General features: G+C 37.4%; 1 protein-coding gene and 1 non-coding gene across 22 annotated transcripts; both read right to left on the bottom strand.

Annotated features, from left to right (window-relative positions):
- Positions 1-6,689: 6,689 nt before the first annotated feature.
- LOC18437224 (putative callose synthase 8) lies at positions 6,690-105,229 on the bottom strand. Its single transcript, XR_016050968.1, has 44 exons — positions 104,979-105,229; positions 91,914-92,014; positions 85,200-85,306; positions 84,981-85,059; positions 84,784-84,894; positions 84,539-84,658; positions 84,129-84,221; positions 83,961-84,052; positions 83,684-83,810; positions 82,403-82,546; positions 82,242-82,318; positions 82,022-82,118; positions 77,819-77,896; positions 77,126-77,209; positions 73,583-73,708; positions 73,289-73,406; positions 44,939-45,270; positions 36,600-36,652; positions 36,461-36,521; positions 36,116-36,197; positions 35,915-35,964; positions 35,680-35,766; positions 35,454-35,588; positions 35,264-35,358; positions 33,145-33,229; positions 32,906-33,066; positions 32,540-32,663; positions 32,348-32,442; positions 32,110-32,260; positions 31,879-32,030; positions 22,253-22,359; positions 22,043-22,165; positions 21,767-21,835; positions 21,438-21,606; positions 21,226-21,337; positions 13,621-13,740; positions 13,442-13,557; positions 13,216-13,299; positions 12,907-13,019; positions 12,533-12,762; positions 11,547-12,377; positions 11,364-11,414; positions 7,427-7,612; positions 6,690-7,118 (listed from the first exon to the last, which is right to left on the bottom strand). It is a non-coding gene; the product is annotated as a putative callose synthase 8 (transcript).
- A 3,407-nt stretch (positions 105,230-108,636) lies between these two features.
- LOC18437218 (NOL1/NOP2/sun family protein) lies at positions 108,637-234,110 on the bottom strand. Of its 21 annotated transcripts, none has more exons than XR_016050956.1 (15): positions 234,017-234,110; positions 233,509-233,627; positions 221,662-221,941; positions 196,242-196,389; positions 190,912-191,049; positions 185,096-185,158; positions 176,261-176,382; positions 169,090-169,318; positions 159,870-160,087; positions 152,233-152,485; positions 144,321-144,532; positions 127,838-127,938; positions 124,788-124,869; positions 120,639-120,703; positions 108,637-109,030 (listed from the first exon to the last, which is right to left on the bottom strand). XR_016050956.1 is itself a non-coding variant. In XM_088860330.1 (14 exons), exons 5-14 carry the CDS (start codon positions 196,369-196,371, stop codon positions 108,916-108,918), a joined length of 1,257 nt encoding a protein of 418 aa, XP_088716456.1. In that variant the 5' UTR covers positions 196,372-196,389; positions 220,238-220,395; positions 221,662-221,941; positions 233,509-233,627; positions 234,017-234,110; the 3' UTR covers positions 108,637-108,915. The 21 variants fall into 21 exon arrangements, 9 of the variants coding, with proteins under 9 accessions (XP_088716456.1, XP_011624504.1, XP_088716452.1 ...); XR_016050957.1 differs by having other exon boundaries at positions 152,233-152,482; XR_016050954.1 differs by lacking the exon at positions 152,233-152,485.
- Positions 234,111-241,363: the final 7,253 nt, after the last annotated feature.

The raw sequence follows: 241,363 nt of genomic DNA, 5'->3' as shown, positions 1-241,363 counted from the left end.
TGATTTCTTTTTTCCCTGCTTCACTTCATCATGAGACATGTGCTTAACAAATATCAAAAGGGAGTCAACACTTTGAAGGGAAGAAGAGAAACTCCAAGAGTGGGGCATGAAGCCCTTTGGAGAAGAGATGAGTCTTGAAAAAAGAAGAACTAATAAGCTTTTAGCCAAGTAGGAAGATGTCATATTTATAGACTTTCATGTGAGGTTCATATCTTAGATTAGATCTCAACCACCCATAAAGGGATCCAAGGATTGAGAGAGGCTAAAGACCTAATCTAATTAATCACCATTGATGGCTATCACGTGGATGGTGATTAATGACCACTCCTTTATCACTATACCCACATACCACCTCCACACACTTCTAACAAACTTCCACACACTTTCAACAATATCGCATGTGCCCCTTAACCCTAATTTTTCAAAATCAATAATTCTCAACCATTCATCTTTCCACCAACACATGATCACCGTTAATAAAAATATCTCACTTTCAAATTTCAAATGGGGGTGGCGTGCTACCAATTGCTTCCTTAGATTGTTGTTTAACTTGCATTCCAATTAACTATTGAAGTGTTATAATCAAGGGCGGACACGCCATCACCATAAGTCATGGTTTATCCCCTTATCTCCTTCATATGAATAAAAAGCATCAATTTCAAAATTTTAAAAGATAAAAAAATAAAAATAAAGGAGATAAATGAATTTTAAAAAACGAGTAATCTCTACATTCCTACATATGAACCCACACATGTCTCCACACATATGCTTCACACATGTGTCATAAAACACATTACACTTATCCATGTTATATCTTATATCCAAACAAAGGTCTCATGTCAAGTTTTACGGTTTCCATGTCATGCCTATTGGGCAATGACGTGGATGCCCTATAGGATGCATGTGTGGCATACATTAGCTATTTGTGTGCCACATGCCACATGTGCGGACGTCGTTAATTGGAATTAGCACACAAATAATTTGTCAAATCATTTTTTTTTTAAAATAAAATTTTCAAAGATCATCTAAAATCACAAAAAATCAATTTTCATCATTTCTTAGCAAAGCATTAGGGTCTGGCACTTCTAATAAATCTGGGGTGGAAAAGTTCGGTTCTACAGATGATCAGGTTGTATGATACTCCACTGGGCTATATCCAGAAGCCCAATTCAATTTCTCAAACCAACCCAACAATTCCTTATGCATCACATATTTCAGTCCAGACATGAGTGGGCATATCAATGCTGACCGATAGTTGGATGGACTCCAAAGTTGTTTAGTGGATTATAGGTGCCCCCAAGTATATGCACTCTTGTAGATGCAGGGGTCCTCTCTCAATATGTATGTGCTGTTCTGATAGGTGGATCTCATCTTATCAGAATAATTTCTCAAAATACGACTTTTTGTGCACGCACTGTGAACAAGCTACACATATAAGGCATTTGGCTTATGTCGTCTTACAGCCTAGTTATGCTCACACACACACACACACACACACACACATACACACACATATATATATATATATATATATATATATATATATATATATATATATCTACTGATCCCCAGGCCCTGGCTCACATGAAATGAGGTAAATCTAATCATATCGACCATGACTAGAAGCAAAACCCTAAAACCTCTCGGTTCACAATATTCCAAAACCCTCCCCTCAGTCTAAACATGGTTATTTTGGCCTATTCTAATCCCAGTATATAAAGAGTCTGGTAGCCACTGGTCACTCCCACTGTGACTCAAAACATTTCTAGCATCGCACTCAAGGCCTTGAAAGGATATATATCCAACAATAGTTTCGGTTTTTAAAAGACCAAAAATGCTACTGGAAACTCAAAAAATATTCCATAGCCTCTTTCATATTTCAGATGTTCAACATCCAAAATTATTAATATTTTGGATATTTTTTATCCAAAATAGCCATTTTTTCGGCCTTTGAAAGACCGAAATATTGGAGACTTAAAAAAAACATCAGTAGCATCTTTTACATTTTGATGTACAACATCAGAAAATATCAATATTTAGGTTATTAACTATCCGAAATAGCTATATTTTTAGTCTTTGAAAGACCAAAAATGCTATTGGAAATATGAAAACAGTTCCAGTAAACTATCGTTGGTTTCAGATGTTTGAAATTCAGAACTTATCGACGTTTCATAAATTGAATATCCGAAATATCTATATTTTCAGTCTCCAAAAGACCAACTGGAAACACCAAAACAAATCCAGTAGGCTGCTGCTAATTTTGGATGTTCGAATCCAAATTTATCGACATTTCAGATATTGAATATCCAAAAACCTTATATCTTCGATCTTTGAACAACAAAAAAATGCTCTTGGAAACATAAAAACAATTCCAATAGCCTTCCGCTGGTTTCGGGTGTTCAATATCCAAATTGCTCAATATTTTGGTTTTTCATATGATTTAAAGACCCAAAAATGCTTCTAAAAACGTTAACATCAATGCGGTAGCGTCTTTCAACATCCGAAAGCTTGCATTTTTCAGATATTCTAACCAGTGGTTCGAACATTGACGCACAAAGCGCTTATTTTTAAAGAAAATGAGATCTATATTTTAAAAATGGTGCGGTTTGTATAGAGCCTAGGCGCTAAACAATTAAATCAGAACCTACCTACAATAGTGTCGAGAAATGTAGTTTCAACATTGTAAATTTTTGTGATAGCCTTAAAATATGTTTTTATCTTTATTTATACATTTTAAAGTTTCAAAAATAGTGTAGATCGACAGATATATGAAAACTTGAAAATCTTGAAAATTGACTGTTCAAAAATGCACTATGCAATACACTATTTCCAAAACTTGAAATCTATTTTTTCTCATGTCCATGTATCTTGATGTCAAGATGATCAATTTGAGGACATTTGAGCATCAAAACAATCTCTTCTACTGAAATTTTTGAGGTAGGCTCTAATTTGATTGTTTGGACCCTCGGCTCTATATAAACTTTTCCTTTAAAAAACAACAATCTCAAAACACTTGTTTTCATAGTTGTAAAAATTAAAGTTTTCCTTTTATTCAGCATGGTTCTGAGATCAAAGATTTTCACTATCATAATTTGTTTCAAGCAACAACATTAAGATAATTGTACGTCTTGAAAATAACAAAAAGTTTATATAAAGTTGCAACCTTCAAATGTAGAATTACAAATGCACCTCAAAAATCTATCGGAAAAAGTTATTTTAATTTTAAAAAACCCTAAAAAATTTGCGTCTCAAAAATAGTGCATCTTGCAACACATTATCTAGACCGTCAAGTTGCAAGATTTTCATATGTTTATAGATCTACTTGATTTAACCATTTTTGGATTTTAAAATTTTATAGTAAGATATGAAAATAGATTTTGAGATAATTCTAATAATTTTTTATACCAAAATTGCATGTTATGATAAAATTTGGAGATACGCCATAATTGGATTGTTTAAAGTTACAACGTTATAGAAACCACACCCTTAAGATAATTGTAAAATCTTGACAATGTATATACTTCCAGCAGACTTGGGTCCTGTGGACCTCAAGGGTAGCCATCAAGAGGGCAGTGTACGTACCATATTTACTGGATCCCAATTGTATAAATGGTTCATAATAAGTTTATAGATGCAAAACTAAGTCAAGTAGATCACATTTGTTTGAATGCACACAGATGCAAATACAAGCTTTTAAGAAATATTGTAAACGAACACATTTGCCTTTCGTCTATCATAGGAATAAAAATAAATAAATCAAATAATAAGCCACTGAAATTCATATAAAACTCATAACATTTAATATTATTTTCAATTCTTTAAATTCATATATGCCAATAAAAGAATAGTTAATCAGTCGATCACATCATCTTCTAAATTATGCGTCCAATAGACATGAAAAGTGTTGAAAATTAACCAAGGGGCAGGTAATGCAGCAGAATTTCATGGACAGAACTCAATTACTTCATAAACAACATATCAAATTGAGAAGGCATGATATTAATAAGGAAACAACTTGAAACATTTTACGGATTAAATCATTTCTATATGTGATTGTATATAAAGAGACAATTTATCTTATGTACATTAAAGTCACAATCGATTTTGCTCTTTAAATTTTAAAACGGGTAGTGGTAATAGTGTCATTGAATAGACACAAAGTTCCAAAATAAAATTTTCAGATTTTGTGACTCACCCTAAGTCATCCAATTTGACATCTAATGAGTGCAAATGATTATGAGTTATAAAAGATAGACATTCCCTTAGTATATTCCTAATGATAAAAGCACTTCAAATTATGTGAAGTAATTTTGAAGAGCAAATGAAAGGTTATACAGTGATGGTAATCCATGCTAATTATCCAAAAATATCAAAATATCTCCAACAAATCGGCAAGGACAATGATCAATGCAAAAGAAACACAAATATTTTCCCAACAAATTAATGTATCAAAATCAGCAAGGATAACGATTTGTATAAGCGGCAAGCACTTGAATCAACATTAATGCAACACGAATATTTTCTTGATTTGTACAAAAGAAACCCCATTTTTGCCCAAAAAATTAATGTATCAAAATATCTCCAAGAAATCTGTATTTTTATTAGAGTTTTACTTACTTGTTAAAGATCGATAAATAATTACAAATATTTATGCATATGCATAGGTAAAAAATTCATGGGACTGTTTTTCTTACATGTCAGAATTAAAAGCCCTAAATCAAAAACATATAAGCCATAAATTACAATTTTTATTTAGTACTTTTGGAGGGATATGAATTAAAAGCCCTAAATCAAACTTCTGCACCTACTTTGATTCTTTAAGCTTGCTTATGACAAATAAATCTCAGGCTTCTCTACAATTTCGTGCACCGACCAATACTGGATGTCAATATTGATGTGAGCCCTACACTGGTTGCAATATTAGAGCTTAACCAGCCCCAATGAGAAAAAGGGCAAAGGAATGGGAGATGCAGCAAGGAGAAGAGAGGGTGAGAGGAGATGGCTCCAGCTCTTAGAGAGAGAAAGAGGAATGCGAGATCCAGTAGAGCATCGATGCTGGTTTGTGGAGGACTAAAAGATTTTCGGATTTTGAGATTTTGACAATTGGGGCAATTTTGGAAAAAAATTCGGCCAAACTGAAAATGGATATGTATGTAATTTACATAAAAGGCTCAAAACGGATATGCATGTAATTTGCAAAAAATATGAATGCCATTAGAGATTGTTTAGTTTTGTAACAACTGTAAATATATTGGATTTATACGTAATTTTTCCAAAATAAAATGTAGGCTATAGGATACAACTTTGCTTAAATTTTTTCCTATTAATAATGCTAATGCGATACATGTCAATCAAATGCAAAGGTAACCAGGAAAAGAGCTTAGGCTTAATTGGTTAGCACTTGATAATTTGCAATGCAATGTCCGAGGCTCAATTCCTACCAAGCGTCTTAGCACTCGATAATTTGTAATGCAATGTCCGGGGCTCAATTCCTACCAAGCGTCCCCTGTTTGTCCTAGGCTCAATTCCTACCAAGTGTTCCCTGTTTCTAGCATTGGAATGATAATCCCCTGTTTCTAGCATTGGAATGATTGTGGTATCTTAGAAGAAGACAAAATGGAAAAAACAAAGGAAGACAGAAAAATAAATAGGAAAAGAAAATTGCAAGGATAACCCCCTGTTTCTAGTATAATAGGAAAATTTGTTTGCAAAGACAACCCCGTGTTTCTAGCATTGGAATGATTGGTGCATTGGAATGATTGGTACGTTAGAAGAAGAAAAAATGGAAAAGATAAAACAAAGGAAGACAGAAAAATAAATAGGAAAAATCTATTTTTTGGTAAGTTCTTTATGAAAATAACCATTCTAGAAAGGCTCAATTCCTACTAAGCGTCCCCTGTTTGTCCTAGGCTCAATTCCTACCAAGCGTCCCCTGTTTCCAGTATAATAGGAAAAACAATTTGCATGGATAACCCCTTGTTTCTAGCATTGGAAAGATTGGTACGTTAGAAGAAGAAAAAATGGAAAAAAGAAAGGAAGACAGAAAAAAAAAAAGGAAAAGAAAATTGCAAGGATAACCCCCCGTTTCTAGTATGATAGGAAAACAAAATTGCAAGGATAACCCCCTGTTTCTAGTATAATAGGAAAAAAAATTGCAAGGATAACCCCCTCTTTCGAGCATTGGAATGATTGGTACGTTAGAAGAAGAAAAAATGGAAAAGATAAAAAACAAAGGAAGACGGAGAAAACTAAATAGGAAAAATCCATTTTTTGCTAAGTTTTTTATGAAATGACCATTCTAGAAAGGCTATTCTACATCATTGTTTGTTTCAAAAATATATGTTTATCTTATTGGAAATTTTCAAAAAGCATAGAACAATGATTAAAAATTTGTGATTTTCTACAAAAAAATAACAGAAAATATTATGCCCATTATTAATAGTTGTAATGATAAAAGGCTCGAATCTTTTAAAATCAGTACTGTTACTATAAGATAACGTATTGACCTGTTACCACCACCATTTACAGAGTTGTCTATCAAAGGGATAGCGCTAATCTGATACAGTATGTAGGCCCGTCATAAGGGCCACAAAGAGGTTAGTAAAATTGTTACCAAGTCCTATTGGTTCCCAAATTATGTACAATTAACGAGTGGCAGGAATATTAGACAATTGATTGCACAAAAAATGCGGCATAAGGTGATAATGATATATATTTTATTCCATCTATCTGGGATTTGAACCTTGGAGCTAGTGTTGTGGTTATCGTGCCGTAAGCACATGGCCATAGGTGCATTGCGATGATGGTCATAATAGTTTGACCATCTCCATAGCTCCACAAAGAAGAGGGAAGAATCATGCTCCCAAACTATGACAGCAGCTGATTATCACTTGTATTTATCTTCTCCTGCGAGGACGGGTCGTATTCGTACTTTGCATGCGACGGCCTGCCCGGAGAGAAGTAATTTTCTGAAGGTCTGATACATCTCGGATCAAAGCAAGTATAGCCACAGGAATAAAAAGGATAAACCCCATCCCATAATCATAAGCTTGAGCCAACACCTGAACAGATTCCCATAATCTTGTGTCTTCAATCAAAGGCCTCACTGCTTGTGCAATCTGGGTAAAACTACAAGAATCAGCCCCACATATCCACACATGTACAAACAGTCTGACTTGTATCAATATCTAGGTAATTCACATAAAGGAGAACACTATCTAGGAAAGCGCCAAATTACTAGGGCCTCAGGCATAATGTGAATACTTAAGATGTGCCAGGCATTTTGGACAATGTATAGGCGCATTCACCATGGTCTCGAAAATTCAGGTGCAATGGTGTAGTGTGCATTAACACATTTGTACAAAATGGTCATCAAGTGCGCAATAAATAAAGGTGTGGTCATGAACAGTATGGGAGCACCACTCACCATCAGCAAGCCCCACCCAGTGGGTAGAAAAGCAAGGCAGCACACAAACACGTCCATTAAAGAGAGGCCATAGACAGAGAAGAGCACAAGGAGGATTGATGAGGCCCCCAAGAACAAACAGACCTTAAGAAGCCTGTATTCAAAGTGAAATTGTGCACCAAGAAACTGGCGTCCTTTATTGACAGCCTATAAATGAATGTTTCCCAATGTTAGAAATTGAATTTACAGTGATGAACAAAAGAAAAAAGAAGATACCATCTCTTATACAATATAATTCAGATGGGTGTGCACATATTTTAGATGGAAAGATTCATCACTAGTGAGCCCTCTATCTAAATTAAATAAAAAGTGGCTGAGCCACAAGTTCAAATCTCTCTCACATGCCGCAAGTCTTATGCATTGATCATTCACTAGTTAGTTTTATAATATGAGACATCCTCCACATGCAACTCATGATCGGCAGTCTACTATTAATCAAAGAGGATTTAGGTCATGGGGAAAATGCAATATTGATGAGTTCACATACTAAGAAGAATAAACTGCTCATAGAGTTCTGTAAAGCACCAAGAATACTCAAATAGAACAACATAGCTACAAAGGGAACAGCTCTAAATTGAGAATACCTATCCAGGAATGACAGTTCTTCCATGGAAAGATTCAGAACTGTAATTCTTGAGGGCCAATTTCAATAAAGTTTCTTTAGCAAAATCAAGGGAAAATTACAAAAAAACCCCAAAACTACACTTTCTATGCAACTTACCCCAACCTAACTTTTCTTAGTTTTCCCCCCAAAATGTACTTTCTATGCAAAAACCCCCCCAACCAAAAAAAAAAAAGGCCTAAACTGCCCTCCCTTACTTTTTTACCTTACCCATGCCTCTCTCCTCTATCCCACCAAAATAGGGGGCTCCGGCACCGTGTAAGTGCGGTCCGGCAGTAGTGCTCCAGTGCTGTGTAAAATTCGGTCCGGCAGTAAGGCTCTAGCACTATGTAAAGTGCGGTCCGACAGTAGGGCTCCGGCACTGTGTAAAGTGCAGTCCGGCAGTTGCAAAGGACAGTCTGACAGTTGCAAAGGGCGGTCCAACAGTTGTACGCTCCGGCAATGTGATGGTGCGCTCCAGCAATGTGCTACTGGGGTCCAAAAGTCAACGTCAAATCTGTCCAAAATGATTTTAGTATACAGGACTGGCATTTCTGTCTAAAAAAATGAACTTTTTCCCTTTGGGGGTATTTGCATAGAAAGTTTGTTTTGAGGAAAAAAGTGAGAGAAAAAGTTAGGTTGTGGGTAAGTTGCATAGAAAGTGTGGTCTTGGGGGTTTTTGTAAGTTTCCCTAAAATCAATATAGCAGTTGTTATTTTGTCTCTACTCCCCAATAGTTAGAGAGCATGGTATCACACCCACAATGCCATCCATACAAAGGAAATCATGCTCCAATATTTCATGCTTACATAGATATATGACAAAAGATTTCATGCTCCCACTGGAGCAAACTGTCCATTTACTCCCTCAAGTAAAACCCAATTAAGGAGTATCGGCAGTATAAAACAGAATCAGCCACTGCTGCCAGATCTGGTTCTATTTTCATCATATGTCCACTTTCATCTCATACATCTCCTGGCAAGTTATGGTCAGCATCCTTTTGATGTTATCCATTCTGATGTGTGGGCACTCACACTTGTGCTAGTCCAAAGCTATTTAATTACATTAGGTTCCATTCGTTGATGACTTTTCTGTTCCAAATGGGCATATGACTATATTGTATTAATTGACGACTTCTCCCATTACATAAGGGTATATGAAATACGTACAAAGACGGGGTTTTCAAAATAGATATCCATCTCCTGTGAGCAAAGAGACTGTTTGAAAAGAGGGTGGTCACAGGGCCATACGAACTTCAATTCCACATCTCCTGCACCACCAATGCCTATCCCAATAGGCTGCATCTAAACTTGGTATCCTAACACTATCTAATGGACAAAGGTGAACACTCATTTTGCCAAAAGCAATTATGAGGAACTATCATGCTTCCCCTTTCGCAACCTCAATTACGAGGTATTGTTTTGCTTCCTCACATTTCATCTACTATTTATATAATGAACAGTATTTTCGCCTATAGGCTCGCCAGCATCCGATTTTTTTATATATCCAATAACAAATACATTTCATCCAATATTGAACATTACCTCAATATGTCCACAATAAAATAATTTCAGAATTCTTGGTTGAAAAGTCACCACTGATGCAGTAAATTGTAGGTTTTTAGATAGTTTCGCTGCTAGTAAAGATACTTTAATTGTGCAGCACCTCCAGTAATTGTTAGAGAAATGGTAATTGAAACATTTCACATTGTGTTCTTTGCCTATATGTGTGTATTTTGCCTATACCATTGAAAATTTGTTCATTTGACTAGACTATTTATTTAATGAGGTCTTTCGCTGCTAGTAGAGATGCATTAATTTTCCAACACTTTTGGTATTTGTTAGAGAAATGGTAATTGGAACATTTGACATTGTATACTTTGTGTATATGCGTGTCTTTTGGGTGGGGAGATGCCTATCATCATCATCAGAAGAGCCTTTTCCCAACTATTTGGGATTTGGCTACACGAATCCTGGTTTGCCATTCTGCTCTATCAAGGGCTACATCTTCGGTGAGGCCATAAGTCCCTTTATCTTTTCTCACTACTTCCAACCATGTCCTTTTGAGTGTACTTCTCGCCTTTTTTTAGCCTTCCACTTGAACCAACTCGCACCTCCTAACAGGTATTGTATTGGGTCTGCATTGCATATGGCCAGCCCACCTAAGACTACTTTCTTTCATCTTATTACTTATTGGAGCCACACCCAATTTCTTCTGAATCCATTTATTTTGAAGGCTATCCCATCTTGTCTTGCCACTCGTCCATCTTAACATCCTCATCTCAGCTACACTCATCTTATAAGTATGTTATTTTTTGACCACCCAATATTCTACCCCATAAAGCAAAGTTGCTCTCATAGTTGTCCTATAGAACTTCCCCTTCAGCTTCATTGGAATGCGGCGATCACCTCAAAATCGGGTTACACATCTCCACTTTGCTCACCCAACTCTAATTCTATATGTGATATCTTCCTCAATCTCTCCATTTTCCTGGATTATCGACCCATGATATCGAAAGTGTGATTTTTTTTTTATTTCTTGGCCGCCAATTTGAATTACTTTCTCGTCTCTTCTCCTATTATTACTAAACTTGCATTCCATATACTCTGTATTAGCCTTGCTAATTTTAAAACCTTTTGATGCTAGAGCTTCCCCTCCAAAGTTCTAACTTTATGTTGACGCAATTTCGGGTCTCATCCATCAAAACCATGTCTTTCGCGAACATATATTATGATACCTCATCTTGTAAGTGCTTAGTTAAGTCGTCCATAATTAAGACAAAGAGGTAGGAGTTCAATGCTGACCCCTGATGTAAACTTATTGTCACTAAAAACTCACTCGTCTCTCCACTGGTTTGGCACACTAGTTAAATCATACATATCTCTCATTAAGTCGATATAATATCACTTACCCGAAAAAAAAATCGATATAATATCTGGAGACTCCATTCTTTTCCAACACCCACCAAATTAAATCTCGAAATACTCTATCATAAGCTTTTTCTAGATCAATAAAGACCATGTGGAGGTCTTTTGCTTTCACCCTAAACTTCTTAATCGGTTGCCTGCATAAGAAAATAGCCTCAATTGTTCACTTCCCAAGCATAAAACTGAATTGGTTTTCTGATATACTCGTTTTATGCCTTAAGCATTGCTCAATCACTCTCTCCCACAGCTTTATTGTGTGGCTCATAAGTATAGAAATTTGCTCAGATATGACATTAGAGATTTACTCATTTCACACGACTAATTAATTTATGAGGTCCAGAACATTAGAAGCTCCTAAGATGTCTCTTACCTTGATGGCAATGAGTAAGGTTGCAATCACAATCCAAGAAAGTGTGTATACCTGCAGGGTGGCAGCAACTGTGAAAATTAAGTATGCAGAACAATGGGCACTAATAAAAAAATAATAGCCAAAGTACAACTTGGATATGAGAGACCATGTTTGAGAGAGAGAGAGAGAGAGAGAGTGAGAGACCAGGATACTCTTTTCTTCATGAGTTATATCGAGATGATAAACAAGGCCATATTGATAAACGAAAAATCTGAGTGAAAGAATAATTTCAATTATTTTTCCACTCAATCCGGAATATTTCAGATGACTCTGCTCTGCATCCCACCAAGATTCCCAACTCTTTTCCTGTTGCACTCCAATGCCTCCAGAGTTCTTGATCCATTTTTTCCAACCCTTCCAATCCTCAACAATCTTTTGACCCTCAGCCTTCCAATCCTCAACAATTTCCTGCCCCTTAAATCCTGAAGGATTAAACAGAAAAGGGGCGAATAGCCAGGTAACCACTGTGAACCAAATGGAATATGTGACTACCATGCATATGAAGCTTCTCTTGAGGGATTGACCATACATATTGTAGATAATCAAGAGAATAATCAATTCAAATCCTTTCACAAAGTGGCTACGTGAGTATAGTCGATAGTTCTCTGCAAAACTCACATGGAACACCGTAAACCTACGACCTGTGGCCCTATACTTAGCACCTCCATGAAGTAGAGTTCGGCCATAATAATGGGTTTTCGTTCCAAGGGAGAATGTGAAGAAAACAGATGACAACTTTAACTGCATTGTGATGAATTTGCTCAAAGCAGCACGGAATCCTCTCTCAAGTGCGATCTCCATTACCATGGGTAAACCTGTTAGAAGCCCAAACTGGATAAATGACTGGGAAGCCAAAGCTGATTCAAGAGACTCAATGTGCTTTCTTCCAACTTTTTCTAGGATTGCTTTCTCCAGCCCACTAAGCACCAGGTAAAGCTGCCCATATAGAAAAGCATAAACTGCCAGCACCATGATCTGCAATGTTCAGATAAAATGAAGATACTGTATAACATAATCAATGTCTATAACCATTTCCTAGGATAAATATATTGAAACATGGAATTTAAGTTTCTGAAAATCCAGACATTGCTGTAAGAATTAAATCAAATTGCCTTTCGCGTGGAATATACCAGACTATTAGAATAGAATCCAATGGTTGTGAAGTAGCAGGATAGCATTCGAAAAAAGTCAAAATGATGTCCAAGCCGATATAAATCGCGACTTAGTGTCTGTTCACCATTTCCGTTGGCTACTTTGGCTTCAAATTTCGTAATCAGGTTGAGACCAACATCACGGCCTTTACCAACTTGTATGTATTCATGGTAGGTCACATTTCCTTGCCGCAAAGTTGAGTTGAATCCTACAGTAATATGTAAGAGAGCACATTTTAAGAATTATTTTTATTCCTTGCCTGCATTCTAAGATTCATTCAAACTATACAACTTAAAGGTGAGAATTTCTTTAATTAGCATAAAGAAAACTTGAGAACTGCTTCAGTTTATACCAGCAAATATATCTTCACTCAAGTTTATAACTTTGGATGCCTTGCTTATGCCACCCCTTGTTATGTGGAACAATCTGTCAAATATGTCTGGGTGACCATAGTGGAAACGCACTCTGTACAGAATGAACTTAAAAGTTTAGGAGAATAGCATGTATCACTGAGTAAAGAAACATAATCATAAGAGATGAGAATCGACATGTCATGATAAGAATAAAAAATTGACAGATAATTTTACATAGTCAAATTTGAAACATGCTTCAATAAATAAACCAATAGCTTAACCAGATTATGTCTAGTTAAACTCCTTACTTAAGAGGGTCTGCTAAAAGTCTTTGCCCAATAGTGACAAAACTGGTTTCTTGGTGAGACATGAATCCAGCCAAAGAGGAGAAACTGTAAAAGACAAAGAAAAAAAATCAGGTGCATATTTCCAACAAGTAAGAACAGCGAACCATCTCAACACTGTTTGCTCATTATGTGATTCTTAACATCTGAGATTATAGAAATTACAGTGAACTCTTGGAGTGGCACCAACCTTCCCGTGAATATGTGTTCTCTAAGACCAAGAATGGTTGGATGACGCTTTCCATGATGTTTAAGGAATTCTTGTAAGACATTTCTCATTTTTAAGGCTTCTTCTAAATAGTTGTCCTGCAGTAGAAGTTTTCAGTGGCTGTTACAGAAACATGGTAACTAAGAAAGTTTTGAGCATACTTGGTTCATGTCAATGGTCTGAAGGGCTTCACCACGTGTAAATATTATGGCATGATTTTGGTTCTCTGGCTTCCCTTCTCCAATATTAGGTGGCCCCGGGAGCTTGATGCGATATATTTCCTAAACGTTTCATGATAAAATTATTGACATGAATGTAAGATTTTCTTTTGACAAGGTAATGAGGACAAATTTCAGAAAGCAAGGTACATTGTGACATCTCCCAAAAACAATGCAAGAGCAGTAGCTAGAGGGCGACACGTATGGTTGATTCAATCACAGCAACCATAGGTCGCATCTGCTCATATAGATTCAATTTCCCACGCTAAAGAAATGATATTTAATATAATATGCTTTATTGAAATTATAAACAACAGGTATAGCAAATACTGAGCCTCATCAAAAAAGAAAGTGCACTGTTTGATTAAGCTAAAAATTATATTTCTTGGTCTAAAGGACAAAGTGCGCTATTACTTTATGTTTACGAAAGACATTTGAACTCCAGCTGCCCAGATACTTGAAATATATGACCTCAATAACAATGCATGCAGTGAGAGAATTTTCCTCTGCAGATCTAGCAACCTCATTATTTAGGAAATGCTTTAACTTTGTGAAGTCGTTTTTTTTTCCCCAAACATTTGGTATGAATACTCCAATTTTTCAATGCCCTGTAGACCATCCCTCTGTAACTAGCATACAGTGCCTCTAGATTCTTTTTCATGAATAATAAATGGTCAGTGTGAACTTTGTTAAATCATGCAGTGATTATTGCAAGACAGATTTATAAGACCAGGATCTTGGGGCTTCATTTCGACCATAAAGGAAAATCAGTATATTGATCAATGTTTTGCATTCCTTTCACTGGCAATCTTCAGGAAGGTCATTTCCATGTATACTTCCATTTGAAGGTTTCCACGCACAAATGAATTCTTGACATTTGATGGAAATAAAAACATCCTAATTGTTTGCATTTTGGTGACTGAAGCAAAAGTTCTGGGCAAAACCCATTGCATATTCTTGCCAGTTCCTTCCACATCGTGTCTGGCCTTATCCCAATTAGAGATGGCATCCTGGTTCAACTTGGTGTTGTAGACCTTTCTAGAATCAAATTTTGCTTTCCTCTGGGAAGTGAAATTGTCCTAGGTCCCTTCTTTTCAACTACCCTTGGTTCTTTATACACAAGATCTAGCCAGCATCGATCAGTTGTGGCTTTAAAACAGGATTTAGGTTCATATATTGATGTGAAGCAAGGAAAACATGATGACGAGAAGGAATCATAAGAATAATCTCAGCATGTTACATGTGTTAATCTACATACTTGGTCTATAGAGGGGCATGCAGTTGGTAGAAATTTAGCATTCGAAGTTGAGAAATTATGCTGGTTTCTATTAAAGAGATTAGATGCAATGTATCCTTTCTCTCTTTCTCCGTGAACAGGTCTTCAACGATAACTCAAGAGAAGGATTCTCACGTTTCCTTCACTTCCATCCTTTACCACATATGACACCTTGTAAGCTCACTCATACTACCAGTTGATAAAGGGCAAATTATCCTTATTTTTTATTTATTTTCAATTTCAAAAGATATATATTATAGTTTTATTTTTAGGGTTTATTTCAAGGGGTTTTTAGTTTCTTAGAAATTCTAGGGCTTTTATCGTTCTTCTATTTATTTCATGAGTACTGTTCACAAGTACTATTCATGGGTACTGTTCACTAGTACTTTTCACAGGGGTATAACTGTCATTACGAAAATTAAGTTTAAGTTAGAATATATAGGTCATTTTAATCATTATATAGAGATGTAATGCCTTTGAGCATTGAACTATAATATATAAGACGTCTGTGGGGCCAATACCACATATTTTAAAAATTAAAAGAGAAAAAAGCTTAGGCTTTGGGAACACCCTAGCTTGGGGCATGGAGAAGAAACCCTAGGTTTCTTTTGAATTATGTTCGTGTTCAGGTTTGTTTATTGTTGATTTTACTATTCCCTCAAGTTCACTTTTGCACTCTGCATAGGGAGTTGAGTGATGAGGATGGTGACACAAGACCTAGATGTGGGGAACATCATTCTAAGGTTTTCGATTTGGAGAATGAGATTCTTGATTTTGACACAAATCATATCGAAAATCAGCAACATGTACATTGGAATCTGCCACCAATCTTCAATGCATACTTTGATGAATAACAAGATCTTGTAGGAGATCCAATCTACGATGATGATCAAGCTTTTGTGGGTGAATTGGTATTTGACAAGGAAAAGATAGAGTCAAAGGAGAATTGATAGGTGAAGTTGTTGGTTTAGTCATTGATCTCAAAGATGCACCTGTAGTGTGTTCTAGAGCTGAATATGAGCAAATTCAACATAGTTACATGCCTGAAGTGATGCAATTTCAACAAATTCATGTGATTAAAAATATTTTGTCCACATACAATGACCCTTTCCACGAGGTTTTCTCAGTTCTAATGCACAATCATTGTGTTTTGATTAGTGCAATAACCACAAGTCCCAGGATCATGAATACCATATTTGAGATGAAGAATATTGACGGACTAATGCAAATTTCATCTTAGCACACGTCAAAACTCAAAGACGAGTTTTCTCCAACCAAGGGAGAAAGATGAAGGGCAAATTATCTTTATTTTTTATTTTATTCAATTTCAAAGATGTATATTATAGTTTTAGTTTATTGTTTATTTTACGGGTTTTTAGGAATTCTAGGGTTTTTATAGTCCTTTTATTTATTTCATGAGGACTATTCACAAGTACTATTCATGAGTACTGTTCATGGGTATTTTTTGTTCACAAAGGTAAAACTATCATTTCGAAAATTAAATTTAAGTTAGGATATATAGTTCAGTTTAATCGTTGTATAGACGTGTAATATCTTTGAACATTGAACTATAATATATAAGACGTATGTGGGGCCTTGAGAGGGTCAATTCTACATATTTTTAGAAATTGAAAGAGAGAAAATCTTAGGCTTTTGGAACTCTAGCTTGGGGTATGGAGAAGAAACCCTAGGTTTCATTTGAATTATGCTTGTGTTTAGCTTTGTTATTGCTGATTTTACTATTCCCGCAAGTTCTCCTACATCACCACTTTATTGCCTCCATCCTAATTCCGTACCGCTTACATGGCATTGTCTCTTTTGAGTATATCCTGATACCTATTAAAGAAAGGCCACATTTTTGTGGATACAATTGTTTTCTTTAGCTCTAAATTGTTGTGTAAACCTTCATCATGAGTATCCAAACAATGGCACATATAAGCAATTCCACTTACCTCTCTCTGAAGGAACACATGGAGAAAATATGTCAGACACGCAACTATTTTAAATTTAACCCTATTCTGCTCAAGTTTACATGATTAAAATGTTCGTTGTATAATTATCTTGATTTGGGTGTGCCACTACCTAGGAAGAAGAAATTCGTGATTCTTTTATAAAATAGTGCTACACAGATTGCATTAGGTTTTTCATATTAAAGCAATGGATTGATATGTCTTGTTCAGTCTAAGACTCCTAGAAAATAATTCTATACTTTTATGTATCTTTTATAAATTTACTTATCAGATCTGTAGTATTTCCTATTCTTTATAATTTTTTGTGAACTTTTTTCACATATTCTTCTGCGCTTTTAATACCATGTATGTCTAATTTACTCAATCAAACTGATTGATGCAAATAATCAAATGATCAAATGATTACTGTGGAGGTTACCCATATCTGTAATGGAAACATTTCAGTGATTTCAAGAGTGTATGCCTCTAATTATGTGTCCCAAAGGGCCTTGCTATGGGACCATATGAGGACCTTAGGAGCAACTATTGCTTTTTCCTGGCTAGTACTAGGGGATTTTAATGCACTATTCGATCCCTCGGAATCAGTGGGGGGGAGCAGTTCTCTACCACCAGACTCGGGCAATTTTGCTCAAGTAATGACGGATTGTGCTCTTGTTGATCTTGGTGTAGTCAGAGGATAGTTCTCCTGGTCTAATAACCAGTTGAGCAGAAGATGCATTATAAGAAGGTTGGACCAAGCATTAGCAACTACTGATTGGATTTTAGCCTTCCCTGAATCCAAAGTCCAATTACTCCCTAAAGGTACCTCAGATCACTATCCCGTACTCGTCTCTATTTCTGCTCTGGGTCCAGTTGGGCACAAACCTTTTAAGTATTTTTCTATGTAGGAGCAGCATCATGGTTTTTTAGATATTATCTGTAATACGTGGCGAGGCCAAGTGGGGGGTACTCCCATGTATCGTTTTGTGGCTAAACTTAAGAGTATACTTAGAAATTGCTAACTCTTCTGGCCAATGAAGAAAGATTCTAGAGGCAAAAGTCAAGATAAAACTGGTTAAAAGAGGGGGACTCCAATACCAAATATTTTCACTTATCGACTGTGGTCAGAAGGAGGACTGATAGAATTATCTTTTTGAAAGATCAGAATGGGAATCTCTTGTCTACTGAGGCTGATGTTGAAAATCATATGATTGGCTACTTCAAAGACTTATTGGCTCAGGAGAGCAATATTGATCTTCACATGGTTGATCAGGTCTTGCTGCCATTTCATCTCAATTCTTCTCAGAAGGACAACCTAGTGGATGTAGTAACTATGGAGGAGATTAAAGCATGCATTTGGGATATGAAAAATGAAAGTGCTCCAGGACCAGATCGCTTTGCAGTGGAATTCTACAAGTTTGGATGGGAAGTCATTAAAAAGGATCTTTTTCTGGCACTTAAAGATTTTTCACTAAGGGTAAGCTGCTCAAGCAAATCAACTCCACGTTTATTTGTCTGATTCCTGAATGCTCTTAGGGTGATGAAAGACTTTCGACCTATAGGGTGGTGTAATGTCTATACAAAATCATCAGCAAAATAATTTCTAATCACCTACGAGTTGTTCTTGCTGATTTTATCGACCCTAAGGCAGGCTGCATTTTTGAAAGGTAGGCTTATTACTGATAATATTCTCATGGCAAACGATTTTATGTCTCTTTGCCATAGGAACTCAGATTGGCCTAAAATGTGTCTGCAAATCGATTTGAGCAGTGCATATGACAGAGTGTCCTGGGATTTTATTGTGGGTAGGATGCATGCTTTGGGTTTTTCTGAGTTATTTGTTTCTTGGGTTCACTTGTGTATTTCCACTACTTCTTTCTCTGTTCACACCCAAAGGTTTTTTTAAAGGTAAGAGAGGTTTGAAGCAAGGGGATCCTCTATCTCCTTATCTTTTGTTGGTCATGGATTTTTTTAGTAGACAGCGGAACTGTGCTATGTTGCAAGGCATGCTTCCCAGGGCGTTTCCTTCGGGATGTGACTATGGGGTCTCTCATCTTTTTTATGCTGATGATGTGCTTATTTTCTATGAGGCATCTATCTCTACTGCCACAACAATGTGTGAACTTATTCATAAGTTTGAGAGAAGTACTGGTCGGATTCTGAACTCTGACAAAAGCAAGGTCTTTTTCTTTGGTGCACCACGGGGAGGACGGGGGAGAATTCTGAGGGAGTTAGTTTGTTGAAGGGTTTCTTCCTGTCTGCTATTTGGGCCTACCATTATTTTGTGGACATCTGAGGCACAGTTATTGTCAGAGTCTGGTGGGTAAGGTGTTTGGTAAGATTGGGTCTTGGCAGCCTTTATGCCTCTCATATGTCGGTCGACTTCAGTTGCTTAAATTTGTATTGGGGGCTTCATCGGTTTTCTGGTTGTTATCCTTCATTCTCCCAAAGAAAACATGTAATATGATAGAGAGACTACAGAGAAACTTCTTATGGGCCGGCGAAGCAGAAAAAAAAGGTGTTCATCTTATAAAATGGAAAACAATGTGCCTCCCTATGGCTAAAGGAGGTCTTGGGGTAAGGGATATGACAGATTTCAATATCGCAAGAATGATGAAGTTAGCATGAAAAATTTTGAAAAATCCATCCTCGTTGTTGGCACGATTCTTCAAACATCGATATTTTAGAAATTCCTCTATTTGGGAGGCTGAAGGCAGAAGAGGATATTCTCATGCATGTAAGGGGATTTTACTTGGCTTGTTTCATTTGAGAGGCAATGTACAGAGGAATAATGGTAATGGGCAGATGGTGGATTTCTGGATGGACCCATGGTTAGCAGGTCAGTCACTTTCAAATTTCTACGATGATAACATCCAGGAATATTTGGGGGCTGCTGTAGGGAGTGCCACATCCCACATCTAATTTTTTGAGGAATATATGGAGAGAGGTTGAGAATTATACTCTCCCTCTACAGCCCAAAAAGGATTCACTGGTTTGGATTCACTCTGCTGATGGATCATTCTCTATTAAAAGGGCATAGGATTTTATTAGGCATCAAAGTTAATCACAACCTATTTTCCATGCACTTTGGTCCTCCAAATGCCACCCAAGGGCGAAATGGTTCTCATGGCTGGCCTTGCACAACCGTTTGCCCACTTCATTCTTATTATAGCAGCGAGGCATGCAATTGGACTCTTTATGTACCTTTTGTAGTAGCCATGAAGACAATCTGTTTCATCTATTATTCCAATGTGCCGTTGCGCAGGCTGTATGGAGGTCACTTGCTTGGAGATGTGGAAAAAAGTCTATCATCAGTTCCTCTGTCCCTGATTTACTTAGGTGGTGGTTACTTTTCAGGTTTAAATCACATGGACTTTGTAATATTTGGTCTTTCATCTTTTTTCATGCTATTTGGTTTCTATGGGAAGAGCGCAACAGAAGAGTTTTTGAGTCAAGACCCACTAGGAGAGAGCTTATTGTGAAGAGGATTACCCTACATGTTCAGGCACTAACAGAAGTGGTCTTTTCATTTATTAGAGAATTATTGGTAACCTTCGGATAACTTGGCAGCAGCAGAGGGCTGAGTCTTTTACTTCAGTAGCGTGGTCTTTTCCTAAGACTCATAATTACAAACTCAAAATTGATGGTGCTTCCTCGAGAAATCCAAGTTTAGCAGGTGGTGGTGGAGTTATCAGGAACAGTGCGGCCGGCTTTACTGCTGCTTTCACAAAGCATTTTGGTTTTGCTTCTAATAACCATGCGGAATTCTTGGCATTCGAGGAAGGAGTTCAATTGGTTATTCAAAGTAAAGACGATTGTTGCACCAGACTGTCTTCTCATCGATGGTCCATTAAACATGTCTTTCGTGAGGCTAACAAGGTTGCTGATGCCCTAGAGAAGAGGGCAGCTGCTGGCCATAGTGCTACTGTGTGGCGCCATAAACCACCAGATTTTTCTTTCCTCCTTTTTATTACATGATCTGGCGAAATTATGCTACCATAGGGTTGTATCTTAATTGTTTTTCTCTGCACTTTTATTAATAAAAAATGGGTAGGGGGCCTTCTCCCCCACTGACTTACCCAAAAAAAAAGCAAATTTTAATCTGACCTTTATATAAGCATTCATTTTCATATCACTGAGGGATATCAATGAGGGCTTGAAAAATTGAATCACCTAAGTCGTTACTGATATGCACTTTATAAAGAGTCAAATACTACCACACTTATAAAAGCAACATAGGTTTTTTCATGACAAAAGAAGCACAGACATGTTTCTTCTTTCATATAGGCTTATGTAGAATTTAGTATTTGAAGGAAACTTTACCTTGTCCAGATTATTGACTGCCTTGACCAGTATAGAAGAATAAACCTTGTGAGCTTTTCCATTTCCAATCTGTTCCTTTTCCTCAATGTAAGCAACCCGGAGTGATGGATATCTTCATTCAAGAACAAGCCCATTAAAATGTGGTTCAGCATATAATGCTGTGTTAACTAGAAACTCTGTCTGTATAGGATTCTAAAAAAAAGTTAAATTACTTGATCATGAGGTTTACAATATCCTGTGCATGCCGATCCCCAGAAGATTTGTGTGCCCCAAACATTTGACAGGATACAACATATGTAAATTTCATATCAGTTATGGCCTTCAATTGTGCTGACAGTGGGCGTTGACTTCTAACTTCTTCCCACCCTACAGCCCATAAGCCTTCAAATATATCAGCAAAAGTATCACTTGTTTTTTATAGATCAGGAAAGAACCGGTTCTTCTACTTCAGATAAAGCATGTTTACTGTATTTCAAAGGATGGAAATATACAAATCATGACACTAATAAGAAGGTAGATCCCATATAGAGAACTTACATACCTTCATCTTTAGGCATGTCTAGAAAAGCTTGAAGTTTTAGTGCCTTCCTATAGTACATCATTCCTCTAACTGCAAATTCAAACATAGAAAACATATTTGGTTTAGTGACAGGAATAAAGAAAAAACCATAAACAATTTGTTGCTCAGAAATGGTGCTCATTTATCTACTCAAATTCCTTTTGTCATTTTGCTTTGCCCGTTAACTCTGCCACAGAATACAACTAAGTTCCTGGTGTCATTTTCTTTAACTAAATTCCTATTGTAATTGTTCTTTACCTGTTCGACTTAGTGTCTGTCCTCGGAAAGTGGCCCATTCGCACAGCTCTTTCTGTTTGTTATTCTCTTTGATATCTTCTCCATTTTCACACTCTATACGTTCCAAAAAGTTTTTCCACTCATCTGCAGTGAGACAATTTAGTACTCATTGCTATAAAAGAGTGCTTCATCTTTTATAAGAATGTCAGAAAAGCCAATCTCCATAGTGACCTGGGTATATTTTCTGCATGTAGGAGGCAATAGATACACCATCCTGAGCTGAATGGAGTTCATCTTCAGAGAACATAACCTCCTCCATTAGGTAGGGGGTCAATACGCTGTATTCAAAGAAAATATTGATGCAAAATTATTACAATGCAGGACTATTTTTTATTGCAGAACTTTTAGAAGCATGACAAAGTAAATACCATTGTAGCAGTTAGAATCATATAAATGAGTCCACATCGCAATCATGCAATGTTATCTGAGTAAAAAGAATGTGAAGTGTTGGGACATTTGGTAGATGTACTACGTACAAAGAAAGGGATATGAGGTTGGATTTTTTTCCATGCTGGATGTAAATAATATAAACACTTTAGGAATTAGGACATCTCCTGAAGGACTCAAGAAACATAAGGTAGAATGTGAAAATCAAAATGTACAACCAACTAAGGTGTTTAACAATCTAAATTGACTTTTTTATCACAGAGCCTAGCGCAAATGGATACTCAATGACAAAATGAAAGCCAAACCTGTCTTTAGTCCAGTTCTAATTTATTTTCAGTGTGAATTGGAAGATTGCAACCTCCAAAGGCACTCATTCATACTTTCCTCATGCTATGCGCTAGTGATAAATGCATTAGGCTTCATTTGGACGGTCCAATGACTCATATTAAGGAAGGGAGAATTTAGAAATATGTGAAAAATGTTTTTTAATGCAGATATTGGGGCATTTTAACAGGATCCCAAAGGTGGCCATGAATAGTGGAGAGGAACAAGCTGCATTGTTCCACTCCTAAAGGGCTGGCGAAAAAGTGGTGCATTCCTTTTTCAATGGTCCATCAAAATGGGCCCTTAGTGATTAGCAGCATTCTCTCTCATGGTTCTCTAAGTAATGTTTTGTATGTTTACACTTTCACTCCAAGCATTATATGGGTGCTTATAAGGAACACGAGAGTCATACATAACGGTCCTCACAACTTCTAAGATATGGCAGTTTTCCTTTCAGCTATGCAATTCTGTTGTGGAGTATAAGGACAAGTTTTCTGTAATTGAATACACTGTTTTTCAAAAAGTCTTGAAAATCATTTGATAAATATTCCCCCCTGGAGTCTGACCATAAGATTTTTACTTTGGTATTAAACTGAGTTGCAATCATGGATAAAAACGTTTTAAAATGGGAGAACACTTCTGATTTATGGCGCATAAAGTATATCCAGGTATATTGTGATCAATCATCATTGAACAAAACAAAATACTTATATCCCATTCCGGATAAAGTTGGAGCAGGAGACCACACCACTATGAATGAGATGGAAATGCGCAGTTGTTTTATCTACTCGAGTTGGAAAAGGCAAGCTGGTGCTTTTATTCAAAGAACTAATACAAGATTTATTGATAGAATTCAAATAAAGTGTTTTATTGGGCAATGAACCAGAAGGAAACAAAGTATCTAATTTATTTGCATTCGGATGACCAAGTCTTCGATGCCACATATGCCATTGTTTATTGAAAACATAAAAATCATAATTCGATGGAGAAAAGAACGAAGCATCATGGTTTGGTTTCTCAAACTCCAAGGCAAACAAACAACCAATTCTACGCCCCTTCCCTGTCACTCTCCCAATGTGTTGGTCCTGTATTAGACAACCATCACGAGAAAATTGAACATTGTAACCATCATCAACTAGTTGGCCCACAGAGATTAGATTAACAGTTCATTTAGGAACGAAGAGGACATTACGTAAATGAAAAGGTGTACCACGGGCGATAGAAAGTGAAAGATTATCAATACCAATAATATTCAGTTTCTCCCCATTAGCGGTGAGAATCTGACTATTACCTCGGTATGATTTAGTAGATGCTGGACTTGTGTGCACTCCAGTCATTTGATTAGAGGCACCCGAGTCAATAAACCAAAAGGGATTTACACTATAGATGAAAGTTCATACCAGACAAGCCCATAGCAGAGAAAGCAGAAGAGATAGCCGTAGATACAGAATTTTGAACCAACTGTCGAATATCATCTGATATCTAGGACATTGTCATATTTGGGTCATGAATAGTGCTGAATGGAGGGGTCTCTACCTTTAGTCCCTTAGAAGCATCAATAGCAGCTAGGTATGCCCTGTAAAAAGGTTTTCGTGTATCGAATGCCCGGTTGCCGCGTCGAGAAGGATTTCAACATTCTGTGATGATATGCCCAACGCATTTATAATAAGTACAAAAAAATTTCTTCCTACACTGGGATGCTATATGACCATATTCTTTACACTTATAACATTGCAGCAAATATTGCTCCTTTTGTGATGGTGTCCCTCTAGCTTGTTGAGCTAGAAGTACAGACTCTATATCGTTCTTTCCCTCAATGGTGGCTTGGATCATGATCCTTGTTTCCTCACGAAGTAATTCACTGAGAATAACATCCATATTTGCTAATGCTTGGCGATTCAAAATATTGGCTCGAACATTCTTATAGTCTGGGCGCAACTTCATCAAAAATTGCATCAACTTCCTGTCGCTATTTATATCCATTAAGCTCTTAATGCAACAAGCACTAGTAATAGCCTTCAAGGTTACATATTCATATTTTGTCCACAAGTTCATAAAACCAGCATAATATTCCTAAATGGTTTTCTCCCCTTGGCTATAAGAAAACATATCATACTCAATTTGGAAGCGTCTTCCAAGATTTGATTGCTGATAAACTTTTTCCAAATATTCCCACATTTCTTTCGCAGTACGGAAACCTCTCATTGGCCTTCCAATATCCAGATCTACAGAGCCGAGGATCCATGAGATAATTTTTGCATTGTTGATCTTCCATTGTTGGGTATCTTTAGTATTGGGTGTAGCCGATTCAGTGCCATCAACATACCACCACAAACCTTTCCCTTCAACAAAAAATTGAAAATGGAACAGCCAATCGGGATAATTTTCAGTTTTATAGCCAATACATATCTTTTTTCAAAAGCCACGTGTAAGTTGTATCAAAACTCACAGACGTGATCAAGAATTAGGATCTAGTAAATAATTCATGAACATAAAACAATATTTTTGATATAATATGGTCCTTATGGACCACCTCCCTTTTGTTTTTAAAAAAACGCAAATAGATTCCAATCTCTCACTACTTTTTCTTTGAGTCTTCTCTCTCAAAGCCAAGCTTCCCAAGCCTCAGAGAGGCCACTGATTCCATCCCAAGCCGTGGATTCCATTCTCCATGTTTGATTTTGTGCTCTTGCTCAAAAACCAAAGTTTGTCAACTAACCTTGTTGAGAATAGACATCCTGCGACGACGTCCTCGTTTAACACGCGTATATCCACATCCTCCTCATGTGGCTTACTTGCAGATATTTAAATGGCACTTGTCATGGCCTCTTTCTCCATCTTGTTTTATTTATCTATCCAAATCATGGCGAGTGTTGCCCCAATATCAAAAGAGGACCATCTTCTTTTACTTATATATCCAAATGGACCACCTCCATTTAACACTTAGCTAGAGAGAGAGAAAGGGTTCCATGCTTCTATATCAACGAAATTCAACTTCTGTGCATTGAGGTTTATGAGGAAGAAACTATGGACGTGAAAACCCAAACTACAGCGTCCTGGGGCAGTGGGAGAAGAGCATTTGGCCGAGGGTTTGATGACGAGCATCTAGGGTTCTGATGCGTCTCGAGCTGATGAGGTGGACAATTAGCTCTCTGTAACGACAACAGCACCACCAATGAGATCAGATCGATGGGGCCCTCGAAGGGAACCTTGCTCTGATACCATGTTAAAATTCTGAATCCTCCAGCGAAATCTCTGTGTATTGATTAATCATCATAATACACAAAGTCCTGTATAGATATACGGCTAATCAATTATTGATAATACGAACTAATCTTGTCATATCAAGAGAGATATCTACATCAAATACAAGATAACTTAAAATTAAAAACTATCCTCAACTATCTCTATCTCCTCAACTGTCTATAACCAGGAGGATGATGGAGACAAACTTTCGGATCCTACTCTTTATAGACAACTAGTTGAGAGTCTACTTTATCTCACTATGACTCGTCCAGATATTTCTCATGCAGTTCAGGTCGTTAGCCAATTTGTTGTTGATCCTAGTCGCATCGACCTCTCTGCTGTCCATCGTATCATTCGTTATCTACGGGGTCCATACCATAGAGGTCTATTATTCTCTTCTACCTCTTCTCTCCAGTTACGAGTCTATGCTGATGCGGATTGAGTAGGATGCCCCGATACTAGACGCTCAACCACTGGGTGGTGTATTTTTCTTGGAGATTCTCTCATATCATGGAAATGTAAGAAACAAAAAACTGTGTCTAAATCTTCTGCAGAATCCGAATACCGAGCAATATCCTTGCAATGAAATTACTTGGTTGAGAGGCCTTTTACAAGACCTCAATATTCGTCATCGAACTTCTACACCATTGTATGCTGATAATATGAGCGCCATACGTATTGCGTTAAATCCAGCGTTTCTCTGGAGGATTCAGAATTTTAACAGTTATCGCATATGTGAAAACCTGGCACTAGACCAAATACCAAGTAGTACCAATAGGAACATAAGAAATGATTAGTGTATGTGAGAAGAATTGCTACACTCCCTTCAGTTGAAAAGAAAGTCAAGGTTATTATCTTCCGATGACTTACCTTGTAAGTGATTTGGTGTTTACCATGAGTAGAAGGGAGCCCTTTACCATATGTTCAGATGAAGTCTATCAAGTGACCAATAACTCACGCATATAATAATGCCTTGGCTATCAAGATGCTATACTATTTAGAAGGCCTCTTGCAAGCATACTGCATACACTGAGTCGACATAATTGACAATAATGAAGCACTGCTTTGATTAAATTCATAATCAGCAATGGTTACCAAGAGCGTTAGATGCATGTTTTGGCTGACGAGTTATAATCGTGAAGTACAGTGGATTGTGATTAGAGTGGGTTGTAAATCTAGTTTCTCAAGGGAGTTAATGTGTACACTCTATACTGTAAATTTGTAGTTGTTTGATAAATCATAAAAAATGCTAGTAGCATGTCCTTTTCAGATTTTATTCTGCAAATTCTACTAAAGCCAGCTATTCTTTAAGTTACCAAATGCCTTGAACGGGTCAATAGAGAAATATAACCATTTGGGCTTGAGCTTCACTGTAAAAGAAGTGCCCATGTGGAATTCAAGGGAGTAAAATAAAAAATTCTTTTCTTTTATTAATGTATCTGAATTCCACTTTCATTATTATCAGATCACAAGAAGTAGCCATGAGTATCTTCTTTGGAAGTGACAGATTCCTCTTAATTTTCGCTTATATTTGGGGCATGAAAACCGTAAGAGGGCATCCAAAAAGAACAAGAAGAGCTCGAAATAGTTTGAATAGTTTTTTAGTTGTTTTGGGGCTTCTTCAGATAGCCTTTTAAATTTATTTGATTGCTGGACCAGTTAGTGACTTTGTGGACATTTAATTAAAGTTAGGGAGTTTAATTTCAAGTAATGCTTAAGTTAAGACCTTTGGTCAAAAGTTAATTGTATGGACAAATATTGTCCAAAACAATAAATTTTTAATGTATAAGAGGGGTGTGAATGGGCCGGACATAATCGTATATTCCTCTTTTCAGAAAAAGAAGACTTGCCTTAAAAAAAAAAGAGAAACCTAAGGCATGAGCCCTAGGTGGGGAGAAAACTTAAGGTTTCTCCAAAATTGCATGTGTCTAGTTGTTTTCTTGCTGATTTTTATTGTTTCTTCAAATAATCTGCCTCATGCTTACAAGTGCCACATAAGACTACTGTAACCAAGAAATAAGATCCAAAATACAACCTTGGATCTTTCATTTACTATCAAAAGGAATAGACAAAATCCAAGATTGAAAAACAACTTTTGAATATGAATTTTACTACAAATAATAATAATAATCATAACAATAACAATAACAATAACAATAACAATAACAATAACAATAACAATAACAATAACAATAACAATAATAATAATCATCATTATCATCATCATAATCAGAGCCTTTCCTCAACTATTTGGGGCCGGCTCTTAGAACAAATAACGCTCCTAAAAATTTGAATAAACAAGCAAAGAATAATTGAAAAATAAAATTAAACAGCTGAAAAGACTTACTTGAATTTGGCTAGGGTCATCTTCTTAGGACTTAGTACACCTCACACCCAATTTCTTGATTGATGGTGCACTATGATACAATTGGCCCTACTGAATTTTCTTAGTCGGAAAGCTCCCTTAGGTAATGCCTTACAAATCTAGGGTTTCGAAAGCATAAACAATTAGGGTTTTTAGAACCTTTTCAGACCTTTGGGGAATGCTACTGTGTGGCACCTCCCCTAACCTAGACCAAAGTTGGGAGTGTCCCCTTTCTCTCTATCGGTAGGGTGATGAATGCCACCCCTAGACCCTTATGGGGTTCACATACCACTGAGAGAGAGCAATAGAAAAGAGAGACAGTTGGCACGGAGGAGAGAGAAGGAAGAGAGAGAGGCTAGGAAAAATTCTATAGCGAATGATGGGGGTCTCGTCCTTGTATAAGGCTCAATAGCCCTAGGTATGCTTATTCAATTTGTAACTACTTATGGCCCATAGAATTTTATGAAATCTGTGAGGTGAGAGAAATAAATCTAAGCCCTCCATCTTATAAATCAACCATCATGATTTAAGGAGGAATCTAAGAACCTTTTTCCTTGAATCTTTGACCGATATCCACATCTGGTCAAACTAGGATAAGGGCAATCCAAAGCAATCGCCTAGAACTTCCCTTATTTCTCACAAAACTGTAGGAAGTCAGAAAAAGACCACAAAATAAGGACATAATATCCTTTCAAAAGATTTCCTATCCAACCAAAACACCGTTATTTTTTTAAAATACAAAATGAAAGAGAAGAGAGTGGGGCGTGCCACCTCCATGTGCGAGGTGTGGGCCCCATGGGCTCCATGCCACACCAATGTGGGTCCGAACCAGGCATTGCTCAAAAATTCGGTCGCCTTGTGTAAAATCCCTTAAAAAAATATTTTTACAATAAAAATATAAGGGAAATCTTTCTATGTTCTCCCTACAACATAGAAGTTCTATCCTTCCCCTACCATCCAGCTGCCCATTTTTTATCAAGAGAGTCACTCACCGTTTGATCTTAGATCCGACGTCTCAAAGTATTTTATTTTTAGCTTTTTTTTAATATAATTTTTCTGAATATAAAATTTGGTACGTGTCATCTTCTCATTCGGGCGCACCTATAAAAAATATTAACAATAATTTTTTGATAAAAAATAATGACCAAAATATCCCTTAAAACTTTCAGGGGTGTTTTGTCATTTTATATTGTTGAAAATATTTTTTTTATATTTTTCGTTTTTTCGAGTTTAATAGAGGAATGGACGTCCAAAATTTCATGTCAAAACAGTTTATAGATAAACATTAAAAATAAAACAATGTAGAGACGTGACATTGTGATTGGGGCAATCTTAGCCCTCCATTAAAAAATGGACGGTTGGATAAGGGGGAGGATAGAACTTCTATGTTGTAGGGAGAACATAGAAAACTTTTCCAAAATAGAATATCTAGAAGTGGACCAGTACATATGGGTCAAAGAAAAAGAAGGTCGGGACATGCCACTACACCCAATAACTGTGATCCTCGACTATCTTCTCAAACTAACCCAACGAGACCCATGACCTAACGTCTCATGGAGGGGTTCATGATTGCTCATCAAAGCTAACCAATAAATAATGGAACCACAGTCCCAGAATATGGATTATAAGTTCTCCCCTTTACGAGCATGTCACACACACACACGTCGCTATAGTGCAATGGGGCTCTTTCGATGCACATGTACACATATTCCTTTTGAGGATTGGCTTCCTGATAATGCAGTTGTTATGTGTACATGTCGCACAAAAGCTTGTTGAGGATTTAGCATTTGCTCTCATAGGCCTACATCCACACACAAGAGACCACTAAGCTCTCCTGGCCTTCAAACCATCCCTAGGCATCTCCCTGATCCCACTAAGGGATGATCCTCTAAAATCCGTCTTCGATTGTGTCATATGCCTATGGGTAACGGTTTTAGATATTATCAGGGTCATAAACCGCCTAACCTTAGGTCAGTCAACCAACACACACACTCTCATTAAAGTGCACAATCTATTATAATTTTTATTTATATGCTTTCACAGTCTTTAAGGATAGACTGGTTAGGGTGTTGACATAGCAACATGATATCTCAAGAATAGAGTATACATCAAATAGAAAAGTTGTCATCATATCATCATCATCCGAGCCTGATCCCAATTATTTCGGGTCAGCTACACAAGTCATGTTCTATCATTAAGCTCTATCAATGGGTTATATTCTCAGTTAGACCATATGTCACGATATCTTTTCTCACTACTTTCACAATATGTCCTTCGAGGACTTCCTCTTGCCTTTTTAGAGCCTTTCACTTGAACCAAATTACCTCTCTTAATCGGTGATGCTCAAGGTCGACATTGCACATGACTAGACCATGAAGTCTAATTTCCCTCATTTTATTGCCTAATGGATTTATTTTTCCTTGACTTACCAATTATCCATCTCATCTACACTCATTCTATGGATATGTTGTTTCTCTATCACCCAACATTCCATTCTATATAATATGGCTGGTCTTATAGTCGTCCTATAGAACTTCCCGTTCAATTTCATTGGTATGCAACGATCATATTAGACTCTAGAAGTACATCTCCACTGTGTGCACCCAGCTCTAATTCTATAAGCAATATCTTCCTCAATCTCTCAATCTCTCCTTTTTTATAGATTATCGATCCCAAATATAAAAAATAATCTCTTTCAATCATAACTAATTCCTCGTTTCAACCCCTATTATTACTAAACTTGAATTCCACATATTCTACTTTTGTATTTATGATATATATATATATATATATATATATATATATATATATATATATATATATATATATATATATATGGAAACATCTATGCAATGCTTATGTGCGAAAATGAACAATATTTTCGCCCATAGGCCTATCATGTCTGAAAAAATCAGGTGGCGTGCATTTTTCGACTGCCACAGACCTAACATGTCTGTGGCGGTACCATCACGGACATGCTACGTCCGTGACTGTCAAAAACACATGCGGAACCGCAACGAACGGTGCGCCGTCCATTGCGGGTCTGTTCAATGAACTGCCACAGACATAGCAAGTCCGTGATGGTGGCGAAACACCGTCGCATTTTGCCTATAGACGTTTTTTAGGTTTTTCCTATATACATATAATCAAGAAGACAAAATAGTAGGAAACAAAATAGGTACGTCGAAGACAAAGGAGGCAGAAAGAGATTTATACAAGAGAGAATCAAGATAGAGAGGGCAAACTTATAATAAAACTTAATAGAATTAGTATAATATAAAAAGTAAGCCCACAAAATGGACATTAGAAATGACACTTGTCACAAGAATTAAAGGGTCACATTCCCACTTAATATAAAAAGATAGATATTCTCTTTGGTAAATTAACTAAATTTATCTTACATCCTTAAGGATTTATAGAAAATGGGCCTCAGCGCTAAGTATTGTGCCTATGCATAGATGAAAAGCAAACGAACCTGAATGAGAGCATATTACGAACTTTGGGTGCTGTGGGCATGTCCATAAAGAGAGAAGTCGCAAAGAAAGATAAGCGCCGTCGAGCTTCCAAGTTCGAGGGGACATCCATTGCAGACTCATTGACACTAAGCAACAATCGTAGACGCTTGACCTACACCAACAATGTACATAGTTAGCCAAAGTTGTACGGACACATAAATAGAGTAAACATACAAATAATGAAAAATAACCTGCTTCTTTAAAGAGCCAACAGCTGGCAGCGGAAAACAAATGGCAGGGGGATCCATCGATAAAAATAGAGGAGCTTCAATTACTCCATTCAGCATCGTAGGGACCTCATGCATCAGTTCAGACTCAGAGGAAGAAAATGAGTCACCAATACTGAGATAAATGATATTTTAGATTTATTAAGATATACCTTATATCACTCACTACATTAAAAATTTGAACATTTATAATGTCTCTAACCTGGGCCCATTTACCATCATATCCCTGGCAACAATTTCAACAACATCCTGCAGCAGTTTGATTACTGTATCTCGAGAGGATTCCTTGTTTTCAAACTGAGAAAATTAACTGAAAGTCAGGGTTTGTGAAGCTTGGAGTTATCAAAAAGCAGAACATGCTTCATTGTGAAAAGGGCTCAATTATAGGCACTACCAGAAAATCAACGAGCTGAACAACTGTAGAGCATAGAAGTGGAAGCTCAGAAATTTTAAAATCACTCAGGAGGCTTGATCTATTAATACTTGCTTCAACTTCATGTATTATGTAATAAACAATGCTGCAACCCACAAAAAGTGATGCAGAAATAAGCTTAGGATAATGAAATTGAGAAGAAATGCAGTGTGTATTCTTATATTCAAGGGATAAAGTTTAATTTCTGTTAATAGATGTAGTCAAGAATAAGGACTATGTGTTTATGTGAGAAGACACACACATGAATATATTGTTATGCATACATATATATGTCTGTGAGGAAAAGGCATCTTGAAAACTAGAAGACAGTGAAATGAGACTTTGCACCTTCTTTCCCGTTTACCCACAACAAGGATGTCAAGGATACACTTCAAAGATTCAAAGCTCTCCTTCACAGCACAGAACATGTAAGCATCCTTTCTAATTTTCCTGTAGAGTTCCTTATCTTTCCCAATAAAATTCTTAGCTAGGTCCACCACAGCTTGGAACTGATTCAAACATTAAAAGATCTTCAGAACAAAAAATATATGAAAAATAGTGGAAAGATCTCTATCTGTAGAAATTACCTTGGGAGCAATCAGAAATAGTGGCCAATGAGCGAGGTTGGAACTTAACTCCAATGAATATGGTACATTCAAAAGATCCATCTCCCTGAGAGGCAAGAAAATTTAAGAAAACTGTTGGGTTTTGTGGCCTTTAAAGGTCTAGAAAGCTTATGAAAATCATAATTTATTGCGGAATATGCGCTTCAGTGGGAGTGTGTGTGTTAAGTGACCATCAGTCGGGAAGTTTATGGCTCCAGTTATGTCCAAAGCCCTTACCTTTGGGCATGTGGTATACAGAGAAGGGTTTATGTCAACCCTTGTTGAAGTCGGAGAGATGCCTAGAAATGATATTTGTAAGCCAAGAGAACTGTGTGGTCTCTTGTGTGTGGTTGTAAGCTTGTGAGAGCAAGGGCATTAACTTCCACATGGCATGTATACCTAACAACCGCATTACTTGAAAGCAGCCCTATAGAGGGACACGTGTACATCTACATAGAGAGAGCCCCATTTGAACTGTAGTTGCAAGTGTTGGACTTGTTCTTAAAAGAAGCTGTAATCCACATTTTAGGATCACAGTTCCACTGTTTATTATCCAACTTTGACAAGTCAATCATGAGCCCATGCATTGAGACTGTGGGTCATGGGCCTTTGTTGGGCTGGATAAAAAAATAATAGTGGATCATGGTTCTTAGGTCAAGTGGAGTGCCCTTTTTTGCAGCTAATATTGGCCCAATGGTACCAGTCCACTTCTAAAATATTTTATTTTGGTATATGAAATATTTTTTTGATTTTTATAAATTTTTCCAGAATTTTAAAAATTTATTTATGCTGTAAATTCATTAAAAATGGTAGTTTCGAAATTTTCAGAACTACGAAGGGCATATATGGGGACCTAGGATCCAGCCTCTATATGTGTGTGTCACCCATGAGTGAGACATGTAGCCTTTTGAGGCCCACATAAAGTCCCTTGGGAGGAACACTCCATGTTTTTTGTTTATCTATCACTTATAATTAATAGTTTTAGTTAAATAGAAATATTTTAAAATAAAAAAGATTTAATTCCTATTCAAGTGATATTTATGTTTTAAAAAGATTGTTTTAATTAGAAGTTTGGTTTGACCAAAATTCTTATTATTTTGACTTCCCATAGATTTTGGAAAGATATTAGGAAGTTTTGGATTGATTATAATTCTAATTTAAATAGAAGTTGGATTTGGTTCAAATTAAAAGGGGATAAAGTTTCTAATAATCCTCCTAAAATCATGATGGATGATTTGCGGGATGGATGGCTCAGATCTATTCTCTCACCCACAGATTTTCTAAGTTCCTATTGGTCAAGTTGTCATTGGATAGGCAATACCTAATGAAGGAATTCAAATCGAAATAGGAGAAGGAATTCTTTTTATTTAAATATACATATTTCTCTCTCCTCCATGCACCACCTCTCTCCCTCTCTCTCTCTCTCATTAAAAAGTATGTTTTTATCTCTTCCCCCTTCCAAAAAGGGTCATGCCACCTAAAATTTGATAAGACAAGGGTGGCACATTGAAACCCTAATTAGAGTTTTGCTGTTTGGAGAACAAAAGGGTCTAGCCCAGCCCTCATTTGTTCTTAAGGGTTCCTACAAACCCTAGTTAGGTTTCTATGCTCTCTAAAACTCTCAAGTAAGAGATATTGCCATCTTTGAAATTCCAGCAAGATCAAAAGGGACAAAAAGTGCGCCATCGCTTAGGGAATCAAGTGTAGGGTGTATCAAGACTTGTGAAGGTAACTCCAAGCAACATTTAGTAAGTCTTTGCAGTAGATTTAATTATTCTTCAGTCATATTTCATATTCTTCAGCGAATTTTCAGAAATATACATTATATTCAAAAGTCTTGTGAATGATTGTTTATTGCTCCTAAATTTTTTTCATTTACTTGGGTAGTTAAAGTAAAGATCCTAGGTTGTATTTAAGGCATTAATTTTGGTTTACAACAGCATATAGTGGCCCATGTAAATGAAATTCAAGTATATTGAATAAAAGCAAAAAACTATTTTGTATTTAATACCTTGAGTTTCACATAGCCATTCCTTTCAGAAACCCCATCATATATTAACTAAAAAAAATTATGAAAAATTTGTACTGGATTTGAAGTTACATGTTGCTTATAAGGTCTTCTGAACGGAGACTGCTGATTATTTGATTCCACACAAGCGCGAATTTGGCACCATCATTTTCAGAACAACCAGATACCTGCAGAGAAACTATGTCAAGCTAAAAACCTGTTGCAGGAGTTCATAACTGAAAAGCCCTTATTTATGTGAAAATTATCAAAGGAGCCCATCAACCTTCGGAGAACATTTCAGGAAAAAGCATCCCACATTTTTCTTGTGATCTTTGTTTGAAGTGGTCGGCATAAGGCAGGCATTGAAAGCACCTGGCAAAGACTGGAATCTAGTCCTTAGTGCCCCCATTGTACGTATCTGAGTTTACAAATTAGTTAAAAATAAAGCTAAACCCGGAAGTATAATGACCAAGTAGCAAATCTCCCTGCACATGAAGTACGAGGCTCACCTCACCAAGGTGCCGGAAGGCACCACAAATCCCACCAAATATAGTGCAGAAAAATGCATACCATATTTGAGTGTCCATAAAGTATACCTGTATGACATTTGAAACATAGTTCATAAACAAGACTCCGTGAAAAGGAGAGAGATTATATTCAGAATCCACAGCATGAATTTTTTTCTCTTTCATTGAGGGCTCAATCTGTCCAGTTTATAAGTGTAACAAAGACAAAAGGACTCACCAATATAACAGGAGCCCAAATGGCAAGTATGGCACCGGCATTGTTTTTCACTGCATTGAATGAAAATGCAAGTTCATTTAGTTCCCTGTTGGTACAACTGAGTAAAAACATTTTTCACTGCATTGAATGAAAATGCAAGTTCATTTAGTTCCCTGTTGGCATAACTGAGTAAACATACATTTCAAATTTAGAGGTAATCACCTTTTGGAAAAAATTCATGCCAGTCGTACTTGCTTACACTCATTTCCATGATTTGCTTTGTAGGTTCCATTAAAGGTTTAATCTGCAAATTTCAACAAAATAAATGCTTTATTCGCGTAATTTAGAATGCCATGCACTTATCCTAACATTAGTTTCCACATTATCAAGTTTATATGAGGCTCAATATCTTATAAATATCCACTTAGAAAGAAGTTATATCTTTTTGTTATCTATTTTTTACACAATTTCTTATTGAATATTGCTGAATATTTCCATTCTTCAGTGGTGAAATATTTTGATCCAGAGCTTGGTCTATTATGTAATCCAGTAATAGAAAATAATTACCTCAAAATAATAGCTAAACAATAATTTGCTTATCAACAATAGCATCCAGAAAAATGTGTACCTGCAAGAATGGAAAATACATAAAACAAGTTATAATGGGATTGGTGATAGGGAAATATACGAAATTATCAAATCTTACTTCACAACGGAAAACATGCTTTCTTGCAATCCTCGTCCAACATAGAGTCGAGGCTGCAACAGTTAAAAGGAAAACAAGGTCAATTGATTCATGCCAGAAACAAAAAAGAAAATTAGTTGCACGAGTATTAATCCACATCATAAAGCTAGTACAGAAATTAGGATAAGATTCTAGTAAACCAAGGACAGGTACATGATTAGGGACATGAGATGACCTGCTGATAAAATTCAATATAAATACAAAGAGGAGCATCCTAAACTTAACCGCTTCAACAGCAGCAGTTGCAGGTCAATTCATTTTTAAGATAAATCTGTCTTTCTGTTGATTAGTTTAAGAACATGATTGTATAATTTTATCAACCAAAGATAGAACAACTTCTTAGTAGTAGGTAACATTTAAGTATCTGCCTATGTACATATTGCATGGAAAAAAATAATAATAAAGAGAATAATAAGCGAGATTCAGTATAAAATGGAACCTATGTAGCACATTACAGGCCACTTGGTTTAGGAAAAGCATAAACATTTGTCAAATTTATTCGTGAATTAGCATAGGTAAAGACAAGAATCTAATTACCGATAGTTACAAGCATCACTGGTAAATCATCGCATACATTTAAGAACTTTTACCAAGATTTTATATTTGAGGCGGAATTTCCCAAGAGGTTTCATGGTAGCATCAAGGAATGTTCGTAAATTTCTTGGATTTTTCTGATGCAAAGAATATGGGCTTCAGCCTCCCTCCAACTTCCAGGTTTGTGAACTTTGCTTGTTTTGTGGCTATTTTCCAGTTTAAAAGGTTAGAATATTGGCTGAATTGATTGTAGAGGGTATGTATTCGAGTTATGGCCTTTCAACGCCTTGAACAAAGTATGTTTATAGCTCTTGATCACAATGGGAGTGAACGAGAGCAATGCAACTCTAGGATCTTGGCACATAGGACCAAAAGTCACATAAACCCGAGTGTCATGAGGCAGGTGTGCGTTTGAGAGGCACCTAGAGGAATGACGGTTACTCTAGTCAGGGTTGTTTTGATTAATGCCTCATGACTATATGATGGCCAGGGAATTGTGTGTGAGAATGGCTGTGATTGATTGGTGGTGATATGAGCTCGAATATTTTTGGGTATCATAGCGCCGTAAGAGAAGGTTAAGGGTTTGAGAGAACATAAGCCTATGTCCCTGACCTTGTAACCTTCTCAGGGCATGCACATGTATAGTCACAAATGAAAAGCCATTCTTCCATAGCTGATCCACTCTTCCATAGCTGATCCACTAGGAAGAGATATGCACATATGCCTAGAGAGTACCCCCACATCTACTAAAATGCATGTCCTCGGGGGTGCACCTATAATCCTATACAACTTGAGAGTCCCGAGCCACATATTGGATTTACTTTGATAAGAAAGGCATGAGCCCCTGTGGGTTTGTTACGTTATTCTAAGGTGGATTTGGATTCAGGGTGTAGTCAAGTGGAGTGCTCTGATGCACAATTCATTTCTATAGGATCCTAATTTCCCCCATTATGGATGACGAACTAGGCACCTACAAGATGAGGTACGTGATGTATGTTGCTCGCGGACGATATAATTTTGATCGATGAGACCCGAATCAACGTCGGCACAAAGTTAAAGCTTTGGAGAGATGCTCTAGAATATAAAGGTTTTAAAATTAGTTGGACAAAGACAAAGTATATAGCATGCAAGCTGAGAAATAATAAGAGAGATGAGGAAGTGGTTAAGATTGACGGTCAAGAAATACCACAAAGAGCATGCTTTCGATATCTTGGGTCAATAATCCAAGAAAATGAAGAGACTGAAGATGTCGTACATAGAATTAGAGTTGAGTAAGCGAAATGAAGATATGCAACCTGAGTTTTATGCGATCGCCACATACCAATGAAGCTGAAGGGCAAGTTCTATACGAAGCTATAAGACCAGCCTTGCTCTATGAGGCAGAATGTTGGGCGGTCAAGAGCAACTTGCCTATAAAATGAGTCTGGTTAAGATGAGGATGTTGTGATGGATGAGTGGTAAGATAAAAATGGATAGAATTCGAAAAAACTTAGGTGTGGCACCAATATATGATAAAATAAAAGAAAATAAACTTAGGTGGGTTGGCCATGTGTAGCATAGACCCAGTACAACACCTATCAGGAGGTGCGAGTTAGTTCAAGTGGAAGACTAAAAAAGGACAACGGGTATGCCTAAAAGGATATGATTGGAAGTAGTGAGAAAAGATATGGGAACTTATGGCCTCAGTGAGGGTATGGCCCTTGTTAGAACAAAATGGTACATCAGGATTCGTGTAGCCAACCTCGAATAGTTTAGCAAAAGGATCTGAGGATGATGATTTTGATGATAATGATGCAAATTGTGTTATATTGCTAGAATATGCTTGGGTAAATTTTTGGAATTTTTTACAATTTTTTTATTTTTCTTAGCCATAAATGGAGTTTTTGGTATTTGTTTTGACCTAATGGCAATCAAAGACAAGACACTAGGGGCCCACACATGACACCCAGTTGGCCAATGGGTACCATGTGGGATCCACGTTAGTCCCATGTGGAGATGACGTGGGGTGACATCGACCCCATCGTAGGACCCCTTTATAATTTCAACTATAGTGGCATGTGCTCTATTTTGTGAGATTTTTGTATATCTTGTGAAAATTATGAAATTATTTTGAGCAGATGTTGTGATGGATTAGTGGTTGAGTGCACATGTGGGAGAGCTTTTAGAAAGGGCATACGGCTTGAAATTATATTTGGAACTCTAAGCCTGTATGGAATATGCACATAACCACCTATCTTATGTGACATTATGTGGTTAGATGCACATGCACACCAAATTTGGGGGGAAAGTTAAATTCAAAGTGCTTCTAGAATGTTTTGGGTTTTGTGGCCTTTAAAGTTCGAGAAGCATGTATTTAAAATAAGTATAGTGGATTCTACACTTCAGTAGGAGTGTATGTGTTTGATTTGACCTAAGGTTGGGCAATTTATAACCCAAGTCATGTTCAAAACCCTTACCGTTGAGCATAGGCACTACTATTGAGGGTTTATTGCAGGTAATCCTTGCTGAGGTCAGAGAGATGCTCAGGGACATTGTTTTAGGCTAAGAGAGTTGTGTGGTCTCCTATGTGCGGAGGAAGGGCTTGTGAGAGCGAGGGCCAAATTTTCAACAAAACTTTCGCATGGCATGTACAAACGACAGCCGCATTTAAGAAGCAACCCTTTATAGAGGGACACATGTACATGTGCATAGAGAGAGCTCCCTTGCACTATAGTAATATTTGCATTTTTTACTAGCTCTTAAAGGGGAATCTATAATCCATATACTAGGACTATGGTTCCACTGTTTATTGGCCAACTTTGATAGGCTAATCATGAGCCCCTGCACTTGACTGTGGGTCATGGGTCTTATTGAGTTTGTTTGAGAATACAATAGAGGGACATGGACTCGGGTATAAGTGGAGTACACTGAGATTCACTTATTTTTTACCTATTAGGTACCAATCCACTTCTCTTTAGCATTTCTAAATGTTTTAAATTTTTTAAGGACTTCAGAAATATTAACTTCAATTAAAAATCTGTTAATTTGATTTTTGGATTTTTTTAGAATTTTAAAATTATTTTTAAATGTGTAAAAATCCCTTAAGGGTATTTTATTAATTTTTTGATAACAAGGGTATTTCTGAAATTTCAGATTTTATTATAAAATGGGTGGGACCTGTTTGGATTTTGTAGTTGTTTAAAGGCCCTATGAGAGCTTGTAACCACTTTTACTATAGTGGAACAATGACCTCCAATGGGGACCAAAGTTAGCAAATATTGATGTCGAGACTTAAACTAGGCTTGACAAGCTAGGCCAGTTGAGTTCTAAACCCTAAGAAACCTAGGCATAGAGGACAACTAAGAAAGGTTAGCAAGGTTACCCCTTGATGAGGTTGAAGATACCCAAAGTAGTTTGCTAAGAGACAGTGTGACCCTTATTTGTGATTGGTAGGCCTGAAGGGACAAGGGCCAAATTCTCTTCATAGATCATCACACGACACCTACACATGATAGCCGTATTGAACCAAAAAGTACCATTGAGGGTGCTGTATGTACACGTACGAGAGATAACCCCCATGCACCAAATTGAGATGTGTGTGCACCAGTCCGTGTGACGTAGACTTATCTCTAAGGGGAATCTATAATCAATAGACTAGGATTGTGTCCCCTTACCTATTGGTTGGCTTTAATATCCCAATCATGAACCCCAATGATGGACTATGGGTCATGGGAAGTATGGGTCAATTTCAGAAAGTGAGTGTGGTTCATGGTCTCTAGTAGAAGATGGAATGCCTCAATATTTTCACATTGTCTTTAACATTGTTGGATGCAAATCCCATCAAATTAACTTAGATTATAAATGATTTTTAGATTGATAAAAAAAAAATTTAGAAGTTTCTGCATATTTTATTTTCTTAAAACAGATTTATAAAAAGGCTTAAATTGAAATTTCAGTATTTAATTATTCAAAGAGAAAAATAAAAACGTAAATATTTTTTAATATTTATTTTATTAATTTTATATTTATTAATATACATGGGGGCCCAATATACTCCATGGGCCCCACTAAATATAGCACGTGGGGGAGTGCGTGGGGCCCACTAGAGGCTGCATTGGTGGCACGCCCCACTTTGTGCACCTCCTTCCTATTTCGTTAAGGCATGCAAGATGCCATTCAAGTTGATTGAGTTGAAAAGGAAGTTTGTGAAATAAAAGACTAATTGACTTTTCAAAGTGCCATGTATAAGATAATGAAAATAAAAGGAAAGAGTATTGAATTTTCTCTACACTAAATATTAATGGGATCAAGTTAAGGAAGCTGAGGGATAAGGTTTTAGCACCTTCCATTAGATCATGATGGTTGATCTATAGATTATAAGGTTAAGATCTCTCACCTCACAGGTCTCCTATGATCAATGGTTTATATCTTATCTCCATAAGAATGGCTAATCCTAAAAACCCAAACTATATAGACTCATTGTGGGGGCCCAAATCTCTACACCAAGGTTATATCTCTCTCCTCATAATAGCCTAACACCACTCTCTCTCTTAAATCTCTCATCTCTCTAGCCCCCCACAAGACTTAGAAAAATTTCGAGAAAAAAAAGAGGGGCATGCCCCAACCATAGAGCCTCGAGGGGCATGCCCCATACACATAGTCTTAAGATATAGTTCTTGTTCCACATTGCCCTAACCATTGAAGGGTTTCTAGCCAAAGCTTCTCATAAGTTATGAGATGTAAGAAAGACCTTGATTCCGTGCGCCATCGTAGGAGCAGACACTCGTGGGATATATCAAGTCCAATTGAGGTAATCTTTTGGCACTTTAATTTTTGTTTATGCAGTTTGTGTTTCTTGTTCCCAAATCAATGTTATGTATTTTTTGTTCTTGAAATAACAGAGTTGTATTAAGTGGCAGCAAGTGAGAATCCACTTATTTTTTCTTCTTTATTCCATTCGAGTTTATTTTGTATTATTTGGACCTCTGTAAGTGTTCTAGTCAGCTGAGAAAAGAAAAATTATATATTACATATACCGTGCTAGTTCACTTTGTCCTACTTTCAGGATCCATGTGGGAGGATATAGGCCTAACCCCCCCATGTGTGAGGTGCACAAGGTGTGGGATGTGGGGCCCACATCGGCCACATGCCCCACTAAGTAGGATGCCTAAAAGGTTTCCCAATTTTAATGGTACTCCTAAGGGTAAATTTTAGAAATTGAATATTTTAGTTAAAAATATCTTATGAAATATTTTGTGAGAGATTTAAGGGGAACTTGATTTTGATCATGATTTTATTTCTTAATTATCCCTATGTGAGAAAAAAGGTAATGAGGAATATTCTATATTATTCTAGAATGTCATAGAAGATAAGACTATGATGAAACAAAATCAAAATTATTTAGAAGTAGATATAGGTCAAATATCAGGGGATAAGGTTCCAAAATATTCACTCTAAATCATGATGGCTAATCTTGGAGATGAAGGACTCAGATTATTTCTCTCACCTCAATGATCCTATTTGAATTGGGACTCCTAGGTCCTAGAAGCCTCTCCTCCCCATCCCAAATTCTAATAATCCGATTTCTCCCATCTCTCTCTCCTCTCCATGCCCCTCTATAAATTTCTCTCATCCCCCTCTCTCTCTCTCTCTCTCTCTCTCTCTCTCTCCCTAAGTGGCACACCCCATTCAAAGGAGAGACGAGGGAAGGGGCATGCCCAGCCCTAGCTTAAGTTTTTAAGGGAGGTGCCATCTTGATATGCCCCAAGGTTAAAATCTTCGTGAAACTCTAATTGTGACCCTAGCTCCCAACTCCATAAGTTTTGGAAAGGGTGTCCCAAATGTGCTTCCCAGATTTAGATTAAGGATTTAGAAAGATTCGGATCCATCGGTCAGGTGATCAGGTGTCGGGCCCAAGGCAAAAGTTAATAAGTCTTCTTGTAGTTATTTAATTTTATTTTTTGTTGTCTTATTTTAATTCCTAGAGTTATTAGTTTGTATATAGTTTCAATAACATTTTATTTGGCAGTAAGATTTAAAGATCCTAGATTGTAAAAAAGTTTATTTTATTGTATATATGGGCACTTGTAAGTAGATTTTCAGCAATTAACTAAATAAAGTAGATTTTTTAATTTATAGTCTTGAATTTTACACAGATACTTCTTTCAAAATGTGTGCAGAAATACCTTTGGGGTAAGGCCTTACTTATACTTCTTCATAGAAATTTTGGAATGAATTAGGGTTTTATGGGAGGATGAGTGGTTAAGATCTTTTAAATTTTAATGATAGAAATAATTGTAGGGTTTTAATGATAGAAATTTTAATGATAGAAATAATGAATTAGGGTTTTAATGAATTAATGATAGAAATAAAGAAATTTTAAATTGTAGGGTTTTAGGTGTGGCACACCTAAGCCTAGGGTTTCTCTTTCCTCTCTTGTGTGTGTTGAGGTGTTATTTATGTGAAAAAGTGTGTAGAGAGGGAGATTTTAAAGAGAGAATCAAAATCAAGCTAGGAACTCCATTAAGGCTCCATCCTAAAGCTTGAAGATGATACCATAGCTTCATGGTGTTCCAATTTTCATGGCTGTAAATCTCATTTACAAAAAGGTATATCAAGCCCTTACCTCTTTGATTGATAAGCAACTGAGTGAAGATTGATCTATGAGTAAGAGCCTATAATCTTAGTTAATTGAATTGAATTTTAGTGGAGTTTTCATTGAGATTTTAGAGATTTAATTGACTGATTTTTATGAGACTTTTGGATAAAATATTGGTCAACGAGGTGAGAGCTTAGGCACTAAGTCCAATAAGTCTGAGCTTAGGTACATTCAAGTAAGTATTACCAACTGTGAGCTTTTATTTTTCAATTATATTTGCATATATTCTTTAACTTTCAGGAACATTATTTGTGTTAAAGTTGTTAGTGGAAGCTGGAATTTCATTCCTGGATTGTGTTTTAAGGTGTATTAAGTCCAATAGGTGCGAGCTTAGGCACATTCAAGTTAGTATTCCCAACTGCTGGCTTTTATTTTTCAATTATATTTGCATATTTTCTTTAACCTTCAGGAACATTATTTGTGTTAAATTGTTAGTGGAAGCTGGAATTTCATTCCTGCAGTGTGTTTATTTACTTTAGCAGTAAAAGGAAATGCCCTATGATGTACTTAAGATTCTAATTTCCATTCACAGCAGAGTATTATCGCACTTCTAAGTGGAATTCAAATTCAATAATAAAGAAAAAAAAGAATTTTTTTTTTTTATAGCCTTCAATTCCACATAGCCACATGCTGTATGCAAGGTCCCTCGTCTCATAGACTGTCATAATTAATATGAAACAGTAATCTATTTATATCTACAGTCTTCTAAAGAAAAAACTGAGGAAAATGGAATTTGGTCAAAATTATAAACCTGCTTGAATGCTTACCCAATTTGAATTAAGTTACAATAATAACAATCTATTTTTTGGCAATCAAAATAATAAAAATCTAAATAAGGTCAGGAATACAATCAAGTATAACACAATTAGCCAATTTGGTTTTCCTCGCCTATCTTTTTCTGATAGGTATAAAATTAGCTTGTTCTAATTTATGTGCAACTTTATTAATGAAATGCTTTCCGGCTTATCACCTCTCATTTTAGCAATCCATGCTACGGTATTCAGAAAAATAGATGTTCTCAACAAATAAAAAGAATAAAAAATTTTAGGCTATGCAATTGAATATGATCTAGGAAATAGTTGAACGATTATTTCAATCCATGGAAAAACAACAAACTCCAAAACCTTACCTGTCCCCACCAAGTCAAAAGGGTTAAAGCTCTCCAATTCGAAGTTTCAATATAGCTGCTCATTGCAGGGAAGAAAAATAATACCATTCTGATGGCATTGACCAACAAGTAGATGGCAACTGCTGATGTGTAGGATGAAGGACACCTCCATATTGAAACCCAACTACCATGTAATTTGGCAATGCAAGTTGAATTTTTGTTTGGATGAGCATAATAAACTGAAAAAATGATAACCCAAATAGCAGCGGTAGCAATCTTCAGGAAGTATCTGAGCCTAAGTGAAAACTTCATGTTTTTTCTTGCTTTCCATGTGAAAATTACATCAAGAACAGCTGCAAGCACACCCCATACTTTAAGATAGATGAAACTTACTGCAACAAAATTGGAATAAAAATGGAAAAATTGGATAATCAACTATTCCTCACCAATCTAGAAATTGAAAATTAGAAGATTTGCAGATGCTAACATTATTTTATGCTCAGTTTGAATATTAAAATACAAATATATGTACTTTTAAAGACATAAAGATTAGCAATGGAGTTAGGAACTAAGAAAAAGATGTTAAAATCTATGAAACGCTAAAATATGCCCTAGCGGACTATACTGATAACAAAACAATAATTCAAGTTCAACCAGTTTAGCTAAGTCAGAAGGTTTTACAACAAATTGTTGATTGGGAGATATTGGCAAGATTACTGATGTAAATTTGCAGCAAGAAAAAAAACCAAAAAACAAACACAAGATTTCTAAAAGAAACTAATGAATCAATTCAAAATTAAAAGCTAACAAGCCTAGCTTCACTGGTTCTGTAGAGTTTTCAAAGAAACAGTGTCTAAAGAATAGTTCAAATCTGAGACAAAATCCTCACTAAACCCCTACTTGTTAACTTTATTAAGACCTCCTAACCTAATTCTAATGTAATTAGAACTCCTTATCAAATTAGACTCGAACTTGACACTGTTTCCCTTTAACCAAATAAATTATACAAGCCTGTCCTTAAAGAAAACCTCGAAAAACACCCTAACTACACATACGCATAATACTTCACTCTGATATGAATTGCAATTACGACCTATTTCGGAAATGGCATCTTAAGCTCTATAATGTCCAAAATTTTCTATGTAGAACGTACCCAACAAAGCAGGCTGAAAATGCCTCTAAAAGCCTAAATGTCGGTCATGAAGCTCGGTCAGTGTCGCGGGACTGTATCAGTCTCCTCTGGTTAGAGAGAACTCGCCTTCAAATTTTTGTCATTTGGGAATTTCTTCATGGCTTTTGCAACAATTTTCTTTATTTCTTCCTCTAAAATCCATAAATTCTCTAACTCAGGTTTCCCTTTCCATTGGACGAAATACTGATTGTAGGAACCACGTTGAAAAATAATGATCTGAATGTCAAGAAACTTTTTGATCTGCTCAATATCCTGCTTAGGCATCTACAGTTCCTATTCAACAACCTTTACATAAATAGACTCCAAAAAGTATACATGTTGTGTTTGCCATGCTATATAGCTGAGCAATCATACTGTCATGAGAGACCCAATATTACATGACATGCATCCACAGGGATCACATAACACCATACAACACATTGGTTTCCTAAATAAAAAATAACCAAAAGAGGATTAATAGGACTTCCATTATCTCCTTCGAATAATGAATTTTTTATGGTGAGGGTGCTTCTCGCACTTTATTTCAGCCTGTCCACCATCTCCTGTGACACCATATGCCTCAACTCCCACCGTCGATAATAAACATACACACATTGTCCTATGTCGTACACTTTTAGTTCTTCGAAGCCAAAGTTCTTTCACGTCTGAGGCTGTTAATACCAGCTAAATCACTAAGAATTTTCCTTCATTAGGGTAGAAATCAGCACCACCACCCTCGGGTCCTCCTTTAAGCTCCTCATCATAAGCTGGCTCGCATTGATGTCCCTTCATATCCTCGTCCCCAATAAACAGATTTGTGCTTTTTAGAGCACTCAAAGATCGATGACGAGGGTCGTCACAAATAAAGCACTTTGGCCCTCATTCTGGAATTTGATAAGGAATATTTTTTGATGCATCAGTAGAGTGAGAACTAGAGCAAATCTCTTCTCTTGGTTTCTAACTGAGTGCGCCTTGTTTAAACTGAGACTGCTCACTTCCAAATGAATGATATGTAAAAATTTAATTACTTCCAACTGTTGCAACCAGATTAGGGCATGGCGAGTAGTCATGAACTTTAATCAGACTAGAAGTGGATATGGGTCAAATAGTAGGGATATAAAGTTCTTACTATTATCATCATCGTCATCATCCAAACCTTATCCCAATTAGTTGGAGTTGGCTGGATAAAGTTCCTAATATACCTCCCTAAATCATGATGGCTGATATGTAGGATGAATGGTTCAGATTTATTTCTCTCACCTCACAGATTTCGTAATTTCCTATTGGTCAAGGTGAGTAATTGGATAGGTGTATCTAAGGGTGGGTCTTGAGGCCTATATGAGGAGGTGAACCCCCCTTCTCAAAAGACACAATTCGAGCCTCTCTCTCTCTCCTAATTCCCCCTCTCTCCTCCGTGCAACCAAAAATTCTCTCACTCTCTCTCTCTCTCTCTCTCTCTCTCTTGATGGCACACCACCTAATAAGAAATTAAAAGGGGTAGCATGCCAACCCTAATTAGGGTTTTGTTGGAGAGAGGGGTACCCTCAGTCTAGAAAGGGATGTGCCTTCATGGTAAGCCCTAATTTGTTCTGAAGGGATTCTCTAACAAACCCTAATTGTTTTTTATCTCTCTAAAACCCTATTTGAATAGGTATTTTCTAAGGAAGCTTCACGGCTCTAAAAATTCAGCAAGATCAATAGGCTTGGAGTGTGCCATCGATCAGGATATCAGGTATGGGTTGTACTAAGTCCTATGGGGGTATCCCTAGGTATAATCAAGTAAGTCATCACAGCTGTTTATTTTTGTTTTTTCAGTTATATATCCATATTTAATTGTATTCAAATTGATGGTAGAAGCTTCCTTTCATTCTTGGATTGTATCTATTTATTTTGGTAGTGAAGAGGCAAGAAACTAAATGATGTAACGAGGAATGACACTATTTATAGTTTTCCAAGAGGTCTAGGGTATTGTCTATCTTAATCAGAATTCAATTTGACACCAATAGGATTCCTGGTAATCTGTCGGGACAAGAAAAATCTCAGTCATCCATTCCAAAAATCAGCTATCATGATCTAGGAAGAAGTTTAGGAACCTTATTCTCTAAATCTTTGACCCATATCCACTTCTAGTCAAACTAAGACAAGTAGATTTTTACCTTAATTTGAATTATGATCTAAGTAGGAGTCCTAGACCAATGCAAGAATCCTGATCTAAATAGGACTCCTAATACAACTAAGACTCCTAAAACAATACTATTTTAATACGAATCCTTATTTAAGCAAGAGTCCTAGTACGATAAGAAATCCTAATCAAAATAGAAGTCCTAATACAATTAAGAATCCCAAAACAAATAATATTTTAATACAAATTTTGAGTACTAGTCCAAGTAGGAATTCTAATCCAAATAGGACTCCTAATACAATTAGGATTCCTAAAACAAATAATTATAAAACAATATCTTAAATTTAATTAGGGGCATCCCATTTTTGTGTGTAGGAGGTGTGACCCTTGTGCACCCCATGTCCCACCCCTATGTGGTCTAACCACGTGTGGGAGCTGGGCCTTGGGACCCCCACGTGGAACCCACTTAAAACCAAGCCCCTACTAAATTTATAAAATATCAACTTTGCATTTTTCTAGGTTTTTTACAAAAAACATAAATGTTTAAAATTTATGAAAAGTTTCTAAAATCAAATAATTATAAAGATGACAGACAATATTACTCAGGTTGTTAAGAAATTATAAAAAACGCTCAAATATACACTATAAGTGGATTGGTTCCAATGGGTCAAAAAAAGTGACTATCAAGGTACTCCACCTGAGCCAGAAACTGTGATCCACATATATCTTCTAAAACTGACCAACACAACCCATGACCCAGAGTCATGCGCACGAGCTCATGATTGGCATGTCTAAGCTGGCCAATAAATAGTGGAACCAAGATTTCAATATAGGTCCCCCCTTAAGAGAGAGTCAAATGCATGTATCACTATAGTGAAAAAGCAACTCTCTTTATGCACATTTACATGTATCCCTCTACAAGATTATTTTCCTGAATGCGGTTGTCATATGTACATGTCAGGCAGAAGTCTATTAAGGACTTAAGCCTGTGCTCTCACAGGCCTATGACCAAATATAGGAGACCACCAAGCTTTCCTAGCCTACAAACCATCCTTAGGAATCTCTCCAATCTCAACAAGGGATGACCCTCCAATAACACTCAACGGTAATGCCTACGCTAAAGGGAAAGGGTTTTAGACGTGACTTGGGCAATAAACTGTTAGCAATATAACCTTTCAAGGCCTTAATGCCAAGAGTGTCTGGCTTAGTGGAAGTGAGTGAGAAATAGAATATGGGTGCTTTGCGAACTGAGGCCCATGTTCTAATACCCCGAGGGCGTATGAGGCATTGAGAGTTTACGTTTTGAGAGAATGATCACTCTACAAGGTGTGAGGGTCACCTCCGAGTTAGGACTATATAGGTTAGAATGCCTCATATTGATGTGATTAGCCATGCCTTGGAGTTACCAATCGAGTGTAAAAGAACCCGAGTGTCTTGTGATGAGAGTTGGATCTGTATGGAATGGTTAAGACTTAAGGAACATGAATCTGTATCCTGATTGTGCAGATGTAATTTGAGAGGACCCCTGTCATATAATAGTAATATGTCCCACAAGGGTACACCTGTAATCCATTGAGAAGCCGGATGGTGGGAAGCTCTGGCTCAGTGACTTTGATGTGATCAATTATGTGTCTCTGCCGTAGAATGTGGAGCATAGGTCTGTTGGGTCAACTTGAGACACCGGTGGAGCATCATTCGGGACTAGCCCAATGGAGTACTCACGTTACTAAGTCAAAGCCTTGAGATTTCATTATGATGAGAAATGATGTAAAAATATGTAAGTATGTTTCAAATATTTATTGGTATTTTTTATTTTTTTTATTTTTTAAAGCACAAAAATGTGTCTTTCAAAATTGTTTGACCTTAATTCCAAATGAGGACATCCATGCGGATGCCATGTGGCACCCGAGTGACTGTAGGGTGGCCACATGGCACCATGGGCCCCTCACATTAGGCCCCCTATTATTTTGGGCGTGAACCTCCTTTTGACACTTAATTATTTAATCTTCAAACCTTATGTTCTATGGTTATAATTTAAGGTTACATTTTAATAACATGGATTATTGTCACACATGTGACATACATGGCTTGTGTGAAGCTAAGAGAATTTTTGGGATAAAATTTATTATTAAAATTAATATCCACATAGGTTACATTGCATGTGAATATTTCATGTAGATGCACCTCATTAGTATGACCCATGTGAAAGGGAAGAGTGCATGTGAAGGGTGTGGGTTGTGTTGATCCTATAGGTGGTGTCATAACCCTCATTTTTGCCTTTCCCATGCCATGTTGTCATTTACTATTTTGTGCCCTTGAACATTCTCAGCACTCTTGAATTAAAGAAATGTTGAGGGCATTTTTGTAAGTACACTTGGACTTGTTTGGAATAAAAATATGCTGCTGAGGACAAAAAGGTAAATATGGCTTTGACTTAGGGTTTTAGTGGGTGATAATGGTAGCAAATCTCAACCTTTCATCTTGATGGTGGATGGGGATGAGTGGCTAGGAAAATTAGCCTCTCATGTACCATTGATGAGATGCATCAATGGTTGAGATCTAATCTTACTCAAACACTTCATATAAATACAATCTTTTGGTCCAACATAACCCCATCTTTTTAAAAACGAATTTCACAAGCAAAAGGAACCTAGAGAGAGAGCAAGAACTCCCATGAGCTCCACGTACCAGCTATTGTAGAACTTGTTCCATTGATCATATTTGGAGTTTTTATGTGATCCTTCAATATATGAGATCTAGTTCATATTAAGCAATCGTCAAGGTAACCCTCCACTGAGTTTTCTCAATTGTTCTTCATCGTCTTTCACTTTAAAACTTGCTATAAATTCATAGTTACAGTAGATTTGTAAACATTTTACCCTTGCTTCATGTAATCGTTATGATTGGCTTTTATAGGGTAGTCATCCATTTGACTACAAGCTTCATACCATGATGATCCTTTGATTGAGTATAGTTTTCCCTTGATTTTCTCGACCCGGATTTTTCTGGTGCATTTCTTATACTCAACTTTCAAATTCCAGACATCTATTACCTCTTTGAATCATTTAGAGTCTACACTTTTGCATGCAATCCCGTTTTGGTGGTCCGATTATACTACATAGTTTTACTCTATCTCACTCGATTTTGATCGGATCCTACTAGTTCCTTTTTGCAAACAGTTGTGGGTTGATTTTGTTATTGATTATGGACCATAAGAAGTGCTTTAAAGGTGTTTAAGCTTCCCAAATTGGATAGATACCCTTGAGTTAAATAAACCACGCGTGCACTCATCTTTGGGACAAGATTAAGTCCTCAAAAGCTCTGATCGTGGGCCGGGCACAAGAGGTTCGAACCATTGGCTTCCCGAGTACTTTTGGCACTCTAATACCTCTGTTTTATTATTATTACTCTGTTGTAACTATTGTGGCAGTTTGGTTCATGTAATTTGATTATGTGAAGGTGTACATCCAATGTATGTAACTAAGTGTTTCAATTTTGAGTTGGTGCGAGTGGCATGTAATTTGCCCCATAAGGGGACTGTTTTAGAGTTGATTTTCAGAGGTATGTAAAGTCTAAGAAGTTTGTATCATTGTGTTTAAGAACTATAGTTGTGTATTTGCATTGTAGAAGAAAGAGTTTTGTAATGAAGTACCAAGTTGTATAGTTGTTTTTGGTTCAATTAAAGTGTTCCTGAAGTCCTGGACTTTGTACCACATCATAAGCTACCTAATCTTGGATATGTCAACCAATCATATACTCTAACTAAAGTCTACAATTTATTATAATTATTATTTTCACTTAGTTCTGACAGACTTTGAAGACCACAAACCCAAACACAATCTGCATGAAAAATCAAGTATATCGACCCAGACAATTGATCTAAAACTTTTGGAGCTCGAAACAAACGATCTTCTAATGCAGCATTCTCTTAACCTGATTAACGAACATATTTCACCTCCTTGGCCTTAAATCCTTCACTATCATGAGCGACGGAATCCCCTCGTTTAGAGCTGGTGGGGTGTTCCACTCAAAGTCTCAATTCCTCGACACCCCTCATCAGATTCTCAAATATTCTTGTGTTGGCACACCTCCACCACCTTGGCCGTGATCACCACATCAACCTTTAGTTGCCATTGAGCAAACTTTCAACGGGTAGACTGGTGCTTTGGGAGGGATGGCCTCCTCCAATACCAAATGATGCAATTTATACCAAAGGAAACATAGATTTCTTAAATAAACGGATGAGTTGCTTCAAAATTAAAAAGAAGCTAACAAGCCTAGCTTCAATAGTTTTGCATAATTTACAAGAATTCAAGGAAACAATGTTTCTAAATATTAACCCTGACTTAACCAAATTTATAGACTTTATTGATATCTCCTTACCTAATTCTAATGTAATTAGAACTCCTAAGTAAAATTAGACTCAAACCTGACACTTATGCCCTCGATGAAAATATATTGACACAAACTTGTCTTAAAAATAACCCTGAAAAAAAAATACTATGGCTTCACATAGTAGGCATAACTCTTCTCCTTGATATCAAAGTTGCTATTACGACCCCATTTCGAAAATGGTTGTTGGGTTTCGTGGCCATTAAAGGCCTAGAGAGCTTGTAAAATATGCACTCCAGTGGGAGTGTGTGTTGACTGACCAAAGGTTGGGCCGTTTATGGCCCTGGTCATGTCCAAAACCCTTACCCCTAGGCATGTGACACTACCGAAAAGAGTTTGCAGTGGATCATCCCATGTCGAGGTCGAAGAGATGCCCAGGCATAATGTTTGTAGGCAAAGAGAACTGTGTGGTCTCATGTGTGCGGTTATAAGCCTGTCAGAGCAAGGGCCAAAGCCTTAACACACTTCCACACGACATGTACACATAACAGCCGCATTACTGGGAAGCAGCCCTATAGAGGGACACGTTTATATGTGCATAGAGAGAGCCCCGTTTGTACTGTAGTAATAAATGCTAAAGTTGCTCTTAAAGAGGAAACTGAAATCTACATTCTAGGAACATGATCCCACTGTTTATTGTTCAACTTTGACAAGCCAATCATGAGCTCTGAAATGAGACTATGGGTCATGGGTCTTGTTGGGTTGGATAAGAAAACGTTGCGGATCGTGGTTTCTAGGGTGAGTGAAATGCCCTTATTATTGTTAATTCTGACCTATTGGTACCAGTCCACTCCTAGTACATTTTATTTTTGTATTAGAAATATTTTTATGATTTTTAAATATTTTTTCAGAATTTTAAAATATTATTTCTAATGTAAAATATATTAAAAGGGTATTTTTGAAATTTTTCAGAACTTAAGATGACACATGCGGGACCAAGGATCCAGCACCACATGTGTGTTTTCTTCATGTGGTGCCCAGTGCCCCCTGGATGCCACGCTAAAAAAAAATTTAAGCAAAAAGTGGCACGCCACCTTTTTAGCAAAAAGGGGGGCATGCCACAAATTTAGCCCAAGGGGGCGCACACCCCATTTTTTTAATATTTGATTTTGAATTAGATATGAATCTATTAATAAGATTTGGTTTCCTATTTTAGAGGGAATTTTAAAATATAGATCATCCTTGATTATGCGAAATCTAGATTATGTTTAAATTTTGTATTTCAAATTTAAATAGGAGTTGGATATGGGTCAAAGTTTAAGGGGATAAGGTTCCTATTTGGGTGGCTGATTTGTGAGATACATGGCTCTAATTAAATCACTCTCGCCCCATAGATTTCCTAATTATCCTAAAAGTCTCACTGGAAATTAGATAAGGCATACTTAAATTAGGATCCTATTCAAAACAGGGAATAGATCTTGTTTTTATTTAAACAAGATTTAAGCCCTCTCTCTCATTACAAGAGATTTCTCTCATACCACAAAATTCTCTCTCTCTCTCTCTCTCTCTCTCTCTCTCTCTCGCACGCCACCCACTCTTCTATCCTTTTGGTTTCATGCCATCTTTCTCTCTCCTATATGCTCCATGCCACCCTCTCTACTCTTAGAGAGAGTCATGTCTCTCTCTTTCTCTCTCCTTATTTGAGTAGCTTCTACTAAAGAAAAAAGATGAACTTTAAAACCAGGCTTGCTGTTTTTTGGAGAAAAGAAAGGAGAAAACCAACTTAGAGAGAGATCAACTCTCAAGCACAGCCATCTTTTGTTCCCATAGGGTTTCTATAAACCCTAGTTGATTTAGAGCTATCAAAAACCCTCGAAAAAAAAGTATTGCCTACAAAGCTTTCCTATCTCAGAAGTTTCAACAACACTGAAAGGAGTAAACGTGCGTCATTAGTCAGGGAATCGGGTATGAGGTGTACAAAAACAGGGGAGGGTAACTCCAAGCATCGTCCAATGAGTCTTCCTCGCCCTAAAAACCCCAATCCACAACTGTTCTTTTATCCAACTCAGCAAAGTCTCATGACCCATAATCTCTTTGCAGGGACGTAGGATTGGCTTGTCAAAGTTGGATAATAAAATAGTGGGACTATGATCCTGGAATGTGAATTACAGTTCCCCTTTAAGAGCAAGTTTAACCCTTGTCACTACAGTGCAAAATGGGGCTCTCTCGATGCACATGTGCACGTCTCCTTGTAAGAAAAGGGTTGCTTCCCACGTGGCTGTCATATGTACATGTCATGTAAAAGTTTGTTGAGGTTTTGGCTTTTGCTCTTACAGGCCTACAACCGCACACATGAGACCACACAGTTCTCTTGGCTCACAAACATGATCCCTAGGCATCTTTCCAACCTAAACAAGGGACGACCCACTGTAAACCCTTCTCGGTTGTGCCACATACCCAGGGCCAAGGGTTATGGACATGACCAAGGCTATAAACCGTCCAACCCTTAGGTCAATCAATACAAATACTCCATTGAAATGCATATTCCACTACACATCATTTTTACAAGCTCTCTAGCCCTTTAAAGGTCACAAAAACCGAACAATATCTAGGATATTATTTTAATTTACAGCAATATATAGCGGCACATGTAAGTGCAATTTAGTTATTTGGAATAAAAATAAAATAATTTTTTTTGAATTTAATACCTTAAGTTCTAAATAGCCACTCATTTCATTAGTCTATATATTACTGCCATAGTTTAGAAGTTTTTATTTTAATTCAAGTCTAGAAACATGACATCAAAAGGTTTCTTAGCTGAATTCATTAAGTCTGGAAGATTTGATGGGAAGAACTATGCTAATTGGAAGAGAAAAATAGGCTATGTCCTCTTTGAAGGACTTAGCAAAATGCTTACTGATGACCCCTCACCAGTCCCAAGAGGAAATGCTTATGAAAGGCAGACCATAAGATAAGCTTATACTCAGTGGGAGCGAAAAATACTCTAGCAAAGCATGTCTACTTATAGCCATGGATGACAACCATACTCTCGACTATGAGCACCTAAAGACTGCAAAGGAGATTCATGAACGACTTGAGACCGATTATGCCTCACCTTCTTTCACTAGAAAGATAATGACTATGAAACAATACTCAGATTTGAAGATGAAAGTAGGAAAATTAATCGCGCATATATAGCAGTTTAGGGCTTTAGTTCATGAAGTTGAGGTTATACAAGTTAACCCGGATGAAAATATGTTAATCTGCCATTAGTTGAATTCTATGCCGAGATCATGGGAAAGCTTCATTTCAGGCCTTATCGCAAGGGAGAGCATGCGGAAGTTGGATGACAACATCACCAAACTTAAAGCCAAAGAAGAAAGGAAATTGTCTCACATACTTTAGCCTGGAAAGACTCCGTAAATCTGGTAAACCTTAAACCCAACTCTGGTTCATTCAAGAAGTAGAAAGGCAAAGGCAAGAATAAGAATAAAATCAATGAGAATCAAAAGGGAAATAATGGGTCTAAGAAGAAGAATTTTAAGAATACCCAGCGCTATAACTATAAGAAATTTGGGCACATCGCGAAGTATTATAAAGCACCCAAGAATACGAATCCCAACGCCAATAGCAAGCATGCTTGGGTGCTCCTTGAGACTATGCTAACAGACCCTAAAGTAGGGTCATGGTGTTTTGAGTCAGGGTCCACTACCCAAGTGTCAAACACCAAGGACGGGTATAGAAATTTCAAGCATGTTGCCCTTGGGGATCAGTACATCTATATGGGTGAGAATCAAAATATTGAAATTCTGGGTATTTGTGATTTCGTTCTTCAACTTGAAAATGGAAAAAGCAGGTCCCTAAAGCAAACTCTTTATGGTCCTGAGATGAGGAGGAGTTTGGTTTCGATCGCTAAATTGGCTAAGGAAGGCTACTCCACCATTTTTACTGGTAATAAGGTGAAGGTGAAATATGAAGATGAATTAGCCATGAATGGTCATCTTGTAGATGGTTCATGTTCAATTGTTATAAACAATTCCATTTCTTATGTCTCGTGTAATAATGATGACAAAGACGACGCGTATATATGGCACATGAGACTAGGGCACATAAATCCTAAAAGGATGGTGAGATTAAAGAGAGATGAATTATTAAAAAATCTCAATGGAGACTTAACTAGTGTCTGTGAATTATGTGTTAAACGAAAGCTGGTTAAGAAATCCTTTGCGAAAGCTCAGCGAGCTATTGGCATATTAGAGGTTGTCCATAGTGATATTTATGGACCTACGAATGTGGCCACTAACAGCCACAAGAGGTACTTTATCACTTTCATTAATGATCATTCCCATTTAGGCCATGTCTATCTGTTAAGTGAAAAGTCTGAAGCCCTAAACCAGTTCAAAGAGTATAAAGCCATTGTAGAAACCCAAACAAACCAGAAAATTAAAGTCCTTACATTTGATAGGGATCGAGAATATTCCACACTTCTATTTAAAGAATTTTATATTGAGCATGGTATTATAATTTGGTACGGAGCATGGTATTATACATCAGTATATTATGTCATAAACTCAGCAAAATGGGGTACCTGAGAGCTGTAATTGGACCCTGATAAAAATGCTAAGGAGTGCTATGAAACATGCTAAACTCTCCCGTAGATTTTTTGGGAGAAGCAGTTTTCACAGCCAACTATATCCTTAATCGGACTCCCATAAAAGTTGTCCCACTAACTCCTCGTGATATTTTTGTTGGCTATGTGGCATTTCAAGGCCTTAAAGTCAATAGTCTTACACTCAGTGGGAGTTAGAGAGAGACTGAATCTGGGTGCTTGGCGCACTGGGCCCACATTCATATACCTCGAGTATTTGAGGCATTGAGAGTATACATTTTGAGAGTGTGAACTCTCAGGGAGGTGTGAGGGTCGCCTCCCAATCAGGACTATATTGATTAGAATGTCTCATAGTTGATGTGATAAGCCAGGGCTTGGAGAATCCAATCGAGAATAATAGAACCCGAATATTTAAAAGAGTATGCGCCCTGTATGGAATGGTCGGCTCATAGCACATGAGCCCGTATCCTGACACGAGACCGTTCCATCGTATATGCACCCACAGTCATATGGGGAAGTCACTCTTCTATAGTATTATTCGACTTAAAGAGTTAGTGCGCATGTGCTTTGAGAGGACCCCTGTATTTGAGTTGGAACATGTCCCACAGGGGTGCTCCAGTAATCCATTGAACCCCTGGTGACGAGAACCTCGGGCTCAACGACTTTGATGTGACCAATTACGTGTCCCTGCCATAGATTGTGGAGCATAAGTCCATGGGGTCGGCTTGAGACAACGGTGGAACGTCGTTCAGGTTAGCCCAATGGAAGACTCCGACTAGTGTTATAAGTCTAGAGATCTCATTTACCTTTGGCCCCATATTAATCTAAAATTGATGAGAAAATATTATATTGATGAAAATTTGCGTAATAATATTGAGAAATTATTTAGAGAATTTTTGGGATTTTTAGATATTTTTTCAGTTTTTTTTTAAACAATAAAATATGATTTTCAAATGTGTTTGACATAAATACCAAACAAGAACATTCTATGAGGATGCCACATGGATCCCAAGTGGCCATAGGGATGCCACGTGGAACCCCCACCTCCCCACTTGTGGATGACACCATGCTGACATCATATCTATGCGGGAACCTATTTGTCATTAATTCTTTTCTTAGTATTATGTTATAACATGTTATCTTGTTATTTAAAGTGTTATATATTGTTATGACTTAAGTTTGATTTAAGTCACATGTTTTTTATTTGCTTATATGTGACATTTTTGGCACATGTGAAATCATGAAATTTTGAGAATTAATTTAATTCATATTATTATCCACATATGATTTTGTAGCATATGAATATATCTTCTGTGGCACCACCTTATGGGCTTGACCCACATGAAACTTTAATGTTGTTAAAATCCTATTGGTGGTGTCATAAGATATTTTATTCACATGTGTGGATGTTCCATATTACCTTTATGTCCATGTCCTTGTATTTTATTGACTCTCACAAATTATTCAAAAACCATGGGCATAAGTGAAAACATGAATTTGGACTTAACGGAAAATAAAATATGGAGCTAAAGGCTTCAAGGTAAAATGACTATAAACCTAAGTTTTAAGAAATGAAAGGTGTCAAAAACTCATCCATTAATCTTGGTGATAAGATATGGATAAGTGGCTTGGATAAAAGCCTCTCATGTGCCATTGATCTAAGGCATTAAGGATCAAGATTAAATCCATCTTTATGATCTAAGTATAAAAGTAACTTATGATCTAAGTATAAAAGTAACTTCAAAGAGAGAGAGCCCTTGACAAAAATGTGTGTCACCCATGAGACTCTCTTCCTCCTTGAGCTTTCATTTGACCCTTCCATGGAGTAGTCCATCATTTATGTGATCAAGCCCATACTATTGCTTCATTAAGGTATTGATTTTTCTTCTCATATTTTTAATTCATACCTCATTTCCATTATCAAAGCTTGCTGTAATTCTTAATTTACAGTATCTTTCTTCATTTTTTGTCATGAAAATTAGATATTTGAAGAGTCCCAAAGCAATAGTGTAGTCCATACACATAGTATGTGTAGACTAGCTTGCTTACTCCATGATATTGAGTAGTTTCAACTTGATTTCTTGATCTTATTTTTCTGGAATTTTAACTGAAAATATACAACTGATGAGAGGTTTATTTCATCATATTTGAGCATAAAAAATAGTCCATTGAGTTCCCTTTTTAGTGTTGAAAAGTTCGTGTGATCCCTTACGGACCACATGGTGTAGTTTCACCCTAACTTCCTTATTTTGTGTAGTATCTCTCTCAAACTTTGAAGGGCTATTTTGATACATGTCTCTCTCATGATTTGATCCCCATTAAGTGAAATAAATGTGATCATTTGCTTCCCATTGGATTGATCTCCTTGAGTTATTATTATCACCCGTGCCTTAGACAATGGGACAAAATTAAGTCCTCAAAAGGCCCTTCGTGGCCCGAGCACAAGGGGTCCGAACCATGGTTTCCCCATGTATGTTTGCATGTTAATTTGATGTACTTACAGTTATTAAATGGATTCATGATTGGTTAAATTGAGTATGTTGTGTGAATATTGAGATTGTTTTTTAATCTTGCGGTATAAGCTTTAATGCTATGCATCATTGTCATGCGAATTGAAATCTTATTGAATTATTATGATCAAGTGTATGATGTGTAAGAGCTATTATGATATATGATGTGGATGAAGAATGAAGATGAAATTATCATATAATTTTGATATAATGAGGAATTGCGAGTGCAAGGCATGCAATATGTTGTAGAGATGTACAATGTGACTATTTGAATATTGTATTCAGTTTAATTGAATTTTTGAGTAAGGGATTTGTAAGGGACCTACTAGGGTTGAATTTTATTATTCAAATGTGTATAAACCATGTTTGTAGGCAGGAATATATATATTATGGTTTGTATTAAGATATTCATGCATTTAAACCCTTGCGTTTTTATACAATGGAAATTTTTTAAAAGATTGCATTTCTAGCCCATTGGTCTTATACCACCAACAATTTTTACCGGTCATGCTCCGTCCTGTGATAACCTTAGAGTGTGGGGATGCTCTGTCCATATCATAATACCCCATCAAAATATATCAAAATTGGATCCAAAAACTGTTATGTCCATCTTTATGGGATACTCACCATATGGAAAGGGATATTGCTTTTATATTCTTGACACAAGGGGTGTCCTTGAGAGTAGGGACGTTCATTTCCTTGAGGAAGAGTTCCTCGAGGGTCATGCCACTCTGAAACAAGCCAAGTTTCATGAGTTAGAAAATGATAAATATCGGGCCATGGATCCCGAACCACCTCATCCTAGGAGAAGTAACCTAATTAGGAGAAAACCAGACTTCTTCACCTACCTAGGAGAATGTTATGAGAAAATTAAAGAAGAATCCCTACATGAACCCTGTTCCTACTAAAAAGCCATACCGTGCCATGAAAAGGCACAATGGGAAGAAGCCACAATTCATGAACTTAACTCGCCTAAGCAAAAAAATGTTTGGGAACTAGTGAAACTACTTCCTGATAGAAAACCCATATGCTGCAAGTGGATTTATAAGAAGAAATTAAACTCAGAAGGGAAGTTTCAGATATTCAAAGCCAGATTAGTTGTTAAAGGCTTTACCCAGGAAAAAGGAATAGATTATGATGAGACCTTCTCCCCTATAGCAAAATTCCCTTCCATTAGAATCTTAATAGCTATAACAGCCTATTTCGACTTCGAACTCCATCAGATAAATGTTAAGACTGCAGTTCTAAATGGGAAGCTAGAAGAAGAAATTTATATGAAACAACCAGAGGGCTTCATAGAAAAAAGTAAGGAAAACCTAATGTTTATGGCCTTAAACACGCATAAAGGTACTAGTACATTAAATTTCTAGAGACCTCATCATCTGTTGGTTTTGTGCTTAACCAGGAGATATGTTGTATATATGTCAAGGTCATTGGGAGTGATGTGATTTTCATCTCTCTATATGTGGATGACATGTTAATTGCCAGTAGATCGATGCTTCTCGTACTGGAGACAAAAGCTTACTTGTCACAACATTTTGATATGAAAGATGTTGGAGACGCATCATATGTTTTGGAAATCAAAATTACCCGAAACAAAAAAAAAAAGTATTATTCAATTATCTCAAGAGACATATTGTAAGAAAAATCTTGAAAGATTTGCAATGGAAAATTGTCGACTCGTATTAACCCCCATTGATAAGAAAACCAAGCTTAGCCTAGCCATGTGTCCCACTACTCCAGAAGAAAAGGGCACCATGTAAAGAATTCCATACAGAAGTGTAGTTGGGTCACTAATGTATGTTATGTCAAGGACAAGACTACATTTATCGTTTTCCATGTGTTTGATTAACATGTTCCAAAGTAATCCAGGCATGGAGCACTAGAAGGCCATAAAAAGAGTCTACGATATTTGAAGGGAACTGTTAATTACGCACTCAGTTATGAAGAAGGATCAGATATATAGATACAAAGATATTCAGATGCAGACTATCAGAGTCATCCAGATGAGATCAAGTCTACATCCAGACATATCTTCATGCATACAAGTGGAGTTGTTTCCTGGTGCTCAAAGAAACAAGATATTGTTGCACTCTCGACTATGGAGTCAGAGTATATGGCTTGATGTCTCACGGATAAAGAAGCAGTCTGGTTGAAGACGTTCCTGAATCAACTTAGATTGCTCTAATGAAGTGTCCATGTGTCAGAATCTTCTACGACAACCTGGCAGCTATTTGCGTATCAAAAGCGTAGAGGTTTCACAAGAAATCGATACATATAAAGCCATGCTACTACTATATTTGCAACGAGATCCGAGCAGGAGAGATTCAGATTGCATATCTCCCGACAGAGGCAATGTTAGCAAAGCCTTTGACAAAAGGATTCGAACCAAATGTTTTTGCCAAACATGTACATGTGATGGGCTTAAGAGGGGAAGTGATTTTATGACCTTCAAAGGCCAAGTGGGACATGTTGGGTTTTTGTGGCCTTTAAAGACTTAGAAAGCTTGTACTTCAGTAGGAATGTTGTGTTGACTAACCAAGGGTTGGGCAGTTTACAGTCGTGGTCATGTCCAAAATCCTTATCCCTGGGTATATGGCACAACCGAAAGGGTTTACAGTGGGGGGTTATCCCTTATTGAAGTCGGAGAGATGCCCAGCGATTATATTTATAGGCCAGGAGAATTGTTAGGTCTTATGTGCGGTTGTAGGCTTGTGAGAGCAAGGGCCAAAGCCTCAACAAACTTCCATACGATATGTACACATGACAACCGTAAAACTAGGAAGCAACCCTATAGAGGGACACATGTACATGTACATAGAGAGAACCTCCTTTGCACTATGGTGACAAGTGCTACATTTACACTTAAATGGAGAATTGAAATCCACATTCCACAATCATGGTCCCGTTGTTTATTGTCCAACTTTGACAAGCCAAGCATGAGCCCCTGAAATGAGACTGTGTCATGGGTCATTGTTGAGTTAGATAAAAGAACAGTAATGAACCATAGTTTCTAGGGCAACTGGATAGCCCTTATTATCGCTAATTTTGATCCATTAGTACCAGTCCACTCCTAGTATATTTTATTTTGGTATTATAAAATATTTTTATGATTTTAAAATATAGTTCAGAATTTTAAAATATTATTTCTGCTGTAATTTTCATTAACGAGTATTTCTGAAATTTTCAAAACTTGAAACAACAAATGTGAGACCAAGGATCCAGCCCCACATGTGCGTGTATGTTTTTTTGTATGGGCCCACCAAGGGGCAACGCCTAAATTTGTGTTAAGAAAAGGTGGGCATGCCACTTTTTAAAAAAATCGGGCATGCCACTTTTTGGGAAAAGGGGGACACACCCTATTTTCTTAATATTTGATTTTAAATTAGATTGAAAATATTTTAATTTTAAATAAGATTTGGTTTCCAATTCTAGTGGGAGTTTTAAAATACAAATTACCCTTGATTTCTTATAGATTATGAGAGATCTAGATAATGATAAGATTGGTTATATTTTAAATTTAAATAGGAGTTGGATATGAGGTCAACATCTAAGGGAATAAGGTTCCAATCTTTCTACTCAAAATTATGATAGCTGATTTGTGGGATGGATGGCTCTGATTAAATCTCTCTTAACCCACAGATTTCTTAAATTATCGTAAAAGGTCTAGCTGGAAATTAGATAAAGCATACCTATAGAAATCTTATTTCAAATTGGGAGATAGATTTCCTTCTCTCTTTCAAACATAACAACAAGATCTCTCTCCCTCGCGCCATATTTTTTATCTCTAAAAAAATTAGAAGTCATGTGCCTCCCCTCTATTTACCCCATAGCGAGGCACACCACCTTCTCTCCTCTTATATGTGTATAGTAAAACCCCTAGAGTAAGGTTTTTTAGTATTTTGAAGAAAAGAATGGAGAAAGCCCACCCTAGAGAGAGATCAACTTACAAATTCAACTATAATTTGTGTCTATAGGGATTGTAGAAACCCTAGTAAGTTTTTGAGCTCTATGATACCCTAGATTGAAAGTATAGCCCGAAAAACTTCCCATCTCAGAATTTTCAGCAACACTTGAAGGAGTAAAAGTGCACCATCGGTCAGGGAATTAGGTGTGGGGTGTACCAAGACCTATGAGGGTAACTCCAGGCATCTTCCAATAAGTCTTCCCAGTAGTTTTAATTAATTTTCAGTATTATTTCTTATTTTCTGTGAATTTTCAAGAAGTTGAATTGTATTAAAAATTATAGTGAAAGTATATGTAAAGCTCCTAAATAGTTTCTATTTTTTTTAGCAGTGAAAATAGATATCCTAGGTTGTATCTAGGGTATTATTTTTGGTTTACAGCAATATTTAGTGGCCTTTGTAAGTGGAATTAAGGTATATGGAACAAAAGTAAAAGAAAATTTTTTAATTTTAATACCTTGAGTTCCACATAGCCACTCCTTTCATAGGCAATACCTCGTAAACTAGGTTTTCAGAGCATGAAAGAACTAAGGTTTCAAGACACCTTTCAATTTTATAGGGCATGCCACTATGTGGCACCTCCCCTAAACCTAGCTAGGCTGGGCATACAGCCCTCCTTAACCCTAACTAAGGTTTGGTGTGCCACTCCCTTAAGCCTTATGGGTGGTGTGCCACCTAGTGAGAGAGTGGACAGATATAAGATATAGTGGAGCATGGAGAAGAAAGAAACAAGAGAAAAAGAGAGGCAAGGAAATTGGGTGTAGAATCAGAGGGGGGTTTACCTCTTTATATAGACCTCAAGAAACCCTAGGTATGCTAATCCAATTATGAGTCACTATGAACAATAGAATTTTAGGAAATCTATGAAGTGAGAGAAATTAAATCTGATCCATCCATCTCATGAATCAGCCATCATGATTTAGGGAGGAATATTAGAAACCTTATCCCTTGAATCTTTGACCCATTATCCATTTCTAGTCAAACTAGGATAAGACCCATCATGATCTAGGGCTTCCTTTATCTCTTTTAAAATTGTAGGGAGTAAAACAAGAAATAAAGATATTTGTTAGATAATATCTTAGATAACGAACCAAAATATCAGAAATACCCTTTTAATGGTTTTTAATACTGAAATTCGTTTAAATTTTTAAAAAAATTCCAAAATTCACCAAAACATTTCTTACATTGAAAATAAAATATCTAGTAGTGGACTGGTACCAATGGGTCAAGATAAGTGACGGTCAGAGCCCTCCACCCGATCCAGAAACCATGATTCTCAACTATCTTTTCAAAAATGAGACCCATGACCTAATGTCTCATTCAGGGGCCCAACACAAAAATAAAATTTAAAGAAGTAAAATTACCGGAGATTACCTCAACCAGGATTAGTACACCCCACTCTGAGTCTCCTCCTTCCAATGGTGCTCGGGATCTATGATTAGTCTCTTGATTCTCCTACTTATGGCAAAACCCTCTCAAAAGCATATGGATATCAGCCTAGAACCAACTACCAAAGGCCTCAATGACTTAGCCTTACTCAAGCCCCTTTGCTTGATCTTTAGAGAGATGAGAGCTTAGAAATCAAAGAGAGAGGGTGAGATCCACCAGCTAGGGGATGCTCCCCTTTGTTATCCACAAAAATCAAGCTCTACCCTAGCTTAGGCATGCCACCTTTTAGAGCCCATAAGAGAGAGAGATGTGATATACCTTAGCCATATGCATGCCACCTTTAGAGAGATTGAGAGGCTATGTTGGAACGTTGCCCCTTAAGCTAACTTGGGACAGAGAGATGTACGCTTGGTTGGGGCTTGAGAGAAATAACTCTTAAAGAGAGAAGAGAGAAGAGGTGTAGAGATTTATGAGGTGGGAGAGCCTCTATTCATAGATTTTTTATGTCTTAGGGTTTGTCATAATTAATAGGATCAAATCTTGACCGTCGATCTAAGGAGACTTGTGGGATAAGAGATGTGAGCCATTCATTCCTTTGATCCACCATCAAGATTCAAACGAATGTGTTTGCGCCTTATCCTCCCTCTCCTAAACCCATTCCCATCAAATCTTTAAATAAGAAAAATATATATCTTACTTTCTATTTTAGTATATGCGTTCTTTATTTCTTGAATCAAACAATCTTGATTCACAAGACTTACTAAATATTTCAAATATTTAATTTCATTGTCCAAGTTGGCCTCATCCAAAATTAGAAAGCCAACTTGCATGAGATAACTATCACCTTATTTGGTGATCAAGTAATCCCTATGGGTGGGGCATGCCACCCCTTGGTGGCCTCTCGTGGGCCCCACCCAATTATCACATGTGTAAAATGGCTCCCCATATTTTATGGAGGGTCCCATATAATTTTAAAAAATATAAAATTTGAATTTTAGAATTCTAAATCTCGTAGTTTAATTAAAACATTAGAAATGACTTTCTCTTGATTTATAAATTCAAATGGAAAATATAAAATACCAGAAATTCAAAAAAATTCAAATAAACATTTAAAAATTATATAACATAAAATTAATTAATTTTGATGGGAATTGGATCTGACTAGGTCCAGTAATTTATCAATGCACAGGAGCACTCCACCTTCAACTGTGGACCACGATCCACCTAACTTTCTCAAACTGACACAGTAGTTCCCATGACCCACAGTCCACTGCATGGGCTAATGATTGGACCACCAAAGTTAGTCAATAAACTAAGGAATGCAATCCCAGTCTGTGGATTTCAAGTTCTCTCCAGACCATGATGCAACCACGACTCTATGGTGTATAGGGGTAATCTCTCGTACATGTACATGCTTCACCCTCAATGGTGGATCATTATCTCCATATGGCTTCTATGTACATGTCGTGTGATGATATAACAATGAGGTTTTAGCCCTGTCTCTAAAGGCTATTCATCACATACAAGGGTCACACAGTCCTTCAACTCTCATCCGAGTATACTCAGAGCTCATCAAGGGCTAACTCACTAAATCCTTCTCGGTTACATTCCTATGCCCAAGTACCTTAGGTTTTTCCAACTCGGCTGGCCTAGCACGTTGAGCCTCGTCCGAGTATCGGCAAATCGCATATGCCTAGTATGGTTCACATGAGGATCATACTCCCACTGAGTTTATGTTTCACAAAAGGAAATGATCATACAAGCTCTCATAAGGCCTTTAAAGGTCACATAAACTCAACTTCTCCAACTTGGCCTTTGGAGGCCTTACAATCTCTCTTCCTCACATTCTCATCCCCCCAATTACAATCTCTCAACCATTTTTTACTTTCTCTCTTATTACATTAATCATGGCTTTCGGCATCAAACTTTTCACAAAGGATTTATGGAGGTAACAACTCATTCTCTTTACTGCTCGAATCTCATCCCGAACGTGGTCGTAGTCCATCGCGAATCATGAACCTGTTGTCGCAAAAGATTATCACGTACCCTTATCGCATGGGCTCGTATCTTCATGGGCTTAAAGCAGTTCTTCAATCAAGTTGCTCCCTTCTATAGCCATACAACTAGCGCCACACATCCGTGTTCCATAAGTGAACAACAGTATATTGTTCCAGCAGGCCCGTTCGATGAAGCATCCACCTCTTTGGCCTTTGGATTCTCCCATATATATATAAAGCTTCTTCATCCCATCATTCCAAAGACCCCAAATTTGATTCTCCTACTGATCTTTAGAGTTTTGATGCTGCCACCAAGTCTCTCTACATATCCCTTTATCGCGAAGAAACCAAGATACTTTTACCAGTATTGTGTTTCTTCTTCTTTCTGTAATTCCTAGATTGAACACTCTTCATATAGAGTGTCATATCTCGCCAACCTCGTATTATCTCTCTCTGAAGTTTTATTGTTATAAATCATACCGATGGCTCATTATAAAACTTTTGAATGAGCCCTAAAAAAAGCTTCCACTATGAGGAGTGTGCCTCAGCATGCCACATATTTTAATTTACTGCAAAATAAAAGACGAGCATCCCATGACACAAATATGATAACTCCCAACTCATGAGGAGCTTACCTCAGAAACTTTTTGGGTATTGAAAACGACACAAAAATACAATATAGTGCTCAGTTCCATCCCCAAATCGCACAATTTAGTGGGTCTTCAATTTAATGACATTCACGTCACAATACAGTTTTCACAACAGAAAGTCAGGTTGCACACCTCTCAATAAAATAATTGTCTTTCTCAATTCATAAAGGATTTCTTCCTAAAACCTTTTCTGTTGAAAACTAGACTCAAAACCAAAGGATATCATCATGGTGTAAATCCCAAGTAATATTTTCCTTCAAAGAAATAAATAAATGACATTTACGTTATAAAACATATCATACTGCAGAATTTCAGAAAGAACACTCTAGTAAAATTGCCTTTCCTCTCCACCCTCATGGAGTTTCCCTTTCAAACCAATTTTTTTTAAAAGTAGACACAGAATGGCAACAAATATGTCTCTACAAGGCTCATATCACTCTGTTAAGTAAGCTTGATAAACATAAATATTCATATCTCAATGAGAACATACCAAACTGCATAAACTTGGAGATGACCTCTCTCCAATCCAAAATTTATATTCTTTATTTCCCATGGATATATATCTCACAAATAATTTTTATTAGAAACTAGGCTAAAAAAATCAAGTTAGAAACTTAGTGTTGGCCATAAAACATTCTGCTAAGAATACAAATAAAATCATGACTTCTAAGTCATTGAAATAATTTTCGTTTTAGAAAACAGCACTAGCGCACCCTTCAATAAAATGACTAACTTTCAAACCATAAGGGTTGTTTGTCTGAAATTAGACTCAATTTGATGAGTTACAGTTACATTTCAGAAAAAACTAAAACCGTATGATTGGTGGAAAAATTCACAGAACTCAATGGACAGTTCCTGAATTGTGCAAAATCAAAACCATAGTTACTGGAATCTCTCCACTGACCTCATGTTCTGGTTCAGAAACCCGATTCCGCATTTCCGTTAAGGAATCTCCACGAAAATTGTTTTTCTGAACCAAGGAAACTCGATTCCTTAATTTCGAAATCTCGATTCGACACATCTTTAGAAACCATTTTTCTAAACCAAAGAAACTCGATTTCTTAGTTTCAGAATCCCAATTTAGCACATCTTTAGAAACCATTTATCGGATCCAAGGAAACTCGATTCCTTAATTTAGGAATCTCGATCCAACACATCTTTAGAAACTTGAACCCATTAATTGTGGGTAGACATTCCCAAATATATCGAATTTGGATTTCAGGGACGATTAAATCTTGATTCCACCTCAATTGGAGTAGAAATCTTCCTTCAAATGCTTCTAGTGGTTGCAGGGTTTCATTATTTTACTTGTGCCACACTAGATGGCCTTTACTTTAAATTTAAAATATAATTGGTAAATACAACACATACAACTAAAAGTAAAACCATGGCGTAGAAATAAATCCTATTTTGTCTTTTTAATAAGGAAGTCACAATCACAATTTAGAAATATTTGCCTTTGTATATAATGACCGTAAGTTCAATAGTCAACAAAATCACTTTAAAATTTGGGAACCTTCTAATAAAAGACATTCAATATAGGTTTGTAAAGTTGATGAGGCTCAAGATGTGCTTGTGGCTTCTTTATCCATAAAAATGAAATCTTGATCCCTAGTAGGGGTTGTCAAACGCATTTCATAGTCCATATTATTGTAAATAATGATCTCAAACAAGCATGGATCTATGATCTATATACTTCAGAAACTTGATTCCAAATATGTTAAAATCACGATTCGAAAAAGCAACATATCTCTATTCCACATATGTCAGAAACTCAATTCCTCGGAAACTCGATTCCGCATATTAATGAATCTTGACTCCTGGAGTGTCGATTTCGGGGGAATGGGAATCTCGATTCCAAGGTGGATGGAATCTCGTTTCCATATATGGATAAAACTTGGATCTATTTCAGTTGAAACAAGATTCTCAAAAACTAGGAATCTCATTCCTAGCGATTCCTATTGTACAGACAACGATTTCTAAGACAGGAATCTTCTAGCTGGCCGTGATTCCGGCTCCTAAAACTATTTGGGTTCCCATGCGTTTCCAACAACTAAGGTCAGAACTGACACCCTTCATTGATGAGTCCATAACTCTTAATTCCCCCAGGATTTCTCACTGAAATTTTGCAGGTACATCCTACTCTAAAAAATACATAATATCACTGAAGTATTCAATAGATAAATACCTCATTATCTTCTTCATATCACTGCTCCAAGACGACATAGAATACCTCATTCTGCAGAGTGCATTTCGGTGTTTGAACATATCAATAATTCTTCCGGAGGTGCATTACTTGACCACAAAAGTCCTTGGCATTCTTATATCTCATTCCCAACTCAACAAAAATAGCGAAATAAAAGAAATAGGGCATCAAGTAGATCTAGTTCTGATACCAATGAAAGTTGGGCTATGTGATCAAGGACTGTGTACATAAATTAAATATTTTTCTTATTCTTACACCGGTAAGACTACTCGCAATGTCCACTTACAAAAAAATAACCCTTGAAACAGATAAATAGAAAAAGAGAAACACAGTTCTCACTTGCTATCACTATTAAATACAATTCCTTAAATCAAAATATTGACTCATTGCTTTATGGGAATAAAAGATCTCAACACAAAAATAAAATTTAAAGAACTAAAATTGCCAAAAATTACCTCAATCGGGCTTAGTATACCCCACGCCGAGTCTCCTCCTTCCGATGGTGCATGGGATCTATGATTGGTCTCTTGATTCTCCTACTTGCGGCAAAACTCCCTCAAAAGCATATGAATATCGATCTAAAACCAACTACCTGAGGCCTCAATGCCTTAGTCTTACTCAAGCCCCTTTGCTTGATCTCTAGAGAGATGAGAGCCTAGAAATCAAAGAGAGAGGGAGAGATCTACTAGCTAGGGGATGCTCCCCTTTGCTACCCGCAAAAATCAAGATTTAAGGCATGCCACATTTTGGAACCCACAAGAGAGAGATGCGATATATCCTAGCCCTAGGCATGCCACCTTTAGAAAGATGGAGAGGCTAGGTTGGGGCGTGGCCCCTTAAGCTAACTTGGGAGAGAGAGATGTATGCTAGGTTGGGGCGTGGCCCCTTAGGCTAACTTGGGAGAGAGAGATGTATGCTAGGTTGGGGCGTGGCCCCTTAGGCTAACTTGGGAGAGAGAGATGTATGCTAGGTTGGGGCGTGGCCCCTTAGGCTAACTTGGGAGAGAGAAATAACTCTTAGAGAGAGAAAAGAAAAGAGTTGTAGAGATTATGAGGTCGGAAAGCCTCGATTTATAGATTTTCTATGCCTTAAGGTTTGTCATAATTAGTATGATCAAAACTTGATTGTCGATCTATGGAGACTTGTGGGGTGAGAGATGTGAGTCATCCATTCCTTTGATCCATCATTAACATTCAAAGAAAGGTGCTAGAACCTTATCCTTCCTTTCCTAAACCTATTCCCATGAAATCTTTAAATAAGGAAAGTATCTCTTATTTTCTATTTTAGTATATTCATTCATTATTTCTTGAATCAAGGAATCTTGATTCACAAGACTTACGAAATATTTCAAATATTTGATTTCATTATGCAAATTGGCCTCATCCAAAATTAGAAAACCAACTTGCATGAGATAACTATCACCTTATTTGTTGATCAAGTAATCCCTATGGGTGGGGCATGCCACCCCTTGGTGTCCACTCATGAGCCCCACCCAATTACCACGGGTAAAATGGGTCCCCATATTTTATGGAGGGTCCCATATAATTTTAGAAAGTATAAAATTTGAATTTTAGAATTTTAAATCTCATAGTTTAATTAAAACATTGGAAAATGACTTTCTCTTGATTTATAAATTCAAATGGCAAAAATAAAATATCAGAAAATACACAAAAATTCAAATAAACATTCTAAAAATCATATAACATAAAATTAATTAAAATTAATCAATTTGATGGGAATCAGATCCTTCTAAGTCTAGGAATTTATCAATACATAAGAGCACTCCACCTTCAACTATAGACCACAATGCACCTAGTTTTCTCAAACTGACCTAGCAATTCCCATGACCCACAGTCCACTGCAGGGGCTCATGATTTGACCACCAAAGTCAGCCAATAGACTAGGGGATGCAATCTTAGTCCGTGGATTTCAGGTCCTCTCCTAAAGTCAAAACCATGGTCCCTCAGACTATGATGCAACCACGGCTCTATGGTGTATAGGGGTAATCTCTCACACAGTACATGTTTCACCCTCGATGGCGGATCGCTACCTCAATACAGCTATCTATGTACATGTCATGTGATGATATAATGGTGAGGTTTTAGCTCTGTCTCTAAAGGCTATTCATCACACACAAGGGTCACACAGTCCCTCGGCTCTCATCCGGGCATACTCCGACCACATCAAAGGCTAACCCACTAAACCCTTCTCGATTACATCCCTATGCCCAGGTACCTTGGGTTTTCCAACTCGACTGGCCTAGCAAGTCGAGCCTAATCTGAGTATCGATAAATTGCATTTGCCTAGTATGATCCACACGAGGACCACACTCCCACGGAAGTTATGTTTCACTATATAAAATGATCATACAAGCTCTCATAAGGCCTTTAAAGGGCACATAAACCCAACAGTCCAAGGATAAGGATTTTGGACATGACTAAGGCCATAACCAATCTAACACTTGGTGAGTCACCAAAAACACACACACCCATTGAAGTGTATAGAAATGATATTTACATACTCTCACGACCTTTAAAGGCCACAGCCCCAGCACAAAAGAATGATGATCAAGTTGTATAGAGAATATTCAATAATACACCATTATAATGCTATGTATTCTTTTACATAGCCCACCATCTACAATGATGAAAATGAAGTTATGTAGCCTAAAACACCAAATGAGCCTTTTGAAAAAATTTCAGTATGGGCTTTTAGCACATGGGAAACAAGAGCTCATATTCCCTAACACATTTCCCTGTAGTTATTGACAAAACTATTGATACCTATAGGCAATCCTCAAATTGAATTTGAGAATCAAGGAAAGAACCCTCAGATTGATCTGCATGGCTTTGATATTTTCCCTATTGTTCTATCATCATTGCCTAGATTTATTTGTTAACGGTGGGTTATGTTCTGCCCCTAAATTGATCGAGGGCACTGTGCTCAATACTAGATCCGTCAAGGATGGGCATGCCATATCTAATTCTTAGTAAGGTTCCTAAAGATTGAGTATCTTAGAATTTTGTTTGAGTCTTCAACACTAAATAAGTCTTAAATCTTTTTATGTGCCAAAGGATTGGGGTCAGATAGAATAATATTACTGTTTGATACATCCTATGATGTGTGCTACATTATATTCAATTTAATAAAAGTTACAAATCAATCCCTTCAATAGAGAACACAACCCCACAGATTACCTTATATGGTGTAAAAACATTCAAAGATAAACCTACAGTCTTTTACGCAATTTCTAGAATCCAATATGATTTATATGACAAGCTGGACTACCAACAGAGATTAAGAAAAGTCTAGTAAGAACTTCAATCAATAATTTAAAGTAATATACAACAATTTAAAATCCTTAAATATTTGTAAGTGGTATGCCTTTTACGTTGGAGATTCAATGAAAACTGAAAATACCTTGTACAAGTTTAATAACAGCTGATGTTATGAATATACTCATCATGTCTTCCAGCAGTGTTTCATCAAAAAGTTGAATAGGTGACCTCAAATCATGCCACGCCATTATGAGGATTGCCTATGCATTAAAGAGGAACTGTTTACATTAGAGATCAGAGAAATGCCAACTTTAGTCAATAACCTCAATCATGCCACACCATTCTGAGTATTGCCTATGCATTAAAAAGGAACTGTGTGTATTAGAGACCAGAGAAATGCCAACCAAATAAGTCAATAGTTGTTCCTTTCAGATACCTGAAGGGCGAGTATAAAGAAGGTCCACATTCGATAAAAGCTTCTGAACAGGTGCATAAATGAGCGAATTTCCACAAAATTAGTCTTGCCAATCCAACATGATTTGTAATCTCCCTTCATAGAAGTCTGACAAGCATTCATGAATAGAAACTTAAGTTCACTGTTCCCAGGCCGATTTCAGCCATAAAAGTCACGAATGGCTTGAAGATGAAGTTAGTACAATCTTGACCATAGTTTATTTAAATTGGGTTTAAACAAGTTGGTATATAACCAAAATGCATTTGAAAACTGCAGAATTTCATATGGAAGAAACTAGACATCAATGAAATGGTAATAAAGATGTGGTTTTGATAAAATACATTGATAATGGGTCAAGAAAATGAAAAGAGCTCTAGCTAGTGATACTTGCACACAGGCGATGAGTGAAAATCACCTCTTCCCACAGATATTTCTATCTCTATATGTTAATTGATTTACATTGATACAATTTACTGGATCAGTTTGACCAGCACATTTTGAGGTTTTTTTTTTTTTTTTCAAAACTGGTTGACGGAATAAAGAGAAAGAGAATGTACAAACCACAAGCTGTGGCAAACAGGGCAACCCATAAAATGGGTTCTCAGAGTACAGGGGGAGAGGATGAGAGAACTAAAGACAAAAAAACTAGAAAAATTGAGATTACGAAAACATTTTGAGGATGCAACTCAAGAATGACCAAATTATGACTCAAGAGTAAATGGAGGGCTAACAATTAAAAACTAATAATAGTAAAAATAAAAAAGTAAAATAGGGGGCTACAGAAGATGATTGCAAAATTGTCAGCTGGACGTCATCCAATAAAACAGCTCTTCAAGGACTGCGAGCCCTGCAAATTTTGGATCCCAAGAGATCACCATTTGACAACTTTAAGGATGCATCCCAGACTTAAAAAAATAAGGGAAACAATCTTCAAAAAATCACTGTAGTGGTCAACCCGACCAACTTCACCAGCTGGGTACTTTAAAAAGATCTTTTCAGTCAAGTACGTTCTCAACCATTTTGCTAAGAAATGCCCAAACATGCTCTTTTTTTGGATTTGGAATCCTAAATAAACAGGGTATTTTGGTAATTTGGCCCCAATGAAGTGACCCAAGCCAAACGACATAATTCCCCCACTTGCTCAGGGTTTCAGACCTAGAACATGTTTTTTCATTAAAATCTGTTGTTCCTAGTTATAGGGGCATCTACATTATTTGGCTCATCTTTTGTAGCCTAAGCCAAATAAGAAAAGTAACCTCAGCTGTTGTAGATTCCAAACCCCAAACATGTGTTTCTTCATTAAAATATCTTATTCTAGGATTGTAACCCAGAATGAACAAGTTCCAACTCGTGTCATGATTAGAATGACAAAAATTTCTCTTCTTGTTCAAACTTTAAAACATAGAGCAAGGGCATTTTGGGCATGTTTTGACAAAATGGTTGAGGAGGTACTTAGAGTGAAATGATCTTATACCATTTGCCAATAAATTGGTTGATTTGACTACCTTTGATTTTTGGAGGTGATCCCATTTTAGTGATATTTTCCCAACAAATAATTATAAAAAAAAAAAGCTCATTGAAAGAAATAATTATTGCTTGCACCATCAAGTTTACTCTATCAAAATCACTGTTTATTTTCACATGCTTGAATTATGAATGTGTGAATGTGGTAACAGCAACAGATATCTAGGTTTCTCCATCCAATCTTTGGTGTTCTCGGTCTTCAAGTTCCTTTTCTGTTGTAAAATACACAAGTAAGCAACAAGTAAAAGAAAATGTGTGGTATATTTTGCCAAAAATGTGTGCTTCATTGAAGAACATTGAGCCTCAAAGCCACTGCTTTGACTTCTTGAAGAGTATGGTAAGCAAGAATTTTATAGATTATCCCATGGAAACCTCAGGAAACCCTTGAATACCTATATGTCAGTGTTGCATAACTAATTCTTCACTCAAATATGCAACAATAAGTATGTACATAGAAAACTATGACCTAGTTTTTTTTGGGAGCTTAGCTGGGTCAAACCCACAAACAACATCAAGTGCCTTTCACTTGAGCAGTTCACGCGAACCTTAATGCCGTGTTTGGAAGCTAGAAGTTCCAGAGCCAGAAGCCGGATCTTCCAGCTCTTAGTTTGACAACTAGGAACTGCAGAGCACCTAGAAGTGCACAATTCTAAAAAATGAGAAGTGCACCACCTCCATGTCTCCCCATGGAAGCACGAGCATATCATTGAATAAGAAGGGTGCACTACTCATGGGAAGCTCGCCCATGATCTTTTTTTTTTTTAGTTTTTAAAAAATAATTGAAGATGAATTTTTGAGGTTGACTTCACTTTACAGGGCGCATCTATAAAAATATAAAAGGATAGTTTCACAAAAACTAAAATGACCAAAATGCCCCCAATAGGTTTACGGTTATTTTGCTTATTTTATTTTTGTATATGTTATCTATTATTTATGGTTGTGTGTGGCTGAGAAGCATTGATAACCAAAATTTGAGCTCAATCTGGTAGAAAATAAAATAAAATTGACGCGCTCAAACATACTCTCAAAATTGAAATACTCCAGGTTTTCAAAGTTCCTGGTTTATCAAACACAGTTTTACAGATCCGTATACAAATCTTCCAACTTTCGAACCCCAAAACGTCTCAGGTTTCCAATGTTCAGTTGTCAAGCACACTCTAAAGCAATATATTCCCAAAACATTACCAAGCCCACCATAAGATTTCATACTTTTCAACAGGCGTTACCAGAAAATAGAATTCATGTAGAGATGATAACATCATGTATCCAAGAACAAAAACTTCACGCATAGTTTTAAGAAATTGGAAACAAACTTATACGTGTACATATACACACAAATATTAGCTAATGGCACATCGAATGCATGAAACTTTCCTGTTGAGAAATTGAATAAAGAGAAGAAAACTATGAGAATTTGAAACAAATGAATCTGACTAGAATTAACTAGCAAGGATGAAAACAAGTTTGAGGAAATTATAGCTCAACAAACTTAAGCAAATCACATATGGGGAACAATACAAGAAAGAACCATTCAGGTTCAAATAGACTCTTGCTCTGTCTCCAAATAGAGACTGTAATTTTTGGATCACTAAGGAAGCATTGGTTCAGAAAAGATGCCCATATCTATATACGCCCAATAATTCTACCCAAAACAGACCTCCTAAGCCTTGACTCATTTTCTTGCACATGAAAACAAAATATTAAGAACCAGCATTTCAATCCATACTTGGCCTATCACATGAAAATGCAGGTTCCAGCTGGTCAAAGCCCATCAAGCTAAGTGGAGTAAAAGAACTTGTGTTCTAAGGGAAAGGGGTGGCAAAATGTAAATAAATGGGACGATATAGTAAAAAAATAAAAAATAAATATATAAAAGGATACATTTAGAAATCCATTTTGTACAACATCTTAAACCACTTGTGTCCGTGTGTGTGTGTGTGTGAGAGAGAGAGAGAGAGAGATTTTACTTCAAATAATGGATACCATCAAGACACTACAAACCTTAATCTTTCCCTGAACACCAACTTCTTTCAAACCCTCCTGATAATGTGCCTCCGTTAAGGATTTATCCATCTCCAATTCTGCCTGAAAGGCAAATATATATATATATATATCTATACTTGCTAAGTCCAGAAAAAATTTCCCTGCTACTGCTGGAGCAAGTTTTGTACTAAAACAGTAGCACATGAGAGAGAGAGATGTGGTAGAAGAGGGGATAAGAGAGTTGCCACAGAAAAGTGATGAACACGAGAGGTAAAGAGAATGTGTGTATATTCATACACAGAGAGAGGAGGGGGTTGCCTCGAAAGGGTGGGGGGGTGGTTGGGGTGTTGAAGGCCAAATTGTTATAAGTAACAAAGAAGAGTAGACTGATCTTTTGGCTCACAAACTTAGTAAGAAAAGCACGTGTTACCCAAAGTACTTGAAATTGTGCAGTTAACTAAGATAATGATCTTTGTCAATTGTCATTTTCTACTTTCCATTAAATCCTAACTTGCCATGGTTCTTCACACACACGAAGAGAAATTTAAAAAGAAGTACATGCAATTGGGGAAAGTGTTGGCAGTTTAGGAAATAGTGAGGTATTGCTTAGGTTTGCAAAAGTTCTGGAAGTAATAATTGAGAAAACTAGTTTGCACATAAATGAAAATTTCCAATGATAAGAGAGAGAGAGAGAGAGATTCTTAAGCCTACCGGAACACCAACTTCTTCCAAAGCCTCCTCACAATGGCATGCTTCCTCCTTTAACAATTTATCCTTCTTCAATGCCCACTAAAAAAGACAAAAACAAATGATATTGACCAAATTCAGAAAATCGGTGAATTTAATGTTCTTTCTTTTGTCACCAATATTATCACTAACATTGCAGGTGGTACCTTAAACACAGCACAAGAGGAAAAACAGAGAACTTTGTAGAGAGAGAATACAGAAACCGTAGAAGGCAGAGAGAGAGGGAGCGAGGGAGGGAGGGAGGGATGAAATACCTAGAGAAAAGAAAATCAAAAGGTAGGATATTGGGACAAAACAATATAAAAGATATTGGGAAAGAGGTGTTTGGATTTCTAGAAATCTACGTGACTATTGAAGAACCCCTTAGAAAATATGTGATTATCAAAAAATCCAGCAATAGACATTGGATGTTGGAGACCATGGAGAACCAAGAAAAATTAGTAAATTCTTTTATAATGATAAGCTCTTTTTTTTTTTTAGAGGTGAATATAAGAATATTTCTGTTAATATTTTGTCTATATAATTAATTTTTTACTAAAAAATCTTAACTTAAGTATAACTTAAAACTAAACCCTCTAGTTTTAATTAAAATATCTAAAAAGTCCATAATTGTTCCTAAAAAAATAAAAAACCCTAGAATTAAACCCTAAAACTAAAATCAAAATATACATCTTTCAAATTTGAATAGAAATTAAAAGTAAATATAATTTTTCACTCTATCATTCTCCTCTTGCTTGAGAAAATTTGTCCTCGAGTTTTGAAATACGTTAAGATGAATTCAATATCAAAATCACCTTCTTTAACCTTCTTTTTTTTTGTCGGCTCAAATATTACTCGAGGTAAAAAAAATTCCTTAAAATATGGGTCCTGACATGCATATTGAGGAATCCATACAAATTCATCAAATTCAGTAGTTATTTGTGAACTCCCATTGGAAGTCATGTAAGATACTCCTAACTCAATTTTCTGGCCTTTAGAGGCTTTCTCAACATCTATTTGAAAACTTTTTAAAATCAGAGCCATAATTTGTGGTTAAGATGACCACACTTCCATTGCGTTACTCTGACTCCAATGCCCTAAATTTGTTGAACCTTCCACCTCTACAATATTGATCTTCAAAGGGCATGATTTTGATCAGTCCTCCTGCTGCCTTCTCCCCATATTCTTCCCTCTCTTCCAAAATATCTTCATCGTCATCTTGATCCTTATCTTAAATCAGATCTCCTAAAAAATCTTATTCTTCATCTGAGTATATATCGAAGACTGGTGGTAAACCCCAAACAAAGCTTGTTGACTTTCCATGCAATCTATCTCAAAACCAAAAATATCATCCTTCAAATCAAACACCCTAGAGTTATGTTCTTCACATGTAGGTCTTTTGTCATTATCTTATTCACCCCACTCCACACGCAGAGCACGAAGGTGAAAAGGCTTGCACTCGAAATCCTTTTGGGATAAAAAATCATTGTCTTTCCCATTATTAAGGGTCGCGAATTGTTGTGTTAGCTTTTGAAGTTGTTTTTCAAGTTCCACAATTCTACCATCTCTAGGATCATGGAGAGGGTCCACGAAAATACCCTTCCACGACCCCTTCTCGCTGCCATGGGTTCTCCAAAATCACAAACCCTAGGTAAATAATCAAACAAAAATTGCTGAAATCAAGAAGATCTAGGATGTTTCGACAAAATTTAGCCAAAATCAGTAAATCCTAGACCCCACTATAATTTCCCCTCTTTTTTTGTTGACACGGGGCACAAAAAAAAGTGTTGCTACAGTAACTTTCGTACTACTACAGTAATTTCCGTACTGCTACAGTAACTTCTTGTGTGGATCGCGAGCTCTAATACCACTTGATATAGGAGAACTTGAAGAAACCAAGAAAAATTAGCAAGAAACACACAAATTTGGAGGAACCTTAGGGTTTTCTCCCACCTAGGGCTCAAGCTTTAGGCTTCTTTTACAAAACAAAGTCTTTCTTTTCTTAAAAGAGAATACATGAATGACTCTCTAGCCCATTCATGCCCTTATTTATATTAAAAAATTATTATTTTGGATAATATTTTGTCCATACAATTAAATTTTGACCAAAAAGTCCTAACTTAAGTATAACTTGAAACTAAACTCTTAGCTTTAATTAAAATAACTAAAAGTACCAAACTGTTCCTAGAAAAAAAAAAAAACTCTAGAATTAAACCCTAAAACCAAAATCAAAATATACATCCTTCAAAATTAAATAAAAATTAAAAATAAGTATAATTTTTCCCTCTATGAACATGGGATTCAAATTCAATCAAATCCACTAAGTAAATAGATTAATAAAACTGATCAGGTTGATCAAACACCAAATACTTATTGTTAACAATTAAACAAAATGTGACACAAGAAGTCAAGAAAATAAAAGAAAGGAAATGGTGTTGTCACATGTATAATTAATTAAAGACTATCAAGACTGAATGTTGTATTTTGACTTTATGAAAGTTTTATGACAAAATAATTGCATATATTATTTAAATGAATTTTCCATATATGAATCTATTTGTGATACCAAAATATTATCCAAAACAATTATCAGCATGTTAAATCCACTTGTAATTGGGTTTCTAGGATTGGGTTCTTTCCTAGATAGATTAGGGTGGTCTAAGATTGGTTATTTTCCTTTCTGCAAATAAGCCAATATTGGACTAGGCTTGTAAGCCAATTATAGCATAACAAGAGCTTAGGATGCTATAAATAAAGTCTGTAGACAAATAGACAACATAAGTTATTTGTTCTTGTTTAATCAGAAGTGTAAGGCCATATTGGAAGGAGAGATTCCTCCATCTCTAAAGGAATGGTTACTCTATTGGGGAGTGATGCAACAAACCTTGACTCTTAGTTGGAGGGATTCCTTACTAAAAGCTAGGGCATCCTTTCCACTTTTTTCTTATGCAATGCCATTCTATCTCCCCCCCACGATCATTTTCCAAATCATCATCTCCCGTCAACACTAATCTTCTAAACCATAGTCACTGGGATCTTCCAATCAAATGGTCGATTCTACTCCAAAATCTCGCTCGTGCCCTCCAGTCCAAAGAGTCTCACTCCGCTGCCTATTTTTAAACTTGGCATCTTGATCCTTTCTATTAGGGATCGAGATTTTAAGTTACAGGAAATCCAGATTTATTAGAATTGTAGTATAGTAGTACAACATAGCATTGTGTACAGTATAGTAGGATAGTATAGTAGAAGTGTCTAGCAATGTGGTATAATAAAGAGTATTTACTATACAATAAACTAAATTAGATTTCCACAAAGAGTATATACTATACAATAAACTAAATTAGAAGAACATGGTATATTATGGTAGAATATAGTATATAGCATAGCATTGTAGTATTGTATCACAGTAAAATATCTTCTTTTTTTTATGTTAGTATCACAGTAAAATATCATATAGTAATGTGGTATGGTATAGTAGTATATACCATCCTGCTATACTTATTAAGTGCTCGGGAGCTTTGATATTTAACCAGATGGAGCTAGGTCATATAATTTATCATCTGATCCTAATTAAGCTTGGATCAAGCTCCCCCGCCTATTGGGATCAAGATCCGTAGATTTTAAGGTGTATAGACCACAATCCCTACCATAGTGAGCTTCCTGGTTGTCACAATCCCACAATCCCCATCCCAATCCTAGCTCTAATTTGATCCCAGTCCTGGTAACTACGTTCCAAAACAAAGCACTCGACCCTTCCATCCTCAACAACTACAACATCAGCCACACCTCTTCATGCAAATAAAACCTAATCAATTCCAATAACCATATATTTCACCAAACCCTAAAACAAAAACCAAATCATAATCCTTGCTGCCCATCAATCGCAAATCAAGTTAACACACTTAGCCTTAGTTTTCCCCTAAATCCTACTTCAAAGCTCCACAAGCTAAGGCCCCCCAACCCTAATACAAATTCTATTTAGATGAATCGCTTTGGTCTTACAATACATTTTTTACAACCATTTTATGTTGCAATACCTATTACATCAAGATGTCGATGTCAATTAGACTTATTAGTTATTATCAAAAGAATAATCCGATAAAAGGAACAAAAAAATACTCAACATAAATACAAGAATCTCAATGAGGAAGAATGAATTAAAACACATAGAACGGGTCAAAGAAAAACCTTTTTTCTGGTAACATCACAACCAGTTGGCCCTGATACAAAGAAGAAATTTGTTTCGGTACGCATGGGCCAACCTAGTTGGAAACAATCAGGAGACCTGCAAAGAGGAATTAGAATCAACGGGTTGAGGCATAGACTAAAGAAAAAGAATACTAAAGTAATAACTGGCAGACAAAAATATAGGGAGATTCATATGTAATACTAAGCAATATCAGCTGACCAGAAAAATTCATTTAAATCATCATAATTTCTCCACTGGGAATGTCTAGCAGTCCCATTTTTGCTTTTTTGAGCTTCCTGTAAAAGTCGAAGAGAATTACAAAATTTTTTGTGAGTGACATACAATTATAGGGGCACATATAACTTTAAACTAACTCGTACCTCATATATAACTCTGTAGATAGGAGTAACTATATTGTCGAGAAAAGCCTCGGGTCCTCCTCCATGGACTGAAGCTGGTACAACCTTTTCACCTGTAAGCAAACTAATGGTACCAGATAGCACCCCTTGTAGTTCATATGCCATCTGAAACAAGCCATATCCATACCAAAAATTGGAGGAAAATAAGAATATAGACATGCCATCTAAAACAAGCCATGTCCATACCAAAAATTGGAAGAAAATAAGAATATAAGTATCACTTGAGATGCAAAACAAAAAAATAAGAAGAACATAAAACCCACATCTGATGAAGATGAGCATAATTAAATATAAGATTGCTAGAAAACCATAAAAGTGTTCTTTAAAGAGAAAGAGGATCCCTTTTTTTCTGAAAGTTGACTGTTTTTCATTGAATTGATTACTAATATACGAGTATATTTCATTTATAATAATTTTCTATTGGGGTGCTTGATCGTAACACCCTATTTTATAACTTCCTAGGGTGTCATAACAAGAGCAGCCCTTATGACCCTATCTCTTACATGGGAGTAACTTAAGCAAATTATTGCAATTGTAACATCGATTAATAGAGATTAACTGGTCATGAGAATTTGATAAAAGTATATACTAGCAATCCAAGTTTTTTTGTAGCTCACATGCGTCTTATATATATATATATATATATATATATATATACATATCCTAATCTTACATTACCATAATAACTGCTTCTGAAAAAAACATATACTCATCTTATAACATAATAAATAACAGTGACCCGAAACAAGGATAGGGTTCGGACTTGCCAAGGTCATGTGCCCAAGTCATCCACCGAATTAGCCAAGTCGGTGGTCTGACTCTGCCAAAACTATGTAAAACACAAAGGGGGACCAAGCCTCTATGAGACCTGGCCAAGTTTTGGTCCTTTTCATCAGGATCTGGCACCCTGCTAGGTCTGAGTGACTCAGGCAAGTCCAAGCCCAAGTCACCCATTTTTTAAGCACTAATAAATAATAAAACATGAAGAAGTGCTAAACTGTGTAAATCGGACAGATTAAATACACGTGATAATCACATTGCAGCAGAATAGAATTGTCTCATAATGGTTGTCGATTTTGATTATCCATCCTAATTTTGATTACACATCTTACATGATGAAACATGTAACATAAATACTTTGGCATAAGCCTCAAGTTTGCATCCTCTCCCCATATTATGAGAAGTTTAAGTCCCATATAAAAATTTTGTATTGTGATTCTTCAATGTGAAAAGTTGGCTTACATGATGAAACATGTAACACAGACACTCTGGTATAAGCCTCAAGTTTGCAGCCTCTCCCCATATGAGAAGGTAAAGTCCCATATACAAAATTTTGTACTGTAATTCTTCAATGTGAATAGTTGGCAACCTGTAAATGCAAAAGAAACGAGAGACTCAACCCACTCTTAAAATAAATGGTTATGAAATGCTCTTTTGTTCCCTTTAAAATTGTTTACTAGTATTCACATTTCACTGCTACTAATGGGAAGGCAAAAGGTATGCAAAACGGTTCTCTTACCACAGGTTGTTTTTCCGGCCTAAGAACTTGCACCAGGTCAAATAATTCTTGAACAACTTATTCATAAGTTCATTCAGGGCTCTGTCATCTAGCTGAAAACACAAAGCATTGGGATGTTGATAGCAGCTCCCACAAGTACACAAAACTCAAATTCAAAAATAGCATTACCTTTGATAATAACTTCGGCTTTGGGTTCAGCCTTATGTGTATGTTTGCAAGCAATAGAATCAGATGCTCCCGCTGATTGGCAACATTTCCTTTCTAACAAATAGATGTATATGCTTTAGATTGCATTATATATGACCTTGAGTGAGAAGTATGAGATTTACAATCCATTGTCTTGCATTGTACTTGATGTTGTATTACTTTTTTTTTTTTTTTTAAAGGGGGGGGAAGGGGGGAGGGAGGTAGTTTAGTGGGGATAGGTCCCCCTATCCATGGAAAGGTAGGAATGGAATTGAAGTCGTCATGTTGTGGCGACAAACCAGCCTGACCACCTTGCCTTGACCCTATTCTTATTATTCGGACAACTTTTCATAGCAAAAGAAACGAAAGACAACAAACCATGAGGGGATTACCTGAAACCCAAAAGTGAACTGCAGCCAATCAAGTAAATCCCTACAATTTTCCCTTTCGTCAGCATCTTTTGGCCAATGTAAACCCCGTATATTGTGAAGAGCTGCAACTGCAGCTTTAATCTGTATCATACAAACAAAGCAAAGCATCAAGACAAATAATGATTTGAAATTAGGAAAATGACAACCATTCATAAAGGCAATTTTCTTTTTCTATCCGTTACATAAATAATTTGGATTCTTTTCACCTCGAGTAACTGCATTATTGCCTGTTCTGCACCTCCAGGATCGAGTGGAAGGATATTGTAGGGAACATACAAACCAGCTTTTCCCTTGACATCTTTACCAGCCGAAAGGACCTACAGTGAATATCACAAGAATTGAATATCTTGATTTAAATTTATATGGAACAATTGTGGAAGTAGCCATCAATATCTTTGCAGACCTCAGGAGCTCCGGATGTGATTGCTGTCCATACTTCAAGCAGAACTGAAGTGATTTCATTGGCTTTTGTGAACAGCTCTCTGAAAGTTTATCATAATAGGGTTAGCCACTACTTTCAGAAGAACTAAAATAGTTAAAGTATGATAAATACAACAATCATTTCAGGAAAATCATTGCTTAAACTTTACAACAAATAACAAAATAATGGAAACACTAGTACCTATTTGCTGACTTAGCTTGAGTGTATTTTGAGTAGTCTTCATAACATTTATGAAGTTCACGTCTTTCACTATTTGCCTTCCTCTTTGATTCAGTGGCTTTTTCATCCTAGTATATATTTCAAACATGTAAAATGCAAATTCATAAGACCTCATATTTAAGTTGAAAAAAAAGGAGGTGTTAGAGATAACTAAGAAACAAACATCCATAATAAGGCTCAAAAAAGTTGGGGATAGCCATACTAACATTAAATGGAAATTCAACAAAATAAATAAAACATCATGGGCAGAAGCGTATGTGTGTGTGTAAATATGAAAGTGTCAGAAAACACTATCATGAGAGCCTGGAAATGGCAGGAGTACCTACCAAACTTTTGGCATGTGAAGGATGCTATGAATGTCATGAAATTCATTACGAGATAAATCCCACTAAAAAGACAACAATACAACATTCTTTAAGCTTAATGAAGAAAGATGATGCCAAGTTGCGAAAAAGCTGAATGATAAACTAGAATACAAGAAGAACATATCTGTTCATATGGTTGTGAATAAAAAAATTGCAATCCAAGTATTCAAGTGATGGAACCAAACATGTAATATCATTTCTTTGCTTCAGTGGTATAAGTTTTGCACATAGATACCAGATAAATCTTCCAAGTAATTGCATAGACCTTCAACAACTCATCCATTATGAAGGATATAATCTTATCAAAATAAGTTACAATCCTAACTGAGCTGGGATTTTGGTTTATCAAAGATTGAGATGTTCATGCAACCTCTGTCAAACTCCATATAAGTTTGAGATAAATGGTAGATGGTCTTTGTTAGGCACAATGCCCAGAAATTGGATATAGGAAAACATCTAACCACATAAACCTTAGCTTATTTACGCTTGCATTAGTATCCTTGGTGAGAAAGAATTTTTAATAGTTATGAATCTACCAATATAATACAAAATGACAAGAATGTCAATACTCTCCCTCAAACTGGTTCAATGGAATCTCAATTCAATAGTTTCTCAGTGGTGAAATCATGTCAAAATCAGGTGACAAACACATTTATGAGCACCGCAAGCAAGCAGTTGAGTCTTAGATAGGACATATGGTGTGGGAATCTGCCCAAAATTGAGTTCATTGATAAAATGGCAGCACATCTCTCAAAATTGGATTTCACACAATACTTTGTTATAAGTATAACTAGATTTGAGGCGGCAGTAGGAAATTCCAAATTGCTAAGAAAGGCACACGGCCAAATGATGCCATTTTTCTATCAAATCAATGAACTAAGGACAAATAACATATTAAAGCTTATGATGAATATTTTAATATTAGGGCAACCAGCGCATTTGGCATCAGCATTGACAATAGAGAGTCAGGACAAGTAATACAACGTTGCTGTGAAATATAAAGGGATGTGATACACATGGAGTCAGGATAGGACATAAGCTCTACAGGGAGTGAGGATGAAAAGAATGAAACAATAAACAAGGTTGCCACTGCATAGATAATGATGTGACACATAGGGTTCATGCGGTCTTGTAGAGACAGGGAAGATTGAAAATAAATTAGTTCAGTAAGTCAAATTTGTGTTCAGCATCATGGGTCAAAGTCAGCCAATGCTCAAGACTCTCACATAGAAAGGCAACCTCATATTGTCCCCCCATCATATCTGCTCTTATCATCTAGAGTATTTATTATTCAACTCCAATGTAGTATTAACCATTTCTATAGCCATGAGATGAGCAAGAGAAGAGAAATATTGGGCCTACTATGGGAAACCCAACAACCATGAGGTTATTTGAAACTTCAAGCCCTCTCATATAACCAAGATTCATCATTTTACATTTGGTTTGCACAACTTTATTCTCTAGAATACCTTCATTTGGTTTGCAAAACATGCTTTTCTGGATACATTCTACACTTGGTTTGCACAACAAACGACACATCTTTTATTGTGTGTCTTATAAATAAAGTGTGGTGATATTCAGGACATTAACGATAATCGAGTGATGACAATAGGAAACATTTGATAATGTTGTTGAAGGCCATACAAGGCCTTAACAAGTTACAAACCAGGTGAATTAAGGATGCCAAAATGTAGGGCTACACAATTACATTCCATCATTTATAAGTATCCGTGGAGGAAGGCGTTGTCCACATATATTTAAAGGGCATCCCTGTTAAGAATTAGTAAAGCTTGCAACAAAAACCATACACTAGCCTTACACACTAGCATATCCTAATTTTACATAGTTTTAAGAGTTGTGAAAGAGAAATCAGTCATGGGAGCTTATGTTTTCTCTTTTCCACTAATCTGATAAAACAGAAAATAACAAAAAGCATTAATTAGATCCTTGTCAACTGAATTTATTTGGTTCCTGTACATCTTAAGCTTTGATCTAAGAAATGAATGAGAGATGTGAACTGTAAACCTGTTAACCCAATAGAAAGAGAGGGCTGAGGAGCATGGGAGAATTTGTATGGATAACATCTAAAGGAAAACATTTTTCTTTGGGTTAATCCTTTTGTACATTAAAGTGTCCTATGATATGTGGTTTGATACCTTGAAGACAAGTCCCAGAAACACACAGTCATAAGATTTTCTGAGAATGTAAAGAGTAGTTTGATTTTGTATCAATTTTTAGCAACCGTTTCTTTTTTACCCAAAAACTATATGTTGTGAGCTGTGCCGAAATGTTTGTTCGATTTTCATCCACCATTTCTGAAAATAGTCCAACAAAAAGCAAATTATAAACTTTTTGGGGTTGTAAATAGTTGGGGTATGGACTAACTTCTGTAAATCTTGCTCTACTTTCTCAAACTAAGCTCCTTTCACATTATAAAACATGAATTTGTAAAATTTCTGCATCTGTTACTGGCTTCCAATGTACAAAACAACCCAATTCTGCAATTGATACATCTATGAGCAAGATATGATAATTGGGCACCTCACTTCTTGCGACTGTAAAAGGGGAGTAATTTCAGAATTACAGAGAGAGAAAAATGGAAAGTTGGTCCAATTCACTATGTAAGGTGTCCATGCACTACCCTTTTACAATGGTGATGTTGCAATTTCAAATGCCCTTGGAACATGCATACAGAAAAAAAGCGAAGAAAGAAAAAAAAAAGCGCAGTTTCTATAAGGCTGAGGTCTTATGGAAAGTTAAGCCTCGTCCCCAAGTCTTGTTTGGGAAATAATTTGGATGGAAAACGGCTTCATAGAGCTGCGGCCCTATCAAAATAAGTAAAAGCCTTACCTCATAACTCATCAAAAATTGTAATTCACGCATAGAAAAACTTTTACATCGATCATATTGGCTTGAATATTATGATTGTCGAAAAAAAATTAGGATTTCAAACTCGAGAAATAGTATATGTTGTAACAAATTATTCAGACCGTCTATTTCGCCCTAAAAAGAAGTGTTCATAAATCCATAAGATTTTTACCCTTTTTTTGAGTTTTCAATTTCATTGTCGGTATTGGAAATTGATTTTAGAGCTATCATGGATGTTTTAATTGCCAAAAGTGTTTCTTGGATGAGGATTTGAGGTGAGGCTTTATTTTGTTTTCATAAAGCCTACTTATAGAAACCTCATGATATGGGAAAGGATGATAAGGCCTAGGTTTTATGAAAATAAAATAGAGCCTAACCTCAAATCCTCATTTGCAAAGCATTTTCTACAACGGAAATCTAAAAGATGACTCTAAAATCAATTTTCATCACCGTCAATAAATTTTGAAACTCAAAAGATGAACAGATCTTTCGGATATGCGAACACTTATTTTTAGGGTAAAATGGACGGTCTAGATAATTTGTTATAATATACACTATTTTTAGATATTGAAATCCTAACTTTTGTTCACAACCATAATGTTCAAACCAAGATGAAGGATGGAAAAGTCTTTCAATGCTTGAAATGTAATTTTTGATGAGTTATAAGGTGATGCTTTGCTTATGAAACCATTTTCCTATAGGGAAATCCTAATATGGCTCTAAAATCTCTTTACACTACTGATTATGAAATTCATAGCTCAAAGAATGTGGTACATATCTATAATATGACTTAAAAACTGTTGTTCTAGAATCTAGATAACATGTAGAAATATATATTTTTTCAGAGCTTGAAATCTTATCTTTATTTTCACAACCTAAAATTGTACGTCTCCAAACAAAACTTAAAAATTTCACAAATGCCTCTATTTGGAGCTGGGAAACACGAATAATCACAATATTTTAGTAATTTTACTGCCAAAACTGAGTGACAAAAGTAGCTTTCATTATTTGGAGTTAGAAATACCAAATAGCTTGTTCTGGATTTGAAATGAATAACAATAAGCGGTGATTACTTCATTTGACACAAGAAAGACAAAGACTTAAATGACATAAATACCCATTATTGTTCATCATTTTAAATCATGACAATTTGTTTGTTATTTCTAATTCCGAGCAAGTTAAGGTACTTTTCTCATTATGTTAAGCCCTATTTAGGGGATAAAATTACTAAAATGTAGTCAATTATTTGAGCTTCCCAACCCCAAATAAGGGCAATTAGGGAACTATTAAGGTGTTTTCTAGAGCATACCTGATTGAAATAAAAATTTAAAAAACAAACTTAAAATATAAATTGTGATCGTATGACCCCTCTTTAGTGATTTTTTAGGGGGTTTCAACCTCTAGATATTTTCCCTTAAAACTTCTATGTGCTTAAATACATTATACTCTCTATAGCACACAAAAGTTGGCAGTGAGTGCTCCTCAAAATGTTATTGATTTGGTAAAAAATGGGGATGAGCCTCCATGGGATATGTTGATCACCCTTAGCCCATGCAACAACATTTGTTGAATCCTTGTTTATGATTATGTCATTGTTCTGCTTAAGGGTACGTTGGAGGGTAGTCTAATATTCTAATATTCTAAGATAATATAAAATCTTATGTAATTCTAATCGTATGAGTTTATAGGCCTTGTTTGATAAGATCAAATCATAACTTCTAATATTTAGATAAGTCCTAAATATCTGAATCTCCAAATATTCAGCTTGCAGCTGGATTTGAGTTTTATGTATAAAATTATTGCATCTCTCTCCCTCTTTTATCCACTCATCTCCCTCTTTTGTCACCTCACCCCCCCCGCACTCATCGCTCTCAATCTCAATCTCAATCTCAATCTCCCTCTCATGGGGGATCGACACCCCTTCCCTTTCTCTCTCTTAATCTCTCTCCTTCCATCTCATAGTGGATCACCCTCTCAATCTCTCTCTCTCTCTCTCTCTCTCTCTCTCTCTCTCTCTCTCTCTCTCTCTCTCTCTCTCTCTCTCTCTCTATTGGTGGATTGCCAATGAAAGCATGATGAATCGCAAAAGAAAGCAACCCAGCCTCTCTCTATAAACATTAGGATTTCAATCTTATGCTCATCTGCTCTTCTTCAATCTTTGTTGAAGCTTGAGCTTTAATGGCGGATGGAAAATAAGTGACCCATATGTCAAGCTTTTTCAAGACCAACATTATAATGCCTTGGATGATTTCAAGCTTTAGCACGACCCATTTTAAAGCTAATTTAAATTTCCAATGGTTAAGACTAGATCAGATAACCTAGAGACGAAAGACCATTGTTTCTCTTTCAAATATATGTGAGAGGTCAAACATGCATAAAAAAATAGAATACGGAGAATATATAATCTTAATATATGGAAAACCTAGCAATGCCTTTATTTAAATAGAAAATCTGAATTTTAAGATTCAGTTTTGTCAAACATACCCCAAAAAAATTCAAATATTCTAATTTTTGAATTTTGTTTTCATTACTCCTCCCTCAGAAGTCTCCCTATAAGAAAGCTCTTGCCTCTGCCTCATTAGCCGAGACTAGCAAGTGGCTCAAGCACGTCAATTTGATATGACCATTTGAGTCTCTTACTAGACCTCTAAAATCTGTTAGCCCGGGATTGCCCATTGAGCTAGTCCTTTCGGTGGGAGTTACCCAATGGGCAATCCTGATTTCTGATCTCAATCTTGGGCGTAATTGAAGTGCCTCTTGTGTTTTCAAGGTTATGTTAGTCCTCTGTAAGCCAAAATACTCCTTTGATATTGAAGCCCATTCAGATAAGGTCCTTTTCAAGAAACTTCAACTTGATTTTCCTTCTATAGATTTTCACATGGGGGATTTTAATTATCTACTTTCCCCACTATGTTTTTCTTGAAGGGTGTGGTTAACATAAGACTACACTCTAACCATGTCACAACATGCAGTTCGACAATGGAAGTCCCAAAAACCTAATGATCGACTAAAAATTTAACAGATTTTTAAACACTTTGAAAAATGGTCGGTTCTGATAAGCTAATTATTTAATTTTTTTGGTAATCTTCAGTTATTTTTAACTATCTCTCGCTAAAAACATGTGATTTCCAGCGAATGACCATTGAATAAGCTAAAAAAACTTCGAGATGAAATTTATCTTAGATAACTTTATAATAGAAACTGCCGAACAACAAAAATTCATTATTTGAATTAATTTATTAAAACAATCATCCGAACGTGACTTTGGTATATCATGGTATTTTCTTAGTTGACTTATAAAAAATCTCCTCTATATTGGATTCTCCATGTCAAATATTCTTCTAATTTGATAAACAATGTAAGTCATTTATTCATGAGGGCTACATGACAAAGTAGGTATTGCTCTAGTTTATTGTAATACTAAAATGAATCATATAATTACCCGTTCGAGCCTTTGCAGAAGAAGAGTTTTGAATTGTCGAACTTTACGACCTGTTGAATGAGGATCCATGATGTGTGCTCTTTCTAGGGCATGGACACGGCCTGCCCATCAAATTTCAAAACAGAAAATTCTTCACCAACTTGTGGCAAGTTCAACAATCAACTATTCAAACATAAACATCAGTGATTTAAAAAACGAATCTATGACCCGGATCAGGCAATCCAAAAACTGGTCGGCATCGTCATTTTATTATACGAAAAAAATAGTGAACCGGTGAAAAAACACGTGCAAAAATGGTGAATCGGCTAAAACCCGGTCCGGATTAGTGAATCAACGTTTTACTGTAGCAAAACATTGTTTTACTGTGGCAAATCCCTAGTTCTTTTTTAAACCCGGATGATTTCTTAGATTTTGACAAAATCAGCACGAGGTGACCGATTCCTGAGTTGGATCCGGCGATTCCATTCTGACGCGACATTGTTTAAATCACTCATAATCAGTAGAGAAGAAATATTTGTATAGTCCTTATTCATAAGAAAAAAGTTTATCTAAGGATGAGGCTCTAAATAATCAAATTAAGGCGCACCTACAAAATCCATTAGAAAAGATTGTTTTTTATGTTGAAACTTTCAATAAAATCATCTCGACCTCAAGATGTATGGATATGAGAAAAAATAAATTTCAAATATTAGAAATAATGTATATTGTAATGTATTATCTAGACTGTTAATTTTTAAGATTTTTAAGTGTTTATAGATCTGCTCGATCTACACTGCTTTTGAACTTTTAAATTTTATAATTAGAAATAAAAAATAAATTTTCAAGCCATCAAATATTTTTTATACTTAAACAACGTGTTTTGGCATTATTTGAGGGTGCACCCTACTTTGACTGTTTAAGGCTTCAGCCTTATACAAACTACACCCTATTCATTATGCTTTACGGATATTGTTCATTGTGTTTTAGAGATAACATGGTGTCTAGACCATGGCTTGCCAAAATCTTATTCTGATTTTGGCCCTTTTAGTTCGTAGTGTGCCCTAGAAAAATACTATAGCTGTAGTCCATATTATAGATTATGGTCTATGAGTTCATCCTATAGTCTAAAAGCTATATAACGTAGACCATATAATTTTTTTTTATTCATAGACCATATAATATTCTCTTGATATCACCCTTGTATAATCCACATACTATGACTCTATGACCCGTACAACTTTATACGACTCGTAAAGATTGGATGCTATGGACTATAATGTTTCTATAGTCCACCTAAAGTTAAAAACTATATGAAGATATCATTTAAGTGGTCGGGTCAAAAAATCCCAATTAAAGAAAAGAATCCAGGCTTAATTGGTTAGTGCTTGACAATTAGCAAGGCTACATCTTAGGCTCAATTCCTACCTACGGTAGGGCTCCTCTCCCCATCATAGTTAGCAAATCGAGTACTATCAATAGATCGGCTCACCATAAAATCGGAAGCAAATCGTTTTTATTTTAAAAAGTCGGATGAAAAATCAGGTAAAAAATGTAGATCAACAAAAATACTTCATCTAAAGTTATTGCTAATATATCGGATTAGAATAAAAAAATCAGAGTAAAAAAATTGGATAAATTTATAATATTAGAAATTTTGAAATTCTAAAAAATAAAAATTATGTCAAAGCCATCAATAACTAATTCATCCATAAAAACTTTACTAGAATAATATAATTAAGTCAATTAAGTTAGATGCCCCGTGACTCTCATCCAATCATCCAATATTAAATACATAATTAACTAGTATATACCAAAAAAAAAAAAAAAAAAAATCTGCCCATTAAATACTATAAGAAACATCACACCTACTTATTACATACCAAAAACAAATATACTATATAAATTTATTAATTAAGTACTTTAACTATGGTATGGTGACAAATATACTATATAAATTTATTTATTAAATACTTAAACATCACACCTAGTTAAAACATCATACCTAGTTAGCGGGTACCGAAAAAAATTACACGATTTTTGTTTTCTCATTACAATGATTTAACTATGGTATGGTGATTATGGTCTCTCCATAACTATCGTTAAAGTTTTATAAATTTCTTTAATTGAAAAGAGGCTCGTAAAAATTTGAGTTTCATGTCTCTGTGTTTACAGTTTAGAGAGAGAAAAGAAGGAAGAAGGAAGAGAAGAAAACAAGGCTGGGCCCATAGCCATTAGGGTTTATAGAGAGAAAAGAAAGAAGAAATGGTTTATAGAGAGAGAAGAAGGAAGAAGAAAGAGGTCATTGGCTTCACAAACCGTAATGGAAGATGCCCTAACTGATTTTTAGAGAGAGAAAAAGAAGATGGGATGCTGATTTGGGATAGTTTGAAGAGATGTTGTTTGAGAGAACGCCCTAACTATACTGATTTGCGAAGAGGCCATAACTAATTTTTAAAGAGAGAAAAGGACAATGGATTTTCATTTTCTTGGGGAAACATCAAGCTGAAGGATTAAGTTTGGGGAACTAATCCTATATGTACAATTGCTTGCTCCTGTAAATTTACAATTTACACTATATTGTTTATCTTTATTACCACATAATCAAAAACAAAATATTGACTACTTGATCCTGTAGTCACACTCTCTGCTTCTCATTCATCAGTAAAAGGCTATGTTTTGAGCTCTAATTTGTGCCATAAACAGTATTTTCATAAAAATAATTATCACAAATAATCATATAAATATGCATGTATATGATTTTCTTTACACAATGATTTACTTTACAAAATGATTTGCTATATATAATATTTCATTTACACAATGATTTCCAAAATAACAACTGAAATCTGCATATATTTGTTTAAGTTTTTTAAAAAAAGGGAAAAAAAACCCTTCAATCTGCGACTGTGGCTTTGAAAAACACAGTGGGGATAAAAGTTTTTATTTTAGGTTTTTTTTTTGAAATAATTTTTTTTTTTCAAAAGCAAAGTAGTAACGGCCACAATACACAATACAAGAAAAAAAATTATCTTTCAAAAAAGAAAATTATAGGTAAAAAGAAGCTATGATTTTTTGGTCTGATTTACATCGTATTATGAAAAAAGTGTGTTTTAAACGTTTTTATAAAAACTACGCGATTTTTTCCTGACCTTTTCAAAAAGTCACTTATTAAAACTGTTTCCATAAAAATGCTTATTTTTTTAAAAAATTGCCGATTAAATGTCGATTTGCTAATATGCTCCCCACTGACTCACCAAAAAAAAAGAAAAATCTTTAAATTAATATTAGATGGTTTATTTTTTAATTTTTATTCTCCTTAAAAAATAAATTTAGAAATATCCAAATCGTCCAAGTTCAAGATTGGAAACACTAAACAAGTATAAGCATTTAAGTAAGGTGCGGTTTGTATAAGGGCTGGTCTCTAAACAATTGAAGTAAGGCGCAATTTCAAATACTATCGAGAAATGTGGTTTCCATACTGGAAATCTTTGTGATAGCCTTAAAATATATTTTCATATTTAATTATAAATTTTAAAGCTTAACAAATAGTGTAGATTGAGCAGATATATGAAAATCTTGAAAGTTGATAGTCCAAAAGTACAATACAAGATGCAATATTTTCAAAACTTGAAATCCATTTTTTTCTCTTATTCATGCATCTTGAGGTCGAGATTATCAAATTGAAGATATTTATTCATCAAAACACCCTTTTCTAGTGAAATTTTTGAGTTGTGGCCTAATTTGATTGTTTAGCGCCTCACACTTCTATAAACTTTGTCCTTTTAAGTAAGGGTGTAGTTGGCATACGGATACATAGCTGTAGAGGTAAGGTGCGCCTTCAAATTTTATCATGTTATATAATTTTGATATAAAATATTCTTAAAATTATCTCAAAATCTATTTTTATATCTAATTATAAAATTTTAAATTTAAAAAATGATTAAAATCAAGTAGATCTATAAACATATGAAAATCTTGAAAATGGACCATATAGATAATATGTTGTAAAATGCACTATTTTCGAGACTTAAAATCTTTTTTTTTTTCATGGTCATACATATCGATGTTGAGATGATCAATCAAAAGGTTTTTCAACATTAAAATTACCTTTTTCGATGGATTTTTGAGTTGCATCCGTAGCTCTTTTTCCTTTAAGTAATATTTGTGATTTGATACAAGCATGGATACATTCGTATTTGGTTGATGCCTCTTAGGTGAGTTTGATTACTAAAAGGTCTTGCTTGTTTAAGGTTGCCAACTCAGAATAGGGACAATCTAGGAATTTTTAAGATGTTTTTTAGGAGTTTCTTTGGAAATATAAAAATTAAAACTGAATTATCTAATTGAGATGTTTTGACTCAACGATTATGTAAGGGGTTTGATCCTTCCATGATATTATCCCCCTACCACTGGGATCTCTCTCTCTACTTAAAGCTAGGAATATTTTCCTTCAGGTTCTTTAGAGTGATTTACATACGGATCTAAAATTTTTTTTAAAATATAAAATGCTTTATTTATAGGTGGAACTTATAAAAAAAAGTCAATCGACTCGTTTTTTTTTTTCTTTTCAAAATTACCCCTCGATCCAAAGACATCTTCAAACCGAATTTTATTTATTTTCTAGTTTATTCATTAGTAGGGCACTACCCTAAAGCTTGGGGCACTGCTTAAAACACTAAAACAAAAATTAAAATTCAGACCTAGGATTCCATCCTTAGATCAAGATGCAATTTTGGGAAAAAGCGGTTGACCGACCTTCTTTATAATTTCTTCTTATAAACTAAGCATTTTGTATTTCAGGGTGTGCACGTAAATCACTGTTATTTGTAAGCATTTCGTATGTCGCATTTTGTATTTCAGGGTGTGCACGTAAATCACTGTTATTTGTAAGCATTTCGTATGTCCTGATGGTTATCCATAGGACCCAAAACCCCACCCGCCACAAATCATTATCAGCAAGATCTCTAAAGGATGAGAATATTTTCCTTCATGTTTTTATAAGGTTGGAGACGACCAATTCCCATTCATGATGCATGTTTTTCAGACATAGAATTCTTCTTCTTCTCCTTCTTTTTTTTTTGGTATTTTTTATTTTTTATTTTTTTTTGGGTGAGAGGGGGGGTGGGTCCTATGAATGACACATCAGGATCTCTCTCTCTCTTGCTGCTGAAAGCTGAGAATATTTTCCTTCATGTCCTTATAAGGTTGGTGACTGAGCCAGGCCCAGCTTATGATGCATGGAATGTTATGGTATTGCTATGAGAGAGAGAGAGAGTGTCTTAAACAATGCTCTGGAACTATACTCAAGCCACAGATCTTGTCTTGGCCTCAGTCGAGTGGACTTGTCCCAGTATTGTGCAAGGCCAACAAGTCCTAAAAAATAGAAGATTAAAAAAGTTTTAAAATAAAATAAAATAAAAATAACAAAAAATAAAATTAATAAAAATCCAAATAATCTAAAAAATATATAAAATACAGATTTAAAAAAGTTAATTAATAGTTGAGACGGAAAAGTTAATACAAAGTTCACACCTTAAATTGTAGAATTAAGATTCACCTAAAAAACACATAAAAAAAGGTCTATTTTGATATTGGAAAATCATCCAAGCGATCAACTTGACACCGAAATATATCGAAATAAAAAAAAAAAAATTTTATTTTTAATTTTTATTCAATTTCAAATGATGTATATTATAGTTTTAGTTTTAAGGTTTTTAAATTTTTTAAAAATTCAAGGTTTTTTATATTTTTCTATACTTCATGAGTACTATTAAGGAGTACTACTCGCGGATGTTGTTCACAAGATAAAATTGTTACCATGAATTTTAAATTTAAGTTAGTATATGGGCCAATATACTATTTGCTTGGATACTTTTTATACTTGAAACGCTAAAACTTTTTATAAACAGGTGTATGGGGGTCTAGGAGAAGGCAAATAGTTACATCAAAAGATTTATATTATAATGTTAGTTTTAAAGTTTGTTTCTAGGATTTTTTAGATGTTTTCGGATTTTAGGGTTTTTATATCTTTTATTTACTGTATGACTATTCACAAATATTGTTTATAAATATTGTTGATGGGTACAGTTCACAGAGGTGAAGTTGTCATTACAAACTTTAAGTTTAAGTTAGTATATGGGTGGACACTTTTTGTATTTAAAATATTAAATAATATTATAAAGAGGTGTGTGGGGCTTAGGAGAAGGCAATCATGTGATTTTCTAGAATTGAGAAAAAAGAAAAGCTCAGGCTTTTGCAACCCTACCTTGGTGTGGAGAAGAAACCCTAGGTTTATTTGAATTGTGCTAATGTTTAGCTTGTTGCTTGCTGATTTTACTATTTCTTTCAATTCTCTCTACATCGCTTCTAAAAATAAGGTTGACACTTTATATATATGTTTTTTCCTTTTTCATCAATATTAGTGTTTGCACTGACGATAAATTCGGTTCTAGAAAGATGGTCAAAGCGAGCCATGTCACCTAGAAATAGGGTGGCAATGTGCTGAGTGGCCCCGCCTGGCCTAGTCAGTCCGGTCCTAAAAAGAAAGGGTCTGGGCCAGAAATTTGGCCCGGGGGTTGGGCAACCATAGCCAAAAGGTAGAGCCGGTGTGGGCCTAAACTTGGGCCTGCCCGGTTCGGCCTAGGCCTAAACCATTTTCTTTATTCTTTTTTATTTTATTTGGCCTGGCCAGTCTGATAGAGCTAGGGCCCTTTTGGCCCGGTTAGGGATAGCCCTTCAAGGACTAAGGCCATGACTGACTCGGCCTGTTGCCAGTTCTACATGCAAATGGGCCAAATCCCAATAGCACTAAAGCATGTCTGAGTACATGCAAGCAAACGAGGCGTACACCCAAGTGAAGTTTGATCAAAGTAAGCCTATACTGAGATAGCATTTGGATTTTAGGGGAAATTTATAAAGAAAGAATCAAGAGTTGAACTATTTAACATCCCTATTCTTTTTATTTATATAATCACAGAAGCTAAGATAATTGACTTTTTGGTATATTTTTCTAAATTTCCTTTGAGGGTGCGGTTTGTATGGAACTGAGACTCAAAACTATCAAATTAGAGCCCATCTTCAAATAGTGTCGAGAAATATAGTTTCAATATTGAAAATCTTTGTGATAGACTTAAAATATATTTCCATCTTTATTTATAAAATTTAAAGCTTAAAAAATAGTGTAGATCGAGCAGATCTATGAAAGCTTGAAAATATTGAAAATTGACGGTCCGAAAATGCGTTGCGACATGTACTATTTCAAAAACTTGAAATCCATTTTTTTTCTCATGTCCATGCATCTTGATGTCGAGATGATCAATTTCAGGATATTTAGACATCAAAACAACATTTTTTAATGAAAATTTTGATGTGGGCTCTAATTTAATTGTTTAAAGCCTCATCTCTATATAAACTTGTTCGTTTAGAATAAGCCGTTCTAGACGGTAGGGTTCAAAAGACGGCAGTTTTGATGAAAGTAACGGTTGTTCGGAAGGTAACATCTCCTTACCTGATTCTTTGCATAAAAGGTAACGCGTGGGGTTCTGAAAAAGGTATGTACAGGAAATTATGGCCTTAATTCACAGTATAACAGCCATTATATAATGTCTCTTTAAATTAGGTTTCCATTTTTAGTAAGAAATCTAATGCTCGTTATATAGAAAATATGAAAATAACATAAAACGACAGCTATTATTTTATTGGTGTGGTTTGTATAAGGCTGAGGCCTTAAACAATCAAAGAAGGGGCGCACCTTGAAATGATGTTGAAAGATATTATTGAAGTATTGAAAATGTTAGTGATAGCTTGAAAATTTATTTTCATCTCTGATTATAAAATTTAAAGCTTAAAAAATAATGTAGACCGAGCAAATATATGAGCACTTGATAATCTTGAAAATTGACCGTCCAGAAAATGTATTATAAAATGTACTATTTTCAATATTTGAAATCCATTTTTCTTATGTACATACATCTTGAGGCGGATATGATCAATTTGAGGATTTTCGAGCATAGAAAAACTTCCTATAATGAATTTTTGAGGTACACCTTAATTTGATTGTTTGGAGCCTCACCCTTGTATAAACTTTTTCCTTATTTTATTCACCCAAAAAGGCCACCATTATTTTGAAAAGAGAAATCGGTTGTAAAAAAATTAAATAAAATTTATAATAAAAAATATTTATGCTATCGATTATCAATAAAAGTTAAGTAATGTGGTCAAAAAGGGTATCTTTGTTATTCTCTTTTCTCGTTTTTACCTTTCGGTCCCATTTTCTTTTCTCCTTTACCGTTTCCTTTTCTTTTTCACTTTTTTATATTTGGTGAAACTCTCTTTTGGTCCTTTTTTATGGAAGGAAAATGGACCAGCTTCATTCCATTCCTCTATGGACTTTGTTAAACCTTCACACTATGCATCCGGCTTGTGCTTGAGTGCTTAGCAGTTGATGTTAACCGCATGAAGTCTCAAGTTCAATTCCTACTGTGAAACTACTCAAAAGTGTGGAACTACTCAAAAGAGAAAAACATGGGAGAGGAGGAGAGAGGGTTTTGTGGTTTCACACTTTTAGAGAACAAAATAGTGTCACATAAGTTCACTAATGTTGAACAGGAGTTTGTGGGCTTTATCATGGACAATGATAAAAAAACTCGGCTCGGGCTCGGGATTCGGCCCCCCACTGAGTAATTGAAAGAATCTGAGTCAACTTGTCCGAGTCACAAAAAAACCTAAAAAGGGCTAGAATTTTGAAATAAAATGCAATTTTTTTTTTTAAATCGAAAAAATTCTACATTTTAGTAAAGACCAAACAAAACAATAAACCATATTCAAAGTCTTAAAGAGATGGAAAAAATATATGACAGATGAAATTTGGAAAAATTGATTTTTAGCTGGAAATTCAGGCAAATCATAAAAAAGGAAAAATTAGAAAACTAGAGCATATGATGAGAAAAATTCACTAATCACCATAATAAACATCAAATTATATGTATATCCACATTTATACCATGATTTAATTAAAAAATATATATTTTTTATGATTCTTTTTCTTTTATGATATTTTTATACGGGGGTGGTTTGTATAAGATTGGAACCTTAAACAATCCAATTAAGGCGCACCGACGAATTTTATCATAACAAGTAATTTTGGTGTAAAAAATTCTTAGTATTATTTAAAATCAATTTTTATCTCTAATTATAAAATTTCAAACTCCAAAAAGGTTTAAAATCAAGTAGATCTATAAATGTATAAAAATATTGAAAATGGATGGTCTAGATAATGTGCTGCAAGATACACTATTTATGGGATTCAAAATATTTTATTTTCATATTCACACATCTCGATGTCGAGATGATCAATTAGATGGTTTTTAATATTAAAACAACCTGGATTTTTTATTTGCATCTTTAATTCTACATTTTAAGGTTGCAACCTTACATAAACTTTTTCCTTGTTATAAATTTTTTGTTGGAGTAAGTCAACTTTTTTCTTTTCATATTGTTTTTCAAATAAGATCTGTTTTGTTGGGTACTTTTAGTATTTTCTCTCTTACCTTTCTTTATCGGTATGAATCTCTCAGATCCCATCTGAAATTTCTTTTTCTTTGCTTTTTGTGCTGAAATTCTTTCTTTTGTCATTCATTATTGATTCCTTGATCGTATCTTTACTTCTTTATGGTTTTATTTGGATGCTTGTCCATTGTTAATTGCGTACTCCTACGGTCTGTTTCTCGCTTTTACTTAATAATTTTTTGTTATTTACTTCATTCTAGGTCAAGTTTATCATATTCTTCTTTCCCAAAAGATACCAACTCTTAGTTTATCATATTCTTCTTTCCCATAATATTTCCAACTCTTGCACCAGCATACTTTCTATTTACTTCCTTGGACAAAATACATGCTATGGATACTTTTTGGATCTCAAATTTTGAGGATATAATCTAAATAACTCATAGAATATTTTTAGCAAAAGAAAAAAAAATTGAAATAGACTTTTTATGTACTAAACAAAACTAGTGCCTCAAATCGAATAGAAACCGTCCAATTTTTTAAGGGTTAGATCTAAGTGTTGTAAAACTTGAAATTCACATATTTATTTTAAAATAATTATCTAGTAATTTTATATGGTTCCCAAAATTTTAGACAAAAAAAATCAAATGAGCTAGGTATTTTGACCGAGGAAGTTGATGCACAACATGCTGTTGTGGGAGCACAGTATATGGGCTCTTCTTCTTTAGCTTGCATCTTGCTTGATATTCATAATTGTCTATTATTATCATCCTCAAAGTCTTTTCTAACTAATTGGGGTCAGCTTCGTAAGTGTCTATAATGTCCTTAATTAAGGTAATTATTGAAGAAGCCATTACCTTGAGTACAAAAAGGCAATAAACTTCCTAAGCCGTTAGACATGAAAATGAAAACCGACAACAGAAATCTAGTATCGACTGCATTTGATCACAACACTTTGACATGAAAGATCTAGGGGAGGCTTCTTATGCTCTGGGCATCAAGATAATAAAAAATAGGGCCAGAACGATTCAACCAAAAGGGACTACTGATTCATCTTCCATTCTCCTTCGAATTTTGTTTACTTTCTTTTAGTTTTTGGTATCGATAATGGACACCACTATGTGTACACATGTACACTAGACAATATGTACAGTGTACTACTCCTTCGCTCCTTTGGTTCAAGTAATTCATTACGGAAAATTGTTTCATGCCGGCTGGACCGCATTTCTACATATTTTGACCAAGGAAGTTGATGCACAACATGCTGTTGTGGGAGCACAGTATATGAGCTCTTCTTCTTTAGCTTGTATCTTGCTTGATATTCATAATTGTCTATTATTATCATCCTCAAAGTCTTTTCCAACTAATTGGGGTCAGCTTCGTAAGTGTCTATAATGTCCTTAATTAAGGTAATTATTGAAGAAGCTATTACCTTGAGTACAAAAAGGCAATAAACTTCCTAAGCCGTTAGACATGACAATGAAAACCGACAACAGAAATCTATTATCGACTGCATTTGATCACAACACTTTGACATGAAAGATCTAGGGGAGGCTTCCTATGCTCTGGGCATCAAGATAATAAAAAATAGGGCCAGAACGATTCAACCAAAAGGGAATACTGATTCATCTTCCATTCTCCTTCGAATTTTGTTTACTTTCTTTTAGTTTTTGGTATCGATAATGGACACCGCTATGTGTACACATGTACACTAGACAATATGTACAGTGTACTACTCCTTCGCTCCTTTGGTTCAAGTAATTCATTACGGAAAATTGTTTCTTGCCGGCTGGACCGCATTTCTACATATGCGGTCGAGGAAGTGTAAAGCATCCATCTTAAAGATGGATGCAAGTAGGTATTTCATCTAAAAACAATGGAAACTAACGGTCCAAATATTTTCTTACTAGAATTATTATTTTCAGTTTTTAAAATTATTTATTTTTTCATATTCATGATCTCCATGTTAGAAATTATATATCCTAAAAAATTAAGCCTTAAAATCTATCTAAAAGATTGATTTATTAAGATGCCCGCATGCGGACATGGCTGCATGGAAACCGGGTCCATTCATTATTGGTTATATATAGTTATACTTTCATGTCTTTCAAGTTTGAAAGGTGCACACACGTGTAAGTTGTGTCCACCCCTTTTGTATTAATGAAAGAAGGCTAGCTTCACATTTTCTCTTATAAGTGGAATGTGGAAAAAGACATGCTTCCTCCAAACTTTAAAACTCCAAAGTACAATCAAGAAGTCAAAGAAAAGAGAAATGTATACTATATATATAGAATAAGCAAACCTCCACTAATCCTTGTAAAAGTTACAGCTTTGCACCATTTTCCAATACTATCCCTTATTTTATGAGGGGTCCTTAAACCATTCCATCAAGCCTCTTTTTCGCTCCGACAGAATGGTCAGTTGCTTCGGAACCAAGGATTAGCTGTGAGTAACATGGGTGATATATGAGGCCTTTTTTTTTTTTTTTTCCAAGTGTAACGAAAAAGGATATGGGGAGTTACAGTTCTTTGGATGGTATGGTCTTTGATAGAACAGAATAACAAAATAGGATTCGTGTAACTAACCTTAAATAATTGAGATAAGATTATGATGATGATGACGATGAGTTATAATAAATGTGACATTAATTGTATGACAATACGTATAAGCAAAATTTTATGAAATTAGATAATAAGATATGAAGCCAACTCCAATTAGTTGGGAAACTGATCTGGCGATGATGGTGAGATAATAGACATGAACAATTGAATACGTTGGCTATTTTTTTATTTAATTTCAAAATACCCATAAAGAAACACATGGTCTTGAGTTGGAATAGTTGTAAATGGGCAAAAAGTTAAATAACTCATCTCTTATGGTATTTGAATAATTTCCCCTAAATATAACAACTTCTCAAATTTGAAGGTAATTATTCTACTATTATAGATTTTCTTTTCAAAATTTATGTAATAGATGTGATTTTTCATTTTCTTTTTCTTTTTAACCAAAGACAATTAGTTCATAGTATGAAAGACTTTGACATATGGCTTCCCTGGAGGCCATGGTAATTGCACTATTACTAGTACTCCTGCTAGAGACAATACTACTAAATTATAGCGTCACAAATTAAAGCAACTAAACATTTATGAGTAAGCTTCACTTCTATGTGTTATTAAAAAGTTCGCCTACAAGCAACGGTAGTTGGTTTTAATGTTGATGGATGGTGGATATGCTACATACATACGGATATATGAGTCGGAAATATATGAGTATTAAAAATGCTAGTATCAGCTTTTCAGACACGTCTATACATTATTTAAAAAAAAAATGCAGTAGTATGTTAGGTACTATCTCGAGAAAAGTTTTGAAAGAAAGTGTTTAAATTTCTGAAGTACTACATACAAGTTCTGTGTTTGTAATATGTCAACACACACAGGCAACAAAAGACACACTTCCCTATGTTAGATTGTGTGCTAGTAATTGCATAAGTATGCAAAGTTGGATGGTAGCGTCGCACACACAGAGAGAGAAAACTTGATATTAGTGCTGCAGACACATGAGAGAGATAGAGATAGCTCTTACAGAGATAAGCAACACGGGGGTAGTCGTGCTCGATCTCGTTGGCCACACGAAGGAAGGGGCGAATCTCAATAATCGTGGGAGGGAGGGCTTCACTGTCGAAGGGCTCAGGGACATCGCCGACCGTTCTCGCTCCACTGCTTCTGCTGCTACTACTATCACCATTTGATCGTCCACCATCTTCTTCAACAACAGTAATCTCATCCATCCTTTACTTGTTGCAGCAAAGACCCCACACATTCACACTATTTATATAAGTATTTGGACCTCTCATGTGCTTCATTTCATTCCATTTCATTAGAGTTTAAGAAACAAATACGATATGCTTTTAGCCTCTCCTTTTGCTTTTCCTTTTGCTTTCCAGCTCCTTTACTTCGCGACGAGTGTTTCACCCCCTCCCTCTCTCTCTTTCTCATGCTTGTGCATTAAAGGCCAATTTAATATCACACACATAGAAGATCTCTCTCAAATGTACTTCACCGTATGAAAATATGAAGGATATCTGAAGGATCTCTCTCTCTCTCTCCATTATCTTATGTGTAACAATGAACCTTCCCCTTGTTACTTGACGAGTTATATGTGATGTCATGAAACACTATGCTAAATCAATTGCTTTATTGTCAGTGGGAGAAAAAGGGCTCGCTATAAGTGGGAAGATGTACTCGTCCTCAAATGATTGGATATTTAATATTTTATTAGACCAACCTACTTTGGATTGGTGATTTCGCTTGCGGATTCATCCGCTTGTGCCCATCACGTGCGAATTACTCTGGCTTCGAGTTCTCCCGGTAAATTAGGGTGGGAAATGGGCGGGTCAACCCATGGACTTGATGGATCGACCAAACCGGGTTTGGGTTTGGGTCCACTTGACCATAACCTGAACAAGGTTAGGTCTAGGTCTAGGATTAGCTTAAATCAATTCTGGTCAGGTTGATAACTATGTTGAGACTGCTTCCATGGAGCATAATTCGAGGTTTTTGAGTACCATATTGAGTTCTTGTGACCATATGATGACGAGGGTGCTCAGGGGCTCGTGAAAGATGAGATTGGTTGGTTTCTTGGGTGACAACATTTTCATCATCATGAGCACGTACTACATCATCTTGAACATCTTGTATGATGTCATAGTGATGGCACCTTCTTCTACAAGGGAAGTTCGAGAGCTATCATTATTGAGAGGCAAATCAACTGGAGGAGCAAACACATCCTGGGCATCCCTATGTGGAGGTGATGAATCAAAAGAAAAAGTCTGTATGTAGGATTTGTAACACTCAAACCATTTTGCATAGGTAGTCAGCTCTCTCTGAATATGTCCACTGTCAAACAAAGAACTTGGATTAGCATATGAAAAAATATTTTCATCAAATACAACATGCATGGAGATGTAGACTCGCCTTGTGGGTGGTTGCAAACATCTGTAATGCTTATGCTGAATATAATAATCCAAAAATAAACATAGAAGAGAACGAGAACAGAATTTATCTTCATCATAGTCTCGAGGTACAAAAAATATTGACACCCAAAAATCCAAAGTGATGAATAGTTTGGTAGGTGACTAAAGAACAATGAATATGGTGAATTCATTACAATAAAGAGGTATTTTGAAGATAGATGGATCGATTGAGAAAGGATTGGTTTAAATAAGTGTGAGAAATAATGTGGTTTAATGAAATATGTGAGTTGGGATGTGGAAAAATCTTAGAAAAGATCGAGAGGAGGGTGTTGGACGTCTGGTAAAAAGAAAAAGATAGGAAGAAGCTAGTTGGGCGTTTATGAGAAAGAAGATGGGCAGGAGATTTAGTGCTTGATTTTAGAGAGAGGGTTTGTGTGGAATGATGTTATGGTGTAAGAGGATGTAGAAAGTGGGTTTTATGACGTGGACGTATGAGAATTGGGGTGATATATAGATGCCATGGATGAGTGACGAATAAATCTTGACGATGTGAAAACAATGGCAAAGTGAAAAACTGGAGCCACGTCATGGATGCAAGGGGTGAAGAAGTATGCAAACAAGAATGATGCAAAACGATGGATGACGTATGCAAAAAAAAGGATGATGTAAAAGGCAAAGTATTGAGGGACTAAAAGGGTGTAAAACAGTAGATGCAAGGGCGCAAAAAATTTTGCATGAAAGGGGAGTGAGAGACTTATTTTGGATTGAGATATTGGCATCGATGTTTGTTATGATATCATAAAAGTTTTTTTTTGAGAGGAACTCTTTTGATAGAATAATTGTATTCCACACTAACAATGTGGTGACCATTTCACTGTATATATAATAATAATATAATGGACACCTTTTTATCTTATTAGATACAATATACACTTTCCTATCTTATTACATTCTCTTAAAAAGAAAAAAATAATATTTCTATTATTGCCTTTTTAAAACTAGGATGAGTAATATTTCTACGAAAAGCTTTCTATGTTCCCTTTACAACATAGAAGTTCTATCCTCCCCCATATCCAACCATCCATTTTTGAATGGAAGGTTAAGATTGCTTCAATCACAATATCACGTCTCTACACTGTCTTATTTTTAATTTTTTTTTTCTATAAACAATTTTGACACCAAATTTTGGATGTCCATTCCTCTATTAAACTCTCACTAATGAAAAATATAAAAAAAATATTTTTAATAAAATAACCAAAATACCCCTAAAAGTTTCAAGGGGTATTTTGGTTATTATTTTTTATCAAAAAATTATTTTTAATATTTTTTATAGTTGTGCCCCCAATGAGACCAAATTTCATATTCAGAAAAATTGTATTAAAGAAACTAAAACTAAAATACTTTTAAACGTCGGATCTTAAATCAAACGGTGAGTGGCGCTCTTTATAAAAAATAGACAGCTGGATGGTAAAAAAAAGATAGAACTTCTATGTTGTAGGGAGAACATTGAAAGGTTTCCCATATTTTCTATTGTTTCCTTTTTCCTTTCTAAATTAAGATCCCGCCATCATCCTTTCTCATCAAGAGACTTTTGAGGTAGCATGGTTCCGATGTCATAATGCTCTTTCCTACATCTGCCGTTTGTATCCACCATCTTACTTGCACGAATAGTGGATCCTCCCTTTCGTAGGCCCTTCTAGTGATACTACATTTATTTATTTTGAAACTGAATAGTGCTACTACATTTTGTAATCTTGTAACCTCTTTTCGTTATCAATCATAGATCAATCACAACTAACGATCTTTTTTTTATCAATCATAGTTCAAACTTCAATGTTAGGAATGGAACTTGAGATCCAGCCTCGCTTGACGTTCATGCTAACCATTCAAGCCTAAGCCCCATTCCTAATAACTAACGATTTTTGTACAGAAATATAACTCTTTTTAACCCTCCAAAAAAGGTACAATACTTTTTGCATTTAGTTGAGGACAGTAAACCATGTTCTCAGCTCAATAGGCTCATCACCGTCCAATCAACTGTTGGGCAACAGAGACGAACTAACCATTTGGAATCTTATAATGCCCAGGCAGGTCTGGCGCTTCATCTAGGCAATGATTGGACGGTGATGACCATAATAATCATGGGCTTTTTCACGGTCACTGGTGTTATCTTATACTTTGCCTTGAACCTAATCAAATCAAATTTTGATCACTCTGTTATTATCATTAGTATTATTTTTGACAATCAAATTACAATCACTTCATCAATTGAAGAACTTTTCATCCTTTTTATGGAAGCTTAATAGAAGGGTAACTATTTCTAGTACAACACTTCAAAAGATAATGGGGAAGAAACATTTCAACCTGAATTCAGACAGATCATTTTTTAAATAGTTATCAATATATGCTCAAAAACTAGAAAAAGAAAAGCTGCAGAACCTGTGTATCAATAGATACAATACACCACAATGGAGAGCCTAAGGTTCACATCCCATGAGTGGATGCTAATCATCTATTAATAATAAAAAAAGCACTAATCATATCTGGTTAGCTTTGTTTCTGGTCAACATTGAATTTTGCGATGAAGAAACCAATAGTATCCAGCGAAGCAGAGGGGTCAAATCTCTGAACCAATACTTCCTCACCCGGTCTAAGCCATTCTCTGTTAAAATAAATCAGAATACATATAGACATGTCAGGTTGCTAGAGCATAATGAATGAATTTATCAGAAGAAATTTATTGTTATCTGCATAGAGGAACTTCACTACGAGTTTGGAAAGAGTTATACATGGTTCAGAGGATGATTTTCACATTAGGAAGTGAAAACATGCTTTTCACCAAAGACACTTTTCAGTGATTAATTAACCAACCTCCAATCTCCAATTACCGAATGGATTTAATTATAACAGTCCAAATCTAAAATTATTTAGGAAGCACCACATTGTAGCTCAGTGGGATTTCGGTACCATATCACTAGAAAAGGGTTTCAAATTCCTTACTTCCCGAGAAGGGACTTTATTGGGCATGGAATACGTGTTTTTTTTTGGGTTACAATACTCAAAATCGTGTGCAACAATGGGGTTTCTAGCCCTAAAGGCAGAGAGCGCTAAGGTGCTTAAAATCATTTTTTTCTCAGAACTACTCTAAAATGATTTTTTGTCTTGTATGGATGTTGCTAAATATTCAATAAGTCATCTCCCCCGAATACACAGTCCATGCGGCTTAGTGGGATTTCGGTACCCATGAACCATAGGATTCCCCCACCCATAGGACTAATGCCAATTTTGATGGAAGCTTGTCAGAAAATCTGTGCTCAGTTCTAGTTGGAGCCATCGTGAAGATTAGAGTATGCTAATCTAAACTCCCTCTCTTGAGTGTAGGGACAGGCCCACATGCTTGGTGAAACAACTCAAGCTGAGGCAATGGTGCTTCTCAATGCTAACTCATTAACAACTTGAAGTCTTGCGACCTTATCAGATATGCAAGAGCAGAGACATCTCACCCATGCACAGTTGCAGGTATCCAAGGATTAACAGTGATTAAATAATTGAAGATTCCTGGTTTCTTTCCAGCTGGTCTTTCATAACTTCATCTAGCCAAAGCCAAAACCAATAGTTCTGGCCAAAGAAGGGAACCAATAAAGCCTTTTTGTCATTAAACGGGCAAGTCACTTCCATTAGCATAGCTGATCATTTTGGATGCTTTCCTTCTGATTTTACAACATTGGACAACCATACTGGTCCGAGCACAAAAGGGAGGAAAAAGAGTTGTCCCCTATTAAAATCAGCATACCGTATAGTTTTTTTTTTTTTTTTTCCTTTCAATTGAAAAAAAAGAAGAAAAAAACCTCCCTATCTCTCTGGGATACCATTCAATTGAAAACAACTCTCGGGGATACTATCTAAAATCTCTAAGGAAACCGCTTCTCTATAAGACCAACCTCTATTTATAGGAGGCAACATAGCATATTATCTCTCTAGGAAGCTCACTTCTCTTTGTCTGTCGGGTCATGATCTCTCTAGAGAAAGCCTGCCTTTCAAATATGGTGACCCATCTAGGACACACAAAGGCCACATACTAGCTTGATCTCCAAGCAACCCAATGTGATATCCTCGCTTTTTACAGTAAGAGATATATCCAACCCATAACATCCTACTTTGCAGTAAGTTATGCGAAAATATTGGCTCCCTAAAAGACAAGGATTTGTTGGGATTATGTGGCCATTTAAAGGCCTTATGAGAGCATATATTAAATTATATAATGAAATATTGGCAGCCTTATGAGAGCATATATTAAAATTATATAATGAAATATTGGCTCCAATGGGAGTATGGTCCACTTTGGACTATGAGGCATTGCTAATGCCGAAACTCCACTTGAGTTTTGACAGGTTATGGCTCAAGGTGATGTCAAAAACCCGTTGTCTTGGGCATTGTGTGAGCACAACCGATATGGGTTTTGATGTTGGGTCATCCCTTGATGAGGTCGGAGTTGTGCCAAGGACAAATACATTAGGGGACTAGATGTAAACCCATGTGTGATAGTTGGCCGGAGAGGGCAAGGGCCTAAAACCTCATCATTACTATCACCACTAGTTAGTAGTCCGGGAAGCTGCCCTTAGGATAAGGGCATGTGATGCGTACATGTACGAAAGAGATGACTCCTTACAACACGGGACTGTGCTGGAAGGACCCATAAAGCGTAGTACTGAAATAGGGCTTGAACTTGTCCTCGGGAAGGTACTTGTAATCTATAGACTAGGATCATGTCTCCTTCATTTATTGGGTGACTTTGATAGTCCAATAATGAGCCCCTGCGAAGGGCTGTGGGTCATGGGAACTGTTGTGCCAGTTTGAGAAGTTGCAGTGAAATATAGTCTCTAGAAAGATGAAGTCCTCAGTATATTTGTTGTAATCCTAACTCTATGGATCTAATTCCCATCAAATCTTCTTAGATATGTTTAAATATGTTTTAATTATTTTTCAGATAATTAAAACGATTTTTAAACACCTCTAGGTATTTTATTTTATTTAAAAATAATTTTTAAATGTAAAAAATCAATTTTCTGGATTTATTTTAATTAGAGAGGAAAATAAAATATTTAGTGGCTTTATAAAATTTATTTTAATGGTTGAAAGTTTTACTTAAAGTATTGGGGGCCTATTGGGGTTCATTAGGCCGACCAATTAGTGGGGCGTGGGGCCTAGAAGGCCACCCATAGGGGTGGGACGCCCCACCTCTTTCTTCTTTCCTAAAATGAGAGGCTTGTGCAATAAGCCATCTTGTGATTTGAATTTTTTAGGAAAGTATGGTGTAGAGATTTTAATTGATTTCGAAAATGGAAAGTGTAAGAGTTAATTGAAATTGATTTAGTAATCTTCTCTACACAATATTTGATTGGAATAGAGTCATGGAAATTGAGAGATAATGGTTCCACCTCATTTTTTTAATCATGATGGCTGATCTAAAGAGTGAAAGGATGAGATCTCTTCAAACCACAAGTCTCCAAAATCAAAGGTCAAGATTAAGTCTCATAATGATGGCAAAACCATAACCCGATAAACCCTAGCATTTATGTTATATAAACTAGCTATGGGGGTTCCCTCTCTACACCTCATAACTTTAACTCTCTCTCTTTCTCTGAGCCAAAAGGGGTGGCATGCCCCTCTCTGATCTCTCTCTCTCTCTCTCCTTCTCTATCTACGATTAGGGTTTAGAAAAAAAAATAAACCTAAAGGAGTGGCACGCCCAAGCCGATAAGCGTAGCCATAGGTCTTGGCCTTATGCTCATGTGTTGAGCTTTAGTCTAGATTATCCAATATTATGCTCTCTGCTGGTTTTGCTTAGGCTTCCTAAGTTGTGAGACAAGTTCTTGAACTTAGATCCTGTACACCATTAATGAAGGAGACCTGGTGTGGGATGTATAAAGTCTTAAAGTGTAACTTGGAGCAAGGTATGCAGTATTTTCCTATTTCACGCTTTCTTGATTGAATTGCATCTTTTATGTAATTTTCAGATTCATGTTATAAATATAACTTTATTTTGACAGCAAGCAAATGAGTCTTTGGCATTCTTGTATTTTATTTGAGTCATATATTGTATTAGAACACTTGTAAGTGATCCGGTAGTAATACATAAGAAAAGATAGAAAATTTTTAATCGGTATTGACTTGCCCGGTTATAGTCCTTTTTCCATGATTCACATCCCCACAAGATATGAAACAATATCAATCAACTCTATACAAATTAGGAACCTTTATAATTACGTATATCGTTCTTTATTCAAGTAAAATTTTCATTCAGGATAGAACCATTCTTTGGGACAATGATTTTGGTGTCACCAACCTCAACAAGTTGAACATGTCAGAGGAGGTTAGGGTTTGGGGTTTAGGCTTTTGCCATCATTATGAGACTTAATCTTGACCGTAGATCATGGAGACCTGTGGGGTGAAGAGATCTTAGCCCTTCATTCCTTAGATCAGCTATCATGATCAAAAGAATGAGCTACAACCATTATCCCTCAGTTTCTGCAACTCTATTCCCATCAAATATTTGGGTAGAGAAAATATTAAGTATTTACAAATCCAATTTCAATCAAATCTCTACACCTTCCTATTTTAAATCAATCAACCTTATTCCATTAAACCTTCCTTTTATTTTTAAAACAAGTAGGTGGCTTCCATCACAAACCATACATTAAAAAGAAAGAATAGAATATGTGGGGTGTCCCATATATAGTGCGCTATGTGGGCCCCACGCCCCCACCTAATGAGCTCAAATGCGGTGGGCCCAAAAGTCCCAAAGGGCCCCCACAATCCAAAAGGAATTTTAGATAAATAAAAAGGACTTTAGAAAACCAGTAAATATTTTTTCTCTTTGAATTAAATAAATCCAATAAAATAATTTTTCCTTATTTAAAAATTCTTTTTCACCAAAATAAAATATTCAGAGAGATGTTAAAAACTCATTTTAATTATCTAAAATATAATTAAAACACAAGTAAGCATATTTAAGAAGATTTGATGGGAATTGGATCCAAAGAGTTAAGAATGTGGTTTGGCGTCCTTGGATCTTGGCAACAGCCGATTTCTCATGGGCCCTTTCCAAATTCCCTCTTCGTTTGCTGTGGGTCACTGCATCACTCACTCCGCTATAAGAATTGAGTAAGCCAATCCCGACTTCTCTCGTCTTATCCCCCTTTCTGGTGCGCTCCGAAGCTGTGCCGTATGTGAAGGTGCTCAGCTCCACACCGTTCCTCCAAACTCTAAAAACCAAACATAGAGAAAGGGCTCAATTCTTATCTACCAAGCACGAAAGTTTATGGAGAATTGTAGGTCAATGGCTACCTAAGGAAACTCCGATTCGATCGGTCTCCCAGCAGGGAGGCATCTAGCTCATCCTGATCACAAGGAGAGGTTCCATGATTGGGGGGGTAAGGTACTTCTGTTTGAGTTCCATTCCGGAAGGGCTTCACAGCAGGAAAAACCTTCTAAAGTGCTTTCGTTTGATTTCTTCCTAGCTTCGCAAGTGATGAGCAAGCTACCACTGGCTTTACTCGTTGGCCACAAATTGGTTTCATGCACTGCCGATCAAGTTCCAACATTCGTTGAAAGCTTCCATATGAGATCCGTTGGGATTATGACCACCTTTCTCATCCCATTTCGCAAAAGGTCAAACAGAAAACAAAGTTTTTATTAAGCAGCAACGGGTGACTGTCAAGTAGCAGAAGACTGAAAGATTATTCATAGTCCTTAACACTTGTGGTCTCCATTCAATTCAAAAGAGAGGGGGCTCTAATTAATTCCAGAACAAGAAAATTCATCATCCTCACAAAAGAGGCACTCACCGTCATCTTCTCAAACAATTGTTTTAAAAAACGGACCGGCAAGTGCCTAGGCAGTCTAGAAGGCCTGGACGCATCGCCCAAGCCTAGGCGGCCAAATTAGGCGGGCTGTCCTTGGGCACCCGCCTAAGAACAGGCCACCCAACGCCCATCCTTGAGCGGCCGCCCAGGGCCTGTGCCTTGCTCAGGGACGAATATGCTCCTCGTTGAGAGTATTTTTTTTTATCCATTTTTTAATATAGAAGGCGCAAAATCATTGGTTTTAGGTTCATTTCAATAGGATCGAAGGGTTTCTCAAAGTTATGAGAAATTGATCTAGTATCACTCATTGATATTAGATTTAGTTTTGGATGTTTTATAAAATCTATTAGAGGGTTTTTTAGAAGATTTCAAGTCATTAGAAACATCTTAGAGGTGGAAGTTTGGAGATTGAGCATTCAAAGTTAGTGAAATTTTTTTTTTGATTGCTTGTATTATTTTGAGATGTCTTTTTCGAGATCTCATCGAAGTGGTGATCCGGGTTGGAAATATTGCTACAACCCGAACCCTTTGGATAAAAATGGCATAACATGCAAGTTTTGTGAAAAGGATACAAAAAGAGGCATAAACAAGTCCAAGAAACATCTCGTCGGCATCAAGGGGGATGTTGCCCATGTAAAAAAGCTCTTGATGTTGTTAAAGTGGAGATAAATATTTTTTGAGTCATGTAAAAATGAGAAAAGATAAGAGATAGGCATCCATAGCAGAGATGAGGTCTGGGGTCCGGGAATCAAGGAGGTTGGGGAGCAGCATGTTATACAGGTTGTCACAGATAATACTGCCCTTAGTGTTACTACTGCTAATTTGTTAGCTGAACCCAAGAATATTTTGGACACCATATGCAGCACATTGTACAGACCTCATGCATGAGGCTCTTGGCCATTTGAAAGAAATTTCAGTTGCAGTGAAGAAGGCAAATTCAGTTATGAATTTCATTTATAGCCACACTCTCAACCTCAGAATGATGCGTAGATTTACAATGAAGAAAGAGATTGTGAGGCATGGGGTCACGAGATTTGCGACTTGGTACTTATGCCTAGATAGCATACATTTGAGGAGAGTCCAGTTGAGGCAGATGTGTACCTTGGATGAGTGGAGAGCATGTGAGTAGTCCAAGGATCAGGTTGAAAATAAGGTGAAAGATATTGTCCTTTCTAAGGCTTTTTGGCGAGGAGCAATGGGTTGCTCTTAAGGTATTTTTTCCTCAAGTCAAAATCCTTCGCATGGTTGATAGTGACATAGCTTCTATGGGCTACATATATGAAACTATGGAGAGATGCAAGAGAGAGATAACCCAAAATTTAGATGATAATGTGAGCCGCTATAAGCCTATTTGGGGGATTATTAATGAGAAGTGGGATGGGCAGCTACATTGGCCATTGCATGTAGCTGGTTATTATTTGAACCTAGCTTTTTATTATGTTGATAAGAATATTCACACAAATGACATAATTATGACAAGATTTAATAAGTGTGTAGATGTGCTAGTCACTGATCCGGATATCCAAGATATTATATGCGCTGATGAGCTAATAAGCTACATGTGTACATTAAAGTCTTTTGAGAGTCCAATGGTGATGAGGTAAAGGCCCAAAATTGATCCAAGTATAGTATTCTTAAGTTCATCAATTTCAAGTTTCAGTTCTTGTTTGTAGTTTGTTTTCCTTTCCATAATCTATAATTTTATTACTCTATATCTTAAATTCTTAATAGTTCATACCAGTATTTTAAACAACGGCAAGTCGAACCGGACTCGCCCGGTTTGACTCGGGAACCGGCAAAGCCCGTGCCGGTTCCCGTACAAAACCGGGAACTGCCCGATTTTAGATTAGAACCGCTAGTTCCCATCCGGTTTTACCCGATTCACACACGTAACGCATGACACACACGTGCGAGCATACCCCACGCACACTCACATGTGCACGTGTGTCCAAGCGCACGTGCAAGCGTGCCCCACGCACACTCACATGTGCACACGTGTGTTCGAGCGCGCGTGCGAGCGTGCCCCACGCACACTCACTCGCGCACACGAGTATCCGAGCGCACGTGTGAACATGCCCCACGCACACTCACGCGTGCACACATGTATCCAAGCGCACGTGTGAAGTTGCCCTAATATTTTTGCACACATGATATAGTTCATATTACATAGGTATTTGTATACCAAAGTTGAATACCAATCTTTCGATGTGGGATAATTCCCAAACATCATTAAATGAAAACGAAATATAAATATAGTCTATTAATCAGCAATTTATAATCACATGTAGTTAGATGGCTTGATGGTTATGACTTTTATTTTTTTACATGATGTCCCAAGGTCGAATCCCCTTTGGCATGTGTTGCATTTGAATCCCCTTGGGCATGTGTTGCATTTTTGTTGTGTATATAGTGGTTGGTATAAATATAAATATTTTTGTTGTGTATATAGTTGTTGGTATAAATATAAATATTTTTGTAAATAATATAAAAGGCATAAAAAAATGAACAATAAAAAAATTAATTTTTTATATAACAGTTAATTTTTGTTGTATATAGAGTGGTATAATTATTTTTGTAAATAATATGTAAGGTATAAAAAAATAAAAATAAAAATTTTATTCTATTTGAAATCTCCATCTTTCTACTAACAATCTCTTTTACTAAATTTATTATAGAAACCTAAAAAAATAAATTTTTGAAAAATTGAAGTGTTATTTCCAAAATTTGTACGCATTTTATGAATTTTTACATTGATAACCAAATCTTTTATTTTATTTATGAATTTTTACATTATAAATCATGTAATGTACTATTTTTCTTACAGTTGTCAATAATAAATTTTAAATTAGATAATATTATAAAATATTTTTAATTTGTTATTATTTGTCTAATAAAATAATTATAAAATGTAAACTAATAATTATAATTTCAGTATATAATATTATAATTAGTGAGGTTGTAATAATTTTGGATTATAGTTAGTTAGGCTGTAATAGTTTGGGTTTTTTTAGCGGATTAGGGTTTTTCGCCAAAACGAGATTTTAATGGCTATTCTTTCATTGATTAGTCTACTCTTTATAATAGTCCATATATAATTATATATTTTATCCATGATAATTCTATGATTTTTCTTTTATGTGATGCAAATTTAATAGTTAAAATAAGTTTATACAGGGAAAGAGCATCTCAATATTCACATATTGATAAAAAAAATGAAAGTTAATAATGTAGTACCCTCATTTTTTATTGGATTCCTAAAACAACATTTGTAATGAATTTTAATAATTTTTTCAGATTTTTTTGAAGCTTTAATCCGACCGATTCATCCGATTCCCGATCCGGATCGCCGATTCGCCGATCCGGATCGGTTTTTGAGGTGTCCGATTCGGGTCACCGATCCGCGTTTTAAACCATTGGTTCATACATAATCAACAATTGTAAATTTATAACTCAAAATCAATTTGCAACCAATTGGTGGAGCCAACATGGGTGTAGTGCTCCAAATTTACAAAAGTTGGCCATTCGGATCTTAAGCCTAACCACTACCTCGTCCGACAAAGAGCAGAATTGGAGTACTTTTGAGATGGTAATTTGTATTAGTAATTTAGTAGTTTACTAGTTATTAGTTTTGTAGTATTACTATGCTCTATTTAATTATTTATATTAATTAATTTCATTTGATTTTGTTAGATTCATATAAAAGAAAAGAACAGGCTTGAATCAAAGAGCTCAATAACCTAGTCTATGTCAAGTATAATTGATACTTGAAGGACAGGTTTGCTAAGAGAGATAAGAGAGACCCCCTCAAATAAAAAAATATAGACAATGCTATAGAGTGGTTGGTTGATGATGATCAGGTCGAGGGGCATGAAGGATTGACATGGGACATGGTCATGGAGGCCCCAGGGACACATCAACCGACCCTTCTAGGGCTACTAGATCTTCTTCATAGAGGGCGAGGGTGGAGAGCAAGCAGAGGCAGATTCAGAAGAGGTAGAGGAGGACGACCATTATGTCAAAGACGAAGATGATTACAATGATGATGGCATCTACTCCGATGCATATGAAGCATATGCAATTGACCCTACTTTTTTTTATGATGATTGATGAATGATGATTGAAGATTCTTTTGAGTCTTCCAGTAGCCAAGTCTATAATTCCCTCTTGATTTCGAGTACAGATAGACATATAGCTCCTGTGCTTGGTAGGGACGGATTCTCAGCCCCAGAGCTTGAAAGCCCAATAGTTCTACCTAGCTCCTTCTTCTTTGGCTCTGTAGTGAAACTGAATGAGTGGAGTGCAGTTGCACGGAACGAGCCTTTTCTACTCCACTCACTTCTTTGGCTTGTTCCGTGCTTATAGACTACATACTATATTTCTTTTTTTTTTGTTTTCCTCCTCTTGGTTGTGTATTTGGATTTGTGGTTCACTGATTTGGAAACTTTGGTTGGTAAATTTTAAGTTTTAACTATGTGTGGTGTGTGGACGATCAGACTACAGATAATTGGATGGACTTATGGAGTATGGAGGAGTGTGTGCTAAGTGGACTTGTGTACTATACATTTGATGTGCCCTAAGTCCCCAACTCTTATGTGTTATACAGTTATACTTATATTGTTAGATTATAGAGACATTTTTTTTCTACTGAGCCGCCCAGGTTTTGGGCGTTCGCTTAGGCTTTGGGGGGCTGGGACCCCCCTGGCCGCCTAAGCGCTGCCTAGCGTTTTCTAAAACACTGTCTCAAACTGACTTAATAGTTCCCATGAACCACAGCCCTTGCAGAGGTTCATGCTTGGACTATCAAAGAAAAAGACACAAACCTAGCCCATGACTCATGGATTACAGGTTCCTCCCTGCGTCATTCTAGAACAATACCTCAGGGGTCCTTTCAACATAGTCCATTGTTGCAGGGATACATCTCTTCGGCACATGTACACAACACACACCCTGGACGACTATCACCATGCGATGGTGTAATGATGAGGATTTGACCATTGTCCTCTCCTGCAAACCACCGCATACAGGGTCACACCCAGTCCCCAAGCCAACCACCCTGGGCACAACTCCGACCTCATAAAGGGATGATCCCACATCGAAACCCTTATCGGTGGTGCACAAATGCCTAGGGCCACGAGTTTTTAGAATCAACTTGAGCCCTAACCTGTCAAAACTTAGGTGAGCCACAGCCTCACAGTCCACCCTGGACCATGCTACAAGGTCCATCCTAGTGTTTCAAATAGCGCTTGTGGTCGGGGGGGGTCCAAGCCGCCCAACGCCTAGGCAGGCGTCTAGAACCTAGGCAGCTCAGTAGAAAGAAAAAAATTGTGGGGGTTTTTCTCTCTCTAAGATAGGCTATAATGAGTTTTAGGTTTCAAATGACTTAAAACCCACAATTTTTCCCTTTTAGTATTAAAAAAATGCCCTCTACGAGGGGCATTTCTGCCCATGAGCAGGGCACAGGCCTTGGGCAGCCGCTTAGGGGGGTTCCTGAGCACCTAGGCACGCGCCCATGAATATCTGCCTAATTTGGCCGCCTATGCCTGGGCGCATGGACCGCCTAAGGTGGCCGCCCAGGCACTGGGCGATCTGCTTTTTAAATCATTGGTCCTTCCAGACCGCACTCCCACTGGAGCTATCACATCACTATAGTCAAAGATTTACATGTTCTAATAAGGACTTTAAATGGCCACATAACCTCAACACATCGTTATCTAGCTTTTAAGATTACATCTGTCAACTTCCAATCAAGAATACAACAAAAATTTCCAAAAACTGATCTACTCTTAGTAATTTTGAGAAATTATCATTTTAGTAGGAATTAGCACTAGAATCTCATAGACTTGGAAGTAGTTTTATAAATCATGACAATAGTCTAGACATACAACAAATCTATAGCATTAATCTGTAAATTCAAAGATCGAGAGGCACACTTTTTAAAGAAATGAGATTTAAAAAAAAATGTTTTTAAAACTTTGCTGCCTCCACACGCCCTCTAATGTTCATTCTCAAATTTAGCCGCTAGCACCAAATAAGAATAATTACTTTAGAAAAAAAAAAATCACCACAACATCAAGGCCAAAAGAATGCAAGTCACTTGATGTAAAAAGAATGAATGCTAATAAGCATGTGTCATCAACGTCAGTCAGTTATCATATTCTATTACAATCAAGGACTTAGGCATGTCTCATTATCAGTCAAAACCAATTTGAAAACTATAATACATTATATGAAAAGATAAACACTGACATGTATAGGAATGATAGCTTTAGATAGAAATAAGAAAAACTTACTACAACAAGATTATTTTCATATGGCAGTAAACTGAAAGAACCAATCATAAGTTATCCTATTTAATCAAAATTAGAAATTCTAGCAAGTTAGAAAAATGAATGAAAGATTACTTACTCAAAATACTCCCCATCAAATACTTGACTACCGCCCACAAGGCCAGGGCCCCCAACATAAGGATGCTGGACATATGAAAGTACACAAAATATCAAGACAATGGACTAGATGTAGAAAACTATAAATATTAAATTTAAATAGCTGCTTTTACCACAACAATTAGAGTCAAGTCATTGATGAGTCAACCGTATATTAGCAAAGTATAGATTAGTTCCAACTTAACAGTTAAAATATTAGAAAACTTAAACAATGCATAATGCTTATTAGTTTAAACAAGAACTCATAATTTAATGGAGTATAAATGTATCTCGACAAAAGGTAGTTTTGTACTACAATTTAAGGCAAACCAGGCCAAGGATTTTCAGATTTGATATCTAAATAATCTAAATAAAGAGACGCCGACATCATGTTTAAATTCCTAACAATGGAAATCAAAGTATTTCAAACAAGTAACAAAGTTGAAGGATAAATACAAATTTAGAAAGCCAACGAAAATTGAAGTAACATAGTCTTAACCTTGTAGAAATTACATCACATTGATGATTTCTTACACTGCAACCAACATCAGCGAAAGACAAGAGGAAGGATCCATAACAGGACCAACTTTAGTTACAGATTATATGAAGTTCAACCACAAGAACAGGAATGAAAACTGTTTAGGATTTTTGTTATTCTGAAAGTTCAACTTTAACAAAACCCTTAGGAGTTTGGCAATTGCACATTTTTTGTGTCAAAAAACTTCCATTCCATTCAAAATATAAGGCTGTAGCTTAGAATGTCTCATTACCATTGTACATGCATTTGGACTCAGTGTAGATGCATTCACTAACATGAGAACAACCCAATAACAAGGAGGTCCGAAAGTTTTCGCATTTCATGGGATCAGAAACCCCAATACATCAATCTCTGCAAAAGAATACTCACTAAGATTTCATCTGCCACTGCAAATACTGTATTGGATATCGACTTAGTTGGGTGAGGCTTACCATGTATGGTTGAAAACAAATAGCATAATAACTGAGTTATAGTCAAATTGGTGTTACGAAGAAACTATACACCCCAAGGTGAAGGTTATCAAGCAGGTAAAAACTACCAGAGGTTTAAGTGAAGAACATAAGGAATGAAACAAACTCACTTTGGTGACCTGGATGAGAAGGAAAAGTCCTTGATGAGATCAAGGGCTTAACAAAATCGAAAAAGGTGACTTTATAGCGATGAAACAGGGCGAAGGTCTAACCTAACGACATTTAATACTCTAAAACAAGAGGAAGTGATCTAACGAAAAATATATTACTTGAAATGGTTAAAGGAGATCGGTGTTCTAAAAAAATGACTCGGAAAGGTACTGAGCCAAGCTAATAACGCGAATCGACTCGGACTTGCCTCACTCGTGATAAAAGGCAGCCAAGAAATGAAAAAGAAAAAGTAAAAATAAAAATTGTGAAAAATCTGAAAAATTCAGAAGAAATCGTAAAAACAAACAAATCATTCAAAATAAAAAACTATACAAATACGGAATATGAATAAAACTGATGTTATTGGCATGAAAAATAAGGCAAAGGGGAATTTCAGAAAGTTAGAAAATAAAAAGAAAAAGAAAAGTCATAAAAAATAATAGCATATGCAAAATGAATTATAAATCAATTAGATTTGGTTCAATAATTAATCAATCAACTTTATGAACTTAAATTGAAAAAAAAAGAAACATACCCAAATTTGAGGTTGATCGCCCTATCTTCACGCTGATGCGAATTGATGCCTCTAATCCTTGTCAAAGTTTCCTCAAAAAACCCCAACCAAACCCCCTAAACCAGTTTGGGGTTTTAAGTTCGGATCTAGGAGATCCGAGATCTCGAAACATTCACATGAATAGTGAAAGCAATTTTCAAATCTCTCAAATTCTAATTTTTCTTGTGCTTTTTCGTGAAAATCAAGCCTATGATTGAATCAAGAACACAAAATAGGCCTAGGGATTGAGTTTTATACGAGATTGATCAATGGTTGCGAAGAAATCGTAATTTTTCAAAACAAGACAAAACTTGGTAAAATTTTTAGATCTAAAAAGTATGTCAAATCTAGATTTTTTTTTTCCCCCTCAATACCTTGTTGAGAATTGTAGTGATTTAAGTATTTTGAAACTCAAGAGAGGCAGCCAAAGTTTCTTAATACTCGGGAGAATACTTATGGTACTCATCCAACTACTCTATAACGTACGCTTAGGTACTCTGTTCAGTGCTTGGCAAACTGCCAAATCCGAGTGACTCACCCAAATCAACATCGACTCCAGGTCGGCTACACGAATCAATTTTAACAGACCTCATCATCATCATCCTCATAGCCTTTTCCCAATTAATTGGGGTCGGCTACACGAATCTTGGTCCGCCATTCTGCTTTATTAAAGGTCATACCCTCAACGAGGCCATAAGTCCCCATTTGGACTACTTCCAACCACGTCCTTCTGGGCCTACCCGTTGCCCTTTTCAATCCTTCTACTTGAACTAACTCGCACCTCCTAACAGGTGTTGTACTTGGTCGGCACCACACATGGCCAGCCCATCTAACTCTACTCTCTCTCATCTTATTGTCTATTGGTGCCACACATAAATTCTCTCGAATGGATTCATTCTGAATTCTATCCCTTCTTGTGTTGCCACTCATCCATCTCAACCTCATCTCCAATACACTCATTCTATGGGTATATGGTTTTGTCTGCGCAACATTCCGCCCCATAGAGCAAAGCTGGTCTCACAATTGTCTTATAGAACTTGCCCTTTAGCTTCATTAGTATGTGGCGATCACATAAATTTCTAGTTGCACATCTTCACTTCGTCCACCCAACTCTAATTTTGTGTGTGACATCTTTCGCAATCTCTCCATTTTCCTGGATAGCGACCCAAGAGATCAAAGCTGCGGTCTTTTTTGTACTTCTTGGCTGCCAATCTTAACTACTTCCTCATCTCTGCTCTTATTATTACAAAACATGCATTTTATATACTTTGTCTTAATGCAGCTAATTTTAAAATCCTTGGATTCTAGAGCATCTCTCCAAAGTTCTAACTTTGTGTTGACGTTGTTTCGGGTCTCATCAATCAAAACTATGTCATCTGTGAACAACATGCATCACGGTACCTCATCCTGTAGGTGCCTAGTTAAGTCGTCGATAACTAAGACAAAGAGGTCCGGACTCAATGCTAACCCTTGATGTAGACCTATTGTCGCTGAAAACTCACTCGTCTCTCCACTAGTTGTTCGTACACTAGTTAGTGCTCCAATGTACATATCTCTTACCAAGTCGATGTAATGTGTGGAGACTCCTTTCTTTTACAACAACCGCCAAATCAAATCTCATGGTACTCTATCATAAGCTTTCTCTAGATCAATAAAGACCATCCGAAGGTCTTTTCTCTTCACCCTAAACTTCTCAATCAGTTGCCTAAGTAGGAAAATAGTCTCAGTTTTTTACCTTCTTGGCATAAAACCAAATTGGTTTTCAGATACACTTGTTTCATGCCTTAATCGTTGCTCAATCACTCTCTCCCAGAGCTTCATAGTATGGTTGATAAGCTTGATCCCTCAATAGTTGGCACAATTTTGCATGTGGCTTTTGTTCTTGTAAATAGGTACCATAATAGTTTTCCTCTATTTGTCTGGCATTTTCTTTATTCTCAACACCTTGTTGAACAGCTTCATCAGCTAGTCAATGTGAATCTCTTCCATGCACTTTCAAACCTCTATCGAGATACCATCTGGTCCTAAAGCCTTTCCTATCTTCATACTCTTCAAAACTTCTTTCACTTTTGACATCCTAATCCTATGAATGTATCTATAACCTCCGTCCTCATTTGTACCAACAGTTCCTTCCAACTTGCCCCAGACCTTTGCTGTGTTCTTAAACTTAGAGCCCAAAATTGTAATACAAGACACTAATACGAAGCAATATGAAGTAGAATGAACAAGTTTAAAAGCTGCCAATATGAACTAAATAGGCAATTGAAACTTCAAAGTAAAACAACACCACAAAAGTGATATTGAAGCAAATATAGTAAGTGATTTAGTAACTATGAAAAATTTCACTCAAATATACAAAAAGAAGACCATGAAAGAAAGAAGCATTAACGAAGCAGTTGCATACAACTTTTTGAAACATACTTGAGGTGCCAAAGAAAGGAATGTGTAAGTATCCAGAGCATAACGAACTAAGGCCTCGTTCTCTCCTGGATTCATTGTACATCTGAAAGAGGGAGAATAAAGAAAATGTTCAGTAACCAAAACAATAGTAATCACTAACCCCAGGAAGAAAAAAGGAAAATCACAATTGCATCTAATACAATAAAAGAAAGAAAGAAAAAAGGAAGTTAGGGAAAATAAGAAAATACAAAGAAATAAAGACACAAGTACTTCAAGATGGGAAAAATACCAATATCAAGGACACAACAAACCTCACTAAAATGCACCTTGACATAAAATAATCAGCACAAATATGAAATACAAAAGAAAATATAAACATACAAACAGCGTTCAATTTGTGCTTGTCATCAAGAGCAGCCAATCAGGTACTAGATGATGACAACTAATCACATTCTTCTACCAGGTTATGCCCTTGGGAATCTGTAATGCAACCCTCGCAGAAGCATCGAGCAAGCTTAAGATCAAAGGCAGCGTTAATATTCACATTTTAAGACTATTCAGTTTAATGCTTAACCACTGGAAAATGATTTAGTACATGACATGCACCTATTTCCTTCGTGAACCTAATAGGATCAATTAGTAGCTTGTTTTTTTTTTTTATTTCTTTTTATTTTCCAGATATCCACATAAGAAAGAAATGTAGGCAGCTCGGTACGAAGGAACCTCCCTTTGATACTATTTCACTCCTGATTCCCACAGTTTCTATGAAGGAACTTCCCTTTAGGCAATTGCCATTAAGTGTCATATTTTGTTTCACATGTGGTTTCTTTAAGTTCAAATAAATAAAGCAACAAGTGATTTGTGTACCAGGAGGAAGAATTTGGTGTTCTCAGATTATCATTCAATATATGGCCAGTCTAGAGCTAAAACAGTTCAGTCATTGAGGGAAAGGTAAGCAATTCCCATCCTAGGATGAATCCCAACATAGAGCAAAATGGTTAACTAAAAATAACCTTAGAAGGATTCTTGAAATCATAGCCCACACTACGACTTCATAATTATCCCTAGAGTGAACATAGTCTATGCGTCTTTCCGAAGGATACTATTACACTGCAAAAAATTTCTCAAGCGATACATTAAAATCAGCAAGAAAACTATCACAGTTAAAACTGTGCATGTCTTATCACAGGAACAATCCATTTTTTATTCAACTCCAATCAACAAATGAATGTCATAGACAAATTATATTGTGCATTCTTTCACCCAATCAAAGAAATGTGACTTGAAATGAAGCTCTAGAAGTTGAGGCTAGGTATGGCACTCCTGAAATCACTTTGTCCATCATCTTATAAAGAAACAACTTCTCACATGAAAAGTTCCGGATAAGAAACTTCACTAGGAAATATCTCAGCTCAATTAGGAAATATCTCAGCTACTGCATCTCCCCAACAATCGTTTCCATTGGATTAAGGAAAGTAAGGAAAATAATGAGCAGATTTGCTAGCTCCCCGAATCTGTCCTTATCTCAGGAGATTGTGTAAATGAAGGTGAAGACTTTATTGTTGTAATGAGGTGGTATTGATACAATTCAACAAAGTGCTGATATGATTCGATGAAACAACAGTGATGGACATAAAAAGAAACACTCAAACTAGACTAGCATGAACTATAAAAAACAAGAACAAGATGAATTTTCCATTTGAAGCAACATAGCATTTTCTGTGTAGTGGTAGGATTGAAACCCTTGACCTTAAGCTGTAGCTTCACTGCCCTAACCAATAAGCCAAGTGTCCCCATTCTTATTGCTTCTAAATCATACAATAAGATTTCAAACCGGGCATCCAAATCTACAAGCCAACAGATGTAATATGACAGTTCGAGCTCTTAAAAATTAACTCCTGCATCTCAGCTCAAGTGGAAAACAGATCAGTTTACTTTGTACACAAACATATCACTACCTTTCTCCACATGATACTAATAGTTTAGTTTTTCTTCTAACATAGAAATGCATCCAAACCCTTCCATAATTTTAAGGGTGTGTGGAAAAAAGTACACTGATTACTATTGGTATAAAAAAAATATCGCTTTTTCCTTAGTATATGGATGATGATTCACATTGAAAACCATCAAATAACTATATCCAACCATAATTCTATCTGCACAAGCTTGATTTTTTGTTTACAGAAGTTTGTATATTCTCATGAATCAAAATAATAACAATTCAATGAATTCAGTACATTACATTCAATAATCGTGACCACTGTCAATCTATATTTTTCATGCATAGGAAAGTGTCCTGCCCACATCGAACAGGGCCCTATCTATCGGCTTCCAACTAATTTTGCATTTCATTTTTTTATTTTTACTAACAAACTATTTTTCTGAAAAATTATTTTTCTGAAATTTGGGGCAAGCATGCACTTTTATATGGCTCACCAGATAAAAATAATAACAAAGTATTTTCAACAAGAAAGATTAACCACAATACCCCTGAAACAATTCAGGGGTCTTCTAGTCAATTTTTTTTCTTCAAAATATTTTGTTGTAATTTTTATTTGGTGTGCCACATAAAAATGCATCTATACCCCAAATTTCAGAAAAAATAAAATTTAAATAAAAATAAAAAATGAAATACAAAACTAGTTTACAACTATTGGATGACGCTAGATTCGAACTGAACCATCAAAGAGTGCTTGTACACCCTTCAAGCGTTCGCATCATGTGGACACTGTAGCACCCCTTCGTATATTCCTAATGAGATTCACTTTGTTGGCATATAATACTGCCTGCAATTCTAAAAGACGTATATATTCAATAACATTGCCAAGCTATTCCCAACCCCCGAGTAGATTCAATGAACTTTACCAAATCTTAGTGTAAACATTACCTTGTAATTATTCCTATTGTGCTTCATGCCTTTTACCTTGAAACTAACATGAAACTAAAATGAAAACAAAAGTAAGCTTATTCATATTCATATGAATATACTGAAATACATTGGTCAACTGGCAAACCACTAAAAAGAGATCAATAGAAAGATGACTCTACGACTTCACACTCAAAAGACTTACGTTGAATACACAATAACTCCACCAGGACGGACGAGCTGCACCGCTTGGTCAAACATCCTTCTTTGATACTTTCCATGGTTTATCAATGATTCCAATGTTTCCTGACATCAAAAGCATCACGAATGTCAAAAAAAAGTACAGAAAACTGTTAAAGATTAGTTCTTCTAACTATGTGTCTGGTTTGTGGGCCAAACGAGCATTTTTATCCTTTTTTAAATATTTCAGGACATTAGTATAATAGTTAAGGGTATTATTTTCTTTTGCACATAAGTCACCAATGTAGTTAAAGATAAGAAGTGCGTCGAGGCTGTGTAACCCAAATGTGACTGCCTCCAGCCACCTCCTTTCATTTTCCAGTCTTTCTCGAACTTTCAAGTCTCTTCCTCTCACCTCTCTTCTTATTCTCTGCTACTATATTCTTGACATGGTATCAGAGCATTCAGATCCTTAGATCTGACTTATTGTCCTCTTTTTTTTTTTTTTTTTCAATTAAACTACCTCTACTGTATGCTGAGTAATAGGTGACAACTATTTTTCCTCCCTTTTGTGCTTGGGACCAATTTGGTTATCCAATGTTGTAATGTGCTCGGGACCAAGCCACCTAAGTGGGCTGCCTAGGTGGTCTAGGGGGACCAGCTGAACGCATTGGCCTAGAGCGGCACCCTATGTGGATATGTATCTAGGCACCCACTAAAACTCGGCTGCCCAGGAAAAATTCCCAATCCCCTCTCTCGCTTAGCCTCCTCCTCTCTCTCTCTCTCTCTCTCTCTCTCTTCACTCTCTCTCTTCCTTGTAGCCTCTCTCTCTCTCTCTCCTCTTGTACTTTCTCTCTTTCTCTTGCTTTTTAGCCTCTCTCTCCCCCTTTTGTTGATTGTTCACAGCCATTTTTTAGGACATGTGAAAGAAAAACAATGGTGGAAGCCTTTCCCAACATATTTTCGACAACCTAATACATATCATATTGTATAATACATATATTAGTGATGATAGCGTTTTTCCCAATCCTTGTCAGCACAGATCTTTTCATAAACCTAATATTATATGAAATTATATAATAATTATATATTATGTATCATATATAATATTACTTATACTATTTTATATGTATTGATATGTGGCAGCCTTTCTCAACCCTTCATCTCAATTCTTTATTTTTAGGAATCTCTATTCCAGCACTTACAGAATTTTGTTTCTAAAATTTATTGATTCTCGATTCTACACTAGTTAAATCTGGATTGCACATATAAGGATACTAGATTAAATTGTTTTTGAATCTAGAATCCTGAACATCAAGTATTGCAGTTCGAAGATTGCAAGAAACCATCATTAATCAAACATTGAATCACGTTTCCATCCTCAGAATCTTGATTTGATAGTTTTGGATTGTAATACCACAAAATCAAATACTAATGTGTACAAATCTGGGATATACGGAGTGGTTCAAATATTTATGGATTTCGACTTGAGTTATTTGGAAACCATACTGGAGACTATTTTCTGCCATTGTTCATATGTGCTCCGAACAACAGAGATTCAGGTATGATTTGGATCATGTTTTTAATTGTACTAGGATTGGCTCAGATCACGTTTCTAATAGTGTTAGGATTGGCTCAGATCACGTGTCTAATGGTACTAGGATTGGGCAGAGACAAAAATTCTATTTTGCACTATAATAATGGAATCAATATCACATTTAAAAAAACATGAGATAATATTTGTATCTATCAGAGAATATAGAGAGAAAAGAGAAAAAGAAAAAGAAGAACAAGAGAGAAGAGAGGAGAGAAATATGAGAAACATGAGAGGGAAGACAAAACGAGAGGTTCAACCTACCGTCACATTCCTCCCAGCCTTATATTTTTTTAGAATTTATGCTTTGGAAAAACTGCCCATACAAATATAATTTAGACACTTTGGCCCAAAACTTAGATAACAAAGGATTTGAACACTCCCCCTCAAGCTGGAGCATAAATGTCACACATGCCCAGCTTGGAACAAATTGTTTGGAACATATTTAGTGCAAATGTCTACCAGTCGATCCCTAGATCTCACAGATGCAGTAGACACCTGCTTACAAGCAGCTTTCTCTGAGATAAAATGACAATATGCTTTTATATGCTTGGTCCTTTCATAAAACACTGGATTACTGGCTATATTGGCAGAACTTTGTCATCGCAATGCATCTTCATAGCTGCAGCAACAGTAAAGCCCATCTCCTGCATCAGTGTTTTCAGCCATATCAATTCACATGAAGTGTGTGCCACTCATCCTCGACACTAGATCTAACCACAATATTTTGATGCTTACTTCTCCATGTTACCAAGCTTCCAACAATGGATGTACAATACCCTGCGGCAAACAGCTTGTCAGATGATGATCTTGCCCAATTAGCATCTGAGTAACCTTCAATGGCCAAATGATTATTGTCTTGTAAATCAGACCTCGACTAGGGGCTCCCCTCAATTACCTTAAAATTCTACGAACATCATCCTAGTGAGGAATTCTTAATGCATAGATCGACTACAACATTTACTGCAAAGGCAATATCAGGCTTGGTGATCAATCAGCCTATCAACCAGTCTTCTATACCTTCCTAAATCCTCAAACAACTTCCCCTGATCAGCTAATAATTTCATATTCGAATACATAGGAGTATCCACTAGTCTAGCATCCAACATTCCAAATTTTTTCAACAAATTAGGCACATATTTTCTTTGAGACAAACTAATGCCATGCTGTGTTCTGGTTACTTCAATTCCTAGAAAATACCTTAGCTGGCCCAAATCTTTAACCTAAACATATTGTTTCGGTCTTTCAGATGTATCTTCATGACTGATTCCTTCTTGATCATTACCAGTAACAGCAATATCATCAACATAGACAACTAAAACAATTATTCTAGAGTCTTGTTTCCAAATAAACACTGAATGATCTACATACTGACTCGAAATCCATATGGCATAACAATTTCACTGAACCTTTCAAACCATGCCCATGGAGACTATTTTCGGCCATAAATGGCTTTCTTCAACTTACACACTTTATCTAACTTCTGCTGAGCAACAAACCCATGTGGTTGCTCCATCTACACCTCTTCTTGCAAATCACCATGGAGGAAAGCATTTTTGCCATCAAGTTACCACAACAGCCATCCCTTGTTGGTGGCCATAGATATAACCGTTCAAACTGAATTAAGTTTAGCAACAAGAGCAAAGGTTTCAGAGTAGTTTGTGTAACCCTTGGCAACCATCTGGCCTTTAATCTATCTACAGTTCTTTCAGGTTGATATTTTACTGCATAAATCCATTGACACCCCACCATTCCCTTTTCCAGCTGGTAACTCGGTGAGTTCCCATGTATCATTTGAATGAAGAGCATCCGTCTCCTCTTCCATGCCGCCTGACTCATACCTGCCACCAATTGTCCTCTTCGTCTGTAGATACTAAAAGACATATGGACAAGGATAAAAGGTTACAAAGCAATGAAGAGATTTGGTTAACTTGCTCACAGATAATAAACTGAAGGGAAACTTTGGGACGTAAAGTACAGATGACAGAAAAAGGGAAGTAGGCATAATTGTACCCTGCCATGACACACTGAACAACGATCCATCAACAGGGTAACAGAAGAATTAGGAATACACTTATTTAGAGATACAAAAATGGAGGATTCACTAGTCATGTGATTAGAAGTCAGTCCAGGAAGTAGGTTTCTAAGAGGCAAGAAGCACAAAACTGCATGAATTTGCAAGGGTGGCAATAGAAGTGGAAGAAGGAACCATAGATTGTTGTACTTGTTTAACATATCTATTATATTCTTCTTTGGAAAGCACAACAGAGTCATTAGTAGAATCTGACTGTTGTTGGTGAACATTGAGTCTACTCAAATAAGGCTCCTCACTCTCAAATGTGTAAGTAACCTGATTTGGCCTAACAGGCTTACCAACCTTGTCTCAACACTTCTGACACATGAGATTTGTACCACCACAATACATACACTTGCGAGTTCCTCGACCCCTGCCACAATCAACTCTACCTCGGTCTCTTCCTGAGTCACGACCACATCCCCGACCTCTGCCACAATCACTAATACTAGAGTCAGAAGGAAAGGGAGAAGTAGATATGCTGACTCGTAGAGAGTAAACATTAGCAAGAGACGAGAGATCGCTGCTAGTCAAGATCTGTCCATGTACAGAACGGTATTCAAGATCAAGGCCAGATAAAAATTTGGCAACCCTAAATTCTTCACCCCGCCTACTCTATAATTCCAAATCACCAGATATAGGCTGATATATATTATAATACTCACTCACTCTCTTATTACCATGTTGCAATTGAAATATTTTCTCAAACATCTCATACACCTGCGATACATTTTTATCTGAGGAAAATGTTTCTTTCACAGTGTCCCACATTTCCTTATTTGTATCAAGAAACATCACATTGACACTTATTTGGGGTTCCTTACTACTCCACAAGCAGGTCATGATTATGTAATTCTCTCTCATCCACTCTCTGTATCTACTATCAGAATTACTAGGCTTGTCCTCAGTCAAATAGTTTAGTTTCCCCCTGCACCTAGGGATACTTTGACAGATCAAGCTCATATAGCATAAAGTGGACATATTTACTTGTTCAGAGGTGATTTGTATCCCCATGGTTTCAAGAAGACTAAGGATTCTAAGTTTATTTTCCATGAGCATAAAAGATAAAGGAGAAGGACAACTAAGGTTGGCCAATTTCAGTCGCTCACACAAACCTAGTACAACATAAAAACAACTTAAAAAGGTGAGACCTACTTATCATTCAGATCCCGTCACATTCTCATACTTGAACAAATTAGGGCAAAACCACATTGAACACATATGAGCATCACCATGTTGCCAACAATGAAACTAAGTCATGATCTCTCTGTAGATCTTGATTCATACGGATGGTATTATAGCACGTTACAATACTTTACTGATTTTTTTTTTTTAACAAAAAAAAAACAGAAGAAGAAAGGGGCAGATCACAATTACTCTCTCCGAGTCTTTTTTAAAGGGCTAAAAAAAAAGAAAGGGTAAAAGGAAAAGGGGAAGATGAAAAGGTAAAGAATTCAAGAAATAAAGGATTTAAGAAACATAAAGGATCAATTTTGATACCATGTCAGAGAATATAGAGAGAAAAGAGAAAAAGAAAGAGAAGAAGAGAGATAGGAGAGAAATATGAGAAACATGAGAGGGAAGAGAAAGACATGAAGTTAAACCCACCTCATGCACCTCTTAGCCTTATACTTCATTAAAATTTATGATATGAACAAAACTGTCCATACAACACTTAGGTCCAAAACTTAGATTACAAAGGATTTTAACAGTATCTTTTGTATACATTTCCCGAGTGCGCTATGAGTGTCTATTGATTGACCCTACTTCTAGTGTGCTATGAGTGTCTATTAATTGACCCTACTTTTAATAATGTCTTTAAGGCTCAATAGTCAATACACTAACTTCAAAGGAACCATACTTCAGGTCTTAGAGATCTCTGATCAAGATTGCTTGATGAGGTTCTAAGTTGTTCAGGCGCGAGATGTCAACATAGGAATCTCGATTCTAAGGGGGTGAAACTCGACCCCATAGAATTAGAAATCTCGATTACCAGGAGGGTCAAAACTCGATTCTAAACTGGTATGAATCTTAGTTTCAAATATGTCAGAAATTCGATTCCAAAGATGTCAAAATTTTGATGCAACATATGAAAGAATCTCGGTTCCATATAGGTCGGAGACTCAATTCTAAAGAGGTTAGAATCTCGATTCTATATATACAGGTATCTCAATTCCATTTGGGTCGAATCTTGATTACTATGAAGTAGGAATCTCGTTTCCTACGAGTCACCTTGTACAAACGTCAATTTCGAAAGTAGGAATCTTCTATCCAACCTTCCAAGACTTGTAGGGTCCTCATGTGGAGATCTACGTGCAACACTCTATGAATGATAAGTACTCATACTGCTGTTTGTGTGATATTTTTTGGTTTATGAGACTCAATTAAATGGTTTAGGGCCTTCTAAAGTATTCAACCTACTATAGTATTGTGTATTCTCCATCTTTTGCATGCATCTTACTCTCATGGCTATTGAAAATAAGCCTAGAATTTCTACAATCAACAAAATGATTGTACTTACTGCTGATTCATCTTCAGCGTTAAAACTTTTTCAAACTAATTGGAGTCAGCTACAAGAATCCTGGTCTACCATTCTATTCTATTAAGGGCCATACCCTCAGTGAAGTCATAAGTCCCCATATCTTTTCTCACTACTCCTTGTTCTTTTTGAGCCTTCCACTTGAACTAACTTGCACCTCCTATCAGGTGTTGTACTGGGTATACTCTACACATGGTCAGCCCGCTTGACTCTACTCTCTCTCTCTCTCATCTTATCGCCTATTGGTGTCACATCTAAATTTTTTCGAATGTATTCATTTCGAATTTTATCCCTTATTGTCTTGTCATTCGTCCATCTCAACATCCTCATCTCCGCTACACTCATTCTATGTGTATCTTGTTTTTTGACAGCCCAACATTCGGCCCCATAGAGCAAAGCTGGTCTCACAGTTGTATTATAGAAGTTGCCCTTCAGTTTCATTGGCATTCAGCGATCACATAAAATTCCGATTGCACATCTCCACTTCGTCCCCTTAGCTCTAATTTTGTGTGTGACATCTTCCCCAATCTCTCTATTTCCTTAGATTATCGACCCAAGATATCCCAATATATAAAAAATGCGCTCTTTTTGGTATTTCCTGAGTGTCAATCTTAACTACTTCCTGGTCTCTACTCTTATTATTACTAAACTTGCATTCCATATACTTTGTCTTATTCCGTGTAATTTTAAAGTTCTTTGTGTTGACACTGTTTCGGGTCTCATCAATCAAAATATGATATCTGCGAACAACATGCACTAGAGGTATGGGTTCAATGCGAACCCCTGATGTAGACTTATTGTCACTGAAAACTCACTCGTCTCTCCACTAGTTGTTCGTACTTCAGTGAAATTAAATGGGTCCAATGATCTCTTGTGGGATCAATCTGTAAAAGGTGTTTCTTGATGCTAACTGTAAGAAGTTTTTGTACTAAAGATTGACCAAAAGAATAAGTCACTAGGTATAGAGAATGGGTAAAGGAGAATTACCAAATCATGACCTGGTAATGGAATCGTATGAAACCCCTAGTGAGTGCTTCTGTGATATTTCTTGATATAATCAAAGACGTTCGGGAGACTATACGTGAAACCTACTCTTCTGATAAGAATATCTCCCAAGTTTACCAACTTTAAGAGAATAACTTTCTTTTACAACAAGGTAATGAAATTCTTCGTGAACATTATATTTCTCCTCATGGTATGCAGGAAGTGTTAAATATGTATCACCCTTTATCAAATGTTATGGACCGACTAAACAAGCAAGGTAAAGAATTTCGAGATGCAAAGTTCTTGTATGGGCTTAATCCTAAAAATTAGTCCATTCGTAGCCAGATCTTATGTCGTAATGAGCTTCCCTCTCTTGATAATGTATACCACAGTCTTCAAAGAGTTGCCAACTCTACGCCTCCATCTGCCACTAGGACATGGTTGTGATTCAAGGGGAGGCCGTGATAGCGGCTGCAGTAACACGAAATACACTCCTTGTAGATGTACTAATCACATGACTGACAAGTGTTGGGATAAGTTCACTAAGCCATGTTCTAAATTCCACTGTTGATTCAATTTTGCTCTCATGTGAAAAAATACAATATACTTGTAAAAAATAATCAACAACCTACAACTCATCCCTCTATACCCACATTAGCCCTTACAAACACAGGTACTTCGGTAATTTTTTATGTATCATTCACTCAAGAACCTTTGCTCATATGACTGACAAGTCTTCTGTGTTTCTTTTCTTGATCATTCAATTTCCAATTCCACATACACAATAGTTGATGGTACTCTCTATCTAGTGTGTCTGAAAGCCACAGTTTAGCCTACTTCTTCTCTTTCATTGTCCTATGTTCTTTATGTACCAAAGTTTCCTTTCAGTAGTTTTAGTAGACTGTCAGTTAGTAAATTAACCGAATCACTTTAGTGTTCAGTAACATCTATCCATCCTTTTGTGTTTTTCAAGATCTAAAGATGAAAAGGACGATTGGCTGTCGTCATAAGTCTGTTAGCCACTTTGGTGCAGCTCTTCATTCAAGCATTCCTCCTTTTCAATGGCATTGTCGATTGGGTTATCAGCCTTTTAATAATTCTAAGTTGTTAGTGTCAACTTTGGAATCTGGGTCAGCTTTAGAGTGTGAAGCTTGTGGGTTAAACAAGCATCATAGAGTTTCCCTTCATTCTCGATAAACTTAAATAAGTTTCTTTTTCAGTTGTCCATTTAAATACTTGGGATCTTAATAGAATTTAAAGTCTATATGCTCATAAGCATTTTTAATTTTTTTTGGATGATTATTCTCGTGTGACTTGACTATATTTGATGAAAGAAATATCTGAGGCTTTGTGTATTTTTCAAAGGGTGTGGTTTATATAAGGTCGCAACCTTAAACAATCCAATTAAGGCGCACCTTCAAATTTTATCATAACATATAATTTTGGTGTAAAAAATTATTAGGATTATCTGAAAATCTATTTTCATATCTAATTATAAAATTTTAAACTCCAAAACCAGTAAAAATCAAGTAGATCTATAAACATATAAAAATCTTGCAAATGGATGGTCTAGATAATGTGTTGCAAGAGGTACTATTTCTGGGACTCAAAATCTTCTTTTTTTTTCATATTCATACATCTTAATGTCGAGATGATCAATTAGAGGGTTTTTCAACATTAAAACAACCTCCGATGGATTTTTTCTGTGCATCTTTATTTCTACATTTTAAGGTTGAAACCTCATGTAAACTTTTTCCGTTTCTAAGATTCAGTTTAATTTGGTAAAAGTTTTGTATTCTGCATTATTACAGAGCTAAAGAATATTTATCCCAAGAATTTCAAAATTATTTAGCCCAACATGGGACTTTATGCCAAACATTGTGTGGACACACTCAATAGGATGGGATTCCACAAAGATAAATTTATCATATAATAGTAGTGACTCGTGCCTTTTTATTAAATATGCATGTACCAAATGTTTATTAGGGAGATGCTATATTGACTGTTATTATTTGATAAATCCTTTGCCCACTTTTGTTTTGATGGAAAATAACCACATGTTTTTCTCTTTCCAAATGCACCTTCATTTGTAGTTCCTCCTTGCGTGCTTGGTTGTGTTTATATCATTCATGCTTTGGGCCCTAGAATTAATAAGTTAGATCCTTTGGGCCCTTGAGATACTTGAGAAAGGAATTTGTTTGTGCTGACGTCACTTCTTTTAAAAATACTCCATATTTCTCCAACGAGCATCACGTTCTTGAAAATGATTTATTTCGTCTTGTTCAGGGGGAAACCTCACATAATGAAGTGCATTCTCCTTCCCCTTCTTCCATTCCTATTCATGTGCATGTTGATGGTTCTTTGCCACAATCACAATTGCCTGCCCTTATAGAGTTTGCATTTTCTCCTCTCGTTAATGTGTCATAGGAGCAGCCCGAAGAAGTTTATACAACAAGGAAAGTTAAGGAAGTACACCCACCACCAACTCAACAAGCCAATCATTAGCATCTTTGTATGCAGATCCAATCCCAATTCAATAGCAATTATGTCCTTTCAAGGCTTTAAATTCCGACGTTTTAATCGCTCTTAACTTCAGTGGGAGTAAGAGCGACATGACTCTAGAATCTTGGCGCACTGGGACCAAGGGTTATGGAACCCCGATTCACTCATGAGAGGTTTATATGGATGGGAGATACCGAGAGAGTTGAGTGTTGTTACCTCTTAGCCAGGGTCGGTTGTTATGTTTGTGCCTCATGATGGAGTGATGGGCTAGGGCAATGTGATTTATATGTTTATATGACCTCGATGACAAAATAGCCTTGTACGAAAAGATTAGGGCCAACACAAGACATTGGCCTAAATCCCTGACTCTTAGAACCTTCTCGTAGCATGTGCATATATAGTCGCAATGCATGGGAAGCCGATCTTCCAGGGATCCACTGGTAAGAGGTATGTACATGTGCCAAGAGAGGAACCCCTACACCATGTATGTGCATGTCCTCTACGGGTGCACCAGAAATCCACTTTTAATAGGGAAATCAGGGTCACACATTGGTTTGACTTTAATAAGCTGAGATCATGAGCCTCTGGTTATACACTGTGGGTCGTGGGTCTGTTGGGTCATACGGAGAAGGTGGCTTTAGATTCTGAGTCTAACCAAGTGGAGTACTCCAATTCGTAATTCGCCTCCAAGGATCCTAATTTTCCTTGAAACTGTTTTTAATCAATGCCAAAATGATTTATTTTGATGGAAAATTATTAAAATAATTTTAGTGGAGTTTTTGAAATTTTTTCAGATTTTGCTGGGCAAGAAAATATTTTTTCCAGAATTTGTTTGGAAGAAATGACAAACAAGGGCAGTCCACCGAGACCGACACGGGACACCCAAATGGTTAATGGGTGTCCACATGGTGGCTAGGGCGGGTCCCATGTCAACCTACGTGGATGATGACATGGTGGTGATGTCAACCCCCTTATGCGACCCCCATGTCATTATGTTGTTTTATGATAAGGGCATTGATTTATGGAATTATGTGAAATATTAAGATTTTGAAAATATTAAGATTTTTAAAATATTATTTTAACGCATGTTTAATATTTAAAGCAAAGGGTTTGTGCACATATGTGGAGGATTCTAGAAAGGGTATAAGGTTTGTAATTACAAGCAACCTAAGGGAATATGGTAAATGTGCAATTAACCACCTAGCTAAGTGGCATGATTTCATTAGCCCCACATGCGCTTAGAAAATGGAAGGAACTTTGAGATTCGCTTTTTGATGGAATATTTGCCAAATTACCAAAAAGGTATACTCTCCATCTTGATTTTAGCTTTATTAAATGTAAAGAGCATGGATATTTTTAATAATAAGGGAAGTTGAAGTGAACTAAAGGAGGATAATGGTGTTTAAATCCATACCACACATCTTGATGGTATGATGCTGGATGGTGGACAAGGATAAAGCCTTTTGTAGCCATTGGTAGATGACATAGAGGACCAAGATTCATCAATCTAGAAGCATCTCCACACTTGAGGGTTAAAAGTTTATAAATACCCCCTTAAGCCTTCATTTCACACATGAGTTCACAATTAGACTCTGTTTAAAAGTGTGGCACGCCCAAGCCTATGCTCTTCTTCTTTTCTCTCTTTAAAGAACTACCTTAGAGTTGAGGTGAGAAAGAGCTCTATTGAAGCGCCAACACTATTCCATTAATGGTGATCTAAAGCTCAAATTCAAGCCATAGATGATCCAGTATTCAAGCCTTAAACAATTGAGTAAGATCTCTTCTATTTTCATTGATTCCTTTAGTTTCTCCTTGCGGTAAATTCTTAATTACAGCAACATTTCTTCATCCTTTGATGATTAGATCTTTGATCCTTTGAATCATCATTTATCTCTCTTGATCTATGTAGTTGAAGGCTTCATCTATGCATATTTTGATCTAGTTTTCATAAGCTTTCCCCTTTTACTTCTAGAGCAATTTTGACTGATACTTCTCTGAGAATTTTATGATCATATCAGTCACTTAGATCTTTTTTTTGATCCCTTGAAATGTAGTTTTTATAAAATGAGATTATGCTAAAATTGTGTGCCCCGGATTGTGAACTCAATAGAATAAGTTTTGCGATTTAAGAGATTGGTTTTCTTCTATAATTTTCCCACTACATTTGATCTTTAGATCCCTGCAAATCCTTCCATGATTTAAGTGTGTCTCAGTAGATGTTGGCCTTCACACTTGTTAGATGATGAATTGGCTCGATTTTGAGGTATGTCATCGCATGTCACCCGATGGCCTATAGCTAAGACTCAAGGCTGTAAACCGGGCATCTGAGAGCTCCGATTGGCATCCCATGGTCATGATGCAGTGTACAGTTGAGCATATGTATATTTATGTAATGGAGATCATGTTGTGATGAGTTTTTATGAGCTCATTGATGTATAATTGTGCTTTATAAATTTGTGTGGTGCAGAGTTTTAAAATGCACACCATGCATGTGTAGTTTGATGATCTCCTTTTGTGGCTTGTTTTGTTCACGTTTAAGGGACCCTAGTTCAGTTGTATCTTCTCATTTGAGTGTATTTTGAAGTCGATAGCTCATTGTAGTTACAGTGACCTTGCTGTAATTTAATTTTGCAAGTTGTATTTTCAAGTGTACTGAAAAATATCGTGGAGTATTATCTTGTATATTGTCTACATTGTACTCCAAGTCAAGAGAATTGGTTTCTATACATTCACAAGTTCATGATCCCACTTTTGTGTCTAATAATGATATTGTTCCAATAAACATTTGTAAATGCCAATGATCCCATACTCAATATCTAATTGCCTATTTTGTTACATTTACAAACTTGGCTCCATATCAAAATTCTGCTTTATCACTTTCCTCTATTTTTTTCCCAATCCTACAGGAAGCTCACTCATACAAGGTGGGTGAGGGCAATGGATGAAGAAATGACAACACATACAATTAAATAGAACATGGGAGCTTACTATTTTGGTAGCAGGAAAGCGATCCGTTGGATATCGTTGCATATATGCAGTTAAATATAATCACTCAGTAATTATTCAAAGACAATCCACAAGTATGATTGCCTTGGTGGTTTATGTTCATGATATTGTCATTATGGGGAGTGATCACAAATGAATGAACAATGTCAAGGGGTATCCACAACAATATGCTCAGACAAAGGACTTAGGACAAAGGTCATTTCTTGGAACTGAAGTAGCCTGGTCTAAGTATCGTATTATTTTGTCTTAAGGGAAGTATATAATTGTTATCAGAAATAGGGATGATAGGCGCGAAGCTAATTGATACACCCATGAATCCAAATATTAAATTATCAAAGGACCAAGGAGTGTCATTTGAGGATCCAGGTGGGTATAGAAGACTTGTAGTAGACTTATCTACCTGACGAGTACTATCAGGTATAGCCTTCGCAGTGAGTGTAGCAAATCACTTCATGCATTCCCCCAAAACCCCACACTGGGAGGCTATACGAAGAATATTGAGATATCTCAAGGGGACTCCAGGTCAAGGGCTTGTTTATAGGCAGAGTGAAAATTTTTGCATTAAAATCTATTCTAATGCCGACTGGGTAGGTTTCCATCGAACAGAAGATCTATTAGATATTGTACATCGGTTGGAGGAAATTTCACGTCATGGAAGAATTAAAAAGAGAATGCCATAGATAGGTCTAGTTGTAGAGGCTGAAATAGATCAATGGCTCACACTACATGTGAGTCAATGTGGCCGAAAACTTCGATGCTAGAGATGGGATTCACAATTACTGAGCTAATGAAGATGTCTAAAGACAATCAAGCCCTGTTATCAGATTCTGATGATCTTTTCCAAATTTAGGCATGGGTGACATTTATGCTCCAACTTGAGGGGAAGTGTTACAGATTAGATCTTCTAACAAAGTGTCTTGTTTGTGGGGCCAATAGGGAATTTCTGTCCTTTTTTAACATTTTAGGACATTAGTATAATACTTGAGAGTAATATTGTCTTTTAGACATTATTAATATACATAAAGATAAGAGGGGCTTGGACGCTGTGTAACCCTAATGCGACTGCCTCCAACAACCTCTCTTCTTCTTTTCTCTCTCTCTCTCTCTCTCTCTAACTTTCCTTCCTTCTCTTCCTCTGATAGATTTCTTCTTGCTCTTTGGTACTATATTCTTGACAAAAACAAAAACACTGACACATCAATTGCGACCCTACTGTAGTTAAAGTAATGGGGCATTTCTGTCCTTTTTTAACATCTTAGGAGATTAGTATAATACTTGTGGTATTATTGTCTTTTATACATATTATTAATATACAAAAAGATAAGAGGGGCTTGGAGGCTGTGTAACACTAATGAGACTGCCTCCAAGCACCTCTCTTCTTCTCCCATCTCTCTCTCTCTCTCTCTCGAACTTTCCTGTCTCCTCTTCCTCTGATCGATTTCTTCTTGCTCTTTGGTACTATAGTCTTAACAAAAACAAAAACACTGACACATCAATTGGGACCCTACTGTAGTTAAACTAACACATGAATTGGAAATCCATTACCCATGATGCATGGAGAGGTGCAAAATGAAGGGGCGGGAAGAGAGAGAGAGAGAGTGAGAGAGAAAGAGAGATAGATGCGAGGGCAGTAATGAGACAAGGGATCCTAATCCCTAACCATAACTATCAAATGAAGTGAGTGTTTAGGATAGAAACAAGTATTATTCCTCAGTCTCCAAAAGGTGCAGTGGTCGTTTGCTATCACGGCTAATGTCATTAATAATGAATGACTACAATGAGTCAAGCGTCACAAGTTTCATTCTATGTGTTCACTTTTCCATTTATAGGATATGTTATGCAGAAGAGTTTGTGAGGGGGGATTTTAGTCTTTTGAATCCTACATACATTGCATATAAGGGATAGTCTCATGATTGTATACAATCAGTTAATTAGAATCAGTCCTATTTTCCTACTCTCCTGGGTTTCCCTAGACTCTGACATGGCATTAGAGCGTTTTTTTTAACTACTCTATTGGAGGGTTTGTAGATCAAGGGAATTACACGAAGGATGACTCTTATTTGAGGGCCTCGAGAAATGGATGAATGAATGATGACTTGATGCTACTAAAAAGATTAGATGGATGAATATAATGCAGAAGTAGATGATTCATATTTTTAACTATCGCTATTTATTTAATTTTAGACATTTTTGTTATTGGTCAATTTGAGCTTTAAAAGATAAAGGGGACCCATATTCGGTTTTCATATATTGATGGGGGGAAGAGTGGTAAGACCTTTCTTTTCCTTATTTCTAGGGATTTTTAGAAGTCCTATTTGTGTGAGAGTTGTTAGCAAGTGGGAGAAAATAAAAGATAGGAAATAGTTGGGCACGTGGATGTCCAGAAAATATAAAATAGGAGTCCTAGGCTCTAAGAAGAAGGCTTAGAGAGAAGCATGATTTTTAATGGAACGAGGACATCCAAATATAATGAACTAAAGAGTAAGTGCTTATAAATAGGACTTGATGTCACAATCAAAGAACTTATGATTTTGATTCTTTGGTTTCAGAATTCAAAGTGGCCAATGAAGCTTGGCTGTCGGCTTTCCCTTTAATATTCAATCGACTCCATGGTTTGTTTGGATTTCTTTCCTTGAGAAAATATCCACCGCATTAGTTGGTATCGAAACATGTCCATTCCCAAAGTGCATGAGGAGGCTGCAACTTTGAGCAACAGCTACTAGAGGAGATCGAGTTTATGGTTGTGGTGGCAAAGTTATGTGGGAGGAATTCAATGATCTAAAGAGGGAATTCAGTAAAGGAAGAGGAAGAGGAAGAAGAGGAGGATGACGATGAAGGAGGAGGAGCAGGAGTAGAAGAAGGAGAAGGAGAAGGACAAGGAGGAGCTGAAGAAGAATAAGAAGAAGAAGAGAAATGAGAAGTTGAAGGAGGAGGAGGAGGAGGAGGAGGAGGAGGAGAACAAGAAGGAGAAGGAGAAGGAGAAGGAGAATGAGAAGAAGAAAAACAAGAAAAACAGAAACAAAAACTTAAGACCAGTAGAATGAGAGGGCGGGGTGCTCGTATCCACCCCAAACTCCTCTCTTAGGCCACCTAGGAAACATGACACCCACCGAGTCAGCCATTCCACATTTTTGAACATAGGTGGCACCCATGGATATTTGTGTGCTCTTGTATTTATACTTTTTCAGAAACATAATGTGGCAGCCCTAGTCTCCAATCTAGATACAAAATTGCGAAAGAATTTAGGACCGGTAGACCGCATAGATATTAGGAAAGGATTTGTTTGCCATCGAATAAAGTTATAAAGAATGGTGTACTCCAAGTTATACTTGGTGTTCCCATTTTACCACATGACCTAGCACATATCCAATGGAATACAATAAGAAGTCCACACCCTAAAAATCTAAATTCAGAAATTAAGTTGACTCTTGCTGATGAAATCCCAAATTAAACCTAAAAAACGCTAGGGGAATGAGTAACATATTATCGATTACAATCTTTACACTCAGAAGACTTTACAGATAATAGAGATGTGTGTTCCAACTAACAGTTTATTTTCAAGCTAAAACAAATTCCAGCAATTTACAGCTTACGGCTGAAATTCACGCAAGTTAAACATTGCCATCACTTACATGTTCAGAAATTTCTCTAACAAATCATACAAATAATGTCCTCAAGTTAGTATGACTTTCAGCATTAAGATAAGAAACATTTCACCGACAAATAATTGAAAATCAACATTAAGCTAAGGCCATGGCTCATACAAGACAAGATATGATGACAACAAACTTTAGCTAAGGAAATCTTACTTCTCCAGCAAAAAGGCGTGGTCTCAATCCCAAAGCAGAACAAGGAGCATCAAGAAGGACACGATCAAAGGTGCCGGGCCTAAATCCCACGGATTTGTCAACCCTAGCACCCATGCAATGGTTTCTGCCTGGCCCATTCCTCATCTTTCTCAATTGCTTCCTGGCAATGGCTTTACTAGTATAGCTTTTGTTGTTGGCTGTTGTACTGACATCTGTGCAAGTTTGATTAGTGTCTATAAATCAGTTTGTACATTTGTGTTCGATATTTCTGTATGGGCTTAGGACAAAAAATTGAAATTTGGAATGTGCAATAAACATTCACACAAAAAACAAGCAAGAACGCAAAAAAATATTTCTTAAGAGGCATTGAGATCAGATAAATAACATTCTCTTCCGACAATGTAAAATTCAACATCTCAAGTTTTGCACGTCTTCACATGTAAATATGATTGATAATTGTTGAATTCGTTAGCATGGCATGCATGCATAATGATCGCCAATCCTTCCACCAAGATGTATGAGGAACGCATAAGGATCCTGGCCCAAAAAATGGTCGGCTAAATCCTTTCAGCTCAACCTCCTAGGTAGTAGGTTAGGAATCCAATGTCTACCACTCTGAAAAACCAACATTTAGCATACACTGCCTTACTGTTCCTTATCAGGTGCTTGACCATCAAACTTAATCCTTGACTCAAGGCTAGTCACTCTTGATATGATCATGGAGGGCACACGGAAACACTTATCCTACTCAGGACTGTCGAAAGGTCCATTGCCTCAGTTTTTCTCATACTTTCTAAGTGGATTTATCTCTAAAGCTATCATAGGAGAAATGTTATTTATTTCAAAGAAAGAACCCCCCTGGAAAATCTGTGTTCAAAATACATAGTATGCTTACAATGGCGCTTCTTATTTCCAATTCAAGTGAGTATCCACAGTATTCACATTGATGGCTAAGAGTAAGGACAGAATTCTTTAGTCTACACGAAACTTGGGAAGTCAAAAGCCTAAAACAAATAAATTTGTTTGTGGCCCAACAAATTGTAGGATTTCAAAATAACCTACATTATATCGCACGCAATGAGAATGAATCAGCTTCATGGATCCTAGAAAGTTTAATCATTATATGCCAATGTTTGCTTAGTGAAAGAAGTCCAACAAAGTTCTTCATTGCCTTGAAAAGAATACCCACACAAACAAAACCTCGCAAACAGGACTGAGAGTGTCCAACATGTGTTGGGCATAAATTCTCACATGTATATATAAACTAGATAGCCACCCCAGATAGTTGGGAAATGGCTCTGATGATGATGAAAATGATGTATATATAAACCAGATAGGACTCCTAACTTGATTGAAGAAGAAACTGGGCCAAAAACCAGTCTGGTTTAAGAGATATTTTCCTTTAGAAAATTCATTCAGTCAATAGCAGGGTCTCGTTCCATTGGATGAAGCCAGTCCAAGGTTTCAGAAAAATGCTAGGCAGCCCCTAGCGCCCAGTCAGGCGTCTAAGCAGGCGCCCAGAACCTCAAGCGTCCTGAAGTATAAATTCTTAAAATTATACATGTGTTGTCCAAACACCCATATAAGCTATTTGTGTCAACTTTGTAATTTAGTATTTGAAAATATTGTAACCTTCTTTTTTATATACAAACATATGACATATCCAATGTTGAGAATAAACTTGTTCAAAATTTCAAAATTCCAACCAGTATAATGGGCCATGTATTAGTAATAGTGTCCAACTCTCCATATTTTATAATAACAGGGACTCCAAGGTTCCAACTCTCCAAGTCTTCAATAAACTTACAAAATAGTAGTTTTGAAATTGTCAAAAGGTTAGTAGGGATAGTTTTGAAAGAATTTTTATTGATTTAGCAGAGCCTTTGAGGGTGTCATCCAATGTATGGTGGCTTCGTGAGAGTCCTTAGAAGCATATGGACTTAGGTTTGGAGTCTATAAGATGTCTTCTATTTTGCCTGAAAATAGAGTGATGAATTTCCAATCTAATTAACAAGACTGCTAAATGGTTAGCTCTTGTGTTTGTTTCTACTCATTTACTGGTTTCATTATCTAGTATCAAAGCAGGATCCTATCACAAAGAAATCTCCGACAAATCATAATCATTGAAAGGAGAGGCTGTGTTTGAGGGGGCCCATGGAGAAATTCTTCAAATGGAGGATGAAATTCAAGATATTCGAGCAAGATTAGATCAATCGATGCAATATGTGATACACAACCAGAATTCGGCTCTGAGGCTGGATTAGACTTAGAGGATTCTTGAGGAATCAATCTAAACCCTACTATCACCATGGTCCACAACCAGAGCCAAAAGAAGAGAGGCTAGGAGATGGGGGTGATTCAAGTCCTAGAATATGCTCAAGCCAATGGGATAAGGGTAGATGTACCGGAGTTCAAAGGACACATTGACCTAGAAGTTTTTTTAATTGGATCAGCACCATGGAGAACTTTTTCGGATGGAAGGATCTCCAGAAACGTTAGTATGCCAAAATTCGCGCAACTAGATTTAGGGATCATGCATCAATTTGGTGGTCACAATTGCAAACTTACAGAGAGATGAAAGATAAGAGCAAACTAGCCAATTGGGAGAAATGAACAAACATATGCACCCAATGTTCTTACCGTATGATTATGCCGAAGCTCTATTCCAAAAATTTAGAGCATGTGGCAAGGAGAGAAGTGTACAAAGAGGAGTCTTAGAAACTCTCAATGCAAATGGGCTGCAAGAAACCGAGGAGTTCATTCTCCGTAGCTTGTTATATTAAAGGACTAAAGCTTCAGATCAAAGATGAGGTTTCCGAAAATTGACATTGAAAAGTAGATAAAGTGTATCAGCATGTTAGTAAGGTTGAAGAGGCGTTGAAACAAAACTGCATCAGAGAAGGTGCATCTACAAGACATGGTGGCATCAAATTGAAAGTTGTCGCTATGTGGAACCAATGTTCAAAAAGTCAGCCGCCCGATTGACTAGGCGGCCGTCTAGGCGGCTATTTTTAAAAAATGCTCAGGCGTTCTTAAGGCAGTACTTGTTAGGTGCCAGAACTAGGCGTCCGCCTAGGCGGTCGGTCGACCGATTAGGCGGTCAGTAATGTGGTAAAAGGCGCCCGCTTAGGCGGCACGCAGGGCTATGGAAGAAAAATATTTTTAGGTGGGGGCAAAAAAGGTCATTTTACACCCTTAGAAGGGGGGATAAGGGTTTGGAGGGGTAATTTTTGCCCCCAAAAAAAACATTTAGTGAGCTTTAGAGAGAGAAACAACTTGAAAAAAAACTAGATTTAAAGATTTTATGAGAGATCAAATTTTTTTTCGAAATCCTCAAATGGTCATGATATTAAAGGATATTCAACCCCAATCGTTTTTAGGCTTATAGGGGTTGTAAAAGAGGAGATTTGGGATCCCAAACATTTCGGTTTGGTCCGAAATCAAGTCTGCTACAAGAAGGTTGGTATATTTCAATAGTTTTCATTAGGTTTTATATTTTTTTCCTTAATGTCTAATGATGTTATTTTTTGCTATTTGTATTTTTTCTTTGATACTTTGTGATATATATTTGATATGTTATTGTCTATTTGGAATCTTGGATTATTATTTAATCAGTTAGTTTAATAATTGCTTAATTCTTAATTGCTTATTAAATAATTACATGTGCAATGTGTTTTCTTGATGTATGATTCATAAAGCATAATTATTTTATTAACTAGTTTAATATTTGCTTAATCCTTATAGCTTATTAAATAATTGCATGTGTGATATTCTTTTTTGATTTTGTGTTATATCATTGGAATTTTGATGTGTATGTGTTACCTAAATTTATTTGTTGGGCTTAATAAGAAGCCAATATATTAAAGGGTCAATGTCGCTTCCTATATGTAATTTTTTAGATATCATTGCAATTTTATTAGATAACCATTTCTAAATTTTTCAAGTTTGACCTTGTTTTCTTTGTCTATTTTTCAGGCTCAGGTGTTAAGTTGATAATTGATAGATAAAGGTTGAAGGTGAAATGTCTTCCTCAGCTTCAAGTAGACAAACTGATTCGGGTTGAAAATATGCTTACTGTTCTAACCCTAATGATAAGAATAGAGTAGGTTGCAAGTTTTGCAAAAATAAGTACACTGTTGGCATTAATAGAGTGAAAAAGCATTTGGCCGCCATAAAAGGGGATATAGCGTCATGTACTCAAGTCCTTGGAGAGGTCAGGAAAGAAACAAGGGGTCCAAAAGAAGAAACAATTGGTCTAGAGATCCAGAGAGACATGAAGACTTGAGGTCTAGTGTGACCATCAATGGACCTGAATATGATGAAGATGAAGAAGGAGGAGGCTCCATAAATAGACCTCGAAGAAGATGGGCCTCTTGATACATACTTCTCACATCCCGATCCCAATGTGGTGGTTCGCGAAAGGGAGCCGATACAAAGTGCTTTAAATACTACTCTAAAGAAGCAGGAGAGAGAAAGAGTGAACCAATACGCTGCTAAATGGTACTATCAAGCAGGTCCACCATTTAACACTGCCACTTTAAAGAGCTTCATTGTTATGTTTGAGGCAATGGGGCAGTTTGGCCTAGGATATAAGCCTCCTACACCTTAGGAGCTCAAGGGACCTTTGTTGAGGAAAGAGGTGGAATTAACAAACGACCATCTGAAGACACACAAGGATGCTTGGGCAGATTTGGGGTGACTATTATGACATATATGTGAACCGATAGGAGGTCTAGGAGTGTCATGAACTTAATGGTTAATTGCCTCGTGGGAACTATCTTTTTGAAGTCCATTGATGCATCCAACAAGATTCATGATGCGACCTTCATATTTGGTGTTGTGGATCAATGCATTGAGGAGGTAGGGGCAGATTATGCTGTGCAGGTTGTCACAGATATGGCTAAGGCCAACATGGCAGCTGCTAGAATGTTGGAAACCTCAAAGCCGCACATTTTTTAGACTCCTTGCATGGTTCAAGGTATAGATTTCATGCTTGAAAAGATTCGTACAAAGAAATCGGTGCATGAGATATTCGAAAAAGCCAACGTCATAACTATTTTCATTTATAGCCACAGCCATGTCTTGGCGATGATGAGGGAATTTACAAGTGGGACTGACTTGGTGAGGCCGGGGGTCACTAGGTTTGCCACCTCATTCTCGTCTCTAGATTCTTTGAATGAACAGAAGGATAGGCAGCGAACCATGTTTGTATCTGACGAATGCAAAGAGAGTAAGTGGTCTAAGGAGGCCAAGGGAAAACAAGTCTATGACATTATTATATCTACTACGTTTTGGAGTGGGGTTAAGTTTAGCATTCATATTTTTGAGCCACTTGTGAAAGTGCTTCGCCTTGTTGATAGCGAAAGGGAACCGGCAATGAGGCAGTCATTAATCGAGCCCGATGCCGAGGATGAGCATGTATTCGAGGGAGAGAGCTTCACATGGACCCAAGTGCAAGAGGCGGCTGGTTTCGCATCGAGCCTAGTGAGAGCTACAACATCCCAAACACAGAGGAAGGGGAAGCAAGTGGCCCAAGAAAAGGGACAGGAAAGGGGAAGAAGAAGGTGCAGTCGAGGAGGAGGACAACGATCTTGGAGGAAGTGGAGGATGTAGACTCAGAGGAGACAAGGGAAGAAGGTTTTTATGTGGAGGAGAAGGATGACTCTGATGTGCTTGGCATCATCGTCAGATTCAGGTGGACTGCATGCCAGACAACGACGTCGTGCTCATAGTGATGCTGAAACTCAAGCTCATAATTGAGTTCATCATATTTGTGGGGTGAAGAAGACTTTTTGAGTTTGTGGCCTTTGTTGGTCAGATATGAGTTCATATGACTTTTTGCTAATGACTTTTGAAACTTTTGTGACTTGTGATTTGCGAGATTTAAATGACATTTTGAGTTCATTTTATCTTTTAATGTTCATTTTGAGTTATAATTATTTCATTTACAATCTAAAGTTATAAAGTTACAATCTAAACATTTTTTTTAACAAAAAAAATAAAAAATAAATAAAAAATAAAAAAATAAAAAAAAAATCAATGGTATTTTTTGGGTCTGGCCGCCCGCCTAGGCAGCCGCCTTAGCGCTTAGGAGGCCCTGCCCCCCCCCCCCCCCCCACCACCTACACGGCCGCTCCCGGCTTATTGAACATTGCGTGGAATTGAAGGTAATAAATTAAAAAAAAATCCTTTTCTTTTATTAATATACATGAATTCCACTAACATGGGCCATGAAACAGTGCAGTAAATCCAAAATATAACCTTAAATACAACCAAAGACCTTTCCTTTTACTACCAAAGCAAATAGACACAACCCATTACTACCAAAGCAAATAGACACAACCCAGGAGCAATTTACAATCTTCCACTATGAATTTAAGTACAATATATGGCCCTGAAAATTTACAGAAAATATAGAATTATGATAGAAAATTAAATAATAACAGCCGAAAAGACTTACGTGATCATGCCTAAAGTACCCCCACTGGACTTGATACACCCCACACCCAATTCCTTGATCGATGGTGCACTTTTATTCTTTTGGTCATGCTGGATTTTAGAGATGGGAAGCTTTCATAGGCAGTAGCTCTTACTCTAGGGTTTTAGAGAGTACAAAAACCTAACAAGGATTTGTAGGAACTCTAAGGAACAAATTAGGGTTGGGCTTAAAGGCATAGAACCCTCCTATCGCTGGGCGTACCCCTTTCTCTTCTCCAAACAGTAAAGCCCCACTTAGTCATATTCAAATTTGGGTGGCATGAGCCGCATGACCCTTTTTTGGAAGGGAGAAGATAGAAAAAGAAATTAATGAGAGAAAGAGAGAGCTTTGCTGCATGGAGAGAGAAATATGTACGTAGAAATAGAGGGTCTCAATGGCAGTTAAATAGAAAGAATTCCTCCTCCAGTTTGGATTATAATTCCTCCTCAAGGTATTGCCTATCCAATCATAGAGCTTGACCAATAGGAACTTAGGAAATCCTTGTGGTGAAAGAGAACAAACCTGAGTAAGCATTCTCACAAATCTGCCATCATGATTTTGGAATGATTATTACGAACGTTATCCCCTTATAATTTGACGCAACTCCAACTTCTAATTTGAATAAGACTATACCCAATCTAGAACTTCCTATTATCTTTTTTAAAATTTGTAAAAAGTCAAAAGACAACATTTATTCAATCAAAAAATCTCCCACAAAGCTAGGACACAATCTTTTCTTTTAAAAGTTTATTTTGACATAACTAACTTTAATATAAAAAAACACTACCAAATAAAAATTGGGAATGTATAGCATCAGACCATTTACGTTTGAAATAAGGTGGCCACAATAACTATAACCGTGTAAATTTGAAGATCCTCGAGATTCACGCTGGAGCAACCGGCTCTTCAAGTTGGGGTAGCCAGTAGCTTTTGAATTTTTTAATATATATTACTGTACCCTATCAAGATCAATGTCAGGTTTTGTTTTTCTCTCCCGCTCTCTCCCAGTTAAAGGATTCATGTCAAAACCCCCAAACCCCTTTTTGCTCACCCAAAAATACCCAAAAAGCTCATCCTCCATCTCTCCTTGTTTCTCTCTCTAACCCAACCTCTGCTCTCACCCATCTCACTCTTTGTCTGCAAACCTCTCTCTTCTATGTGTTTCTCTCTCTATCCCGACCTCTGTACCCAATCCTCAAAACCTCCCTTCTCTCTATGTGTTTATCTATCTAACCTGCCACTCCCTTGTTGCCTTCTTCAACTGTCCCTCTTCTCTCTTTGAGAGCTCAGTTGCCATTTTCAATCCTCTAGAGAGAGAGAGCGAGAGAGAGGGAGGGAGTACGTAGAAGACAAGAAGCCATATGTATTTAATTAGTAATTTAAGTTGCTTCAATACCCTTAAATTAGCTATGAAGATATATAAAAGATACGTACCGTGTCCATCGAGCTGCCAAAATTAGTGGTCGAATTCATAATAGAGCGGCTTATGCTACAAAAATTGGGTGAACTTTTACGAACATAACCATGCTTCCACTTTCTAACTTCATAGAGAGACTCCAAGTGCGACAAAGAGTAGGCTGAGTTTGGGAGAAGACTAACAGACAAATGCATGGTGGGGAGCTACGTGTACTTCAATATTTGGATGGATCATGACATTAAAAGTTGGAGTTGCGTCAGAGAGCACCTACTATACATAAAATATATTCAGAAAATAAAAGACGGAAAACTAACACAAAGCAAAATGATACCAAAAAATGATATTTTACACCATAGAGGATTGCAAGCCCAATGTTCCAGGACCACCATGACATACAAAATTTTGAACAAATAGTATCTTTCTATAAGGATGTTGTTGCTCTAGTCCACCACAATAAAACAAGTGATTGTTGATCATATCACCCCTTAAGATTCCATAAAAGTCACTTTTTCCAATCTCTCAGAAAAACATAAACTAATAAACCCAGTAGTTTCATACAGGCAGCCTTTGAGCGTAACCACAACAACAAGCAAGTATGAGAGATGGGAAAGGCCCCATTCCATTTAAAGCATAAGAGAATGACACAATAAAAGACGCAACAAAGAGGGAAAAGTGACATATTTGATATCTTTATGCAGTATGCAGATGGCTTCTTGTCTTCTACGTACTCTCTCTCTCTCTCTCTCTCTCTCTCTCTCTCTCGAGGATTGAAGAAGGCAACTGAGCTCTCAAAGAGAGAAGAGGGACAATTGAAGAAGGCAACAAAGGAGTGGCAGGTTAGAAAGATAAACATAGAGAAAGGATGGAGGCTTCAAGAATAGGGTACAGAGGTTGGGATAGAGAGAGAAAAACAAAGAAGAGAGAGGTTTATGGAAAGAAAGAGTGAGATGGGTGAGAGCAAAGGTTGCGTTAGACAGAGAAATAGGGAGAGAACAAGGATGAGCTTTTTGGGTTTTTTGGGTGAGCAAAAAGGGGTTTGGGGGTTCTGACATGAATCCTTTTGCTGGGAGAGAGAGGGAGAGAAAAACAAAACCTGACAATGATCTTAATAGGGTACAATAATATATATTAAAAAATTCAAAAGCTACCAACTGTCGAACCTAAAGAGCCGGTTGCTCCAATGTGAATCTCGAGAATCTCAAAATGTACACAGTCATAGATATTGTGACCACCTTATTTCAAACGTAAATGGTCAGATGCCACCCCTATGGGCCTCAAGTGCGCCCCATATGTCACATATCGCACCATGTGCGGGTGGCACACATAAGGAGCTGGATCCAAGTTCCCCATATGTGCCCTTTCTTATTCTAAACATTTCAAAAATACCGTTTTAAATATTTTATGACGGAAATAAATTTCAAAAATTCTAAAAAAAAATTCTAAAATTCACATAAACATTTTTTATACGAAAAATATAATATCTAGAAGTGAGCTGGTACCAATAGATCAAAATTATTGACTATAGGGGCACTCCACCCAACCCTGTAACCATGACCCACAACTGTCTTCTGAAACCAACCCAACAAAGACCCATGACCCACAATCTTGTGCAGGGACTCATAATTGACTTGTAGAAGTTGGCCCACTAAACAGTAGAAGCGTAATCCCACAATGTGGATTTCAGTTCCCCCCCTCCTCCCCTCTCTAAGAGCTAGTATAGCACCTAACACTACAATACAAAAGGGGCTCTCTCTAGGGGCTCTCTCTATGTATATGTACACAGTTCCTCTATAGGCAAGCTTCTTTTTAATGCGACTATTATATATACATGCCATGCAGAAGTTTGTTGAGGCTTTTGCTCTCACTCTTATAGGTATACAATCGCACACAGAAGACCACACAGTTCTCGCTCTCATAGGCCGACAAGGGTTGATCCACTATAAAGCCTTTTCGGTCGTGCTACATACTAAGAGATAAGGGTTTTGGACTTAACCAGGGCCATGAACCGCCCAACCCTTGATCAATCAACACACACTCTCTCTCCAATTGAAGTGCATAATTCACTATAGATATTATTTTTAACATTCTCTCTAGGCCTTTAAAGGCCATAAACCCCAACACAAATTCATAGTAGAAGTCAATGACATGGTTTCCATACTATTCCCTCTCGAAAATAAGATGTTGACAGCACATGTTCAGATTGTAAAGGAGATGATACAGCTTTGGTTTGAGTCACCAACTGAGACCAGTGAGAGGTTTTCACTCGCTTCAAGTTCAAGAGCGGGTAACCGTAGACAAGTCTTGTTGGGGTTATGTGGCAATTTAAAGGCCTTATGAGAGCATGTACTGAAAACATATAGTGAAATATTAGCTCCAATGGGAGTGTGATCAACATTGGACTGAAAGGCATTTTCTAATGCCTAGATTGACATGAGTTTTGACTGGCTATGGCTCAATGTGATGTTCAAAACCCGTAGTCCTGAGCATTGTGTAAGCACAACCGATGAGAGTTTTCGATTTGGTATTATCCCTTTATGAGGTTGGAGTTGTGCCCAGGACAGTTTGCTAGGGGACATGGACTTGACCCATGTGTGAGATGGATAGCCTAAAAGGACGGACCTAAATCCTCATCATTTCCATTGCATGGCATATACACTAGATAGTCGTCAAGGAAGCAGCCTTTTTGAATAAGGGTCTGTGACATGTACATGTGCAGAAGAGAAGACTCCCTACAGTACTAGACTCTGTTGGAAGGACCCATGCCGCATACCACTGAAATGGGGCCTAGACTTGTCCTCAAGGAGGCACCTATAATCCATGGTCTAGGATTGTATCTCCTTCATTTATTGATAGACTTTGATAGCTCAATCATGAACCCTTGCAAAGGGCATGAGAACTATTGGGCTAGTTTGAGAAGGTGCAGTGAGATACGATCTCTAGAGAGGATGGAGTCCTCAATAAATTAATCCTACCTCTATGGATCCAATTCCCATCAAATCTTCTTAGATGTATTTAAACATGTTTTAGTTATTTTTTAGATAACTAAAATGAATTTTTAAACATCTCTAGGTATTTCATTTTATTGAAAAATAATTTTTAAATAAGGAAAAATCAATTTCTAAATTTATTTTAATCAGAGAGAAAAATAAAATATTTAGAGGCCTTATAAAATTATTATATTATCTGAAAATAATGTTTAAGACATTGGGGCCCATTGGGCTCACCAATATATGGGGTGTGGGGCCCACATGGCCACCTTATGGGTGGTGCGCCCCACCTCCTCCATACTTTCCTAAATTGAAATATGGCAATTAAGTTATGTGTTGACTTGAAACTTTTAGAAAACCGTTTGTGTAGAGATTCTGATTGTTTTCAAAAGGGAAAGTGTAAGAAAATAAATTGAATAGTTTTAATACTTTCTCTACATAATATTTGATGGGAATGGAGTTATGCAAATTGAGGGATAATACCACCTCATTCCTTTAATCATGATGGCTGATCTAAGGAATGAATGCATGAGATCTCTTCACCCCACAGGTCCTCAAGATCAAAGGTCAAGAATAAATCTCATAATGATGGAAAAACTCTAACACTAGAACCCTAGCCATTGTTCTATATAAACTACCTATAGGGGGTTCTTCTCTTCACCCTAACTCTCTCTCTCTCTTCCAGAACCTCAAGGGGTTGGCATGCCCCTCTCTAAACTTCTCTCTTCTTCCCTCTCTAAGATTAGGGTTTAGGAAAGAGACCAAACCCTAAGGGGTGGCACGCCCAAGCCAGATAGCCTAGCCCTAGGTCTTGGCATTATGCTCAAATGTTGAGCCTCGGTCAAGGATATCCCATGTTATGCTCTTTGCTGGTTTTGCCTAGGCTTCCCAAGTTGTGAGACAAGTTCTTGAACCGAGATCAAGTGGGCCATTAGTGAATGAGACCTGGTGTGGGGTGTACGAAGTCCTTGGGGGTAGCCTGAGGTAAGGTATGTGGTATTCTTACTGATTCATGCTCTCTTGGTTTATGCACATCTTTTGTGCAATTTCCAAATCTATGATATCAATGTAATTGTTGTTTTAATGGCAAGCAAGTGAGAGTTCTTGGCATTTTATTTGGTTTACATATACATTGTAATTGGAGACTTGTGGGCAATTCAGGTGGCAATACAAGAGAAAAGATCGAAAAAATTTAATCGTCATTCACTTGCCTGGTCACATAGTCCATCTCAAGTCCTCTTCTATTGAAGATTTGATATAGTAGCAGCTTAATGGGGTGTAGAACATAAGGAATACATGAATGAATACGAAGGTGCCCATTTATGATGAGAAACTAGAAGCGCTCACTGAATATTAAGTCAAAACTTTCCAACGGGAGACTACTTATCCAAAAATTCATGACATCACCCCGAGCTCCTAAAGAGAGTTGCTTATGAACCAGAGGAAATTGCACATGAGAAGGCAAAGTATATAATGCAATTGTTGATGGAGGAAATTGCAAGAACATAGCCCAACAAGAAAAGGTGAACAAATTGCATCCTAAGACTGATCCCCATCCAAAGCCATATAAAATTGCTTGTTCAAGAAGAGTAGAGAGTTAAGTGCTTCTAAACGATGCCTCCTATCATTTCCAGAAGGGAAAAATTATAAAGATGGTATAAAGAGGGATGTTCCCTCAATGGATGCATGTCATTTATCACTGGGATGTTCCCTCAATGGATGTTCCCCCACACCTCCCCCCATTTTATTATATATCGAATTGTTTGTTTTATTATTTAATAAGTTTTGTACATAACATATTGTTAAGATGTTGGAAGCCGGAAGCACAGATTAAATTGCAATGATATAACACAAAATCGAAAAAGAATATCACACATGCAATTATTTAATAAGCATTAAGCAAATACTAAACTAACTAATAAAACAATTATGCTTTATGAATCATACATCAAGAAAACACATTGCACATGCAATTATTTAATGAGCAACTAAGAATTAAGCAATTATTAAAATAACTAATAACATTAGTAAATAGACAATAACATATCAAATATATATCACAAAGTATCAAAGAAAAAATACAAATAACAAATAATAATATCATTAGACATTAAGGGGAAAAAATACAAAACCTAATGAAAACTATTGAAATATACCAACCTTCTTAAAGTGGACTCGATTTCAGGCCTAACCGAAATGTTTGGGATACCAAATGTCCTCTTTTACAACCCCTATAAGCCTCAAAAAGATTGGGGATGAATATCCTTTAATATCGTGACCATTCGAGGATTTCGAAAAAAAATTCGATCTCTCAAAAAATCTTCAAATCTAGTTTTTTTCAAGTTGTTTCTTACTTTAACGTTCACTGAAATTGTTTTTGGGGGCAAGAATGAACCCCCAAACCCTTATCCCCCCTTTTAAAGGGGTAGAATGACATTTTTTGCCCCCTCCCGAAATTTCTTTCAACCAAACTCGTGCAGGCCACCTAGGTGGCCGCCTTTTCAACCACCTAGCCGAGCGCCTAGTTCGGGCTGCCTAATAGTGTTCAATTTATAAACACCTAGGCGGCTCATCCAAAAGTCAGCCTAGGTAGTCGGGCGGACGACTTTTCAATCATTGAATGAAACAGAGCGTAAGCTCTTTTATTGTGAATCATAAATGGAAGTTTCACAATTTTACTCAATTGACATCCATGACACACAAACAAAGATTGAATCTCAAGATTAGATGGGTATTAAGGCCTCTTTACATAATTTATTCAAAAACTCAAGACTTCAATGACCAAAACAATGACACCAAACACTTGCATCTTTATTGACACTAAGAGAAGAAAAGAACAACAAGAGCTTCTTCTTAACATGATCGTCGAGAATATAAAGTTGTCCCCAACAAGACCCTTTAGCGCATGTTATCTGATTGTTGTTCCTTCAAAAAAACAAAATCTGGGGTAAATACACATGCAATAGAACTTTCTCGGCCTAACCATGAATAAGATTTTGATGCATTTTAGGAACAAAGAGAATATTAGATAAATAAATAGGACCACAGGAGGAGACTGAACTTTGACATTTCCTACATGAGTGATATTGAGGTAGGTTCCATCACCAATCACAATTGACCATTACCAGAGTAGGAATTAGGGATGAAAACATATCACTATCACCTAATACATGATTTACAACACCACTATCCACAACCCAACCTGTCTTTGTAGGTGAAGTGATAGCCAAGTTCTCCAAAGAATGATTTGGGGCAACAACTTGACATTCTATGGGCTGGGTTTTATAACAATCATAGCACCTAACAGTTGTATGATAATTCCTTCCACATTGTAAAGAATCCACGAATTTCGTATAGTTTATCCAAACAAGAGATTTGTGGAATCCATGACAAGAATCCTTGATACTGAAAATCTATGGATTTTCTTGGATTTCGAACATCCAAGATTCCTAATTTCCTCCGATCCAAACAGGCCCTTAGTATATTACTGTGTTTGTACTTTGCTTTGAGAATTTATTACAGGGAAATTTATCAAACACAAAGTATCAAATATTAACATGAGCGCATATAGCATGCTCTCGTGCAAATAGCTTGCTCTTATGGGAGCATACGTGTATAACAATTCCCTCAGGGGCCGTTTGGGTACTTGAAAATATATTACAGGGTAATAGATTACTAGGAAATATGGTATTTACACTGTTTGGGTACATTTTAATAATAAGGAAATGACAATACATTACACAAGATTTTCCCAAAAATCATGATATCCATTACACACAGGAAGGGCTGGAAAATCTTTTATGTGCGTGATGGATTATCCATTGTGCGCATCTCTATCTAAAAAAAGCCATCCCCTTATTTGCTGCCCAAGAAAAAAAAAAAAGCAATCCCAAAAACCACTTTCCTCTCTATTTCGCACATCCTCTTCTCCCTCTCATGCTCATCTCTTCTCCCTCTCATGCTCATCTCAAAGCCCTAGAAGAGCATCATCACCATCTCTATTTCCTGGTAAGCCCTAAGCCTTCTCTCTCCAAAGCCCTCTCTTAAATCAGCACTCTCTCTATTGAGCTATTGAGGACGACCTCTTCTTGGACCTACAATGAAAACTGAAGATTGGATTAAAGGAGTTAGCAGCCAATATCTGGCACAGAACACCACCATCTGAAGCGACAAATGATCCTACTGGCAGGTAGTAAACCACAACCCCCATTAGGATGGAAATTAGTTCTTCCACCTCGATCTTCATGTCCTTTACCTCTATATCCTCTACCTCTTCCACCACAATTTCAATTCCAGCATGTATTAATAATTGAATTACTGTTTGAGTATAAAAAGAGATGAGAATCTGTCGTAGAAGACTTATCCAATGAGGATTTTAAGTTTGAATAACACTTCATGTTGCAACAATAACTAAATGAGATATGGAGTATTCATCAACACAAAGGACACAAACACTTTATAATTATCCCTAAACCTCTCAAAATATAATGGACCTTGTCCCTTTCAATTAGAGGATCATGCACCAGAACAGGCAGATTACAAAAGGGCTTTTATCTTGTCATAAAATTCAGAGGTTGAAATGTTATTTTTTTTACAAGAACAAAGCAAACTTCAAAAAAGTCATAAAGAACCTCCCATAATGCTATAGTAGTTCGTAAATTAATTACCTGCAGAATAAGTTCCTCCGAAAGAGTGGAACAAATAGAACTGATGAGGTTCTGATCCTTAGATAATCAATCAGTATAAGTGCGCTTCAAGTAAGCAACTTTCTTAGTGGTTACATCTACATTAATCTCTTGTGTTGGAAGAAACTCAACTGGAGGCTTTGATGATCCTTCAATGTGTCGCAATAACCACTTGCCACTTACAAAAGTAAGAATTAAACCTTTCCAAATAAAATAGTTTCAGTCATTGAGTTAACAGGTATATATTCGGATTAAGAAAACGAATAGAAGTAGAAGAAAACATTGGAAATAAAAGGAATAAGTTTTATTATATATGACGGACATAATTGTCCTTTATCTTTTCTTTAGTCATTAATTGTCTTATGTCTCTAAAGGGTGGTATTGTCCATAAATTGTAATTAGGGTCATCACTTAATGTTATAAGAGGGGTAGAGATCACAAGTTACCTCTAAGTTACTCACTTTCCCTCTCTATCTCTCACATGTCTCTCTCTCCCTTCTTCTTCTTTTTCTTTTTTTTGCTAAAGTTAACATTGTATTGTTGTAAGGAAAGAGAGTACATAGAAGAGGGGGGGAGGATGGGACCTGGAGTACCCACGAGACGGGTCTCTCGGTCAAAAAATTTGGTCCAGCGGCCTTATACAAAAATTGAGTATAACAAAAAATGGGGCTTATAGGAGCGCCCAATTACAAGATGAGTAGGTGTGACTAATTACACCCCTAGACGCCCTATGTGGTCCAGAGCAAAAAAGGCTCCAGAGCAAAAAAGGAGATGGACCAGGCGGGGTCTTCAGGACGGGCCCTTGTTCCGTCTTTAGCGAGAAGATCGACAAACTCGTTCGACATCTGCCAAGTATACCTCCAAGAGACTTTCATATCCCTGCATATGAAATCAATTTCATCAAAAATAGTGGAGAGGTAGCAAGGAGGTGTTGTAGTGCCAGCAGCCCAGGAAATGACACTTTTGGAGTCTCCTTCCACCACCAAGATTGAGCCCCATGAAGGGTTAAAATTTTTGAGACCCATAAGAAAAGCCATGGCTTCTGCATATTGGGAGTCTTCCTGTCCCAAGTATTCTGAGTGATATTGCATTTATGATCACAAAAGACACCTCCAGCTCCAGACGAGCCCAGGTTACCCAGCAAACAACCACCAAAGTTGAGCTTTATGGCACCTTCTGGAGGAGGCTGCCAGTTGTGAGGTCTTTGGGTCTTATGTGGCTAGAGGTTAAGAATATTCTCCCATTGGCTGAGAAACGTATTTGCGGGGATCCCCACAACGGCCCTATGATTAGAGGCCCAAAACGTTATTAGGGTTGTAACCTTATAGAAAAGCACTAGGACTTCATTTTTATGCCTTTGGAAGATTCTCTCGTTCCTTTCTAACCAAATTACCCAGGAAGTTGTAGCAATGGTAGACTTCCACAAAGTTCTACCGGCTTTCGACCAATGGCATACGTAGTATGAAGAGATGAGAGCCATGACCGAGGGTGGGGTGACCCATTGAAAGTGGAACAACTGAAGTACCTTTCACAACAGATCGTAGGCAAGACTACAGTGAATGAAAAGGTGAGGGTTTGATTCCTCGTCACTCATGCACATGGCACACCTATTGGGGAGTGGAATGCCTCTTTTTGGGATCTGGTCAACTGTGAGAGCCCTTTGACAACAGGCAATCCAATTGAACGCCTGAACTTTTGGTAGAGCAATGGTGTGCCAGACCTTAGAGAGGATGAAGATCGGATTAAGAGGGAAGGTAGGAGGTTGGATGAGTTTTTTATAAAAAGAGGCCACTGAAAATGTACCGGATGGAGTGAGAGTCCATACAAAAGTGTCCTTCCCAACCGGAGCTAAGAAAAAGGGGTGCAAAGCAGCTGAAAGAGAGATGAAGAGTCTAGTTTCCTCTTCAGTGAGATTCCTTCTGAAAGAGGGGCTCCAAACTCTCTCCCTTCTTCTTCTTCATCATTTTTATTTTTTTTCCTCTCTTTCTCCACTAGACCCTACCAAACTGTTTTTTTCTCTATTTTAATTTCAACTTAGTATCAAAGCCCGACAATCAATAAGGATGGTATCATAGGTACTATAGCAGGGGACGACCTTCAAAAAGGTGCACAACTGTATTTAGGGATGACGTCATCCATTGGGTGCCATAAAACCCCAACGTTTTTCAGCAGCATCTGCACCAATGGAGCTGAGTTTTTTTATGATTCTGGATGCTGACCAAGTATTTATTCGAACACCAAATTGTTGGATGGATTAGGGTTTGTGTACCCGAATCAAAGAAGTATTGTTAGTGTTTTTTTTTATGTTTTTCTAAAAAAAAGGGAGTGTGATCAAATTTGATGATGTAACCAGATCTGTAAAACCTTTTATTTGAAGAGATCAAAGGGTGTAACTTGATCTCAATTGTTGATTAAGAACTAAGGGTGTAACTTGATCTCAATTGTTGATTTAAGGACTGAGCGCGTAACAGGCGCTTAACTACAGTAGAGAATGTCTCTACAGGTATCAAATATCGAGTCATATGGACCCCAAATCAGCACAGTCAAGTTCAATGGAACCAAATTTTTTGGAGTGGACCAGGTCAGTTATACTATTTTTGGGTGGAAAGAAAAAAGTGGGATACATTGGCGGCCATGTGGTTAAACCTGACCTGAAGGAAGCTAAACATGCAGACTGGGAGGATGAAGGTATGGCTATTATGAATTAGATATTATTTTCAGTGCAACGGAATATGAGTCAAGATTCTTTATAAACTACAATACCTCTAAGGAATTATGGGAGGCCGCCTTTGAGTTCTATTCCCATACGAAAAATATTGCAATGGTTATGAATTGGAGCAACAAATCAATGATTTTAAAGAGGATGACTTGTCACTGGTAGACTATTATGCTCATCTACATGGTCTTTGGGATAAACTAAGCAAGCATTAGACAAGATAGTGTTCTTCTTGAGCAAAGGAATAGAGCGAGACTAGAACAAAGGAAGATTTTCTATCTTTTGGGGGGAGTTAATGGATAGTATGAAACAATTAAGGTAAATATCCTCGGTGGCAAGACCTTTCCATCAGTTATACTGTTTTCTCCCTTCTTCAGCATGAAGAGACTGAATGCAAAACAATGGAAGTATCTATGGGTGAAACTGAAAGATCGGCCTTATTCACAAGTTTTAGCGGTACTCAAGTTGCAGAACGCTTTGGGATCCATGGTCGAGGCTGAGATGGGGGACTGTGGACGTGGCTGTGGAAACCCCAGATCTGATGAGGACGACAAATTAAAGTTCACCCACTATGAGAAGACTCGACGCACACGGGACACATGTTGGGATCTAGTTGGACACCCAAGGCAAAATTTTCCAAGGGCAAATTCAGCAACAAAACAGTGAAAGTAATGCCCCAGTTATTCAAGGCCAGCAAGATATCATCTCCTTTGGACCTGAAGAAGAGTTGGTGACTATTCCTAAAAGAGAGCTCCTGGATCTCAAGCAACAGGATTCCATTCGAGACCCTTCTTCCTCCGTTGAGTCTCACATACGACAATCAGGTATATCTACATTAGCGCATCATATATATATCACTAGTTCTGAAACCCCATGGATTATAGATTTTGGAGCAACTGAACATATGATGAGTATGGTTAATTTTTCTCTTCTTATATACCTTGTTCTAATCAAGAATCAATTAAAATAGCAGATGGTTCTCTTATTCCAATAAAGGGAAAGGGAACCATAAACGTTACTCCTTTTATTAACTTGTCATCCACCTTACATGTTCCTAATCTTTCTAATAACCTCCTATCAGTTAGTAATTTCACAAAGACCTTAAAGTGCAGTATAACTTTTTTTACCTTCGAATTGTGTATTCCAGGACTTGAAAACAGGAAAGACATTTGAGCAAAAACGTAAAATTGGAGGGTTGTACTATTTAGAGACTCCAGATTGCGCCTTGACTGCAGCAGCCACATCTTCAATCGTGAATAAAGGAAGGGTGTATGCTAAACACGAATTGGTCATGCATCGTTTTTTACTTTGCGTTCTTTCGTTCCTAAATTGTTTGAGTTGGAAAGATTAGCAACTTCATCTGTAGCAACTTCATCTTTTTGATTCATTAGATAGACAGTTGTAAATCTAGAACAATCATCCACAAATGTAACAAACAAAAGAAATCCAAACACAGATGCAACTAGTGAAGGATCAGATACATCAGAGTGTATAAAGAGAGAAATGAAGATCACTCTTTTCTTGATACTAATAGGAAATGAAGTTCTACAATGTTTTGACAACATAGGAAATAAAGAATGCAAAGAAAAAGACGACATGACCAAGTCAGGTGTGCCATAAATACACCATTTCTTTATTGACAATCGACGAAGTGACTACAGTAGTCAAGGCACAATCAAAAGTCTTCAAAAATAGTCTCACCAACCTAACCCATTCTAAATAGCCAGTTCCATCAAACCTGACTATAGTGATTTGGGGTCCAGAAGACTCCATATTTAATTGCTGTAGAGACATTCTCTATTGTAGTTAAGATCTGGTGATACCCTCAGAGATCTTAATAAAAAATTGAGATCAAGTTTCACCCTTTGATCTATTCAAATAAAAGGTTTTATAGATCCAGTTGCACCACCCTTAGATCTGATCACACCCACCTTTTTCCAAAAAAACGTAAAACAAAAAAAAACACTGATAGTATTTCTTTGATTGGGGCATACAAACCCTAATCCATCCAATAACTAGGTTTTCAAATAAATACTTGATCGACATCCAGAATCATAAAAAAAAAACTCATTTGCATTAATACAGATACTGCTAAAAAAACGTTTTCGGCTTTTAGGGTATGATGACATCATATAACTGAAAGGATAGTATCATCCCTAAACACAGTTCCTGTGTACCCTTTGAAGATCAACCCCTTGCTACAATAACATACTACAGTACCGTGCTACAATACCATCCTTACTGATTGTCGAGCTCTGATACCAAGTTGAAATTAAAGTAGAGAATGAAACAATTTTGATAGAACCTAGAGAGAAAGAGATGAAAGAAAATAAAGATAATGATGTGGCCTGGGACAGCCGCGCAAACGAAATGCAGTGAGAGACGTGTGTGCTAAACAATGCCCCTCTGTCTTAGCCCTAACTGAGACCAAAATACAGGATACCACACTTCAGCTAATCCGTCAAGTTTGGGGCAGGAAACCCTGTCAATGGCTCTCTCTGCCCACGACAGTGTCTTCACGCGGTATCTTGGTGGTCTGGAATCCTACAGAGCACAATCTATTTTCCTCCCACATTGAGGCATAATCGGTGACGGCGCTACTTTCTAGACGGTCAGATGGGGTCCTATGGAAATTTTCTACAATCTACGATCCAAACTCAGCCCATCTTAGAACTCTTCTTTGGGCTGAACTGGACTACGTAGCATCGCTCCCTCACCCCTCGTGGTGCTTGGGCAGGGACTTCAACACAACTAGATGGTCATTCGAGAGGAACTCCAACTCCAACATTTCCCAAGGAATGCGGGACTTTTCGGACTTCATATCTCATAATGAGCTTATAGACATCCAGCTTCAAGGGAACCGATTTACCTAGTCAGACCACGACTCCCAACCTAAACTATCCAAATTGGATAGGTTTCTCATCTCCCCCTCCTGAGATGAGATACTCTCCAAGTCCCATCGTACCTGGGCATGCCCTTGGGACAGGGGAAGCCAAAGAAATCCCAGTGGTCTCATGTAATTGATAGAGTAAACTGAAGATTGGCAGGATGGAAAGGCAGATACCTATCCTTTACACGGAGAACAATGCTTATCAAAGCAACCCTAGCCAACTCCCCTGTATACCTCATGTCATTATTCCATATGCCAGCCTCGATTGCTAAACGCCAAGACCAACTGACAAGAAACTTCCTCTGGTCAGGTGAAGCAGTGACAAATAAGATCCACCTAATTGTGTGGGATAACGTCTATCTTCCAAAACACCAGGGCAGTCTAGGGATCAAAGTGCTTAGGACACATAACCTGGCGCTCTTGGGCAATGGTGGTGGGGACTGGCCACTCAGAACTGCCAACTGTGGGCTTAGGTTATCTGATGCAAGTATAGTATCCCACCAGACCTTTGGTTGCCTGAGGTTTAGCCAACGACTAAGGGCTCGAGCGTATGGAAATCGTTACTCTCCTCCCTCTGACCGTTTAAACAACTTATTCGGTTCCATACTAGAGGCGGGGATAGAGCGTGATTTTGGTTAGACCTCTGGTTAGGTCACACCTCGCTAAGAGAACGCTTCCCTTCCCTATTCGTTGCGACAGTTAACAAAGCCTCCCAGGTCTCAAAGGAAATGGTACCTTCAGGCAATCGTAGAGTTTGGAACCCATCCTTTAGAAGGCCTCTCATAAAAGAAGAAACCTTGGAGTTTATGTCCCTCTCGGAATCCCTCCACTCCACCTTTCTCGCCTTCTCGGGGAAAGACACCTTGGTCAAGACTCCCTCACCTAACGGTTCCTTCACGGTGGCCTCCTTCTACAAGAAATTGCTGCAGCCTTCTTTCCCCCTAAACCCGAACCCGGTGCTTTCCAAAGTTTGGCCATCCATAGCCCCTCCAAAAGTCCAAGCCTTTCACTGGAACGTGTTCCAAACGTGTACTTACTATAAACGTACTGCAGAAAAGAGGTGCCCAAACTCCCAATAGGTGCGTCATGTGCCTATGCAAGGAAGAAACAAACCCCTACTTGTTCATTCATTGCAAGTTTGCACTTCGACTTTGGAGTAGAATTATCCTAACTTTTTGGAATATCTTGGGTTACCCCCCTTCAATTCCGGTGCTAACTTCCTGCTCCTTCGAATCTAACTGGCTGAAGTCGGGCAGAATCCTCTGGAAAGCCTCTTTAACCACAATGTTGTGGACCATCTGGTTAGAAAGAAATTCGAGACTTTTCCATGATATCAAAAGCGAACTCCCAGCTCTATTCCACAAGGTTACTTCGATGGTAATCTTTTGGGCTTCCAACCACAATTTGTTCACTGGGATTTCGACGGCTAGTTTCCTTCGCAACTGAATGAACCTTATTCAACTAACCCCTCACCACAACCCAAGAGTATCGAACTGGACTCTCCCCCCTGGGTGGGTGATATTAAGTTAAATTTGATGGATGCTCCCTGGGAAATCCAAGCCCAACGGGCGCAAGAGGAGTCTTTCGTGACCATAACGATGGAGTCATCTCATCCTTCTCAGAACACCTTGGTCACAAAGACTCACAGTTCGCAAAGGCCATGGCCCTGTTGATGGGAACCAAGAAAGTTAACCCCTCTTGGAGCCCACGACTACACATAGAGGGAGATGCCAAAAACGTTATATCCCGTGCTGCTAGAAAGGCCCCTCCTCCTTGGTACCTAGCACACATTTTTTATAAAATTGCGTATACTTCCAGGGGTATAATCGTCTCATGGACGCATATTTGGAGGACGTCTAACAACTTCGCAGATCGCCTCGCCAAGGAAGCCGCTAGAAACCAGCCCCCTGCACACGTCTAAATGCGTTCAACAGGGAGTCCATTATCGTTAGCGCGACGGGGAGGCCCCCTCTTTCCAGATTGTAGTCTTCTATCTTGTAATGGGCATATTCTATAAGCCCCTATCTTTAATGTTAGAGCCAGCCTTTTAGAATAAGTCACTCCCTAGCAACCAATTTTTGTTTGAGAGACCCAATACGTTACCTCGACCCTTACTTTAGTAAAACTCTTATTATAATAATAATTACCCTTAACAGTTTCAAAAAAAGAAGGGAGAGAGAGAGAGAGACGTGTGAGACAGAGGCAGAGAGAGAGAGAGGGAAAGTGAGTGGCATAGGGGTCAGTTGTGACTTCTACCCATCTTATAACAATAACTAATAACCCTAATTACAACAATACTGCCCTTATTTAGATACATAAGACAAATAAAGACTAAACATAAGATAAATGACAGTTTTGTCCATCACGTACAATAAAGCTTATTTCTTTTATTTTCAATAATATTTTGTTTTGGAAAATATTCCTTTGATTGAAAAAATTGACCAAGACTTGCTGACTTTGAATTTCTATAATGTGTTTGTGAAAGAAAAGAAATTTTAGTAAAACTACAAGAAGAGATTTGACGGGTCCTATCCTAGATTGACCAGGAGAAAAGGTCCCCATATTTCTCCACAAATCATGAGGCTCTGATTTATCTCTCACCTCATATATAACTTGGAAATCATAAGGTCAAACTGAATCCAAATCCTAAGTGGAATACCTTAGGGCCATTAAGGCCTATATAAGGAGGGGTCCTCTTGTAATGCTCTTCACCCCTGTCCTCGGACCTCCCTCCCTCTCTCTCTCTCTCTCTCTCTCTCTCTCTAGGGTGGCGCACACCACCCCCCCCTCAAAAAAACAAAAAAGAGCCTAGGGGTGGCACACACCACCTAGGGCATAGAGAGGGCACGCCCAACCTCATCTTGGTTAAGGGGAGGTGCTACACAGTGGCATACACCAAAGGTTTTAACAAGGGTTTAAAGAAACCCTAATTATAGTAGCCCATGCTCTCAGCCCCACAGTTTTTGCGATAGAGTATTCTAGAGGTGCTACAAAATTCTGAGGATTCAACAAGACCTAAGGATCAAGTGCTTCATCAGTTTGGATATCGGGAGTAGGGTGTGCTAAGTCCTAAGTGGTAACCCTAAGCAAACGCTCAGTAACTCTTCCAGTTTTATTTATCAGTTTATTTTTATCTCTTGATTCATACTTGTTTAGAAGTCCTAATCGCATTCACGGTCCTATTTGTATTACGATTATCAAAGAGTTAAAGACCTTGGAATGTAGTAGGTTTGTTTTTCCATTGTATTGTAGCAACTATTAGTAGAAATTCCATTTGTTCATAAAAAGAGAAAAAATATTTAATATATACTTTAGAACTCTACATTGCGACACCTTTCAGTAAAAGAGGATATCCATAAAAGAGAAAAGCTATGTGCTCGAGATAAGACTAAGATACAAAGAAAAAAGTTGGTACTGGTTGCAATGTGATGCACATTTATGTTCTCTAAAAGCATTCTGAGTAGAACGATTAGCAGATGTACTTAACAGCTTGAGAACCTACTTAATAGAGTAGCTGAAATGTCAAAAAATTGATATCAACAACCAAAAAACACATGACGCAAAAGGCACAAAATAAACAATTACATGTTACATACCCGTATCCTCATCAATTGAGTTAGTAATACAGGGTTTGTCGATGTCAGATTTAAGTTCTGTTTCACATAATGCGGGGGTTTGTGGACCTTTGATGTCCATATCCGATGTATCATTGCTAGAGTTGATAGGGACATCAGTCGGTCGTAGAACAGCCTTAAGAGCATCAAGTTTGTATGCTTTTATACAGGTCAAGCCCAGTTCAAGGGCCAAGTTTTTTACATCCTCCACCTAAAAAGAGGGAATTGCCCAAAAAAAAATGCAAATCATGAGAACATTCAACAAGAAAAAGAGGTCCATTTATGAAGAAGAAACAACGTCATTGGTATCGGAGCATAATACAAACCTTTTTGAAATAGAGCAAGGAGACACTAAAAAAGCATTTGCAATCTATATCTTTCTAGTTGAAGAATTCTCATTGGATTAAAATTAGGGATACCATCCTTGATATACATCATCATCAAACATAATCACCTTGTGCTTGGGTGCCAGATGTATACAAGTATCAAAATAACGAATGATATATATATTGTTCACTGATAAACAAACCATGATACAGTTGGAGAATATCGGCAAACAGCTAAGAAATAGTCAGTCCATTTTTTAATTCCTTAATTACTTGGTTTCTAAGTTCTCAGGCCCCATTAAACATGTGCAAATTGCTGTCCGAGAAGAATTTTTCCAGCTTAAGTGTTGTTCATTCAAGAGACAAGATCTGGAAAAGCATTTTTCAGAGATGAACAAAAAATACCACAAAATAGGAGGAATTGATGATATAGCCCCATTAAACATGCGCAAATTGCTATCCGAGAAGAATTTTTCCAGCTTAAGTGTTGTTCATTCAAGAGACAAGATCTGGAAAAGCATTTTTCAGAGAACAAAAGATACCACAAAATAGGAGGAATTGATGATATAAATTTGAAACAATTTTATCTTGAATCTATACCTCCTACTCTTGATAAAGAAGCAACAAAGACAATGGAAAATCAAGGACTTACTATTCAAAACACCAGTTTTGGTGAATTATATCAGTTTGTTCTCCATGCTCTTGAAAGACTTTGCAATCAAGTTGAATTTGTGAAACAAATGGAAAAGAATAAGCATTTACTTGGAAAATCTTGTGATAAACCTTATCTCAAGTTATATGTGATGCTGAAAAACAGTGTTCATGTCCACCTGTCTCGAAAGGAAAAAAGAAGTTTGACCACAAGAGAAAGAAGAAGAAATTCAAAAGATTCAAACATCTTCGACGATCAAGATTTCGAAAACACAAAAAAAGAGATAGATGCTATGTCTGTGGAAAGAAAGGACATTTTGCAAAAGATTGTCCAAACCAGAAAAAGAAAAAAAAGATAATACATCTTTTGTCAAAGGTTTTAGAAGAAGAAATTGATGATGATTTAGAATCTGTGTTTTCTCTTGATGATGAACAAAGCCCAGATCCATTGATATCCATTTCTTATGCTGATAATTTTGAGCTCAATGAGATAAGCAACACTAGTGTTCCAGAGATATTGTCTCCACAGGATGAAATTTCAGACATAAACAGTTTACCCTTTCAGCCTACCCCAATAGCCCTTGTTCAGATACTCCAAGAACACTATTCCAAACCTTTGACCATACCCGCCTTATTTGATACAGGAGCATCAGTTAGTATTTTAAAACCTAATTTGCTACCAAAACAATTTTGGGAAACATGCAACCAAACTTTTCGAGCTGCTAATGGAGAGAAATTTTCCATAACCCAAATTAGCAAACCCATTTTGATTAAACTGTTTCCTAAAGTAGTCATCCAGCATAAACTCTTAGGATCCTATTTACTCAACAAAGACCTTTTACTTGGATTTTGCAGTTTTACATCAAGTAAAACTTCAATGGACCTCCAAAGAATTACATTATAGGAACCTAACCTTTCCCTGGATAGCCTGTATAGATCCTCCCTACACCTTAGATATAGTCAAACAAAAAATTATATCAGACTGTTGTGCCAATTCCCATTCTGAGTTCCTCAAAAAATGTACAAATCCATTATGGAGAAATCAGAATTTTTATGTTAAACTGCCTTTTAAGAAAAATGAAGATATAAATCCCACAAAAGCCTCTGACAGAGGTTTAAATCTTGATTTGTGGGAACAAGCTAAGCTAGAAATACAAGATTTGATAAAGGAACAGTTAATTGAGCCAACCAGTTCTCCTTGGACTTGTGAAGCCTTTTATGTAAATAAGAGAGCTTAACAAATCCGAGGAAAGCTCAGGTTAGTTATCAATTACCAACCATTGAATACCTTCCTTGCAGATGATAAATTTCCATTGCCTAATCAAATTGCACTATTTTCCCAAATATCTCATGCTCACATATTTTCCAAATTTGATTTGAAATCAAGATTTTGGCAAATTGGAATTCATCAAGAAGATCGTCCTAAAACAACGTTTTGTTACCAAATTACCATTTTCAATGGACGGTTATGCCTTTTGGTTTAAAAAATGCACCCACATATTTTCAAAAAGTTTTAACCACCATTTTTGAACCAATCTCAACACAAGTACTGATATATAAAGATGACATACTTCTCTTTTCTCCTGATCTAGAAAGTCATGTTCTCTTATTAGATAAATTCCACTCCCTTTGTTGTAAATGTGTCTTTGCCACTACAGAAATAGATTTTCTTGGTATGCATTTCACAATGGAATGTACAAACTCCAACCTCATATCGCTAAACACTTGTTAGAATTGCCAAATACTTTATCCTTTGTAAAACAAATCCAGCAATTTTTAGGAATTGTAGATTATATATCCCCTTTCATTCCCAAACTCTCTTTGTTCACCAGTCCTCTATACCTTTTGCTGAAGAAAAAGCATCGCCTTGGACAAGAAAACAGACTGAATGTGTTCTAGAGCTCAAGAGATTATCTCAAAATCTACCTTCTTTAAAAATTCCCTCAACAGGAAAAAGAATTTTGCAAACAGATGCTTCTGATGAATTTTGGGCGTGTATTTTACTTGAAGAAAAAGAAAAAGACAGAATGATCTGTGGCTATAAAAGTGGAAAGTTTAAAGATTCTGAACTTCATTACCATTCGACATTCAAAGAAATCCTTGCAGTTAAAAGAGGAATTGAAAAATTCCAATTTCATCTAATAGGACATACTTTCCTTGTTGAAATAGACTTGTCTGCATTTCCAAATATGCTGAAATTCAAGAACAAAATTCTCCCGAATCCTCAACTACTCAGATGGTCAAATTGGTTTTCTCAATGAAATTTTGAATATAAGCACATTTCTGGGAAAAACAGTATTTTTGCACACATGTTTTCAAGAAGAAAATTTTCTGAAGGACTTCTTTTTCCAGTTGTTCCTTTTTTTGGGAGCCATTATCAAAATTGATGATGATTCACAAGATGTTCCTGATGAAATATATGACATCATTATCAGAAAAACAATGGACTCCAGAAATGAGAATATGCAACAAAAAATGCATGAAATAGTAATCACAAATCATAAAGATTGTTTTCAAGGAATTCAATGCCATCCTACGTATCCATTTTTATCCCTCTTTCAAACCAGACATTACTATAATATGCCAAAAGAAGCCATTTATTTTCTCTGGTATCTTACCCAAAACCACCATATATGCTTTAATTTCCATGAAAGGAAATTACTTTCCTATCTCAGACATTGTCATTTCTTACAATGGAACAATTACATTCACCCCAATCCCATAGCATACAACTTCTATAAATTCCTTTTAAAACATTACCATTATAATCAATGGATTGAATCCTTTGGTTATCCTCATCGACCTTATATCATTATAGCTTTCCATCAAGACCTTAATCCTCAGATTTATCCAGAACATACCTTTTTCGCCCTACATCCTCTTATCCAAACCATCGGATGGTATGATTCCAATCTCCTAAATTTTTGGCTATTTCAAACAGATTTGTGGAAAGAATTGAAAATTCTCATGTGCTACATTAACAGAATCCTGCCAGAATGGATTCCTTTGAATGTCTATACAAGAGACACAGTTTGGAATAATGAAACTCCCAAAGGAGCTGCTTTATTGTACCAACTGCACCTTTGGCTTGCTGATCATCCCCCTCCTGCAGAACAATCCACAGACAGTTCCAGTGATGATACATACATTGGACCTACTCATAGCCCGTCTATTCCTTCTTCACCAAGTTATGATTCTGACGGCTATCCTCTCAATTATGACATAGATTGAGCAGAAACACTGTAGCAAAGTCACTGTAGCATCAACACTATTTTGTCGACAGCACTGTTCAGCACTATTTTGTCGACAGCACTGTTCAGCACTATTTTGTCGACAGCACTGTTCAACACTATTTTGTCGGCAGCATTGTTCAGCACTATTTTGTCGGCAGCACTGTTCATACCTGCCACCTGCCACTGTACATGACCTTTTTACTGTTCATAAGGCCACCTGTCCAGGCCACCTGTCTTGTTTTAATTTCGTTTGAAATCTACATTTCAAATCCGAGGTCTACATATAGCCCCGTAAGTCAGTTGTAAAAGGCAGAGCGCTTCTAGAGCCTCTCAGCCTAGCTTCTTTCTTTGGTGTGCTTCTTTCTTCTTCGCTTCTTCTCTGTGCACCTTCTCTGCTTTTGCTTGTAAGTCTTTGTGATCCTTATATTTATAATCCTTCGGTGTGCATGTCTTAGTTTAAATCCTGTTGTTCTCTTCTTCTTCATTTATTGTTATGTGGTCTCTTATGTTTTATGCACATTAACAAACCCAAAAGCTACATGGAAGGAAGGCGGGTACAGTGTTGTCCCACCAAACTGACACAACAAAATAAAAGCCCCTGATCCATCTCCCAGAGAAAACGCTAAGTACATTTTAGAGTCTCCAGATCAATAACTTCTCTAAATTTAAGAGGCAATCTACTTCAATGAGCATTGAATGCTCACTAAACACTGAATAACAATATCCAAGAAAGATGAAAGAGAAAACTAAAGCAATCTGAAATGCCCATGAATATGGTTTTGCAAGAGGCGAAGAATTGAAAGTCAAAATTTACAAACATGGTGAACTTTTTGGTAACTAAATCCACATAAAATTTTACAGTCATAACATTTCAAGAGTCTCAAACATTATATATGTATAGTCTTAAGAAAGTCGAGCATATGTAGATGTGTTTTCCCCATGCTTAGTGGCCGTGCTCTAGAACATGGAATGTCGTGCTTAACTGAGCGCTTCATCATAACGCCCAAAGACAATATATGTAGGGGGTGGTTGGCCGGGTGGGGCGAGAGGGTGTAGTTGGCGGCACAGTGTTTACATAGGGCAACATGAATTTCCATGCATGTAAGAGAGAGATGCCCTCAACCATTTCAATGAAATGTGTTGGATATGGATTAGAGAGAGAGAGAGCGGGAAAGAGAGAATATAGGGCAATGCGAACTTAGCATGAGAGAGAGGCCCAACAAGTTCGTGTGACAGAGGAAAAGAGAAGCCCTCCAAGTGCTCGATGAAAAGTGGAGTTCATGTTTGTGCATTAAATGCTCATATGATCCGTGATTCAAAAAGTGGACTGGTCAGCGCCTAGGCAGCCGCCTAGGAGCTCCAGAAGGCCTAGGCAATGCCAATCTGGGCGGCAGTCCTTGGGCTGCTGCCTAGGCGATATGGAACCCGCCTAAGAGGGCGCCCAGCGCCCAGCGCCCAGCCCAGACCGACCGTCCAGGGCCTGTGCCCCGCCTAGACGGTACGAAACCCACCTAGGCAGGCGCCCCACCAAAAGGCGGGAATTTTTTTTTTTGATATTAATTTTGTTTTTAAATATAAAGGGTTAGAAGGATGATTTTAAGTTCATTTGAAACCTAAAACTTATTGAAGCCTATTTTAGAGAGAAAAAGCCTCCAAAAAACTAGTTTTTGGTGATTTCTTTAGGATGGAAGGGTTTCTCAAAGTTGACAAAAATTGATCAAAACATCACTCATTGATATTAAATATAATTTTTGATGTTTTATAAATCTATTGGGGGGTTTTTAGAAGATTTTAAGTTCTTAGAAGCATCTTTGAGGTGGAAGTTTGAAGATTGAGCAATCAAACTCAAAGTAAGTGCTCTAAATACCTAATTTTTATTTTTTACACTAAATGTCATTTTTTTATTCAAATGGGCATCCTTTTTGGATTCGAATGTGCTGGGCGACCTGGACCCCCCAAGCCGCCTAGGACCCGCCAAGCGGTTTTTGAAACACTGCATATGATGCATTAAATTATTGGAATACTTGTTAAGTGTAAAGAGAGAGAGGGAGTTACACGTAGAGAGAGAAAAGAGCAAGGTGAGATTGGGATGAGCTGTCCTATTTGAACCATTCAATGAGTAGTCGTCTCCATCTTAAACATAAGCTCATGCTCCAATTACCCTACTCTTATTAACCATTGAATTATTAAAAGATGAGTCGCCCCTTCACTTTTCCTCTCTTTAAAAACCTCTTTTTTTCCTCTCATTGTTTCTTTTCATTTTTTTCCAAGGAGACTGCCTAGGAGAGGCGCTTAGGTAGGCACCTAGTTACATGCATATGCGCCCGCCCCGGCCCATGAGGTTTGACTGGTCAAATGGACCGCATGGGCAGGCGACCGAATTTTTGTTCATTGAATGCAAGAGACTATTTTGGGATTGAGAGTTGGACCATGTGAAATCAGAGACATTGGTCCAAGAGAATCTCGATGATGATTTTTCCGACTTTCAAAAGTATAAGAAATGTTTCTTGAAAGTTCCTTATGTCTTTGAAATTTGAATTTAAATACAAGTAATTCTCAAATATGTAACCCCACCTAGATGTTGAGAAGTTGGTTGCAGATGGAAGGGCTAAAGAGATTAGTTCATCTATGACAAACACATCAGATACCATACACCATCGTGACTCATATCATATTTCCCAATTTTTGGAGCACATACAAGATGCTCGGTATCCTATTCAGAAAGCAGACACCTTGAAGAAGCTATAAATGCTGAAATAAAGGTTCTTAACATAAATCGTGACTCTAAAGCACACCCAATAGGAGATAAAATGAGACATTGTCCACCATACATGAGGATTTAACAATAGGCAAGTCCAGAAGTTAATATGTTTTAAACAAGTATTGATAATGGACTCTGTAGAGTTGCTTTTATAATATAAATGATTGATACCACATGAATACCTTGTTGTGAGATCTATCGCATGCCACAACTTCACCCATATCCTTCATCAAGATTGCAATTGCTGTTGTTTTACCACCGGGAGCGGCACACATATCCAATATAAGTTCTCCTTCTTGAGGATCTGGAACAGAAGACAATTAAAAACCCAAACGTCGATATTGACAGCTAGAGGCGAGCAAAAAAAACTTTTGAAACAAATGAATTTCAAATAAAGCAATATTTGGGGAACTTCTCAAGAGGGTATAATGAAGGAAAGTACTTCTACTAAAGGAAGACAGACTAAAGAAAACCAAACTAACAGCCATGCAGAACTTCTAGCAGTCAATATCTAAGAAGCACTATTAACAAATAGAATCCACTCCAAGTGTCTGTTCAAATTAATAGAACAACAAAATTAGTTTACCAGCCCATTTGACACGAGCATGTATGGAATGAACTTGGAAAATCAGGTCACCCACCAACGTCTTAGTCAATGACTCGCCCTCCTCTTCCCCCACACCGTCCCAAATGTTAAAACAACATCTACAATCTCTACCCCAAAACCCTCCCGTCCTCTCCATTTCTCCCTCCTCCACTCAGATCCTCGCTTTCTACCACCCACCTCCCCTCTCATCCTTCTCATAAGCCCTCCTTCTCTCAGGTAGTAGCCTCCACTAAGTCGGTTACTGTCCCCCGCAACCCCCCTCTGCTACAGCAACGGCAATGGAAACCTCGTCCTGCCGAAAGGTCTCCTTTTCTCCCTTTCTGCATCTCCATCTCTCCCGAAGAGACTACGTATTCAAAGCCCAAGCTCCTCGCGTCTCTAATCGGTTCTTTCCAGCCTGTGCACCATAATATTAGAGGGATTGAAAGGGCCGCACAAAAACACTAGGGAGAACCCAACATTACCTGCAGTGGCCTAGCAAAATGTGATATCCTCTTCTCCTTCCCCTCTTTGAATAGTGCCCAACTCGCTCTGAAGGATTCCAATACCTTCACCTTCCATGGGGCCCAATGCCTCCTTTGGGCCTGGTCGCCCACTGAGGGGTCAATCAAGAAACAAAGGGTGTGAATAACTTTCAACCGCATCCCTCTCCTAACGTGAAGCCCTGAAACTTTCCGACGTCTAGCAAGTGCTTGTGGTTCTCTCATCTCGATCCACTGGATTTTGATTGAAACCCTTCCCCTGAGTTCAATACGAGTCCTTGTGGAAGTCTTGGACCCCAGTCTTATCCCCAAAACCTTGCGGATTGAAGTAGACGGCCTCTACTTTCCAATCTCGACTTCTTGGCCTCAGGCCTCCCCTCCCTCCCCGTACTTCCTTCACCAAGCCTCCCCCGCTAAATTCCAGGACGAAGAGTCTGCTTCTTGGACTCTGGTCTCTAAGGCGACGACAGCCTCCAGATCCATCTGCCACCAACATCCGCCACTATGACCTCCAGCCCCATCCGTTGTCGGCCCCGCCGTTTCCTCCTGTCATGCCTAGTGATGTCACTGGCCCGTCCGCTGTTGCTTCTCCTCCTCTTCCCCGTCGACCCAGAAAGGACGCCCGGAGTGAACTGCTTCCTCTCTCTCTCCCTTCAGGCCCACCAAAGGACCCGGGCCTATCCTTCTCGAAATTACCCCTCTCACGTGTCGTCAACCTCTGTACACTTATCGCCTCCCTCCCCCTCCCCGGTTCACGTGTCGCCTACGGCTCTAACCCACCCACCGACACTGCATGATGACATCTGCACGGAGCCGACTTTTGCAGCCCACCTGTCCCCCACGCCTTTTCCTCTCCCTCTTCGGTCACCTGTCGCCGACTTCTCCTCCCTCGGCTGCTGCTCCTTGCCACTCGTCCTCCTTATGCAACCCCGCAGCCCATCAGTCACTAGAGCCGCCTTCTCCATCCCCCCCTCTGGCGATATGTCCTCCCCTTCTTCCCTCTCTTCCTTCGCTCCCCCACCTACCCCTTCTCTGTTTTCTGGCCCCTTCAACTTGGAACCCGAAGACTCCTGCCACCTTGTCCCCCTACTTGAGCCAGCAGAGAAGTGCTCTGCGCCGCCTCTGCCTTCCCCTTCTCCTTCCCCCCTGGTTCCGCCACCCTTCCTCCCTCCGCTCTCCATTACCTACCACCCTTTTAGCCTCTTTGACATCCTCGCACCTTCTCTTAGCCCTGTGGAGCCTTCTGACCTTCTACACCTCCTCTTTATGGACAAATCCTCCTCTCCCAAGGCATTGTTACCACCCAGACCTGGGACCTCTACCCCCGGATACTAACTTTATCTCCTCTATGTTGGCTCCCTATCTTTCCTACACCTCTCACCTGGTTAGCTTCACCAGGGTTAACTCTCTCCATTTTACCTGGCCCTCTTCCCAACCTGCTCTTGTCCCTACCCTCTCCTCTGTTCAGACTTTTCACTACCTTACCTATTTCCCCTCTTCCCTTTCGTCTCCCCCCTTACTTCAGCACCTAGTGAACCCCCAAGCCCACAGTTGGCCCTTTTACCCCTGTTCCCCATACCTAGAGCCCACCTATTCTCTGGATCTGTCTCCAGTTGCCCAACCACCTCCCCACCCTCCCTCCAGTCGGGAACCTCCATCTTCCACCCCTATTCCTGTGCCTGAGCCTCTCTCTGTGCCTGAGTCACCTCCTGAGCCCCTCCCCCCTTTACCCTCTAATCTCTACCCCCCTATCAGCCCTGAAGTGCAAATGTCTCCAGGTGAAGATCTTCCAAAAGGACTTAGTCAGCATAGCCCCCCCCCTCCCCCTCACCCCCCCTCCGCCCTGGGGAGGGGAAGGCAGACAGAGAAAGAGACATTAACATTGACAAAAAAATGAAGGAAATGTATCGAATCATGGGCTTCCACCAGGACGGATCAGAAGGATCGGCTCACAAGTTCCTTACCGCAGATGCGCAAAGCAGGATCAAGGTAAGACCAAAAGGAAAAAGAGAACTACTCAGTCTTTTCTCTTCTCCCTCTTTCCAGGACAAGCCTATCCGGTACACCCCTTATGTCCCCCTTATTTTTTTCCCCATGAGGTCTTCCAGGTTGGCCTCCTCCCCCCTTCCCCTTGTTATTCCATGAAGATTGTCACATGGAATATTAGGGGACTGGGTCAACAGTCCAAAAAGAACGTTGTCAAAGACCTTTCTCTCAAACACTCCCCCACTCCCCTAGCCCTCATCAAAACCAAACAACCAGAGCCTACTTTGCAGCTCATCCGCCAAATTTGGGGCAAAAAGCCTACCCAGTGGGTCGCTCTACCGGCTAATGGAGCTTCAGGAGGTATCTGGGTCATCTGGAATCCGTCGGAACACACCCTAATCTCCTCACATTTAGGGAATTACTCTATGACCATTCTCCTATCTAGCATCCCTGATGGTTCTCAATGGAAATTCACGGCAGTCTATAGGCCTAACTCATCCTCGCTCAGACACATGGTCTGACCTGGATCATGTTGCAGCTCTCCCACACCCTTCGCGGTGTTTGGGAGGAGACTTCAACGTTACAAGATGGTCCTATGAGCGAAACTCCTCTACCTCCATATCCCAGGACATGAGGAACTTCGCTGATTTCATAACCAGCAATGAACTCATCGATATTCCTCTTCAAGGCAGCCGTTTCACTTGGTCAAACCATTCTCCTAATCCCTCCCTTTCTAAACTGAACCGATTTCCCTTCTTTACTAACTGGGAGGAATCTTTCTCGGGATCCCTCGCTTTGGTCTTACCCAAACCTACTTCTGACCACTGTCCCATTCTTCTGGATACCAACGTTGTACACAGAGGGCCTACACCCTTCAAGTTTGAACTAGCTTGGCTAGAAGAGGCGTCCTTTCTTACTCTGATACCTACCTGGTGGGCTTCCTTCTCACCTCAGGTTAGGGGTAGAGTAGGTTACAGCCTTCAGACTAAAATTCAGCTCCTCAAAGCCTCTCTCAATACCTGGAGTAAAGCTCTACCTGGCAATTACTCCCAAACCAAATCACTCCTTCTGGACACTATCCAACGTTTAGACCACTTAGAAGAATCCAAAGCCCTGACACCTTGGAACTTAACCTCAGAACCCAAACCAAACTTGACTACCTGTCCACCCTCAAGAAAGAAGAGATCTACTGGTTCCAAAGATCAAGAGTAAAGTGATTAAAAGTGGGAGACCTAAACACAACGTTTTCCACCCGTATAGCTAATTGTCGTAGAAGGGACAACACCATCTCGGCGCTCGAAGTTAACAACTTTTTGGCCCAACCAGCACAAATTAAACAGGCCATTATAGAGTTCTTTCGAACTCTATACACCGCCAATGCTGACCCGAGGCCAACAATGGCTGACCTTGACTTCTTGCTCTTCCCTAAGGACTTAGCTGCTTGGATAGAGCAACCTTTCACTGAGGTTGAAATCTTACAAGCAAACAAAGCCCTCACCATAGATAACGCCCCAAACCCAGATGGATTCCCGATCGCACCCTTCAACACCTTCTGGAGCACTTTTCATTCTGACTTCTTGGATTTCTTCGAGGAATTCTTCCAAAGGAAATCATCCATAAAGCCATTCATGCCACCTTCATTGCCCTGATACTCAAAGTCAAAGGGACAGAGGAAATCAAGGACTTTCGACCTATTAGCCTCCTGAATTCGACCTACAAAATTCTAACTAAGGTCCTTGCCTCTAGACTTCAACTAGTCCTCCCTACAGTGATCTCTCCTTCTCAATCTGCTTTCATACAAGATAGACAGATTCTGAATGGGGTCCTAGTGGCCAATGAGTGCCTCCACTCAAGGCATTTAGCTAAGAAACCAGGATTAATCTTTAAAATAGACTGGGAGAAGGCATATCACCATGCCAGAAAAGGACTTAAGGTCAAATTTTGGACAGATCTTTGGCTGGGCAAATCTCCTCTATGCAAGGCTTTCCCACCTTTCGGGAGAGATACTATTGTTTGGAGCCTCTCCCCCTCAGGCCTCTTTACAGTAACTACTTTCTACAAAAGTCTTACCCAGCCCCAACTCTTCCTCTCAAGCTCAGCTCTATCTTGTCAAAAGTCTGGTCCACCATCGCCCCACCTAAGATTCAGTTCTTTAATTGGATTGCCTGCTCTCAAAGAGCTCTCACAGTAGACCAATTACAAAAAAGAGGCTTGTGCTTACACAAAGCCCAAGACTACGGGTTTTAGACATTACCTATGAGCCAAAGCCAATCAAAGCTCAGAGGAGTCATGGCACTAACAGTGCCTCATATTCCAAAGTGGACCACACTCCCACTGGAGACAACATCTCACTATAATGTTTTAGTACATGCTCACAGAAAGCCTTTAAATGGCCACAAAACCCCAACACAAGATTATTCTTATTTTTTATTTTTATTTAATTTCAACATATATATTTTTTAGTTTTAGTTTTAAGATTTTAAAGTCTTCTAGGGACTCTAGGTTTTTTTTATAAATTTTATTTATTGTTCACAAGTACTATTCATGTTACTATTCACGGGTCACATTATTGTTCACAAGGGTAATTTTGGAAGTTTAATATTGTTTAAGGGTAGTTTAGAGTCTTAAATATTTACTTGGATCTCAAGTTAATTTTAAGCATTTCATAGGTTTATAAAAAGTTGGATCAGTGTTTCAAAAAGCGTTAGGCGGTAGGGGAGTCCAGGCCACCCAGTGCCTAGGCGGGGCCTAGAACCCGAGCGGCCCAGTAGAAATATTTTTTTTTTTTGGGTTCTCTCTCTCTGAAATAGGCTCCAATGGTTTTAGGTTTCAAATGAACCTAAAACCCACAATTTTGCCTCTTTAGTATTTAAAAAATGACCCAAAAATACCCTCAAGGAACTGCAGTTCCGCCCCTGGGTGGGGCGCAGGCCCTGGGCGGCCGCCTAGGCGGGTTCAGACGGGAGCCCAAGCACTGGGCGGTGCGCTTTTTGAAACAATGGGTTGGATATCAAATTTTGGGAGGTATATGTTATTAGAATGAATTTTATTTTATGAAAGAAAAAAGTTCTTCTCTTGGCTTCATTTACAGCCATGTTCTTTTTGCATTTTTGTAGATTTTACTTGTTTAAGGTTTAGGAAACTAATGGATTTAATTTTCCACCTTTCCTTTTTGCATCAGGTATTAAGTAGGTAAAGTGAATCCTATGGGCATACAAAGCCCCACAATATGTCTAATACTTGCAGTCACAAACAGTAAAACATGATCTCAAAAACTAAAGTTACAAAACATGGCCTTACATATTAAATAAATGATAAAGCATGTAAATGCAAGTCATATGTAATCTCCCCATCCATCATCAACTTCATTACTACCATCTTCATCATCAGCATTGCGATCTCATTTATTTTAACACACTCGATCCCCATCTCCACCACCTATGAGATAGATTTTATACTACTAACAAACCATAGCATATGCACACTTGCATAATAGCCTAGCAAGCTAGAATCAAGCACAATATAAAACAAAACAAGCACTTAAAATTTCCTTAAGGTGATTATATTTCCATCCAATTATCTAAAATATCTTCAATGCACTCAAGGATGGGCTGCTCTTTCTCGATGATTCATTCTTTAATGCAAATCTTCTCTAGATCAATGGGTTATAAGCATGTGCGCAATTGAATGTCCTACATTTTACATTATTTCACAAGCACAGAACTTTTATGAATAATACAATTATATGAATAATACAATTATACCACAACTAAAACAATAGCCTATTACTCTAATTGGTAATCATCTCGTTATTAACTTCGCTTTAATCCATTTTGCACGAAAACCACGTCATCAAGCCGCTTATGCCCCATCTGCTTCAACTATCTAAATGGATGTGTTGAGACATGCTCCAATTCCTCTCACAACTACTTGTGCTACAAGTTTGCAGAGGATACGAATGCTGAACTTTCGAAGATTAGGAGCCTCCTCCCCATACAATTGATTAACAAAGAAATCAACATGGGAAACTTTAATTTGTATAATAGTTTAAGTTATTGACACTATATGATAAAACTATAAATCAAACAAATGAAACAAGGGAACTTAGAACATCGAAGTGCAATAAATTCAATCACCTAGGAGGACATATCATCAGTGTTTACTGCCACCATTCACCCAAAATCTCATTGAGCCTTCAAATACAAACTCATCTCCTCGTCAGTCCTCACTCGCATATGCCGATCAAGATATAACATCTCAATCATGAATTGATACCCATTAGACATCTTTGGATAGGCAGAATTTTTTGACTCATTGTAGAAAACATTAGGGTTAAGCTAGTAAGCAATATCATTCATTGAGTGATGCAACTATATATACCATCTCTAATTAATAATCCACAAAAATTTCTTGTATATGGACTACTTAAAAGTTGCACCAAAGGCCTCCTTTGCCCTATCCATTGGTTCATAAATATAACTCATACCAACTTACTATCATAGTCTACAATACTCAAGATATTCACCAAAGACTTTGCAACTTTAATTAAATTGGCAACTGTTGACCAAAATTGACTATTCAATATCAACTCCATCATTGTCTTCCCACAACTGTTTCTTGTCCACACAGAAGACAAGCTACTGCATTGACCATAGCTCTCAAGCTATCCTTCTACTACAATATGCTCTGCAAGGTAAGGAAACTGGTTGCAAACCTAGTAATTGCAGGTCTCACAAACTTTCTTCCATTTGTGTGCTCCCGCATTAGATTGAGGACAGAGGAATTATTTTGTAATTATTTTAGCCCTACCTTGACATCCAGGTGGAAGTTTACCCAACTTGCAGGTTTTTCCAAAGCATACTGATGATATGGGTGAAAGATGTCTGTGTTGGATGACCCTCAAGAGAGAATGATGGGAGTATAGAGGATTAGTCACTATGATAGCATTCGTATAATAAAGCAGTGATATGGAACCAGACCAGACTGGCCACACCTGGAACCAGGGGCCCCACTAGCTGGACCAAGGGTCTAGAACATGATGAGGACATCAAATTAGCTAAGTTGGGTCAATGGAAAGGGGGCTAGAGTGAGATATTATATGCCTCTTTACCATGTGCTTCTGGCATTTGTTCGAATTATTCTTTTAATGAAATTCCAGTACAAACACATTTAAATGAGAAGGAAAAACATATTTTATTTCAAAAAAGTTTCATATTTTCATATCACTTCTCAATGACTAATCCTGGTTCCTTCGTGTATTGTGGTTAACCAAATAAAAATTGCTGCAGACACCTCTCTATAGTAAGTAATCAAGTTAAAGATTTCAGCAAGAAGAAGAACCTGTTTGTACTCTGTAAAAGGAAAACGGACACAACAATATGCATGTCACATGGAATTTATTAAATGAACATAGAAGGGACAGCAAGACTTTCCCTTGGCAATGTTCAACTGCCTCTCAACGTGAACATTGAGGCAACTAGAAAAGAATCCTTTATTCGGTTATTACTAGCTCTAAGACCTTTCCACTAGGTTCTACCACATTATACCAGGAGTCAATGTCATTTCCATGACAAGAAGGGTGTTCTGCATTTCTGTAAACTTGATCAAGAAAGCTTGTGATAATGATACACACTTTGTGATACCATTTGTGATATCATTTGCTACCTTTCAATAGTAAAAATATGCAATGTGATAGAAAGAAAACAAAAAAAAACAATGGAATATTTATGCAGAGGGAGATTCAGAGTGTTGAATTTCTAAGTTCTTTAAAGAAAGGGAAGTGATCCTCAACATGGAAAAGCTAAGGCCCTCAAGCAGTAAGATCTTAAGCTGAAAATTCTTAAATTTCATTATGAAGTACCAACTTAAATCTCCATTAAACATCTGCCATATGCCAGGCATCAAGATGTAAAAGTCAACATTAAGTGAGACACAATACATACCAAGGACATGGGCAGTAATAATGCTTGGCAAGTTCTGAAGAAAAATTTCCCCTTTCAAGATGCCTGGAGATGAAACAGAATAGTGAATTCTATGAGATAAATAATAGAAAAAAGGAAGTAGTAAATACAAACAAATCATATACCTATTTAACCAAAACGCTTGAACAAAAAAGGCATCCTATTTTATGTCATTCTAGACTTATGATTGTATCATATGCCAAGAAATTCCAAAGCAATGATGTTCGAACATTTTTTGAAGACCGTCAAGCATCCTTCATTCAAATAAATGTTGGGGCTTGTGGCTTTTAAAGCCCATGAGAGCATGTAAATAAGAATTATAGTGGATTGTACACTTCAATGGGAGTGTATGTGTTAGCTAACTGTGAAGGGAGTGGCTATGTGGAACTCAAGATATTAAATTAAAAAAAAAATCTTTTTCTTTTAATCAATAGACATAAATTCCACTTACATTGACCACTAAATATTGCTGTAAATAAAAAATAATACCCTAGATACAACCTAGGATCTTTACTTTCACTGCCAAAAAAAATAGAAATTATCCAGGAGCTTTAAACAAACTTCCACCTATAATTTTAAGTACAGTTCTTGAAAATTCACAGAAAATAAGAAATAATACTGAAAATTAATTAAAAATACTGGCAAAACTTACTGAAAGATGTCTGGATTTACTCTCACAGGCCTTGGTACACCACACACTCGATTCCTTAACCAATGGCACACTTTTACTCCTTTAGCTGTTGCTGAAAATTCTTAAATAGATAAGCTTTGTAGGAAACACTTCGTTTCTTAGGGTTTTAGAGAGTTCAAAAATCAACTAGGATTTATAAAAACCTCATATGAACAAACTAGTGTTGAGCTTGTGAGTTGATCTCTGTCTAGAATAGTTGTCACCCTTCTTTTCTTCAAAATACAGCACGCTTCACATATAGTCTTGAAAGTCCCATATTTCCTCTTTTTATTTTCTTTTGATAGAACCAGTGTTCGCAAAATCGAACCGGAATGGTTAACCGGTCATGAGCCTAGGAGCGGTTCAAACCAGAACCGGACTAACCGGGGCTGTTAACCTGACTAACCGGTCAAGTAGATTTTTTTTAAAAAAAAAATGGGTCAAAAACCCCTAAAATATTTTAAAAAATAAAAAAATAGAAAAAACTTAGATTAGACTATATATAAGTCATTATTAAAAGCAATTCAACAAGCTCACCAAAAATATATAACATTTACAAGAAAGAAATATTTTTTTCTCATATTCATAAAAAAAAACAACTTTTTGTAAAAAAAAGATATAACATTAAAAAAAATCAAACAAGCTCACCAAAAATATATAACATTAAAACGAAATTTTTTTTCCCATATTTATAAAAAAAACATATTTTTGTAATATATATATATATATATATATATATATATATATATATATATATATATATATATAACATTAAAAAGAAAGAAATTTTTTTCTCATATTCATCACAAAAAGACATATTCTTGTAAAAAAATATATATATCATTAAAAACAATCCAACAAGCTCACCAAAAATATATAAAATTAAAAAGAAAGAATCTATTTTTTCTCATATTCATCATAAATAATATATTTTTATTAAAAAAAAGTAATTTTATTACGAAACAATTTTTGTTTTAAGAACCCTAAAATCGAGCCAAAGAACATAGATTCTTTAGAGTCAAAATCAGCCCCAAATCTTTCATTTTTTGAACAAATTGAAAGGGGTATATGATAGATACTTCAATCACAATTAAAATGCCCCAAATATCATGAAGATCAATTCACAATTGAGATCATTCTTCAAAAAATAGCGGATATTTCACTTCACACAATTTTCAAAACAAAACGCACCAAAAACAAATTCATATAAATAAATATATTGAATCATAAATCAACATACGTGATGTATTTGATTTATGAAGCCTTGATGATCAAAATTAACTGATCAATTCAATAAAAAACGATCAATACATCGATCAAAAATCAATTTTTTTTTCATCGAACACAATTCTTCGAGCAGCAGCATTTTCGGCCGAAATCAACCTCCAAAATTCATCTTTTTCGACAAATTGAAATAGAAAAAAGTTTAAGGATTCAGTAATGAATCAAAGCCCTCCACTTCCATGCATATTCATGTTGACAAAATGGCGGATATTTCCCAGTTTAAGAAATCCGGCATTTCAATCCACCAAAAAAGCGTTCTTCTTCGATTTTTTATTCAATAAACAGTTATTTATAGAAACTTTCAGGTGTGTAGGTGCAATAATTCACCGAAAAAAACAAAACAAGCAAGAAAATCGAATAAAAAAAGGTTACAAAACGTGAATCATACGTTCTGTTTAAAATAACGGCCTCTGTGTAAAATAACAGCAGTTATTTAATAGAATATGTTATGTCCGATATATCGCGTGTTATATCAGAAAATCGGACCGATTAGTAGAAACCGGCTGGTTTTGAAGTGAAAACGCCGATTTGAACTCGAACCGGCCGGTTTTGGTGCTCATTTTTTTTGGAGATCCCTGAAGTTTTACTAGTACCCCAAAACCGGCCTTAACCGGAATCGGTACCTTGGCGGTACCAATCTAACCAGCCGGTTTTATGAACATTGATAGAACTTACTCCAACAAGAGGAGAGAGACAGCGGCGTGAGAAAATATGAGGAGAGATGGTGACGAGATACAAAAATAGGAGGAGAGAGGGGCACATGAGGAGAATAAGAGAGAATATGGTGTGCGAGAGAGATCTTGGGGAATGAGAGAGAAATCTAGATCTATTAAGATAGGGGGCTCAAATCTTGATTAAATAGAAACAAGATCTATTTCTTATTTTGAATAGGATTACAATCCAAGTATTTCTTATCCAATTTCCAGCTAGACCTGTAAGATAATTAGAAAATCTGTAGGATGAGAGAGATTTAATCAAAGTCATCCATCCCATAAATCAGCCATCATGATTTTGGATAGAAAGATAAGAACCTTATCCCTTAGAGTTTGACCCAAGTCCAACTCCTATTTAAATTTGAGCTACAATCAAACCTAAACATTATCTAGATCTCCCATAATCAAGGATGATCTATATTTTAAAACTCCCACTAGAATAGGAAACCAAATCTTATTCAAAATCAAAATATTTCCTATTTAAAATAAAATTTGAAATAAGAAAGTGGGGCAGCCCTTTTTCCTAAAACACAGCGCACCCCCTTTTAGCATAAAAAGTGGCATGCCCCCCCATCTACATGAAAAGTGGCGTGCCACCCTAGGAGGTCATGTCGGCCCCACATGGGTGGTACACACATGTTGGGTCTAGATCCTTGGTCCCCACATGTGCCTTATCAAGTTCTGAAAATTTCAAAAATACCCTTTTAATGAAAATTACAACAGAAATAATATTCATAATGATGTTGGCCCAAACCTCGTCTTTTAGGTCGCCAAAAGTTCTCAAAATCGACTATCACGAACTATTGTCATTGATTTCAAAAGAAATAAAAAAAATCAAAAATTTATCGATCATTCGAAAAATCACATATTCGAGTTTTTAGGAAGTATTAATCTCTATAGAAGCAACGGATTAGGTTGTGGGGGTTTAGAATGCCCCACAAAACACGTTTTCTCCTATTTTAGCGGGAAACTACTAAATTGACCTTGGCCAAGGGCATTTTTCCGCCTTAGGCAAGTTGTGTTGAGGCGACACCTAAGCAACCGTCTTGACAATACCGCCTAGGCGGGTAAGGCGGGCGCCTAGATGCAAGCTACCAAGGTGTCCTGCCTAGATGCTGCCTAGGCAGTTTGGCCACTCATCTGATTAGGCGGCTGGGTGACTGAGTTTTCGAATATTGTCCTGAGCAAACTTCTGCACGGCATGTACACATGATAGCCGCATTACCATGAAGCAACCCTAAAAAGGAATAGTGTACATGTCCATAGAGAGAGTACCCCTTGCACCACATGATATGTATGTGACTTGCTCTTAAGGGGAGAAACCTATAATCCACATTCCAAAACTTCGGTTCCACTATTTATTGGCCGGCTTTGATGATCCAAGCAAGGGCCCCTGCAGGAGACTGTGGGTCATGGGTCTAGTTAGGTTGGTTTGAGAAGATAGTCGAAGATCATAGTTGCTGGTTCAGGTGTTTCTGTGAATTTTTTGAAATTTCAAAAATTAAGTTCGGCAATGAAAATGCTAAAAGCAATAAAAACGCTAAAAAGGGCATTTTATTTCTGGATTGTGGAAGGAGGAGGTGGGACATGTGCGGTCCTTTGAATCCAACCCAAACATGCACCACCCTTACATGTGTGGCGCATGGAGCCCATGGGGGCCCACACCTCACCCTAACAAGGAAGCATGCCCACTTTTCTTTTCTTTTTTTTCTTTTAAATTGGTTTTATTATGGAAGGAAATTTAATATAATCTTTTGAAAAGATATGGCCTTATTTTGTGGGAGTTGAGTTTTTTTTTTTTTTTTTTTACCAAATCATTTATCTTTCTGAATTCCTAAAATCTTGTGATAGATACATGAGTTCTAGAAGATTAGTTTTTGATTAGTCATAGCCTAGTTTGACTAAAAGTGGATATGGATTCCTAGATTCCTCCTTAAATCATGATGGCTTATTTATAGGACGAATGCCTTAGATTTAATCCTCTCTTACTTCACCGATTCCCTAAAATCCTATTGGCCATGATGAATCACAAATTGGATAGGAATTACCTAGGGCCCTTGAGGCCTATATAAGGAAAGGATCCCCCCTCATTATCTACACAATTTCCTAGCCTCTCTCTCTCTCTCTCTCTCTCTCTCTCTCTCTCTCTCTCTCTCTCTCTCTCTCTCTCTCTCTCTCTCTCTCTCTCCACACCACCCAATTTCTTTCCATCTCTCTCATCCTCTCAAGACCATAGAGGGTGACATGCACCATCCTAGACTACTAGGGGTGGCATGCCACAAACAGACTAGCAAGAGAGGGCACACCCAGCCTAGAGTAAGACCAAGGAAGAGGTGCCTTTGGAGGCATGCACTAGAGTAGTCCAAAAGGGGTCTAGAAACCCTAATCTTATTTATGCTCTAAAAAACACTAGATCTGTGAGGTATTACCTAAGGAAGCTTCCCATTTCAGAAAATTCAGCAAGGCCAATAGAATTAGAGTGTGCAATGGGTCAGGAAATCGAGTGTGGGGTGTACTAAAGGTGTGACCCTAGGAAAATTCAAATAAGTCTTACCAGCCGTTCTAGTTCATTTCTCAGTCAATATTGCTCAGTTTATTTCAACTTCTAGGAACGTTAATTGTGTTTGATTGTATCTATTATTTTTTGCAGTAAAAGGAAACATCCTAGGTTGTTTTTAAACTTTCATTTCTTGTTTACAGCAGTGTTTTGTCGCACTTGTAAGTGAAATTCAGTTGTATTAATAAAAAGATAAAAGAAAATTTTTTATTTTACTCCCTTGAAATCCACATAGCCACTTCTTTTAAGACTCTCAACACCCTGTTCCAAACAGGAGCATCCACATATATGAACAGAATTTAAATTTTCGACACCACCAGCATGATGACAACATAATTTGTCATGCAAACAAACAAAAAAAATACAAGAAATGCAACGGTAAGAACTTGAAAATTTGTCAGTAAACAACCACAAACATTGCAACGAGTTTTTGTGAATGATGAAATGTGAAGACATTATTCACTACCCATAATGGCCAGACTGGTAGTATCAGTAGCACAGCATAGTGAAGATAAAAACCAAGCAATGATAATGAATTCTATTCCGCAAGTTATTGTAGTACAATATTACATACCATAGAATGATGGGAGTTCATAGACTCTCTTTATCATTTCAATGGCAATACCCTGTGAAGCTCCAAATATACCAGCTCTTGACATCATTGCTACGCCCTGGCCAATATAAAGGCCACATCTTTCAAAATATTGAGGATCTGCAACATAATCAGAAAATCAAGGCCAAAAGAAAAAACAAACAGCGTATGTTTCCAATTGCTTTCATGAATTCAGTTTGTATAAACTATATTATAAAATCTAAATGGTCACGGAGTCCCATCATTTCATTTTATTTTGAACATATTTAAAAAGATTATGAGATTCACAACAAACCATGGTAACTACCAAGATATATTAAACCGAGATGAGTTCAAAAAGTTGCCATTTTTCTTAATGAGACTAAGGAAATCAGTCATGGAAGTTAATGCTATTACGCTCCTACAGATACATGCCACCACCAAATGGGAACCAGGAAGACCAACTACTCAGTGCAGCAATCTCAAATGCATTTGTTGTCTAATGGGGAACTCTATCCTGTATTGCTTGTGACATAGAGAAGGCCCAATACTCACACAAAAATCCTCAATCGACGCCATACCTTGTCCCCCATCTTGTAGATGTGATGCTCACTCAACCTAAGCAAGAGTACATTCAGCAAACAATAAGATACAGCAGGACAAGCATCACATATGATATCAACAAAGCCAAATGGTATAGAAAGCAGTAAATTATTACAGTGGGACTCAGGAAGCCAGTTGGGGAGTATATACATTTCTAGCTCAGGGTAAATTGGTGGCAACCAGTTGGGGCCTAGTCATAGCTGGGCATGAACAACTCCAACCTGGAAAGATCTTGCCATGCTGTGGAAGTCCAACATAGAAGTGGTCCTCCCGATAGGACTGTTCTAACGACTGGGAGAAAGGTCTGTCAAGGATCGCAACCCCCATGGAAGTTGCCCCACAAAGTACATGGACCTCCACTACATCAACTACATTAGTGTTGAGCAGGTTGTGAAATTGTATGGGCGTTGCCTTGTGCAATCCAGTCCTATACATGGACCTTGTTCAAGAAAAGGATCAGTTCACGTCTATACCACATCATCATCACAATTGGGTACTCCATGACAAACCCACTCTGTGGAGGTTTAAATTGGCACCAGATTGTGCATATCACCATCATTATAATCTTGCTAGCAGGGGAGAGTGAAAGGGTGCTGGTGCCCTTGTCTTCCCTGGAATGCCTTTCTCAACAAGCACAACCATTTCCATTGTCATTTCAGGAACAACTTTAATCATGTATGTAGCAGCTGCTAGTGCAAGTGGAATTGGCTTCTGGGTTCAATGACTTTGAAAAGTTCTTAGGTATATTTTTCCTAAAGAGGCAAGAACTCCTCTAAGGAAGGAAATCCAATCCTCTCAATCTTTACTGCTTCATCAGGAACTTAACCATCATGCGCTAGAGACACAGAGCCGATAATCTCTCTCTCTCTCTCTCTCTCTCTCTCTCTCTCTCTCTCTCTCTCTCTCTCTCTCATGTCTGTATGTGTATATGTATATGCGTGTGTACCTTTCACTTAGAAATAAATCTAGTTATCTGCAAAATAGAAAAGGTAACATATGACCATAATGCACGACCCTTGTAGTCCAACAGTCCAACTTAAGCATCACCTGACCCAAGCAACTAGCATGTTATTCATTTGCCATGCTTTACTCAATGAAAAAAAAAAAATTGCCAGCTATTCCTTTCAGCATTATGCCAAGACCTAATATCAAGGGTGCATGAGTGACATGTCCCATCAGAAGCAAAAAAAGTAAATGCCTGCCATTTGACAAGCATTTAGAGCACTATCTCATATACAAGGTCACATAAGTGTGAGAGTTGCATACATCTCATGATAAATGTGTCTAAGACACAAGGTTCAAATGTGTCTAAAACACAAGGAATGGGATTCACATGTGCCTCCTTGGTGCACCATCAGAATCACATCAAAATTGAACTAGCCACGCCATGCAAATCTGACAACCATAACAATATGCTTCCTAGAAATGTCAGCCCCGGCCTCTATTAGTATTTCGACACATATCAATGAGGAAAAACCTATCAAACATGGCCCTCAGAGCCCAGAAATGGACAGGTAGTGTTTCTCATCACAAGGTTGATATGATGCGTGTCTCATGATAAGCCACATAGTGTCCCCTCATTAACTTAGTTTTTTATTCTTTAAAATTAAGTCAGAAAAATGCAGTGGTTGAGTTCTGAACTCATGATCCAAGGTGAGGTTAAACATTTAAGAGAGTCCATTCCCAACCTCAGTGATGCATTTATTTATGACATATTTACCTTGCTCCAATTAATATTGCTTTTAAATGAACAAATTAAAAGTTTGATGGAGTCAGTTGCAAATAGAGAAGCCCACATTCTCTCTCACATCAATAACTGGAACTTTAATGACCAAAATACATACAATTCTTAAACAGGAGAAGAGTCTTATATCCAAGTTTATATTATCCACGAGACTCATAAATCACTCTTTTATAACTGGTCCTAAATCCAATAGTGTCTACTAAAAATCCCCCAACAATGCCTAGTAAATATAATACTTTAATAAAGAGCTATGAAATTTATAATTAATAGTGATTTTCCATAATCTTACATATTTCCATTTATTTTTATTTTTAATTTTATTTAATATATGTTGGGATTAGTGATTTTGAAAGGTTGTGAGCGCATGTCATCATCATCATCATTATCCGAGCCATTTTCCAACTATTTGGAGTCGGCTTCATGAATCATGTTCCGCCATTTAGCTCTCTCAAGGGCCCTACCCTCAATAAGACCATATGTCAATCATATCTTTTCTCATTACGTCTATCCATGTCCTTTTGAGCCTTCCCACCTAGCCCTTTTAAAGCCTTCGACTTGAACCAAACCGCACCTACTAACCAGTACTGTATTAGGTCTATGCTGCATATAGCCAGCCTACCTAAGTCTACTTTTCCTTATTTTATCACCTATTGAAGCCACACCTAAATTCTCATTTTAGTATCAATCCTTTCTTGTCTTACCACTCATCCATCTCAACATCCTCATCTCAAATAAACTAAAAGCTATTAAAGCATGTAATTAACATTTATTATAGATTATACACATCAGTGGGAGTGTGTATTGCTCGACTTAAGTGTAAGGCAGACTACGGACCTGGTCATGTCCAAAACCCTTACCCCTTGATACTGGATCAGGTGGAGTGTCATTACTATCACTTATTTTGAGCCATTGATACAAATCCAATTTTAGATATTTTATTTTCAGCATTAGAAATATTTCTGTGAATTTTAATTGTTTTAGAACTTTCAAATTTATTTCTACTGTAAATTACTTAAAAAAAAGTACTTTTGAAAATATGGGAATATGTAAGGGCACATGTGGGGGCCATGATCCAGCCCCACATGTATGCCACGCCCCATGGGTGGGGCGTGGGGCCCATGGGGCCCAAATGTCACCTATAGGGGTGGCACGCCCCTCTTCTTCATTATTTTTAGAGATTATTTTATTTAAATAAGATAATTTTACTGTGTCCCTATTTTGTAGGACAGATGGCTCAGAATATATATAAATACTATCTTTATATATTTAAGTAAGTGCACAGATGTATTGGGCCCTTGTCTTGATTTGGGGTCACGATGTCTGAAATGTTTCACCATATACATGTCTAAGTAACATAGAACATAGCAACCCCAACAATAGATAATGGTCGCATGATACCTACCACTCAATCCCAATGGCCATCACCATTGCTTCGTTCTAACACAGCTATTCACTCATTATAATGTTAAAATGAAAATAATGGAAAGACAAATAAAGTACATACGTTACAAGAACATGGGGTGCCCCAAACGTACACCACTACCATGTTAGGTGGTATTAATGATGTTCACGCCATGCTGGTCATGAAAGAATCCTATCATTGGCATAATTAAATTAGCACAGAATGGAAGGCGGATTTGAACTCATTTGAATCTCAAATGTTGATTAGCTTCACAATATCCTAGTAAAATGAGGTCCCAACAACCGAAAGGCCGAAACAAGGAACCAGGTCACCAGTAAATAATATTAATTGCTTTTGGCTAAATAACTATATGCAGGACATTACATCATAAAACAGTTTTTGGAGATAGAAATTTGAATCAAATGGGAAGCATCAAAAGAAACCATAACAATAAAGTTCTGGTCAAAAAATGTTCTCTAAGACTATGATGATCAGAATTGTCGGATGTATTTAAAAGAACCACATTGAAAACTTGTTCTCTTCTAGAAATGTTTGAAAAAGAACCACATTAAGAAAGTATGGTCTATTTTCCCGAAAATGTCTTCTTTTAAGTTTTGACTTTTTAAAGAGTAGATTTTTATCATCTTAAAGCAACAATAAATCCCAGAGAGAGTCACATACTATCTCCTAAATATTTTCCACCTTTTTTTAAGTGGAGAAATATGACATTTGTACCCCAAGATAGATGTCCTGCTGGTACCCTCAGTTTCAGGGAAAGAGAAACAGACACAATGTCACAATTGCCTAGACAACAAAGGTGATTGCCTTTCAAAACAACAATAATAACAAGAAACATATCGTCCAAACCACACCCAAACCCGCTGCAACCAACCGACCTACCCAACCACCCACACACAAACACACACGTGCACAGAACAAGCATAGACTTTATATTAGTTCCAAAATTAGAACCACACACACAAAGGTAATAGAAATCACTCCAAGATTTTAGTGATGGGAGGCTATCATTATTCATGTATTCTATGAATTTCATATCTCATAGGTGATGATGGCGAAGGCTCAAGTTATGATCCTCTAAGTAGCTATGTGACTTTTTAACTCTCGCTCTTGTTTAAATCGGTTGAAGAACAGGATGCTGTCAATATTAAACAAGAAGTCAATGCCCTTAGCCTCAATATTTTCAAAAGATTCATGATAAATTGTCCTTATTTTTCTTTTGAAAATAATTTGACTTCATTGCAAATAGTCATCATTGCTTCTATCTGTAAGGAACGGTTGATAGCCATGCGACTCTACATGTAATAGGCACCATTGTTTAAATAAGGAAGCCAATACAGAGGTGGCCTATGGGCGCAAGATATGTCAAGTTTTCGATGCCAACGTGTGAGAAATGCCTCCATAAAGTGGATCTTGTTACGAATTAGCCATTGATGGAGTTTGTTCAATCAAGTTGCCATATATAAATTTACGTGCACATGCACACACACATATCCACATAAACTGATATAAACATTAAAATATACATATGTCAATAGGCGCATACATATACACATGCACATGTACCAGATTTTGATCCTTGCAAAACAGTTCCACGTGTTATGCCCAGTCCCCATCCATTATGTGGACCAGGTTGTTCCACAGCAACTGAGACTGCAACTACATCACCCTTCTCAACATGTGAACTACACGCCATGACACCAGGGACAAATATCTGCAAGGTGAATGAAAGCATAATCACAATTCACTTTTTGGTTAGTTACCTAACCACAATTCAGCAATTATGCGAGACAAATCATCAACCACAGTTAATATTTCCTCTCCTAAAATATTTATATGAAAGATAAAAAAGCAAAACTGGAAAAAGAAAAGGTGGAATTTTCTCTCAAAATGGAAAACAAGGAAAAGATGGATTATTACATGACTAGCTTCAAACCTGAGTACAAATTTTGTAATTGTAGGGGCTAAGGACTTTTTTAGCAAGTGCTATGTAGAATTATAGCATACAGCAACAAAAAAAGTATTCTTGATTATCTACACAATGAAAGGAAAAGAAGCATTAAATAATTATGCATGCCATACCATGAGGATTTTCTTCCCTGAAATCATCCTAATGGCGCATCTACAATGACTTTACACATGGATACAAACAGTTCCTTTTCACAAATCAACTATCTATCAAACTATCACATCACCTCTCTGGTTGAACTAATCATGTGAAACACATATAATCTACCCTCAAGATGAAGTGTGAAAGTGAAGCCCCCAGGAGTAAGATGAACTAGAAAACATTTAGAATCAAAGAGAACACCATCATATTTACATGATTTGATGTGGTATCAATTGTATTAAGACCAACTACATGACATCCATGTGTCAGCAGCCACATGACAACGAGAGTTCACGAATGCATGACCAGCTCTGCCAACTTTGTGCAATTGCTAGCATGTGCATAAGTGTGATACAGAGGGCTTCTGTATGTATATGAGGTTTACATCTGTAAAGCCAAAGAGATAACATGATAACATAGAAACTTTGTAATTATCAGTTACAAATTGCATCGAGTTTACTCATGTATCAAGCTCTCACAAGAAAAGCCTGTGAAAGCCAGCAATATGCAAAACACTGTGACAGACTAAGTCCTCAGGTTATGTCCATTGTAGAATACAGATGTGATTAACAGTTGATTATTAATTACCAGGAAGTTTCTTAATCCAATTGCAAGAAAGCCACACCCATCTTAATATACCTACAGCCTATAAAGGAGGATTGACAACAGTGCCCTGTGCAACTTGGACAGAAATGCTCATAGTTCTTTGAGTTTGTTCACACACCAAGGACATTTGGCGAAAACACAAAAATTATGTAGCATAGGTATACCTTTTCCACGAAATTCCACAAATGAAGTATTTAAAACCAGTGCTTGGAAAGTTGGACTCCCTTCATGTCTCACTGCATGCGAAGGGAGTCACACTCACTAAGGCTGCCCCGAGCTGGGCAAGTGGCACAAAAAAGCAACGAAAGGGGAAAATATGAAAAATGCAAAAGGAAAAAAAACTCATAAACAATAAGAAAACCTACATAACAAATGAAAATAGATAAAAACCTGTTGATAATAAACTATATCACAAATCTGACATTTTGAGTGGCTTCTAGAGGAAAATAAGCCTTTTAATAGAGAACCCATTGTTCAAAAAAGCGGAACGCCCAATGCCTAGGCGATCTAGAAGGCCTGGGCGATGCATCCAAACTGAGCGGTGGTCCCTGGGCGGCGGCCCAGGACCTGCACCACGCCTAGAGGCAAAAAAGTACTTTTTTTTTTTTTTTTTCGTTTATTTCAAGATATAAAAGTTTAGAATGATGGGTTTGAGGTTCATTTGAAACCTAAACCCCCAAGAAACCCTTTTAGAGAGAAAGAAACCTCCAAAAAACTACATTTCATTGGATCGAATCATCGAAGTGTTTCTCAAAGTTTGGTGTTCGAGCGCCCAAAGTAAGTGCAAGTTTTAAATTGCTTGTTTTATTTTGAGATGTCTTCTTCAGGAGTTAGCCAAACATGGATACAACCTGAATCCAAATGATAAAAATTGCGTTAGATGCAATTTTTGTGAAAAAAATACAAAAAGAGGCATAAACTTGTTTAAGAAACATTATTAAAGGGGATGTTGCCCCTTGTAAAAATATTCCCGAAGCTATCAAAGAGGAGATTAAGCAATTTATAAGTTATGTAAAACAAAAAACAAAAACAAAATCCTTGTCATAGATCTATTTCTGCTACTCCTAGAAAGAGTGATCCGAGTTGGAAGTATGGGTACAACCCAAATCCAAATGACAAAAATTGTATAAGTTGTAATTTTGTGAAAAAGATACCAATGGGGATATTAGCCGATTCAAAAAACACCTTGCAGGTGTTAGAGGTAATGTTGCTTCTTGTACAAAGGTTCCTGAAGCAGTTCGGGATGACATTAAACATCTTCTGAATTTTGAAGAACCAGAAAAGGATGAAAATACGCCTTGTTCTATAGAAGTATCTTCTCTAGGTGCTAGATGGAGTGGTGATCCGGGTTGGAAGTATGGTTATAACCCGAATCCAAATGATAAAAATCGTATTAAATATAATTATTGTGGAAATGATACTAATGGAAGCATTTACCGGTTTTAAAAACACCTGCCCGGCAATAAGGGGGATGTTGCCCCTTGTAAAAATGCTCATGAGGCTACCAAGCAGAAAATTATACAATATTTGAGTTCAGAGAAGCACAAAGGAAAGGCTAGAGCAGCCAAAACTCCTAGGGCCTCATTTGCACAGACTAGTAAGAGGAAGGTAGAAAAAGAGGAAGAAGAGGCAGATGCAGAAGAAACAGAGGAGGACAAGCGTTATATTGAAGAGGGAGATGACTCTGGTGATGATGGCCTCGACTCTGATGCATATGATGAGGCTTGCCCTATTAATATTCCTTTTGATAGTGATGGTGATGATGATGACAACAACTAAAGACTCTTATCTCTTTGTGCTGAGTGTTGAGTATGTTGACGTGTTGAGTCATGAGTGTTGACTTTTGTTATACTATATATTTTCTAAATTTTTGTTGTGTTGAGTGTTGACTTTTATATCCTACCTACAGTTGTATGGTTTTACAGATTACTTTTTTAACAATATGGATTATCAAAATTCTCTTCTCAACGTCTATCTTCTTTTTTTCAACTTGGAATATGGTATTATATTGGTAAGAATTTGGTATGGTTTTTACTTTTTTCAAATTTCAATTGGCAGCCGCCCAGGTTCTGGGTGCCCGCCTAGGCGCCCGCCTAGGACCCGCCTAGCGCTCCTTGATACACTGAGAGAACCTAAAAAATGGGCTCCTGGACGAGATTTTAAGCAAGATCAATCTAGGATTACGAAAGTTTCAAAAGCTTCCAAACTTCGTCCAACCAAATATGAAAATGGAAAATCTTGCGAAAAGCATGTTGTGGCCCGATCCAATGCAAAGGCTAAGTATCACATCATGGCCTTTGCAACATGTGAACTTATCTGGTTAAGAGCACTTCTCTCTTATAATTCATCTTGTTTCACCAATTCCACTTTATTATGATGACCACGAAGCTATACACATTGCATCTAACCTAGTTTTTAATGAGCACATTGAGATAATAAGAATTGAAAATGGCATTTCCTTGTTCTGATGTCCCATATCTTTGAATCATTAGATTTAGACATTACTTCTGTGATCCTTAATCATTCTGAAACGGTAGCAACATGCCTTTTGGTATTTCTTTATGTTCAAGAATCATACAAATTATTGATTCCCCCATAATACACTTTTGATCGATTCCCACGTAATACACTTTTGATCAAGAAAGAGTTTCGCCAATTTCAACAACTTTGCTTTTTGATTTCAAACTTGTTAGAATTTGACCCTTTCCTTTCCCTTTCGAATATCTATTTATGAAGTTATTCCAACTTATGGATTGAGACTAACCTTAGATCCCAACACCTGATCAATGAATCGATATTTGACTTTCAGCTCGAGCTCCGTCATGTACTATTTACTTATTAAATTACAACCCAATAAAAGCGGGTCCTATCCAAGTGGAACAGAACAAAGGTTGTTGAGTCAAGAGCATCTTCATTCATATATAAATGGTGGATTAATCCACAGCCGATCATGTCGTTCAAGTAGCACGTTGCTTTCTACCACATTGTTTCAAACGAAGTTTTACCATACTATTCATGATCCTAATCTTAGAATCGATATGAAATTTTGATTCAATTTCAATATGGAATCATGAATAATCATTGGTTGAATTGGTTTGGTACTAGTACATAATGCATAGTTTTTATTACACCTACCTATTTATCCATAGACATGGAAAGGTTCCTATCTGAAAGTATTGCCAAGGAACCAATTTGACTCGATTATATCGTATGAAGGAAATCTATTCTATAAAACAAAAAAATAAATCAAAGACATTTATGATATGAGAAAAACGAGTTGCGTAACACGTCTTTTTTACCATATTCTGTTCGGGACAATCAGTCATGAACGGTTCGATTCTTTCTAAAACAACGACCGATTGAATTGGATTCCCAATACCAGTACAGAATGAGAAATTAACTGAATAAGCTAAGCTATTCCAGTTATCTGAAAGGAAAGAAAGGTTGAAAATGGGATGTCATATATTCACCAATTCCACAATTTTTCCAATACCGAGGTACACAACACTTGCCCCCCTTGTTCAGTCAGACGCATGTAACGACACTCGTTCCCCTCGTTCAGTTAAACACATGTAGCGACAACGACAAACAAGACTAAGGAAGAGCTAAGCTATTCAGAGTGCTACAGAGCAGGACCTTGATTACCCAACATCACGATACAAGTTTTGCTCCTTTTCTCTTCTCGACTTGATCAATATACTGAAAATCAAGTAAGTAGAGCCATTTGATGACTGATAGAGGTGAAAGGGCTCTGAGCGAGTCAATTGTCAGCCCAATGGGGGTGCGCCAGTACTATACACGGATGTATGATGGTACTCTATGCAGATGTACAATCGTATGAAACTGTATGATTCTTTTGTCTCCATACTAAAGAGAAAGGGGGTCTCCAAATGAAACCGCTCCTCCTTCATCAAGACAGGACCGGCCACATTAAGGGAGACACACGCTCTTTCTTCTTGCTACACTAGACAGTTCTTCTCATACGAGAAGAGTCAGTGATGATGTGGAGTGAATGGAGGTTTTACATCATTGATGACTCTTTTTGCGGACTTTCTAACGACTAGGTTTCAAGAACTAATATAATTATAATATAGTGGCTTTTTTGAGTCAAGCACGAATTCACAATCCCTACATGAAGATTCAAGATCAGCAAGCTAATATCTTTACTAAAGCAATGAGAAACGAACACATGCATACACTTACTTCCAAGTTGGGAATGCTTCACATCTATGAACCAACATGAGAGGGAATGTACGAATCGTGTTGTATATAGTCTGCAAAAAATACTATGTATTATAGTTCTAAGAATAGTCCAATGATACATGTCTTTTTTTTTTATAAAGTTACACTGTATTGCTGTAAGGAGAGAGAGTACAAAGATGGGGGGGGGCGGGGGGGAGGATGGGACCAGGAGTACCCATGAGACGGGTCTCTCGGTCGGTCAAAAAATTGGTCCAGCAGCCTTATAAAAAAATTGACTTTGGACCTTGTACTTGTATATAAAAAAAAATGGGGCTTATAAGAGTGCCCAATTACAAGAGAAGTAGATGTGACTAATTACACTCCTAGGCACCTTATGTGGTCAAGAGCAAAAAAGGAGATGCACCAGGCGGGGTCTTCAGAACGGGCCTGTGCTCTGTCTTTAGCGAGTAGTTTGGCGAACTCATTCGACGTCCACCAAGTATGCCTCCAAAAGACATTCATATCCCTGCATATGAAATCAATTTCATCAAAAATCATGGAAAGGTACCAAGGAGGTGTTGTAGTGCCTTTAGCCCAGGAAATGATATTTTTGGAGTCTCGTTCCACTTCCAAGTTTAGGCCCCATGAGGGGTCAAAATTTTTGAGACCCATAAGAAGAGTCATGGCTTCTGCAAACTAGGAGCCTTCCAGCCCCAAGTATTCAGAGTAGGTAAAAAGGACATTGCATTTATGATCACGAAAAACACCTCCAGCTCCAGCCGAGCCGGGGTTACCCAATGAACAACCGTCAAAGTTGAGTTTTATGGCACCTTCTGGACCAGTTGTGAGGTCTTTGGGTCTTATGCGGCTGAAGGTAAAGAATGTTCTCCCATTGGTTGAGAAACGTATTTGCGAGGATCCCCACAAAAGCCCTGTGATTCGAGGCCCAAAAAGTTACTAGGGTTGTAACCTTATGGAAGAGCACTGGGACTTCATTTTTGTGCCCTTGGAAGATCCTCTCGTTCCCATCTAACCGAATTACCCAGATGGTTGCAGCAATGACGGACTTCCATAAAATTCTACCAACTATCGGCCAGTGCCACGTGTAGAATGAAGAGATGAGAGCCTTGACCAAGGGCTGGATGACCCATTGAACATGGAACAGCTGAAGCACCATGCTCCACAAGTCGTAGGCAAGACTACCAGTGAATGCAGAGGTGAGGGTTCGACTCCTCCTCACTCATACACATGGCAAACCTATTGGGGACTAGAATGCCTCTTTTTTTAATCTGGTCAACTGTGAGAGCCCTTTAACAACAGGCAATCCAAATGAACGCCTGAACTTTTGGTGGAGCAATGGTGTGTCAAACCTTGGATAGGATAGAGATAAGATTAACAGGAAAGGTAGGAGGTTGGATGAGGTTTTTATAAAAAGAGGCCACTGAAAATGCACCGGATGGAGTGAAAGTCCATACCAGAGCGTCCTTCCCAACCGGAGCTAAGAAAAAGGTGTGCAAAGCTACCGAAAGAGAGATGAAGAGTCTAGTTTCCTCTTCAGTTAGATTCCTTCTGAAAGAGGGGTTCCAAACTCTTCGGCCCCCTGAGAGGACCATTTCTTCAACTATGGTGGAATCTCTGTTAGAGGCTAGATGAAAAAGCGATGGGAAGAGGTCCTTAAGAGAAGTGTGGCCTATCCAGAGGTCAGACCAAAATCGCACTTTGTACCTTCTCTAGGATGGAGACGAATAGATTGTTTGAACAGAGAGAGTGAGGTGGCAAAGGACTTCCAAGCTCTAGAGCCCCTACTCCGGGAAATCCGGTCGGGCACCCACTTATGTTCCGGAATCCTATATTTATTACGAATAACCTGGGCCCAGAGGAAATTAGTCTGGGTGGCCAATCTCCACCACCATTAGCCGAATAGAGCCTGGTTGTGTTTTCTAAGGTCTCTGATTCCTAGACCTCCTTGAGGTTTAGGTAGTCGGACTCTATCCCATGAGATTAGGTGATGTCTGCCCTTTTCGGCCTGTCCAAACTAAAGCAAATTCCTCATAAGTTGGTCCAACAGATTGGCCACCGATGTTGGCAAGTGGAAAATTGACATTAAGTAGACCGGGGCATTTGCCAGTGTGGCTTTGATCAATGTAGAGCGGCCAGCTAAGAAAAGAAATCTCCCTTTCCAACCAACCAATCGCCTGTCCACTGTCTATGACTTGGGCCCATTGTCTCTTTTTGGGTTTCCCCAAGCCCAGTGGTATACCCAAGTAGACAGTGGGAAAATCCTCCACTTTCCATTCCCAGTTAGGAATAAGGGTCCTGATTTCGTCAGTTGTCAGGCCTACCTCCATCATCTTTGATTTATCCATATTGACTTTGAAGCCTGTGGCGATTTCGAAGCATTTGAGAAAGAGTCTTAGGTTTTGGGCTTCTTCAGGGGACGCATCCAGGAAGACCAAGGTGTCATCTGCGTATTGCAGATGTGACACCATTGGCCCTTGTGGGCTGCATTGAAATGCAGTGAGAAGTCCTTCTTGGTACATACGAGAGATTGACCTGCTGAACACCTCTGCCACAATTGCAAAGATGAAGGGGGTAAGGAGGTCTCCTTGACGAAGTCCCCTTGAGGAAGGGAAGAACCCTTAGGGCTTCCGTTGATGAGTATCGAGAAATGAGGATGGGGGATGCAACCTTTCATCCATTTTCTCCAAAGGTAACCAAATCCCATTCTGGTCATTGTCGCATCCAGCACTGACCAATCAACATGGTCGTAGGCCTTTTCCCAATCGATTTTGAATATGAAACCTGGCTTTTTGGATAAGTGTCTGCAATGTAGGCACTGATGTACCACCACAGCCCCATCAAGGATTTGCCTATCTTTGATAAGGGCTGACTAAGATGGCAATATAATCAGTGGGAGGACTTGTTTAAGTCTTGATGCCAAGACCTTGGCCAGAATCTTGTAGGACAAGTTGAGCAAGCTGATCGGGCGAAAGTATTTTAGTTCCTCCACCCCTTCTACCTTAGGAACTAAAGCAATAAAGGTGGCATTGATTGCTTTGTGTAGGATACCCCTTCGGTAGAATTCTTCAAAGAAACTAATGAAGTCATGTAGAAAAGTTCCCAAAAAGGATTTGAAAGGGGCCAAGGGAAAACCGTCCGGCCCTGGAGCTTTATCTTTGGCTAATTGGTCTATGGCACTGGAGATTTCCTCCACTGTGAAAGGTCGTTCAAGCCATAATGACCAACTGTCTGGAAGAGTTAGGAAATCCAGCGTGGTCATCCTTGGTCTGTTGCCTCGAGGGTCTGGTCAACCTTGGTCTGTTGCCTCGAGGGCTAGTATAAAGAGACTTGAAGTATCCAAGCATGACGAATTCGATCTCTTTCGACTGAAACAGGAAGCGATTATCCACCTTGATTGTGGATATAGAATTTTCTCTTCTTCTGCAGTTCGCTATTCGGTGAAAGAACGCAATATTTTGGTCTCCTGCTTTTAACCATTTGACTCTGGATCTCTGAAACTAATAGAGTTATTCTTTCTTAAGGATGGAAAGGTACTCCAGCTTGGTGTAGATAAAGGTCGAAAGGCAAAACTGGGAGAGGATCAATGACAGGGGAAGAGGGGCATGGATCCGTCGCTGACGATGTGACTGAGAGAGAGTCTGTGATGGCAAAGGAGAAAAAAGGAGGAGAGAATAGAACAGTATGGGGGGCTGGCGAATGCGAGGACAGGTCAAGGGAGGAAGGAGGTAGATGAGAAGTGCTGACAGAGCTAATCGGTCCAAAGAAGGAGGGGGAGCTGAAATAGGTCAAAAAATGGGGAGGATTGGGGGGAGGGATAGAAAGAAAAGACCGAGGGGAAGAAACAGGGTAAGTGAAGACCGTCCTTACCCGCCAATATGAACCAGGTTCGAAGAAAGGGAAAGATAGGGAGCGAGCAACAAAGAGATAAGGGTCGGGTCAAGGGTAGAAGGGTCGAGAGAATGCACAGCAATGATACCATAAGGGAGAAGTGAAAAATCGAGCTCCAAAGGTAGAGAAGAGGTCTGTGGTACAGATGTGCTCCGTTCGTGGGGCTTAGTTCAGATCTTACCTCAGAGGAGGTGGCACAAGGTAGGAGAGAGAGAGAGAAAAAGAAGGTGAGGGTTAAGGGGAAGGGGAGAGAGGAGGACGGGCTTGCACCAGGTCACAGGCCTCAAAGAGGGGGGCTCCTGAGGTGGGCTCTTGAGGGGGGGAGGAAGAGAAGGTAACTAAAGCAAGGGGTGACAGAGGGTGGGGATCTTGAGGTGAGGGGGGGGGGGGAAACAACGACGCATAGAAGAGGGGTGGGGGACAGGTGGCACAGCCTCAAGTAGAGTACTGGCGGTGGTAGGTGAGGAGGGTGAGGAGGGCAGTTGCAGAGGAGCAAGTGGTGGTGTAGGGAAAAAGATGGGAGGAAGTGAGGGAGACAGCGGCGACAGGTGTGGAGAGGGAGACGTGACCGACGGCTGTGTGTTAGCAGGGTAAAGCATCGAGCGAGGAGGAGTTGGAGCATCAGGGACACGTGTCTCCATCGCAGAGGAGGTACTAGGGATGAGAGCCAGACTGGGCTCCCCAGTACTCATGAAAGAGTCGGGCCCTATAGTGGAAGACGAGCCCGACAGCCCAAAGGAGGACAGATCACCAGCACCGCCTGACGGCCCAGGAAGAGGGGAGGGTTCGCGATCTTCTAAGACCTCCTGCTAGGGTTGGTTCATGTACTAACTGCTCAGTCGGCGGACGTACCTCGCGATGTCCAAAGAATGCCGAGAAAGCACCACATACTGACGGCAAAGGCGGCGGACGTACCTCGTGTCCAGAGGATGCCGAGATAGTGCCACATGGTCGCCATGTAGGAGGCCGACGAGGATCGGGTAGGTTGGGTCCGTCACGACCCATGGGCGGAGCTTAGCCGTGGCGGGGCTGTCGACGGCGCCGCCTATGGTGACCAGATTTTCGAGAGACAGTGGTCCAAGGGGAAGAAGAGGGTCTCTTGGCCATAGAAGGAGCCAAGTAGTTGAAAAAAGTGGCCGATGGTGGGGAAGTCGCTGACCAAGAGAGCAAAATTTGGTAGTAGAGGTCAATTTCAATCCAAAGACTGGGTGGGATAAGCTTAGTGTCCAATACCTCCAGAAGGAGTCGAATGGACCCAAGAGGGAGCGCTTCAATAGACTTCCTGTGGATGGAAAAGAGACTGCCACACGCTCTGCCACCCTCTTAAAAGTAGTCAGAGACCACGATTGAAGAGGCAAGTGGTCCAAAGTGAGCCAGATTCTTTGCTTTCTGTAAAATCCTTCCCTGGGAGACCACTCCCGGAGATGGAGGGTGGCCCCTTTGAAAGTCGTCATGGTGGGTTCCTGTAGAATCTGGCGAGCTTGTTCTAATGAAGAAAAGAAGAAAAGATAGTCTCCACCAAAGAGACGTCTGCAAGTGAGATTTGGGTCCCCCCAGAGTTTTTGGGCCCATCTTTCAATCCCTCAAACATCATCTCGTAAAGGTTTGAAGCTTCCTACTAGAGAAGCAAGAAATTTGGATTTAAGCCGGGCCTCAGATGGAACGAAGATAGTAAAGGGGCAAAACGGAGAATGGGTGGAAGGGGAAGGGGAGGTCCCTTCTGAACAAACAAGGGAGACAGGGGGAGCAGGGGTAGATAAGGAGCGAGCAACCACCTGCAAGTAGGAAATGGGAATAGCAGAAGGAAGAGCTGGTGCGACCACCTTTGGTGTTGGAAAAGGAGGAACCTGCTTAACCTTTGGAGTGAAGAACTTAATACCATCCAAGAAAGAGGAAAGAAGTGGAGGGGTTAGGGCCTGGGGTTTGGGTAGAAGTCTGGAAGGGCCTTGGTAGGGCATAGGGTAAAGATTATATATGTGGTTCCAACTGAGACTGGGAGGAGGACGACGACACCTTCTCCCGATTAAGAAATCTCATAATAGCTTTCTCTAGTTTGTTGCGAGTAGATGGAGACTACACCACAAACACATGAAAACATTTCTGGCATGGGTGTTTTTGTCCAATGAAACATGTCAGTATTGAAAGGTGGACAGTTTCATCTTAGCCAAATATATATAACGTTAAAAAGAATTTCTCTATTATCTTTTATTTATACCGGCTAGCACACTTACAAGTGTCCAAAATGCAACTTTAATTCATAAAATAAAACCATAATACAATCTAGGATCCTCACTTGCATTATATAAAAAAAGGGTGTGGATTGTATACGGTTGCAACCTTAAACAATCAAAGTAAGGTGCATCTCCAAACTTTGCCATGAGATGCAATTTTGGCGTCAAAAAATCTTAAGATGGTCTGAGAACTTATTTTTATCTCTAGTTATAAAATTTTAAACTCCAAAAAATGGTTCTAATCAAGCAGATTTATAAACCTATGAAAATCTCGAATATGGACGATGCAAATAATGTGTTGCAAGATGTACTATTTTTAGAACTTAAAATCTCTTTTTTTCTCCATGTTCATACATCTCAACATCGAGATGATCAATTAGAAATTTTTCCAACATCAAAACAGCCTTTTCTGAAGGATTTTACAGGTGCACCTTAATTCCACATTTTAAAGTGTCAACCTTATATAAACTTTTGCCTTAAGAAAAACTTTTGTTCAACTAAATTCAAGATCCAATATATAAGAATAAAGCAAGAAACAAAATAAATACCAAATACCTTGCCAAGGGTTACCCACAAGGACTTATTACATCCCACTCAAGATCTCCTATACCGCAGACGCATGTGATCAAGGTCTTTTCACTGTCTCACAAATGGGAAGCCAAGGCAAACCCTAATCTAAAACAAGAGAGCATGAACACCTCCGGATCTTATGGGATAGGGCCACCCTCTACCTAGGGCACACAACCTTGGGAGTGCCACCCATTTATTTCCTACTTGGGGCATGGCACCCCTTAAAGATTTAGGAGAGAGAAAGAGGGAGAGGATAGAGAGGGGCATGCAGCCCTAAGAGAGAAAGAGAGAGGTCTAGAGAAAAGTGTGTCTAAAGGCCATCCCCAAAGGGGGTATTTATGCTGGGGTTTGTGGCCTTTAAATGCTGTGAGAGCATGTAAAATCATTTATTATAGATTATACACTTCAGAGGGACTGTGCGGCAACTGACTAACGGTCTGGTGGTCTATGGAACTAATCATGTCTAAAACCTTTCCCCTGGGCATGTGGCACTACCGAAAGGGGTTTATAGCGGGTCATTCCCTGTTGAGGTTGCATGTAGGCCAAGAGATTTATGTGCTCTCCTGCTTGCAGATGTTGTACTGTGAAGGGTTAAATACTCAACAAACTTCTGCACGGCATTTACATATGACAGACATATTGCTGAGAAGCTGTCTTGAAAAAGGATACGTGTACATATGCATGGAGAGAGTCCCCTTTGCATTGTAGTGACATCCGTCTGACTTGTTCTTAAGGGGGGGGGACTCGAATCAACATTCTGGAATTGTGGTTCTATTGTTTATTAGCCGGCTTTGACGAGCCAAGCATGAGCCCGTACATGAGACAATTGGTCATGGGTTTCGTTGGGTTGGTTTGAGAAGACAGTTGTGGATCATGGTCATTAGGTCGGGTGGACTGCACTTTATAATCACTTATTCTAACCAATTGGTACCAATCCACTTCTAAATATTTTATTTTTTGTATTAGAAACATTTTTTTGAATTTAAAAAATTTTCAGAATTTTAAAATCATTTTATGCTGTAAAATACCTCAAAACTGTATTTTTTATATACTCCTTTCTTAGGAAGGGCAAATGTGGGAACCTCATATACAACCCCACATGCCTGCCACGCTATGTTTTGTTATACTTTAATTAAAGATTTTTTAAGTTAGTTGAAGATAATCTTTTTCAAGAAAGATTATGTGCGGGAGTTAGATTTGACTAATTATATTATTTTAACTTTCTACAATTTCAAATATTACAAAAGGAAGTCACAGATTTTAAATTGGTTTAATCCTAATTGAATAGAAGTGGATATGGGTCAAATATTAAGAGGATAATGTTTCTTTTTTCCTTCCTAAATCATGATGGCTAATTTCTAAGATGGATGGCTCAGATTTGTTTCTCTCACCTCACAGATTTCTTTCTTTTTCTTTTCTTTTTTTTTTTTTTTGAGGAAAAGGTTGATTCTTTTTTTTTTTTTGACGAAAAGGTTGATTCACCTCACGAATTTCTATAATTCCTATTGGTCATGGTAAGCCATTGGATAGGCATACCTAGGGGGTTCTTGAGGCCTATATAAAGAAGTGAATCCCCTTCTCATTCTCTACAATTCTCTGGCCTCTTTTTTTATCCTATTACTCTCCTCTCTCCTCTCCACACCCCAATGTCTTCTCACTCCTCTTCTCTCTCTATATATAGAGGCATGCCCATAAGAGAGTTACACATAAAAGTAAATAAAACCCTATTGAAGAGAGTGAGAGACACGACCAGCCCTAGAAAAAGGAGGTGTCTTTAAGGCATACACCCTAAATGTTCTAAAAGGGTTCCTACAACCCTAATTGTGTTTTGATGCTCTCTAAAACCCTAGTTAAGAGGTATTCCACGACAAGCTTCCCGGCTCTGAAATTTCATCAAGACCAATAGGATTAGAACTGCACCAACGATTAAGAAATTGAGGGTGGGATGTACAAAGTCTTGCGGGGGTAACCCTAAGGACACTTGAGTAAGTCTTCCCAACTGTTTACTTTTGTTTTTCAGTCATATTACCATATTTACTGTGATTTTGTAGGAACAGTATTTGTACTTAAATTGTTAGTAAAAGATTGGTCTTTATTCATGGAATGTGTTCATTTATTTTGGCAATAAAAGGAAAGGTCCAATAGGAAAGACAAGATGAGATAGAATTCAAAATGAATATATTCGGGAGAACTTAAGTGTGGCTCCAATAGGCGATAAGATGAGATAAAGTAGACTAAGGTGGGCTGGCCATGTGCAATGCAGACCCAATACAGCACCTGCTAGGAGGTGTGAGTTAGTTCAAGCGGAAGGCTCAAAAAGGGCAAGGGATAGGCCCAAAAGGACATGGTTGGAAGTATTGAGAAAAAGATACAGGGACTTATAACCTCACTATGGGTCTGGCCTTTGATAAAGCAGGATGGCAGATCAGGATTCATGTAGACGACCCCAAATAGTTGGGATAAGGGTCTGATGATGATGATGATGATGATGACGATGAAGAAAAGGAAAAGTCCTAGTTCTATTTGGGGCTTTAATTTTCGTACACAACAGTATTTTGTGGCATTTGTAAGTGGAATTAAGATTAATTAATAAAGAAGAGAAAAAGATTTATTTTATAAACTTGAATTCCACATAGCCACATCATTCAATTTATAGATACGAACTAGGGTTTTCAAGGTCTAAGGTTTGCCATCTTATGAGACTTAATCTTGAGTGTCTTGATCGTCGAGCTAAGGAGACCTATGGGTTGAAGAGATCTCGTCACCCATTCCCTAAATCAACCATCATACTTAGATGGTTCTAGAACCATCATCCTTCGGTTTCCTTTGACCCATTCCCGTTAAATATTCCCATTCCCGTTAAGTATATGTGCCATCAAATCTCAAGATATGGAACAACTTACTAAAAATCAACTCAATCAAGTTATTCTCTCTCAATTACAATATTCACTAAATATTTTGATCCCCTTTCTAAAAGACTTGGTCATCAAGTCAACCCACAATAGGAGAGAAAGAAATAAGATTTAGACTGAACGTGGATCCCTATGTGGACCCATGTGGGCCTCAGGCCCCCACCAAAGTCAGCTCCAACAGCTAAGCCCCTATCCCAAATGGACCCCACACTCTCAAAACAAGAATAGAACAAATAAAATGATTTTTAGAATCCATTATTAATTTTAAAATAGCTTTGTATCTGCAAAACCCTAAAAAATCAATTTTAGCGATCAAAAAATTCTTTTTGATAAAATAAACTATACAGAACATTTTAAAATTCATTTTAATGTTCCATTATTCAAATAAAACATATTTAAATATATTTCATTGGGAATTGGATCCATTGGGTCAAGGATCAAGCAAATTCACTAAGGAACCCCATTTTTACTAGGAACCGTGAACCGCAGTCATCTTCTCAAATTGGCCCAACAGAACTCATAACCAAAGGCCCATCGCATGGGTTCATAATTGGTCCATCAAAGTCAGCCAATAAATGAAGAGAACATGATTCTTATTCATGGAATTCAAGTTTCCCCTAAGGACAAGTCTAGATCCTATAGGACCTTCGCACACTATCACAATGGTGCATAGAGGTTATCTCTTTTGCACATGTACACGTCCTAGCCTGACATGTCCGATCCCAAGATAGCTACCTTGTGTACACTGTAGTGTGATAGCAATAATGAGGATTTTGACCCTTGTCCCCTAACACCAGCCAACCGCACGCAGGGGTCACAGTCCTTTGGTCAACCACCCTGGGCATCTCTCGAGCCTCATCAAGGGGTGACCATACAAACCCTCCTCTACTGCTCCATATGTCCAGCATTAAAGGATTTTAAACATTGATGCAGATAAAAAATTAGGAAAATTTCAAAATTATAATTCTGTTATTTTTTAGTTATTTTTTTCTTAGGAATAGGAAGTGTGTTGAAGTAACTTAGGAGTTGTTTAGTGAATAGGGTAGTGTGTGAGTTGTTTTGGGATATGATTGGATTTAATATTAGGCAAAGGATTAAGTTGGTTTTAAAGACATAAATGTTAATTAGGTTTAAGTAGATATAAATGTTAATTAGGTTCAGTTAGGTTAAGGCTTAAGGTGGACTGATAAGGTAAGAGAGACGTGAGTTTGAGAGAGAGATTACTTTTGAGTGTTTTATTTATTTATTTATTTATTTTTCTTCTAAGTGTATTTAAAGGGGAGATGTGCCTTTGTTGTAACAAAGAGAAAGCGTTGATCTGGTGAAAAGATCTTTTGGGGTGGATTCCTTTGCAGACTTAGAGAGAGGGTATATTCTCTCATCCTTTATTATATTTTTTATTTTAATTACTTCTTCCCTCCAATCCCGCTGCATCAGTCATCAACCCGAGCCTAGCTCGTCAAGCCTAGTGAGTCATGACATTAAAATGCCTCCTTTTGTCCCACTAGACAGTAGTCCCACTAGAGTTATCATATCACTATATCAAAAAAATTTACCTGTTCTCATAAGGTCCTTAAATGGTCACAAAACCCCAACAATTATAGTGAATGAATAAAGGAGAAACATCTAACAATATATCACATATATTCTAATGGAAACCTATCGGCTTGTAAATTGGTCCTTTTCTCATTCTCTACAACATCTTACATTTCTCTATACTACAAAACCTTCGAATAACAAATATGACTAGGTTACAGTTACTAAGGGAACATAAAGGGATGATTGAGAACATTTTCTTGACATCAAGTGAGGTAACTGAGAGTAGAAGATGTAAATAAGTTGGATGTCTACAACTTTCCTTGAGAGTATTTTCTTCCCTTAAAGCACAATATGTAGTAATGTAGTCTTCAACTTAAGTATTTGTTTCGAGGAAAAGAATTTTCATTGACTTAGTAATCAGTTAGAATTTGTCCACAAAGCACTAGTTCAAAACTACACAAAAATGAATACAGATACAAATAAATCAAAACGCTAGTCATTTTCACCAGTAGGAAACTAACTAGGTAATTGTCAAACTAAAACAAAAACCTTAAGGAGTCAAAGTTGTTTTCACCATAATGAATAATTGTAGCCTCTCCCCCTCTTATTGGAAACAAAATATGAGAAAAGGTGGCTGTTCTTTAGAGTCCCCTAAAGAAAACGGTCAATAGAGTTAATGCTCATCTAGGACCTCCTTATACTTAGTGTAGTTGGCACAACTTGTCAAGGACTTCCTTTGTTACTTCATTAATGTGTTTGGCATAGTTGTCAGTCCGGAGCTTCTCCCACTTAAGGTAATGGAACATGGTTGTTAATGTATAAAATGGAGGGATCAGAGACTACGTCAAAGGGATATATTTGCCGATTGACGAGTTATTCAAGCTATCAGCAAATTTTACTTCGGGAAGACTAAAAACCCAACAAGCTTGAGAATGGGGTCGGGGTCGGGGTGGTAGTACCACCTGAGCCCCAATTAGAGGTCACGGCTTCCTTCCTCACCAACACTTTCAAAAATTGACTCTTTCCAAAACCGATAGCGGCCTATAATCCCTATAAATCTACCTAAAATATATATAAAAAAGGGGAAATTATCATAAATATACTTTAATTTTTGGTTTATTAAAAAAAAAATCCAAACTTTCATAAACCTTGTCCATACCCTTTTTTTCATTTTTCGCATTTTTTTAACCAAAATACCCTTCACGATTGTCGTATGACCGTAAACACATCACGGTACTTAAAATATCATGATGACCATTAGAGGTATCACAATACTTAAAAATACCGTGATGACCACAGGGTGTATCACGACATCATGACTACCGTGATGGTCTAACATTCACCAACCACATCTACATGACCTACCCCTCTCTGTCCCCCGAGCAACCTCAACCTCCTTCGTGCTGCCAATATCAACACTGAAAAGCTTGCTATGGTCGTCTTTAAGCATGGTTTCTACAACTATCTCCTCCGTGATGCACCCAACCTCGATGTGAAGGTCTCAGAATTCATCGAAGCCGTTAACAAGAACCCTGATGATGTCGATTAGCTAATGAAAGCCCCCAAAGTGCTTGCAAATGTGGTGGAATCCATTGCTAGAGCTGTGTTTGTATATTCTGATTACAACTTCAGATGCTTTGGAATGTTTTCTGTATGTTTTTTAAGCCCATCATCAACCCAATAACCCTTAAAAACCATCCACTCACTGAGCTCCAAGAGCATTGTCAAAAGAAAGGAGAGCAATTAGAATTCTCGCACAACAATAAGGGCAATTTGAATGTATTTCATGTGTTGAAGATAAAAAAAAATATTGTTCATGAAGAGAAAGGGAGAGAGCAAGAGAACAATTATATTTGAGAGAGAGGTGTGTAGAGAGAGAGTCTAGAACCATATGAGATAAACTTGGAGGAGAAAAAGTGAGAGAACAATTAGATTTCAAAGAGGAGTTCTTCTGCAACTGGGTTTTAGAGGAGGGGATAGGGGTTTGAGAATGAGAGTTTTTATTTGTAGAAAGGGCCAAGTACTCCGCAATGACTTTAAAGAGAGAATGACAGTTACATAAATCTCGGTTAGAGAGAGAGGATTCCTGGGGGGAGGCCAAGGTTGCAGGGATTTCTTAGAGAAAGAGAGAAATGGGATTAATGTGAACCAAGGAAGCTGTATTTTTTTTATTTCCAGTTCTTTCTACAATAGAAGGTAGAGATAGAAAGTAGAGAGAGAGAGAAAGGGAGAGACAGGTTTCTAAGAAAGATAGGAGTTTGACAAAGGGGAGATAGACTTTCTTTGGTTGGGGGGGGGGGGGGGGGGGGGAGAATGGAGTTTTAAGAGAGAAAGATAGGAGGTTTTCTTTGGGAGATAGAGTAATTTAAGTCTCAAACGCCCCATCTTAATCTTACAGAGAGAGACCTTAGAAAAAGGGTGGGAGTGAGGTGTTTCAGCAGTGATATTGTAGAGAGAGAGAGGGATAGAGAAGATGGGGGTAAGACCATCACAGTAGATAAAATATCATGATACACCTTGTGGTCATCACGGTAATTTAAGCACGATGATATCTCTCATGATCATCACGGTATTTTAAGTACCGTGATATCTCTCATGGACATTACGTACTATGATGCGTTCACTGTCATACGACTACTGTGAAGGCTATTTTTTAAAAAAAAAAGAGAAAAGTGAAAAAAACGTGTATGGACGAGGTTTAGAAAAATATGGGGATTTTTTTCTAATAAGACAAAAATTGGTATATTTCTGATAATTTCCTCAAAAAAAAAAATATGCTATTGTATGTCAAATAAAGTTCCTATATGAGATGCTCAAAATCCACAATGGAATATATGAAGTCATCAAAGAATACATCAAATAACATGCCTATAAAGGATCAAAAGGTAATTATTCAAGTGAGCAAACATAAAAACATAATGTAATCTATTGAAAAAACTATTCAAATAAGGGAAATTATTAGAAATATACCTTAATTTTTTGCTTATTAGAAAAAAAAAAAAAACCCATACTTTCCTAAATCTCATCCATACCCTTTTTTTTACACTTTTCACGTTTTTTTTTTTTATCAAAATAACCTTCACGGTAGTTGTATGACCATGAAGGCATTGTGGTACGTGATGACCATGAGAAATATCACGGTACTTAAAATACCATGGTGATCATGAGAGGTATCACAGTGCTTAAAATACCGTGATGACTACAAGGTGTATCAGTGTATTTTAACTACCGTGATGGTCTCACCCATCTTCTCTACCCCTCTCTCTCTCTACAATATCACTACTGAACACCTCACTCTCACCCTTTCTCTAAGATCTCTCTCTTTAAGATTAAGATGGACGCTTGAGACTTAAACTACTCTATCTCCCAAAGAAAACCTCCTCTCTTTCTCTCTCTTAAAATTCCATTCTCCCCCCCCCAAGAAACTCTATCTCCCTTCTGTCAAACTCCTATCTTTCCAAGAAACCCATCTCTCCCTTTCTCTCTCTACCTTCTATTGCAAAAAAAACTGGAACTCAAAGAATTACAACTTCCTTGGTTCACATTAATCCCCTCTCTCTCTCTATAAGAAATCCCTGCACCTTGGCCTCCCCGCAGGAATCCTCTTTCTCTAACCGAGATTTACGCAACTCTCATTCTCTCTTTGAAGTCATTGCAGAGAACTCGAGCCCTTTCTGCAAATAAAAACCCTTAATCTAAAACCCCTATCCCCTCCTCTAAAACCCTGATGCAGAATAACTCCTTTTTGAATCTAATTGTTCCCTCTTCCTTTTCTCCTCCAAGTTTCTTTCTCATGGCTCTAGGCCCTCTCTCAAATCTAATTGTTCTCTCTCTCTTCCATTTTCCCCATAAACAAAATTTTTCTGTATCTTCAACATATGAAATACATTCAAATTCCCCTTATTCTCGTGAGAGAATTCTAATTGCTCCCCTTTCTTTTGACAACACTCTTAGAGCTCAGTGAGTAGATGGTTTTTAAGGGTTCTTGGGATGTTGATGGGCTTAAAAAACATGCGGAAAACATTCCAAAGAATATAAAGTTGCGATCAAAATCTACAAACACAGCCCCAACAATGGATTCCACCACATCTGCAAGCACTTTGGGTGCTTTCGTTAGCCAATCGACATCATCTGGGCTTTCGTTAACTGCTTCGATAAATTCTGAATCCTTCGCATCGAGGTTGGGAGCATCACGGAGGAGATAGTTGTAGAAACCATGCTTAACAGCGACCATGGCAAGCCTTTCAGTGCAGATATTGGCAGCATGTAGGAGGCTGAGGTCGCCCAGGGGCAGAGAATGGTAGGTCATGTAAACGTGGTTGGTGAATGGTAGACCATCACGGTAGTTAAAATACCGTGATACACCCTATGGTCATCACGGTATTTTAAGTACTGCAATACCTCTAATGGTCATCACGATATTTTAAATATTGTGATGCATTTACGATCATACGACAACCGTGAAGGCTATTTTGGTCAAAAAATGCGAAAAGTGAAAAAAAAAAAAAAAAGGTGTGGACGAAGTTTAAGAAAGTATGGGGCTGTTTTCTAATAAACCAAATAATAAAGTATATTTCTGATAATTTCCTATAAATAAATAAAACTAGCTAGGCCTCTCCCTATAAGACATCTCTCCAAATTTTCAAACAATGGTTGACCACCTTAGTCTGCCCATTAATTTAAGGATGATATGCACTACTCAACTGTAGAATTGTACCCAGTTTTGGCCTCATAGTTCTCCAAAAATGAATTGGGAATCTAGTATGTCTATTAAATGTGATCATCTAGGCACATCATGAAGATGAAGAACAACATCTAAAAGAGTTTTACAGCATGAAACACATTAGAGATCTTTTGAAAAGGAATAAAATGAGCTAGTTTTAAAAACCACCCACAACTACAAACATGGAATGATACCTCATAGCAGTTCTAGGCAAAACTAACATGAAGACGATGCTGACATCTTCCCAAGGAACATATGGGATGCCAAGTGGAGTACAGAGGGTGATATTCAAGGAACAACCTTTTGAAATACTAACAAACACGCAATATTCCACCTATCGATTCGCATCGCCCCTTAAACTAGGCAAAAACTACCTCAAATCTATTAATGGAATAGTCTTAGCTGACAAAAATGTGGCAAAGACCACCACTATGCAACTCAATAATGAGGTTCTAGTGAAGAGAACATTCCGGTACTTATAATCGAGTCCTATAGAACAGAAATTCATCCTGAAGAACAAACCTAGTATAGAACTTGTACCAGTAAACTCACAAGACTCCATATAGGACCAAAGTATGGTCGTAAAACCTATGTCATCGATACATATAAATGTCCTCGGTGTATTGGACAAACCAAAGGATATGACTAGCCATTCAAAGACCCAAACAAATCCTCAAGGTTGTCCTCCATTCATCCCGTGGTTGAACGTAAATCTGATGGTATCCACTCCTGAGGTCAATCTTGGAGAAGATCCGAGCACCACTCAACATATCAAACATGTCATTAAGTCTTGGTATGGGAAACCTATACCTGATGGTAATCTTGCTGACTTGTACATTCCACAACAATCAATACACATTCTCCAAGTACTGTGTTTCTTCGGTAAGACTACAGGAACCATGAAAAACCTCAAGCTTTCTACACTACCTTAACGGTTATGTTACCCATGTGACTCTCTATGCTCCACTAGACGCATCCTGTAATGTGCCAAGTGGGGAAAGCTCCTTCCAATAATGAGATCTAGACAATATTGTGTATCTTTCACAGAAGGATGGCCATCAGGAAGCTCTTTGGAAGTAGGCTCCCTAAATTAATCAAAGAGGGGATTGAGCCTCTTATGTAACTGGCAGAATTTCAGCATCTAAGCCACTAGGGAGAAGATTGTCTGCATCTCCTCACTCTCCACCTCCAATTGCACTCGATTGAATCCCCTCAATCCACTCTTCTCTATGATACTGGCTAGGATCCTTATATGAATCATCCTTATACTCTCTCTCTTCCTCATCATCTAGTGCTTAGCTCCTCTCAGAGCTACACACACTAACATTTTCACAAGAGCCACAGAGGTTTCGAAGGACGTGTCGTCGGTTGTCCTAATACCTACAACCTGTGTTATTTTCACAATTGCTCCTTGATCCATCAAAGGGAGTCAACATGTTAATCAAACTTTTGTTGGATGGACAGCTTCCAGCTACACCTGACTTGACCATGTCCAAGGCCTTGTCTACAAACATGACTTTGACAACAACACTAGTTTACCTTGATCTGCCATGGAACGTGAACTCACCTAAACTTGAAATAGAATTTTTTTTTTAAGAGAAGTTCACTATAATTGTATTTCATAATACTACCATTACAAAGGTGGTGACCAAAGTGGTCACACCAAACAAGCCCAAAAAGGGACAAAAAGAAAGGCCAAAACTTGGAATAGAATTATTTTATACCTAAAGGACACTTTCTACACGCTAGATTGCTACTAGGACAAAATTTGACTTAGGAAATCTAAGGAAGCAACCAAAAGACCTCAAGAGCTCTCTCTTAGCTCTAAACAACACTAACACACTATGGAACACCATATCACACAATCGGACCTCACTTATGGACATAAAAGTGAAGAGACAACTATTTAAAAACATATTGGGCACCTTAAACTCTAGGATAGGACCTTAAACAGCTCATAAATAGGCCTCTACCCTGGCACAAAACTTGCCCTTTTACCAAACTGATGCAACCTAAGATCAGCCTCTCACGAATATTTGATTATAACACACTAATATTTGATTACAAGACCCAAAACACATTTGGAGAACAACATAAAACCCGAACAAGTTAAAGAAACTACAGCAGTAGCATCCAAGAGAACGAACTAAGCATCTGAAGTAAAACATGCAATTGAGGAAATTGTTTTAATGTCTAAGAGGTGAGATTCCAAATCCATAATGAATTGAAATCTCTTGTTCAACAATATCATCCAAACAAAATCGCCTTCCAATCAAGCCTAAGGATAGCCTACAGCCCAAAGTGGGCATAGAACAGCTTAAGATCAATTCAAGAACTTCCAAAATTTAGCTTTCAGTTATCAAGTTAATGAGAGTAAAAATTAGGTTTGATGACTTCTAATGGGTTATGTTTCATGTTTGGAGGTTTCTGCCGAGGCAAAAATATAAAGAAAGAAGAAAACAAGGGAAAATAAGGGAGAAAGAGAGAAGAACAAAATAATAAGGAAAAGAGAGAGAAGAAAACGAGAAGAGTTAGAGGACAAAAGAATTTTAAGGAAAGGAAAAGGAAGAAAGAAAAAGAAAGGAGAACACAAAAGAATCAAAGGTAATAAAAAGGGAAGAAGGAAAACGAAAGGAGAGGACAAAAGAATTTAAGGAAACAAAACAGAAAAAGAAGAGAAAAGGAGGTGGACAAATAAGGACTTACTGAGAAAAGAGAAAACGAGAAAAGAACATAAGAAGAGAAGAGAAGAATTGAAGAATATTTAGGAGAGGAAGGACCTTGGGAAGAGCCTTCTCTGGGGCCTTCAATGAAAGAACTAAGCAAGCCCTTGTAATTTTTTTGTTCAATAGTTTCTCAAAAGCTAGTTGGCAAAGGGGCTGCACCTCCCTCTCCTCTTTTAAACATACTTGGCTCAAACATAATGGCCCAAATACCCCTAAATCAAAACAAAATAATAAAGAAATAAACAACCCCTTAATTACCTACATAACCAAAAGACATAAATATCATAAAATAACCAACACAAATTAAAAGACCAAATAATCCAAGTTTTACTCTCCCAAAAAATACGAAATAAAAAAGATAAACTGTAACTGCATCACCAAATAAGGCTCCTTTTACCCCACAAAGGAGTAAATGAAAAATAATTAAACTAGTCCGAGGGAATAACATGATGCCCACATCAAGGAATTTCATGCTTTACAAACAATTAGATCTTGCTCAAATGAGCACAACAATGAAATACAACAGAAGCAAAACATAAAAAAGAAAATAGGTGTGACATATGCAAAAGTAATCTTGGAAAGGCACTTCAAGGAAAGACCAACAGTATTTAACTATTCATTCAATGGCGTCCAAACACGCCTGTGATTTCAAAAGCTATCATGATATGAAGTACAAAAAGTGAGTACCATAGGCAAAATATAAGTACCATCGGCAAAAAAATATAGCATCCATTGTAATGGAACCAAACGATTGTTCAGCTTCACAAGTTATCATCTATGTACATAAAATTGGAATACAAGCTATGAAAAAAATAGTGCACAAATTCTGAGAATACGAGTTGGGATGAGTGCCTAAATAAAGCCATATATGCGTGATAAAACAATGTCAACCATGTAAGATATTAACAAAAGGGCAAGCTTTCTATGCTTCCCCTATAGCATAGAAGTTCTATCCTCCCCTTTATCCAACCATCCATTCTGAATGGAGGGCTAAGATTGTCCCGATCACAATGTCACATCTCTACACTATTTTATTTTTAATTTTTTTTTCTATAAACTATTTTGATACCAAATTTTGGACGTCCATTCCTCTATTAAACTCGCACTAGAGAAAATATAAAAAAATATTTTCAATAAATAAAATGACCAAAATACCCCTGAAAGTTTCAAGGGGTATTTTGGTCATTCTATTTTATCAAAAAATTATTTTTAATATTTTTTATTGGTGCGCCCCCAATGAGAAGATTGCACGTACCAAATTTCATATTCATACAATTCATATAAAAAAAACTAAAAATAAAATACTTTGATACGTCGGATCTAAGATCAAACAGTGAGTGGCTCTCTTGATCAAAATTAGACGGCTGGATGGTAGGGGGAGGATAGAACTTCTATGCAGTAGGGGAAGCATAGAAACCTTTCCCTTAACAAAATAATTACTAAAATTACGATCTTGCACAGCAAATTGATGAACATACTTGGGCTCCTCGGAGAACAGCCTCAGCACATTTGCGGCTCACAATCACCTCCTTTAAAGGCTTATTAGGTTCATCACCATATTCGAGCTTGTGAGGTCCTGAACCTTGTACAACGACAACATAGTCCATGCTAGGAATTTGGCACTTCCCAATAAAATTAGTAAAAGAACTCTTTGAGTTTGCAGAATTTTTGTCATATAATTCCATTAACTTATCAATGATGACGTCACTCGTGGATTTAAGGTTGTTGACACGGATACAGGAGTAACCAGAAGGCCGCCTGTCAAAACATGAAGGAAATATCAACAAAATATTGAAAACTAAAGGAAATGGCTCAAAATAAAAAAATAAGATGTTTAATTAAATAGTTAGGGGCCAGTTTGGATGTCAAATACAAAAACCTTCGCATTGAAAAAAATCATAAGTTTCTTCATCCTTAATTAAGAAACATTGCCATCTTTTTTTATTATTACGCTGGACTGTTTGGATGGAGTTAACATACTAAAAGCAAAGTCGCATTCTACCCTTCCAAAACTCTCTTGCCAATCCAAAAGATTTTCCTGTATCTCTCGCAGCCGTAAACAATTTGCTTCCATATAATAAGCAAACATGCAACCCGAGCTTCTCCTTATTCATGAAGAGAAGGGGTTTCCCACAGTGTTTTAAAATGCAGCCGCATTAGGCGCTATGCGCCACCCAACGCATCGCACTTTCCTGCATATGCGATTTGGAGAGAGGCGCCCGCATCAGAGCCGAATCCCTCCGCATAAGAGCCACATCCTGCATCGACTACGTCAGGCCGCATAATCTGTCCATGATCTTTTTCAAAACTGTACCTCTCGGGCAGGGGTACTAAGGTCATTTTGACCTTTGAAAATGGGGGGAAGGGTTTGGGAGAGTATTAAACCACCTAAACAGCATTTTTCAGCCACATCCATGGCTTTTACTGGATCGATTGAATCAAAAAAATTTTGGGCGGAAATTTTATTTGTTGAAATTCTTCAATTTGTAATACAAGATACTACAAACTAAATGTCCATAAAGATTAAAAGTTACAAATCGAAGAACTTTTCCCAACACTTTTCAAATAAAATTTGCAACTTTAAAGAGTTTCATTGACTAATACAATAAAGTTACAAATTAATGAGTTTATAAAATTTATTGATCTTCATAAATGCTCTAATATCGTAAAGTTCCAACATTTTTATAAATTTATAAAAGTTTACAAATCGAGTCGAAGAACTTCATGGACTTCATAGACACTTTTCAAGATTAAAGAGTTCATAAAATTTGTAACTTTAAAGTTTTTGGTTGCAGATTTGTGCTTATGGTTGTTGATTGTTGAATGTTTTATGAAGCTAGTTTCAAGTTTCTAGTTTCTATCAAGAGATGGTGGACACAAAATCTCCGACAGTTAATACTTTTGGAGTTAATGAATAATCTTAATATCTATTATCACATATATCACGTCTATTTTTTTTTTTATGCATTAACCTTTTTTTTAGATATTTTATAATTTTTTATATTTATAAACTGCATCGCCACGATGCACCCTCATCGGAACCGCATCGAGCCGAATCGGCCCCCCCAACACTTTTGGCCACATCACGCATTTTAAAACATTGGTTTTTCCCATGGGTGTGGTATGAGAGAAAAGGCTCGTTTTTGTAGAGAGAAAGGGCCTTAGCCTTACAAAAATGCTGCTTAGGGCTGCCATGAATGGGGCTTGAGCTTCTCTGGTTTTTTGCAACCCGAGCTTCTCCTTATTCATGAAGAGAAGGGACTTCCCATGGGTGTGGTATGATAGAAAAGACTTGCCTTTTGTAGAGAGAGAAAGGGCCTTGGCTTTACAAAGACGCCGCCTAGGGTTGCCATGGATGGGGCTTGAGCTTCTTTGGTTTTTTACAACCCGAGCCCATGGGTGTGGTATGAGAGAAAAGGCTCACCTTTTGTAGAGAGAGAAAGGGCCTTGGCTTTACAAAGACGCCGCCTAAGGCTGCCATAGATAGGGCTTGAGCTTCTCTGGTTTATTGCAACCCGAGCTTCTCCTTATTCATGAAGAGAAGGGGCTTCCCATGGGTGTGGTATGAAAGAAAAGGCTCGCCTTTTGTAGAGAGAGAAAGGGTCTTGGCTTTACAAAGACGCCGCCTAGGGCTGCCATAGATGGAGCTTGAGCTTCTCTGGTTTTTTTAGAGAGAGAAAATAAAAATGCTTTGTTTATTCAGAGAGAGAGTAGATTTGGGGTTTCTGAAGTTTCACGGAGTTGTTGGGTCACGGATTGAAGTTTGCACCGGGGTGAGAGAGCTACACTTTCATAAAAAAAAATTCAAGTCTGACTTGAATTTTTTTTAAAGTAACTTTTGCCTTGCAATGCAGTATTTTTTATTTCATTCTAAAATCTAACAAAATCTTGAGGTTGTCCAAACTTTTGCCTTGATACTGTAGCATTTTTTATTTGAACCGCTTGGACAACCTCAAGATTTTGTTAGATTTTTAGAATGAAATAAAATATACTGCAGTGTCAAGGCAAAAGTTACCGTAAAAACAAATCAGACTTGAATTTTTTTTTTATGAAAGTACAGCTCTCTCACCCCCATACAAACCTCAACCCGTGACCCAGCAACTCCGTAAAACCTCAGAAACTCCAAATCTACTCTCTCTCTAGATAAAGAGAGCATTTTCATTTTCTCTCTCTTAAAAAATCAAAAAAGCTCAAGCCCCATCCATGGCAGCCCTAGGCGGCATCTTTGTAAAGCCACGACCCTTTCTCTCTCTACAAAAGACGAGCCTTTTCTCTCTCATACCACACCCATGAGAAGCCCTTTCTCTTCATGAATAAGGAGAAGCTCGGGTTGCAAAAAACCAGAGAAGCTCAAGCCCCATCCATGGCAGCCCATGGGAAGCCCCTTCTTTTCATGAATAAAGAGAAGATCGGGTTGCAAAAAACCAGAGAAGCTCAAGCCCCATCTATGGCAGCCCTAGGCGGCGTCTTTGTAAAGCCAAGGCATTTCTCTCTCTACAAAAAGCAAGCATTTTCTCTCATACCACACCCATAGGAAACCCCTTCTCTTTATGAATAAGGAGAAGCTCGGGTTGCAGGTTTGCTTATTGTATGGAAGCAAATTTTTTATTGTTGCGATAGACACAAGAAAACCTTTTGGATTGATAAGAGAATTTTGGAAGGGTAGAATGCGACTTTGCTTTTAGTATGTTAACTCCATCCAAACAGTCCAACATAATAATAAAAAAAGATGGCAATGTTTCTTAATTAAGGATGAAAAAACTTACGATTTTTTTCAATGTGAAGGTTTTTTTATTTGGCATCCAAACTGGCCCTAGGCTATAGTATGAACATAGATGCGTAATGCTAAAGATGGAATTAGAGATTGTAAAGAATAAAACGACAAAATTGAATATGCAAGCTAATCTAAACCAATTCCTTCTATGTGTATTATAGCAAGAATTTTTTTTTTATTTTTTTTCTGTGGTGCGATGGGGGGATTACGAAGGAAATATATAGGCCAGCCACAAGATAGAGTCCCTAAGTTTCAGGTCCTACCAGTGTAGGAAAATTCGAACCAGAACGATTAACCAGACATATGGCCGAAAGCGGTTCAACCGACCTAATCGGTAAACCGGTTGGTTCAACCAACCTAATCGAGCAACTCCCGAGAGAACAAAAAAGTGTTAAAAAAACATTAAAAAAATATAAAATAAAATCTAATGAAATATGAAAAGTATATCTAACGAATGATTTAACACAGAACCTCCAAATGAAGTTGAAAATTAATGAAAAATAGATTTTAAAGAAATGATGTGTGCCCAGGGGTATTTTTGAATTTTTCTAAAAAAAATATGGGAAATGCCAAAACATTTTCAAATTTTAGCCGAAATGATAAAAAACATTTAAAAATACATTCCAACTAAAGTCCCTTATTTTTTGGGATTTTATATAATTTTTAAAAATAAAAATAAAATACTCGGCTGGTTCACCAAAATTGGAATGTCAATGGCGGGATCCGATTTAACCAGGCGGTTAGAAGTTGAACCGCCCGATTTTTCCTACACTAGGTCCTACTCAAAAACTAATAAATGAAAAATATTTGAAATATTGACAACTTTCTTTGAAGTTAGAGAGGGATCATAGTTTCTAAGATCCCCCAACCAATGGGTCAATTCCACTCCGAAATCCTGATCCTGCACTCAAGGAATAGGATCTTACTCCACTATTCTCGAAAATGGGAATCTTGATCCTTCCTATTTGGGTTGAGGTTCTAAGTTATACAAGATCCAAATTTCCTAGAACCATAGTATAGTATAGCAGTATAGTATTACCATAGCCATATGGTAAAGTATAGCACCATAGCATAACAGTATAGAATAGCACTATGGTGTAATATATGCTATACAATGTAGTATATGTTATATAGTTGTACATATAGTAGATTTGAAAGTAGCATAGAGTATAGAAGAATATAGTATATAGCATAGCTTTGTAGTATAGTGTAGTAATATAGTATTGTATAACAACTAGTATATTATAGTAGTATATATTGTATTGCTGTATTAGTTAAGCGCCCTAGTGGGGCTCAATTGTTAACTAGATTTTGGGGTATATGGACTGGGATCCATACCATAGGGAGCTTTATGCTTGTCACAATCCTAGGGTCAGTATCCCAAACTTCATCCTGGATCTACTTCAATTTCGATCCTGCTAACTATGAGAAGAATAACATGAACTATCAACAAGGGACTTCCTCAATGCCATCTACATAATTTGGGATAATGTACAAACCAATCCAACCACCCCTAATTGCAGTCTGACATTGTTCATGACCCCGAATTGCGATTAATATACAAAATCTATCACATTGAAGACCTTTTGAAAAGCATCAACCATTTTCTTTGAGGAAGAAGATTTGTTTCTGACCATCCTATCAGTTGTTCTTTCACATAGTTATTTTTGTTTTCTCGTCCAATGGTACACAATACGATTTACACGTTTACACAACAAATTTACAAGTGCATTCGCCGAGTCAACTCAACTGGGCAAATTGATGAGGCCATAGTTAATGGGTGCTAGAGCCAAAACAAAGTGTCATCGCTTAATAGAAGCAATAGACCTTCCATTTAAAACTCTTGGATCATCTAACATACCATAAATTAAGTAAAGTGAGTAGTTAGACATAAGTAAACTAAATTCAATTATCCAAATGATTAAGGGGAGCTTCATTTCAAATTGTATCATTTGAGGCATTAATTCTACAGTTTATTAGTAAGTAATATATTTTCTATAACTTAACTCTCATATTTGTGCATAGTCTGATTACTGTACTTGGAGTATGCAAAAATAAGAGAGTTATCTAATAGATAATATATTTAGTAGGCTGGGGCTTTAATTGTTAGTGCATATGAATGCTAGTCATTATTTTTAGCATAGCAAAAAACCATATTTGTGTATCCAATAGACCATTAATTATGCTCCTTTTATGTTGGGGTTCTTTAAAGGCCTTGAGAGCATGCAAAACTCATGACTATAGTACATCTGTACTCCAATGGGAACATGGTTAATGTAGGAACAATATGGTATTTCATGATTTGTTGGTTGACTCACCTTGTTTGAGCAGTCTAGACCTAGGACTGTCCAAAACCCTTAGACCTAAGCATATGGCACTGCCACATAGAGTTCTATGATAGGATCATCCCTCATTAAGGTCGGAGAGATGCCTAGTAACGATGTTTATGAGCCATAATGCCAGACTACATGTGATTGAACGCTTGCAAGGACAAGGGCCAAATCCTCACAACCACCGAAAGGCATTACGCATGACAACCACTTAAGCAGTCCGGGAAGGGTCATGTACATGTGCTAAAGGGTACCCCATGCACTTGCGATCCTATGTGTTCATCCTTATGGATATGACCTGTCCTTCGCAAGGGGGGAAGAAGAGAGGGGGAGGAAAGGGTACCTATAATTCACACACTAATTTGTGTCCCTCTTATTTAGTGGCCAACTTTGTTGCGTCAAGCATAAGCCCCTACGATTGACTATGGGTCACGGGTCCCATTGGGTTGATTTTAGAAGATAGTATGTGGGTCACAGATTTTTAGCATTGGTTGAGTGCCTAGGTTCACATATTCTTGATTCATAGGTACCAATCCTATTCTAGAAGTGTTGTTTTATGTTTTGGAAAGTTATGTGACACTAAAAATAATTTTCCAAAATTTTATTTATTAATCATTCTACAAATAAAAAATCATTTTCTTCCTTAAATTTGTTTTATGTGCCTCTATGATATTTATAAAATTTCTTTGGGCATTCTAGAATTAGTGGGACCACATGGGGCCCAATGGCCAACAGCCCACACGTGGGGGAAGTCACATTGTGTGTGATGTGGGGCATACAAGGCCCACACATCCCACACTTTCCTACCCAATCCCCTCTCTAATGAGGATAAGTTTAGTTGGAGGAGAGAGGATTTTAGGGGATTGGTTATTCCCACTTTATGGAATTCAGTTTTAGAAATTAAAGAGATAAGGTTTCCTAATCGCTTTGGACTTCCAAAGAGAGATTTGTTTCTAGAAGATTTAAAGAATCCTAATTGTAAGGGAACTGGAACTTAGAATTTGTGGATAAGTTTGATCCCAAAGCGACTAGAAGAGGATAAGAGTCGAGGATCTAAGGGATAATGGTTCTAGGACTCCTCCATTCATCATGATGGCAGATCTAGAGATTGGATAACTCAAATTTAATTTTCTTCACCTTACATTACCTGGGCCTCCTTCGGTCCAAGCTGAATCCTAATCAAATTAGGCAACCCTAGACCCAGAAGCACTATATATGGGGAGTCACTCCCCTCATTCTCAGTGCCTGAATCTAGCCACTCTCTCTCCCCTTATCTCTCTCTCCTCTAGGCCACTCTCTCTCCTCTCATCATACTCTCTCATTTCTCTCCGGGGGGTGGCAGTCACAACATAGGACACCTAGGATGGCACGCACCTGCCTAGGTGCACCTAGAGAGGCACGCCCAACCCAGTTAGAGAAAGGGGCAGTGCCACATTGTGGCATTACTCCACCATTTAGGGTTGAAAAGAATCCCAATTGAGTCTCTGCAAAGGGATGAAAAAAAAACTACTAGTTTTCAGAGGGTTAAAAGAAACCCTAGTTCTCTTCTATATGCTCTTACCTTGTTTGAGTTAGGGTTTGCCAGCTTCCCGTTTTGAGGATTCAGCAAGGAACATTAGATCAGTGCAGCATCAGTGGGGTGTACTAAGTAGTATGCTCTGTAAGTTGCTTCCAAGTTTATTATTGCTTTTAGTTTTTTATTTAAATTTGATTGTTATTTGTAATTCATGCTTTCTTTATGAATAAAGCTTATTTTTAAGGCAGTAAGAGTGTGATGCATAGATTGTAGTAGGTTTTATTTTCTGTTTTTGCATTGTAATTGGCACTTGTAAGTAGAATTCGCCAGTATAATAAAAGAAATAAATAATTGCATTTATAAACTGTGAAATTTTACATAACCCACCTTTCAACTTATTTTTGGTTTCTTTTTCCTTTATTGTTACTTATTTCTCAGTTCCTTTAATATTTATTAGAACATGAAAATGGACAACAATCATGTCAACGGCAGAAGCCTGCGTAATGAGGCTTTTTAGAACATGAAATTTGTGGTCAGAAAGTAAGAGCACTGCCGACAAATCATGGCAGAAAGCCTGTGTACTAACTCAAGGTTTTTTAGAAATATAAAAGTTGTGGTCAAAAAGCAAGCACATTTAATAAATCAGAAGGAGATATGGTGCTTGAGTTTCTTACATTTTTATCCATACATGGTTATGATATAACAAACCTCCAATATCTATTTGACGGCAAATCATAATTAGATTCCTAATATGGACTCCCTATTGATATGGGCCTTATGGTTCGTTCAGGATTCATCTCCAATGATGAAAAGAATCTGGAGGCATCCAGCGTTTGGAAGATTACCAAAAAATAGGCAAAAACTTAGCAAACACTACAAAGAAGCAAGAAAATGAGTGGAACCTCAGTGATTACTAACTAGGAGCGCAGTTCTTGTTAGATAAAACAGCACTCTACTGCAACTCCACTCAGGGATTGTCAGACTGCACTTCGGAGGCTGGTTCACCCACCCAACTCCACAATCCAAGTAACTGTGTGTGAGACACACCCCAATCTTATAACATTTGGCCAAGTCTCATCATCTTCTCTTAATATTCAAAGAGACACAGCTGAGACATCTTAACTCAATTCAGCTCAGAACTTGGAGAAAGCAGTACCATGTGGATCAGCAACTCTACTTAAGGTCATATACATAAAAATCTCCTATACAACATATCAGTGACATAAAATCCCCTATGTCTAGTGAATTTCAAATTACAACTGTATGCGCAGTAAAGTAAATCTATGGTATGCCATCAAACAAAGTGACTTTAATACTCTTGCGCACGAAATTCATCTAACACAAGTTGGTGCATTCACATTACAGATAACCAGCATGACCAAAATGAACCATAATCTCATACACCTAGGGATTCCATAAAGGAAAGTGGTCTAGTGAAGGGCAGCCTAGCAGACCAAAATGAACCATAATCTCATACACAAAAGGGATCTCATAAAGGAAAATGGTTTAGTGATGAGCAGCCACACCCAAAGCAGTGAAGCCACACTTCATGTCTCCATGATTTTTCGATGGATTAGGCTCCAGAAAGCTACAAATGGATTCTCATCATTCCCAATATCAATTTCATGAGAAAAATGGATTTGTAGCCTTGAAAGTAATCCATCTTGGCTGCCATCTCAAAATCTGGTTTGGAGTATTCATTTCATTGAATTGTGCATCATTCAAATTTGGAGCTTTTATGGAGCTCCAAATATATTTTATTCTGATTTGCAAGTGCCCAAGAGATTTTTTGGGTCCTCAATTCATCAAAAAGTAGAGTTTGATATGAGGCTATAAAGGTCATCGTTGCACTCTAAGTAAAGGCATCAGTTAACAAACAAGGAAATGGGATATTAGAACCCCAATCCTCAATTAATTTTTCAAAATCTATATGAAGGAAGCCTCTTAGGGAAATTGGTTACCCTAAATCTGTAATCCATCTCACTTTAGAATTTTGTAGTTTTGGAGGTTTGACACATTTCTACCAACATCGCAATGTTCAAGGTCCAGTCTAGATGCAACATATAAGTCGCTGCACCTATTGGGGGGAAACAGGCTTCTAATGTTTTTTCCCCATATCGATTAACATTAGCAATTGGCCCCACAACAAAAGCCAGATAGATTTTAGGCCCTATGTATAAATGTTCCATATGAGTGATTCATAGGTGACGCAAATAAGTCTGAATCTGAGATACAAGTAATCTGACCATATAACTTACATATTTCTATGAGTAGAGATTGCGAAACGGAATAACTATAGTGATTGTGAGCAAAGCATTGTAAGCAAAGATAGGAAGAAGATGATGTGTGAAGCCATCACATTTACAATGTTAATATGGCTACCTACTAACACTATATAATGTATATGAGTAGGAGGACGTACAAGCACAGGTCCAATGAGTCTGAAGCCTTGTGGATGAAGAATGGAGACACATGCTAGTCTATGATGATTTAAAATATATAAATGGAATTTCATTCAACCATAGTTTCAAAAAGCGCTAGGCGGGTCCTAGGCGGCCTGGGGGGTCCAGGCCGCCAGCGCCTAGGCGGGCGCCCAAAACCTGGGTGGCCCAGTTGAATCCAAATAAGGATTCTGGCATTTTGCAGTTATGTCAGTATCACTTACATGTATTGCAGTACATAATTCAAATTATACTACATATTATTTAGCATTTAGCACACACTCCATAAGCATAACCAAAGTCGGTTCATACTCCATATCCAATTAAAACTTAAAATTTTTCAACCAACCGAATTATCAAAACAAGTTATCAAATAGTATCACACCAGTACTGCAGTACACCACCATGAGGAAGAAAACAATCTAATTTGAGTAACTTTGAGTAACCCTTCGACCGTAAAAAATTCACCACAATCAATTTTTTGGGGGCATTCTCTCTCTAACTTTGGGTCCAACAAGTTTTAGGTTTCAAATGAACCTAAAACCCTAATTTTTGGCCATTAAAAACAAAAAAAAAGACAAAAAAATGCCCTCACAGAATGGTTTTTACGCCCCTGGGCGGCCGCCCAAGGCTAGGCATTGGGCGTCCGCCCAGATTGGCCGTCTAGGCCTAGGCGATGCGCCCAGGCTTTCTGGCCCGCCTAGGCGCTGGGCGGTCCGCTTTTTGAATCACTGCATTCAACAAATATATAACATTCAATGGGACTTCATTCAATGAAGAGGAGAGTGATGTAATTAATAACAGTAAACATAAGCACCTTAAAGAATTTTACGAATATTCAAAGAAGAAGAAGGCGGAAAATAAAATTCTGCAGGAGCTCAATAGTTTTAAGTGCAAAAAAGATGAAAACCACCAAAACAAGTTCAGGATTTTGGGCTAGAAATTACTATTCTTTTGGAAATAAATTTCACAACTAAAACTACAATACCAAATCAAAGAAGCTCTAATCCAATGAAAAGAAAGAGATTTCTAAAAAAATAAAATGATCCTCTTAAGACAAAAAGAAATTTGAATTTGATCGGCATGCACATCATGCAAATCAGCCCACGAAAATTTGAAACTTCTTCTCTTTGATTTGCTGGACTATAAAACAAAGCAATTTCAGCTCTTTAATTATGAATCCATCATTTTATAGAAGAGAAACTACTGGCCTAATGTAAATAACTATAACAAACCAGGCAAACTTAGGCATAAACCGATGCAATGTTGACATTCTCATTTGTGCTGTGCTAATCAGCAATTTTCCCTTAACTATAAAACATTTAAGTCCTAGGCTTTCCTAAAAGAAGCTGCTCCGCATAAACACACCTATATCATTCCCTATTCCACTAAGCATCATTCAATCAATAGTCGAACACAATGAAAATATCTCATTCCTCATTGCATTTTTCAATACCCATGTGTTTCATCAACTTCTTCCAGATCAACATTCACATCAACTTCTTCCAGATCAACATTCAAGCAATATAGTACACACATTATTTTAAAAAGATGGCATCATAATACACATGCAGCACCTGTCCTGGTGTACATTTTCCACTTCTACCATGGATTGATGACATCTGAGTATTCAATAGCTAAACAGTATTAACTTCCCTTGAGCCATACCCAAGCATGTATGGTGCCATGCAGCTTTTCCAAAAATACAATCGGTAACCTTAAGTTTATCAATCCAAAAAAAAAAATTTCATTTCTTTCTTGTACTTAAGAGGATTCTCATTTCTTCTTCTGTCATCAAAATCCAACCTACCTAAACTAAACCCAATTCACAATAGCCTCCGTAAGGCTAAGGCAATGAACAGATTCATGAACAGTTAGGCTTCAATACCATTTGTCAGAAATGTAAAACTGCCAAGGCTAAGTGAAAGAAACAGCAATCTGCAAAAAAAATTGACTCCATATTTTATGTATAATTTGGAAAGAGGTGAGTTATAAAGAATTGAACTTATTCATCCAAAACATATCCATCCTCACTACACCCAATTCCTTAGAAGTTGGAGAAATGAGGCTACTCTTCCAATGTTTTTTTGAAATAGGGCAACTTTTCTTATCAGCACGAGATTTATTTTACAAAATAAGACCAATAGAGAATTTGGACGGCTTTTCAAGAAATTACGAATGTGAAGAAAGAATTGGAAAAACCAAGCTTACAATTAAACTAAATAGCATAAATGTGTTTAGAAAAAGGAAACAGAGATACATACGTAAGGGCATCGCATATACACTGAAAGTGTTGCTCGCCATAAGCTTTGATAAAATACTCCTTCACTCGAGGATTCCATTCGAGCTTAGGATTGTACCTATAGCGTTCAGCTGCATCCATCTAGAGTGATAATCGAAATATCATATGAGAGATATTGATAAATAGGGTTGATGGATAGACAGAGAGGCTAATTGCAACACACCAAACCAAAAAAAACGCAAAACTGTGGAGTCACGGTGTTATTGAAAGCCAGATAAAGAGCACACGACTCCAATCATTCCAGAGAACAAGAGCCAAACCAGGGGTAAAGAGAGCGAGAGAGATGAGTATCGTGTGGATTCCATTACAGAGAAGAGCGCATACATAAAATCCAGAAAACACAGGGAAAATCACACCTTTAGAGAGAGATGATCCTATTCCAATCACACAAAAGGAAAACCTAAAAAGTGGGAAGATCAGAAGAGTTGTGATAAAAAATGGAGAGAAATGGGGGTGGAGAAAATGCAGACCTTGGTGGCAAGCGAAGAGTGAAAGCGAACAGAGACGATGTTCCCTAGCATGAACGACCCCCAATTCATCAGGAAAACCAAATGCATTCCCTGCGGGCTCTGGCTTCTAATTTCCGCATTATATACTTGGTGTCTAGAGTGTCCCTATTCTATTGTGAAATGACAGAAACATCACTCTATTGACGGCTGATGAGGAAGAGGAGAGAACATATACTGTCCTCCCGGGGGAGTATACTGCGCATGTACTCCCTCGGTCAAACACCTAACTAGATTGATATCTTTTAAACTGATAGCTTTTAGTTTAAAACTTTGACAGCTGTATGATAATTACTAGATTATCATTTTTAAAAAGAAAAACTTTGAATTTTGAGTTTTGAGTTTTGTGAGAATTAGATCTAGTCCTTCAAAATTGGACAGTCTCTTATCAATCTTGAGCCATCAGTTTTTCTTATTATATAGAGTTTATTCATAAAATTTTTATATAAGTATTACATCCTCGAAATTTGAGATCTAAAAAGTATCCCCAGTATGTATTTTGTCCAAGAGAGACAAAATTGATAGTATACACCCTAGAGGCATAGTTAGCAAGTTGGAAAAGCATATCAAATCATTGATATTAAATCGGTTTTATTTAAAAAAAATCGGAGGAAAAAATTGGTTCAAAAAATAAGGTAAGTTATAGAATCGTGAATATTTTAGATTTGGTTCAAGAAAACATAGTGAAAAAATTGGATACGTAGAGATACACAACATAGGATTATGATTTGCAGCTATTGTATAGATAAATCAGAGCCATTAAACAATAATTTTATAACCTTACTAGTGTCATTAGAGTAATACTTGACAATGTTTGGTTGAAACTATCAATAAATCCAACAACAATGTTTACTCTATTTTCGCAATACAAAACACATCATACATTAATTGGGAGCATAAAATAAAACATCAACAATACTAAACACAAAAAAAAAAATATTAACCAAGGTATAGAATTATCTTTCCCAAAAAAAAAAACAAAAATACCCCCGCAAAGACCCAAATATGTAAAATAGCAGTCCATTCAAAATTCTATGTTATATACACCACTGAAATAAAAAATATAAAATAAAATATAAAATATAAAATTAATCAAACTTCTCTATGCATAAAAAAAAGGAACAAAATGCTTAAGAAAATTCGAATCTCGCACTAAATTCCTAGCCACCTAAATCTTTATTATCATTGAATCTATCTCTTACTCTCTATAAGGACGCTATGGGTTTGAAGAAAAAAAAATTTCATTAGGTTACTCTTCCTCTTATTATACCTATTATTTTGAGATATATAATTGCTTGATTCCTTTTTTGGGGAATATATTGCTTGTATTTTTTTGTACACTTATTTTTAAGGGGAACTCATTGCAAAAAAAATTGATAGAATTTTTTGTTTAATGCATATTTTTAATTTACTCCCACTGTTAATGTGCTTATTTTAAGACCAAAATTCAATAATATTAAGTTAATGAAGAAATAAAATTATAGGGAAGAAGTTTTTTTTAAAAGTTTTTTTAAAAAAAAAGATAAAATACAAATTTATATCGGTTCTACTAAAAAAATTGAATTTTTTTAATATCTTTTGAAAAACTCATAGTTCTAAACAAATTTCAAAAAATCAGATATGTTTGATTTTTTGAAAAAATCGTGTTTGAAACTGAGCCTTGCTAACTATAGTAGGAGGATATATTTTGGCGACGGAGAAATCTAGATCAAATCTGCAAATGTCCTCGTCCAAGGCACGGATTTCATAAGGAGAAAGAAAAGCTACCATGTAAAGAGTGCATATAATATCCTCCCATGAGAGCATATACTACACACTTGCTCCCTGAGTCAAAACTAACTTGTGAAGATCTTTTTATCTGAAATTTTGGAAATCACCTAAAACCACTATATGGTTCTATTCAAATGAAGAAATTTGAGTTTTGAGTTTTCTAACATTTAGATCCCACTCTTAAAAAATTAGACGATTTCTATTCAATCTTGAGGCATTATTTTTTTGAGCCTATAAAAAATGCATTGGAAACTTTTTTTTTTAGGTATAGCATATGGTTTGAAGAGGTTACATTTTTATAAGTACTCCTTGAGAGAAGGACTCGTGTGATCTAGCCGGAGTATATAAATTATTTTCTTTCTTTTTAATTTCTTATTTTTTTCTTCATGGCCTATATCACTTACAAGTAGCCTTTTTACAATAAAATAACTTCAAATAAAATAAATGAAAATTATACAATAACTTGAAGCCATTCAAAACCTTACTTTTCGTTAACAAATAAAAAGACACAATCTATGCTTGGGAATAAAGAATATAATAAGTAAATAAGCAAGAAAAAAAAGAGGGTGCCGAAGATTACCTCAATTGGGCTTCTTACACCCCACACCGAGTCACTACCTTCCGAATGCACATAATCTATGGTCAACCTTCAATCTCAATTGGGAAAACAAGTTTATAACAAGCCATACTAATGATACATGAACCGTTTTAATAAAAAACACTCACAAGCTAGGTGAACCCCATTTGATAACGTAGTTTGAGAGGTAGTATCTCATCTACCATACCCTAAACACTTAGCTCCAATATGAGATGAGAGATCACCAAGAGATGTAAAGAGTGGGGTGTGCCCCCTTCTGCTTGCTAATGGAGGAGAGAGAAAGTTTCCAAGATGAGAGAGAGACTTTCTAGATTGGGGCGTGCCCCCTAGTTGGGTCAGAAAGAGATGGAAAGTTTAAGGTGTAAAGATTTTGGGTAGGGTAGTCCCCCTTTTATAGTGGTTTAATGGTTTTATGGTTTTTTAGGGTTTTTCATGGCTTGCCTCTTCATGTGAGATTGAATGTGCACCATTGATCTTGGGTGACTTGTGGGTCGAGAGATATCAGCCGTCCATTCCATAAATAGGCCATCAATATCATATGGAAGGTGCTAGAATTATTATCCTCCACTTCTTAAACCATTTTCCCATCAATTACTTCAAATAAGAAATTAACATATGATGATATTATCTTTTCTTATTTTATGCATAAGCCTTCTCATACGTGCCAAAATTTATTTCAAAATTTCCTCAAGGCTTAAGCTTTCTAAAACATCACAATCTTTTCCCTAAAGCATTAGAGCTTGACCAACACAAAATAGAAAGCCACCTAGGTGGGGCATGCCACCCTTTGTGGCACATAATAGGCCCCAGCTAATTTTTCATGGTGGCCCTCAAAGCCTATTAGGCCTCCCATACAATACTTTAAAGTAATATTATTTTAGAAATTCATAAAATCATATTTGAATATTTAAATCAATATAAAATCAATATCTCTGTTTTTATAAATCCAAATTTGATAAATAAAATATCCAGAGATTAAAAAAAATTCAAATAACAATTCTAACAATCATATATTATTAAAATAAATGCGAACACCGAGGCATTCGATGAGTTTTATAGAACTCTGGGGGTCATGACCCATATGATGAAAGAGTCAATGTCAGCTCAGTTTACCCCTACTTCAGAGCAGAATGACAATAGCCCTATAGAGAGGTTTATAAGGCTTGTTCCCCCAACCTTTTTGGAGCAAGGAGGAGTAGAAAGGCTGAGAGGTGGAAGAAATAGATAGAGAAAATCCTAGAAGTGCTACACTGCTCGAATGAGCAGAAGGTTAGATTAGAAACCTTCATGCTGGAAGAAGAAGCTGAATACTGGTGGGACTCGGTGAAGCATTCTTGTGAGGAGTCAAGGACCGAGACCACATGGGAAAACAGCCTTCGATGAGAAGTATTTTCCAGACTTCATCAAGGAGAGGAAAGTAGTAGAGTTTATTGAACTCCAGCAAGGAGGTATGACGGTGGAACAGTACGCCGCTAGATTTGCAGAGCTCTCTAGGTATGTGCCTCACCTCATTAATACCGAGGCATAGAAGGCGGCTAAATTTGAAAGGGGCCTCCGACTGGATATTAGAGGGAGAGTGTTGTCGGGCAACCTGAAGATGTATGCCCCATTTGTAGACCTTGCCCTAAGGATTGAGAGGGACTGCAAGGACCACAGATCCAGGAAGGAAGGAAAGATGAAGGTGCGTCGTTGGGGACGTTTGGGAAGAAGCACCGACAATTCCCAAGGAGAGATGTTAGGGGAAAGCCCTACCAGCTTAATCAGAGGGCCCAGAAGAATCACTCGAGCAACATGGAAAATGATCGACGCCCAATATGCTCTCATTGTGGGAAGGATAACCACACTACCGCCGAATGCTACAGGAAGCGGAATGTGTGTTGAGATGTGACAAGCCTGGTCACTGGGTTAATGATTGCCCCATGGCAAAGATGGAGAACCGACCGAAGACACAAGGACGAGCGTTTGCTCTCACCAAACAAGAAGCCAAGGCATCCACCTCGGTGATCAGAGGTACACTCTCTATTTGCGGTACTAGAGCCAAAGCCTTAATTGATCCTGGTTCCTCTCATTCATTTGTTGCACCTCATTTTGCTTGCCGTTTGAATATTGCACCTGCATGTCTCAACTATGCTTTAGTAGCATGCACACCTGTGGGAGATTCTATAGAAACTGATAGAGTATATAGGCAGTGTAAGATCACAATTGATGGGTGTGACCAGCCAGTAGACTTAATTCACTAGATATTCAAGACTTTGACGTTATTTTGGGCATGGATTGGTTGTATACACACTATGCTACCGTCAATTGCCATGAAAAGATGATAACCTTTAAATGTCCTGATCAAACAGAACTACACTTTGAGGCCACAAGGGATATTTCCCCTTTGCACCTTATTTCTGCCCTCCAAGCCTCTCGCCTTCTAGCTAAGAAATGTGAAGAGTATCTGGCTTATGTAGTAGAGAATCGAGGTGTGCAAGCCCAACTAGAAGAAATATCGGTCGTTAGGGAGTACCCTGAGGTATTCCTAGAAGAGTTGCCATCCCTACTTCCAACAAGGGAAATTGAATTTGAGATAGATGTAGTTTTGGGCACGGTTCCAATCTCTTAAGCCCTGTATAGAATGACCCCAACTGAGCTGAAGGAGTTAAAAGAGATGTTGCAGGAATTGTTGAATAAGGGGTTCATCCGACGCAGTGTGTCACCTTGGGGTGCACCTGTTCTATTTGTGAAGAAGAAGGATGGGTCCCTAAGGCGATGTATTGATTATAAGCGGTTGAACCAAGTGACAGTGAAGAATAAGTATCATTTGCTTAGAATTGATGACCTCTTTGATCAGCTCCAGGGAGCCCAGGTGTTTTCAAAGATTGACATCAGATCGGGGTATCACCAACTGGGAATTAAGGAGGGAAATGTCCCAAAACCTGCTTTTAGAACTCGATACGGCCATTACGAGTTTCTTATAATGCCGTTTGGGTAAACTAATACCCCTGCGGTGTTCAAGGATTTGATGAATAGAGTGTTCTGACCTTTCTTGGACGATTTTGTAGTAGTTTTTATTGATGATATTTTGGTGTATTCAAAGAATTGGGAATTACACAAGCAGCATCTGAGAACTGTTTTGCACACTTTGAGGTCGAAAATATTGTATGCCAAACTAAGCAAGAGCGAATTTTGGCTCCCCAGTGTAGCCTTCCTTGGTCACATCATTTCTAAGGATGGAATCATGGTCGATCCCTCTAAGATTGAGGCAATACTTAAATGGGAGAGACCAATAAATGTAACCGAAGTTCGAAGCTTTCTGGGGTTAGCAAGATACTACCGATGCTTCGTAGAGGTATTCTTGAAAATAACGCTTCCCCTTCTTCGACTGACCCAGAAGAATACGAAATTTTTGTAGTCAGATGACTATGAGAGAAGTTTTTAGGAGCTTAAGAAGGGATTAACCACAGCCCCAATACTAGCCTTGCCCAAAGAGAATGAAGACTTTGTGGTTTATACCGATGTGTCCCATAAACGACTCGGGGGTGTACTCATGTAAAGAGGAAAGGTCATTTCATATGCCTCCAGACAATTGAAATTGTATGAGCAGAACTATCCAACGCATGACTTTGAGCTTGCGGCCATAGTGTTTGCGTTAAAGATTTTCTATGGGGCCCAATTTAAGGTGTTCACAGATCATAAGAGCCTCAAGTGCCTATTTTTCTAGAAGGAGTTGAATATGAGGCAAAGAAGATGACTAGATTTATTGAATGATTATGACTGTACAATTGATTACAACCTAGGAAAAACTAACGTAGTAGCTGATGCCCTAAGCTGGAAAGTTGTAGTCTCAGTGGCGCACCTGATGGTTCGAGAGATGAGATTGCTAGAGGATACATTAGAGTGTGGTTCGAGAGATGAGATTGCTAGAGGATACAGTAGAGTGTGGTTCGAGAGATGAGATTGCTAGAGGATACAGTAGAGTGGCACCCAACTCTACCCCTCAATGATGGGGACAGTGTACTTTCGTGTGTAAGGTAGAGCCCCAACTCTTTCAACAAATCTGAGTAGATAAAAAGAAGATCCTCAGCTCATGACGATTTGTGAAGAAATAAAAATGGAGGAAAAAGAGGATTTCACTTTGGGCAGTGATGAGATGTTGAGGTTTAAGGGCCGAGTGTGTGTTCCAAATAACGATAGTGTAAAAATGGTTGTTCTGGAAGAAGCACACCACTCACACTACACGGTACACCCCAGGAGTACAAAGATGTACCAGTATATGAAAAAGATCTTCTGGCGGAACAACATGAAGAGAGATATGGCTTAGTTTGTCGCTAAGTGCTTGACGTGTCAGCAAGTGAAAGAGGAACATCAGAAACCCACCGGACTGTTGCAGCCCTTGCCTATACCAGAGTGGAAGTGGGAACACATCACAATGGATTTTGTCTCTAGATTGCCCAAGTCAAGTGCTAGACATGATAATATCTGGGTTATTGTGGACTGATTAACTAAGGCCGCTCATTTCTTCCCGATCCACATGACTTATACCCTCGATAAGCTGGCCCAGTTGTACATCAGAGAAATTGTAAGATTACACGGTGTGCCCATTAGCATTGTGTCCGACAGAGACACTAGGTTTACCTCTAGATTCTGGTCTGACCTACAATCAACTTTGGGGACCGAACTTACCTTCAACACCACCTTTCATCCTTAGGCAGATGGGCAATTACAAAGGACCATTCAAACATTGAAGGATATGCTAAGGTTGTGTGTCGCCAATTTTAAAGGAAGCTGGGAGGACCATCTGCCCCTAATAGAGTTTGCCTACAACCATAGCTTCTAAGCCAGCATCCAGATGGCACCGTATGAGGCCCTATATGGGAGGAAATGTAGATCGCCCATCTGTTGGGATGAGGTGGGTGAGAGGAAATTATTGGGGCCCGAAATAGTCCAGATAACCTCTG

Source organism: Amborella trichopoda, chromosome 3 (assembly GCF_054954075.1).
Source record: "Amborella trichopoda isolate Santa Cruz 75 chromosome 3, AtrichopodaSantaCruz75HAP2 v2.0, whole genome shotgun sequence".
NCBI lineage: Eukaryota > Viridiplantae > Streptophyta > Magnoliopsida > Amborellales > Amborellaceae > Amborella > Amborella trichopoda.
Note: the sequence above shows the minus strand (reverse complement) of the source record. Positions and strands in the feature narration are given on the sequence as shown.

Coding starts and splice junctions, on each gene's coding strand:
- LOC18437218 (XM_011626202.3), bottom strand. CDS start 234,103: ATGCATTTGGTTTTCCTGATGAATTGGGGGTCGTTCATGCTAGGGAAC. Junction 221,942..233,508: donor TGTATATGCGATGCCCTTAC/GTATGTATCTCT, acceptor ATGTTTTGACAG/GCGGCCTTCTGGTTACTCCT. Junction 196,390..221,661: donor CTGTTCTCCGAGGAGCCCAA/GTATGTTCATCA, acceptor TTCACCTTGCAG/ATATTTGTCCCTGGTGTCAT.